At 54.7% G+C, this 238,215-nt stretch overlaps 6 protein-coding genes across 9 annotated transcripts; 4 read left to right on the top strand and 2 right to left on the bottom strand.

Annotated features, from left to right (window-relative positions):
• Positions 1-8,819: 8,819 nt before the first annotated feature.
• GRPR (gastrin releasing peptide receptor) lies at positions 8,820-30,933 on the top strand. Its single transcript, XM_068169171.1, has 3 exons — positions 8,820-9,238; positions 27,091-27,442; positions 30,544-30,933. The coding sequence occupies exons 1-3, from the start codon at positions 8,820-8,822 to the stop codon at positions 30,931-30,933; spliced, it is 1,161 nt and encodes a 386-aa protein (XP_068025272.1).
• A 62,095-nt stretch (positions 30,934-93,028) lies between these two features.
• On the bottom strand, positions 93,029-156,214 carry CTPS2 (CTP synthase 2). 3 transcript variants are annotated; one of them, XM_068169167.1, is made up of 20 exons: positions 156,080-156,214; positions 148,645-148,833; positions 145,148-145,353; positions 143,717-143,887; positions 142,877-142,977; positions 140,831-140,947; positions 139,450-139,533; positions 134,644-134,724; positions 133,348-133,499; positions 131,702-131,834; positions 129,025-129,113; positions 127,980-128,074; positions 125,387-125,449; positions 123,884-123,927; positions 105,085-105,181; positions 103,806-103,861; positions 101,913-102,009; positions 100,518-100,662; positions 98,171-98,281; positions 93,029-96,263 (listed from the first exon to the last, which is right to left on the bottom strand). In XM_068169167.1, the coding sequence occupies exons 3-19, from the start codon at positions 145,311-145,313 to the stop codon at positions 98,212-98,214; spliced, it is 1,761 nt and encodes a 586-aa protein (XP_068025268.1). In that variant the 5' UTR covers positions 145,314-145,353; positions 148,645-148,833; positions 156,080-156,214; the 3' UTR covers positions 93,029-96,263; positions 98,171-98,211. The 3 variants fall into 3 exon arrangements, with proteins under 3 accessions (XP_068025268.1, XP_068025267.1, XP_068025269.1); XM_068169166.1 differs by lacking the exons at positions 148,645-148,833; positions 156,080-156,214 and adding an exon at positions 147,070-147,432; XM_068169168.1 differs by lacking the exons at positions 125,387-125,449; positions 148,645-148,833; positions 156,080-156,214 and adding an exon at positions 147,070-147,432.
• S100G (S100 calcium binding protein G) lies at positions 119,581-122,977 on the top strand. Its single transcript, XM_068169165.1, has 3 exons — positions 119,581-119,641; positions 120,417-120,576; positions 122,730-122,977. The coding sequence occupies exons 2-3, from the start codon at positions 120,445-120,447 to the stop codon at positions 122,841-122,843; spliced, it is 246 nt and encodes an 81-aa protein (XP_068025266.1). The 5' UTR covers positions 119,581-119,641; positions 120,417-120,444; the 3' UTR covers positions 122,844-122,977.
• SYAP1 (synapse associated protein 1) lies at positions 147,566-165,492 on the top strand. Of its 2 annotated transcripts, none has more exons than XM_068169169.1 (9): positions 147,566-147,877; positions 150,865-150,983; positions 151,354-151,432; positions 153,508-153,581; positions 154,586-154,725; positions 156,423-156,568; positions 158,920-158,978; positions 160,867-161,014; positions 164,425-165,492. In XM_068169169.1, the coding sequence occupies exons 1-9, from the start codon at positions 147,676-147,678 to the stop codon at positions 164,550-164,552; spliced, it is 1,095 nt and encodes a 364-aa protein (XP_068025270.1). In that variant the 5' UTR covers positions 147,566-147,675; the 3' UTR covers positions 164,553-165,492. The 2 variants fall into 2 exon arrangements, with proteins under 2 accessions (XP_068025270.1, XP_068025271.1); XM_068169170.1 differs by having other exon boundaries at positions 151,366-151,432.
• A 9,388-nt stretch (positions 165,493-174,880) lies between these two features.
• TXLNG (taxilin gamma) lies at positions 174,881-200,771 on the top strand. Its single transcript, XM_068169157.1, has 10 exons — positions 174,881-175,015; positions 184,498-184,822; positions 187,124-187,215; positions 191,290-191,460; positions 192,830-193,024; positions 195,732-195,851; positions 196,907-196,981; positions 197,739-197,831; positions 199,111-199,206; positions 200,200-200,771. The coding sequence occupies exons 1-10, from the start codon at positions 174,881-174,883 to the stop codon at positions 200,503-200,505; spliced, it is 1,608 nt and encodes a 535-aa protein (XP_068025258.1). The 3' UTR covers positions 200,506-200,771.
• Positions 200,772-208,410: 7,639 nt separating this feature from the next.
• On the bottom strand, positions 208,411-220,063 carry RBBP7 (RB binding protein 7, chromatin remodeling factor). Its single transcript, XM_068169156.1, has 12 exons — positions 219,902-220,063; positions 219,428-219,572; positions 217,343-217,485; positions 216,236-216,409; positions 215,847-215,962; positions 215,092-215,252; positions 213,514-213,640; positions 213,344-213,421; positions 212,140-212,216; positions 211,074-211,131; positions 209,383-209,493; positions 208,411-208,584 (listed from the first exon to the last, which is right to left on the bottom strand). The coding sequence occupies exons 1-12, from the start codon at positions 219,915-219,917 to the stop codon at positions 208,516-208,518; spliced, it is 1,275 nt and encodes a 424-aa protein (XP_068025257.1). The 5' UTR covers positions 219,918-220,063; the 3' UTR covers positions 208,411-208,515.
• Between the last annotated feature and the right edge of the window lie 18,152 nt (positions 220,064-238,215).

Here is a 238,215-nt window from a genome sequence, read left to right on the forward strand (position 1 = left end):
TGAGCACAGGCTGAGGGAGCTGGGGGTGTTCAGCCTGCAGAAGAGAAGGCTCCAGGGGCACCTCAGAGCTGCCTGCCAGGAGCTGAAGGCATCCTGCAGAGGCTGTGGCTGCCTCCTGCCTGGGGGTGTTGAAGGCCAGGCTGGATGAGGCCCTGAGCAGCTGAGTGGAGCTGAGAGGTGTCCCTGGGCATGGTGGGGAGCTTGGAGGAGATGAGCTCTGAGCTCCCTTCCAGCCTGAGGCACTCTGTTGCTCTCTGACACTCACTGGCATACACTGCTTCAGCCACAGCTTCCTACCCTGGCTCTCACCTGCAGTGAAACAGGAGAGATGAGTCCACAGCTGGACCCCCTGTCCCTGCAGCTCACAGTGCCTCACTCAGGTCTGAGGACGCTGTGCAACACCTTCCAGGTCAGTGCTGCAGTCAAATGAGCAAGCTGAGGTTTCAGTGACTGTGCAGAGTGATGTTTCCAGGCTGCTCTGGGATTCCTGTCTCTTCTAGCATTGCAGCCTGGCAGGCAGGAGGGTTGCCTGGCAGGCAGGAGGGCTGCCTGCATGGAGCTAGCGCTTGTTGCTGGGTGGCATCAGAAGCCACTTCTTTAGGACTGCCATCAGTGGGATGTTTGCTGGAGCACAGAGCTGAGGGAATGCTTCACAGTCATTTGTTTGCCACCCACTTGTCTGCCTGCCCAGACAACTAATAATCTGTTTATTCAGTTAAATAAGATGGGACAGCAGCCTGCCAACCCCCAGACAGGGATGTCGAGAGCTGTCACTGCAGGGATGAACACAGACACCGCTTTGCACTGCTGTGGCTTTAGCTGAGGGCTTATGGATCTGTCTGTAAGAAGGTTTCCTCCCCCCTCCTCTGGCATTCAGAATGAGGCATTCCAGGCACTGTGAGCTGCAGGGACAGGAGTTCCAGCTGTGGCCTCCTCGCTCCTGTTTCGTTGTAGGTGAGAGCCAGGGTAGGAAGCTGTGGCTGAAGCAGTGGAATCAGAGAGCCACAGAGTGCCTCAGGCTGGAAGGGAGCTCAGAGCTCATCTCCCCCAAGCTCCCCACCCTGCCCAGGGACACCTCTCAGCTCCACTCAGCTGCTCAAGGCCTCATCCAGCCTGGCACTGTCTGAGCCATCAGCTGTCCCCTCAAAGGCAGAGAATTCTTTTGCACAGTTGTATTGTTACTATTTTTGGGGGGTTTTGCCCATTTGAAATCTATTTTCAGGCTGCAATAGCTACTAAATACCAGATCCCACTTGGCATGCAGGGAGAGGACTGCATTAGCATTCCTGGGGCTGCATCTCTTTATTGTCTCCTGCATGTGTAAAATGAATCACAGACTGACTCAAAGATAGAATGCCTCAGGCTGGAAGGGACCTCAGAGCTCAACTCCCCCAGGCTCCCCACCATGCCCAGGGACACCTCTCAGCTCCACTCAGCTGCTCAAGGCCTCATCCAGCCTGGCCTGCCTTCCTTCCTTCCTTCCTTCCTTCCTTCCTTCCTTCCTTCCTTCCTTCCTTCCGAATTCCTTCCTTCCTTGCAGAATTCCTTTCTGAATCCCTTCCTTCCTGAATCCCTCCCTTCTTTCATTCCTTCCTTCCTTCCTCCCTGATTTCCTTCCTTCCACTGTGAATTCCTGAATTCCTTCCTTCCTATCTTCTTTGCCAAATTCCTTCCTTCCTCCCTCCCTTCCTTTCTGAATTCCTTCCTCCCTCCCTCCCTTCCCACATTTTGTACTTCTATCCAGGGCATTCCCAAGCTGCCTCCTTCCCCAGGCAGGAGGCAGCCACAGCCTCCCTGGGCAGCCTGGGCCACACTCTCACCACCCTCACCCTCAACAACTTCTGCCTCAGCTCCACTCTGACCCTGCTCTGCCTCAGCTCCAAACCATTCCCCCTTGGCCTGGCTCCAGCCCCCCTCAGCAAAAGTCTCTCTGCAGCCTTCCTGCAGGATCCCTTCAGGATCCTTACAACAAAAACAAGTGCCTGGCCCAGCCTGGCACAAAGTTCCTTAGCAGGCTGCTGGCATCATTGTGAGCAGAATAATTCAGGAGACCTCCTGAGCCTGGCCCTGCCTTTGAATGCTTTTGTGCTGGACAAGGAGAGATTCCAGAGATGCTTTCAGCAGAAGTCATTTTTCATCTCTCAGCCTTTATCCAACCTCTAAATGAGAGCAGCAAAGAGCCCCAAGCTCCTCATAGTGCCCAGTGTGGGAGGTTTGTGACAGAGCTCCATGGGTGACACTTTCTAAAGCAGTTAAACCTATTTGCAAGCCTCCTGCGTGGCTTCTGAGCTTCAGCAGCCAGAGCCAGAGGCAGGGTTTGGAACAAATGCAATCTGCACCGAGAGAACTACCAAGGAGTTGGGTTTTCAAAGGCCTGGGGGAGCTGCAGCTGTCTGCAGGCAGAGTTTTCCAAGGCCCCCAAACACCCAGAGCACCAAGATCCTCTGGAAGACACCAACTGTTTGTCCCTTAGGCTCAAATGGAGTTCTTTTGGGGACCTAAGTGCAACAGAGGGGTTCTGAGTGCCTGTGCTGTCCCAGGGCAGGAGATCTGGTGGTAAGGGCCACAGGAGCACAAAGAGAGTTGTTGGCCATTGGGATGTGTTGCCCAGGGAGGTGGTGGAGTCACCATCCCTGGAAGGGTTCAAGAGGGGATTGGATGTGGCACTTGGAGTCATGAGGTGTTGGGTGACAGGTTGGACTTGATGATCTTTGAGGTCTCTTCCAACCTTATTGATTCTATGATTCTAGGATGCAGCTGCCAGAACCAGCAGCCCCCAAGGCTGGCACCACCACAGCTGTTGCTTGTAGGGCAGGAGCACAGCAGCTGCACTGGGGCAGGCAGCCTCCTGCACACCAGGCACCTCCAGATCCCAGGGGATGGGGGGCAGTGGGGATCATCCCCCAGAGAGCTTCTCACCAAGGGGGTCACGTCTGCTGTCTTGCCACAGTGTGGCTTGCTTCTGTAGTGGCCTCTTGCCAGTGCACAAGAGATGGATGAACTCATGGACTCCCAGGCTGGATGCTTTGCCATAAGAACCATGGAATTGTCAGGGTTGGAAGGGACCTCAAGGAGCAGCCAGTCCCAACCCCCCTGCCATGGCCAGGGACACCTCACACTACAGCAGGTTGCTCACAGCCACAGCCAGCCTGGCTGCAAACACCTCCAGGCAGGAGGCTTCCACCACCTCCCTGGGCAACCTCTGCCAGGCTCTCACCACCCTCATGGGGAAGAGCTTCTTCCTGATATCAATCTCTGTCTCCCCACTTCTAGTTTTGCTCCATCCCCCCCAGTCCTATCACTCCCTGACCCCTTCAGAAGTCCCTCCCCAGCTTTCTTGGAGCCCCCTGCAGATCCTGGAAGGCCACAAGAAGGTCTCCTGGGAGCCTTCTCCTCTCCACACTGCACAACCCCAACTCCCTCAGTCTGTCCTCACAGCAGAGCAGCTCCAGCCCTCTGCTCATCCTCGTGGCCCTTCTCTGGACACCTTCCAGCACCTCCAGATCCTTCCTGGCACAGAGGCTCCAGACCTGGCCCCAGAGCTGCAGCTGTGGTCTCAGCAGAGTGGAGCAGAGGGGCAGAATCCCCTCCCTGGCCCTGCTGGCCACACTTCTCTTGCTGCAGCCCAGGCTCTGCTTGGCTCTCTGGGCTACAAGTGCTCACTGCTGGCTCCTGCTGAGCTTCTCCTCCCCCAGCACCCCCAAGGCCTTTCCTTCAGGGCTGCTCTCCTGCCAGTCTCTGCCCAGCCTATATCAGTGCCTGGGATTGCCCTGAACCTGCTGCAGCACCCTGCACTTGCCCTTGTTGAACCTCATGAGGTTCTCATGTGCTCACCCCTCCAGCCTGCCCAGGTCCCTCTGGATGGCATCCTTCCCATGCAGCCCCTCTGGACAGCCTGCCAAACGTCCTGGCAGGAGTTCTGGGAGAGGTGTCCCAGCAGGTAGTGTGGCTGGAGTGTAGCTCCCTGGTGCCTCTCTGTACCTTTCTGACCTCCTGACCACAGCCCTTCTAATGCAGCCCAGGATGCCCTTGGCCTTCTTGGCCACCAGGGCACATTGCTGGCTCAGAGGCATCCTTCTGCCCACCAGCACCCCCCAGGTCCCTTTCCCCTGTGCTGCTCTCCAGCAGCTCAGTCCCCAATCCATCCTGCTCCATGGGGTTGCTCTTTCCCAGGTGGAAGGACTCTGCCCTTGGCCTTGCTGGATTGGATTCCATTTCTCTCCACCCAGCTCTGCAGCCTGTCCAGGTCTGGCTGGAGGGCAGCACAGCCTGGGGGCTGTCACCACTGCTCCTAGTTTGGTGCCAGCAGCAAACCTGCTGGCAGTGCCCTCTGTGCCCTCAGCCAAGGTGTGGATGAAGATATTGAATAGTCCTGGTCCCAGTACCAAGCTCTGAGGGACTCCATGAGGTGCAGGAAGCCTGAACTCTGCCCATGTTGTGTCCTGCTGTGCCATCCATGCCTCTGGCTGGCCTCTCCCCAACCTGGCAGCCTTGCAGAGAGCTGGCCCTGACCCACCAACCTGCTTTTGCCTCTGTGCCCTGAGGGGGCTGTGCACAGTAGCTCAGTGTCCTCTGCTTTCAAGGTTGGCCACCTCAGGTCTGTTCTCAAAGAGAAGCTTTTGCCTGAAAGGACTGCCAGAAAATTTGCCTTCTCCTCCTGTTCCCACGAGCCCTCAGGCACAGCACTGTGTCAGTAGCTGTGCTTAAAGCTAAGGGTACACATAAGTCCCTTGTTGACTTAGACTGAACAGCAGCAAAGCAGCTGAAAACACTGAGCAGGGTCACAAGGAGGAGGCAGAAAAACAGCTACTGAGGTCTTCTGCTCAGAACCCTTCCCAGGGACACGATGCCTGAGTGCCTGGAGACTTTCCAGGCTGTGTCCTGAAGTGCTTCCTTTCTCTAGAAGCCTAAATGCCTGCTTGGAATCCCCTCCCTCCTTGCTCCCAAGGAGTGCCAGGCAGTTGGCAAAACGTCTTTTTACCTGCAAACAATGAGCAGAGACAAAGGGGAGGTGCAGATTGAAGCTGGGCTTAACTCTGCAGGCTGGGTTCCAAAGTGGCTGCACTTCTGCACAGCCCAGAAAATCCTTGCAGGTAACCCACAGTTAAGGGGGGAGCAGTGAGGCATCAGCAGTAGTGCTCTCTCCATTAAGCTCTGAGAAGAGAATGGAATGGAATGGAATGGAATGGAATGGAATGGAATGGAATGGAATGGAATGGAATGGAATGGAATAGAATAGAATAGAATAGAATAGAATAGAATAGAATAGAATAGAATAGAATAGAATAGAATAGGATAGGATTAACCAGGTTGGAAAAGACCTCAGAGATCACCAAGTCCAACCTATCACCCAGCACCATCTAATCAACTAAACCATGGCACCAAGTGCCTCATCCAGGCTCTTCCTAAACACCTCCAGGCATGGGGACTCCACCACCTCCCTGGGCAGCACATCCCAATGGCCAATCTCTCTTGCTGGGAAGAACTTCTTCCTCACCTCCAGCCTGAACCTCCCCTGGCACAGCTTGAGACTGTGTCCTCTTGTTCTGGTGCTGGCTGCCTGGGAGAAGAGACCAACCCCCTCCTGGCTACAACCTCCCTTCAGGGAGTTGGAGACAGCAAGAAGGTCTCCCCTGAGCCTCCTCTTCTCCAGGCTAAGCAACCCCAGCTCCCTCAGCCTCTCCTCACAGGGCTGTGCTCCAGACCCCTCCCCAGCTTTGTTGCCCTTCTCTGGACACCTTCCAGCAGCTCAACATCTTTCCTAAACTGAGGAGCCCAGAACTGGACACAGGACTCAAGGTGTGGCCTCAGCAGTGCTGAGCACAGGGCACAATGACTTCCCTGCTCCTGCTGGCCACACTCTTCCTGATGCAGGCCAGGATGCCCTTGGCCTTCTTGCCCCCTGGGCACACTGCTGCCTCCTGTTCATCATCATTCTCAGGCTGCTCTAAGCCAAGCAATGTTCCCTTTGCTGCATCAAACCATGCCTTGCCTGGAGATGCAAGGGTGGTGGGCACCTCCCAAATGGAACCAGGAAATCAAGGGATTGGTTTTGTTGGCAAAAAAACCTCTAAGATCATTGAATCCAACCATTAGGTGATCACAGTGAACCTTGGTACCTCCAAATGAAAGCATTCACACAACATGGGCAGAGTTCAGGCTTCGTGCACCTCATGGAGTCCCTCAGAGGTCAGTACTGGGACCAGGACTATTCAGTATCTTCAACAACCTGGCTGAGGGCACAGAGGGCACTGCCAGCAGGTTTGCTGCTGGCACCAAACTGGGAGCAGTGGTGACTGCACCCAGGCTGTGCTGCCCTCCATCCAGACCTGGACAGGCTGCAGAGCTGGGTGGGGAGAAATGGAATCCAATCCAGGGTAAAGTCCTTGCAGCTGGGGAAGAACAACCCCATGGAGCAGGATGGGTTGGGGGCTGAGCTGCTGGAGAGTAGCACAGGGGAAGGGGACCTGGGGGTGCTGGTGGTCAGAAGGATACCCCTGAGCCAGCAATGTGCCCTGGTGGCCAAGAAGGCCAAGGGCATCCTGGGCTGCATTAGAAGGGCTGTGGTCAGGAGGTCAGAGAGATTTTCCTGCCCCTCTGCTCTGCCCTGGGGAGGCCACAGCTGCAATCTTGTGTCCAGGTCTGGGCTCCTCAGCTCAAGAAGGAGCTGAGGGAAGTGCTGGAGAGAGTGGATGGCAGAGCCCCCAAGCTGCTGCAGGCAGTGGAAGATCTCCCTGTGAGGCCAGGCTGAGGCAGCTGGGGCTTAGAGCTTGGAGCAGAGGAGCCTGAGGGCTGCCCTCAGTGCTGGGGCTGAAGATGTGCAGGGCAGTGTGGGGAGGAGGCAGCCAGGCTCTGCTGAGGGATGTGCAAGGCCAGCCCAAGGGGCACTGGGTGTCAGCTGGAGCAGAGGAGGTGCCAGGGGAAGAGGAGGGAAAGCTTTTTGGCTGTGAGGGTGTGAGAGGGCTGGAGCAGGCTGCCCAGAGAGGCTGTGGAGTCTCCTTGTGTGGAGGCATTGCAAAGCCAGCTGGCTGTGTTGCTGTGTGAGCTGCCCTGGGTGCTCCTGCTCTGGCAGGGGGCTTGGCCTGGATGCTCTCTGCAGCTCCTTTCCAAGCCCTCACACTCTGTGATTCCTGGTTAGCTGCAGGTGCACAGAGCTCACACTCCTCTGCCTGCCTGCACTGTAATGTTGATTTTACCTAAATTGCCTTTATTCAGGTTATTTGCCCCAGGGGATGAATTTGGCTTCACATCGTTATTCTCCTCCATTGGAGCAACAGAGCCCTGGGCTGCAGACCAGGTCTGTGTGCTCTTAAGTACCTAGTGTGCTTCTTTTTCTGATCAGGTTGTTTGCAGTAAGAAACAAAGGATTTGTTTCATCTTCTTTTTATTTCCCCCTTCCTTTTTGTTCTTTTTTTCCCCTTCATTTTTTTTCTCCCTTCTTTTTCTTTCTTCCTTTCCCCCTTGTTTTCTCTCTCTCTCTTTCTTTCTTTCTTCCTTCCTTCCTTTCCCCCTTCTTTTCTTTCTTTCCTTCTTTCTTCCTTCCTTCCTTCCTTCCTTCCTTCCTTCCTTCCTTCCTTCCTTCCTTCCTTCCTTCCTTCCTTCCTTCCTTCCTTCCTTCCTTCCTTCCTTCCTTCCTTCCTTCCTTCCTTCCTTCCTTTATTCTTCCTTCCTTCTTTTCTTTCTTTCTCTCTTTCTTTCTTTCTTTCTTTCGTTCTTTCTTCCTTTCCCCCTTCTTTCTCTCTTTCTCTTCCTTCCTTCCTTCCTTCCTTCCTTCCTTCCTTCCTTCCTTCCTTCCTTCCTTCCTTCCTTCCTTCCTTCCTTCCTTCCTTCCTTCCTTCCTTCCTTCCTTCCTTCCTTCCTTCCTTCCTTCCTTCCTTCCTTCCTTCCTTCCTTCCTTCCTTCCTTCCTTCCTTCCTTCCTTCCTTCCTTTTTACATCCCCCACCCCTTTTGTTCATATTTAGTTTTCCTTGGTTCGTTTCTTTTTGGCGATGCATCGAACCTGACCTCCTCCTCCTCACCTAGAAACGAGCAGATTTATGTCGCGCGTGTGTGGCTTTGCTTTGTTTCGTTTCGTTTTGTCTTTGCCGTTGTTTTGCTTTGGATTTGACGTTTCCAAACACCCCACACCCCCCCTCCTTTTATTCCTCCCCCTCCGCGGCTAACCGGCAGGGCTTTCGGGGAGGGTTTCTTTGCCTCCCCCTTCCTTCCTCCCGGCTGCGATGAGGGTGGCCAGCAGGTGGCTGGCGCTCGGCGGCCGCTCCGCGGTGATCGCAGCCAGCCGGTGCGCGCCGGAGGGAAGCGAGGGGGAGAGCTGACGTCCGGCACCCGCTGCCTATAGGATCCGAGGCGTTAGCGGAGCCCTGCTCTCGCCTCACTTTAAATCCAGCCGCCGAGGGCAGGCGCTGGGGATGCGGCGTGCCGGAGGCGACCCAAAGTTCTTGCTTCTTGTCGGTCCCTGCTTGTGAGCTCCGCTCCGCACGGCAGACCTGCGGCTGGGACTCGAGCGACTTTGAAAATGCCTTCCCTCCGCTGGTGTTTGGTGACTGGCTTTCCAGAGCTGAGGGATACCTAAGAGCAGGGCAAGCCGGTGAGCAGAAGGCGAGTTTCAGGATCTGAGCGATGCTGGGAGATGCTCTCTTGGCGCCTCACGGAACTGCCGGGCGAGCTGCAGCTGCCGCGGGGCTGGGTTGCTGTCGAGATGTGCCCTGAAGCTTCATGACTGCTTCAGCTCTTCTGGTGGTTTGGAGCCAGTGAGCAGCAAAAGCCAAGAAACACACCTGAGGATTTCTCAGAGGAGAAAGAAGGGCAGAGGAGGACGATGGAATCTGGAGAGTGCCTTCTGCTGGACCTGGACCCAGACAACTTCATCCTCTACAACATCTCTGCCAACCAGAGTGCGAACCTCTCCCTCCTGGGCAGTGACTGGTTCTACCCAGCCTTCCTCTACGCCATCCCCACCATCTATGGGCTCATCATTTTGATAGGCCTGGTTGGCAACATCACTTTGATTAAGATCTTCTGCACTGTGAAATCCATGAGGAACGTCCCCAACCTCTTCATCTCCAGCCTGGCCCTGGGGGACCTGCTGCTCCTGGTGACCTGCGTGCCCGTGGATGCCAGCAGGTACCTTGCTGACGAGTGGCTCTTTGGCAGGACTGGCTGCAAGCTCATCCCCTTCATACAGCTGACCTCTGTAGGGGTGTCAGTCTTTACCCTCACTGCTCTCTCAGCTGACAGGTAAGCCCTGGGATGAAGCCTGCACAGCTGAGGCTCCAGGAAAATCCAGAACTGCAAATGCACTTTTAAGCTGCTGAGTGAGGGTGGGGGCCAGTGCACAGCTCCAGGTCATTCCTGGTGGTTATAGAGCACACAGCTTGGGGAAGATGCAGCCAGGAGACTTTTTATTTTCTTCTAGGCTAAACTCAGTGTTTGTGCAGCTTAGCTAATGGTCTGGGCTTAATTAAAAGAAGTATAAGAGGAGAGCAAGCTAAGGACCGGAGAGAGAAAACCCCCTCAATGGCAGGCTGCTACAAGACAGGATGTTCCTATCTGCCAGAGGGATAATTGATCCATGGTTCAGTGGAGCAGCCATTCAGAATGCAGTTAGAAGCAGTTCTTTCTCGTGGCTTGCTTCCTTCAGGCTCAAGACTTCATGAAATAGCTTCCAGGCATTCAAAGGAGGATGCCTGAAGCCAGGGGATTCCAGTTGGCTACGGCCAGTGTATTGCTGCCCTTGACCGAACTGTTTGCTCCTTATGCAGCCCAGGCTGATCTGTGCTGGTGGTTGGGAGGCTTGGCCTTCTGATGGTGTTTGGTGTAAACAGCAGCCAGAAGCTGAGCTGGTGTGGGACATGGGAAAAAAGCTGGGCTTTGACAAATTCTGTGCTGCTGACAAGCCAGCTCTGTTTAAGAGTCCTGCCAGGCTCTGGAAAACTGTCTCTGAGGCTTCAGTTTAAGGCTGAATTCAGCAGGCTTGAGTTTGAGAGGCTGAGCTGCAAGGGGCTTGAGTTTGAGAGGCTGAGCTGCAAGGGGCTCGAGTTTGAGAGGCTGAGCTGCAAGGGGCTTGAGTTTATGAGGCTGAGCTCCAAGGGGCTTGAGTTTATGAGGCTGAGCTGCAAGGGACTTGAGTTTATGAGGCTGAGCTCCAAGGGGCTTGAGTTTATGAGGCTGAGCTCCAAAGGGCTTGAGTTTGAGAGGCTGAGCTGGAAGGGGCTTGAGTTTATGAGGCTGAGCTCCAAAGGGCTTGAGTTTGAGAGGCTGAGCTGCAAGGGGCTTGAGTTTATGAGGCTGAGCTCCAAAGGGCTTGAGTTTGAGAGGCTGAGCTGGAAGGGGCTTGAGTGAGTTTGAGAGGCTGAGCTGCAAGGGGCTTGAGTTTGAGAGGCTGAGTTCCAAGAGACATTTGAATGCTCTGTGGAAGTTTCCAGCCTACCGTTCTGGAAAGCTTTTAAGTATTTCTTAGACTTGTTGGCTTTTATACAAACCACTACCTGCACTGGTGAGTTATTTGTAACGTGGGTTCTTTGGGCTCTTCAGAAAGAGATCAAGGAACTCACTGTCCCCAGGCTACAGCTCTAAAATCTCACAGAAGTAGGAGATTTCCAGTGAGGGAAATGTGTTGCAGGTTCACTTTGCTCTCAAGAAGAATGACTTGGGGCTTGCCTTTCTTGGTCACAAGGGTGTGGAGTTAGACTTGGGTTAGGTGGCCACCTGCACACCCCTTGAGTCTCTCCTCCTAACCTGCTCTGCAGCATCAGACTGGTTTTGTTCAGCTCCACGCACACATCTGAGTGAGCAGTGAGTGGTTTCCGGGACAGCAAAGGGCTCCATGGCATTTCAGAGGCAGAAGCAGCAATGTGTTTGCTCAGTGCTCCATGCTGATGGACCAACAGGCCCGTGTGTGAGCACAGCTCTGCAGGCAATCTGCCCTCCAAGTGTTGGGAGCATTGCACCAATCCTCCAGACCACCTACACTTCTCCTGAGTCTCATGTGCTGCCTGGATCACAGAACACAGAAAGGGGTTAGATCAGAAGGGAGCTCCAAAGCTCCTCCAGTCCAGCCCCCTGCACTCAGCAGGGACATCCTCTACCACAGCAGCTTGCTCACAGCCTTCTCCAGCCTCACCTTCAACAGCTCCAGCCATGGAGCCTCAGCTCCCTCCCTGGGCAACCTGTTGCAGTCTTGCAGCAGCCTCCTGGGGCAGAACTTGTTCCTCACAGCCAATCTCCATCTGCTCTGCTCTTCTTTCAAACCCTTGCCCTTGGTGCTGTCCCTGCAGGCCTTTGGGCACAGTCCCTCTGCAGCCTTCTTGGAGCCCCTTCAGGTGCTGGCAGGCTGCTGTGAGGTCTGCCTGGAGCCTTCTCCTCTCCAGGCTGCAGAACCCCAGCTCCCTCAGCCTGTCCCCATAGGGGACATGCTCCAGCCCCTGATCATCTTTGTGACCCTCCTCTGGACCCACTCCATCAAGTCCATGTCCTTCCTGTGCTGAGGATCCCAGAGCTCCTCCAGGTGAGGTCTCCCCCATTCCTTGCCTGCTGTGATGCAGATGTGGGGAAAAGCACAAGGATTTCAGGAGGAAGCTCATCTCTCCAAAGCTTCAGGGAAGCTGTTGGTGGGAGTGTCAGGAAAGGGAAAATCCACCTTAAAGAAGATGACCCTAGAGAGATTTGTGGCTCTCTGGCCTGGTGCTGCACACAGGGAACACTGAGCAGCACATTAAGAGTGGGTTTGGTTGGGTTGTTTTTTTTCTGCCTGAAGTGAGTGAACAGAGCAGAAAACAACAGCTGTGGCATGCCTGGGGTTTGCTGACTGCAGGCTCTGAGCTTCATCTTGCTCTGGGGCCTCTTCACCATTGTGCTGCACTGGTGACCAGGGATTACCAAGCTCTTCAGTGACACCTGGGAGACAGGCACGCATGTGGGAGAAGAATACATTCCCATTCCAAGGCATTCAGAGATTCATGGAATGGTTTAAGGTTGGAAGGGACCTCAAGGATCATCCAGTTCCAACCCATGCTCAAGGCCTCATCCAGCCTGGTGCTGAACACCTCCAGGGAGGAAGCAGCCACAGCCCCCCTGAGCAGCCTGTGCCAGAGTCTCACCAGCCTCAATGGGAAGAATTTCTTCCTCCTCTCCAGTCTCAATCTGCCCTCCTCAAGCTTCAATCCATTCCCTCTCATCCTATCACTCCCAGCCCTTGCCAAAAGTCCCTTCTTGGCTTTCTTGTAGCCTCCTTCAGATACTGGAAGACTGCTCTGAGGTCTCCCTGGAGCCTTCTCTTCTCCAGGCTGAACAGCCCCAACTCTCTCAGCCTGTCCCCACAGGGGAGGTTCTGCAGCCTTCTGATCACCTTTGTGGCCTCCTCTGGAGCCTCTCCAGCAGCTCCAGATCCCTCTTGTGCTGGGGGCCCCAGAGCTGGAGGCAGTGCTGCAGGTGGGGTCTGAGCAGAGCAGAGCAGAGGGGCAGAATCCCCTCCCTGCTCTGACTGCCAGTGACCACTGCCAGCTTGTTGTCCATTGCAGGAGGAGACAGCAAAACAAGTTATAGAATAGAATAGAATAGAATAGAATAGAATAGAATAGAATAGAATAGAATAGAATAGAATAGAATAGAATAGAATAGAATAGAATAGAATAGAATAAACCAGGTTGGAAGAGACCTTTGAGATCATCAATTCCAACCTATCACCCAGCACCATCTGATCAACTAAACCATGGCACCAAGTGCCTCATCCAGGCTCTTCCTAAACACCTCCAGGCATGGGGACTCCACCACCTCCCTGGGCAGCACATCCCAATGGCCAATCTCTCTTGCTGGGAAGAACTTTCTCCTCACCTCCAGCCTCAACCTCCCCTGGCACAGCTTGAGACTGTGTCCTCTTGTTCTGGTGCTGACTGCCTGGGAGAAGAGACCAACCCCCACCTGGCTACAACCTCCCTTCAGGGAGTTGGAGACAGCAAGAAGGTCTCCCCTGAGCCTCCTCCTCTCCAGGCTAAGCAACCCCAGCTCCCTCAGCCTCTCCTCCCAGGGCTGTGCTCCAGACCCCTCCCCAGCTTTGTTGCCCTTCTCTGGACACCTTCCAGCAGCTCAACATCTTTCCTAAACTGAGAGGACCAGAACTGGACACAGGACTCAAGGTGTGGCCTCAGCAGTGCTGAGCACAGGGCACAATGACTTCCCTGCTGCCGCTGCTAATAAGCACCCCTCAGTGCCAGTGTCCTTGCATGGTGACAGCTGCTTGCTGTGCTGGAGGGATTGTGCTGCTGCCTAAGGAGACCTGGCATTGAGGAGGTCCTCCCCTTCTGCTCTGCCCTGCTGGGACCACAGCTGCAGTGCTGTGTCCTGTTCTGGGCTCCCCAGTTCAAGAGAGACAGAGACCTGCTGCAGAGACTCCAACAGAGGCTGCCAGGATGATTGGGGGATACTTTAGCTGTGCCTTCCCTAACCAGATCTGGGCAGGCACGTTTGTCTGAACCCATATGGAAGGCTGAGAGCCCTAGGGCTGGTTAGTGTGGAGAAGAGAAGGCTGAGAGGGGATCTGATCAATGTCTAGCAATAGCTGAGGGGTGGATGCCAAGAGGCAGGGGCCCTGCTCTCTTTGGTGGCACCTGGCAATAGGACAAGGAATAATGGATACAAGCTGGAGCCCAGGCAATTCCAGCTCCACATGAGGATGAATTTCTTTATGGGGAGACTGTTGAAGCCCTGGAGCTGGCTGCCCAGAGGGCTGGTGGAGTCTCAAACAACCTGGTTGTGTTCCTGTCTGGCCTGCCCTGGGTTGGACTTGGATGATCTTTAGGGGTCCCTTCCTATCACTGGGCACCTTCATCCTGACCCCTACCCATCTGATATTGACAGACATTGATCAGATCCCCTCTCAGCCTTCTCCTCTCCACACTAAGCAGCCCCAGGGCTCTCAGCCTTTCACATGGGCTCAGACAAGTGTGCCTGCCCAGATCTGGTTGGGTAAGGCACAGCCACAGGTTACCCAGGGGCTGAGGATGGTTCTGGGTCCAGTCAGGAGATCACATCAGACTGAAGCTGAATTGTTTGAGAGGGTGTGTGAGAAAGGGAGGGAGGACACAGTCTCAAGCTGTGCCAGGGGAAGTTTAGGCTGGAGGTGAGGAGAAAGCTCTTCACAGAGAGAGTAATTGGCCATTGGAATGCGCTGTCCAGGGAGGTGGTGGAGTCACCATCCCTGGAGGTGTTCAAGAGGGGACTGGATGTGGCACTTGGTGCCATGGTCTAGTTGTGAGGTGTGTGGTGACAGCTTGTACTCGATGATCTTTGAGGTCTCTTCCAACCCCAGCGATACTGTGATACTGTGAAGTGACCAATATTAGCTATGTGTTTGCTGGGGCACCACTGCAGTGGCTGCAGGCTGCTGGCATCTGCCTGCCTGCATTTGCAAGAGCTGTGGGAGCTGTTTTCCTGCAAGCCTGGCATGTTTGCAGAGCAGCCAGGAGAGGGTGAAGGCCTGTGGTGAGCTCACAGCCACGCTCCATGAGTGATAAGGCGCCAGGGCTTGAGTATACAACGGTGAGGAAGGGAGCAGTGGATGTGTGTGGCACAGGCAGCCTGCAGAGGAGGCTGGCAGAGGAAGGACAGCTGCCTGCCCTGCTGCCCTGCCCTGCCCTGCCCTGCCCTGCCCTGCTCTGTGGAGGCAGCAGATTTCTTCAGCTACTGCTCAGCTCATCCTAGCACAGAGGGGATTTGGGGGTCACCCTCCAGCCTGCCCTCCTCCTCCTCCTGCCTTGTGCAAAAGGAAAGAGTGCAGAGGTGGCTGTGAGAGCAGGGACACCTGGGCCACTGCTGACTCAGGCAGCAAAGCCAAGGCTGGCACAGCAAGTGGCAGGAAATCAAGGGGAGTCTTCTCTCAGTATGAGGAAAAGCAACCTGCTTAATTGCCCCTGTCATGGGAGCTGTCTTCATTTCATTGACTCTCCCCTGTGCGTGGCAGGGCTTGCACACCTGCACAGGGAGCAGGCAAGCTGATCCCACTGATTGCTGGGGCAGTGAAACTCACCATGCCCTGCTGCTCCAGCAGGGAAACCTTCCTGGAGTCACTGCTGTGGCAAGCACATGGCAGGGGAAATGTGAGGTGCCTGGGAGACAGAGCATCCTGCTGGCCTGATGTGGGGATGTGCAGCTGCAGGGGCTGACGGGATGCCCTAGGGTAGGTGTCCTGCCTTGGTAATCCCCCTGCCAGAGCAGGAGCACCCAGGGCAGCTCACACAGCAACACAGCCAGCTGGCTTTGCAATGCCTCCACACAAGGAGACTCCACAACCTCTCTGGGCAGCCTGCTCCAGCCCTCTCACATCCTCACAGCCAAAAAGCTTTCCCTCCTCTTCCCCTGGCACCTCCTCTGCTCCAGCTGCCACCCAGTGCCCCTTGGGCTGTCCTTGCACATCCCTGAGCAGAGAGCCTGGCTGCCTCCTCCCCACACTGCCCTGCACATCTTCAGCCCCAGCACTGAGGGCAGCCCTAGGGCTCCTCTGCTCCAAGCTCAAGAGAACTGAAGGAGCTTCAGACTCCAACCCACAGCCTTCCCTCTCATGGAAGTTTCTCCCTGCGCCCTTTCCCCTCTCCCCGCACCTTTTCCCCTCTCCCTGCGCCTTTGCTCCTCTCCCTGGGCCCTTTCCCCTCTCCCCGCACCTTTTCCCCTCTCCCTGCGCCCTTTGCTCCTCTCCCTGGGCCCTTTCCCCTCTCCCTGCGCCTTTGCCCCTCTCCCTTCGCCCATTCCCCTCTCCCTGCGCCTTTGCTCCTCTCCCTGCGCCTTTCCCCTCTCCCTGCGCCTTTGCTCCTCTCCCTTCGCCCTTTCCCCTCTTCCTGCGCCTTTGCTCCTCTCCCTTCGCCCTTTCCCCTCTTCCTGCGCCTTTGCTCCTCTCCCTGTGCCCTTTCCCCTCTCCCTTCGCCCTTTCCCCTCTCCCTGCACCTTTGCTCCTCTCCCTGTGCCCTTTCCCCTCTCCCTGCGCCCTTTCCCCTCTCCCTGCGCCCTTTCCCCTCTCCCTGCGCCCTTTCCCCTCTCCCTGCGCCCTTTCCCCTCTTCCTGTGCCTTTGCTCCTCTCCCTTCGCCCTTTCCCCTCTCCCTGCACCTTTGCTCCTCTCCCTGTGCCCTTTCCCCTCTCCCTGCACCCTTTCCCCTCTCCCTGCACCCTTTCCCCTCTCCCTGCGCCCTTTCCCCTCTTCCTGTGCCTTTGCTCCTCTCCCTTCGCCCTTTCCCCTCTCCCTGCACCTTTGCTCCTCTCCCTGCACCCTTTCCCCTCTCCCTGCGCCTTTCCCCTCTTCCTGTGCCTTTGCTCCTCTCCCTGTGCCCTTTCCCCTCTCCCTGCGCCCTTTCCCCTCTCCCTGCGCCCTTTCCCCTCTCCCTGCGCCCTTTCCCCTCTCCCTGCGCCCTTTCCCCTCTTCCTGTGCCTTTGCTCCTCTCCCTGCACCCTTTCCCCTCTCCCTGCACCCTTTCCCCTCTCCCTGCACCCTTTCCCCTCTCCCTGCGCCCTTTCCCCTCTTCCTGTGCCTTTGCTCCTCTCCCTTCGCCCTTTCCCCTCTCCCTGCACCTTTGCTCCTCTCCCTGCACCCTTTCCCCTCTCCCTGCGCCCTTTCCCCTCTCCCTGCGCCCTTTCCCCTCTCCCTGCGCCCTTTCCCCTCTCCCTGCACCCTTTCCCCTCTCCCTGCGCCCTTTCCCCTCTCCCTGCGCCCTTTCCCCTCTCCCTGCACCTTTGCTCCTCTCCCTTCGCCCTTGCTCCTCTCCCTGTGCCTTTGCTCCTCTCCCTGCACACTTGCCCCTCTCCCTGCGCCCTTTGCTCCTCTCCCTGCGCCCTTTGCTCCTCTCCCTGCGCCCTTTGCCCCTCTCCCTGCGCCCTTTGCCCCTCTCCCTGCGCCTTTCCCCTCTCCCTGCGCCTTTCCCCTCTCCCTGTGCCCTTTCCCCTCTCCCTGCGCCTTTGCCCCTCTCCCTGGGCCCTTTCCCCTCTCCCTGCGCCTTTGCCCCTCTCCCTTCGCCCATTCCCCTCTCCCTGCGCCTTTGCTCCTCTCCCTGCGCCTTTCCCCTCTCCCTGCGCCTTTGCTCCTCTCCCTTCGCCCTTTCCCCTCTTCCTGCGCCTTTGCTCCTCTCCCTTCGCCCTTTCCCCTCTTCCTGCGCCTTTGCTCCTCTCCCTGTGCCCTTTCCCCTCTCCCTTCGCCCTTTCCCCTCTCCCTGCACCTTTGCTCCTCTCCCTGTGCCCTTTCCCCTCTCCCTGCGCCCTTTCCCCTCTCCCTGCGCCCTTTCCCCTCTCCCTGCACCTTTGCTCCTCTCCCTGCACCCTTTCCCCTCTCCCTGCGCCCTTTCCCCTCTCCCTTCGCCCTTTCCCCTCTCCCTGCACCTTTGCTCCTCTCCCTGCACCCTTTCCCCTCTCCCTGCGCCCTTTCCCCTCTCCCTGCGCCCTTTCCCCTCTCCCTGCGCCTTTCCCCTCTCCCTGCGCCCTTTCCCCTCTTCCTGTGCCTTTGCTCCTCTCCCTTCGCCCTTTCCCCTCTCCCTGCACCTTTGCTCCTCTCCCTGTGCCCTTTCCCCTCTCCCTGCACCCTTTCCCCTCTCCCTGCACCCTTTCCCCTCTCCCTGCGCCCTTTCCCCTCTTCCTGTGCCTTTGCTCCTCTCCCTTCGCCCTTTCCCCTCTCCCTGCACCTTTGCTCCTCTCCCTGCACCCTTTCCCCTCTCCCTGCGCCTTTCCCCTCTTCCTGTGCCTTTGCTCCTCTCCCTGTGCCCTTTCCCCTCTCCCTGCGCCCTTTCCCCTCTCCCTGCGCCCTTTCCCCTCTCCCTGCGCCCTTTCCCCTCTCCCTGCGCCCTTTCCCCTCTTCCTGTGCCTTTGCTCCTCTCCCTGCACCCTTTCCCCTCTCCCTGCACCCTTTCCCCTCTCCCTGCACCCTTTCCCCTCTCCCTGCGCCCTTTCCCCTCTTCCTGTGCCTTTGCTCCTCTCCCTTCGCCCTTTCCCCTCTCCCTGCACCTTTGCTCCTCTCCCTGCACCCTTTCCCCTCTCCCTGCGCCCTTTCCCCTCTCCCTGCGCCCTTTCCCCTCTCCCTGCGCCCTTTCCCCTCTCCCTGCACCCTTTCCCCTCTCCCTGCGCCCTTTCCCCTCTCCCTGCGCCCTTTCCCCTCTCCCTGCACCTTTGCTCCTCTCCCTTCGCCCTTGCTCCTCTCCCTGTGCCTTTGCTCCTCTCCCTGCACACTTGCCCCTCTCCCTGCGCCCTTTGCTCCTCTCCCTGCGCCCTTTGCTCCTCTCCCTGCGCCCTTTGCCCCTCTCCCTGCGCCTTTCCCCTCTCCCTGCGCCTTTCCCCTCTCCCTGTGCCCTTTCCCCTCTCCCTGCGCCTTTGCCCCTCTCCCTGCGCCTTTGCTCCTCTCCCTGCGCCTTTGCTCCTCTCCCTGCGCCTTTGCTCCTCTCCCTGTGCCCTTTGCTCCTCTCCCTGCGCCTTTGCTCCTCTCCCTGCGCCTTTGCTCCTCTCTCTGCGCCCTTTGCTCCTCTCCCTGCGCCCTTTCCCCTCTCCCTGCGCCTTTGCCCCTCTCCCTGCGCCTTTGCCCCTCTCCCTGCGCCCTTTCCCCTCTCCCTGCACCTTTCCCCTCTCCCTGCGCCCTTTTCCCCTCTCCCTGTGCCCTTTCCCCTCTCCCTGCGCCTTTGCTCCTCTCCCTGCGCCCTTTCCCCTCTCCCTGCGCCTTTGCCCCTCTCCCTGCGCCTTTGCCCCTCTCCCTGCGCCTTTGCCCCTCTCCCTGCGCCCTTTCCCCTCTCCCTGTGCCCTTTCCCCTCTCCCTGTGCCCTTTCCCCTCTCCCTGTGCCCTTTCCCCTCTCCCTGTGCCCTTGCCCTTGCTGTTGCAGTGCAGATGCCAGATGCAGAGCTGCTCTCTCAGCCCCAGAGTCTCAGCCCCTCTGTCAATGCAATAGAAACCCTCTCAGCAGCCTGGGTTTCAGCTCTCATTTCCTCAGCCCCCGCACCAGGAGCAGATCAAAGAGCACCAAGTTTCTGAGCACCTTGATGAGGCAGAGCAGATGGCCAGGACACCAGGGATGCACTTCCCTGAGCAGGAGCATTACAGTATGTGGGTGGGCTGGAGGTTGGAGGCTGTGCTAATGTGCTGGAGACTGTCAATACTGGAGCAATCAAAAGGCAGACAAGTTGGATCAGCTGCTGTTGACATTTCAGTGACACATAAAAATGCCCAGGCAGTTGTCATGGTCTCGTGGAGCAAGGTGCTGAGCACCCTGTGAGCAAGGAGAGCGACTGGCCAAGGGGAACTTGGGTGCCAGGGTGAAGGGGCTGGGCTGGGACAGCAGCACAGCTCCCAGCTGTGCTCTTGTGTTCCTGCTTGGTGTTCAGCGGTGGGCAGCAGCCTGGCTGAGAAGGTTATAGGAGGGAGTTGAGGTGCAAAAGGCAAAGCAGGCACAGCAGGACCTCTGTGTGCAGTGAAGCATCAGTAGCTGCTTTGCTCACAGCCTGCACTGGGATCGAAGGGAGCCTCAAAGCTCATCCTGTCCAAACCCCCAGCAGGCAGCAGGGACACCTCCAGCTAGAGCAGGCTGCCCAGGGACACATCCAGGCTGAGCTTGAATGGCTTCAGGGATGGAAGGGACCCTCCAAGGGCATCTTGTCCAACCCCCTTGCAGGCAGTGGGGACACATCCCACTAGAGCAGGCTGAGCTTGAGCACTCCCTGGGCAGCCTGTTCCAGTGTCTCCCCAGCCTCACTGTGCAGAGCTTTCTCCTGATGTCCAGCCTCACTCTGTCCTGCTCCAGTTCCAAACCATTGCCTCTGGTCCTGTCCCCACAGCCCCTTCTGAACAGTCCTTCCCCAGCCAGCTTGCAGGTCCCCTGCAGACATTGAAATGCAGCTCTTCAGGTGTCCCTGGAGCCTTCTCTTCTCCAGAGTGCTCAGCCTGGGTGGCATTCAAAGAGTGGTGGTCAGTGGCTTGATGCTCAAGTGAAGATCAGTGAGGAGTGGAGAGCACCTGAGGAGGTGGTACTGGGACCAGTGTTGTCTGACATCTTTGTTGGTGACATGGGCAGTGGCATTCGGGCACCCTCAGCAAGCCTGCCAACAACACCAAGCTGTGTGACACAGTGGAGGGCAGGGATCCATCCAGAGGCACTTGGACAGGCTTCAGAGGTGAGCCCAAGCCAACCTCATGAAGCTCAACAGGGCCCAAGGCAAGGTCCTGCACCTGGGTCAGGGCAACCCCAAGCACAAATCCAAGGTGGGCAGAGAATGGATAAAAAACAGTCCTGAGGGGAAGGGCTTGGAAGTGCTGGAGCTGTTCAGGCTGCAGAAGAGAAGGCCTTCCAGAATCTGAAGAGGACCTATGGGACAGCTGGAGAGGGACTCCAGCAGGAGCAGGGAGGTTCTAGCAGGGGCAGGGAGGGGATTGTACCCTGGCACTCAGCTCTGGTGAGTGCTGTGTCCAGTTTTGGGCACCTCAGCACAAGGGAGATGTGGAGGTACTGGAGCCAGGGCAGGGGAGGGCAAGGAAGCTGTGGAGGGCCTGGGAAATAAATCTGATGGAGAGAGACTGAAGGAGCTGGGGATGGTCAGTGTGAAACAGAGGCGGCTGAGGGGAGAGAGACCTCATGGCTGTCTACAGCTACCTGACAGGAGGTTGTGGAGAGGCTGCTGCTGGTCTCTTCTCCCAGGTGATTAGTGCCAGAACAAGAGGGAATGGCCTCAAGCTGTGACTGGGCAGGGTTAGACTGGACAGTAGGAAACATTTTTCCCAGCAAGAGTGGTCAGGGACTGGCAGAGGCTGCCCAGGGAGGTGATGGAGTCCCCAAGCCTGTCTGTGTTTCAGGGTGGTTTGGATGTGGTGCTTGGGGCTCTGGTTTAGAGGTGACCCATGCAGAGCAGGGTGAATGGTTGGGCTTGGTGATCCTGAGGGTCTGCTCCAACCTGAATGGTTCTGTGGTTCTGTGTCCTTTTACAGAGGACAAGGAGCAATAGCTTCCAACTGGAAAAAGCTAGATTTAGATTAGATTTAGATTTAGATTTAGGTTTAGATTAGATTTAGATTTAGGTTTAGATTAGATTTAGATTAGACATTAGAAGCCAGATTTAGATTAGATTTAGATTTAGATTAGATTTAGATTCAGATTAGACATTAGAAACTAGACTTACATTAGATGTAGATGTAGATTTAGATTAGATTTAGATTTTTATTAAACATTAGAAGCTAGATTGAGATTAGACATTAGAATCTAGATTTAGATTTAGATTAGACATTAGAAGCTAGATTTAGATTAGATTTAGATTAGACATTAGAAGCTAGATTTAGATTTAGATTAGACACTAGAAGCTAGATCTAGATTAGACATTAGAGGCTAGATTTAGATTAGATTTAGATTTAGATTAGACATTAGAAGCTAAACTTAGATTAGATTTAGATTTAGATTAGACATTAGAAGCTAGATTTAAATTAGACATTAGAAGGGTGGTGAGGCACTGGAACAGGTTGTCCAGAGAGGTTGTGGAGGCTCTGGCCCTGGAGGTGTTGAAGGCCAGGCTGGATGAGGCCTTGAGCAAGCTGGGCTGGTGGGAGGTGTCCCTGCCCATGGCAAGGGGGTTGGGCTGGGATGATCTGTAAGGTCCCTTCCAACCCAACCCATTCTGTGGCTCTGTGACTGACCTGGGAGAGAAGCACAGAGGCAGCTGCTGAGGCAACAGTGAGTGCACTGTGCCATTCCTGGACACAACCTGCTGCCCTACATCCTGCCTGTAGTATTTTCCAGCTGGCTGAGCTAAAGTGGCGTCCCTTAGACCGTGGCCATTTGTTCCCGTAACTCCACAGCATTCTGACAGCCTGCTCAGCCACGGTGTCATCTGCTGGCTTTCCCACCAGAGGTTGTAGGACCTGCCCAAGGCAGCAGATACAAGCTGTACAGAACACTGCAGCTACAGCAGCTTCCCAGCACCCAGGCTAGACAGGGCTCTGCACACTGCTCCCTTTATGCTGGCATCTTTGAGGACTTGCTGAGGAGGCCACGGGGTTCAGGGTCCCCACCTGGAGCAGACCACACCTGGAACAGACCACCCTTCTGGTCTGGGACAGCTAAGTGTAACCCTTGTCCCATGGGAGAAGGGCAGAAGCAAGCCAGACCTGCATCAAAGCAGCATGGATGGAGATGGAAAGAGAGGATCCTGCCCCTCTGCTCTGCTCTGGGGAGACCTCAGCTGCAGGGCTGTGGCCAGCTCTGGAGCCCTCAGCACAGGAAGGTCATGGACCTGATGGAAAGGGTCCAGAGGAGGGACACAAAGATGATCAGGAGCTGGAGAACCTCCGCTATGAGGACAGGATGAAAGAATTTGGGCTGTTCAGCCTGCAGAAGAGAAGGCTCCAAGGGACACCTTAAGAGCTGCATTTCAGTATCTGAAGGGGAGGGGAGGCTGGGGAGGGACTGTTCAGAAGGGGCTGTGGGGAAGGACCAGAGGCAGCAGTTTGGAACTGGAGCAGGGCAGAGTTAGGTTGGACATCAGGAGGAAGCTCTGCACAGTGAGGCTGGGGAGACACTGGAACAGGCTGCCCAGGGAGGTGCTGGAGCCATTCAAGCTCAGCCTGGATGTGTCCCTGGGCAGCCTGCTCTGGTTGGAGGTGTCCCTGCTGCCTGCTGGGTGTTGGACAGGATGCCCTTGGAGGATCCCTTCCAACCCAGTGCAGTCTGTGAGCCTGATCAGCATCTGTCAGCAGGATTAACCCCTCCATTATTCCATCCACAACCAGCCCTGGGCAACTCAGCTTCTTGCAGCTTTCGTGGTCACACCTCCCAGCTTGCTGAACTCCACCACTTTGGAGCCAGCCCTCTACTTCCAGGGAATTTCTCCTCTGTTCCAAGAGCTGTAAAAAATTAACCCCAATTGTTCCCCAGCTAGCTCCTTTGCTACCCCTAGGTGTCAATGATTCAGAGCTGCTGGTGTGAAAATGGTTTGTACTAGCAGATGTTGGCTCACAGCCTCCTGAGCCCAGCTGGGGAGGGAGCGTTCTGCCCACAGGCCACCTTTGCTCTCAAACATCTCCCCCCTGGCTTTGCACCTTGTGCCATCCCTCTGGGTCTCCTCCCCATGCCTCACTTCCTGGTTTCCTTCTTCCTGCTGTACTTTTTGAGCTGTGCAGGTGACCTTTGATAAGGTGCTGGCTCCTCCAGCCTCCCTTATCAGGCAACCACATTTTCAAGCTCTGATATTTGCTGTCATTTACTCTTGCTCTTTTTTTCCCTCCCCCATCTGTTGCATATCGATTTTACTACTGTATGTATTTTTTCTTTTTAATGACAATTAGCAGGGGTTAGCAGGACTCCTCTTCTCCTCTCCTTGGGGGCAGCTTTTTGCCTGGCACAGTTGTTTTCAGGGCAAGGAAAAGGAGGAGGCCAGGGGCCAGCTGCTAGCCAGGCACCAGTGGTGTCCCCCAGGGATCAGTGCTGGGCCCCAGCTTCTTCAATAGCTTTATTGATGATCTGGAGGAGGGCATTGAGTCCATCAGCAGTAAATTTGCAGATAACACCAAGCTGGGGGCAGGAGTTGATCTGTTAGAGGGCAGGAGAGCTCTGCAGAAGGACCTTGCCAGGCTGGACAGATGGGCAGAGTCCAAGGGCAGGAGATTGAACACATCCAAGTGCCAGGTTCTACACACTGGCCACAACAACCCCAGGCAGTGCTCCAGGCTGGGGTCAGAGTGGCTGAGAGCAGCCAGGCAGAAAGGAACCTGGGGGTACTGGTTGACAGCCGCCTAAACATGAGGCAGCAGTGTGCCCAGGGGCCAAGAAGTCCAAGGGCATCCTGGCCTGCATCAGGAAGTGTGGCCAGCAGGAGCAGGGAAGTCATTGTGCCCTGTGCTTAGCACTGCTTAGGCCACACCTTGAGTCCTGTGTCCAGTTCTGGGCTCCTCAGTTTAGGAAAGATGTTGAGCTGCTGGAAGGTGTCCAGAGAAGGGCAACAAAGCTGGGGAGGGGTCTGGAGCACAGCCCTGTGAGGAGAGGCTGAGGGAGCTGGGGTTGCTTAGCCTGGAGAAGAGGAGGCTCAGGGGAGACCTTCTTGCTCTCTGCAACTCCCTGAAGGGAGGTTGTAGCCAGGTGGGGGTTGGTCTCTTCTCCCAGGCACCCATCACCAGAACAAGAGGACACAGTCACAAGCTGTGCCAGGAGAAGTTCAGGCTGGATGTTAGGAAGGAGTTCTTCCCATCAAGAGAGATTGGCCATTGGGATGTGCTGCCCAGGGAGGTGGTGGAGTCCCCATGCCTGGAGGTGTTTAGGAAGAGCCTGGATGAGGCACTTGGTGCCATGGTTTAGTTGATCAGATGGTGCTGGGTGATAGGATGGACTGGATGATCTCAAAAATCTCTTCCAACCTGGTTAATTCTATTCTATTCTATTCTATTCTATTCTATTCTATTCTATTCTATTCTATTCTATTCTATTCTATTCTATTCTATTCTATTCCACTCCACTCCACTCCACTCCATTCCATTCTATCCTATTCTATCCTATCCTATCCAAAAGTATGGTTACCATTGCCCCCCTGACATTTCTGTCCCCACCCAGCTGCTTTTCACTTTGCTTCTCCAAGGTTCCATCTCTCCCCCTTTCTCCCTCCCCCTGCCTCCTTCCACTGCATTCAGCTCAGGACACCATGGCTACTACAGTTTAGGAAGCTGCTAATGCTTAAATCAATGATGCCCTCTTCCTTCTCTGTCAGAACAAGTTCCAATATGGATTTCTTGCACGTCACAGGCAGGGCTTTTTGGGTTGAGAAACTGGCATTTTTGAAAGCTTCTGTGACTGTCTCTGGCTGGCTCTGTAAGACATCCAGCAATGGTGCCCTGAGTGTAGCTTAGTCACTGGTGTGGTTTTGTCAGAGAACCATCACAGCATAGCTCAGGCTGGAAGGGAGTTCAGAGCTCAGCTCCTCCAAGCTCCCCACCATGCCCAGGGACACCTCTCAGCTCCACTCAGCTGCTCAAGGCCTCATCCAGCCTGGCCTTCAACACCCCCAGGCAGGAGGCAGCCACAGCCTCCCTGGGCAGCCTGGGCCACACTCTCACCACCCTCACACTCAACAACTTCTTCCTCAGCTCCACTCTGACCCTGCTCTGCCTCAGCTCCAAACCATTCCCCCTTGGCCTGGCTCCAGACCCCCTCAGCAAAAGTCTCTCTGCAGCCTTCCTGCAGGATGCCTTCAGCTCCTGGCAGGCAGCTCTGAGGTGCCCCTGGAGCCTTCTCTTCTGCAGGCTGAACACCCCCAGCTCCCTCAGCCTGTGCTCACAGCAGAGCTGCTCCAGCCCTGGGAGCATCTTTGTGGCCTCCTCTGGCCTCCCTCCGGCAGCTCTGTGTCCTTCTCCTGCTGGGGACCCCAGAGCTGGAGGCAGGATTGGAGGTGAGGTCTGAGCAGAGCAGAGCCCAGGGGCAGAATCCCCTCTCCTGCCCTGCTGCCCACACTCCTCTGGCTGCAGCCCAGCACACAGCTGCCTGCTGGGCTGCAGGAGGGCACTGCTGGCTCCTGGGGAGCTGCTCAGCACCCAGTACCCCCTAAGACTCTTTCTTCAGGGCTGCTCTCAACCCACTCTGCACCCAGCCTGGGTCTGTGCCTGGGGTTTACTTGACCCAGCTGCAGGACCTTGCCCTGTGCCTTGTCTGAGCTGATCCAGAATGAGATGTATGGCAAAACCTCCATCAGGGGGGTTGGGGTAGATGATCTCTTGAGGTCCCTTCCAACCCTTAGCATTCTGTGCTCCCCTTGCACCCTGCTGTGTGCCGGGGCTGCAGCTGCTGTTTGCTTTTGGAGCCTGTGGTTGCACTTCCTCTCTTAATGCAGTTTGCACACATCCACATTAATGTGTGGCAGCCCTCTGGGTCGATGGCAAATTAAATGAGAGCAGAATTAATCCCTAGGAGCCTGCCTGGGCCCCTGGCAGGTGTCTGTGACTGGGAAATGAGAAACCTACCGGCAGCATTGAGGCCAAAACTGCCGGGTGAGGATCCACAGCCTCGAGCTAAGAGAGGCTCTGCTTGGCTTTGATGGGCTGGCTCTGAATGGCAGAGAGGAGCAGAGCTGAGCACTGAGGTCATAGAATCATAGAATCAAGAGGGTTGCAAAAGACCCCCAAAGATCATCAAGCCCAACCTGTCACCCAACACCTCCTGACTAACTAAACCATGGCACCAAGTGCCACATCCAATCCCCTCTTGGACACCTCCAGGGATGGTGACTCCACCACCTCCCTGGGCAGCACATCCCAATGGCTAACAACTCTCTCTGGGAAGAACTTTCTCCTCACCTCCAGCCTAAACTTCCCCTGGCACAGCTTGAGACTGTGTGCTCTTGTTCTGGTCCTCTCCTCTCCTCTCCGAACCTCTCCAAACCTCTCCTCTCTGAACCTCTCCTCTGTGAACCTCTCCTCTCTGAACCTCTCCTCTCTGAACCTCTCCTCTCTGAACCTCTCCTCTCCTCTCTGAACCTCTCCTCTCTGAACCTCTCCTCTCTGAACCTCTCCTCTCCTCTCTGAACCTCTCCTCTCTGAACCTCTCCTCTCTGAGCCTCTCCTCCCCTCCCCTCGTCTCCCCTCCTCTCCCCTCGCCTCCTCTCTGAACCTCTCCTCTCTGAACCAAACCTCTCCGAACCTCTCCTCTCTGAACCAAACCTCTCCGAACCTCTCCGAACTTCTCCTCTCTGAACCTCTCCTCCCCTCGTCTCCCCTCCTCTCCCCTCGCCTCCTCTCTGAACCTCTCCTCTCTGAATCTCTCCTCTCTGAATCTCTCCTCCTCTCCCCTCCGAACCTCTCCTCTCCAAACCTCTCCTCTCCCCTCCCCTCCCTCTCCAAAACTCTCCTCTCCTTCCCTCCCCAGATTGCTTGGGCTGGCAGAGTCCACGTGGCTGGCCTGGGAGAAGACACCAACCCCCTCCTGGCTACAACCTCCCTTCAGGGAGTTGGAGAGAGCAAGAAGGTCTCCCCTGAGCCTCCTCTTCTGCAGGCTAAACACCCCCAGCTCCCTCAGCCTCTCCTCACAGGGCTGTGCTCCAGACCCCTCCCCGGCTTTGTTGCCCTTCTCTGGACACCTTCAAAAGTCTCAGTGCATTCCTGGCTTCTTTGCTGTCTTTTCAGGTACAAAGCCATAGTGAGGCCGATGGAGATCCAAGCATCCCACGCCCTGATGAAGATCTGCCTGCGAGCTGCTGTGATCTGGGTCGTCTCCATGCTGCTGGCCATCCCTGAGGCAGTGTTCTCAGACCTGCACCCTTTCCATGACAGAGGCACTAATAAAACCTTCGTCAGCTGCGCTCCCTACCCCCACTCTGACGGCCTGCACCCCAAAATCCACTCCATGGCATCCTTCCTCATTTTCTATGTCATTCCGCTCTCTGTCATCTCAGTATATTACTATTTCATTGCTAAGAACCTGATCCGCAGTGCCTACAACATCCCTGGGGAAGGAAACATGCATGTCAGGAAACAGGTAGCCTTGGCTCCCCTTCCCTCCCCTCCCCTCCCCTTCCCTTCCCTCCCCTCCCCTTCCCTTCCCTTCCCTCCCCTTCCCTCCCCTTCCCTCCCCTTCCCTCCCCTTCCCTCCCCTTCCCTCCCCTTCCCTCCCCTTCCCTTCCCTTCCCTTCCCTTCCCTTCCCTTCCCTTCCCTTCCCTTCCCTTCCCTTCCCTTCCCTTCCCTTCCCTTCCCTTCCCTTCCCTTCCCTTCCCTTCCCTTCCCTTCCCTTCCCTTCCCTTCCCTTCCCTTCCCTTCCCTTCCCTTCCCTTCCCTTCCCTTCCCTTCCCTTCCCTTCCCTTCCCTTCCCTCCCCTCCCCTCCCCTCCCCTCCCCTCCCCTCCCCTCCCCTCCCCTCCCCTCCCCTCCCCTCCCCTCCCCTCCCCTCCCCTCCCCTCCCCTCCCCTCCCCTCCCCTTCCCTTCCCTTCCCTTCCCTTCCCTTCCCTTCCCTTCCCTTCCCTTCCCTTCCCTTCCCTTCCCTTCCCTTCCCTTCCCTTCCCTTCCCTTCCCTTCCCTTCCCTTCCCTTCCCTTCCCTTCCCTTCCCTTCCCTTCCCTTCCCTTCCCTTCCCTTCCCTTCCCTTCCCTTCCCTTCCCTCCCCTCCCCTCCCCTCCCCTCCCCTCCCCTCCCCTCCTCTCCCTTCACCTCCTCTCCCCTCCCCTCCCCTCGGGGTGCTGGTGGACAGCCAGCTGAACATGAGCCAGCAGTGGTGGCCAAGAAGGCCAAGGGCATCCTGGCCTGCATCAGGAATAGTGTGGCCAGCAGGAGCAGGGAGGAAGAATTTGTTGCCTTGTGAGGGTGTGAGAGGGCTGGAGCAGGCTGCCCAGAGAGGTTGTGGAGTCTCCTTGTGTGGAGGCATTGCAAAGCCAGCTGGCTGTGTTGCTGTGGGAGCTGCCCTGGGTGCTCCTGCTCTGGCAGGGGGCTTGGCCTGGATGCTCTCTGCAGCTCCCTTCCGGTCCCTGGCATCCTGTGATTCTGAGGAGTAACCCAAGCCATTCTACAGCTGAAATTTCAGCCCAGCTATATGCACCCAGCTGCCATCTCCAGCTTAAGCTGACCTAAGCACAAGCATCTCATGCAGCCCTGGGGGGGCTGTGGTGAAGCAGCAGGGCTGGAAAGGTGTTTTGCCTGCCCATCAGATGGTCTCTGATCCCTGCAATTCTTTACCTTTCTCCCCTTCTGAGGCTGTGTCAGCCTTCCCTCCCTGCAGGCTGAGCCAATGGCTGGTTGGTTTGATTAGTGATGGTAAAAGGAGGAGCAGAAGCAGCTGCATAGCATAGCATAGCATAGCATAGCATAGCATAGAATAGAATAGAATAGAATAGAATAGTATAGAATTAACCAGGTTGGAAGAGACCTTTGAGATCATCCAGTCCAACCTATCACCCAGCACCATCTAATCAACTAAACCGTGGCACCAAGGGCCTCATCCAGGCTCTTCCTAAACACCTCCAGGGATGGTGACTCCACCACCTCCCTGGGCAGCACATCCCAATGGCCAATCTCTCTTGCTGGGAAGAACTTTCACCTAACCTGAAGCCTAAGCCTCCCCTGGCACAGCCTGAGACTGTGTCCTCTTGTTCTGGTGCTGGCTGCCTGGCAGAAGAGACCAACCCCCACCTGGCTACAACCTCCCTTCAGGGAGTTGTAGACAGTTGGTTGGGAGGGCAGGGGAAAGAGTCCTAAAGAGAGCAGCAGGCCAGGCTGCAGCCTAGCACTGTCAGTCCCTCACCGCTGTGCTGCAGTGCCTGCAGGAGCTATAGGTCTCCATCTGAGCTAAGGAGCATCGATTTATGTATTGCTCTGCTTCCTTTCTTTGTGGAGCAGATGTGGCCTCAATAGCCCTGGATCAAATTAAGGATACACTTAAGGGGAATATATGGTTTAGCCAAGGAGAGCCCTTTAGAAAGGATTTAATTTTCAGCCTGCTCTCTGGAGACATCATCATCTGGTCCATGTCAACCCTCCCTGAGCCCTGATGGCTGATTTGCAGTCAGAGAGGCACACAGCAGAGCCAGGAGGGACTGGCCAGATCTCTGCTGCCTGCTGCCTGCTCTGCAGCCTGTGGGAGCTGCTCCTGTGCCAGTTCAGCTGGGCAGCTCAAGAGGTGACTGAGGGAATAGGATAGGATAGGATAGGATAGGATAGGATAGGATAGGATAGGATAGGATAGGATAGGATAGGATAGGATAGGATAGGATAGGATAGGATAGGATAGAAAGAATGGAATGGAATGGAATGGAATGGAATGGAATGGAATAGAATAGAATAGAATAGAATAGAATAGAATAGAATAGAATAGAATAGAATAGAATAGAATAGAATAGAATAGAATAGAATAGAATAGAATAGAATAGAATTAACCTGGTTGGAAAAGACCTTTGAGATCATCAAGTCCAACCTATCACCCAACACCATCTGAACAAGAGGACACAGTCTCAAGCTGTGCCAGGGGAGGTTTAGGCTGGAGGTGGGGAAGAAGTTCTTCTAAGCAGGAGGATTCTTAGAAGTTCTTCTAAGCAGGCCATGGGAATGTGCTGCCCAGGGAGGTGGTGGAGTCACCATCCCTGGAGGTGTTTAGGAAGAGCCTGGATGGGGCACTTGGTGCCATGGTTTAGTTGATCAGATGGTATTGGGTGACAGGTTGGACTTGATGATCTCTGAGGCCTTTTCTAACCATATTGAATCTATGAGTCTATGATTCTATGATCTCCAGAGGCCCCTTCCTAGCTCCACCATGCTGGGATTCTGGGATTCTGTACTGGAGAGCCCCTTTTACATGCACCATACAGGGAAAGTGCTTACTTGGACTCCACAACCTCTCTGGGCAGCCTGCTCCAGGGAAGAAGTTTTCCCTCCTCTTCCCCTGGCACCTCCTCTGCTCCAGCTGACACCCAGTGCCCCTTGGGCTGGCCTTGCACATCCCTGAGCAGAGCCTGGCTGCCTCCTCCCCACACTGCCCTGCACATCTTCAGCCCCAGCACTGAGGGCAGCCCTCAGGCTCCTCTGCTCCAAGCTGCAGACCCTCAGCCCGTCCCCGGGGGGGCAGCTCCTAACCTGCTTTTCCCTCTCTCCTGCCAGATCGAGTCCCGTAAGCGCCTGGCCCGGACGGTGCTGGTCTTTGTCTGCCTCTTCGCCTTCTGCTGGCTCCCCACTCACATCATCTACTTGTACCGCTCCTACCACTACTCCGAGGTGGACACCTCGGTGCTGCACTTCGTCTCCAGCATCTGTGCTCGGGTCCTGGCCTTCACTAACTCTTGCGTCAACCCTTTCGCCCTCTACCTGCTGAGCAAGAGCTTCCGCAAGCAGTTCAACAGGCAGCTGCTGTGCTGCGGGGCCGGGCTCCGCCGCTCCCACAGCGTGGCCCGCAGCACCACCCGCATCACCTCCCTCAAGAGCACCAACCACTCCCTGGCCGCCTTCAGCCTCATCAACGGCAACCCCCTCTGCCAGGAGGGCTACGTCTGAGGGGAACAGCCGGGCACTGCCCAGCGCGGCCGCCACGATCTGCGCCCTGGGATGGGGGCAGCAACACCCAGGGGGGCAGGGGGTGAGCAGCACAGGCAGCAACACCCAGGGGTGCAGGGGGTGAGCAGCACAGGCAGCAACACCCAGGGGGGCAGGGGGTGAGCGGCACAGGCAGCAACACCCAGGGGGGCAGGGGGTGAGCAGCACAGGCAGCAACACCCAGGGGGGCAGGGGGTGAGCAGCACAGGCAGCAACACCCAGGGGGGCAGGGGGGTGAGCAGCACAGGCAGCAACACCCAGGGGGGCAGGGGGTGAGCGGCACAGGCAGCAACACCCAGGGGTGCAGGGGTTGATCAGCACAGGCAGCAACACCCAGGGGTGCAGGGGTTGATCAGCACAGGCAGCAACACCCAGGGGGGCAGGGGGTGAGCAGCACAGGCAGCAACACCCAGGGGTGCAGGGGGTGAGCAGCACAAGCAGCAACACCCAGGGGGGCAGGGGGTGAGCAGCACAGGCAGCAACACCCAGGGGGGCAGGGGGTGAGCAGCACAAGCAGCAACACCCAGGGGGGCAGGGGGTGAGCAGCACAAGCAGCAACACCCAGGGGGGCAGGGGGTGAGCAGCACAAGCAGCAACACCCAGGGGGGCAGGGGGTGAGCAGCACAGGCAGCAACACCCAGGGGTGCAGGGCGTGAGCGGCACAGCCAGTAGCACCCAGGGATGCAGGGGGTGAGCAGCTCTGATTTGCTCAGGCATCTTGGAGAAGCTTCAGGCATTCAGGATTTCATCCTAGGTTGACATTGGGGCAGCCAAGCTTTCACCCTGGGCTGAGCTTGGAGCATCCAACCTTTCACCCTGGGCTAGGATTGGAGCATCCAACCTTTCACCCTGCGTTGGGATTGGAGCATCCAACCTTTCACCCTGGGTTGGGATTGGAGCATCCAACCTTTCACCCAGGGCTGAGCTTGGAGCATCCAACCTTTCACCCTGGGCTGGGATTGGAGCATCCAACCTTTCACCCTGGGCTGGGATTGGAGCATCCAACCTTTCACCCTGGGTTGGGATTGGAGCATCCAACCTTTCACCCAGGGCTGAGCTTGGAGCATCCAACCTTTCACCCTGGGCTGGGATTGGAGCATCCAACCTTTCACCCTGGGCTGGGATTGGAGCATCCAACCTTTCACCCTGGGTTGGGATTGGAGCATCCAACCTTTCACCCTGGGTTGGGATTGGAGCATCTAGCCTTTCACCCTGTGCTGAGGCATCCCCAGAGCAGTAAATCATTGAGCACCAGCCCTCAGAAGCCCCCTTGGAGCCTTGCTGCTTTTAATGAGAGCAAAGTGAGCGTCTCCAGATGCAACCCAATTTGGTTCTACAGATTCCTCCTCACTTTCTGCTCAACCCCAAGCTTTGGGGCAGACTCACAGCAGTGAGAAAGACCAAGACCATCCCTGGTGCACAGGAGAGCTGCTGGGACGTTGTACTTAAAGGAAATCCATTTAAGGAAGGTCATGACTCTTGCAGAGGACTTTGGTGTGGGTCATTTACAGACTGCCCAAGTATTTATTGATGTTCTTGAGTACAGTGTTATTAGTCCATGGTGTAAAAGACATCCAAGAGCTTGCTGGCACACACCAGTGGGATGCTGTGTGAGGAGCAGGATCCTGCAGCACAGCCCTGTGGAAGCAGCAAGAGGAATAAACGTGAGCTGGAAAGTGTTGGCAGCTTCCAAACGTGTGTGGTCTACCTGGACTTCAGCAAGGCCTTTGCCACCCTCCCCCACAGCAAACTCCTGGCCAAGCTGTCAGCCCCTGGCTTGGCCAGCAGCACTCTGAGCTGGGTTAGGAACTGGCTGGAGGGCCGAACCCAGAGAGTGGTGGTGAATGGTGCCACAGCCAGCTGGCAGCCAGGCACCAGTGGTGTGCCCCAGGGATCAGTGCTGGGCCCCAGCCTCTTCAATAGCTTTATTGATGATCTGGAGGAGGGGATTGAGTCCATCAGCAGTAAGCTTGCAGATGACAGCAAGCTGGGGGCAGGAGTTGATCTGTTAGAGGGCAGGAGAGCTCTGCAGAGGGACCTTGCCAGGCTGGACAAATGGGCAGAGTCCAAGGGCAGGAGATTGAACACATCCAAGTGCCAGGTTCTACACATTGGCCACAACAACCCCAGGCAGTGCTCCAGGCTGGGGTCAGAGTGGCTGAGAGCAGCCAGGCAGAAAGGAACCTGGGGGTACTGGTTGAGAGTAGGCTGAACATGAGCCAGCAGTGTGCCCCAAGAAGTCCAAGGGCATCCTGGCCTGCAACAGGAGCAGTGTGGCCAGCAGGAGCAGGGAAGTCATTGTGCCCTGTGCTCAGCACTGCTGAGGCCACACCTTGAGTCCTGTGTCCAGTTCTGGGCCCCTCAGTTTAGGAAAGATGTTGAGCTGCTGGAAGGTGTCCAGAGAAGGGCAACAAAGCTGGGGAGGGGTCTGGAGCACAGCCCTGTGAGGAGAGGCTGAGGGAGCTGGGGTTGCTTAGCCTGGAGAAGAGGAGGCTCAGGGGAGACCTTCTTGCTGTCTGCAACTCCCTGAAGGGAGGCTGTAGCCAGGTGGGGGTTGGTCTCTTCTGCCAGGCAGCCAGCACCAGAACAAGAGGACACAGTCTCAAGCTGTGCCAGGGGAGGTTCAGGCTGGAGGTGGGGAAGAAGTTCTTCCCAGCAAGAGAGATTGGCCATTGGGATGTGCTGCCCAGGGAGGTGGTGGAGTCACCATCCCTGGAGGTGTTTAGGAAGAGCCTGGATGAGGCACTTGGTGCCATGGTTTAGTTGATCAGATGGTGCTGGGTGAAGGGTTGGACTTGATGATCTCAAAGGTCTCTTCCAATCCGGTTAATTCTATTCTATTCTAAAGATCATCCAGTTCCAACCCCCCTGCCATGGGCAGGGACACCTCTCACCAGCCCAGGTTGATCAAGGCCTCATCCAGCCTGGCCTTGAACACCTCCAGGGAGGAGGCAGCCACAGCCTCCCTGGGCAACCTGTGCCAGTGTCTCACCAGCCTCACTGCAAAGAATGTCTTCCTCCTCTCCAGTCTCAATCTGCCCTCCTCAAGCTTCAATCCATTCCCTCTCATCCTATCACTCCCAGCCCTTGGCAAAAGTCCCTTCCTGACTTTCCTGCTGCCCCCTCCAGGTACTCGAAGGCTTCTCTGAGGTCTCCCTGCAGCCTTCTCTTCTCCAGGCTGAACAGCCCCAACTCTCTCAGCCTGTCCCCACAGGGGAGGTTCTGCAGCCCTCTGAGCATCTTCCTGGCCCTCCTCCAGGGCCTCCCAAGTCTGTCTGGTACACAGAGCTCCTCCAGGATGAAGAATGAGCTAATGCAGGGGGGACCAAGGGAATCCTTGGAGCAGCTGAGTTGTGCTGTGTCAGGAGGTGAGCAATTTGAGCTGAAGCATCTCTGCTGTTGGGGATGAAGTGCTCCCTGCAGAGAGGAAATGCCTCCTGCTCATGCAGAGTAACCTCATTTAGCACAGCTTGTTAAGCAGCCTGGCTGTGTCCAGGGCTCTGGTGGCAAATCAATCTTGAGAAGTGTCCTGACCCTTCCCCTTCAGAGCTGTCTTTTGTCAGCTCCAAGCAGGAGAGCACAAAAGCAGCACCTTAAGAGGATGGCACCAGCTGTGCCACCCTGCTGCTGCCCACAGTGTAAGCACAGGCAGCAACTCCCTGCTCCTGTGGGACCCTGCAGTGCTCCTCAGTAATGACTTCAATGTGTTACCTGCTTTTTGCTCTCTGCAGTGGGGCCTGGCTGACTGCAGGATCCCTCCAGGGATCCATCAGGCCTCCTGCTCTGGTAGCTCCTTCTGAAAGGTCCAAGCAGCTGCTGGTAGCTCATCACTCAGGTGCCAGGAGTGAAATGCTCATTAGCCCTTCTGCATCTGCTCTTCCTGCCTCTGCAGAGCCTTTCCCTGAATCTTTTCAGGCACAAATTCCATGCCTGGCTCCAAACTGTCTTTTAAGATCATCCAGAGGAGACCACAAAGATGCTCCAAGGGCTGCCTCCAGCTCTGCTGTGAGCACAGGCTGAGGGAGCTGGGGGTGTTCAGCCTGCAGAAGAGAAGGCTCCAGGGGCACCTCAGAGCTGCCTGCCAGGAGCTGAAGGCATCCTGCAGGAAGGCTGCAGAGAGACTTTTGCTGAGGGGGTCTGGAGCCAGGCCAAGGGGGAATGGTTTGAAATGAGAGCAGAGCAGAGCAGAGCTCAGCAGCTGGAGCTGCTCTGCTGTGAGGACAGACTGAGGGAGTTGGGGTTGTGCAATCTGGAGAGGAGAAGGCTCCCAGGAGACCTTCTTGTGGCCTTCCAGGATCTGCAGGGGGCTCCAAGAAAACTGGGGAGGGACTTTTGAGGGTGTGAGGGAGTGATAGGACTCGGGGGGAATGGAGCAAAACTAGAGGTGGGAAGACTAAGACTGGATGTGAGGCAGAAGTTGTTGGCCATGAGGGTGGTGAGAGCCTGGCAGAGGTTGCCCAGGGAGGTGGTGGAAGCCTCCTGCCTGGAGGTGTTTGCAGCCAGGCTGGATGTGGCTGTGAGCAACCTGCTGTAGTGTGAGGTGTCCCTGGCCATGGCAGGGGGTTGGGACTGGCTGCTCCTTGAGGTCCCTTCCAGCCCTGACAGTTCTGTGAGTCTGTATCCCTGCTTGCTGCAGCAGTGGGTGGGCTGGAGGAGTTCTGGAGGTCCCTTCCAACCCAGAGCATCCTCTGACTCTCTGACTGCATTATGCAAAAGCAGCACCAATGCAACAGCCAAGGCAGCAGGAGGCACATCTGTAGATGCTCTGCTAGGAGTGTCCAGAGGACCTCTAGAGGCCAAAGGCCCCCAACAGAGCAGGGGGAGGCAGAGAGACCATCAACTGCTCACCTGTTAGGAAGGTTCCTCTGTGTCACTGCATATTCTTAACTCATGAAGAGGGAAGAGACTTTGTCTGTGCAGCTCTTTGAAAGGCCTTCATGGTGGAGTTCCTGCTAGCCCCATGTGCTCCTAAGTCATCTGGAAAAATGAGGCAATGAAGCTTCCTGATGGTCCTCTAATATTGAAGCCATTAAGATGAGATCCAACTGTGAAGAGCTGCAGATGGCTCTGCCAATACTGGGGGGGAACCAAACCACCAAATGGCAGATGAGAGGCTGATAAATACAAAGCATCACTCATGAATCAAACCATTCCTGGCCATGCACAGCAGCAACAGGCTCTAAATTAGCTATCAGCAGGCAGGGATTAAAGAGCTTTTGAGTTACCATTGAAATGTCAAAGCCATGCTCAGGAGCCAGCAGAAATGGATGCAGCAACTTTTAAGGGATCCTTGGGAAAGGAAGAGAGAAAATCAGAATCACAGAGTGCCAGGGGCTGGAAGGGAGCTGCAGAGAGCAGCCAGGCCAAGCCCCCTGCCAGAGCAGGAGCACCCAGGGCAGCTCCCACAGCAACACAGCCAGCTGGCTTTGCAATGCCTCCACACAAGGAGACTCCACAACCTCTCTGGGCAGCCTGCTCCAGGGCTCCAGCACCCTCACCATGCACAAGTGTCTCCTCCTCTTCAGGTGGCACCTCCTGGGCTCCAGCTTCTCCCTGCTGCTCCTTGTCCTGGCACTGGGCACCACCAAGCAGAGCCTGGCAGCTGCCTCCTGACCCCCACCCCTCAGCTATGGATAGACATTGGTCAGATCCCCTCTCAGCCTTCTCCTCTCCATACAGCCCCAGGGCTCTCAGCCTTTCTCACTACCCATTGCTGCCTCCTGCCCAGCTTCTCCCCTACCATCACCCCCAAGTCCTTTTCTGCAGGGCTGCTCTCAACCTCATCAGCCCCCAGCCTGGATTGACATCAAGGGTTCCCCAACCTAGGTGCAGGACCTTGCCCTTTGCCTTGCTGAAGCTCATGAATTTCTCCTCAGCCACCTCTGCAGCCTGCCCAGATCCCTCTGGATGGCATCTTCAGGTCTGGGGAATGATACTGTGCTTTTCAAATAGGGGTCTGATTGAGAAGCCCTTGATGTGATCACCTCCTGACAGTTGCCAGGGACAGGATGCCCTTGGCCTTCTTGGCCCCCTGGGCACACTGCTGGCTCATGTTCAGCCTACTATCAACCAGCACCCCCACTGTAGTGCTGTATCCACCAGCACCCCACTGTAGTGCTGTAGGCCATGGCAAAGGTGCAGGGAAGCCAGGCAGCATCACCTGCCCCATTCTGCAAGCAGAGAGCCATCACAGTGCTTGCCTGCTTCAGGGCATGGCTTGAGCTTCCCAAAGCTGCTGTGCCATGAGCTGAGCCTGCCAAGAGACACAGTCACAGAGGCACAGGGCATTGCCAGCTGGGATTTGCTTGCAAATGAAGCTGGAACTTTCTTGGCACGTGGGGAACATGGACACAGTGCAGGCAGGAACAGACCCAGCAGCACCTCCCTCACCCAGGCAGCCTGGCCAGCAGGCACAGCAGCCTGCCCAGCTGCTTTGAAGTTCATGGCATTAATGATGCTGACTGAAGATGCTCCACCAGAGAGGCATGTCCAGCACATATGGGCACTGTGCTTCTAATCCAGGCACAAATCCAGGCTGGGTGCAGAGGGGGTTGAGAGCAGCTCAGAAGAAAGAGACTTGGGGGTGCTGGGTGCTGAGCAGCTCCCCAGGAGCCAGCAGAGCCCTCCTGCAGCCCAGCAGGCAGCTGTGTGCCAAGCTGCAGCCAGAGGAGTGTGGGCAGCAGGGCAGGAGAGGGGATTCTGCCCCTGGGCTCTGCTCTGCTCAGACCTCACCTCCAATCCTGCCTCCAGCTCTGGGGTCCCCAGCAGGAGAAGAAACCTTTTTGGCTGTGAGGGTGTGAGAGGGCTGGAGCAGGCTGCCCAGAGAGGTTGTGGAGTCTCCTTGTGTGGAGGCATTGCAAAGCCAGCTGGCTGTGTTGCTGTGTGAGCTGCCCTGGGTGCTCCTGCTCTGGCAGGGGGCTTGGCCTGGCTGCTCTCTGCAGCTCCCTTCCAGCCCCTCACACTCTGTGATTCTCAGTGTGACTTTCAGTCACATAATGGACAGGATGTGGAACTGAGGAAGGAGTTGTTGAGTGTGAGGGTGGTGAGAGTGTGGCCCAGGCTGCCCAGGGAGGCTGTGGCTGCCTCCTGCCTGGGGGTGTTGAAGGCCAGGCTGGATGAGGCCTTGAGCAGCTGAGTGGAGCTGAGAGGTGTCCCTGGGCACGGTGGGGAGCTTGGAGGAGCTGAGCTCTGAACTCCCTTCCAGCCTGAGCCATGCTGTGATTCCTGAAGCACAGTGTGAGAAGCACTGAGAACTTACTCTTGAGAAGATAAACAAGAGAACAGAATAACTCATCAGGGATGGCACAGCATTAGTGGAGCTGTGCAGAGAGCTTTGCTCATTGGCTTTGCCTGCCCCAGACAGATCTATTAATCCTCTGCTTCAATAACTATTGAACACAGCCCAAATTCACAGGAAAACAAATTAGTTTGGGGAGGAACATTGACTTTCAGGGAGAGGAAAGGGGATGCATCCTGTGTAACACCAGGGCTGTTCTGTTCTGCAGGGGAAATGACTAAGGAGAAGCTCTGGGGGGCTTTAAAGAACACCACAGCCTGGGACAGGCCAGCCCCAGACACAAATCCAGGCTGGGTGCAGAGTGGGTTGAGAGCAGCCCTGAAGAAAGAGCCTTGGGGGTGCTGGGTGCTGAGCAGCTCCCCAGGAGCCAGCAGAACCCTCCTGCAGCCCAGCAGGCAGCTGTGTGCCAAGCTGCAGCCAGAGGAGTGTGGGCAGCAGGGCAGAAGAGGAGATTCTGCCCCTGGGCTCTGCTGAGGAAGAAGTTGTTGAGTGTGAGGGTGGTGAGAGTGTGGCCCAGGCTGCCCAGGGAGGCTGTGGCTGCCTCCTTGCTGGGGGTGTTGAAGGCCAGGCTGGATGAGGCCTTGAGCAGCTGAGTGGAGCTGAGAGGTGTCCCTGGGCATGGTGGGGAGCTTGGAGGAGCTGAGCTCTGAGCTGCCTTCCAGCCTGAGCCAGGCTGTGATTCCTGAAAAGCCAAAAGTGTTGGAAGGGAGCTGCAGAGAGTATCCAGGCTAAACCCCCTGCCAGAGCAGGAGCACCCAGGGCAGCTCACACAGCAACACAGCCAGCTGGCTTTGCAATGCCTCCACACAAGGAGACTCCACAACCTCTCTGGGCAGCCTGCTCCAGGGCTCCAGCACCCTCACCATACACAAGTGTCTCCTTCTCTTGAGGTGGCACCTCCTGGGCTCCAGCTTCTCCCTGCTGCTCCTTGTCCTGGCACTGGGCACCACTAAGCAGAGCCTGGCAGCTGCCTCCTGCCCCCCAGCCCTCAGCTATTGATAGACATTGGTCAGATCCCCTCTCAGCCTTCTCCTCTCCAGAGTTCTCCAGACAAGGGAAGGGTGAGGGGCAGTGGGTAGGTGATGCTGGAGGCTCTTCTCACTCTGTGTTGCTGGTGAGCAGCTGAATATTCCTTGTTTTCTTCCACAAGCAGAAAAGTTCTCATCCAATTCCCCTTCATTTCAGAAGCCTTCTCTCTTCTCTTCGTTGAGGGCTTCCTTCTGTTTCTGTAACTAGCACTCTCTGCTTCTCTAAGCATGGCTGCAGTTTGCACAGGGGCAGCTTGTAGCACAGACAGCACAGGAGCTGAGGCTGCTGCCGTTGTGGGAGAAGAGGGTAGGAGAAAGGAAAGCAATTAACAGAGGACTTGAGGCTGTGAAGCAAACAGAAACCCTTTCCCTTCCCTTCCTCCTCTGCTACACCCACACACCAGCACTCAGACCTCCAATTTGCTCTGTTGCAGGAGCCAAGGTTTCAGAGGAGCTTCAAGACCTGAGGCTTTCTATTTAGGGCAAGCTGCAGGGAGCTGAGCAATGGGATGTGAGGCTGACAATAGCTGCAAACCTTCTTCCAGAAGCACTCAGGATGATGCACTGTGTAGCCTGGAGGACAAAAGAGGATCTTTCAATCTAGGCTGCACATCTTCAGCCCCAGCACTGAGGGCAGCCCTCAGGCTCCTCTGCTCCAAGCTCCAAGCCCCAGCTGCCTCAGCCTGGCCTCACAGGGAGATCTTCCACTGCCTGCAGCAGCCTGGGGGCTCTGCCATCGACTCTCTCCAGCACTTCCCTCAGCTCCTTCTTAGAATCATAGAATCAATAAGGTTGGAAGAGATCCTCAAGGATCATCAAGTCCAACCTGTCACCCAACACCTCATGACTACTAAACCATGGCACCAAGTGCCACATCCAACCCCCTTCTAAGCACCTCCAGGGATGGGGACTCCACCACCTCCCTGGGCAGCACATCCCAATGGCCAATCTCTCTTACTGGGAAGAACTTTCTCCTCACCTCCAGCCTAAACCTCCCCTGGCACAGCTTGAGACTGTGTCCTCTTGTTCTGGTGCTGGGTGCCTGGGAGAAGAGACCAACCCCCACCTGGCTACAACCTCCCTTCAGGGAGTTGGAGAGAGCAAGAAGGTCTCCCCTGAGCCTCCTCTTCTCCAGGCTAAGCAACCCCAGCTCCCTCAGCCTCTCCTCACAGGGCTGTGCTCCAGACCCCTCCCCAGCTTTGTTGCCCTTCTCTGGACACCTTCCAGCAGCTCAACATCTTTCCTAAACTGAGGGGCCCAGAACTGGACACAGGACTCAAGGTGTGGAATACAGGGGCACAATGAATCTCCCCACTTCTACTTTTGCTCCATCCCCCCCAGTCCTATCACTCCCTGACACCCTCAAAAGTCCCTCCCCAGCTTTCTTGGAGCCCCCTGCAGATCCTGGAAGGCCACAAGAAGGTCTCCTGGGAGCCTTCTCCTCTCCAGACTGCACAACCCCAACTCCCTCAGTCTGTGCTCACAGCAGAGCAGCTCCAGCCCTCTGCTCATCCTCCTGGCCCTTCTCTGGACACCTTCCAGCACCTCCATGCACTCTCCTGCCCTTTTTCCCTCTCATCTGGCATTATCTAAGTGCTGTGTCTCAGACACCTCCCCCTGGGCAGCTCTCCCAGCAGCCTACCCTGACATTTTGAGAATTTCTCCTCACTTCTAGTCAAAATGTCTTAAATCTCCCATTTGGTGCTTTCTCACCTTCTTTCTTGTTTTCACCCTAGTGACCACTCTTTTTTTCTTGCTGCTGTTTGCTCCCACAGAGTGTTCAGAGGCAGCAGTCTTAGCTCAGCCTCTGCAGTGCTAGGGCAAAGCTCTTTCCTTCGCCTTCTTTGATGGTGCAGTCATGGACCCTCCAGATAGGCCACAAGCACCTATGGCACTGTGGCTCATAGCTCATGGAATGCTCTAGGTTGGAAGGAACCTTGAAGATCATCCAGTTCCAACCCCCTGCCATGGGCAGGGACACCTCCCACCAGCCCAGCTTGCTCAGGGCCTCATCCAACCTGGTGCTGAACACCTGCAGGCAGGAGGCAGCCACAGCCTCCCTGGGCAGCCTGTGCCAGAGTCTCACCAGCCTCACTGGAAAGAATTTCTTCCTCCTCTCCAGTCTCAATCTGCCCTCCTCAAGCTTCAATCCATTCCCTCTCATCCTATCACTCCCAGCCCTTGGCAAAAGTCCCTTCCTGGCTTTCTTGTAGCTCCCTTCGAATACTGGGAGGCTGCTCTGAGGTCTCCCTGCAGCCTTCTCTTCTCCAGGCTGAACAGCCCCAACTCTCTCAGCCTGTCCCCACAGGGGAGGTTCTGCAGCCCTCTGATCACCTTTGTGGCCTCCTCTGGACCCTCTCCAGCAGCTCCAGGTCCCTCTTGTGCTGGAGGCAGTGCTGCAGGTGGGGTCTCAGTCACCTCTTCTTTCAAACCATAGTTTACAACAGCTCAAGATTTGAGCAGCAGCTCCTCCTGCCAGGGCTGGGACTGCTCTGGGTGTCTTCCACCACGTTAGCTGCTGCAGTTTACCTTGGGATTTAGTCTGGGCACACAGCTCATGCTGCACAAACCCATTCAGAAGGCAGAGCTGCAGCAGAAGTTTCTCCTGTGCTTGAAGAGAGGCAGGGCTGTGTGGTGCCCACATTTGTTATCCAGAGCTCTTCAGTCCCTACCAATGGCAGCCATCCCTCACCCAGAATTGCTCAATTTACTCTCACACATTCACTGCAGGGCTGCTGGTGTCATTTATTTCCACATCAATAGCAGGCTGTGATCTCCCCAGGGGCTTCTCTGCAGGGCTTTGAGCCTTTTTATTATTATTATTCATGAGGCTCTGTCTTTGGCTCCTTCTTCATCTCCCTCCTTAGGCTCTCTCTGCCTAACCTCACCCTTCACATAGGAGCCCAGGAGGTTAGGGGTTGGAAGGGACCTTCAAAGATCATCCAGTCCAACCCCCTGCCAGAGCAGGAGCAGAGAATCCAGCACAGGTCACACAGGAACACATCCAGACAGGGATGGAAAGGCTCCAGAGAAGGAGACTCCACAACCTCTCTGGGCAGCCTGCTCCAGGGCTCTGGCAGCCTCACAGGGAAGAAGTTCCTCCTCATGCTGAGGTGGAACCTCCTGTGCTGCAGTTTGTAGCCATTGCCCCTTGGTCTGTCCCAGGGTGCAGCTGAGCAGAGCCTGTCCCTGTCCCCTCCCTCCTGCCCCCCAGCCCTCAGCTATTGATAGACATTGATCAGATCCCCTCTCAGCCTTCTCCTCTCCAGACTAACCACCCCCAGGGCTCTCAGCCTCTCCTCAGCAGGCAGTCTCCAGTCCCTTCAGCATCCTTGCAGCCCTCCCTTGGACTCTCTGCAGCAGATCCCTGTCCCTCCTGAGCTGGGGAGCCCAGAGCTGGTTGCATTGCAAAGCCAGGGGAGGTCTCAGCAGGGCAGAGCAGAGGGGGAGGAGAACCTCCCTGGCTCTGCTGGCCACACTCCTCCTAATGCCCCCCAGGACCCCATTGGCCTTCTTGGCCCCCAGGGCACATTGTTGTCCCATGCAGAACTTGCTGCCCACCAGCACTCCCAGGTCCTTCTCCACAGGGCTGCCTGGACATGCTGGCCACACATCTGCAAGCAGCTTTGCAGACCTGCTGCGTGCTTGCCTACCACTCTCAGCCTGTGGTGGGTTAAAATGGCCACCCACAACTAATGTGGAGCAAAACTACCCCCAAAATAGAATGCCCCAGACTTAGCTCAGTTTGGAATGGAAGCAGACAAAGATCTATTTACAAGCAAAGTACAATATAGAACCATGAAATGCAATGAATGTGTGCCAACACAGACACCAGATGTGCAGTAGATACAGGCAGCCTGGCTGGGATCAGCAATGCTGTGTCCAGCAGGGGCAGGGAGGGGATTGTCCCCTGGCACTCAGCTCTGGTGAGGCCACACCTCGAGTGCTGTGTCCAGTTTTGAGCTCCTCCATGCAAGAGAGATGTGGAGGTGCTGGAGCCAGGGCAGAGGAGGGCAAGGAAGCTGTGGAGGGCCTGGAGAATAAATCTGATGGAGAGAGACTGAAGGAGCTGGGGATGGTCAGTGTGAAACAGAGGAGGCTGAGGGGAGAGAGACCTCATTGCTGTCTACAGCTACCTGCAAGGAGGTTGTGGAGGGGTTGGTGCTGGTCTCTTCTGACAGGTGATTAGTGCCAGAACAAGAGGGAATGGCCTCAAGCTGTGACTGGGTATCATCACAACAGTTAGAATTAACCAGGTTGGAAAAGACCTTTTGGATCATCAAGTCCAACCCAGCACCATCTAATCAACTAAACCATGGCACCAAGTGCCTCATCCAGGCTCTTCCTAAACACCTCCAGGGATGGGGACTCCACCACCTCCCTGGGCAGCACATTCCAATGGCCAATCTCTCTTGCTGGGAAGAACTTCTTCCTAACCTCCAGCCTAAACCTCCCCTGGCATAGCTTGAGACTGTGTCCTCTTGTTCTGGTGCTGGGTGCCTGGCAGAAGAGACCAACCCCCACCTGGCTACAACCTCCCTTCAGGGAGTTGCAGACAGCAAGAAGGTCTCCCCTGAGCCTCCTCTTCTCCAGGCTAAGCAACCCCAGCTCCCTCAGCCTCTCCTCACAGGGCTGTGCTCCAGACCCCTCCCCAGCTTTGTTGCCCTTCTCTGGACACCTGCCAGCAAGTCAATAAGAAGTAAAGGAAATCCTCCTGCCTCCTCCCCCCCTAAGGCTTCATTGGCCTCTCTCACTTGCACTGATGCACAAAAAAAGGGGAACCACTAAGAGGCTTTGTCCAGACTCAAACCAGTGTGGAGGAGACATTAACCTCCTTTTACCTAAGCCTAAGGAAGACACAGACCTCAGGGCATGACCTTTGGCTTTATCCTTCTCAGGGAATGAGTTCAGGCTTTCTAGAGGTACGTGCTGAAGATTTATTGTTGGAGTGAAAGCCAAACAGGGACCACGGTGGCAGCAACTCCTTGGGGGGAGAGCTGGGAGGGAGAGCTGGGAGGTGGCCCTGATCAGCAGAGAGCTGTTGTGGTCGTGAATAAAAAGGGCTGCTGCCAGGAGGTGAAAGAGAATGAGTGCTAGAGGAAGCATTTGGAACAGCAGACACCCTGAAGTTTACAAACCAAGGCTCAACCATTCTTCTCCTCCCCTGTTTTCAGAGGGAAATGTTTCTCAGCTCATCAGAGGCAAGGCTCTGCTCTCTCCTCGCCCCCCAGCTCTGCCTCACCTGGTCAAACATGTGAGTGAAAGCAGGTGGATGCTCCTTTCCAACCAGAAAGTGCACACAGGGCTCTCCCCACAGCAGCTGCCACACATGGTCTAGGGGCAGCAGACCCTGAGGAAAGAGAAGGGAAGAGCTCACTGAGGCTGAGCCAGCAGGCAGAGGTTTACCTCCCCTGGGGTTGGGGTTTGGGTTTTCACCATAAGTAAGAAACTTCTATAGCATTTCCCTTGACTCTGCTCAGACCTCACCTCCAATCCTGCCTCCAGCTCTGGGGTCCCCAGCAGCAGAAGGACACAGAGCTGCTGGAGGGAGGCCAGAGGAGGCCCCAAAGATGCTCCAAGGGCTGGAGCAGCTCTGCTGTGAGCACAGGCTGAGGGAGCTGGGGGTGTTCAGCCTGGAGAGGAGAAGGCTCCAGGGGCACCTCAGAGCTGCCTGCCAGGAGCTGAAGGCATCCTGCAGGAAGGCTACAGAGGGACAGCTCCAGCCCCCTCAGCCTGGCCTCACAGCAGAGGTTCTCCAGCCCCTGATCATCTTCGTGGCATCCTCTGACCTGCTCCATCAGGTCCATGTGCTTCCTGTGCTGAGGGCTCCAGAGCTGGCCCCAGCCCTGCAGGTGAGGTCTCCCCAGAGCAGAGCAGAGGGGCAGGATCCTCTCTCTCCAGCTCTGGCCACACTGCTTTGGATGCAGCCCAGGCTGCCCTTGGCCTTCTGTGCTGCCAGTGCCCATTGCTGCCTCCTGCCCAGCTTCTCCCCCCCAGCACCCCCAGGTCCTTCCCTGCAGGGGGCTTTCTCTCACCTGCCTCCACTGAAGAGTGTTCTGCACAGCCAAGCTGCCTGACAGCCATGGGGCTCTTACTCTGCCATAGCCACTGTGGGGCTGCAAGGCCCTGCAGGGAGCCCTTGGCTTTTCAGATGCTCATTGCCTCAAACAGAAGGAGAGGTTGCTTTGGCTTCCCAGCCCCCAAAACATGCTCATGAAACAGTGCTCCTCCATAAATTCCCCTCCTGCTGTACACTGCACCACCAGAAGGCTTTTGGTAGCTAACTCTTGGCACAGGATCAGCATCTGAACTCTTGCAGAGCAATTACAGGCTGAGCAGGGTTCTCTCTGTGGCTCCCAGCTGTTAGTAAAATCCCTTCAGCTGAGACCAAGGATGCAGGAAGGATGGAGCAGCCTGGGAGAGCAGGTCCCTGCAGCCATGGGACTGGAGCTGGCCCTGCTATGGTGTCTCCAGGCTTGATGGAGCTCTCTACCCTCTCTGCTGTTCAACTCAGGCTGAGGGATGATGATGATGATGAGCTGATGCTAAACAGCACAAAATGCCAGTTCTCAGCAAGGGTAATAGCACTGCTGGGACATAAATCATCTGTTGGGACACAGCCAGGCAGCAGCAAATTGCAGGCCTAATACAGAAAGATATCCATGGACTGTGGAGGGGTGGTTAAGATTCAGGGCAAATACCTGCCCAGTGCAGCAGACAGCACAGGGCCCAAGCTGAGCCACCCAGGAGAAGTGTGGCAGGTGAAGCTGAGCTCCATCTGCACCAGGCAGCCTGCCCTGATCATTGCTTCAGTGGAGGAAAGAGGCAAATCTGCCTCCCAGCTAGGGAGGGGATTCTGCCCTCTGCTCTGCTCAGCCCCCACCTGCACCACTGCCTCCAGCACTGGAAGGACCTGGAGCTGCTGGAGAGGCTTCAGAGGAGGCCATAGAGATGATCAGAGGGCTGCAGAACCTCCCCTGAGAGTTGGGGATGCTCAGCCTGGAGAAGAGAAGGCTCCAGGCAGACCTCAGAGCAGCCTGCCAGGACCTGAGGGGGCTCCAGAAGTGCTGGGGAGGGAGTTTTGCCAAGGGCTGGGAGTGGTAGGATGAGAGGGAATGGATTGAAGCTTGAGGAGGGCAGACTGAGACTGTAGATCAGCAGGTCAGTATGACAAGGGGGAATGGTTTGGAGCTGAGGCAGAGCAGGGTTAGAGTGGAGCTGAAGAAGAAGTTGTTGAGTGTGAGACTGGTGAGAGTCTGGCACAGGCTGCCCAGGGAGGTGCCTTCCAACCTGAGTCATTCTGTGGCTTTCAAAGGGGGAATTAACAAACAAACACCCCACACACACATCCCCCAAGTAAACTTTACCCTCCACAAGAGGAAGGCAGGCAAAAGTGAATAACTTACTCAGGCAGAGCAGCTGAGAGACATCAGACATTATTCAGCCTGTCGTGCTTGGAAATAGCACTGGGGGCTCAGCAACATTAATCTTGATCAGCAGAACAGAAGTGCCTTGGACTGACAGCTAACGAGCTTGTGCCTCACAACAGCACAGCCCAGGATGGGTTTGTCCAGGAATAATGGGAGCTAAAAGCAAAGAAACAACCAAACAAGGCAAAGCAAACCTCAGCTGCAAGCTGCTGCAGGGACTCACCCCAGAGAGGGGCTGAGAGTGGTGAGGAAGAAGTTCCTCAGGCAACCAGTGGCAGGAGGAGAGGACACAGTCTCAAGCTGCACCAGGGAAGGTTCAGGCTGGAGGTTAGGAAGAAGTTCTTCCCAGCAAGAGAGATTGGCCATTGGGATGTGCTGCCCAGGGAGGTGGTGGAGTCACCATCCCTGGAGGTGTTCAGGAAGAGCCTGGATGAGGCACTTGGTGCCATGGTTTAGTTGGTTAGATGGTGCTGGGTGATAGGTTGGACTTGAGGGTCTCAGAGGTCTTTTCCAACCTGGTCAATTCTGTGATTCCCCATGAGGGTGGTGAGAGCCTGGCAGAGGTTGCCCAGGGAGGTGGTGGAAGCCTCCTGCCTGGAGGTGTTTGCAGCCAGGCTGGCTGTGGCTGTGAGCAACCTGCTGTAGTGAGCAACCTGCTGTAGTGTGAGGTGTCCCTGGCCATGGCAGGGGGTTGGGACTGGATGCTCCCCAGATGCAGGACCCTGCACTTGTCCTTCTTGAACTCCATGAGGCTTTCAGTATTTGTTGACACAGCATTGCAGGAGTGGGCTCAGCAGGGCAGAGCAGAGGGGCAGCAGAACCTCCCTAGCCCTGCTGGCCACACTCCAAGATTCTGTTTGCCCTCTTGGCCACAATGTTCCAGGCCCCTCATCATCTCTGTAGCCCTTTGCTGTTGTATCTTCACCCTCTGAAGTATCATTTCTTGCTAATTAGGGTTTGGGTTGGGTTTTTTAATGCATAGAGAGACTTGTTAGCCATTGGGATGTGCTGCCCAGGGAGGTGGTGGAGTCACCATCCCTGGAGGTGTCCAAGAGAGGATTGGATGTGGCACTTGGAGCCATGGTTTAGTAGTCATGAGGTCTGTGGTGACAGGTTGGACTTGATGATCTCTGAGGCCTCTTCCAACCTTATTGATTCTATGATTCTATGGAAGTGGCACAGAAGATGTTTTGTTGCTCAAGAGAGGAGCTAATTGCTTGCACTTCAAACCACAGTGGTCAGATGCTGGTCTGATGGTCCAAAGGATGCAGCAGGGTGCTGGGAAGTTCATGGTGGTGCCCTGTGCTGTAAGGCACTGAAAGGAAGAGTTAATAACTGTGATGCCTCAGCCAGGTAGGGAGAGACTTCAGAGCACATTGATGCAAACTTGGAGCTATGGTTTAGTAGTCATGAGGTGTTGGGTGACAGGTTGGACTTGATGATCTCTGAGGTCTTTTCCAACCTTATTGATCCTATGATTCCTTTGAAGGAGGGGGAAGTTCCCAAACACTGAGGGGGAAATTCTTTCTGTTCTTCATCCTCTGTACTATTCCTTTAGGAGTATTGCTTGCTGCACCCCAGGACCCCATTGGCCTTCTTGGGCACCAGGGCACTTTGCTGTCCCATGCAGAACTTGCTGCCCACCAGCACTCCAAGGTCTTTCTCCAAGGAGCTGCTTTCCAGCAGGACCACTCCTAGCCTGTCCTGGTGCCTGGGGCTGACTCTGCCCTTGCCCTTACTCAACCTCCTGAGGTTCTCCTCCCCCCCCAGCCCTCCAGCCAGGTACACCCAAGCCTGAAACTGCTCAAAGAACTTTGGCTTATAAACCATGGCAGCCACAGCCTACTTCATTTTCTCCCCCTGGTTCTTTTCTTCTCCCCTCTTGTCCAAACAAGTCACCCTTGCTCTGCTCTGAAAAAGCCATGGCTGGTTTCCTTCCACCTTTCAGTGACAGCACCAAGTGGATCTGTCTGTTCTGGCTGCCAGATCATCTCTTCAGCAAACATGTCATGCTGCAGATGAGATTTGTGGAGCAAGAAAATACAGGCTTTATTTAACTCCTAACTGCTGGGAGTTGTTTCATTCTCTCTTGGCCTCTGTGGTGGCCTTTCCACCCCATGACAGCGAAGCCAAGCAGTGCCAGGACTGGAAACCAGCTTTGTGTCAAGGAGGGGTTAAGAGGCCAGGGAGAAAGGCAAACAGAACACACACAAGCACTGATCCATCCCTGCCCACTTTACAGGCCCCAGGTTTGAAGGACTTGCAAGAGGGGTTAGGTTTCAGAGGGAAAACTGACCCTCAGAAGGGTCTGAAGTGCTTCATCTCCCACAGCAGTGCCGAGCTCTGCCTCAGGCTGGCAGGGATCCAGCAGCTGCTGTGCTGCCAACACTCATTTGAAAGGTGCAAGACCTGCCTGGGAGTAGCAGAGTGAGCAGGCTCCTCTGCAGACACAGAAGTAAAGCAGTTGTGGCAGGGAGCTGTGAGGCCACAGGATGTGGAATGGAAGCTCTAAAATGCATTTAATGTCCCTCCTGCACCTGAGCCTCTCCTCCCCCACCACCACCAAGCACTCCTCTGGAGCAGTGCTGCTCCCCTCAGCCCTGCAGGGACATTGTGGGTTCAGAGGCACTGAGGCTGCTTTGCTTCTTCCCTCTCATCCTACCACTACAAGCCCTTGAAAAGTCCCTTCCCAGCTTTCTTGTAGCCAAGGGCAGCCTGGGCTGCATCCAAAGCAGTGTGGCCAGAGCTGGAGAGAGAGGATCCTGCCCCTCTGCTCTGCTCTGGGGAGACCTCACCTGCAGGGCTGGGGCCAGCTCTGGAGCCCTCAGCACAGAAAGCACATGGACCTGATGGAGAGGCTCCAGAGGAGGGACATAAAGATGATCAGGGAGCTGGAGCACCTCTGCTCTGAGGGCAGGCTGAGGGGGCTGGAGCTGTCCCACTGCAGCCTTCCTGCAGGATGCCTTCAGCTCCTGGCCGGCAGCTCTGAGGTGCCCCTGGAGCCTTCTCTTCTGCAGGCTGAACACCCCCAGCTCCCTCAGCCTGTGCTCACAGCAGAGCTGCTTCAGCCCTTGCAGCATCTTTGTGGCCTCTTCTGGCCTCCCTCCAGCAGCTCTGTGTCCTTCTTCTACTGGGGACCCCAGAGCTGGAGGCAGGATTGGAGGTGAGGTCTGAGCAGAGCAGAGCCCAGGGGCAGAATCCCCTCTCCTGCCCTGCTGCCCACACTGCTCTGGCTGCAGCTTGGCACACAGCTGCCTGCTGGGCTGCAGGAGGGCACTGCTGGCTCCTGGGGAGCTGCTCAGCACACAACACTCCCATGGCTCTTTCATCTGAGGTCTGCCTGGAGCCTTCTCTTCTCCAGGCTGAACACCCCCAGCTCCCTCAGCCTGTCCCCATAGCAGAGGTGCTGCAGCATCATGTTGGCAGGAAAGGCTGTGGCAGAAGATCCCAGGGTAAAATGTTGCTGAACTGGGGTGGGGGTGGGAAGCAGCGTGGGAGTGGATCCCCACTGAGAGCTGTATGAAGAACTCCACATGCCAGGGTGTGCATGCAGCTGGTACTCAGGGTGGGATCAGCCACTCAATCAGCAAGCAGTGGGGGGTGGATGGGCTCAGTGGAGCTCAGGCTTATTCTGCTCTCAGGGATAAATCAGTTGCTGATTTATAACCAAACAAAGGGTTCAGCTCAGGAGAAAAAAACTCTGGCTGCTTTGGTCAGGAGTGTGAGTCCCTGAGGGCACTCTCGTGGTCCATGTGGGGAACAGGCAAGGTGTTGCCTGGAGTTTTCATAGCAGCAGAGAGTCACCAAGGCTGGGAAACACCTTTAAGATCATCAAGTTCAAGCCTAACTCAGCTGCCAAGCCACATCCTGAGGCACCACAGCTGCAGCTTCCTGAGCACCTCCAGCCATGGGGACTCCACCACCTCCCTGGGCAGCCTGTTCCAACCCCTCACCACTCTCTCACTCAAGGAGTTTCTCCTCATGCCCAACCTAAGCCTACCCTGTGTGGTGGTTTAGGCTGGGTGCTGGCCCGGATGCCACTGCACAGAACACACCTGGGAGGTCCTTATGGGTGGGCCCAGCCCAGGGGGGTGGTCACAGGCAGGTATTCCATTTCCCATAATGCCCTGCTCCCCTATAAAATGCCCATGCGGGGTCCTCACTTCCTCTTTTGTCCCCAGCTGCAGCCTAGGTAAAATGGCGTGAGCCGCCTCCCTTGGGCCTGCCCAGGCCCAAGGCTGGGTTGGGGGGGGGGGAGGAAAGAGGGAGGACCACGTGGCTCAGTTGGTAGGGCATGAGACTGCGAGTGTTGAGATTGTGGGTTCGAGCCTGCAATGGGCAGTGATGTCCTTCTTTCTATACCCTAGCTGGGCAGGAAGGGGGGAGTGGAACAGACTCAGCTTTCCCGGGGGGAAACGCCCTTCAGGGAGTGTAAAGTACCCGCAAGCCCTCCACCCTGCTGTCTTCTTTTGTTTTCAGAAAAAGGCGTTAACCCGCCACACCCTGGCACAGCTTCACCTCATTGCCTCTCCTCCTGTCCCTGGGTGCTTGGGAGAAGAGACCAACCCCAGCCTCACTCCAGCCTCCTTTCAGGGAGCTGCAGAGAGCAATAAGCTCTGCCCTCAGCCTTCTCCACACTGAACCCCCCCAGCTCCCTCAGCTGCTCCTCCTATGATGCCTCCAATCCCCTCCCCAGCCTGGTTGCTCTTCTCTGGACACTCTCCAGCCCCTCAATGTCTTTCCTGTGCTGTGGCACCCAGAACTGAACCCAGTGCTCAAGCTGTGGCCTCCCCAGAGCTGAGTCCAGAGGCACCAGCAGTGCCCTGCTCCTGCTGCCCACTCTGGTTTAATCCAGGCCAGGATGCCCTTGGCCTTCTTGGCCACCTGGGCACACTGCTGGCTCATGTTCAGCCACCTGTCCACCAGCCTCCTTTCAGAGAGCTGTAGAGAGCAATGAGGTCTTCTCTTAGCCTCCTCTTCTGCAGACTAAAGAACCTCCTTTCAGGGAGCTATAGGGAGCAATGAGGTCTTCCCTTAGCCTCCTCTTCTCCAGACTAAAGAACCTCCTTTCAGGGAGCTGTAGGGAGCAATGAGGTCTTCTCTTAGCCTCCTCTTCTCCAGACTAAAGAACCTCCTTTCAGGGAGCTGCAGAGAGCACTCTGTGGAGCTCCTTGCCAAAGGATGTTTCAGGCAGCAGAAGGTTGTGTGGGCCCAGGAGGCAGCTGGACAAGAATTTGGAAGCAGGATCTAGTGAGAATTAGTCAGCAAATGCCCCATCCCTGACCTGTGCTGGCCAGCCCAATGAACACTTAATTGGGAGCAGGACTGTGAATGTAATGCTTTGATTCAGCCTGGCAGGGGCTGATTGTGCTCAGGCTGCAGGAGCATCTTTAATCCAGAGTCTGAGGGCAGCTCTCCAGGGCACTGCAGCAATCAGGTCTCATCTCTTTGCAGTCAGGCCATGTTCAGTGCTCAAGTTCACCATGCACAAACTGTCCTGCAGACAGCAGTGATGCTGCTGCTCCTTCCCCAGGTTTGCTTCCTCTCTTAACTTTCCCTGTGGAGAGCAGGCTGGGAGCCTGGAAGCCCTGGGATCACAGACACAAGGCTCACAGCTGCCCACCAGCAGCAATGGTGCCCTGGCCAAAAGCAAAGGGTTGTAAGCCAAGAGGTTGGACTCGATGACCTTTGAGGTCTCTTCCAACCTTGGTGATACTGTGAAGAGGCTTTGGCAGGAGCTGAGGAGAGCCCCAGGGCTGTGCCAGTCATGGCAAAACCCCTGGCAAGCTGGCACCAGCAGAGGCAGCTCCTCAGCAGAGCCCATTCCTCAATCAGCCCTGGGGAAAGAGCAGGAGCAGGCTGAGAGGAAAAAGGGAGCGGCCCTCACAGCTGGGCAGGGAGCAGCTGCAGGAAGCGAGGGCAGAGCAGGTTGTGTGCCTTGCATCCAGGAACAGGGACTGCAGGCAAAGGAGGAGAGCAGCCAGGAGCATGGCACAGAGGAGGCACTGAGGGGCTGGGCAGGTTAACCACCTGGAGAGGATGAGGAACTGTCATGCAGGGGCTGGAGTGTGGGTGACAGGGGGAAGATGAGGGCAAATTGGCAGAGCATCCTCATTCAGAGGCTGGAGGAGAGCTGAACATCCTGAGCCTGAAGGGATGACCCAGAACTCACCCATGACACACCAGCAGGAAATGACCCTGCAAAGGACAACACTCTCCTGGTAACAGGGGTAAGAAAGAGCTCAGAAATCACTGAAGAGACTCCTGAGAGAGGGACACTGAGTTTGGTGCTCTGGACCCTAGGGTATCATCTGGGCATGTATCTGCTCTCCCCAGCATGAGAACACAGCCTAAATTCACAGGAAAACAAATTAGTTTGGGGAGGAACATTGACTTTCAGGGAGAGGAAAGGAGATGCATCCTGTGTAACACCAGGGCTGTTCTGTTCTGCAGGGGAAATGACTAAGGAGAAGCTCTGGGGGGCTTTAAAGAACACCACAGCCTGGGTCAGGCCAGCCCCAGACACAAATCCAGGCTGGGTGCAGAATGGGTTGAGAGCAGCCCTGAAGAAAGAGCCTTGGGGGTGCTGGGTGCTGAGCAGCTCCCCAGGAGCCAGCAGTGCCCTCCTGCAGCCCAGCAGGCAGCTGTGTGCCAAGCTGCAGCCAGAGGAGTGTGTGCAGCAGGGTAGGAGAGGGGATTCTGCCCCTGGGCTCTGCTCTGCTCAGACCTCATCTCCATCTCTGGGGTCCCCAGCAAGAGAAGGACACAGAGCTGCTGGAGGGAAGCCAAAGATGCTCCAAGGGCTGGAGCAGCTCTGCTGTGAGCACAGGCTGAGGGAGCTGGGGGTGTTCAGCCTGCAGAAGAGAAGGCTCCAGGGGCACCTCAGAGCTGCCTGCCAGGAGCTGAAGGCATCCTGCAGGAAGGCTGCAGAGAGACTTTTGCTGAGGGGGTCTGGAGCCAGGCCAAGGGGGAATGGTTTGGAGCTGAGGCAGAGCAGGGTCAGAGTGGAGCTGAGGAAGAAGTTGTTCAGTAGGAAATAGGGACAGAAAAGACAGGAGGGAGGTAAAAGAGAGGAGGAAGGGAAAAGAGAGGAGGGAAGGAAAAGAAAGGAGTGAAAAGAAAGGGAGGAGGGAAAAGAAAAGAGGGAAAAGAAAGGAGGGAAAAGAAGGGGAGGAGGGAAAAGAAAAGAGGGAAAAGAAAGGAGGGAAAAGAAAGGGAAGAGGGAAAAGAGAGGAGGGAGGGAGAAGAAAGGAGAGAGGGAGAAGAAGGGAGGGAGGGAAAAGAAAGGAGGGGGGAAAAGAAAGGAAGGAGGGAGAAGAAGGGAGGGAGGGAAAAGAAAGGAGGGAGGGAAAAGAAGGGAGGGAAAAGAAAGGAAGGAGGGGAAAGAAGGAAAAAAAGACCCCAAAACCTAAACCAACCCCAAACTCCTGCTGCTCTCATAGCCCAGCTCCCTCCATCTGTTAGGTCCTTTAAGGATCATGTGCAAGTCCATCTGCTAGCCTCCCCACCTCAGGGTAACTCTTTATGCCCAACCCCTTCTCTCTGGAGGAATCTGATCACCCAGGTGCCATCCTGGCTGCCCTGCCCTGGCTCCCCTCAGTGCCAGGCTGGCTGCATGACCACTGAAAGCTGCTTTATGAAGAGGTCCTGGAGTCCTCTCACACCTCATTGCAGACTCCCAGCATTCAGCACATTTTGACCTGCACCAATTGCCCTTCTTGGTGAAGTATTGATGACCTGTGTGGTTGTCCTCCTGCCAGGCTCAAGCACTGAGAACACAGAAGCCAAGGTGAAGCAGAGAGCACTGCAGTTCAATATTTCACAGCATCAGCCAGGCTGGAAAAGACCTCAGAGATCATCAAGTCCAACCTATGACCTAACACCTCCTGACAACTAAACCATGGCTCCAAGTGCCACATCCAAGCCTCTGTTGAACACCTCCAGGGATGGTGACTCCACCACCTCCCTGGGCAGTACATTCCAATGGCTAACAACTCTCTCTGGGAAGAACTTTCTCCTCACCTCCAGCCTAAACCTCCCCTGGCACAGCTTGAGACTGTGTCCTCTTGTTCTGGTGCTGGGTGCCTGGGAGAAGAGACCAGTGAAGAGCTCTCTTCCAGTGAATGCCATCAGTGCTGCTGCAGACAGTGAGTGACAGCAATGTTTTCACAGGCAATAAAGCCTGGTGCCCTGACTGAGATAGATTGAGCCTCATGATCAGCTCTTAACTGCCAGGCCTTGCAGTATATTACACTAAATGTGACATCTAGGAATCACCAGCGCTTCACTGGGTAATGAAACTGTGAGTGATGAGCAGCCCAGGATTGAACCTGGGAGTGATGAGCAGCTCAGGATCAAACCTAGGAGTGATGAGCAGCTCAGGATTGAACCTGGGAGTGATGAGCAGCTCAGGATCAAACCTAGGAGTGATGAGCAGCTCAGGATTGAACCTGGAAGTGATGAGCAGCTCAGGATCAAACCTAGGAGTGATGAGCAGCTCAGGATTGAACCTGGGAGTGATGAGCAGCCTGGGATGCTGTAAGAGACTACATCTTAGAATCATAGAATCAATAAAGATGGAAAAGACCTCAAAGATCATCAAGTCCAACCTGTCACCCAACACCTCATGACTAACTAAACCATGGCACCAAGTGCCACATCCAATCCCCTCTTGAACACCTCCAGGGATGGGGACTCCACCACCTCCCTGGGCAGCACATCCCAATGGCCAATCTCTCTTGCTGGGAAGAATATCTTCCTAACATCCAGCCTGAACCTCCCCTGGCACAGCTTGGGACTGTGTCCTCTTGTTCTGGTGCTGGGTGCCTGGCAGAAGAGGCCAACCCCCACCTGGCTACAACCTCCCTTCAGGGAGTTGCAAAGAGCAAGAAGGTCTCCCCTGAGCCTCCTCTTCTCCAGGCTAAGCAACTCCAGCTCCCTCAGCCTCTCCTCACAGGGCTGTGCTCCAGACCCCTCCCCAGCTTTGTTGCCCTGTGGAGAAGGACCTGGGAGTGTTGGTGGGCAGCAAGTTCTGCATGGGACAGCAATGTGCCCTGGGGGCCAAGTAGGCCAATGGGGTCCTGGAATGCATTCAGAGGAGTGTGGCCAGGGAAGTTCTCCTCCCCCTCTGCTCTGCCCTGCTGAGACCTCCCCTGGAACATTGCATCCAGTTCTGGGCTCCCCAGTTCAGGAGGGACAAGGATCTGCTGGAGAGACTCCAAGGGAGGGCTGCAAGGATGCTGAAGGGACTGGAGACTGCCTGCTGAGGAGAGGCTGAGAGCCCTGGGGGTGGTTAGTCTGGGGAGGAGAAGACTGAGAGGGGATCTGATCAATGTCTATCAATAGCTGAGGGCTGGGGGTCAGGAGGGAGGGGACAGGGACAGGCTCTGCTCAGCTGCACCCTGGGATAGGCCAAGGGGCAATGGCTATAAACTGCAGCACAGGAGGTTCCAGCTCAACATGAGGAGGAACTTCTTCCCTGTGAGGCTGCCAGAGCCCTGGAGCAGGCTGCCCAGAGAGGTTGTGGAGTCTCCTTCTCTGGAGCCTTTCCAGCCCTGTCTGGATGTGTTGCTGTGTGACCTGTGCTGGATTCTGTGGTCCTGCTCTGGCAGGGGGTTGGACTGGAAGCTCTCCAGAGATCCCTTCCAACCCCTAACCTCCTGTGAGCCTGTGATCCTCCAGGGAGGACAGCAGAGGCCAATAAGGATGACATCTCCTTCAAGCCAAAGCAGCAGCATCCTCCCTCCAGACCTTAATCATCTTGGGGGATGTGCAAGGGTGAGGGGGGGGGGGGGGGTAATATACACTCTTTCCTGCTCTCCTTCTCTTTTTCTCTCTCTCTCACCCTTCTTCTGTTCCATCCACATCATTCTGGTACTAAATAGCCTGGCTCTTGATATTTGGCCTCATTTATGCCTTTAATTTCACAACACAGGAATGTTCCAAAGAGAACAGAGTCTCCCTCTCCCCCTCTGGACTGAGACAGATGCTGCCTGTCACAGCACATTGCTTGCTGAGTGATGAGCAGCCCAGGAAGCTGCCTGTCACAGCACCTTGGTTGCTTTCTGGATGGATTAACAAAATTGGTGGAGAGGGGGAAAAATAAATCAACAACAACTGGGGGAGGGGGGATGGGATGTCATCCTTAAATTGAGGCAAGGATTTGCTAGCATGTCACAGAAATAGTGTCCCAAGTCTCATCTTGGTTAGGGTGGGAGTGCTCTCCTGGGAGGCACACAGTGCCTGAGAGGGTAGTAACCAAAAGGGGTGAGGGAAAGTGGGGGAAATCAGCAGTGGGGAGAGCCCTTCATGCTATGCTGGAGAGCTGGGTGGGGAGAAATGGAATCCGATCCAGCAAGGCCAAGGGCAGAGTCCTTACAGGTGGGAAAGAACAACCCCATGGAGCAGGATGGGTTGGGGACTGAGCTGTTGGAGAGCAGCACAGGGGAAGGGGACCTGGGGGTGCTGGTGGGCAGGAGGATGCCCCTGAGCCAGCAATGTGCCCTGGTGGCCAAGAAGGCCAAGGGCATCCTGGGCTGCATTAGAAGGGCTGTGGTCAGGAGGTCAGAGAGATTCTCCTGCCCCTCTGCTCTGCCCTGGGGAGGCCACAGCTGCAATCTTGTGTCCAGGTCTGGGCCCCTCAGGTCAAGAAGGAGCTGAGGGAAGTGCTGGAGAGAGTCGATGGCAGAGCCCCCAAGCTGCTGCAGGCAGTGGAAGATCTCCCTGTGAGGCCAGGCTGAGGCAGCTGGGGCTTGGAGTTTGGAGCAGAGGAGCCTGAGGGCTGCCCTCAGTGCTGGGGCTGAAGCTGTGCAGGGCAGTGTGGGGAGGAGGCAGCCAGGCTCTGCTGAGGGATGTGCAAGGAGAGCCCAAGGGGCACTGGGTGTCAGCTGGAGCAGAGGAGGTGCCAGGGGAAGAGGAGGGAAAGCTTTTTGGCTGTGAGGGTGTGAGAGGGCTGGAGCAGGCTGCCCAGAGAGGCTGTGGAGTCTCCTTGTGTGGAGGCATTGCAAAGCCAGCTGGCTGTGTTGCTGTGTGAGCTGCCCTGGGTGCTCCTGCTGTGGCAGGGGGCTTGGCCTGGCTGCTCTCTGCAGCTCCCTTCCAGCCCCTGGCAGCTCTGAGGTGCCCCTGGATCCTTCTCTTCTCCAGGCTGAACACCCCCCAGCTCCCTCATCCTGTGAGGGCCTCAGCACTGAGGATTCAGGCTTTGGAAGCTGGGAGGCTTCAGCAGGGATTTGTAGTGTGGGGACCTCAGGTGTGCTGTCACAACCCCACGTAAGAAGCTGAGCTGATAACAAACCAGCTGGTCACATGTCTGCAGGGCAAGCAGCCTGGAAATGACATTGACTCAAGGACTAGAAGAAGAGGAATGGAGTGAGCAAGCCTACACCAATCTCCCAGCCTGTTCACCAGGGCATCCTTCTCTATAAAGCATAATGAAAGATCTGCTGCAGAGCAAACATGTCCATAAGCTCCCATTACAGCTAATGCACTCATGAGGAATGGCTGGCTGGGGAGGGCAGTGGCAGTGCCAGCCACAGCCTGGGAGCAAAGCTGCAGCAGCTGCTGATGTGCAGCATCTTGGAGGAGAGGAAAATCCATCAGCAGGGTGCTTTAGAGCTGCATGCTGCACAAGCAGGCAGTGGGGAAGCTCTCACCTGGGATTGCTGATGGATTGCCTGCTGGAAGAGGAGTCAGCAAGGCCTGAGAGTCCACAGGGCTCCTGAAGGTTCATGTCTGCAAGCTGTCTGCAGAGCAGCTAAACACCAAGAGATGCCTGATTCAGCCTGGTTCCCCACACCACAAACCACAGCTGCTTTGGGGAGGACACTGAGAATTTCCCTGCTACCTCCTCAAGCAGTTTAGTGCTCTCCACTGGAAGACCCTTCCTGCAGCACTCCTCAGCCCCCCCTGTGAGGATTCTCCAACCAAGCAGGAGCCACAGGAGCCCCTCAGAGGAGCTGAGTCAGGCAGCAAAGCCTGTGGGGCAAGACCTTAGAGCCAGCACAGCAGCCTAAGGTAGCAGCTACACAAACACACCTGGAACCAGCTGCAGGGAGATGGAGATGCTCTGGAGAAAAGAGCATGCACTGGTGAAACAGGAGAGGCAGAAAAGGAGAAGAGAAAAGGTATAAAGAAGAAGCAAGAAAAAGAAGTTGCTGGGTCCAGCTCTGGAGCCCTCAGCACAGGAAGGACATGGACCTGAGGGAGAGGCTCCAGAGGAGGCCACAAAGATGATCCCAAGGCTGGAGCAGCTCTGCTGTGAGCACAGGCTGAGGGAGCTGGGGGTGTTCAGCCTGCAGAAGAGAAGGCTCCAGGGGCACCTCAGAGCTGCCTGCCAGGAGCTGAAGGCATCCTGCAGGAAGGCTGCAGAGAGACTTTTGCTGAGGGGGTCTGGAGCCAGGCCAAGGGGGAATGGTTTGAAATGAGAGCAGAGCAGAGCACAGCAGATGGCTGTGAGGAACAAGTTCTGCCCCAGGAGGCTGCTGCAACACTGCAACAGGTTGCCCAGGGAGGGAGCTGAGGCTCCATGGCTGGAGCTGTTGAAGGTGAGGCTGGAGAAGGCTGTGAGCAAGCTGCTCTGGTGGAGGATGTCCCTGCTGGGTGTAGGGGGTTGGACCATTGGAGCTCCCTTTCCAACCCTGTACTCATAGCAGAGGTTTTCCAACCCCCTGATCATCTTTAAGCCCCCTCTGGAGCCTCTCCATCAGGTCCATGTCTTTTCTGTGCTGAGGGCTCCAGAGTTGGACACAGCCCTGCAGATGAGGTTCTTAATTCATCTGAGTTATGGTCTCCTGCAGCACACTCTGCTTGTCTAACCTGTAGGCTTTCCCACTGACATGGCAGGAGCAAATGCTGATCAAGGGAAACAAGCAATGCTCTCTTTCATTAGCAGCAACAAGAGAGAGGCCAGAAAGCACCTGAAAGATCTTCAAAGCACCAGAAGGAAAACCTTTGCCCAGCAGCCTGTCAGTTGTGTGCCTGCAGACATGCAGGGAGGGTGGATGAAGGCTCTGGCTGTGTGTACAGCTAAGGGGACAGCCCCTGAGCAGCCCTTTCAAGAGGAAAAATCTCTGCTCAAAGGAGCAGGGAGGTGGTGAAAGAGTTAGTGCTGCATGCTGTGAAAGAAAGAAACCCAGGTCTCCACTCTGCCCCTTGCCATTGCATAATTTATGCAGCAGCAGCAGCTCCTCTGTCAAGGGCTTGAGGCACATCAGCAGTAATGAAGGCACCGTGGAGCTTTACACTTATTAATTTGTCATGTCAGGTTGTGACAAAGTACTTCCCACTACCAGCTGCCAAATCACAGCACCCCCACCCCGGGAAAGCAGGCAGCAGTGAGCAAGAGCCTGCAATGATTTTCCTGTCACTCCTCACCTGCTGCTTCAGTGTGAGAGCCTGAACTGTCCTGGAATGGCTTGGGTTGGAAGGGAGCTCCAAAGGGAGCTCCTGAAACTGTCACACTCAGCCAGTTAGATTTTGTTAACCATGGGCAGTGTTTCTTCTGGTGAACCATCTCATCGAGGAACCAGCTCATCAGGGAACCACAGAGTGCTCCAGGCTGGAAGGGAGCTCAGAGCTCAGCTCCTCCATGCCCAGGAACACCTCTCAGCTCCACTCAGCTGCTCAAGGCCTCATCCATCCTGGCCTTCAACACCCCCACCAAGGAGGCAGCCACAGCCTCCCTGGGCAGCCTGGGCCACACTCTCACCACCCTCACCCTCAACAACTTCTGCCTCAGCTCCACTCTCACCCTGCTCTGCCTCAGCTCCAAACCATTCCCCCTTGGCCTGGCTCCAGACCCCCTCAGCAAAAGTCTCTCTGCAGCCTTCCTGCAGAATGCCTTCAGCTCCTGGCAGGCAGCTCTGAGGTGCCCCTGGAGCTGTGTGCAGTGTTTCTCCAGGTGAACCATCCAGGTTCAGTGCTGGGGCAGTTGAGCCTATTGGATATTCACTCAGCTTTACAGAGCTCCTTCACTGTTTTCCTACACTCCTTTGCCTTGCAATGTGCTTCAGCACTCTTGGTGCCCTAAGCATCGTTTGATGCTTCTGCTTCATGGCAGTGGGGACAGAGAGTCATAGAATGGGTTGGGTGGGAAGGGAGCTCCAAAGGCCATCCAGCCCAACCCCCTGTACTCAGCAGGGACATCCTCCACCAGAGCAGCTTGCTCACAGCCTTCTGCAGCCTCACCTTCAACAGCTCCAGCCATGGAGCCTCAGCTCCCTCCCTGGGCAACCTGTTGCAGTGTTGCAGCAGCCTCCTGGGGCAGAACTTGTTCCTCACAGCCAATCTCCATCTGCTCTGCTCTCCTTTCAAACCCTTGCCCCTGCTGCTGTCCCTGCAGGCCTTTGGGCACAGTCCCTCTGCAGCCTTTTTGTAGCTCCCTTCTGGCCCTGGCAGGCAGCTCTGAGGTCTGCCTGGAGCCTTCTCTTCTCCAGAACGCTCTGGCCAAGGCAGAAGAAAAATGGACTTGGGAACTAGTTAGAGAGAGCTTCATCATTCTTAAGTTAGGACCAAACAAAAAGTAGTCTTAAATAAATACCTAAAAGGAGTCAGTTGTGTACAAAATATCTTACTTTCAAGCAGTGACTGTCTGGGTGCAAGGAAGAAACAAAACCATAGATCTTGCAAACGGATTTGGAACTGGAAGGCCTGAGGAGAGCACCAGGCACTGTGTCTTTCTCTGCTGTGTACTTCATCATCTCCTGCTTGTACTTGGTGACACCAAGAAATCACCAAGGTTGTTTGCCACAGCTTTTTGATTTTATTCTCCTTCTCCTTCTTCTTCTTCTTTTTCATCCATAAATGTCAAATATTTCCTCTCCCATCACTTTCCTTCCAAAACTTCTGGTCTAGAAAAATCAATTTATCCCCTGTTTTTTATCTGGAAGGATATTCTAGGAGGACAAAATGGGATTACTTTGAAGTTCAGGCTCAGAAGCATACAGCTCTGCCTTCATTTCCTCATCCCCTTCCCCCCTCTTTGTGTTGTTTTCCTACACAGAGCTTTTCCTCCTTTGTGCACAATGACTTTATTATCATCATCATCATCATCATCATCATTATTATTATTAAAGGAAAATTTGCAACTCATTTTTCAGAGAGAGGACAGAAGGGTTTGCCTCCTATCAGCTTCTGGCAAAGGCCTCAAAGAACTGATCTACAGAAGCTGCTGCTGACACTCGACTGTCCAAATGATCACAGAGAGCCAGGGGCTGGAAGGGAGCTGCAGAGAGCAGCCAGGCCAAGCCCCCTGCCAGAGCAGGAGCACCCAGGGCAGCTCACACAGCAACACAGCCAGCTGCCTTTGCAATGCCTCCACACAAGGACACTCCACAACCTCTCTGGGCAGCCTGCTCCAGCCCTCTCACACCCTCACAGGGAAAAAAATTCTTCTTTCTGTTGCCATGGAACTTCCTATGCCTCAACTGCCACCACTGCCCCTGGTGCTGGCATTGGGCATCACCCAGCAGAGCCTGGCTCCATCCCCTGGGCACTCACCTTGCACATCTTTATCAGCTGCAATGAGGTCACCCTCAGGCTCCTCTGCTCCAAGCTACAGAGCCCTCAGCTTCATCAGGATCTCCTTGAAAGGGAGATGCTCCACTCCCCAAGCACCACATCCAAACCATCTTCAAACACAGCCAGGCTTGGGGACTTCACCACCTCCCTGGGCAGCCTCTGCCAGTCCCTGACCACTCTTGCTGGGGAAAATGTTTCCTACTGTCCAGTCTAACCCTGACCAGTCACAGCCTGAGGCCATTCCCTCTTGTTCTGGCACTAATCACCTGTGAGAAGAGACCAGCAGCAGCCTCTCCACAGCCTCCTGTCAGGTAGCTGTAGACAGCAATGAGGTCTCTCTCCCCTCAGCCTCCTCTGTTTCACACTAACCATCCCCAGCTCCTTCAGTCTCTCGCCATCAGATTTATTCTCCAGGCCCTCCACAGCTTCCTTGCCCTCCTCTGCCCTGGCTCCAGCACCTCCACATCTCTCTTGCATTGAGGAGCCCAAAACTGGACACAGCACTTGAGGTGTGGCCTCACCAGAGCTGAGTGCCAGGGGACAATCCCCTCCCTGCCCCTGCTGGACACAGCATTGCTGATCCCAGCCAGGATGCCTTTGGCTTTCTTGGCCCCCTGGTCACCCTGCTGGCTCCTCTTCAGCTGCTTGTCCATTAGCACCCCCAGGTCCCTTTCTGCCAGCAGCTTTCCAGCCACACTGCCCCAAGCCTGTAGCCTTGCTTGGGGTTGTTGTGACCCAGGTGCAGGCCCTGGCACTTGGCTTTGTTGAAGCTCATCTTGGTAGTGTTGACCATGGATCCAATCTATCCAAGTCCCTCTGCAGAGCCTCCTTCCCCTGGTGCAGATCAGCACTGACACCCAGCTTGGTGTCATCTGTGAACTCACTGCTGACTCATTCTGTGTCTCCTGAACTCCCTGGAGGGAGGTTGTAGCCAGGTGGGGGTTAGTCTCTTCTCCCAGGCACCCAGCACCAGAACAAGAGGACACAGTCTCAAGCTGTGCCAGGGGAGGTTCAGGCTGGATGTTAGGAAGAAGTTCTTCCCAGCAAGAGAGATTGGCCATTGGAATGTGCTGCCCAGGGAGGTGGTGGAGTCACCATCCCTGGAGGTGTTTAGGAGGAGACTGGATGAGACACTCGGTGCCATGGTTTAGTTGATTAGATGGTGGTGGGTGATAGGTTGGACTTGATGATCCCTGAGGTCTTTTCCAACCTGGTCTATTCTATTCTATTCTATCCTATCCTATCCTATCCTATCCTATCCTATCCTATCCTATCCTATCCTATCCTAATCTCCAAGGGTGCCAGAGGCTCTGGGCTGTTTCCCAGGCTCGGTTCTGCCCAGCACCATGTCTTGGCACCAAAAACCAATCTGAAATCTTCCATCCACCAGCAGAGCATCCCAGATGTTGCTTACACTGCCAGGGACTGCAAATGTTTTATCAAGTTATTCCTTCTATTTCGGGGGTGGTTTTTGTTCAGGCATGAGCAAGCCTGGGGAAATGAGGAGTGACTTGAGTTTGCTCAAAGCATTGTCCAGAATCTAACAGGCAGAGAAGTTTTAGGTCTTTGCTGCACTGAGAAAACAGAGAGACCCTAAGCACAGCCCTGCTTCACCCCTTTTCTTTTCGGGAGGCATAAACGCAGGGGCTCCCATCAGCAGGAAGAGCCAAGTAATGACGTGCAGATTGGAGCCGTTTGCAAGTGAGTTGCAGGGAAAGTTAAATGAAGGGGAGAAAAGGCAGCACAGCGGCTACCGATCCGGGATCAGAGTGAAAGGGCTTTGAAGGCAAAGCGCTGCCCGGAGCCATCGCGGCAGCTAAAGCTCCTGAGTGTGTTAACTCCGCACGTCCCTGGCAGGCTGGCACAGGAGGGAAGATGTGGTGCCTGAAGGTGCCCTGCCGGCGTGGCCACAGCCTGCAGAAAAGCATGGTTGGAGGGGCAGAGGTTTCCAGGAAGCGTTGCAGTGGATTCCAAAGCAAAGCTGCACGGTGGAGAGCAGCTCCTGTGCCTTCCCCCAGGGCCTCAGCTCAGCCAAGAGTGGTTTCATAGCATCACAGAGTAGGTCGGATTGGAAGGGAGCTCCAAAGGGCATGCAGTCCAACCCCCTGCACTCAGCAGGGACATCCTCCACCACAGCAGCTTGCTCACAGCCTTCTCCAGCCTCACCTTCAACAGCTCCAGCCATGGAGCCTCAGCTCCCTCCCTGGGCAACCTGTTGCAGTCTTGCAGCAGCCTCCTGGTGCAGAACTTGTTCCTCACAGCCAATCTCCATCTGCTCTGCTCTCCTTTCAAACCCTTGCCCCTGGTCCTGTCCCTGCAGGCCTTTGGGCACAGTCCCTCTGCAGCCTTCTTGCAGCCCCTTCAGGTCCTGGCAGGCTGCTGTGAGGTCTGCCTGGAGCCTTCTCTTCTGCAGGCTGAACACCCCCAGCTCCCTCAGCCTGTCTTTGTGCCAGAGGTGCTCCAGCCCCCTCATCATCTTCATGGCCTCATCTGGACCTGCTCCATCATCCAGCTTTAAAAGTAAAACCTTCTATATTGGGGGGAAAATACATATATATATCTCCTCTGAACCTGTGGAGGCAATGAACAAATGACTCCCTACATCCAATTAATTCTGAGCCATTCTGAGTGCATTTTCCCTCTGGATGAAGTAGCCACTGAAGTGTTAGTTAAGTGAACAGACTACCAGAGGGGGTGGGGGTGGAAATAAAATACATTACCACTAATGCAGATGGCTTTAAATAAATGCTGCTGGTAATAAACAGGCACATTTAAAGCACAGCTGTCCTTCCATTCCCCTCAGCTGCATTAGCTCTGGCATCCATCACCTCATTAGCCACCAAGCACAGCCAGCCCTCACTTGGGATGCCTTAAAAACAAAGACAGGCTCTTAAAAGGCTTCTCTCCTCTTTCTGGGGCCTAGAGGGGAATGTTTCTTCTTGAAGCCAAACATTTCTTGCCATGCCTCTGCCAGGCTGTGCTTCCACGTAATTTTAGGGCAGCCTTACAAGATTTTTGCCATCATTCAAAGGAGGCAAGGTAGAGGAGGTTTCTGAGGCAAAAATGTTTCATTGGGGCAAATATTAACAGAATTCCCAGGAAATTAAGGCATGTTAAGACTTTGCATGGATTCTTTGTGTGCTCCTTCATGCAGGCTGTGTCTGCATGAGACTGGAGAAGAGAAGGCTCCAGGCAGACCTCACAGCAGCCTGCCAGGACCTGAAGGGAGCTCCAAGAAGGCTGCAGAGGGACTGTGCCCAAAGGCCTGCAGGGACAGCACCAAGGGCAAGGGTTTGCAAGGAGAGCAGAGCAGATGGAGATTGGCTGTGAGGAACAAGTTCTGCCCCAGGAGGCTGCTGCAACACTGCACCAGGTTGCCCAGGGAGGGAGCTGAGGCTCCATGGCTGGAGCTGTTGAAGGTGAGGCTGGAGAAGGCTGTGAGCAAGCTGCTGTGGTGGAGGATGTCCCTGCTGAGTGCAGGGGGTTGGACTGGATGCCCTTTGGAGGTGCCTTCCCACCCAACCCATTCTATGACTCTCTGTCCCCACTGCCATGAAGCAGAAGCATCAAACAAGATGCTTAGGGCACCAAGAGTGCTGAAGCACATTGCAAGGCAAAGGAGTGTAAGAAAACAGTGAAGGAGCTCTGTAAAGCTGAGTGAATATCCAATAGGCTCAACTGCCCCAGCACTGAACCTGGGTGGTTCACCTGGAGAAACACTGGTTTGGAGCTGAGGCAGAGCAGGGTCAGAGTGGAGCTGAGGCAGAAGTTGTTGAGGGTGAGGGTGGTGAGAGTGTGGCCCAGGCTGCCCAGGGAGGCTGTGGCTGCCTCCTTGGTGGGGGTGTTGAGGGCCAGGCTGGCTGAGGCCTTGAGCAGCTGAGTGGAGCTGAGAGGTGTCCCTGGGCATGGAGGAGCTGAGCTCTGAGCTCCCTTCCAGCCTGAGGCACTCTGTGGTTCCCTGATGAGCTTCCCTGGCATCCAGATGAGATGGTTCACCAGAAGAAACACTGCCCATGGTTAACAAAATCAGGTCTGAGTGAAAAGAATGAACCCACTGAATCCTTTTTCTCGCTCCTCGGTGAAAGGTTACCAGGCTGAGCCAGAAATCCCTGGCACAGAGAGCCCTCCCCAGCCCTGCAATCTGCATTTGAAAGGTGCTGGAATCGCTGTCGCAGGGCAGCTTCCCAGCCCTTTGTGCGCACAGAGAGCGGAGGAACAAGAGGAACATCTCCTTTATGCTGCCCACACCGCACGGAGCTTGGTGCCCGCTCCTTCCCTCCCCCTGCCACTTGCCGGCCATTGTGGCTGGAGCACCAAGGGCAACAGCAATCGCCGAGAGAAAACGTTAAAATAATTACTCGAACGGCTAGGGGAGAAGAAAATTTAGCTGAGACCTTCCAAACCCTCAGCCTGGTATTAAGATCATAAACCCTCCAGAGGCTTTTCACAATGCCCTGGCATTACAGGCAGAGAAGCCACTAATTATGACCCAATTAGACCCTTGGCTTTATGAGAGTCCTGCTCAAGGGTGAGCTTGTCCTCAGCTGCTTCCTGGGCATCTCAACCTGCCTGCTTGGAGGTCACTGAGATCAGTGGAAGTTCCAAACTGGTGTTTGAACAGAGCGAGAGGAAGCATCCAGGCCACTGAGAGCAGCAGGGCTGGAGGTGCTTGCAGCATGGCCCTGACAGCAGCACTGAACTCTGCTCCGTTGGGAGATGGGAGAGTTCATTCCACCCCCCCCAGGGTTAGAGATTTTCTTTTCTCACAGAATCACAGAGTGTGAGGAGCTGGAAGGGAGCTGCAGAGAGCAGCCAGTCCAAGCCCCTGCCAGAGCAGGAGCACCCAGGGCAGCTCACACAGCAACACAGACAGCTGGCTTTGCAATGGCTCCACACAAGGAGACTCCACAACCTCTCTGGGCAGCCTGCTCCAGGGCTCCAGCACCCTCACCATACACAAGTGTCTCCTTCTCTTGAGGTGGCACCTCCTGGGCTCCAGCTTCTCCCTGCTGCTCCTTGTCCTGGCACTGAGAACCACCAAGCAGAGCCTGGCAGCTGCCTTCTGCCCCCCAGCCCTCAGCTATTGATAGGCATTGATCAGATCCCCTCTCAGCCTTCTCCTCTCCAGACTAAACAGCCCCAGGGCTCTCAGTCTCTCTTCACAGGGGAGATGCTCAAGTCTCCTAAGCATCCTCCTGGCTCTCCTTTGGACTCTCTCCAGCAGGTCTCTGTCTCTCTTGACCTGGGAAGCCCAGCACTGGGCACAGGATTGCAGGAGTGGTCTCAGCAGGGCAGAGCAGAGGGGCAGCAGAACCTCCCTAGCCCTGCTGGCCACACTTTGCTTGCTGCTCCCCAGGACCCCATTGGCCTTCTTGGCCACCAGGGCACATTGCTGTCCTGTGCAGAACTTGCTGCCCACCAGGGTTCCAATCATCTTGCCTTCAACCTCAACTTGGGCTGTGCAAAGTTTGTGTCCCAGAGCCTATGTTTGGTGCCACCATGTAGCCCACACCATGCTGGAAGCCAAAGCAGAGGCAGCACAGCCCAGATGCTGCTGTTCTCCTTCTCCTGGCACTGGGCACCACCAAACAGAGCCTGGCACCTGCCTTCTGATCCCCAGCCCTCAGCTACTGACAGACATTTATCATATCCCCTCTCAGCCTTCTCCTCTCCATACTAAACAGCCCCAGGGCTCTCAGGCTTCCTTCAGGCAGAGCTGTTCCAGTCCCTGACCCTCCTCACACAGAATCATTTTTAAGGACACAAAAAAAATGGAGTGAAAACTGCCAACTGCAAGCTGTAATTGCATGAAACCAAGGCAATGATGTGCAAGAGTACCTGAATTCTCCTCATTAATCCATCCCAGAGTCAGAATTAAGGAGGATTAATGCTAATTTCTCATGCTTGGAGTCATTAATCCGCCCCAAGCTATTTGTTTTGGGGGGATGACTGAGTGAGGAAAGCCCCAGATCCCTCAGTGCACTTCAAAAGCACTTTCCCTTGGCACTAAGTGATGCTGCAGAGCTCTCTGCAAGAGCACCACCAGTCACCATCTGTGCTGCAGCACCTTTGTGGCATTTCAAGATGCCAGGGTAGCCCTTGGCCTTCTTGGCCACCTGGGCACTGCTGGTCCATGTTCAGCCATCCACCAGCATCCTTTTTGTCCAGGCTGCTTTCCAGCCACACTTGGGCTTCTTGTCCTAGAAGTCATCATTTAACATCTGCCAAGGCAAGAACTTGTAAGGAGTGGTTACCTTTGTAGTGCTGTGCTAGGGCTTTAGGCTCCAAAGCAAACCCCTCAGGCTGGGGGCTGATGGGTTGGAGATAAGCTCAGAGGAAAAGGACCTGGGGGTCCAGTGGGGAGAGCCCTTCATGCTATGCTGGAGAGCTGGGTGGGGAGAAATGGAATCCAATCCAGCAAGGCCAAGGGCAGAGTCCTTACACCTGGCAAAGAGCAACCCCATGGAGCAGGATGGGTTGGGGACTGAGCTGTTGGAAAGCAGCACAGGGGAAGGGGACCTGGGGGTGCTGGTGGGCAGGAGGATGCCCCTGAGCCAGCAATGTGCCCTGGTGGCCAAGAAGGCCAAGGGCATCCTGGGCTGCATTAGAAGGGCTGTGGTCAGGAGGTCAGAGAGGTTCTCCTGCCCCTCTGCTCTGCCCTGGGGAGGCCACAGCTGCAACCTTGTGTCCAGTTCAGCTCAAGAAGGAGCTGAGGGAAGTGCTGGAGAGAGTGGATGGCAGAGCCCCCAAGCTGCTGCAGGCAGTGGAAGATCTCCCTGTGAGGCCAGGCTGAGGCAGCTGGGGCTTGGAGCTTGGAGCAGAGGAGCCTGAGGGCTGCCCTCAGTGCTGGGGCTGAAGATGTGCAGGGCAGTGTGGGGAGGAGGCAGCCAGGCTCTGCTGAGGGATGTGCAAGGAGAGCCCAAGGGGCACTGGGTGTCAGCTGGAGCAGAGGAGGTGCCAGGGGAAGAGGAGGGAAAGCTTTTTGGCTGTGAGGGTGTGAGAGGGCTGGAGCAGGCTGCCCAGAGAGGTTGTGGAGTGTCCTTGTGTGGAGGCATTGCAAAGCCAGCTGGCTGTGTTGCTGTGTGAGCTGCCCTGGGTGCTCCTGCTCTGGCAGGGGGCTTGGCCTGGCTGCTCTCTGCAGCTCCCTTCCAGCCCCTCATACTCTGTGGTTCTGAGACCAGTCCTAAACCCCTCTCCCAGCAAAACTGCCCCTTGAGAGGCCCAGGTAGATCCCCACCCTGTGTGCTTCATGAGGAGGCTGTGGTTTGTGCAGTACCAGTTACATCAAATCAATTCCTGCTGGGCTTAAAGCTGCTTGAGTCTGCATCATTATGTGAGGTGTAATCAGGAAACACTCTCTTAATTCATTCTCATTTGGAGGGAAATCACTTTAATGCTGGGAGAAGGCAGCATAATAGCATCAGATAATGATTAGCTCACCTGCCTCACAGCCCTTCAATAATATTCTGTTTTCCTGCTCTACAAACTACATTTTAATTGCTGCCTAATGAGAGGACTTGGATTTTCCTTCCCTCCTGCAAGGAGGATGTGTTCCTGCTGCACACAGCTCGATCTCTTGCCTCCCTTCCACTGAATAGTTTGCTCTGTTTTGTTTTGCACTGTATCAGAGGGGCCTGGGCTGTGTTGAAAGGAATCAACCAGGGATTGTCACTGCAGCAGTGGTGACACCACACAGCTTGGACTCATCAGTGATGGAAGGCTCAGCTGCACTGGCAGTGCCCAGTCCTGAGTCAGATGCGGAGAAAATCTTCCCCCAGTCCTGGGAAGTGTGGAGGTTATCATGTGCTGAAGTGCACCAGCACCCTGCCCACAGTATTGCCTCCAGCCTGGGTGTCCTGCTCCTTCCCATCCCTGCTTCCCAGTGAAAGGCAGGGTGGATGCTGCTGGGCTCACTGTGCACTGCCAGGTTCTGCTGCCCAGGAGAGGGCCAAAGGCAGCAAGTGATGGGAGCTGAGCCATCTCCCAGACCCTGGCTAGATCCCAAGCTGCATCCCTGGGCTTTGCTGTGTAGGGAGAACAGCTCAGCCCCATGGCAGTCTCTGTGCTTCAGAACCACAGAATGTGAGGGGTTGGAAGGGAGCTGCAGAGATCACCCAGGCCAAGCCCCCTGCCAGAGCAGGAGCACCCAGGGCAGCTCACACAGCAACACAGCCAGCTGGCTTTGCAATGCCTCCACACAAGGAGACTCCACAACCTCTCTGGGCAGCCTGCTCCAGGGCTGCAGCACCCTCACCATACACAAGTGTCTCCTCCTCTTCAGGTGGCACCTCCTGGGCTCCAGCTTCTCCCTGCTGCTCCTTGTCCTGGCACTGGGCACCACCAAGCAGAGCCTGGCAGCTGCCTCCTGCCCCCCAGCCCTCAGCTATTGATAGATATTGATCAGATCCCTTCTCAGCCTTCTCCTCTCCACACTGAACAGCCCCAGGGCTCTCAGCCTTTCATCACAGCAGAGATATTCAAGTCCCACAATCATCCTCTTATCCACCATTGGACTCTGTCCCTGTCTCTCTTGAACTGGGGAGCCCCAAACTGGGCACAGCATTGCAGGAATGGTCTCAGCAGGGCACAAAGGAGCCAGCACCATGCATGGTCCATGGGCACCTGTTCTCATCCCTCTGTACCCAAGCCCTGCCCCTGGAGCTGGAGGGTGTTCCAGCTGCAGGGAGGACTGGACCAGGTGATGGTGGATGGTTTTCAGAGTGCTGTGCACTATCTGATGTTGAGTTGCTGGAAGGTGTCCAGAGAAGGGCAACAAAGCTGGGGAGGGGTCTGGAGCACAGCCCTGTGAGGAGAGGCTGAGGGAGCTGGGGTTGCTTAGCCTGGAGAAGAGGAGGCTCAGGGGAGACGTTCTTGCTCTCTCCAACTCCCTGAAGGGAGGTTGTAGCCAGGTGGGGGTTGGTCTCTTCTGCCAGGCACCCAGCACCAGAACAAGAGGACACAGTCTCAAGCTGTGCCAGGGGAGGTTTAGGCTGGAGGTTAGGAAGAAGTTCTTCCCAGACAGAGAGATTGGCCTTTGGAATGTGCTGCCCAGGGAGGTGGTGGAGTCCCCATCACTAGAGGTGTTTAAGAAGAGCCTGGATGAGGCACTTGGTGCCATGGTTTAGTTGATTAGATGGTGTTGGGTGACAGGTTGGACTTGATGATCTCTCTCTTCCAACCTGGTTAATTCTATTCTATTCTGTTCTGTTCTGTTCCATCCTATCCTATCCTATCCTATCCTATCCTATCCTATCCTATCCTATCCTATCCTATCCTATCCTATCCTATCCTATCCTATGTGTTAAATGAGAGCAGTCTTGCCCTGCTGTTACCACAGCTGAATCACATCTCCCTGCTGCAGGCCGCCCTCTGCTTAAAGCCATCTCAGACATACAGCCACTGGCGGTGACCTTGCATTGTCACCGTGAATGGGAGAGCTATCATCATCCTGCTCATTGTGAGGAGACTCTCAGCTCACTGATGATAATGATGAGGCTTTAATTAAGTCAAGGTTCTAAGGCAATAAACTGTCTTAAAACTCTGTCCCTGCTCAGCCTTTTCTGAGACAAAGGGCAGGGGTGGAGGGAAATGACAGCCAGGAAAGTACTCAGCCATGGAGCACCTCCCTCACCCTTCTGCTCTACCAGCAGGAACACAGACAGCCTGTTTCATACACTCACAGAACTGTCAGGGTTGGAAGGGACCTCAAGGAGCACCCAGCTCCAACCCCCCTGCCATGGCCAGGGACACCTCACACTACAGCAGGTTGCTCACAGCCACAGCCAGCCTGGCTGCAAACACCTCCAGGCAGGAGGCTTCCACCACCTCCCTGGGCAACCTCTGCCAGGCTCTCACCACCCTCATGGGCAACAACTTCTTCCTCACATCCAGTCTTAGTCTTCCCACCTCTAGTTTTGTTCCATGCCCCCAGTCCTATCACTCCCTGACAGCCTAAATTTCACTCCAGAAGAGGGATAAATAAGATTGCAAACGCAGCAGTGCTGTGTGCTCAGTGGAGGAGCACTCCTGGGTCCCTGCTGCTCTGAAAAGCACAGCCTGGCCATTTTGACCTGCAGGTACAACCCCACTGTGGGGTGGGCAAGGCAGAGAGAGGGATTGTGGAGGTGGTGAGGGCTGGGTGGGGGAAGAGCAGGGAGGAAAGGAGCAGAGAGGGAAGTGCAGAGGGGGAAGGAGCAGAGAGGGAAGTGCAGAGGGGGAAGGAGCAGAGGGAGAAGGAGCAGAGGGGAAAGCAGCAGAAGGCTCCAGGGGCACCTCAGAGCTGCCTGCCAGGAGCTGAAGGCATCCTGCAGGAAGGCTGCAGAGAGACTTTTGCTGAGGGGGTCTGGAGCCAGGCCAAGGGGGAATGGTTTGGAGCTGAGGCAGAGCAGGGTCAGAGTGGAGCTGAGGAAGAAGTTGTTGAGTGTGAGGGTGGTGAGAGTGTGGCCCAGGCTGCCCAGGGAGGCTGTGGCTGCCTCCTTGCTGGGGGTGTTGAAGGCCAGGCTGGATGAGGCCTTGAGCAGCTGAGTGGAGCTGAGAGGTGCCCCTGGGCATGGTGGGGAGCTTGGAGGAGCTGAGCTCTGAGCTCCCTTCCACCCTGAGCCATATTAGGATTCTGTGATTCGTTTTACACATGCAGGGGCCAATGAAGAGATGGAGCCCCAGGAATGTTAATGCAATCCTCTCCCTGAATGCAAAGTGGGGTCTGGTGTTTAGTAGCTAATGCAGCCTGGAAAAGGATTTCCAATAGACAAAACCCAAGATAAAAAAGGAATTCTCAGCCTTTGAGGGGGCAGCTGATGGCTCAGGCAGTGCCAGGCTGACAAGGGCCAGATTTGATGTTGTTGCAGGGGGAAAGGAGCAGCTGAATCTAACCCAGGACTGAAACACAGAGGTGCTGAAATCCCCATAGGATAGGGTAGGCAGTTCCACTGCTCTGGGTATGGTTGGTTGAGAGGCCAGGCAGAGCCTGGAACTACCCCAGAATGAAGGCAATTAGATTTTTTCCCTACTGCCAGTGAAGTTTAACCACCCAAGGAGAAGAGAATCAAACATCAGTTAAGTGCTTAGTGACAGGGGAGGCTTGCAGGGCTGTGGGATGAATTGGTTTTGTCAAGCACCATACTGCCCATGAAGGAAATGTAACAGAACAGGAGTTTAATGGGCCTGGATTTATCCCTGCTGCAGGCAGTGGGATGGTTTCTGAGAGCTGCAGGGGCATCTGTGCTCAGCCTACACAAACCCTTGGCACCTGTCAGCACCACTCTTTGCTGAGGGATAAAGGGGAGCAAAGCAGAGCTCCCCAGGCTGATTGTGCAGTGCTGCCACCAGGCCTTTGCTAAGGACAGCTGAAACAAGAGCAGGTTGAGGAATGAGGTTATTGCATTGACTGTGCAGAGTGCAGCTGTAGTGCTGTGACCAGGGAGATACTGCTCAGGGTGTGTGAGAGGGAAAGGCTGGTGAGTGAACCTTGACATCCACCATCCATCCATCCATCCATCATGGATCCCTCATCAATGCCCTCACAGCCAAAAAGCTTTCCCTCCTCTTCCCCTGGCACCTCCTCTGCTCCAGCTGACACCCAGTGCCCCTTGGGCTCTCCTTGCACATCCCTCAGCAGAGCCTGGCTGCCTCCTCCCCACACTGCCCTGCACATCTTCAGCCCCAGCACTGAGGGCAGCCCTCAGGCTCCTCTGCTCCAAGCTCCAAGCCCCAGCTGCCTCAGCCTGGCCTCACAGGGAGATCTTCCACTGCCTGCAGCAGCTTGGGGGCTCTGCCATCGACTCTCTCCAGCACTTCCCTCAGCTCCTTCTTGACCTGAGGGGCTCAGACCTGGACACAAGGTTGCAGCTGTGGCCTCCCCAGGGCAGAGCAGAGGGGCAGGAGAACCTCTCTGACCTCCTGACTGCAGCCCTTCTAATGCAGCCCAGGATGCCCTTGGCCTTCTTGGCCACCAGGGCACATTGCTGGCTCAGGGGCATCCTCCTGCCCACCAGCACCCCCAGGTCCCTTTCCCCTGTGCTGCCCTCCAACAGCTCAGACCTCAACCCATCCTGCTCCATGGGGTTGCTCTTTTTCACATGCTCCCTGCTTCTTCCTCAGCATTCCAGGACCAAAATCTCCCTGCTTTGGTTTTGTCTTTTGTTCTCTTTTCTTTTTCTCTCTGTAACTCTCAGATTTTCTTCCTTCCAGCTGAGTTACCAAACCATTTGGCTCCTCCTGCCTTTCTCCTCTCCACTGTCTGCCTGCTCTTTGACCTCAGCACTTGCATTCAGCTCCTGAGCTCTCCAGTATAGTTCACTCTTTTGTTGCCATTTCAGACCCTGCCTTTTCTTGTACCAGATCCTTTCTTTCTGGGGTTGCTTTCTTCAGCTACCTGGTTTTACCCTCTGATTGCCTCAAGGTCCTCCCTGAACAGACTCTCACTCAGTGTTTTGTCTTCTCCTTACCCTGCAAGGCCAATATGTTATTTTCCCCTGGAACCTCCTCACACTGGCTGCTTAGTTGTGGGGTTCATTTTTAATGGGATTGCTGTGTCCATGTCTAGAAGGGCAGGATGGAGGAACCTGCGAAGTCCAGGCCTGTCAGCCTGACCTCAATGCCAGGCAAGGTTATGGAGCTGATCATCTTGAGTGCAATCAAACAGCACTTACAGGATGGCCAAGGGCTCAGGACCAGCCAGCATGGATTTAGGAAGGGCAGGGCCTGCCTCACCAACCTGATCTCCTTCTATGCCCAGGTGACTGCCTGGTGGATGTGGGGCAGGCTGGGGATGTAGTCTGCCTGCACTGCAGCAAGGCCTTTGACACCGTCCCCCACAGCAAACTGGCTTGGCCAGCAGCACTCTGAGCTGGGTTAGGAACTGGCTGGAGGCTGAGCCCAGAGAGTGGTGGTGAATGGTGCCACAGCCAGCTGGCAGCCAGGCACCAGTGGTGTCCCCCAGGGATCAGTGCTGGGCCCCAGCCTCTTCAACAGCTTTACTGATGATCTGGAGGAGGACATTGAGTCCATCAGCAGTAAGTCTGCAGATGACAGCAAGCTGGGGACAGGAGTTGATCTGTTAGAGGATAGGAGAGCTCTGCAGAGGGACCTTGCCAGGCTGGACAGATGGGCAGAGTCCAAGGGCAGGAGATTGAACACATCCAAGTGCCAGGTTCTACACATTGGCCACAACAACCCCAGGCAGTGCTACAGGCTGGGGTCATAGTGGCTGAGAGCAGCCAGGCAGAAAGGGACCTGGGGGTAGTGGTTGAGAGTAGGCTGAACATGAGGTAGCAGTGTGCCCAGGGGGCCAAGAAGGCCAAGGGCATCCTGGCCTGCATCAGGAACAGTGTGGCCAGCAGGAGCAGGGAAGTCATTGTGCCCTGTGCTCAGCACTGGTTAGGCCACTGTTGTGAAGAGGCTATTAAATTTATGAATATGAAATATGAATTATGAAAAGATTATTTTTATTACCAAATTATTAATAACCTATGAATCACTAACTTATATACATGTTCTAGTGCACGTTCGTGAAATACATTCCATAAGTAGCTTAGTGTTATGATTAGAACTTAATTGAACTCTCTATAGACCATTTCTATAGATATATAATGAGGGGTGCAGTTCCGACGCTTGGCCACTAGATGGCGACTCGGCGGGACGCGTGTGGCTTCTGGCTATACACAGCAGTATTATAATCTATGCGTCAGCGCTTACTCTGCTAGACGTGGATACTTTGAACTGAGTGCTAGTGGGTGGAAAGCACGTGGAAGATACTCTGTAGCTGTTGTTTGTACCAAGGTGGGGGTCCGGCAGACGGCTGCCGCTGGACTGGTTCCTAGTCGAGTTGGACAGCGGCGTTGGGTTACTGTCTCCTCTCTCTGCAGCAGTGGAGAGGGAATAATGGAACCTGGGCTTAGCGCGGAAGCAGGTTCCCTTCAGGACTCGGTTGATTCCCTCCAGACAACAGGGATCAGTCCTGGTTGGGGTCAGCCCGTGGGGTCGGCCCTCGGGAGTCGTCTTGCACGACAGGACGGGGTGACAGTTGCCGGTAGGCGGGCTCGGAGGACACGGCAGCAGGCAAAACTGCGGGGTCGGCCCAACCACAGCGATTATCGGGGCTGACGCAAACAGCCTTGGGGAGAGAATGCAGCTGCATTAGGCGGCGGATTCTCATTTACTGAGCTTAAAGGAACAGCAGGACGCTCGGAGTGGTCCCAGGTTCGGTGCAATATAGGCACAAACAATGCTTCAGTCTTCCCTGAGGTTCACAGGGCTCAGAGCGACACACGTGGCGGCTCCTCTCCCACTACGGTGGGGCTAGGCATATGTGGACTCGGTCTCGATCAAGTCCCTTCTCCCCGGCAACTGAGCAGATCTTACCCTCAGGGGTTGGTCCAGTCCTCTGGTGGCACAGAGGGCTCCTCCAGTCGGCACGACTGGCTGTGACAACGCTGGGCTCCTCGGGCTCAGCAAAGGTCCTCCCTCTGGAGATGATCCTCACAATTGCTTCTCACGGTGCAGAGGCTTTCAGTATGTGCGCATGTATGAGAGAAGCTAACAACAATGAGCTCAATGGCAGAGGCTGCAGCTCGAGAGTTGCTCTCTCGAGCAAGCACAGAGACAAAGTGAGTGAGGGGGCAACTTGTTTACCAACTGGGGTGATACTTATAGATTCCTCGAGGCTGGGCTTGACCAATGGGCACTCTCATAAACAACTGGCTTCAGCCTATGGAAAGTGTGAAGCTAGGATTATGCCCATGCTTGGTATTGGCATGAGCACTGCATGCGCTGGGTGCGTGCTGGCCTGGCTAATGCCTTGGCTTTTGTCTTCCTCCTGAAGGAGGGGGAACTTGTCCACATGCTGGGACAAGATTCAGTATCTGGGCATAATGTGCCTTCACCACAGCCACACCTTGAGTCCTGTGTCCAGTTCTGGGCTCCTCAGTTTAGGAAGGACATTGAGACACTTGAACATGTCCAGAGAAGGGCAACAAAGCTGGGGAGAGGCCTTGAGCACAGCCCTGTGAGGAGAGGCTGAGGGAGCTGGGGTTGCTTAGCCTGGAGAAGAGGAGGCTCAGGGGAGACCTTCTTGCTCTCTCCAACTCCCTGAAGGGAGGTTGTAGCCAGGTGGGGGTTGGTCTCTTCTCCCAGGCACCCAGCACCATAACAAGAGGACACAGTCTCAAGCTGTGCCAGGGGAGGTTTAGGCTGGAGGTGAGGAGAAAGTTCTTCACAGAGAGAGTTGTTAGCCATTGGGATGTGCTGCCCAGGGAGGTGGTGGAGTCACTATCCCTGGAGGTGTTCAAGAGGGGATTGGATGTGGCACTTAGTGCCATGGTTTAGTAGTCATGAGGTGCTGGGTGACAGGTTGGACTTGATGATCTTTGACGTCTCATCCAGTCTTGGTGATTCTCTGATTCTGTGATTCTGTGCTTGAGGCTCCATCCCTGGAGCCATTCAAGCTCAGCCTGGAGGTGTCCCTGGGCAGCCTGCTCTGGCTGGAGGTGTCCCTGCTGCCTGCAGGGGGTTGGACAGGATGCCCTTGGAGAGTCCCTTCCAACCTGATGCACTGGGTGGATTCACTTGGAGCCGTTTCATTCCAGAAGTGGCTGTTGTACAACTTGCCGCACAGCTGCTGCCAATTAATAACAAGAGGCTATTACGAGAGCAAAATAAAGAGCCAATTAGTTCACATCCTGCTTTATTTTCACGCCTGGCTCTGGAGAAAGCCCCCAGGCAGCTGCTGCTCGTCTCCTGCGGGGACACCGCAGCGCTACTGTGCTTGAAGCGCGGCAGCACAAAGCAGCCTCCCCTCCCGGCTCTCCTTCCCAGCCTGGGCAGGATCGCGCCCGGGACCTGATGGCTATGGAAATCAGCAGCAACCCCACCCTGGTGCCCTGGCAGTGGCTCCCCTTTCATTCCGAGGGCACCACCCTAAATTATAGCCACCAGTTCTGCTGGGGAGGCTTGGGGGGGGTTGGTTTGTTGTTTGTTTGTTTGGGTTTTTTGGGGGGGGTTCCTTTGTGTTTGTTTGGTTTTCCCTTGCATGAGTAAATTGTCCCACAGGAAAGTGAGATGGGAGCATCTCTGCTGGGTTGGAATAGGATCACAGGACGTTAGGGCTTGCAAGGGACCCTCAAAGATCATCCAGTCCAACCCCCTCTGCTGGAGCAGGAGCATAGGATCCATCACAGGTGGCACAGGAGCACGTCCAGGTGGGGCTTGAAAGTCTCCAGAGCAGGAGATTCATTGCCCAGCATCTGTACCTTCCTTTCACACTTACCTCTTCACTGTGTCCAGTTCTGGGCACCTCAATTTAAGAAGGACATTGAGACTCTTGAACGTGTCCAGAGAAGGGCAACAAAGCTGGGGAGGGGTCTGGAGCACAGCCCTGTGAGGAGAGGCTGAGGGAGCTGGGGTTGCTTAGCCTGGAGAAGAGGAGGCTCAGGGGAGACCTTCTTGCTCTCTCCAACTCCTTGAAGGGAGGTTGTAGCCAGGTGGGGGTTGGTCTGGATGATCTCTGAGGTCTCTTCCAACCTGGTCTGGTCTATTCCTATTCTATTCTATTCTATTCTATTCTATGCTATTCTATTCCTATTCCTATTCTATTCTATTCTATTCTATTCTATTCTATTCTATTCTATTCTGTTCTATTCTATTCTATTCTATTCTATTCCATTCCATTCCATTCCATTCCATTCCATTCCATTCCATTCCATTCCATTATATTCCAAATAAACCATACACCACCTCCCAGGGGAGCTCTGCCTTGTGGAGAGCCACCAAAGGCAGGAAGGGGAAGGAAGGTGGTCTGCTGGGCCGGGAGGAGAAGGGAGGGCAGGGCCAGACAAGCATCTGCCCATTGACTGCGCTCTGTTTCCCAGCAGGAGCTGCAGCTCCATCTGCAGCCAGCACAGCTCACAACAAGGGGTAGAGCTGCTGGAGTGGCCAGGCCTTGGGAGGCAGAATTCAACTGTTGATTTGATGAGATGGGGATAAAACATCTGCACAGGCACAGCAGAATTCAACACCGAGCCCTTTGCAGCCCTCAGAGCATTGCTGCCAGTTTCAGGTCCTGCCTGTTTACCCCCAGAGCTGCCAGCCTGCTGGATCTACCCTTTTGTTTTCCTCTTCTGCTTTGAAATAAGCTTTTCCTACTGGAGGAAATGCTTTGACACCACCCCTGGTAGCTTTGCAAGTACAGGTAGCACTTAAGGAGCAGTGCCAGGGCATGTTTTACTCACTCTGTGTGTTTCTGACCCTGACCATGGCCAGAGATTGAAGCCTGCTCTACATGCAGCTCCATTTCTCACCTGTTTGCCTAGAGAAGCAGCTGCCTGGGTGAAAAAGGTGAACTTAGGAGGAGCTGTGATTGCTGCCTTTAAAATGTGCTTTGGGTTTCAAGTAGGAAGAGCTTACCCTGTGGTGCTACAGGATGGAGAAATCCATGAGGCAGAATGCAAGGTCCTGCACCTAAGTCAGGGCAATCCTCATGATCAGTCCAGGCTGGGGATGAGGAGATTGAGAGCAGCCCTGCAGTGCAGGACTTGGGGGTGCTGGTGGGGGAGAAGCTGAGCAGGAGGCAGCAATGGGCACTGGCAGCACAGAAGGCCAAGGGCAGCCTGGGCTGCATCCAAAGCAGTGTGGCCAGAGCTGGAGAGAGAGGATCCTGCCCCTCTGCTCTGCTCTGGGGAGACCTCACCTGCAGGGCTGGGGCCAGCTCTGGAGCCCTCAGCACAGGAAGGAATCATAGAATCATAGGATCAATAAGGTTGGAAAAGACCTCAAAGATCATCAAGTCCAACCTGTCACCCAACACCCCATGACTACTAGACCATGGCACCAAGTGCCACAGCCAATCCCCTCTTGAACACATGGACATGGACCTGATGGAGAGGGTCCAGAGGAGACCATGAAGATGATCAGGGGCTGGAGAACCTCTGCTATGAGGACAGGTTGAAAGAATTGGTGCTGGTCAGATTGCAGAAGAGAAGGCTCCAGGGAGACCTTAGAGCTGCATTTCAGTGTCTGCAGGGGACCTGCAGGCAGGTTGGGGAGGGACTGTTCAGAAGGGGCTGTGGGGACAGGACCAGAGAAAATGGTTTGGAACTGGAGCAGGGCAGAGTCAGGTTGGACATCAGGAGGAAGCTCTGCACAGTGAGGCTGGAGAGACACTGGAACAGGCTGCCCAGGGAGGTGCTTGAGGCAGAACAAGAGGACACAGTCTCAAGCTGTGCCAGGAGAAGTTTAGGCTGGAGGTGAGGAAGAAGTTCTTCCCAGCAAGAGAGATTGGCCATTGGAATGTGCTGCCCAGGGTGGTGGTGGAGTCACCATCCCTGGAGGTGTTTAGGAGGAGACTGAATGTGGTGCTTGGTTCCATGGTTCAGTTGATCAGATGGTGTTGGGTGATAGGTTGCACTTGATGATCTTTGAGGTCTTTTCCAACCTGGTTAATTCTATTCTATTCTATTCTATTCTATTCTATTCTATTCTATTCTATTCTATTCTATTCTATTCTATTCTATTCTATTCTATTCTATTCGTTTTCAGATTGTCATTTCCAGCTCCGGATGCAAAACTGATTCCCAGCACAGCTGCCCCTGATGGAGCAGCTCTAGCAGCATTCCCATCAAGGCTTCTGCTTTTTCTTGTCAATGAAAAACCCTGTCCCATAATGACCCCCTGGACAGTCAAACAGAAGCCATTCTAGAGATATGAAGGAATGAAGTATTTGCCCCAGTGATTCAACAAAATTTTCTACTTGTAAGAGCATGAAGTAAATATAAAAATCTGCAGCAGTTGAAGTTGTTTTGGTTAATCAAAGTTCTCTGATGCAGGTTTGCTTCCCAAAGTTACTCAAATTATGCAGCTGAAAAGTGCAGAGCTGCAGAGAGCAAAGGTGCTGCTGGGAAAAGAGAGGTGCTGCAGGACACAGCACAGAGCCACACATTGTGAGGGGCTGGAAGGGAGCTGCAGAGAGCAGCCAGGCCAAGCCCCCTGCCACAGCAGGAGCACCCAGGGCAGCTCACACAGCAACACAGCCAGCTGGCTTTGCAATGCCTCCACACAAGGACACTCCACAACCTCTCTGGGCAGCCTGCTCCAGCCCTCTCACACCCTCACAGCCAAAAAGCTTTCCCTCCTCTTCCCCTGGCACCTCCTCTGCTCCAGGTGCCACCCAGTGCCTCTTGTGATGGCATTGGGCATCAGCCAGCAGAGACTGGTTCCACCCTCCTGACACTCACTTCTTCCTCACATCCAATCTCAATCTCCCCACTTCTAGTTTTGCTCCATCCCCCCCAGTCCTATCACTCCCTGACACCCTCAAAAGTCCCTCCCCAGCTTTCTTGGAGCCCCCTGCAGATCCTGGAAGGCCACAAGAAGGTCTCCTGGGAGCCTTCTCCTCTCCAGACTGCACAACCCCAACTCCCTCAGTCTGTCCTCCCAGCAGAGCAGCTCCAGCCCTCTGCTCATCCTCCTGGCCCTTCTCTGGACACCTTCCAGCACCTCCAGATCCTTCCTGGCACAGAGGCTCCAGACCTGGACCCAGAGCTGCAGCTGTGGTCTCAGCAGAGTGGAGCAGAGGGGCAGAATCCCCTCCCTGGCCCTGCTGGCCACACTGCTCTTGCTGCAGCACTCCCCCAGCTGTGTCTCACCCTGCTCACCTTGCAGCTGCTCTGTGCAACAAGGCCTCTTCCTTCTCTCCTTTGTTTCCAGCTGATGAATTCCAGCCTGCAGCAGGGATTTTTGCTGCTTAGCAGCCTCAATCTGATGTTTACAGCTCCATTCTTCCTCTGCTCTGCCAAGATTTAAGGTCATCCTTGTGCTCCTGTGCTGCTCCTGCCTCCCAGCTGTTACCACCAGGAGCAGAGCTCCCTGGGTCCCTCCTTACTTCTCTGAAACCCTAAGACATTTCTGACTCAGACCTCTCAAGGAATGGAGCAAAAGTAGAAGTGGGGAGATTGAGCTTGGATGTGAGGAAGAAGTTGTTGGCCATGAGGGTGGTGAGAGCCTGGCAGAGGTTGCCCAGGGAGGTGGTGGAAGCCTCCTGCCTGGAGGTGTTTGCAGCCAGGCTGGCTGTGGCTGTGAGCAACGTGCTGGAGTGTGAGGTGTCCCTGGCCATGGCAGGGGGGTTGGAACTGGCTGCTCCTTGAGGTCCCTTCCAACCCTGACAGTTCTGTGAGTCTATAATTCAGGTCTCTTTCCTCCTACTGATCAGTTCCCCTCCACTCTCAGTCTCTTGCCATCTATTGGCCACATCCTTAGCTGTCAGATACTACCTGGCACACAGAGCTTCACACTGACTAATCATTTGCAGTGAGGCAGTCTAGGCAGACTGGAGCTGCTCCATTTCCCCTCTGCCACACATAAATTAACTCATGAGAGACAAATATTAGGTTAGAGTGGCACACTCTCCTGGAAGGAGACTGTAAATCTCTCCTGTGCTTTTCCAGCATTCCCCTCCTGACTCCTTGCTTTTAATTATTCTTTCAGGCTTCTGGGATGGCTATGCCTAGCTTGCCAGGTTATGGAATGAACAACTTTTCTCTGTTCAGAGTTACTGGGTTCCACTGGGAATTGGGTGAGAAGCTGTGCAGGAGGCAGCAATGGGCACTGGCAGCACAGAAGGCCAAGGGCAGCCTGGGCTGCATCCAAAGCAGTGTGGCCAGAGCTGGAGAGAGAGGATCCTGCCCCTCTGCTCTGCCCTGGGGAGACCTCACCTCCAGGGCTGGGGCCAGCTCTGGAGCCCTCAGCACAGGAAGGACATGGACCTGATGGAGAGGCTCCAGAGGAAGGACACAACAATCAATGATCAGGGGGATGGGACAGGCTGAGGGAGCTGGGGTTCTGCAGCCTGAAGAAGAGAAGGCTCCAGGCAGACCTCACAGCAGCCTGCCAGCACCTGAAGGGGCTACAAGAAGGCTGCAGAGGGACTGTGCCCAAAGGCCTGCAGGGACAGCACCAGGGGCAAGGGTTTGAAAGGAGAGCAGAGCAGATGGAGATTGGCTGTGAGGAACAAGTTCTGCCCCAGGAGGCTGCTGCAACACTGCCACAGGTTGCCCAGGGAGGGAGCTGAGGCTCCATGGCTGGAGCTGTTGAAGGTGAGGCTGGAGAAGGCTGTGAGCAAGCTGCTGTGGTGGAGGATGTCCCTGCTGAGTGCAGGGGGTTGGACTGGAGGCCCTTTGGAGCTCCCTTCCAACCCAACCCACTCCATGGTTCTATGACTCCTCGAGCACATCTTACCTGGGTTCTGGGGAGAAGTCTCAGTGCACTTCCCAGCACATCTGAGGCCTTGTGGCACTGCCATCACACAGAAGGGGGGCAATGAAGGGGTTCCCCTTGCTAGTGGGCAGCCTGCCATGGTGAAGGTATTAGAAAGGCAATGCCAACGGTGCCATTGTTGTTCAGGCAGGTATGCATCAACAGCATGCAGAGCATCCAGAGCAGAGGCATCACAGCCAGCCCAGCAGCCCAGCACACAGCCCAGCCCAGCAGCCTTGTGCACAAGCCAGCCCCAGAGCCTCTTCACTCCCGAATCCAGCACCAGCAGCTCCTGGCGCTCAGCAGCAGCAAAGGGCAGAAAGGCAAAGGTTTCTTCCCCACCTGCACCTAGAGGCAGCTTCCTGGCTCCCAGCCCTGCCTGAGAGAGAAGCAGAGCTCCTGTGGAGCATGCAGGAGGGTCTGTAACTCCCTAGAGGAGGAGGAGATGAGGTTATGATGATGCTGGAGTGAAGAACTGGAGCAGGAGAAGAGAACTTTGAATAGCAGCGCTCACTGCGGAGACATATCCCAGGCTCATCACCTCCCCTTTGTTCCTGTTCCAGCTGAGCACTCAATGTACCAATTCTCTCCTAATCATCATCATCAACCCTTTGTGAGCAACACAGGAAGTTTTCCATTTTCCAGACACAGCAAAATAACACCTCGATTGAATTTCCACCCTGGAGAGGAGCAGAGAGAAAGGCAGAGACCTTCTTCCATCTGTGCCCCTGCGCTCGCAGCCTCTCCCTGTCTGCAGCACTCAGACGCCGAGCTGCTGCCTTCAGCACAGCAAACCAGGGCAAGCAGCAGCAGCAGCACCCAGCCTCTGCTCTCGGTGCTTTAAAGCACCCTGGGACTGACAGCTCTTCAAGCCAGCAGCAGGACACAGGCATGTCCAGGAGCTGAGTGACTCGAGGTGCAGGGTGACAGGATGGCAGAACACACAAGCTCTATGTTCACTGACTCATCAAGTACCACACAACCCCTCAGCCTGGAAGGGAGTTCAGAGCTCAGCTCTTCCAAGCTCCCCACCATGCCCAGGGACACCTCTCAGCTCCACTCAGCTGCTCAAGGCCTCAGCCAGCCTGGCCTTCAACACCCCCAGCAAGGAGGCAGCCACAGCCTCCCTGGGCAGCCTGGGCCACACTCTCACCACCCTCACACTCAACAACTTCTGCCTCAGCTCCACTCTGACCCTGCTCTGCCTCAGCTCCAAACCATTCCCCCTTGGCCTGGCTCCAGACCCCCTCAGCAAAAGTCTCTCTGCAGCCTTCCTGCAGGATGCCTTCAGCTCCTGGCAGGCAGCTCTGAGATGCCCCTGGAGCCTTCTCTTCTGCAGGCTGCACACCCCCAGCTCCCTCAGCCTGTGCTCAGCCCTGGGAGCATCTTTGGGGACTCCTCTGGCCTCCCTCCAGCAGCTCTGTGTCCTTCTCCTGCTGGGGACCCCAGAGCTGGAGGCAGGATTGGAGGTGAGGTCTGAGCAGAGCAGAGCCCAGGGGCAGAATCCCTTCTCTGATGTTAAGAGAAGCCCCCAGACAATGACCCAAGTCCGCAGTCTGTGGAGGCTCTGACACACGTCAGTGTCCTCCCCAGGGTGGTGCCCATGGGGAGGAAGATCCCTGGGTGCAAACCAGGCAGAAACTTGACTGCAATCCCAGAGATGCCAACTCAGTGTGATGGAGGAAGCCAGGAGAAGGGGGGAGGAAAGAGTGGGAGGAAGCCCAGGATACGGAACTGCGGCAGGCAGGAGGGAAGGCCACTGGCAGTGAGGTTCTTGTAAAACCAAGGCTCTAAGCCATCAATGTTGAAAGGGCAGCAAGATAAAATGGATGCACTGACTGCTAACCATCCTCCTGCTCCCCTTGCAGCTGTGCTGAGCATTCCTGGGCCTCAGCAGAGGAGGGAACCAAGCACCACCCAGCTGGGCAGTGGAGGCATCAATGGCTCTGTTGCCAGCACGCCTCAGGGAATTCTCTCCTAACCTGATTACATCCCAGTGAGCTTGGGAGTAGCTGTCAGAGCAGATTTTGATGTGTGCTGATCACCTCTTTAGGCCACAGGGGAAGAAATAAACCTGAGCATTTTATTATCTGACTTGCCATGGGCTTGGGGTTGGTTTTTTTCATGTTTCTGCTGGAAGGTGTCCAGGGAAGGGCAAGAAAGCTGGGGAGGGGTCTGGAGCACAGCCCTGTGAGGAGAGGCTGAGGGAGCTGGGGTTGCTTAGCCTGGAGAAGAGGAGGCTCAGGGGAGACCTTCTTGCTCTCTCCAACTCCCTGAAGGGAGGTTGTAGGCAGGTGGGGGTTGGTCTCTTCTCCCAGGCACCCAGCACCAGAACAAGAGGACACAGTCTCAAGCTGTGCCAGGGGAGGTTTAGGCTGGATGTTAGGAAGAAGTTGTTATTTTGTTGTTGAGGGGGAACCCATCTCCATCTGAATAAGAAGAACCCACTGTCAGAGTGCTCCCTCATCAGCCTTGTACCAGCTGCTGGGTGATTTAACAGCCTCTAGAAGGCAGCTGAACCTGAGTTGTGCCCTGAGGCAGGTGAAGGAACCTCATGTTCCCTCCAGCTGGGGGAGCAAGCACCGTGGAGATCATCACAGACACTCCAGCAGCCATCACAGAGTGTGAGGGGCTGGAAGGGAGCTGCAGAGAGCAGCCAGGCCAAGCCCCCTGCCAGAGCAGGAGCACCCAGGGCAGCTCACACAGCAACACAGCCAGCTGGCTTTGCAATGCCTCCACACAAGGAGACTCCACAACCTCTCTGGGCAGCCTGCTCCGGCAGCCTGCTCCAGCAGCCTCACCAGTGTCTCCAGAGCCTCACCTCACAAGTGCCTCCTCCTGCTGAGGTGGCACCTCCTGGGCTCCAGCTTCTCCCTGCTGCTCCTTGTCTGGCACTGGGCACCACCAAGCAGAGCCTGGCAGCTGCCTCCTGACCCCCAGCCCTCAGATACTGATAGACATTGATCAGATCCCCTCTCAGCCTTCTGCTCTCCACACTGAACAGCCCCAGGGCTCTCAGCCTTTCTTCACAGGGGAGATGCTCAAGTCCCCTAATCATCCTCATAGCCTCTGTTGGACTCTCTCCATCAGGTCTCTGTCTCTCTTGACCTGGGCAGCCCAGCACTGGGCACAGGATTGCAGGTGAGGTCTCAGCAGGGCAGAGCAGAGCATAGGGGCAGCAGAACCTCCCTAGCCCTGCTGGCCACACTTTACTTGCTGCAGCCCAGGATGCCCTTGGCCCTCTTGGTCACCAGGGCACATTGCTGTCCCGTGCAGAAGTTGCTGCCCACCAGGGTTCCAATCATCTGCCTCCAACTTCAACTTGGGCTGTGCAAAGTTTGTGTCCCAGAGCCTGTGTTTGGTGCCACCATGTAGCCCACACCATGCTGGAAGCCAAAGCAGAGCAGCACAGCCCAGATGCTGCTGTGCTGCAGCAGCTGACAGACATTTGGGCTGGGGATCCTGCCAGGGGTGCATCCAAAGCCCTCTGAATGAGCAAAGCAACCTCCTCTCTTCATTGCTGTTAGGGTTGTCTACGCTGCCTGCCATGAGAGAGGGCTGCCCTGTCCCCTCTGCCTCCCCTCCTGTGAATCTGAATTCTGCCCATGCATGGAGCAAGACCAGAAACAATCCACACGTGTACCAGGTCAGGCTTTGGGAAACAACTGCAGGGATTTGCATGATTTGGGCAGGAAAGAAAAGGGCTGGACACAGGGAAAGCATCGAAATGAGCCTCATGAATGGGCTAATCCCTCTGGTCTGCATCTCTAAACACTTTGCCTTCAGTACTCTTCACCAGCAGCTGTCACAGGACAGGCCTGAACCAGGCAGGCAGAGCTGGGACTGCTGAGGGCAGCCAGCAGTGCAGCCTCAGCATTGCTGCTATTCTGCTTCACCACAGGGCTTCCAACCTGGCTGCTACCTGTCCACAGCAGCCACGGAGACGGGCAGGGGGACCATGAGTGCTGGGCTGCATCCAGAGCAGGGAGAGCAGCAGCACAGGGAGGGGATTCTGCCCCTCTGCTCTGCTCTGCTCAGACCCCACCTGCAGCACTGCCTCCAGCTCTGGGGCCCCTAGCACAAAGAGGGACCTGGAGCTGCTGGAGGGGCTCCAGAGGAGGCCACCAAGATGATCTGAGGGCTGCAGAACCTCTGCTGTGAGCACAGGCTGAGAGAGTTGGGGCTGTTCAGCCTGGAGAAGAGAAGGCTCCAGGGAGACCTCAGAGCAGCCTTCCACTACGTGAAGGGGGCTACAAGAAAAGTGGGAAGGGACTTTTGCCAAAGGCTGGGAGTGATAGGATGAGAGGGAATGGATTGAAGCTTGAGGAGGGCAGATTGAGACTGGAGAGGAGGAAGAAGTTGTTGAGTGTGAGGGTGGTAAGAGACTGGCACAGGCTGCCCAGGGAGGCTGTGGCTGCCTCCTGCCTGAGGCCTTGAGCAGCTGAGTGTAGCTAAGAGGTGTCCCTGGGCATGGTGGGGAGCTTGGGGGTGATGAGCTCTGAGCTCCTTTCCAGCCTGAGCCATTCTGTGATCCAGAGACCCAGCAGCACTTTTGGTGACACTGGTGCCCAGATTTTCACAGGGTGCTCAACTCTTTGACCTCTCTGGCCCCATTTCCATGAGGGAGAGGCTCTGCTCCCTTAATGGCTGTATCACAGTGAGAGTAGACAAAGCCTAATGAAATCCCTGCTGGGATCTTTCATTATCTTGCAGGCAATAAAGCCATCAAAACAAAACCCTCCATTATCTCTCCTATTAGGGAGGCAAACAAGTGATCTGTATCATTGAGATTATCTCATTGTCCTCCCTGGTCAAAAATGAGAGTGGCATAAGGCCCACTGAAGAAAAGCCATCTCTATTCTTCATTTCTTTGTTTGCACAGTAAGAGAGCAGGGCCTGAGGTGTAAGAATCAGCTTGAGGGCTCAGCTGCATGAAAATCATCCATTTTCCAGCTCATTGCTTTGTTAAGTAACATTACAGTGCAACTGGGGCCTCCTGATATGGTTTTATCTGGGGCAGAGCAGCCCCTGGAGATTTTTCTTTCATGTCCCTTCCCCCCAGATATGTTACACAGAACCCAAGCCAGTCCTTGGGGTCTGGAAGTTGCACTGAATGGAAATGACTGGAAGCAGTACACCACAGCAGGCAGCTTCTGGGCTCCAAACAGAATCGTTTGTAAAGTGGCTAATAGCAAACACTTTGGAGCTGCTGGGCTAGAGCCTTGCATCTGGGAAAGAACAGCCCCATGGAGCAGGATGGGTTGGGGGCTGAGCTGTTGGAGAGCAGCACGGGGATCTAGAGAGGCTCCATCAGGCATTACAGAGGCTTCATTGGGCTCGATAGAGGCTCTATTGAGGCACCATAGGGCTCCACAGAGGCCCCTTAGGGCTCCATAGAATCTCTGTGGAGGCTCTACAGAGGCTCCATAGAGCATAATAGAGGCTCCTTAGGGCTATGTAGAGGCTCTATAGAGGCTCCTTAGGGCATTACAGAGGCTGCATTAGGGTCTATAGAGGCTCTATGGAGGCTCCTTAGCTCACAATAGAGGCTGCACTGGGCTCTATAGAGGCTCCTTAGGCCTCTATAGAGGCTCTATAAAGGCTCCATAGAGGCTCCATAGGGTCTATAAGTGCTCTATAGTGGCTCCATAGGGGTCTATAGAATCGGTAGAGAGGCTCCATAGGGCTCTATGGAGGCTCCTTAGGGCACTACAGAGGCTCTATGGAGGCTCCTTAGGGCACTATAGAGGCTGCATTGGGCTCTATAGAGGCTCTATGGAGGCTCCTTAGGCCTCTATAGAGGCTGCATTGGCTCTACGGAGGCTCCTTAGGGCACTATAGAGGCTGCATTAGGGTCTGTAGAGGCTCTATAGAGGCTCCTTAGGGCACTATAGAGACTGCATTAAGGTCTATAGAGGCTCTATGGAGGCCCCTTAGCTCTCAATAGAGGCTGCATTGGGCTCTATAGAGGCTCTATGAAGGCTCCTTAGGGGTCTATAGATGCTCTATAGTGGCTCCATAGGGGTCTATAGAATCTGTACAGAGGCTCCATAGGGCTCTATAGAGGCTCTATAGAGGCTCCTTAGGGCACTACAGAGGCTCCTTAGGGTTCTATAGAAGCTCCATAGGGCTCCATAGTGCTCTAGAGAGGCTCCTTGGGGCTCTATAGAGGCTCTAAAGTGGCTCCATAGGGATCTACAGAAGTTCTGTAGGGCTCTTTAGAGCACTGTAGAGGCTCTATAGGGCTACATAGGGCTCTCTAGTGGCTCCTTAGGGCTCTATAGAGGATCCTTGGCGCTCTAGAGAGGCTCCATAGAGGTCTATAGTTGTTCTGTAGGGCACATTAGGGCACAGTTGAGGCTCCATATGGCTACATAGGGCTCTCTAGTGGCTTCTTAGGGCTCTCTAGTGGCTCTATAGAGGCTCCATAGGGCTCCATAGAGGATCCTTAGGGCTCTATAGAGGCTCCATTGGGCTCCATGGGGCATTATAGAGGATCCATAGGACTCTATAGAGGCTCATTAGGGATCTATAGTGGTTCTATAGAGGCACCATAGTACTCCACAGGGCTACATAGAGGCTGCATGGGGCCCTACAGAAGCTCTATAGAGGCTCCATGGGGCTCCATAGAGTATTATAGAGGCTGCATTGGGTTCTACAGAGGCTCCATTGAGACTACAAGGAGCACTACAGAGGCTCTATAGAGGCTCCATAGGATGCTACAGAGGCTCCATGGGGCTCTATGGAAGCTCCATAGGGAATTATAGAGGCTGCAGTGGGCTCTATAGAGGCTCTCTACATGCTCCTCAGGGCTAGGCTAGGGTGGGGCAGGCACTATCTGGCAACACAGGCATCTATAGAGGCTCTATACAGTCTCTATAGAAGCTTCTCAGGGCTCCTTAGGGCACTGTAGAGGCTCCACAGGGCTACATAGGGTTCTATAGAAGCTCTATAGAGGCTCTATAGAGGGTCCAAAGGGTTCTGTAGAGGCTGCATTGGGCTCTAGAGAGGCTCTATAGAGGCTCCATAGGATGCTAGAAAGGCTCCATAGGGCTCCAGAGGGAAAGGGTGGTGCAGGTAAGCAGGAGGATGCCCCTGAACCAGCAATGTGTCCTGGTGGCCAAGAAGGCCAAGGGCATCCTGGGCTGCATTAGAAGGGCTGTGGCCAGAAGGTCAGAGAGGTTCTCCTGCCCCTCTGCTCTGCCCTGGGGAGGCCACAGCTGCAATCTTGTGTCCAGTTGTGGGCCCCTCAGTCATGAAGGAGCTCTGTGAATTGCCCTCATTGCTGAGGCTGAAGCTGTGCAGGGCAGTGTGGGGAGGAGGCAGCCAGGCTCTGCTGAGGGATGTGCAAGGCCAGCCCAAGGGGCACTGGGTGTCAGCTGGAGCAGAGGAGGTGCCAGGGGAAGAGGAGGGAAAGCTTTTTGGCTGTGAGGGTGCTGGAGCCCTGGAGCAGGCTGCCCAGAGAGGTTGTGGAGTCTCCTTGTGTGGAGGCATTGCAAAGCCAGCTGGCTGTGTTGCTGTGTGAGCTGCCCTGGGTGCTCCTGCTGTGGCAGGGGGCTTGGCCTGGCTGCTCTCTGCAGCTCCCTTCCAACCCCTGGCATCCTGTGACTCAGTGTGATTTTCTGAATCCCCTTGCTCACAGAGCCTGGCTGCCTCCTCCCCACACTGCCCTGCACAGCTTCAGCCCCAGCACTGAGGGCAGCCCTCAGGCTCCTCTGCTCCAAGCTCCAAGCCCCAGCTGCCTCAGCCTGGCCTCACAGGGAGATCTTCCACTGCCTGCAGCAGCTTGGGGGCTCTGCCATCGACTCTCTCCAGCACTTCCCTCAGCTCCTTCTTGACCTCAGGAGCCCAGACCTGGACACATGACATTCCCTATTTGCTACACTAGTATATTCCATCAAATCTTTTCACAAGAAATATCCCCAGTGGCAGGATGGAGCTGTCTATACTTCAGGCCATGCTGGCTTTGCAGGCTCTGATCCAAATCCCTGTGAGCACCTAACTTACCAGGAGTACAATAAGGCAACCAATCTCCTCAGCTGAGCTGGGATGGCACAAGAAGAGAGAACATTTCACAACCAAAGCAACCATCAAAGTGTCAAGATGAAAGACCCAGGGCTTGTACAAGTTGAAAGCCAATTCAACAGACATAGTTCTAGCAACAGGTCAGCTGGGTCAGAGCATCCTGCAATCCACCAGGAATTTCAAGAGGAAGCAACCAGAAAGCACTGAAGATGACTGACTTGTGGATGAACAAAGAACAACAGAAGTGGCTGTTCCCTCTGTGCTCCAGGGAATCCACACTCCAAAACCACCAAAAGACATAGCTGAAAAGAAAACCTTGGTGGATAAAAGCAAAGAGAGCGAAGCAGAGACTGGAAAAGCAGCACTGCTGGAACTGCTCTTCAGCATGGAGCTCCATCTGAGGCCACAGAAACATTTCCTTTGGCTGGCTAACAGGTAGGATGTCAGCATCCTCACCTGCTTTGGGAGACCTACACAGATGTGAAGTTTCTACCCAGCAGAACCATAGAATCACAGAATGCTTTGGGTTGGAAGGTCCCAAAGATTATCTAATTCCAACCATCCTGCCATGGTCAGGGACACCACAGCCTCACCTTGAACAGCTCCAGCCATGGAGCCTCAGCTCCCTCCCTGGGCAACCTGGTGCAGTGTTGCAGCAGCCTCCTGGGGCAGAACTTGTTCCTCACAGCCAATCTCCAGCTGCTCTGCTCTCCTTTCAAACCCTTGCCCCTGCTGCTGTCCCTGCAGGCCTTTGGGCACAGTCCCTCTGCAGCCTTCTTGCAGCCTTCATGTCCCTGCTGTGAGGTCTACCTGGAGCCTTCTCTTCTCCAGGCTGTCAAACCCCAGCTCCTTCAGCCTGTCCCAACCCCCTGATCATTGTTGTTTCCCTCCTCTGGAGCCTCTCCATCAGGTCCATGTCCTTCCTGTGCTGAGGGCTCCAGAGCTGGCCCCAGCCCTGCAGCTGAGGTCTCCCCAGAGCAGAGCAGAGGAGCAGGATCCTCTCTCTCCAGCTCTGGCCACACTGCTTTGGATGCAGCCCAGGCTGCCCTTGGCCTTCTGTGCTGCCAGTGCCCATTGCTGCCTCCTGCCCAGCTTCTCCCCCAGTTCCCAGTGGAACCCAGTAACTGTGAACAGAGAAAAGATGCTCATTCCATAACCTGGCTTTCATGCAAGAGTCCAAGCAGGATTTTAACATCTTGGTGCCATGGTTTAGTTGATTAGATAGTGTTGGATGATAGGTTGTTTTCGATGATCTGGAAGGTCTTTTCCAACCTGGTCTGGTCTATTCTAGTCTATTCCATTCCATTCCATTCCATTCCATTCCATTCCATTCCATTCCATTCCATTCCATTCCATTCCATTCCAGTTTCTCTCTTACAAAACACAGACAGAAACCTGCCTTCTGCTGTCACTTCTTGCATGCTGTAGGTGAGAGTTTTGTCCAGGAGGATCAGAACTTTCAGGAACAGGAGAGCAAATCAGCTTCAGCTGTTGTAAAGTGAACTCGCTCATCCAAGCCAAGGGAAGAGACATCCACTGTTTAATATCATCATCACAAAGAGCTGAAATGCAGCAAGAATGCCTCCTTTGTACAGACTCAGCAGCACAGAAAGACAGAACAATGTTAACTAGAATAAAACCAAACCAAACCAAATCCAAATGAAATAAACCAAAGCAAAGCAAAACAGAAGAAACCAAAATAAACCAAACCAAAACATAAAAAACCAAAACACCCAACCCCTGAATCAAACAAAATAAAATGAAACTAAACAGAGCAGAATAAACCAAACCACAACAACAAAGCAAAACCATACAACCAAATCAAGGAAAACCAAATACAGCAAACCAGAAGAAACCAAAAGAGAGCAAAAAGCAAAACTGAATCCAAGAAAAGGAAACAGAATGAAACAAACCAGAATCAACCAAACCAAAGCAAAGACTAAAGCTAAAACAAAATAAAATGAAACAAAATAGAATCAACCAAACCAAAGCAAAAAATGAAACTAAATAAACCAAAATAAACCAAACCCAAACAGAATAAACCAAAACAAAGCAAAAAATAGAACTAAATCAAGCAAAATAAACCAAACCAAAACAGAATAAACCAAAGCAAAGCAAAAAATAGAACTACATGAATCAAAATTAACCAAAATAAAACAGAATAAAGCAAACCAAAGCAAAAAAATAGAACTAAATCAAGCAAAATAAACCAAACCAAAACAGAATAAACCAAACCAAAGCAGAAAAAAGCAAACCAAAGCAGAAAATAGAACTAAATCAAGCAAAATAAACCAAACCAAAACAGAATAAACCAAAGCAAAGCAAAAAATAGAACTAAATCAAAGACAATAAACCAAACCCAAACAGAATAAACCAAAGGAAAAAAATAGAACTAAATCAAACAAAATAAACCAAAATGAAACAGAATAAAGGAAACCAAAGCAAAAATTAGAACTAAATCAAGCAAAATAAACCAAACCAAAACAGAATAAACCAAACCAAAGCAAAAAATAGAACTAAATGAATCAAAATCAACCAAATCAAAACAGAATAAACCAAACCAAAGCAAAAAATAGAACTAAATGAATCAAAATCAACCAAATCAAAACAGAATAAACCAAACCAAATGAAACAATAGAACTAAATCAAAGAAAATAAACCAAACCAAAACAGGATAAAACAACCCAAAGGAAAAAAATAGAACTAAATCAAGCAAAATAAACCAAAGCAAAGCAAAAAATAGAACTAAATCAAGGAAAATAAACCAGACCAAAATTAAACAGAATCAACCAAACCAAACATTAAAACTAAATAAAACAAAGCAAAACAGAATAAACCAAAAGAAACCAAACAATAAAACTAAATCAAACAAAACAAAACAAAGTGAAACAAAATAGGATCAACCAAACCAAATAAAAAATCAAACTACATCAAGCTAAATGAACTAAACCAAACCAGAACAGAATAAACCAAAGCATAAAACTCAATCCAATAAAGTAAAACTAAGCTGAATGGAATAAACCAAAGCAGAACAGAATAAACCAAAGCAGAACAGAATAAACCAAAGCAAAGCAAGAAAGAAAACCAAATCAAAGAAAAGAAAGTAAAGCAGAACAGAATAAACCAAAGTACAGCATAAAACTCAATCCAATATAGTAAAACTAAGCTTAATGGAATAAACCAAAGCAGAACAGAATAAACCAAAGCAGAACAGAATAAACCAAAGCAAAGCAAGAAAGAAAACCAAATCAAAGAAAAGAAAGTAAAGCAGAACAGAATAAACCAAAGCAAAGCATAAAACTCAATCCAATATAGTAAAACTAAGCTGAATGGAATAAACCAAAGCAGAACAGAATAAACCAAAGCAGAATAGAATAAACCAAAGCAGAACAGAATAAACCAAAGCAGTACAGAATAAACCAAAGCAGAACAGAATAAACCAAAGCAGTACAGAATAAACCAAAGCAGAACAGAATAAACCAAAGCAGAACAGAATAAACCAAAGCAGAACAGAATAAACCAAAGCAGAACAGAATAAACCAAAGCAGTACAGAATAAACCAAAGCAGAACAGAATAAACCAAAGCAGAACAGAATAAACCAAAGCAGTACAGAATAAACCAAAGCAGAACAGAATAAACCAAAGCAGAACAGAATAAACCAAAGCAAAACAGAATAAACCAAAGCAAAGCAAGAAAGAAAACCAAAGCAAAGAAAGTAAACCACAACAGAATCAACCAAAGCAAAGCAAAAACTAAAACCACATCAAACAAAATCAAGGAAGCCAACAGAAATCAGAATCAAGCAAGCCAGCCCAAAAAACTGAAATTAAAGCAGACCAAAGAAGCCAAACCAAAACAGAATGAACCAAGCAAAGCAACAACTAAATCAAACAAAGGCAAAGAAAATGAAACAGAATAGGGTAAGGCAAAATAAACCAAACCCAAAGAACATTAAACAGTTAAATAAAACAAAACCAAACCAAAATAAAACCAAACCAAAATAAAACCAAAATAAACCAAAACCAAATAAACCAAACCCAAATAAACCAAAACCAAAATAAACCAAACCAAAATAAAACCAAACCAAAATAAAACCAAACCAAAATAAATCAACTCAAAATAAAACAAACAAAACCCAAACCCAAAACAGAACAAACCAAACCAAAATGAAGCAAACCCAAATAAACCCAGAGTGAAACGAAATAAACCCAAAGCACAGCAAAATAAAGCAGGGCAAAATGCAGCGAAAGAGAACAAAAGGAAACAATCAAAGACCATAAAATAACATCACCAAATCGAATGAACCAGCCCAAACCAGCCCAAAAATCTCTACAGGGAAGCCTAACAAACAGAGAAACAAAGGTGAAGCAGCTCTGTGCTGCTCCTGGCTTAGCCAACTTTCCCCCCCCAGCCTTTTCCAGGGGGACTCTCAGGAGCTCCTGCGTTTGACCTTCCAGTTCTGAGGCAAACTGCAAAGAATCGAATCTGTCTTCGAGTCAGGAACAGCTGTGAATGGTTCAAGCTTGAGCTGAGGCCTCTCTGAACTACAGGGCAGGGGGCAGTGATGAGGAGGAGCTGAGCTGCACACCCGTGTCTGGAAGAGCAGCAGCTTCAGGACAGAACAGTTCCTGCTGCAGGACAGGCAGCTGTTAGGAGAGTGATTGACAGCAGCACAGGAGGGGACAGCATGAGGACCACAAGCAGCTTTCTCTTCCACTTCCTTCTGGTAATGTTGTCCTGTTCCCAACTGTCTGTAACAGAAAAAGAGGGAGGGGAAAAGAAAAATAAGGGCGGGGGAGAGAATTATTGATTGAAAATAGGCCTTCTGTAACTCAGTTTGTGTCAGGTTCCCTCAGATCCCTTGATTGACTTCAAAGGAGCTCTGTAGTAAATACCATCTCATCTAGACCAGGCAGCAGAAAGGCTAAGCTGAATGTAGTCCTCTGCAGGTGTATGCAGCAATAATGAATGAGGAGAATCACAGAGCTGTCAGGCTTGGAAGGGACCTCAAGGAGCAGCCAGTCCCAACCCCCTGCCATGGCCAGGGACACCTCACACTACAGCAGGTTGCTCACAGCCACAGCCAGCCTGGCTGCAAACACCTCCAGGCAGGAGGCTTCCACCACCTCCCTGGGCAACCTGTGCCAGGCTCTCACCACCCTCATGGCCAACAACTTCTTCCTCACATCCAAGCTCAATCTCCCCATTTCTAGTTCTGCTCCATCCCCCCCAGTCCTATCACTCCCTGACACCCTCAAAAGTCCCTCCACAGCTTTCTTGGAGCCCCCTTTAGATACTGGAAGGCCACAAGAAGGTCTCCTGGGAGATAAAAAGGAATGAGCCAAATGCTTCTGATGTTGTATCTGGAGGTAGTTCTTGAATCCTTTCTAGAGTGATCCTGTTGAATACTGCTGGTGCCCACTAGGCACCAAAATTCAGACACTAGGTTAGGTTGGAAGGGACCTTCAAGATCATCCACTTCCAACCCTCTGCCATGAGCAGGGACACCTCCCACCAGCCCATGGCTTCCATGGATAAAAACCCAACCAAGCCAACACCACTTTGGATTCTATGGTTAGAAACCCAACCAAGCCAACACCACTTTGGATTCCATGGTTAAAAACCCAACCAAGCCAACACCACTTTGGATTCCACGGTTAAAAACCCAACCAAGCCAACACCACTTTGGATTCCATGGTTAAAAACCCAACCAAGCCAAGACCACTTTGGATTCCATGGTTAAAAACCCAACCAAGCCAACACCACTTTGGATTCCATGGATAAAAACCCAACCAAGCCAACACCACTTTGACTTCCATGGTTAGAGACCCAACCAAGCCAACACCACTTTGGCCAAGCCTATGGGGCAAAGCTGTGAGTTTATGCAACTTGTTTGTGTCTCTGTCACCCTGCAGATTAAACCCAAGCATACTTCTCTTGGGGTGCCTTTGTTGTGCCAATTCAGCCAATGCAATTCCAGGTGAGTATTAACACATGTTTAATTAACAAGAAAAGAGAAAGCAGAACTTTCATAGCTGCATTTTCATTGGATCTTCACACACCAGCAAAGCTTCATTTTGTAGAGCATCCTACAGCATAGAATCACAGAGCCACTAGGGCTGGAAAAGATACTGGGCCTGTACCCCAAACACTTAACAGATTTCATATCACAGTTAGAGAGTTAAGCAGCAGAAGGAAAACCAAAACCAATTAAGTGCTGTAGGCAAGGAAGGAAACAAGCTCTGGGGTGGGGTGTGAAACAAAAGGGAGGAGGCTGAGGAGGAGGCTCAAAGGAGACCTTCTTGCTCTCTCCAACTCCCTGAAGGGAGGTTGTAGCCAGGTGGGGGTTGGTCTCTTCTCCCAGGCACCCAGCACCAGAACAAGAGGACACAGTCTCAAGCTGTGCCAGGGGAGGTTCAAGCTGGATGTTAGGAAGTTCTTCCCAGAAAGAGAGATTGGCCATTGGGATGTGCTGCCCAGGGAGGTGGTGGAGTCACCATCCCTGGAGGTGTTCAAGAAGAGATTGGACATGACATTTGGAGCCATGGTTTAGTTGATTAGATGGTATCCTATTCCATTCCATTCCATTCTAAAATGCCCCTTTTTAAGTCTAAAGGAGGTCAGTGTCATGAAGCAGCATAAAAGCAGTTCAGTTTACCTCAGCATCATCCATTTCTGTGCTGCTCTCCTACAACCACTTCAGCTTCTCTCTGAACTGTGAAAATCTTTCTCTGGAGAGCTGTCGTCGCTGAGGTCGCTGTAGCTGTCACTGGGGCAAGGCAATGCACAGTCAGAAGGATCTAGACCAGAGGTGTGATCTCAACCACCCCCACTCCCCAGCCCAGATGAAGCCTATGACCCAACACTTCCCTCAAATGCAACCCACTTCTAGAAGACTGATTCCAGCTCCTGCTCAGTGTTGGTGTTGTGGAATGCCTTCCTCGACAGGAATGGGCTGTAGTTTGGAGTCCGAGACCACAGAACCATGGAATGCTTTGGGTTGGAAGAGAACTTAAAGCCCATCCAGTTCCAAGCCCCTGCCATGGGCAGGGACACCTCCCACCAGGTTGCCCAGGGAGGCTGTGGCTGACTCCTGCCTGGAGGTGGTCAAGGCCAGGCTGGATGAGGCCTTGAGCAAGCTGGGCTGGTGGGAGGCGTCCCTGCCCATGGCAGGGGGGTTGGAACTGGTTGACCTTTGGAGGTCCCTTCCAACCCAAACCCTTCTATGACTCCATGACACTCCTGCTGGTGATGCAGTCCTCATAAAGAGCAGGCCAGAGCAGGCCAGCAAGAAATCCTCCACCTGGTCATTTCAGCAGCTGGCCAAGAAGCGCCCAGCTGCAGTGAGGAAGGAGCTGCTCCCAGTCTGAGCAAGCATGCCAGATGCACACAGACAAACACAACAGCACCAACGTTGTACTTACTTCCTTCTGAAAGCACCCAAGGGAAGAGGGAACACAAAGTCAGCACTGTTAGAACAGGTTTCAGTCCCACATCACAGCAAACCAGCAAAACCTCTGCCCAGGGGAGGGGGTGGAAGTGTGCCTGTGGCACCTCATGATGGCCCTGAGCTAAGCCCAAAGCCTTCAGAGAACTTTCTTTAAATGTCCTCTGCTGCCCAGGGGCAGTCACAGCCCCAAACCATCTGCCAGAGCTGTGCCATAACACACAGCATGGGGGACAGCTGCTCAACCAACACCACCCAGAGAGCTTCACCTCCTGCAGACAGCTGGGAGCTGATCCCCACCCAGCACCCCACTGAATGACACAGATTTGAGAGGCAGTCACCCACACAAGAGGTCAGCTGATGGCATCCACCCAGACTTGTGTTAAGTGTTTGACACTGCCCTGCATGATACCCTGGTGAGCAAATAGGACAAGCATGGGCTTGAGGGGTGGCCACTGGCTGGGTAAGGAATTGGCTGGGTGGCAGCACTCAGAGAGCTGTGCTCAATGGCCAACTGGAGGCCACTGACAAGTGGCACCCCTCAAGGCTGGGTACTGGACCAGTGCTGCTTCACATCAGTGTCAGTGACATAGGCAGTGGCATTGGGGCACCCTCAGCAGCTTTGTGGGTCACACCAAGCTGGGTGGTGTGGTTGACACTCTGGAGTGAAGGGATCCAACCAGAGGCACTTGGACAGGCTTCAGAGCTGAGCCCAAGCCAACTTCATGAAGCTCAACAGGGCCAAGGGCAAGGTCCTGCACTTGGGTCAGGGCAATCCCAAGCACAGATCCAGGCTGGGTGAGGAGTGGCTGAGGGCAGCCTGGAGGAGAAGGCCTTGGGGGTGTCAGTTGGTGACAAACTCCCCAGGAGCCAGCAGTGGTCCCTGGCAGCCCAGCAGGCAGCTGTGTGCTGAGCTGCATCCAGAGCAGGGAGAGCAGCAGCACAGGGAGGGGATTCTGCCCTCTGCTCTGCTCAGACCCCACCTGCAGCACTGCCTCCAGTTCTGGGGCCCCCAGCACAAGAGGGACCTGGAGCTGCTGGAGAGGGTCCAGAGGAGGCCACCAAGATGCTCAGAGGGCTGCAGAACCTCCCCTGTGGGGACAGGCTGAGAGTTGGGGCTGTTCAGCCTGGAGAAGAGAAGGCTCCAGGGAGACCTTCAGTACCTGAAGGGGACTGCAAGGAAGCCAGGAAGGGACTTTTGGCAAGGGCTGGGAGTGATAGGATGAGAGGGAATGGATTGAAGCTTGAGGAGGGCAGATTGAGACTGGAGAGGAGGAAGAAATTCTTCCCATTGAGGCTGGTGAGACTCTGGCACAGGCTGCCCAGGGAGGCTGTGGCTGCCTCCTCCCTGGGGGTGTTCAAGGCCAAGCTGGATGAGGCCTTGAGTAAGCTGGGCTGGTGGGAGGTGTCCCTGCCCACAGCAAAGGGTTTGGAACTGGTTGACCTTTGGAGGTCTCTTCCAACCCAACCCATTCTATGACTCTAGGACCTGGAGGATGAGGTAGTCCCTCCAACAATGTGAGTGCCAAACTGCAGACAAGTGAGTGAGGAAGTTTACCTGGGAGACAATTTACAGCCGCGCTGCAGGTAAGCACTGAGCGTCCCAGTTGCTGCTAGCAGCAGCCCCAGGTAGGGAGGTGAAGGCTTCATAGGTCTGGAGGAAAACTCTGGGTGGAACTGAACCCCCACAAAATATGGGTGATCTGCAAGAGAGGTGGCAAAGGAAGTTACAAGATGTAGGAATAAGATAGTAGAAGAACTGATATGGGAAAGAGTTTATTGAAGATTTCATAGGAGTCCAGGAGCTCTTCTCAGTGATATCCAGTGACAGGACAAGGGCCAAAGGGTGCAAGCAACAGGTCTGCAATGCCTCCACACAAGGAGACTCCACAACCTCTCTGGGCAGCCTGCTCCAGCCCTCTCACACCCTCACAGACAAAAACTTTCCCTCCTCTTCCCCTGGCACCTCCTCTGCTCCAGCTGACACCCAGTGCCCCTTGGGCTCTCCTTGCACATCCCTCAGCAGAGCCTGGCTGCCTCCTCCCCACACTGCCCTGCACATCTTCAGCCCCAGCACTGAGGGCAGCCCTCAGGCTCCTCTGCTCCAAGCTCCAAGCCCCAGCTGCCTCAGCCTGGCCTCACAGGGAGATCTTCCACTGCCTGCAGCAGCTTGGGGGCTCTGCCATCCACTCTCTCCAGCACTTCCCTCAGCTCCTTCTTGACCTGAGGGGCCCAGACCTGGACACAAGATTGCAGCTGTGGCCTCCCCAGGGCAGAGCAGAGGGGCAGGAGAACCTCTCTGACCTACCAACCCTTCTGATCTGACCTTGGTTTCCCTTGGCCACCTTGGCCACCAGGGCTCGTGGGCATGCTGCTGTATGGTCCTACTGAGCTAACATGATGAGCTTTGGGAACAGGAACATTTCTGTCTCTCTTATACACCCAGTCCTTGGGAAGCCTTCAGACTTCTCCTAACATCCTCTGAATCATTAGCCATCTCAATGCACAGGTGGAGTCATCTGAAGGGACCTGCAGGCAGGTTGGGGAGGGACTGCTCAGAAGGGGCTGTGGGGATAGAACCAGAGGTAATGGTTTGGAACTGGAGCAGGGCAGAGTCAGGTTGGACATCAGGAGGATGTTCTGCACAGTGAGCCTGGAGAGACACTGGAACAGGCTGCCCTGGGAGGTGCTTGAGGCTCTGTCCCTGGAGCCATTCAAGCTCAGCCTGGATGTGTCCCTGGGCAGCCTGCTCTGGCTGGAGGTGTCCCTGCTGCCTGCCCTCGGAGGGTCCCTTCCATCCCAGGGCAGTCTGTGACTGTGAGTCAGGAGTGTTCCCCAGCCCAACCTTGGCTGTTCTGACAGCCCAGCAGTCTGCCTCTGTGCACTGCAACAAACTGCACTTCCCAGGGCTTCAGCAGAAGCAGGAAGGGCTCCAGAAAAGTCAGACACTCACTCTCTAGCTCAATCATTTCCATCCTGTTCCCTTCTGTATCATGGCCAACAAACTTCAAACCTTTCTCTTCAAAGCACTGAGTCAGTTCTGGGTTCACCTGAAACATTCAAAACAATATTAATTGTAGTTGCACTTCTTTGTGGCTTCCACAGCCAAGAGTGATGAATTGCCATGGTGTTGGCAGGGGTGCAGGGATGAGAAGAGAGGAGAGTTGGGAGTTTGACTTTCTTGTTTTCACAGCTCTCTGGAGTAAAGCTGTGACAGCAGCCATGCTCACTGAAAGGATGAGGCACTGACCTTAGAACTAACTACACTGCACTCAAAAGCCTGCAAGACAGGGTCCCTCCAGCTTGCTGCCCTTCTGACCCTGAGCAGCTTGCATTCCTGGTTCTGCAAAGGGCTCAATGCAGTAAGCACCAAGCCTGAGCTGCACTTGCAACCCTGCAGCTCAGTGCTTATGGCACAAGCTGTGGTGCAGCTCCTCCTCCAGGCTGGGCAGCTCTGCACTGACCTGCTTTGTTTCCTGGGTGGTGGTCTCACTGCTCCCTCAATATTCCAAACCCTGAGCACCTTGACTGCCATTCCATTCTGCTCTCAGCTTTCTGGGGAGACTTAGTATTCACAGAATCACAGAATGGCTCAGGCTGGAAAGGACCTCAGAGCTCACCTGAAGGGAGGTTGTAGTCAGGTGGGAGTTGGTCTCTTCTGCCAGGCACCCAGCACCAGAACAAGAGGACACAGTCTCAAGCTGTGCCAGGGGAGGTTTAGGCTGGAGGTGAGGAAGAAGTTCTTCCCAGCAAGAGAGATTGGCCATTGGAATGTGCTGCCCAGGGAGGTGGTGGAGTCACCATCCCTGGAGGTGTTTAGGAAGAGCCTGGATGAGGCACTTGGTGCCATGGTTTAGTTGATTAGATGGTGTTGAGTGATAGGTTGGACTTGATGATCTCCAAGGTCTTTTCCAACCTGGTTAATTCTATTCTATTCTATTCTACTCTATTCTATTCTATTCTATTCTATTCTATTCTATTCTATTCTATTCTATTCTATTCTATCTCCTCCAAGCTCCCCACCATGCCCTGGGACACCTCTCAGCTCCACTCAGCTGCTCAAGGCCTCAGCCAGCCTGGACCTCAACACCCCCAGCAAGGAGGCAGCCACAGCCTCCCTGGGCAGCCTGGGCCACACTCTCACCACCCTCACACTCAACAACTTCTGCCTCAGCTCCACTCTCACCCTGCTCTGCCTCAGCTCCAAACCATTCCCCCTTGGCCTGGCTCCAGACCCCCTCAGCAAAAGTCTCTCTGCAGCCTTCCTGCAGGATGCCTTCAGCTCCTGGCAGGCAGCTCTGAGGTGCCCCTGGAGCCTTCTCTTCTGCAGGCTGAACACCCCCAGCTCCCTCAGCCTGTGCTCACAGCAGAGCTGCTCCAGCCCTGGGAGCATCTCTGTGACTCTCTGAATCATTTGAAGCATGCACACAGGTCTCAGGCCAGGTCCCTTCTGAAATGTCTCAGAGGGGAAAACAAAGCCTCACAATGAAGTGGTTAAGCATTGGAACAGATTGTCAAAAGAGATTAAAAGCCAGATGAGACAAAATCCTCATCAGTCTGATCTAACTTTGACATTGACTCCACTCCTAGCAGGAAGTTGGGAGAGCAAGAGAGGTTGGGCACTCTCCTCCTCTGCAGACATTCCAACCCTTCCTGGATGCATTCCTGTGTGACCTGCCCTAGGTGTTAGAAGACTTAGAGAGGTTCCTCTGGATTTAAGTTCTCCTGTCTAACCTTTACTCAATTCTGAGTGATGTTTAGGTAAGAAATTCCCCACTGGCCTTGAGGGACATCACTGCCAGCAAGGGAAACACCTCAAGGCTGAGAGCACATCAGCAGTGCTTACCTCATACCGATGCCTGTGTCGCTCCTCTACAAACATTTCATCACCATAAAGCTTCCCTGAAGAGACAACAGGAAAAGAAATCAATGCTGATGATTGCCCTATAATCGTTGGTACAACTATTCCTGGTCAGTTAAAAGCCCCTAAAACAATTCACTTGTCAAGCACAACAGGACACAAAGCCATCTCACTCCAGCTTCCTGTTGTTCTGAGTGACTCACTGAGTCACAGAGTGTGAGGGGCTGGAAGGGAGCTGCAGAGAGCAGCCAGGCCAAGCCCCCTGCCACAGCAGGAGCACCCAGGGCAGCTCACACAGCAACACAGCCAGCTGGCTTTGCAAGGCCTCCACACAAGGACACTCCACAACCTCTCTGGGCAGCCTGCTCCAGCCCTCTCACACCCTCACAGCCAAAAAGCTTTCCCTCCTCTTCCCCTGGCACCTCCTCTGCTCCAGCTGACACCCAGTGCCCCTTGGGCTGTCCTTGCACATCCCTGAGCAGAGCCTGGCTGCCTCCTCCCCACACTGCCCTGCACAGCTTCAGCCCCAGCACTGAGGGCAGCCCTCAGGCTCCTCTGCTCCAAGCTCCAAGCCCCAGCTGCCTCAGCCTGGCCTCACAGGGAGATCTTCCACTGCCTGCAGCAGCTTGGGGGCTCTGCCATCGACTCTCTCCAGCACTTCCCTCAGCTCCTTCTTGACCTGAGGGGCCCAGACCTGGACACAAGATTCCAGCTGTGGCCTCCCCAGGGCAGAGCAGAGGGGCAGGAGAACCTCTCTGACCTCCTGACCACAGCCCTTCTAATGCAGCCCAGGATGCCCTTGGCCTTCTTGGCCACCAGGGCACATTGCTGGCTCAGGGGCATCCTTCTGCCCACATGCATCCCCAGGTCCCCTAAGTCAGTCCCCAACCCATCCTGCTCCATGGGGTTGTTCTTTCCCAGATGCAAGGCTCTAGCCAAGCAACTCCAAAGTGTTTGCTATTAACCACTTTAGAAGCAATTCTGTTGGGAGCCCAGAAGCTGCCTGCTGTGGTGTACTGATCCAGTAATACACCCAGCAATGCACCCAGTGCTCCTTGTGCTGTCCTTGGACATCCCTGAGAAAATACTCCAGTTACACTCTCTAACACCATTTAGTGGCCATGGCAGTTGGGTTATGGTTGGACTTGAGGACCTAAAGATCTTTTCCAGCCTTTAGTGATTCCCTGATTCCATGGTTGTTGCTTTGCCAGGTTCCAGACTTCCTACCCAAAGGGCAAGGCATGAGAGCAGAAAAGTAACTTACTTAACACAGAATTCTGTGTCTTGAACACAGTCCTCCTCTTCCCCAGCCTCATTGTGCCACCCATATCTCCTGGGTTGTGCTCTGGCATATCAATGACCTGCAGAGAAAAAAACTGTTGGAAGTGTTGCTTCATCCAATAACCCAAAGATAAACCAGCACCAGAACAAGAGGACACAGTCTCAAGCTGTGCCAGGGGAGGTTCAGGCTGGATGTGAGGAAGAAATTCTTCCCAGCAAGAGAGATTGGCCATTGGGATGTGCTGCCCAGGGAGGTGGTGGAGTCACCATCCCTGGAGGTGTTCAAGAGGGGATTGGATGTGGCACTTGGAGCCATGGTTTGGTTAGTCATGAGGTGTTGGGTGACTCTGTGTCACCCAGAGGTGTTCTCTGAGGTCTTTTCCAACCTTATTGATTCTCTGATAACAAAAAGGCAGCAGTGCATAGGAGGTTTCATGGCTTTAGAAGTGGGAACAGTTGATTTTCCTTCCTAGCACTCTCAACCAAAGCTTCTCTTTGCTTCTCCTGCAGCTGTGCTGAGGCTGAGGATGGGCACTCAGCTGTTACAGATCAACAAAAGCAATTTGTTCATGCCCTGATTTAATGTTTAGGGGTGGGGGAAAACACCCCAAACATAACCTAAAAAAACCCTTAAGAGACACCAAAATGTTAGCTATAGAGTTCTGCCACCAGCCACTCCCAGTGCCATCAGAGCACACAGACTTCAAAACATGTAGCAAAGAATCACAGAGCTGAGGCTGGAAGGGACTTGAGAGATCATTAAGACCAAGTGATTGCCCAGCTTCCTCTTGCTCTGAGTGACTCACAGAGTCACAGAGTGCCAGGGGTTGGAAGGGAGCTCCAGAGAGCAGCCAGGCCAAGCCCCTGCCAGAGCAGGAGCACCCAGGGCAGCTCACACAGCAACACAGCCAGCTGGCTTTGCAATGCCTCCACACAAGGAGACTCCACAACCTCTCTGGGCAGCCTGCTCCAGCCCTCTCACACCCTCACAGGGATAAAACTGTTCCCTTCTCTTCCCCTGGCACCTCCTCTGCTCCAGCTGCTACCCAGTGCCCCTTGGGCTGTCCTGGGACATCCCTGAGGAAATCACTCTAGTGAAATACTACAAAACACAGTTCTGAATTGTCATCTAATTTTTTTAACCATTTTCTTTCTTCATTCCTTATGTCTGTGCATAAAGCCTGTGCTGTCCTGTGGGGCCAGGCTGAGAGAGTTGGGGCTGTTGAGCCTGGAGAAGAGAAGGCTCCAGGGAGACCTCAGAGCAGCCTCCCAGTACCTGAAGGGGGCTACAAGAAAGCCAGGAAGGGACTTTTGCCAAGGGCTGGGAGTGATAGGATGAGAGGGAATGGATTGGAGCTTGAGGAGGGCAGATTGAGACTGGAGAGGAGGAAGAAATTCTTTGCAGTGAGGCTGGGGAGATTCTGGCACAGGTTGCCCAGGGAGGCTGTGGCTGCCTCCTGCCTGGAGGTGTTCAGCACCAGGCTGGATGAGGCCTTGATCAAGCTGGGATGGTGGGAGCTGTCCCTGCCCATGGCAGGGGAGTTGGAACTGGATGAGCTTTAGGGTCCCTTCCAACCTAAAGCATTCCATGCATCTCTGTCTCTCTGCTGTGTTATTAGAAACCAGCTCTCCATCTTCCCCGGGACTTGCAGGTTTATCATTGTATAAAAAAGAGCTAAGACTTGAAACATAAACTTTTGTGGTCAGGAAAGGAAAGGAACTACTTATGAGGCAACACTTCAGAGCTATTCTGACTCTGGATCCTTCTTACTGATCTATTCTGTGGCTCTGATCAACTCCAGCATCTACCACAGCACAACCTTCAAGGTTCACATCCTGCAGAAGCTTCTCTACAACCCAGCCAAGGCAAGGCAAGCAGCTTTCCAAAGTCAAGTGGCACTGCTGCCCTGCAGGCTAAGGACAGCAAAAGGAATAGAATAGAATAGAATAGAATAGAATAGAATAGAATAGAATAGAATAGAATAGAATAGAATAGAATAGAATAGAATAGAATAAAATAGAATAGAATAGACCAAGTTGGGAGAGACTTCCAAGATCAGCAAGTCCAACCTATCACCCAACACCATCTAATCAACTAAACCATGGCACCAAGTGCCTCAGCCAGGCTCTTCCTAAACACCTCCAGGCATGGGGACTCCACCACCTCCCTGGGCAGCACATCCCAATGGCCAATCTCTCTTGCTGGGAAGAACTTTCTCCTCACCTCCAGCCTGAACCTCCCCTGGCACAGCTTGAGACTGTGTCCTCTTGTTCTGGTGCTGGCTGCCTGGCAGAAGAGACCAACCCCCACCTGGCTACAACCTCCCTTCAGGGAGTTGGAGAGAGCAAGAAGGTCTCCCCTGAGCCTCCTCTTCTCCAGGCTAAGCAACCCCAGCTCCCTCAGCCTCGCCTCACAGGGCTGTGCTCCAGACCCCTCCCCAGCTTTGTTGCCCTTCTCTGGACACCTTCCAGCAGCTCAACATCTTTCCTAAACTGAGGGGCCCAGAACTGGACACAGGACTCAAGGTGTGGCCTCAGCAGTGCTGAGCACAGGGCACAATGACTTCCCTGCTCCTGCTGGCCACACTCTTCCTGATGCAGGCCAGGATGCCCTTGGCCTTCTTGGCACCCTGGGCACACTGCTGCCTCATGTTCAGCCTACTCTCAACCAGTCTCCCCAGGTCCCTCTCTGTCTGGCTGCTCTCAGCCACTCTGACCCCAGCCTGGAGCACTGCCTGGGGTTGTTGTGGCCAATGTGCAGAACCTGGCACTTGGATGTGTTCAATCTCCTGCCCTTGGACTCTGCCCATCTGTGCAGCCTGGCAAGGTCCCTCTGCAGAGCTCTCCTGCCCTCTAACAGATCAACTCCTGCTGATGGACTCAATGCCCTCCTCCAGATCATCAATAAAGATATTGAACAGGCTGGGGCCCAGCACTGGTCCCTGGGGCACACGACTGATGCCTGGCTGCCAGCTGGCTGTGGCACCATCTGTCCCTGCTGACTGCAGGGGGTTGGACTGGATGAGCTTTGGAGGTCCCTTCCAACCCAACCCAACCCAACCCAACCCAACCCAACCCATTCTGTGATGCTAAGTTAGGCACTGAGCAGCAGAGCTGCATTTGCAGGGGAATGGGCAGTGGGGAGCTGCAGAGCTGAAGCTACAGAGTGTTTCTCCTGCCCTGTGGTTCTTCACCCTGCCCGTGGGCTGAGGAGCTCCTGGGGGTGCAGTGGTGTTTGGGTGGGCACCGCGAAGCGATCGGTGGTGTTGGGGGGGGCCGTGGCTGCCCTGCCTGGCTGTGCACGGAGCCAGCTGCACGTGGTGTGGCTGCTGTGCCGGCTGGTGACACAGCCTGGGGCTTCTGCTGTGGCAATCCCTCCTGCTGCTTGCTTGGTAAACACTGGCAGCATCACTGCACTTACCTGTGGGCTGATCTGTGCTGCCCACCCACGCCTTTCACAAGGGATGTCTGCCTTGTGCTGGGTGTGCTCCTCTGCTCTCCCTCTGACTCAATGCCTGCTGCAGCTGTGCCAGCCTACAACTGGCACTCCTGGAGATGGTCCTCCCCTCCCCTCCCCAAACCTCTCCGAACCTCTCCGAACCTCTCCTCCCCTCCCCTCCCCTTCCCTCTCCTCTCCTCTCCAAACCTCTCCTCTCCGAACCTCTCCTCTCCGAACCTCTCCTCTCCTCTCTGAACCTCTCCCCTCCTCTCCTCTCCCTCTCCTCTCCTCTCCTCTCCTCTCCTCTCCTCTCCTCTCCTCTCCTCTCCTCTCCTCTCCTCTCCTCTCCTCTCCTCTCCTCTCCTCTCCTCTCTGAACCACTCCCCTCCTCTCCCCTCCTCTCTGAACCTCTCCCCTCCTCTCCCCTCCTCTCCCCTCCTCTCCCCTCCTCTCCCCTCCTCTCCCCTCCTCTCCCCTCCTCTCCTCTCCTCTCCTCTCCTCTCCTCTCCTCTCCTCTCTGAACCTCTCTGAACCTCTCCTCTCCTCTCTGAACCTCTCCCCTCCTCTCCCCTCCTCTCCCCTCCTCTCCTCTCCGAACCTCTCCGAACCTCTCCGAACCTCTCCGAACCTCTCCGAACCTCTCCTCCCCGAACCTCTCCTCTCCTTTTCCCCTTCCCTCCCCAAACCCCAGCCCTCAAAGAGCTCTCCCTGCCTCCCTCTGGGTAACCAGGGGAGATGTACTCCATACAGTGGCATGGCAGGACCTGAGGCAGGAGAAAGACAAAAGTTCCTGGCCCTGCTGGGATGGTTGAAATGGTTTGGTGCTGTGTTGTCAGGGCCCTGGTTGCTCCCTGCTGAGTGTCTGGGCTGGAGAGGATTTCTCCTTAGTAAGCTTTTCTCCATCTCCTAACAAGAATGCAACAACCCAAGCAGGGGATTGCTGAAAGAAGATTGCAGCTCATGGGTGCTTCGAGTCAGCATTCACCTGCAGCAGGATGTAATGCTGCCCAGGCTGCCTCATGCTTGGAATGTGCTTTTTGTTCTCTTGGAATTAATCATTAGAATGGATCCTAGGCTGCCTCCAGCTCTGGGGTCCCCAGCAGGAGAAGGACACAGAGCTGCTGCAGGGAGGCCAGAGGAGGCCACCAAGATGCTCCAAGGGCTGGAGCAGCTCTGCTGTGAGCACAGGCTGAGGGAGCTGGGGGTGTTCAGCCTGCAGAAGAGAAGGCTCCAGGGGCACCTCAGAGCTGCCTGCCAGGAGCTGAAGGCATCCTGCAGGAAGGCTGCAGAGAGACTTTTGCTGAGGGGGTCTGGAGCCAGGCCAAGGGGGAATGGTTTGGAGCTGAGGCAGAGCAGGGTCAGAGTGGAGCTGAGGCAGAAGTTGTTGAGTGTGAGGGTGGTGAGAGTCCTATGAGCTCCAGTAAATGTGCAGATGACAGCAAGCTGGGGGCAGGAGTTGATCTGTTAGAGGGCAGGAGAGCTCTGCAGAGGGACCTTGCCAGGCTGGACAGATGGGCAGAGTCCAAGGGCAGGAGATTGAACACATCCAAGTGCCAGGTTCTACACATTTGGCCACAACAACCCCAGGCAGTGCTCCAGGCTGGGGTCAGAGTGGCTGAGAGCAGCCAGGCAGAAAGGGAGCTGAGAGGACTGGTTGAGAGTAGGCTGAACAGGAGCCAGCAGTGTGCCCAGGGGCCAAGAAGGCCAAGGGCATCCTGGCCTGCATCAGGAAGAGTGTGGCCAGCAGGAGCAGGGAAGTCATTGTGCCCTGTGCTCAGCACTGCTGAGGCCACACCTTGAGTCCTGTGTCCAGTTCTGGGCTCCTCAGTTTAGGAAAGATGTTGAGCTGCTGGAAGGTGTCCAGAGAAGGGCAAGAAAGCTGGGGAGGGGTCTGGAACACAGCCCTGTGAGGAGAGGCTGAGGGAGCTGGGGTTGCTTAGCCTGGAGAAGAGGAGGCTCAGGGGAGACCTTCTTGCTCTCTCCAACTCCCTGAAGGGAGGTTGTAGCCAGGTGGGGGTTGGTCTCTTCTCCCAGGCACCCAGCACCAGAACAAGAGGACACAGTCTCAGGCTGTGCCAGGGGAGGTTTAGACTGGATGTTAGGAAGAAGTTCTTCCCAGCAAGAGAGATTGGCCATTGGAATGTGCTGCCCAGGGAGGTGGTGGAGTCACCATCCCTGGAGGTGTTTAGGAAGAGCCTGGATGAGGCACTTGGTGCCATGGTTTAGTTGATTAGATGGTGCTGGGTGATAGGTTGGACTCGATGATCTTGAAGGTCTCTTCCAACCTGGTTTGGTTTATTCTATTCTATTCTATTCTATTCTATTCTATTCTATTCTATTCCATTCCATTCCATTCCATTCCATTCCATTCCATTCCATTCCATTCCATTCCATTCCATTCCATTCCATTCCATTCCATTCCATTCCATTCCATCCTATCCTCCACTACAGCAGCTTGCTCAGGAGCCTTGTTGAGCCTCACAGGATGAAATCTCTTCTGCTCACATTCAGGGCAAGGATGGGAGATAAATAAATACAGAGCTTATGTGGTGGGTTGAACCTCCACCCTCCGGCACAACTCAGAAAACTGAAAACCTTATCTAATAAAAGAAAACCCACTCTTCCCTTTGGGGGAGCCTCTCTGTTATCCTTCTGCCTTGCCTCCAACCAGGCTCCAGATAATTTGATAGAGGAGCAGAGCAGGTATTAAAAAAGAAGCTTTGGGTTTATTCTTTATTCTCCTTGTGTGGAGGCATTGCAAAGCCAGCTGGCTGTGTTGCTGTGTGAGCTGCCCTGGGTGCTCCTGCTCTGGCAGGGGGCTTGGCCTGGCTGCTCTCTGCAGCTCCCTTCCAGCCCCTGACACTCTGTGATTTTGAATTAAATTCACATAGTTCAGAACACAAAACCCCTGACCATTAGGCCATCCTCTGATATAACAATGCAGATGATGTGAGGGTGAGGGATTTTTTTTGCCTCTTAGGCACACTCAGTTCCACTCCTGGAGGTCTCTAAGGCTGTTACAAAAAAGAGTGGAAGTCCCCAGCTGGTATAGAGGGCCTGTCCTTTGTCCCTCTGCTCTGCTCTGGTCAGACCTCACCTGGACTACTGTGTCCAGCTATGGACCCCTCAACACAACAAAGACCAGCCCCAAATCTTTCAAGCCTGCCCCTGAGAAGGTTCTGCAGCCCTCTGATCACCTTTGTGGCCTCCTCTGGACCCTCTCCAGCAGCTCCAGGTCCCTCTTGTGCTGGGGGCCCCAGAACTGGAGGCAGTGCTGCAGGTGGGGGTCTGAGCAGAGCAGAGGGGCAGAATCCCCTCCCTGTGCTGCTGCTCTCCCTGCTCTGGATGCAGCTCAGCACACAGCAATGAGCTCATTGCACAAGGCTCAGAACGTGGAAGGCTAAGACCCTTTTGTCCTTCAAAAGTGCCTCAAGCTACCACAGGGACATCTTCAGCAGCAGCTGGAGTGCCAGCAGCAGCTGACACACAGCCCCAATGAACGCATCACCGGGGCGCAGCTGGCCCCGCAGCACGCAGCACTCTGAGTCACCCAGCCCTGCAGCACCCACACCCAGCCCTGCTGAGGGAGACACTTTCCATGTCACACCAGGTACAGGTCACCAGGGAGGGCCTGGGAGCAGTTCAGGTTTAACTGGGGAGATGAGGCATCCCTGCTCCAGCTCACCATGGAGCTTTGACAGTGACAGCTCCAGCACCTGTGACACACAAAAGGGATTTTATAGCTCAACCTCAACCTGCATCAACCACTTCTGTACCCCAGGCTGCCTGCAGGTGCTGAGCACAGTCTGCTTAGCTTCTCAAGTCTGCCTCCAGCTCTGGGGGTCCCCAGCAGCTGCTGGAGGGAGGCCAGAGGAGGCCACCAAGATGCTCCAAGGGCTGGAGCAGCTCTGCTGTGAGCACAGGCTGAGGGAGCTGGGGGTGTGCAGCCTGCAGAAGAGAAGGCTCCAGGGGCACCTCAGAGCTGCCTGCCAGGAGCTGAAGGCATCCTGCAGGAAGGCTGCAGAGAGAGACTTTTGCTGAGGGGGTCTGGAGCCAGGCCAAGGGGGAATGGTTTGGAGCTGAGGCAGAGCAGGGTTAGAGTGGAGCTGAGGAAGAAGTTGTTGAGGGTGAGGGTGGTGAGAGTCTGGCCCAGGCTGCCCAGGGAGGCTGTGGCTGCCTCCTTGCTGGGGGTGTTGAAGGCCAGGCTGGATGAGGCCTTGAGCAGCTGAGTGGAGCTGAGAGGTGTCCCTGGGCATGGTGGGGAGCTTGGAGGAGATGAGCTCTGAGGTCCTTTCCAACCTGAGCCCTTCTGTGATCCTCTGTTTCATGGTAGCTGTGGAGTATGCAAGCTGTGAACTCTGCAGTCCCTGCAGTGTTGGCATTTTGCAGAGCTCTCACTAAGACACACCTCATTAATCTCTTATCTCTTCCTCCATCCTCCCCTCTGATGCTTTCCCTTTGCTCTTGGTGCCTCTTGTTCTCTGCTGTGCAAAGAACCAGAGCACACTAAGAGCTGGTTGGTGCTGTGGCAGGGAGCAGGAGCTCTTGGAGGAATCCATTCAGTGGCACCACTGTTCCAAGCCAGCCAGCACTCCAAGGTTTGTCTTTGATCAGATGAATTCTGTAAAACAGGGCAAGTTTTTCATCCTATGAGTTCCAGTAAAGGTGCAGATGACAGCAAGCTGGGGGCAGGAGTTGATCTGTTAGAGGGTAGGAGAGCTCTGCAGAGGGACCTTGGAGGAGATGAGCTCTGAGGTCCCTTCCACCCTGAGCCATTCTGTGTTTTAGTAGCAGTGCATCACCAGGGGCCTGCTAAAGCTTCTGCTCCCCATCTGCTGATTCTCCCTGCCTGCAGCTCCTGCCTGTGGCAGTCTCTCCATGCTCAGCGCTGTGTCCCTCTCTGGAAACAGTGCCATCAGCTGTGTGTGATGGGGGAGTGGTGACACTGCAGGATCTGCCAACCTGGGGTCTTTTTGCAAGTGTTCAAACCACTTCTCTTTGCTGGTACCAAAGGTACTTCTGTGTCCTGCAGACAGATCAGGAGGCTGCCCAGCAGGAGAACAGCATTTCCAGGGATCACAGCTCAAGGAATTCAGCACATCAGCCTTGTTCCATGTGCTGAGGGCTATTGAAGAGCACCACCTCACTGTAAAACAGCATAACCAGTTTCACTACAGCATCTTGCAGTGCAAGTGAGGCACCAATGCCTGGAAACCTTGGTGAGCTGCTCATGAGTTGCACAAGAACTGCCTGCCAGGTCAGGGGTGAACCCAGTGTCCTCAGACCAGCTCTGTCCCCCAGGCACTGCAGTGTGAGAGAGGCTCTCTGCATGAAGGGCACAGCTGGGATTTGTAGTTCCATCCCCCCAACTCTTTGTCCTTTTCAGAGATGCATGGAATGGTTTAGGTTGGGAGGGACCTTGAACATCATCCAGTTGCAAACCCCCTGCCTTGAACGCCTCCAAGGAGGAGGCAGCCACAGCCTCCCTGGGCAACCTGTGCCAGAGTCTCACCAGCCTCACTCTAAAGAATTTCTTCCTCCTCTCCAGTCTCAATCTGCCCTCCTCAAGCTTCAATCCATTCCCTCTCATCCTATCACTCCCAGCCCTTGGCACAAGTCCCTTCCTGGCTTCCTTGCAGTCCCCTTCAGGTACTGGAAGGCTTCTCTGAGGACTCTCTGGAGTCTTCTCTTCTCCAGGCTGAACAGCCTCAACTCTCTCAGCCTGTTCCCACAGCAGAGGTTCTGCAGCCCTCTGATCACCTTTGTGGCCTCCTCTGGACCCTCTCCAGCAGCTCCAGGTCCCTCTTGTGCTGGGGGCCTCAGAACTGGAGGCAGTGCTGCAGGTGGGGTCTGAGCAGAGCAGAGGGGCAGAATCCCCTCCCTGTGCTGCTGCTCTCCCTGCTCTGGATGCAGCTCAGCACACAGCTGCCTGCTGGGCTGCCAGGGACCACTGCTGGCTCCTGGGGAGTTTTTTCATCAGCTTCTCCCCCACCAGCACCCCCAAGTCCTTTTCCACAGAGCTGCTCTCTATCACCTCCTCCCCCATCCTGTACTGACAGTGAGGACTGTCCTGACCCAGGCACAGGACCCTGCTCTTGTTGAACCTCACGAGGTTCACCTGGGGCACCTCTCCAGCTTGTCCAGGTCCATGGATGTCTGTCCAGCACCACCACTCCTGCCTCTAGCAGCAGTGCCCCAAGTTCAGCCCTGCCTGCAGCTTGTGCCCTATTCCTCCACAAGCTGAGAGGAGTTGCTTGCTCCCAAGCCCTCCAGCAAAACAATTTCCTAGGGCAAGGCTCAGCACCAGCCACTTGTGTGTGAACTGCAGAGAACAACCTGCAGCCAGCACAGGAACAGGTGTGTGATGTCCAGCCCTCAGCAGGCTTACAACACATCAGCTGAGCTCTTTTACTGCTGATGGCTTTGCATCTCAGCCACAATAAAGATGTCAGGTGCAGAGGGACGTGGTGCTTGCTGCCACGGCTGCTCTAGCCCAGGGCAAAGCTGACTGCATTGTGGCACAGACTGCAGGAACCATCTAGGCTGAGACAGGCAGGAAAAGGCAGCAGAACCCTGCAACCAAAGCTGCTCCTCTGTGCTAGGAGGCAGACATCAAAGCTTGGTGCCTGGGCAGGCTGGAGGGATGGGCTGAGGAGAATTTCATGTGGTTCAAAAGGCAGAGTGCAGGGTCCTGCAGCTGGGTCTGGGTAAAAGGATCAGTGCTGGGCCCTGTGCTCTTTAACATCTTTATTGATGATCTGGATGAGGGCATTGAGTCCATCAGCAGTAAATGTGCAGATGACAGCAAGCTGGGGGCAGGAGTTGATCTGCTGGAGGGTAGAGAGGCTCTGCAGAGGGACCTCGACAGGCTGGACAGATGGGCAGAGTCCAAGGGCAGGAGATTTAACACATCCAAGTGCCAGGTTCTGCACATTGGCCACAACAACCCCAGGCAGTGCTACAGGCTGGGGTCAGAGTGGCTGGAGAGCAGCCAGGCAGAGAGGGACCTGGGGGGTACTGGTCGATGGTAGGCTGAACATGAACCAGCAGTGTGCCCAGGCAGCCAAGAGGGCCAATGGCATCCTGGCCTGCATCAGGAACAGTGTGGCCAGCAGGAGCAGGGAGGTCATTCTGCCCCTGTACACTGCACTGGTTAGGCCACACCTCGAGTACTGTGTCCAGTTCTGGGCCCCTCAGTTTAGGAAGGATGTTGACTTGCTGGAATGAGTCCAGAGAAGGGCAACAAAGTTGGTGAGGGGTTTGGAACACAAGCCCTATGAGGAGAGGCTGAGGGAGCTGGGGTTGCTCAGCCTGGAGAAGAGGAGACTCAGGGGTGACCTCATCACTCTCTACAACTACCTGAAGGGAGGTTGTAGACAGGCTGATGATGGTCTCTTCTCCCAGGCAGCCATTACCAGAACAAGAGGACACAGTCTCAGGCTGCGCCAGGGGAGGTTCAGGTTGGATGTTAGGAAGAAGTTCTATACAGAAAGAGTGATTGCCCATTGGAATGGGTTGCCCGGGGAGGTGGTGGAGTTGCCGTCATTGAAGGTGTTCAGAAGGAGACTTGATGGGGTGCTTGGTGCCATGGGTTAGCTGTTTGGGTGGCTTGGATTGGTTGATGGGTTGGACACGATGATCTTGAAGGTCTCTTCCAACCTGGTTTGGTTTATTCTAATAAACCTTGATATCAATCCAGGCTGGGGGATGAGGAGATTGAGAGGAGCCCTACAGAGAAGGACCTGGGGGTGCTGGTGGGGGAGAAGCTGGGCAGGAGGCAGCAATGGGCACTGGCAGCACAGAAGGCCAAGGGCAGCCTGGGCTGCATCCAAAGCAGTGTAGCCAGAGCTGGAGAGAGAGGATCCTGCCCCTCTGCTCTGCTCTGGGGAGACCTCACCTGCAGGGCTGGGGCCAGCTCTGGAGCCCTCAGCACAGGAAGGACATGGACCTGATGGAGAGGCTCCAGAGGAGGGACACAAAGATGATCAGGGGGATGGAGAACCTCTGCTGTGAGGCCAGGCTGAGGGAGCGGGGGGTGTGCAGCCTGCAGAAGAGAAGGCTCCAGGCAGACCTCACAGCAGCCTGCCAGGACCTGAAGGAAGCTACAAGAAGGCTGCAGAGGGACTGTGCCCAAAGGCCTGCAGGGACAGCAGCAGGGGCAAGGGTTTGAAAGGAGAGCAGAGCAGATGGAGATTGGCTGTGAGGAACAAGTTCTGCCCCAGGAGGCTGCTGCAACACTGCACCAGGTTGCCCAGGGAGGGAGCTGAGGCTCCATGGCTGGAGCTGTTGAAGGTGAGGCTGGAGAAGGCTGTGAGCAAGCTGCTGTGGTGGAGGTTGGACTGGATGACCTCTGGAGCTCCCTTCCAACTCAAACCGCTCTGTGACAGTAGTCACAAGGTCTTCATGCAGGTTTGATGATGGATTAAGTGGAATTGGGTGGGTCAGATGCTCCCTCTTACTCTTGTCACATCCTTCCTGCCACCACTGATGGCTGAGTGGTGACTCTGTGCTCCTTGTTTACCTTTGCGTGATGGACTGTTAATTGGGTTGGTCTGCAAGTGGGTTTCTGTGCCACTCACTGGCATGGAGGACACCTTGCACAGGGGTGAGGCTGTCATCTGAGGGCAGCAACTATCTCACTCATCCATCTTAATCCTCTGCTGATGGGGTAACACCCTCACCTTCCTGTACTTTTCCACCTTCTTCAGTGTATTCTGTTGGAGCAGCACCACTGCTCCTGGTATGGGAGCCCAGCTGTGTAAGGCCTGACTGAAGGATAGAAATGTCCTTTGGCAAGGGACCTCAGAGCTCATCTCCTCCAAGCTCCCCACCATGCCCAGGGACACCTCTCAGCTCCACTCAGCTGCTCAAGGCCTCATCCAGCCTGGCCTTCAACACCCCCAGCAAGGAGGCAGCCACAGCCTCCCTGGGCAGCCTGGGCCAGACTCTCACCACCCTCACCCTCAACAACTTCTTCCTCAGCTCCACTCTGACCCTGCTCTGCCTCAGCTCCAAACCATTCCCCCTTGGCCTGGCTCCAGACCCCCTCAGCAAAAGTCTCTCTGCAGCCTTCCTGCAGGATGCCTTCAGCTCCTGGCAGGCAGCTCTGAGGTGCCCCTGGAGCCTTCTCTTCTGCAGGCTGCACACCCCCAGCTCCCTCAGCCTGTGCTCAGAGCAGAGCTGCTCCAGCCCTTGCAGCATCTTTGGGGCCTCCTCTGGCCTCCCTCCAGCAGCTCTGTGTCCTTCTCCTGCTGGGGACCCCAGAGCTGGGGGCAGGATTGGAGGTGAGGTCTGAGCAGAGCCCAGGGGCAGAATCCCCTCTCCTGCCCTGCTGCCCACACTCCTCTTGCACAGGATTTCACCCTCTAGTAAAGGTGGAAAATGGGATGAAAGGAGAAGGAGAGAGCTGCTTGGCTCTCATTTGGTTTGTGGTAAGAAGAGGAAAATTATTATCTTGTGATTATCTTCTTGTCATGGATGGCCACAGAGTTCATGCCCCAGCTGGGTGCTCAGGGCTTGCCCTAACCTATGCACTGCATTCCAGAACAGGACTCCCAGCCTTGCTTGCACCACTACCACCATCCTCTGCAGCAGCAGCAGAGGTTCTCCTACTGATGCCAGGAGCAGCTCCTACCTGTGAGCTGAGCCCAAAAGCAAACACAGCAGAAAGTGCATTTCCAGACTCATCCCTCAGCTGCACTGCACCTGACTGGGTGTAAAAACCCTGGAAAAGACTGGAGAGGGATTCCTGTGCATGGCTAGCTGCAGGCATTCACATCCAAAGCCACAGCAGACAGAAGGCCAGCACACTGAGCAGGCTGCAGGCAAAGGGCAGCTGGAGAAGTCCCAGAGGACAGAAGCAGCCATTCAAGAGTCCAACTTCTCTCTTTGCCTCCTGATGAAGCATTCAGCAATGAAATTGTGTTCATGGTTAGGTGCTGAGCCCCTTCAGCCCCAGACAGGCAGCAGCATGGCAACCACACAACCATCCTGCCCCCTTGGCCTTCAGCTGTGGCTCAGGGAGTAAGAAACATTTTCTCCTCACCAAGATATGGACTGAATTCATTCCCTTAGAGAGGGGCTGGGCTTGGGGGGGTTGGGGTTGGTTGTTTTGAAGACAGTGGAGCCTATAGGTCACAAAAATCTGAGTGTGAGGGGCTGGAAGGGAGCTGCAGAGAGCAGCCAGGCCAAGCCCCCTGCCAGAGCAGGAGCACCCAGGGCAGCTCACACAGCAACACAGCCAGCTGGCTTTGCAATGCCTCCACACAAGGAGACTCCACAACCTCTCTGGGCAGCCTGCTCCAGCCCTCTCACACCCTCACAGCCAAAAAGCTTTCCCTCCTCTTCCCCTGCCACCTCCTCTGCTCCAGCTGACACCCAGTGCCCCTTGGGCTGTCCTTGCACATCCCTCAGCAGAGCCTGGCTGCCTCCTCCCCACACTGCCCTGCACATCTTCAGCCCAGCACTCAGGACAGCCCTCAGGCTCCTCTGCTCCAAGCTCCAAGCCCCAGCTGCCTCAGCCTGGCCTCACAGGGAGATCTTCCACTGCCTGCAGCAGCTTGGGGGCTCTGCCATCGACTCTCTCCAGCACTTCCCTCAGCTCCTTCTTGACCTGAGAGGCCCAGACCTGGACACAAGATTGCAGCTGTGGCCTCCCCAGGGCAGAGCAGAGGGGCAGGAGAACCTCTCTGACCTCCTGACCACAGCCCTTCTGATCCAGCCCAGGATGCCCTTGGCCTTCTTGGCCACCAGGGCACATTGCTGGCTCAGGGGCATCCTTCTGCCCACCAGCACCCCCAGGTCCCTTTCCCCTGTGTTGCTCTCCAACAGCTCAGTCCCCAACCCATCCTGCCCCATGGGGTTGCTCTTTGCCAGGTGCAAACTTCTAGGTCTTGTTGGGAGATTAAAATAATGATTCATTTCTGCTGCTGAAAGTATCTTCTTCCTCTGACACCTGAAAGCAATCAAACTGTTGCTCTGACTCAATGACAAATGACAGTTTCATAATAAGGGTGGAGCATGCAAGCAGCTATAAAGGTTGCCAACACCTGAGACTCTCACTTCTGCTGGACACATTGGGAAGCTCTGGACTGTGAGTGAGGTAAGCACAACCTAAACAAATTGAATGTTTACAGCCTTTGAAGTTAGCTGAGATTGGTTTTATTTCTTGAGAGTCTTGACCCAGTTTCATAGGAAAAAACCAACCAAGAAGCCTCTTTTCATCCAGGCTGAGTTTGCTGGACTCTGCTCTGCTCAGACCTCACCTCCAATCCTGCCTCCAGCTCTGGGGTCCCCAGCAGGAGAAGGACACAGAGCTGCTGGAGGGAGGCCAGAGGAGGCCACAAAGATGCTGCAAGGGCTGGAGCAGCTCTGCTGTGAGCACAGGCTGAGGGAGCTGGGGGTGTTCAGCCTGCAGAAGAGAAGGCTCCAGGGGCACCTCAGAGCTGCCTGCCAGGAGCTGAAGGCATCCTGCAGGAAGGCTGCAGAGAGACTTTTGCTGAGGGGGTCTGGAGCCAGGCCAAGGGGGAATGGTTTGGAGCTGAGGCAGAGCAGGGTCAGAGTGGAGCTGAGGAAGAAGTTGTTGAGGGTGAGAGTCTGGCCCAGGCTGCCCAGGGAGGCTGTGGCTGCCTCCTTGCTGGGGGTGTTTGAAGGCCAGGCTGGATGAGGCCTTGAGCAGCTGAGTGGAGCCGAGAGGTGTCCCTGGGCACGGCGGGGAGCTTGGAGGAGCTGAGCTCTGAGCTCCCTTCCAGCCTGAGCCACTCCAGGACTCTGTGATGTGAATTATTTCCCCTGGTGGTTAGCAGAGCATTGAGCAGGGGTCAGCTGTATGTCCAAGCTGTGATTCAGAGTTCTGCTCTTCTCCCCTTTGCTTTCAGCTCCTCTTCAAGACAACATCAGCTAACCATGGAGCATTTACTCAATGATAACCTCCTGAAGACTTTCACCCAGTATGCCTTGAAGGAGGGCAGCACCAGTGCCCTCTCCATTGGGGGGCTGAAAACTCTGCTTCAGAATCAGTTTGCACAGTACCTGAAGGTAAGCTCCACTCTGACTGCATTCACTGTGCTGCTTCTGGACTGGAGAGGAGAAGGGAAATCCAGGCAGTGATGGTGCCAGGCAGAGGATTCCTTCTCATTTCTTACTTCTTAGATTAGGAGGTGGGAAAGAATTCTTTACTGTGACTGTGGTGTGGCCAGCTGTGTGTGCTCCCTGCCTGGAAGTGTTCAAGGCCAGACTCTGAGCCTAGGTGATGGGATTGAGTGGACCCTCAGCCAGTCTGATGATGATACCAAACTGGGGGAGTGGTGGGCAGACACCCCCTCAAGCTGTGCTGACATCCAATGGGATCTGGACAGGCTGAGAGCTGAGGGAAGGAGAACCTCAGGAGGTTCGACAAGTGTAGACTCCTGCATTTGGGCAGGAACAGCCCCAGGCACCAGGACAGACTGGAGGTCATCCTGCTGGAGAGCAGCTCCCTGGAGAAAGACCTTGGAGTGCTGGTGGGCAGCAACTTCTGCATGGGACAGCAATGTGCCCTGGTGGCCAAGAAGGCCAATGGGGTCCTGGGCTGCAGCAAGCAAAGTGTGGCCAGCAGGGCTAGGGAGGTTCTGCTGCCCCTCTGCTCTGCCCTGCTGAGACCACTCCTGCAATCCTGTGTCCAGTGCTGGGCTCCCCAGTTCAAGAGAGACAGAGACCTGCTGGAGAGTCCAACAGAGGCTATGAGGATGATCCAAACTAGGATCCAGGCACAGAGCAGTAGGTGGTGTGTGTATCAGTTTGCCTTGGTGGCTGTGTACATGCTGCAGCTCTTCCACCTGCTCCCTTCTCTGTGTTTCCTAAGGCTGAAGGCTGCTGCCTGAGCAATCCTTGTTGCTTCTGATCTGATCTCTGTGAAGGTTTCTGGCAGGAGATAGCAGGCACTGGATTTCCAGTGTGACTAGTAAAACTGGTCCATCAGGGCATGATGGAATGGCTCAGGCTGGAGGGGACCTCCCCACCATGCCCAGGGACACCTCTCGGCTCCACTCAGCTGCTCAAGGCCTCATCCAGCCTGGCCTTCAACACCCCCACCAAGGAGGCAGCCACAGCCTGCCTGGGCCACACTCTCACCACCCTCACCCTCAACAACTTCTGCCTCAGCTCCACTCTGACACTGCTCTGCCTCAGCTCCAAACCATTCCCCCTTGGCCTGGCTCCAGACCCCCTCATGTCCCTCTGCAGCCTTCCTGCAGGATCCCTTCAGGTCCTGGATACCAGATTACTGCCACACCACCAGCAAGGCCTTCAAGTCCCTGCCTGTGACTGCCTGCATCCCTTCCTAGCAACAGGAAGGAAAATAGTTCCTTAGAGGAAAATAGTTGTGACAATCACTCAGGTCTGGTGAGGAGCAGCTGAGGGAACTGGGGCTGCTCAGCCTGGAGAAGAGGAGGCTAAAGGGAGACCTCACTGCTCTCTACAGCTCTCTCAAGGGAGTATGGAGTGAGGTGGGAGTTGGTCTCTTCTCCCAACGTACGAGTCACAGGAGAAGAAATGGCCTCAAGTTGCACCGAGGTTGGGTTTAGGTTGAGGATTATCACAGTATCATAGTATCAGTCAGGGTTGGAAGGGACCACAAGGATCATCCAGTTCCAACCCCCCTGCCATGGGCAGGGACACCCCACACTAGATCAGGCTGGCCAGAGCCTCATCCAGCCTGCTCTTAAACACCTCCAGGGACAGGGCCTCGACCACCTCCCTGGACAACCCATTCCAGGGCTTCACCACTCTCATGGGGAAGAACCTCCTCCTCACATCCAGCCTGAATCTCCCCACCTCCAGCTTCATTCCATTCCCCCTAGTCCTATCACTACCTGAGATCCTGAGAAGTCCCTCCCCAGCCTTCCTGTAGGCCCCCTTCAGATACTGGAAGGCCACAATTAGGTCACCTCTGAGCTTTCTCTTCTCCAGACTTCCCTGAAAGGGTTCTGAAAGCCTGGCACAGGCTGCCCAGGGAGGTGGCTGAATGCCCATCCCTGGAGGTGTTCCCAAGAGGCAGAGATGTGGTTGCTGAGGGCCATGGCTTAGCCCCAGCCTTGGCAGAGTTAGGGACTGGTTGGACTGGATGAGCTTCAGGAGCTTTTCCAAGCCAAAGGATTTGTGATGCTGTCATCTCATTCTGTGTTTGCCTTTTTCTTTCCCTGTGCCAACAGGACTCATTCTCACTGGATAACATCATCAAATCCCTGGACAAAAACAACGATGGCAGTGTCAGCTTCGATGAGTTTGTGATGCTCATAAAAAGGCTAACAGGAACAGGACAGTGAGGGCCCTGCCAGCAGGGCTGTGACTGCCTTGAAGGAGAGGAGCCTGCCACTCCTCCACGTGCTCTGGACCCCTAACCCCACACATTTATCAGGATTTTAACCTGCACAGAATAAAGCTTTCACAGATAACAAAACATGTCCTGCCTGCTCTTCTCTGCACACTTGCCAGCCACATCTTCCAGCTGAGCTCAGAGCTAGGAGCTGCTCTGTGGCATGGGAGGGAAGTTCAGCTGCAGCAAATGCTCTCTGCTTCCACTCCTCATCCTGGCTTAGCAGGCAGAGGCAGATCAGCAAAACACATGGGGAACTGGCAGCACTGCTGGCACTGCCTGGCCACAGCAGAAGTGGGGAGGGATGCCTGGGAGGAAGACTGAAGTGTGAAGGAACCTTGTGTCCAGATCTGGGCCCCTCAGGTCAAGAAGGAGCTGAGGGAAGTGCTGGAGAGAGTCGATGGCAGAGCCCCCAGGCTGCTGCAGGCAGTGGAAGATCTCCCTGTGAGGCCAGGCTGAGGCAGCTGGGGCTTGGAGCTTGGAGCAGAGGAGCCTGAGGGCTGCCCTCAGTGCTGGGGCTGAAGATGTGCAGGGCAGTGTGGGGAGGAGGCAGCCAGGCTCTGCTGAGAGATGTGCAAGGAGAGCCCAAGGGGCACTGGGTGTCAGCTGGAGCAGAGGAGGTGCCAGGGGAAGAGGAGGGAAAGGTTTTTGGCTGTGAGGGTGTGAGAGGGCTGGAGCAGGCTGCCCAGAGAGGTTGTGGAGTCTCCTTGTGTGGAGGCATTGCAAAGCCAGCTGGCTGTGTTGCTGTGGGAGCTGCCCTGGGTGCTCCTGCTCTGGCAGGGGGCTTGGCCTGGCTGCTCTCTGCAGCTCCCTTCCAGCCCCTCAATCCTGTGATGCTGTCAGCATCCTCTGGCTAAGGACACAAAGCACATGGCAAGGGATCAGCCACAGCCTGGCATCCAAGCCTTGGCCCAGAGCTCCCTCCCTTGTCACCAGCAGCTGTGAGTTCACAAAACACAGGCAGAGAAAGATAAGGGACTCAGGACTTACCACAGGATTCTTTGTGTCTGGGTCAAATTCTGTGGAGTTTGCATCTGAAACAGAAGTTGCAAACAAAACCAATAGATTCCCAGGGCCACCCCTCTGGTCTGCACCAACCACAAGCTCCTCCCAGCAGCCCTGTGGCATTTCAGGGCTTGTTTGCATTTCAGCTACAACTGTCTGGGTGGACAACTGCACACTGCACCACCTCTGCAGCAAGCACAGGAAGCACCACCTCAGCCACACACATTCCCTTTCCTATCTCCCAAAGCTTTTTCTTCTCAGCTTAGGGTCAGAGCTTCACTGCTGCAGCTAAATCTCTCCAGAGCACTACTGCACCTGCCCTGCTTTAGCTGCTGCAGCAGATGGAAGCAGGTGAGACAAACACTTCTCACTTTCTCTGCTCCTCACCACATGCAGGCTCCAAAAGGAGCCTATGGAGGGGGGCTGCAAGCACACAGCTCCTCCACTTGTTGGATCAAGAAGGAGGTTTTAAGACACCTGCATCACAGAACCATAGGATGGTTTGGGTTGGAAGGGAGCTCCAAAGGGCATCCAGTCCAAGCCCCTGCACTCAGCAGGGACATCCTCCACCAGAGCAGCTTGCTCACAGCCTTCTCCAGCCTCACCTTCAACAGCTCCAGCCATGGAGCCTCAGCTCCCTCCCTGGGCAACCTGGTGCAGTCTTGCAGCAGCCTTCTGGGGCAGAACTTGGTCCTCACAGCCAATCTCCATCTGCTCTGCTCTCCTTTCAAGCCCTTGCCCCTGGTGCTGTCCCTGCAGGCCTTTGGGCACAGTCCCTCTGCAGCCTTCTTGGAGCCCCTTCAGGTCCTGGCAGGCTGCTGTGAGGTTTGCTTGGAGCCTTCTCTTCTCCAGGCTGCACACCCCCAGCTCCCTCAGCCTGTCCTTACAGCAGAGGTTCTCCATCCCCCTGATCATCTTTGTGTCCCTCCTCTGGAGCCTCTCCCTCAGGTCCATGTCCTTCCTGTGCTGAGGGCTCCAGAGCTGGCCCCAGCCCTGCAGGTGAGGTCTCCCCAGAGCAGAGCAGAGGGGCAGGATCCTCTCTCTCCAGCTCTGGCCACACTGCTTTGGATGCAGCCCAGGCTGCCCTTGGCCTTCTGTGCTGCCAGTGCCCATTGCTGCCTCCTGCCCAGCTTCTCCCCCACCAGCACCCCCATGTCCTTCTCTGTAGGCTACTCTCAATCTCCTCATCCCCCAGCCTGGGGATATCAAGGTTTACCCAGACCCAGCTGCAGGACCTTGCACTTTGCCTTACTGAACCTGATGAGATTCTCCTCTACCCTCCTCTGTAGCCTTCCCAGGTCCCTCTGGATGGCATCCCCCTTGTACAGAGAGGCAGCCAGGGTGCTTGGCTCCTGCAACATCATCACTTTCAGCTAAGAATCTAATGATTAGGAGTTCCAGAGAGCAGTTCTTGTAAGAGACACACATCTAACATGCAGAAGCTCTCCTGCAGCAGCCACACTCACACTGTCACACACTGGGCCTCACCTGGCCAGTTCAAGCAGTTCCTGGCAAATTCCACCACAGCTAATTGCATTCCCAGGCAAACTCCTAGGGGAGAAAACAAATCAAACCAAACCTCCCAGAATATCACAGGACCAAGAGCAAGATTGACCAAGTCTTTGCTGCTCTGCCTGAAACTTGGCTGCTTAGGTCCTGTGACCCTGTGAACTGCTGGCACCCAGTGTCACAGAATCACAGAATCACCAAGGTTGGAAAAGACCTCAGAGATCATCAAGTCCAACCTGTCACCACAGACCCCAGGACTCCTAGTCCATGGCGCCAAGTGCTGCATCCAATCCCCTCTTCAACTCCTCCAGGGATGGTGACTCCACCACCTCCCTGGGCAGCACATTCCAATGGCAAAAAACTCTCTCTGGGAAGAACTTTCTCCTCACCTCCAGCCTCAACCTCCCCTGGCACAGCTTGAGACTGTGTCCTCTTGTTCTGGTGCTGGGTGCCTGGCAGAAGAGACCAACCCCCACCTGGCTACAACCTCCCTTCAGGGAGTTGCAGAGAGCAAGAAGATCTCCCCTGAGCCTCCTCTTCTCCAGGCTAAGCAAGCCCAGCTCCCTCAGCCTCTCCTCACAAGGCTGTGCTCAAGGCCTCTCCCCAGCCTTCTTGCCCAGGCTCACTAAACCCCTGAAGCACAAAAGGGCTGCTGAGTGCTAAACTCACTCTCCAAAGCTGGCACACTGTAAAGGGCAGTGGCACAATTGTGTCAAAAATGACTATTTCCTCCCTCATACTTCTAGTTTAACAGCAATGACTGCAAAGGCAAACAGAAGCCAAGCCCTGGGTACTCCCAGATGTAAATTCTGCTCTGGCAGCTGCTCAAAGCAGTCACTTGGGAAGCTGTGAAGGAAGATGAAGCAGGGAAGCAATGCTTCAGAGGCCCTCACACAAGCAGCACTTGGCTTACAAGCTAGAGGGCAGCTTTCGACTTGCCCACAACAAAAATATACCTGGAAAGCAACAAAAATTATTGCACAGGGCTTTTCACACCTATTCATCCCTGCTCTGGTGTTGACTTAATTACAGGGAGAAGCAAAAGCTCCCCACACAGCAAAGCAATCCTTTGGAGCAGGGAAGGTCTTTTTCTTCCTTCATTAAGCAACAGATGTGGTGCCTGACTCTGAGCCTGGGCACTACTGACAAGGCAAACATTCACCCCAGCAGGGGCAATCACTGCACACCGGCAGGATGGCCAAGGGCTCAGGCCCAGCCAGCATGGATTTAGGAAGGGCAGGTCCTGCCTCACCAACCTGATCTCCTTCTATGCCCAGGTGACTGCCTGGTGGATGTGGGGCAGGCTGTGGATGTAGTCTGCCTGCACTGCAGCAAGGCCTTTGCCACCATCCCCCACAGCAAACTCCTGGCCAAGCTGTCAGCCCCTGGCTTGGCCAGCAGCACTCTGAGCTGGGTTAGGAACTGGCTGGAGGCTGAGCCCAGAGAGTGGTGGTGAATGGCAACCAGTCACTAGTGGTGTGCCCCAGAGATCAGTGCTGGGCCCCAGCCTGTTCAATAGCTTTATTGATGATCTGGAGGAGGGCATTGAGTCCATCAGCAGTAAGTTTGCAGAGGACAGCAAGCTGGGGGCAGGAGTTGATCTGTTAGAGGGCAGGAGAGCTCTGCAGAGGGACCTTGCCAGGCTGGACAGATGGGCAGAGTGCAAGGGCAGGAGATTGAACACATCCAAGTGCCAGGTTCTACACATTGGCCACAACAACCCCAGGCAGTGCTCCAGGCTGGGGTCAGAGTGGCTGAGAGCAGCCAGGCAGAGAGTGATCTGGGGGTAATGGTTGAGAGTAGGCTGAACACGAGCCAGCAGTGTGCCCAGGTGGCCAAGAAGGCCAAGGGCATCCTGGCCTGCATCAGGAAGAGTGTGGCCAGCAGGAGCAGGGAAGTCATTGTGCCCTGTGCTCAGCACTGCTGAGGCCACACCTGGAGTCCTGTGTCCAGTTCTGGGCTCCTCAGTTTAGGAAAGATGTTGAGCTGCTGGAAGGTGTCCAGAGAAGGGCAACAAAGCTGGGGAGGGGTCTGGAGCACAGCCCTGTGAGGAGAGGCTGAGGGAGCTGGGGTTGCTTAGCCTGGAGAAGAGGAGGCTCAGGGGAGACCTTCTTGCTCTCTCCAACTCCCTGAAGGGAGGTTGTAGCCAGGTGGGGATTGGTCTCTTCTGCCAGGCAACCAGCACCAGAACAAGAGGACACAGTCTCAAGCTGTGCCAGGGGAGGTTTAGGCTGGATGTTAGGAAGAAGTTCTTCCCAGCAAGAGAGATTGGCCATTGGAATGTGCTGCCCAGGGAGGTGGTGGAGTCACCATCCCTGGAGGTGTTCAAGAGGGGATTGGATGTGGCACTTGGAGCCATGGTTTGGTTAGTCATGAGGTGTTGGGTGATAGGTTGGACTTGATGATCTCTGAGGTCTCTTCCAATCTTGTTGATTCTATGATTCTATATACTTCCCCAAGGTGAGATCCCTTCTTAGTCCCTGTTTTGTTGTCTGGCTTTTTTGGGCACCCCAAATCACTTGGCTGGCAGAGCCCTCCCAGCCCCAAGCATTTCTGACTGTAATGATCTTACCAAGGAAAGGTTTTTTCTTTGTTCTTGCCCAGGAGATGGCTTGGAGCTTGCCTTCTGTTCCTCTGATTCCAAACCCTCCTGGGACCAGAATGCCACTGTAACAACCAGACACAAAGCAACCAACAAGTAAGATCAAGACAGCAAAGGAAGTCCACACCAACTGAATCACAGAGTGGCTCAGGCTGGAAGGGAGCTTAGAGCTCAGGTCCTCCAAGCTCCCCACTGTGCCCAGGGACACCTCTCAGCTCCACTCAGCTGCTCAAGGCCTCATCCAGCCTGGTCTTCAAACACCCCCAGGCAGGAGGCAGCCACAGCCTCCCTGGGCAGCCTGGGCCAGACTCTCACCACCCTCACACTCAACAACTTCTGCCTCAGCTCCACTCTGACCCTGCTCTGCCCTGGAGCCACAAAGATGCTCCAAGGGCTGGAGCAGCTCTGCTGTGAGCACAGGCTGAGGGAGCTGGGGGTGTGCAGCCTGGAGAGGAGAAGGCTCCAGGGGCACCTCAGAGCTGCCTGCCAGGAGCTGAAGGCATCCTGCAGGAAGGCTGCAGAGAGACTTTTGCTGAGGGGGGCTGGAGCCAGGCCAAGGGGGAATGGTTTGGAGCTGAGGCAGAGCAGGGTTAGAATATGAGGACACAGTCTCAAGCTGTGCCAGGGGAGGTTTAGGCTGGAGATTAGGAGAAAGTTCTTCCCAGGGAGAGTTGTTAGCCATTGGAATGTGCTGCCCAGGGAGGTGGTGGAGTCACCATCCCTGGAGGTGTTCAAGAGGTGATTGGATGTGGCACTTGGTGCCATAGTCTAGTAGTCATGAGGTGTTGGGTGACAGGTTAGACTTGGTGATCTCTGAGGTCTCTTCCAACCTTATTGATTCTATGACTGAGGATGATGCCCTAATGCCCTGTGTCTGAAGCCTGTCACCATTTAGCCCTGTACTGAAGTAAGGGAAGCTTGGATGTGCTGACAAATTCCTCACCACAGCATTTCTCATCCCATTAAAGAAACATCAGGGCCTGCACTTGAAATACCAACCACACATGCCACTTACTCTGCTTTGCACAGTTTGTGCCATGCCTGGTGGTACTTCACTGAGTTCTCTGCTTCTGTAGAGGGTTCAAGCTCTGTTGAATCTATGTACTAATGAAGGAAAACAGGCAGTCAGCTTTTCTCCCAAGCAAGAGCAGCACACACAACAGAACCAACTTTGCAACAGCATTGAGACAAACTAGGAGAGGAATTTCAAGTCCATTTCCCAATATGCCTCTAATAGCTTCACTGAGATCCAGCTCTGGAGCCCTCAGCACAGGAAGGACATGGACCTCATGGAGAGGGTCTAGAGGAGGCCATGAAAATGATCAGAGGCTGGAGAATCTCTGCTACAGGGACAGGCTGAGGGAGCTGGGGGTGTGCAGCCTGCAGAAGAGAAGGCTCCAGGCAGACCTCACAGCAGCCTGCCAGCACCTGAAGGGAGCTCCAAGAAGGCTGCAGAGGGACTGTGCCCAAAGGCCTGCAGGGACAGCACCAGGGGCAAGGGTTTGAAAGGAGAGCAGAGCAGATGGAGATTGGCTGTGAGGAACAAGTTCTGCCCCAGGAGGCTGCTGCAACACTGCCACAGGTTGCCCAGGGAGGGAGCTGAGGCTCCATGGCTGGAGCTGTTGAAGGTGAGGCTGGAGAAGGTTGTGAGCAAGCTGCTGTGGTGGAGGATGTCCCTGCTGGGTGCAGGGGCTTGGGCTGGATGAGCTTTGGAGCTCCCTTCCAACCCAGCCCATTCTGTGATTCTCTGTAGAGCCTTTGGGCAAAATTACTGTGAAGGAGGTTGGCACAGGCAGGGAAGCAGAGCAGGAGCCCTTGGCTGTGAAAATTTCAGCAGCAGAATCCATTCCCAGGCTGATGAATGCCAAAGCCTCCCTGAACTCAGGAGCTGCAGGCTTGGCAGCTTGCACTTCTTTGCTCACAGCAAAGTTGCAGGCAGCTGCCACCAGAAAACACTGCTTACAATCACAGAAATCAGGAAGGGCCTTGGGAGGCCTCTAGCCCAAGTCCCTGCTCCAAGTAGGTTAAATTAGAGCAGGCTGCCCAGGGCCATTTCCAGGCAGAATCTGGAAGTCTTCACTGTGGCTGTTCCCTCTCTTGCTTTTCATGCACAGAGAAACAACTTCTTGAAGTCTTTGCCCCATTTCCTCTTCCCAGGCAGTGAGGTGAGGCTGCCCACCTGCCACAGCCTCCTCTGGGTTCTCCCTTTTGGAGACTGCTGCAACATTTGCCCTCTTCTAACCCTACAATCACTTAGCTTGGGAAGGATCTTTCAGATCATCATTAAGCTAACACCACCAAGTCCCCCACTGAACCATGTCCCTAAGCACCACCACACCTACACACCCTGCAAATGCCTCCTGGGATGATGACTCCACCACTTCCCTGGGCAGCCTGCACCACTGTTTGACAACCCCTTCACTGAAGACACTTTACTCCTAAAGTCCAGACTGAACCTCCCCTGGAGCAACCTGAGGCCTTTTCAGTCTTGTCCTGCTGCTGGTTATTAGGGAGAAGAGCCCAAGCCCAGCCTCACTCCAGCCTCTTCCCAGGGAGCTGTGGAGAGCAATGAGGTCTCCCCTCAGCCTAAACAACCCCAGCTCCCTCAGCTGCTCCTCAGAGGATTGTGCTCCAGACCCTTCCCCAGCTTTGTGTTGGATGCACTGCAGCCCCTCAGTGTCCTTCCTGCAGTGAGGGGCCCGAAACTGAACCCAGAATTCAGGGTTCAGCCTCACCAGTGCTCAGCACAGGGGCCCAATTGCTGCCTTCCTCCTGCTGGCCACACCATTGCTGATCCAGGCCAGGATGCTGGCCACTGGGCCCTGGCCACTGGGCACACTGCCAGCTCACGTTCAGCTGGCTGCCAGCACCCCTAGGTCCACCTGGCACCTTTCAAGTCACTCTTCCCTAAGCCTGTAGTGAGGTTCTTGTGACCCAAGTGTAGGACCTGGTACTTGGCCTTGTTCAATCCCATCCAGTTGGTCTTGCCTCCCCTCCCCTGCCTGTCCAGGTCCCTCTGGATGGCATGGTGTGGCATGGCATGGCATCCCATCCCCATCCCCATCCCTACCCCCATCCCATCCCATCCCTATCTCCATCCCCATCCCATCCCCATCCCAATCTCCATCCCCATCCCCATCCCATCCCCATCCCATCCCTATCCCCATCCCCATCCCATCCCAATCCCCAACTCCATCCCCATCCCATCCCCATCCCATCCCCAACTCCATCCCCATCCCATCCCCAGCCCCAGCCCATCCCCATCCTCATCCCCATCCCATCCCTATCCCCTCCCTATCCCCATCCCTACCCCCATCCCATCCCCATCCACATCCCATTCCCATCCCCTCCCCATCTCCATTCCCATCCCCATCCCCTTCCCATTCCCATCCCCATCCCCAATCCCATCCCCTCCCCAACCCCATCCCATCCCCATGCCCAACCTCATCCCATCCTTATCTACATCCCATCCCTCAGACTTATCAGCTCATGATAGTGTTCCTGTCAGATCAGATCCCCTCCCAATCCATCTGCCAGCACTCCTTTAACAGCCCTGAGCTGCTTGACCAGCCTGTGTTTAAGACATAGCTCACTGTCTGCTTTGGGCATGGATTCAGACTGCCTGCCAGGATGTGAAGCAGCAAAGGAGGACAGAAAGCATTCCTGAGAGCACACCCCAGAAACATCCTCACCATTAAATCCAGCTTGTGATTAATTGCCAGGGCAGAGTGTTCCAAGGCCTTGAAAACAGAAGCATAGCAGTCACTGAGCTTTGTGTACTTGCCCACCAGAGCTATGGAGCACACCTTCAGCAGCCTCTCGTACCTGACAGGAACAAAGAGGGGGATGTAAGGAAACCAAATGTCACAAACATCATTTACCACCAGGCCTGACTCACCAGAGAGGTCCCAGAGGACTGGAGGCTGGCCAATGTGATGACCATCCACAACAAGGGACAAAAGGAGGAACCTGGAAACTCCAGGCCTGTCAGCCTGACCTCAGTGCCAGGCAAGGTTATGGAGTTGATCATCTTGAGTGCAATCACACAGCACTTACAGGATGGCCAAGGGATCAGGACCAGCCAGCATGGGTTTAGGAAGAGCAGGGCCTGCCTCACCTACCTGATCTCCTTCTATACCCAGGTGACTGCCTGGTGGATGTGGGGCAGGCTGGGGATGTAGTCTGCCTGCACTGCAGCAAGGCCTTTGACACCGTCCCCCACAGCCAGCTCCTGGCCAAGCTGTCAGCCCCTGGCTTGGCCAGCAGCACTCTGAGCTGGGTTAGGAACTGGCTGGAGGCTGAGCCCAGAGAGTGGTGGTGAATGGTGCCACATCCAGCTGGCAGCCAGGCACCAGTGGTGTCCCCCAGGGACCAGTGCTGGGCCCCAGCCTCTTCAATATCTTTATTGATGATCTGGAGGAGGGCATTGAGTCCATCAGCAGTAAATGTGCAGATGACAGCAAGCTGGGGGCAGGAGTTGATCTGTTAGAGGGCAGGAGAGCTCTGCAGAGGGACCTTGCCAGGCTGGACAGATGGGCAGAGTCCAAGGGCAGGAGATTGAACACATCCAAGTGCCAGGTTCTACACATTGGCCACAACAACCCCAGGCAGTGCTCCAGGCTGGGGTCAGAGTGGCTGAGAGCAGCCAGGCAGAAAGGGACCTGGGGGTAGTGGTTGACAGCGGGCTGAACATGAGGCAGCAGTGTGCCCAGGGGGCCAAGAAGGCCAAGGGCATCCTGGCCTGCAGCAGGAAGAGTGTGGCCAGCAGGAGCAGGGAAGTCATTGTGCCCTGTGCTCAGCACTGCTGAGGCCACACCTTGAGTCCTGTGTCCAGTTCTGGGCTCCTCAGTTTAGGAAAGATGTTGAGCTGCTGGAAGGTGTCCAGAGAAGGGCAAGAAAGCTGGGGAGGGGTCTGGAGCACAGCCCTGTGAGGAGAGGCTGAGGGAGCTGGGGTTGCTTAGCCTGGAGAAGAGGAGGCTCAGGGGAGACCTTCTTGCTCTCTGCAACTCCCTGAAGGGAGGTTGTAGCCAGGTGGGGGTTGGGCTCTTCTCCCAGGCACCCAGCACCAGAACAAGAGGACACAGTCTCAGGCTGTGCCAGGGGAGGTTGAGGCTGGAGGTGAGGAGAAAGTTCTTCCCAGCAAGAGAGATTGGCCATTGGAATGTGCTGCCCAGGGAGGTGGTGGAGTCACCATCCCTGGAGGTGTTCAAGAGGGGATTGGATGTGGCACTTGGAGCCATGGTTTAGTAGTCATGAGGTGCTGGGTGACAGGTTGGACTTGATGATCTCTGAGGTCTTTTGCAACCTCCTCTAGAACATGCAGGATGAGTCTGGCTACCTGTCTGCCATCTTCTTCCATCTCAGCAGCAGATCACTTGGCTGGTCAGCAATAGGTAAATTCAGCCTCTCTTTGAAGTACTTCATGATGCCCTGCTCCTCCAGCAGGATGGGCACCCGGTAAGTGGAAGAGACATCATGGATGAATATCACCTGCCAGCAAACAGCAAAGCACAAAGGACTGAACTGCAAACTTCAACAGGAAGGATCCAGCTTGCTCCTTGTACAGGAAGTGCATTTTGCATCCTACACACACTCTCAATTTAAACCACTTCTCATTCCAATGAACAGGGCAGCACAGCTCACTTGGAGGCTCCATTAAACCAGTGCCAGGGGCTGGAAGGGAGCTGCAGAGAGCAGCCAGGCCAAGCCCCCTGCCACAGCAGGAGCACCCAGGGCAGCTCACACAGCAACACAGCCAGCTGCCTTTGCAATGCCTCCACACAAGGACACTCCACAACCTCTCTGGGCAGCCTGCTCCAGCCCTCTCACACCCTCACAGCCAAAAACCTTTCCCTCCTCTTCCCCTGGCACCTCCTCTGCTCCAGCTGACACCCAGTGCCCCTTGGGCTCTCCTTGCACATCCCTCAGCAGAGCCTGGCTCCCTCCTCCCCACACTGCCCTGCACATCTTCAGCCCCAGCACTGAGGGCAGCCCTCAGGCTCCTCTGCTCCAAGCTCCAAGCCCCAGCTGCCTCAGCCTGGCCTCACAGGGAGATCTTCCACTGCCTGCAGCAGCCTGGGGGCTCTGCCATCCACTCTCTCCAGCACTTCCCTCAGCTCCTTCTTGACCTGAGGGGCCCAGACCTGGACACAAGATTGCAGCTGTGGCCTCCCCAGGGCAGAGCAGAGGGGCAGGAGAACCTCTCTGACCTCCTGACCACAGCCCTTCTAATGCAGCCCAGGATGCCCTTGGCCTTCTTGGCCACCAGGGCACATTGCTGGCTCAGGGGCATCCTCCTGCCCACCTGCACCCCCAGGTCCCTTTCCCAGCTGTGGCCTCAGCAGTGCAGAGCAGAGGGGCAGGAGAAGTTTTCCCAGCTGGGTACAGTCACTGACCATGCACTCAAATCACATTCCCTTTATTCACTTTTTGCATGACATGTACATGGCCATGTGACATAAAATTGAGCAGATGAACAGCAAACATCTTTGCAGTGTCACAGCCTCTGACAGCCAGTCAAAAGCTGTGGAAACAATCACACATGGGCCTGAACCTGGAAACAGAAAAGCTCAGGAATGTTTGTGTCCTTTCCTACCAAAGCAAGTAATGACAAAGAGAATACTGCAGTGCTGACCTGCTCAGGCTCCACATGGCAGAACATGGAAATCTTCTCCTTCACTGCCATTTCTATAGGCTTTGCACTTCTGCAGACAATCTGTTAGGACAGGTGGGGAAACATGAAACAGTTACTGGGCAAAGCAACAGAGGCTCCTCAGTGGGGCAATCCCAAGCACAAATCCAGGCTGGGTGAGGAGTGGCTGAGAGCAGCCTGGAGGAGAAGGCCTTGGGGGTGTCAGCTGGTGACAAACTCCCCAGGAGCCAGCAGTGGTCCCTGGCAGCCCAGCAGGCAGCTGTGTGCTGAGCTGCATCCAGAGCAGGGAGAGCAGCAGCACAGGGAGGGGATTCTGCCCCTCTGCTCTGCTCAGACCCCACCTGCAGCACTGCCTCCAGCTCTGGGGCCCCCAGCAGAAGAGGGACCTGGAGCTGCTGGAGAGGGTCCAAAGGAGGCCACAAAGATGATCAGAGGGCTGCAGAACCTCTGCTGTGGGGACAGGCTGAGAGAGTTGGGGCTGTTCAGCCCACAGAAGGCTCCAGAGAGACCTCAGAGCAGCCTCCCAGTACCTGATGGAGGCTCCAGGAGAGCTTGGGAAGGGACTTTTGCCAAGGGCTTGGAGTGATAGGATGAGAGGGAATGGATTGAAGCTTGAGGAGAGCAGACTGAGACTGGAGAGGAGGAAGAAATTCTTTCCAGTGAGGCTGGTGAGACTCTGGCACAGGTTGCCCAGGGAGGCTGTGGCTGCCTCCTCCCTGGAGGTGTTCAGCACCAGGCTGGATGAGGCCATGAGCAAGCTGGGCTGGTGGGAGGTGTCCCTGCCCATGGCAGGGGGTTGGAACTGGATGATCTTTGAGGTCTCTTCCAACCTAAACCATTCTATCAGTCCATTCTGGGCTATCAGTCCATTCCTAAGGCTTGCTGGCAGGAGCACAGGAGGAAGTGCACTTTGAAATCTCTCATCCATCTCTCTGAGATACATATAAGGTGAAGGCAGTCACAGAAATGGAAACCATCAGAGTCAGCAGGAGAACACAGATCTGGAGTGAGAGTGATGGGAGATGCACCCCAAAAACCAGCAGAAAGGAGGGGAGGAACAGCTCAGCTGAACAAGGCAGCAGTGCCACCTCCATAGAATCATAGAATCGTAGAACCAATAAGGTTGGAAAAGACCTCAGAGATCATCAAGTCCAACCTGTCACCCAGCACCTCATGACTAACCAAACCATGGCTTCAAGTGCCACATCCAATCCTCTCTTGAACACCTCCAGGGATGGGGACTGGGCAGAATCAGTGTCCCAAATGCTGCCCACACAGTCTGCAGATGCAGAGTGTCCCTCCAGTGCCCAGAACAGCCCATGGAGAACAGAAGGGCTCCTGCCCATAGCCAGCTGGGCTAGCCCAGAGAAGCCTGGGAGCAGGCAGCAGGGATGAAGAGCAGGTCTAGCCAAGCTTAGATCAGACAGCCTGCTCACACAGCCTATGAAGGAAACCTCCCAGCTGCTCTTCTAGGAACTTCCCCACGTGCTGCTGAGGCCTTGGGACCCTGCCCAAGAGAGCAAACACTTCAAGATTTCTTGAATCAGTGCCCAAGCAGCTTTCTAACACTGCCAAGAGGCTGTGCTCAGAGTGTAAAACCTCTGTGCTTTAGTAGCCAAGAGCAGCAGTTTGGGGGAAAAGAAACCCAACAAGGTGCTGCACTCTGCACTCCTGGCAGTCCCTGCAGTGCCCCAGGCAAGAAATGAGGATGTGAGAAAGTGCCTGGGTTGGTCTGCTTTGTCTTTTATCACACACACACTTAATGAGCTCTTCAAAATTCATTTGGGGCTGAGGGAAGTCAGACACTGCCAATTACCTCGAAGGCCCTCAAAAATCACATCCAACTTTCCATATGCAATCAGCACCTCAAGAGGGATTCTGAAATGTAGGAGCTCAAGCTTGGACTACAGAGCAGCACTGCATCAATAAAGCTCTTCCCCTCCATGAGCTGATTACAGTTAGCAGGTGACACTGATTTGAACACAGCCTTCACATAGCCTATTGATAAAGACAGTGCTTTTAGGGACAGAAAACATCTTTTGGGGTAAGTCACAGTGCAGGTCCTGCATCTGGGTCAGGCCAATCCCAGGCACAAATCCAGCCTGGGTGCAGAGTGGGTTGAGAGCAGCCCTGAAGGAAGAGCCTTGGGGGTGCTGGGTGCTGAGCAGCTCCCCAGGAGCCAGCAGAGCCCTCCTGCAGCCCAGCAGGCAGCTGTGTGCCAAGCTGCAGCCAGAGCAGTGTGGGCAGCAGGGCAGGAGAGGGGATTCTGCCCCTGGGCTCTGCTCTGCTCAGACCTCACCTCCAATCCTGCCTCCAGCTCTGGGGTCCCCAGCAGCAGAAGGACACAGAGCTGCTGGAGGGAGGCCAGAGGAGGCCACCAAGATGCTGCAAGGGCTGGAGCAGCTCTGCTGTGAGCACAGGCTGAGGGAGCTGGGGGTGTTCAGCCTGCAGAAGAGAAGGCTCCAGGGGCACCTCAGAGCTGCCTGCCAGGAGCTGAAGGCATCCTGCAGGAAGGCTGCAGAGAGACTTTTGCTGAGGGGGTCTGGAGCCAGGCCAAGGGGGAATGGTTTGGAGCTGAGGCAGAGCAGGGTCAGAGTGGAGCTGAGGAAGAAGTTGTTGAGGGTGAGGGTGGTGAGAGTGTGGCACAGGTTGCCCAGGGAGGCTGTGGCTGCCTCCTGCCTGGGGGTGTTGAAGGCCAGGCAGGATGAGGCCTTGAGCAGCTGAGTGGAGCTGAGAGGTGTCCCTGGGCACGGTGGGGAGCTTGGAAGAGATGAGCTCTGAGCTCCCTTCCAGCCTGAGCCACTCTGTGATTCTAGGGTATGAGCCCAAGTCTGAACTGTGTCTGCACTGCCTGTCTGAAATTGTGCTGCCTTGGCTTTACTGCTATCAACACTTGAGTAAGCAGATTGGTATCAGTCAGGTGTTAACATCAATGCCCATCAAGATAGGTATCACAACAGGGAGCTGCAATCTGCTTAGCCTCCCCTCTGCTCCCAAGGAGAAGTGCCAGGGAGGCAAATACTGCAGCCAGGGAACAAGCACATGCTCATTACTGGATCACTGGGGAGAAAGAATGGAAGAAGCTGAGCATTTGTCATCCTTTGTCAGCTGGCATGAGGTGAAACTTGCTGGCCCTGGGTTCACTATAGTCTGTGGTGCAAGAAGGGATTGAGGGCAGCCCTGCAGAGAACAACCTGGGAGTACTGATAAATGAGAAGCTGGCCATGAGCCAGCAGCATGCACTTACAGCCCAGAAACCTATGATATCCTGGCCTGCATCACAAGTGTGGCCAGCAGCTGGAGGGAGGTGGTTGTCCCCCTCAGCCCTGCCCCAGGGAGACCCCACTGGGAGTATTTGATCCAGCCCTAGAGTCCTCAGCACAAGAAAGATACAAACATGTGGGAGCTGGGGAGGCCACACCTCGAGTGCTGTGTCCAGTTATGAGCACCTCAGCACAAGAGAGATGTGGAGGTGCTGGAGCCAGGGCAGGGGAGGGCAAGGAAGCTGTGAGGGGCCTGGAGAAGCAATCTGATGGAGAGAGACTAAAGGAGCTGGGGATGGTTAGTGTGAAACAGAGGAGGCTGAGGGGAGAGAGACCTCCTTGCTGTCTACAGCTACCTGCAAGGAGGTTGTGGAGAGGCTGCTGCTGGTCTCTTCTGACAGGTGATTAGTGCCAGAACAAGAGGGAATGGCCTCAAGCTGTGACTGGGCAGGGTTAGACTGGACAGTAGGAAACCTTTTCCCCAGCAAGAGTGGTCAGGCACTAGCAGAGGCTGCCCAGGGAGGTGGTGGAGCCCCCAAGCCTAACTGTGTTTCAGGGTGGTTTGGATGTGATGCTTGGGGCTCTGGTTTAGGGATGAGCCTTGCAGGGCTCTGGGTTGGACTTGGTGCTCCTGAAGGTCTGCTCCAACCTGAATGTTTCTGTGATTCTGAGTGCAGAAGGAGGCCACAAAAATGACCAGAGGGATGGAACACCTCTCCTGTGAAGAAAGGCTGACAGAATTGGAGCTGTCTAGCCTGGAGAAGGCTCCAGGGAGACCTTGTTGCGGCCTTGCAATACCTAAAGGAGGTCTATAAGGAAGATGAGGACAGACTTCCTACAGCTCTTGCTGCAACAGGAACAAGGGGCAATGATTTTCAACTACAAAGAGAGTAAATTCAGAGCAGATACAAGGAGGACATTCTTTACAATGAGGGTGAGGAAAACTCTGGGAACAGGCTGCCCAGAGAGGGGGCTGAAGCCCCAGCCCTGGAAACATTCAAGGTCAGGCTGCATGGGGCTCTGAGCAACCTGATCTAGTTGAAGATGTCCCTGCCTACTGCAGGAGCATTGGAATAACCTCCAGAAGGTCTCCTCCACCCTAAACTGCTGTATGAAAGAAAGTGAGGAGCCTTTCCTGGAGAAGACTCACCCAGAGGTGGTGCATCTCCAGAGAGGAGCTCTGAATGTCAGAAGCCAGAGGCACTTCAGCTCTTCCCACAAAGCAGACTGAGACTTCACCCTCTCTGCATTCTGCACTGCAGAATGCCTTCAGTGTGAAGATCCCTTCAGAAGAAGACAGCTCCAGGCCCAGGATGCTGCAGGGAGTCAGCTGAACTAAGTTAACTTTGAGTGGCTTGGAGCCATTTGCTTTCCTGCTTTAGTCAAGCAGTGCAGCTTACATTGTGCACTTCTTCTGAAGTCCTTGCCCCTGATGAGAGACTGAAGGCTCCTTCCTTGGACACAGGGTCCTGCAAAGACACTGCTAGATGACTTCCAGATAAAAACCTTGCACTTATTGACTCACCAAATCTGGAGACAGGCCCAGACCCCTCAGTGCTCGGACGCTGTTCTGTGTGGGCTTTGTCTTCTGTTCACCAGTGGCATTAGGCTGGAAAGAGATCATTTCAAAGCTTGAACAGCAGCTAGCATCCACTCACACACTAATCACAGCTCAAAGGAGAAAACTGATTGCAGGAAGTAAACAAAGGCAAGAAGAGCCTCAATATGCCAGGAGCAGAAATAGGATCACAGACGTGTCAGGGCTGGAAGGGACCTCATGGAGCAGCCAGTTCCAACCCCCCTGCCATGGCCAGGGACACCTCACACTACAGCAGGTTGCTCACAGCCACAGCCAGCCTGGCTGCAAAAAGCTCCAGGGATGAGCCTTCCACCACCTCCCTGCTTTTTTTGGTAACTTAGGGCATTAAAATGGATTCTCACTCAATAATGTAATTATCAAGGCCTTTAAGGGTGGGTTTGGGGTAACTTAGGACATTAAAATGTATTTTCACATCAATAACAACCCCAGGCAGTGCTACAGGCTGGGGTCAGAGTGGCTGGAGAGCAGCCAGGCAGAGAGGGACCTGGGAGTAGTGGTTGAGAGTAGGCTGAACATGAGCCAGCAGTGTATCCAGGGGGTCAAGAAGGCCAAGGGCATCCTGGCCTGCATCAGGAAGAGTGTGGCCAGCAGGAGCAGGGAAGTCATTGTGCCCTGTGCTCAGCACTGCTGAGGCCACACCTTGAGTCCTGTGTCCAGTTCTGGGCTCCTCAGTTTAGGAAAGATGTTGAGCTGCTGGAAGGTGTCCAGAGGAGGGCAACAAAGCTGGGGAGGGGTCTGGAGCACAGCCCTGTGAGGAGAGGCTGAGGGAGCTGGGGTTGCTTAGCCTGGAGAAGAGGAGGCTCAGGGGAGACCTTCTTGCTCTCTCCAACTCCCTGAAGGGAGGTTGTAGCCAGGAGGGGGTTGGTCTCTTCTCCCAGGCACCCAGCACCAGAACAAGAGGACACAGTCTCAAGCTGTGCCAGGGGAGGTTGAGGCTGGAGGTGAGGAGAAAGTTCTTCCCAGCAAGAGAGATTGGCCATTAGAATGTGCTGCCCAGGGAGGTGGTGGAGTCACCATCACTGCAGGTGTTTAGGAAGAGCCTGGATGAGGCACTTGGTGCCATGGTTTAATTGATTAGATGGTGTTGGGTGATAGGTTGGACTGGATGATCTCAAAGGTCTTTTCCAACCTGGTTAATTTTACTCCATTCCATTCCATTCAGTAACTACCAAGGCCTTTACCCCAACGACCCTAGGTTTCATCTCTCTCTCTCCCTCTGATGTCCCCTGGCATGAAAGGGTTAATGAGATCAGCAAACAAAGCCTACCACAGAGCAAAACCTGTGCTGTTCAGTTCAGTAACTCACCTGTGGCACTAGACTGACATGGATGTTGCAGAAGTTCTCTCTTTTAGCTTTAAACTGGAACTGCCTGAAAGCTTCAACAAATGGCATCCCTTCAATGTCCCCAATGGTTCCACCCAGCTGGAAAGAAAAAGAAAGGTCAGAGAGGCAGAAAGCAAACCCAGAAGATGTGCAGGGTGTTTGTGATGACACAACAGCTGTCACCAACCAGACACAGACAATTAGCAACGTTCTGACAGCCTTCCACCATCAGTGGAAGTCCTATGGACAACAGGAATTAATAGATCACATCACAGAGGATGTCAAACATCTACTCACAGCCTTTATAAACAGAAAGAAATTGCATTGGGGATTTACTTTGGCTCAGGTTGATACTGAAAGAGACCTGGGGGGAAAAAGGAAAGACTGCATTGGGTTGGAAGGGGGTCTCAAAGCTCACCCTGTTCCAACCCCCTGCAGGCAGCAGGGACAGCTCCAGCCAGAGCAGGCTGCCCAGGGACACATTCAGGCTGAGCTTGAATGGCTCCAGGGACAGAGCCTCAAGCACTCCCTGGGCAGCCTGTTCCAGTGTCTCCCCAGCCTCACTGTGCAGAGCTTCCTCCTGATGTCCAACCTGACTCTGCCCTGCTCCAGTTCCAAACCATTGCCTCTGGTCCTGTCCCCACAGCCCCTTCTGAGCAGTCCCTCCCCAGCCTGCCTGCAGGTCCCCTCCAGACACTGAAAAGCAGCTCTAAGGTCCCCCTGGAGCCTTCTCTTCTGCAGGCTGAATACCCTCAGCTCCCTCAGCCTGGCCTCACAGCAGAGGTTCTCCACCCCCCTGATCATCTTTATGTCCCTCCTCTGGAGCCCCTCCATCAGGTCCATGTCCTTCCTGTGCTGAGGGCTCCAGAGCTGGCCCCAGCCCTGCAGGTGAGGCCTCCCCAGAGCAGAGCAGAGGGGCAGGATCCTCTCTCTCCAGCTCTGGCCACACTGCTTTGGATGCCAAACCAACACCCAAGACTAAGTCCATGACAGAAGTGGCCCCATAAAGACAGAGATGTCTTTCAAAGGCAGGAGAGCTGTAGTAGACTAAACACAGAACAAACACTAGCACACAGCTCATAGGAGGGAACTATTCCAGCATGATCTTTCTCTGCCACCCAGTGGACTTTGCCTGCACTGCGTGTTTGTGTTCACCCAGCACTTGTGACAGTTGTGTTTGCAGGTGACACACATATTCAATCCTACTCCTCCAGGATCTTGCCACGGCCCTGCTGAGGCCAGGCTGAGGCAGCTGGGGCTTGGAGCTTGGAGCAGAGGAGCCTGAGGGCTGCCCTCAGTGCTGGGGCTGAAGATGTGCAGGGCAGTGTGGGGAGGAGGGAGCCAGGCTCTCTGCTCAGGGATGTGCAAGGAGAGCCCAAGGGGCACTGGGTGGCAGCTGAAGCAGAGGAGGTGCCAGGGGAAGAGGAGGGAAAGCTTTTTGGCTGTGAGGGTGTGAGAGGGCTGGAGCAGGCTGCCCAGAGAGGTTGTGGAGTCTCCTTGTGTGGAGGCATTGCAAAGCCAGCTGGCTGTGTTGCTGTGTGAGCTGCCCTGGGTGCTCCTGCTCTGGCAGGGGGCTTGGCCTGGCTGCTCTCTGCAGCTCCCTTCCAGCCCCTGGCACTCTGAGATTCTGTAAAGCTATGTGGAAAGCTGGAATGCTCCAGCCTCTCCTTAGGAGATCTCAGGCAGCACAGAAGGTCTCTCAATACTATTAATAGCACAAAGTGTCAGACAAAGGCCTGTACTCTGGAACAGGTACTTCACATTACAGAAGCTGCCTGCTTTGTTACTACAAGTTAATAAACTCTTAAGCAGCTCAATTTCTGCATTATTTAGAAGGGATTTAGCCAGGCATAGAGAAGCCATAAGGGTAAGATCACACCTGGCATTCTCAGAACAAACCAAAGGACACACAACATGTCTTGGCCTTGCTGCTCTCCATAAAACTCCAGGCTGACCTCCTCCCAGCCAGCAGCAGAGGCAAAGCAAACCAGCACTGGGGACAGACATCCTACAAGGTTTCATACTTGCCTCAATCACACAGATCTGTGGCTCCTCTCTGTCATCATCCACTGGAACCTTTGCCTGAGTCATGACCCACTCCTGAACTGCATCAGTGATGTGTGGAACAACTGCAAGACAAAACCAAAGGCACCAAGCAGATCTTTAGGCCCAGCTAGAGAGGGGACCCTCTCCTTGTCCCCATGGCCCTCTGCCTCTATGGCTGCTCTGTGCTCTTCACCAAGCCTGGCTGTGTTTCAAGGTGGTTTGGATGGGGTGCTTGGGGATATGGTTCAGGGGTGACCCTTGTAGAGTAGGGTTAGTGCTTGGATTGGTGATCCTGAGGGTCTTCTCCAACCTGAATGTCTGTGTGTGTGATTCTCTGTGGGTCTGCAAACAGCACTGCCTGGATCTGCTCTGGGAGAGGAGAGCAGATCTCGGGGAACTGTGGACATGTCCTGGGCTGGAGGTTTTGGTACCATCATTCCAGCAGCAGGAAAGCCTCCCACTCCCTTGGGTGCTCCTGTCCCAGCCTTGGGGTCTCAGTCTCCTCTGGCATAGCCCAGGCCAGAGACCTGGGAGGCAGGCTGGGATTGCAAAGGTTGGAGGAGATGATCCTTGAGGCCCCTTGCAAGCTGGTATTCCATGGTGTGCATACAAACCGGGGGAAATGAGCACAAGTCAGAAGGAAACTCTTTTTTGTGCTCCTCCTTTCCTTGAAGCCAGAAGCCCCAGCACTCCAGGAATGTGCCCAGACCTCTTGGGAAGGAGAAAGGAGCAAGGTGATGCAGGAAGGACCAGCTTACTCTAACAGATCCCTCTTTTCTGGAGCCTGAAGGGAACTGTATCCCCCAGAAGCAAAAACATCACCTTGCACAGTTTTGCCCAGGTAATCCCCATGCCTCTCCTTGTTAATGACATGCTGATAGATCTTGCCAGTGGTGATGTTGTTGTCCTTATAGAGGTTGATGTCCAAAAACCTCTCATAGTTTCCCAAGTCTAAATCCACTTCTCCACCATCGTTCAATACAAACACTTCACCTGCAAGACGAAGGAGAAAAGGCAGAGCAGAAGCCATCAGAACTGGATCCAAGGCACAGAAGGAATACCACAAGGTCAGCCACAACTGAAGAAGTGCTCTTTAAAATGACTTATCACAACAACACAGCCAGGAAGCAGAGGCTGCACCCCAGCTGCATTGCCATGAGGAGGAGTCCTCACTTTGGCACCAGTTGTCTAGCCCAAATTCCATCATGAATTCACTGCCCTCCAGCCAGGCCTGGACAGGCTGCAGAGCTGGGTGGGGAGAAATGGAATGAAATCCAGCAAGGCCAAGGGTAGAGTCTGGCATCTGGGAAAGAGCAACCCCATGGAGCAGGATGAGCTGGGGACTGAGCTGCTGGAGAGCAGCACAGGGGAAAGGGAGCTGGGGCTGCTGGTGGGCAGGAGGATGCCCCTGAGCCAGCAATGTGCCCTGGTGGCCAAGAAGGCCAAGGGCATCCTGGGCTGCATTAGAAGGGCTGTGGTCAGGAGGTCAGAGAGGTTCTCCTGCCCCTCTGCTCTGCCCTGGGGAGGCCACAGCTGGAATCTTGTGTCCAGGTCTGGGCCTCTCAGGTCAAGAAGGAGCTGAGGGAAGTGCTGGAGAGAGTGGATGGCAGAGCCCCCAGGCTGCTGCAGGCAGTGGAAGATCTCCCTGTGAGGCCAGGCTGAGGCAGCTGGGGCTTGGAGCTTGGAGCAGAGGAGCCTGAGGGCTGCCCTCAGTGCTGGGGCTGAAGCTGTGCAGGGCAGTGTGGGGAGGAGGCAGCCAGGCTCTGCTGAGGGATGTGCAAGGAGAGCCCAAGGGGCACTGGGTGTCAGCTGGAGCAGAGGAGGTGCCAGGGGAAGAGAAGGGAAAGCTTTTTGGCTGTGAGGGTGTGAGAGGGCTGGAGCAGGCTGCCCAGAGAGGCTGTGGAGTCTCCTTGTGTGGAGGCATTGCAAAGGCAGCTGGCTGTGTTGCTGTGTGAGCTGCCCTGGGTGCTCCTGCTCTGGCAGGGAGGTTTACAGCAAAAAGGCTATGAGGGCACACTGCTGGCATGTTACAGAAAGGAAGAACCTACTCACAAAGCAACTTCAACAACTAGGCTTCTCCTCTCTTTACTCCAAGCAGGCAATTCCAACTGAGAACACACAGCGAGGAAGAAACATGCACCGCAGAGAGGTAAAAAAATGACTGATAGCTACCACAGCATTGGCCCTTTAAGAGCAAGCAACCAAAACCAGGCAGACTGCTGGGGGCAGAGGGAAGAGCAGTGCCCTCCATACCATGCTCATATGGGGAGAAGGTGCCAGCATCAATGTTGATGTAAGGATCGATTTTGATGGCAGTCACACGCAGGCCGCAGGACTTCAGGATGGTGCCAATGCTGCTGGCAATGATGCCTTTGCCAATGCCCGAGATGACTCCACCAGTCACCAGAATGTACTTCATCGGAAGACCAGCAGGGGCAGCCAGGCCTCCAGCTGCAAATCTGAAAGGACAGAGGCAGACATCTGGGGGATGCAAAGTCAGGGCAGGGGAAAACGCAGCCCCCAGCGCGCAAAGAATCTGACCGGAAAGGACCCCCGGAAACAGACACCAAAAATGACTGCTTTGGAACCTGGGAGCAGGACTCAGCTCCTCTGGGTCATACACCAAGGCATACAGCAAGCACCTAAAGCCACTCTGCAGGCAGGGGGAAAACAGACACCGTTTGGAAGGGAGCTCAAAAGCTCCTCCGGTCCAACCCCCTGCACTCAGCAGGGACATCCTCCACTACAGCAGCTTGCTCACAGCCTTCTCCAGCCTCACCTTCAACAGCTCCAGCCATGGAGCCTCAGCTCCCTCCCTGGGCAACCTGGTGCAGTGTTGCAGCAGCCTCCTGGGGCAGAACTTGTTCCTCACAGCCAATCTCCACCTGCTCTTCTCTCCTTTCAAACCCTTGCCCCTGGGCCTGGCCCTGCAGGCCTTTGGGAGCAGTCACAGAATCATAGAATCAATAAGGTTGGAAAAGACCTCAGAGATCATCAAGTCCAACCTGTCACCCAACACCTCATGACTACCAAATCATGGCTCCAAGTGCCACATCCAATACTCTCTTGAACACCTCCAGGGATGGTGACTCCACCACCTCCCTGGGCAGCACATTCCCATGGCTAACAGCTTGCTCTGTGAAGAACTTTCTCCTCACCTCCAGCCTAAACCTCCCCTGGCACAGCTTGAGACTGTGTCCTCTTGTTCTGGTGTTGGTTGCCTGGGAGAAGAGACCAACCCCCACCTGGCTACAACCTCCCTTCAGGGAGTAGGATGCTCACAGCCACACAGGGGCTCCAAGAAAGCTGGGGAGGGACTTTGGAGGGTGTCAGGGAGAGATAGGACTGGGGGAGATGGAGCAAAACTAGAAGTGGGGAGATTGGGATTGGATGTGAGGAAGAAGTTGTTGGCCATGAGGGTGGTGAGAGCCTGGCAGAGGTTGCCCAGGGAGGTGGTGGAAGCCTCCTGCCTGGAGGTGTTTGCAGCCAGGCTGGCTGTGGCTGTGAGCAACCTGCTGTAGTGTGAGGTGTCCCTGGCCATGGCAGGGGGTTGGGACGGGCTGCTCCTTGAGGTCTCTTCCAGCCCTAACACAATTCTGTGGCTCCATGATTCTATGATGTGGAGCCAACCCCCTCTGTTTCAGACTCTTCCTTCGTAAATCAGCTTTGGTAGTTGCCAACATTTGACATTTCTGTGCTGGAAAGTCACTTGCCAAAGGGAAATAGAAATAGGAGCCAGGGGAAGGAGAGGTAAAAAACCCATCAGAATATTGGCAGCAAACATTTTGCGGGGAGCCGGAAATCAGCACAAGCACAGCAGAACACCAATCACTCCCTTCAGTCTTATCAACAACAGCAGCTCATTGGCCCCCAGCAGGGATTACCGGAGCTCTCCACCCCGACCGCGCTGCGCTACGGCGAGCCCCGGGCTGCAGCCCAGCCCCTCCGAGGGGCTCCCCACGCCCCATCGCTGTCCCAGCAGCACGGCGCCCCCCGGGGCGGCGGCAAACGGCTCCGCCACGGCCCCGGTGCGGGGTAGGAAGGGCGGCCACAGAGTGGCCGCGGAAGCGGCGGCCGGGCCGGGCGGCAGGAGAGCGGAGCCGGAGCGCGGTGGGGGGTAGGGGCGTAGAGCTTCCCCGTCCCGAGCGACCGCAAGCCGCCGGCCTCCCACTTACCAACCCCCGCGCCGCCTTGTTGTTTCTCAAGGCGGATGCTCCCGACAGCGGCCCGAGAGCCCAGACGAAAGGCGGCCGGTGCCCGGGGGCCGCAGGGGCGCCGCCGGGGATCGCCACACCGCGGGGAACCCCGCGCGGGAGCTAGCGGCAGCTCCAGCGGCAAGGCGAAGCCCCGCGGCAGCGCCCCTCACCGCCGCCCGGCCCCGACGCGCAGGTGCCAAGCCGACAAGCCCGGTTCGCCGCTTCGCCGTCGAGGCGGACCAGCAGCGCGGGGGGCCGCGCTGGGTGCGCTGCCGGCGCAGGCCGAGGGGCCGGGCGGGACGCGACAGCCCGGCCGTAGCACGGGACAGGTGTCCCGCGGCGGCTCCGCACCGCGGCCGCCCCGCCGCTGGGGGCGCTCTGCCCTCCCGCCGCGCCAGCTCTACCGCTCCCCCGTCGGCCGCTCCCTGCGGCGGGGGGCGGGCTGGAGCGCCGCGCTTCGCGACGGCCGGAGGTGGCGTATGCGGAAGGAGCGGCCAGCTCGGGCTTCCGCGGACGGGGCCGCTCGCCCCTGGGGCTTCGAAGCGCTCCTGAAGGGCCGCGGGCGGCCGGCCCCGCTCCTGCGCCATGTTGCGCGGCCTGGGTAGCTGGTTGGGGCTGGAGCGAGCAGGCGAGGAGAAGCTGCTGCCCGCCGAGGAGAGGAGCAGCTCCGCGGAGGAGGAAGAGGCGGCGGCAGCTGTAGGCGCGGAGCCGGCGGTGCAGAGCTCGGAGCAGGTGGAGCTGCAGGCGGACTCGGAGGCGCTCCTCAGCCAGGCCAAGGGACTCGGCAGTGAGTGTCCTGCCTTCGCAGCCGCAGAGAACAGGGCGGGGGGAGCGGGGTGTGGCTGCCCGGCCCCGCTAGCGGGGCACGCCCGCACCCGAGCAGACCGCCGCCTTCGCCCAGCCCCTGCGGCTCCCCGGGGCCCGAGTGCCCCCATCGCCTCTGCTTTGCTTCCCCGCGGTATCCTGGGCCGCAGCGGAGAGGTGCGGGTCTCCTTCCCGCCCCGCACACACCGCTGCTGGGCAGCCTTCGTGCAAGGAGAATGCTCGAGTGAAAAAAACCCTAGCTTCGTTTGCTGAGGAGCTGTGTCCTGCCCTGGCATCTTCACCAGGGCAGCGCTGTAAAAGAGAGTAAAAGAGCAGCAGAGCTCCCTTAGTGCGGGGTGAGCAGCACAGGATAGCAGCTGGAGGCAGAGCAGATTAATGCATGTTTACCTCATAGAGAAGTTGCTGCTAGTACTTAGCAGTGACACTTAACAAAGCTTTAGTTGAGGGGAACAATTGCATAGAGGTTTTGAGATGAGTTAACCGTTTAGTCTCAAGTCACCCAATGTGAGATTGCTTTTCATCTGGATACTGACAACTCCAGTGCAGAGTGGGGAGCAGAAGTTTGCAAGGTGACCTGAAGACCCAAACCTGCAGCCTGTCTCTTCAGATGTAAATGATCATCTGAGTTAAGATTAGCTAGGATGGAAATCAGTGTGGTGAAGAGCCTTGAAAAGTCATTTTGCATCTCTTGGAAATCATGCCTGCTAGCTGCAGCCTTTTACCACCTACCTCAGAAGGTGGAGTTTTGGACACAGCTTGTCCTGGGCAGCTGAGAAAGTTGGAAGTTTGGAATTGACTTAATTCAGTTCCTTTCATCTCAGTTTTTGTTTCTCTGTTTCAGAGGTTTGTTTCCAGTAGCAGCTACTAGTAAAGAGAGGTATTGGGTGGAGTTGCTGTGGGTGGAAGGATGTTGCCTCCCTGGAAATGAAAACAAAGGCAATAAAAAACCAACCCCAACAACTTGCATGCTTCAGACACAAACCAAGTAAATGGCTGAGCACTGCTGGATAAAGCACTGGCCAGACAGCCAGGCCCAAAGAGTGGTGGTCAGAGGACTTAAATTCAGCTGGGGGCCAGTCACAAGTGGTGTTCCTCAGCATTAAGTCAGGCCCACTTCTCTTTACCACCTGTATCAATGATCTTGATGAGGAGTTAGAGTGCACCACTAGTAAACTTGCAGGTGACACCAAGCTAGGTGGGAGAGTTGCTCTGCTGGAGGGTAGGGAGGCTCTGCAGAGAGACTTAGATTGGTTCAGTGGACTGAGGTCGATGGGATGAGCTTCAACAAGGCCAAGTGCTGGCTGCTGATCTTGAGCCACAACAACCTCATGCAGTGCTACAGGCCTGGGGAAGTGTGACTGGAAAGTCGTCCCTCCCCAGCCTTCAGGTACTGAAGTGCAGCTCTAAGGTCTCCCCTGAGCCTTATCTTCTCCAGGCTGAACAGCACCTCCCTCCTCAGGAAGCTGTAGAGGGCAGTGAGCTCACCCCTCAGCATCCATTTCTCCAAGCAGGCAAACCCAAAGCCCTCAGCTGCTCCTCAGGCTGTTCCTTCCAGCCCTTTCACCCCCTCTGGAAGCATTCAAGGACCCTTAGCATCCTTCTGAAATTGCTGAGCCCAGAGCTGCACACAGTGCACAAGGTGAGGCTGCCCCAGCAGTGCATGTAGCAGGATGATCACCTCTTGGCCACCTGGTCATGCTGTTTGATGCCCCCCAGGCTGCAGTTTGCCATCTTGGCTGCACACTGCTGGCTCACATTGGGCCTGCTGCTGACAAGCAGCCCCAGAGCCCTTTCTGCAGGACTGCTCTCCAGCCACTTCTCTCTGTGTTTCTGTTTGTGCCCAGCATTACCCCATCCTAGCTGCTGAATCCAGCATTTGGACATAGTAAATTCCTGCCATGGCTCCAATCCATCTACATCCTCCTCAGCTCTTACATTGATGTATTTGCTGTGGCACTTGCTGACAGTGGATCATTCTATACTCTGTGATTGTGATACTGCAGTCATCAGACAGCTGCTCAGATGTGATAAAGTGTTTGCAGCATCGTGACATCATCTGAGGAGCAAACAATGCCAGGGTCCTGTGTCAATAAAATTGATCCCTGATGGAAAGAGAATTGGGAAAGTTGGGTGATGGGAAGCTCCCCAGCAGCCAGCAGTGCCCTCCTGCAGCCCAGCAGGCAGCTGTGTGCCAAGCTACAGCCAGAGGAGTGGGCAGCAGGGCAGGAGAGAGGATTCTCTCTCAGAGACCGTGGGCTCTGCTCTGCTCAGACCTCACCTCCAATCCTGCCTCCAGCTCTGGGGTCCCCAGCAGGAGAAGGACACAGAGCTGCTGGAGGGAGGCCAGAGGAGGCCACCAAGATGCTGCAAGGGCTGGAGCAGCTCTGCTGTGAGCACAGGCTGAGGGAGCTGGGGGTGTTCAGCCTGGAGAGGAGAAGGCTCCAGGGGCACCTCAGAGCTGCCTGCCAGGAGCTGAAGGCATCCTGCAGGAAGGCTGCAGAGAGACTTTTGCTGAGGGGGTCTGGAGCCAGGCCAAGGGGGAATGGTTTGGAGCTGAGGCAGAGCAGGGTCAGAGTGGAGCTGAGGCAGAAGTTGTTGAGGGTGAGGGTGGTGAGAGTCTGGCCCAGGCTGCCCAGGGAGGCTGTGGCTGCCTCCTGCCTTGGGCTGTTGAAGGCCAGGCTGGCCGAGGCCTTGAGCAGCTGAGTGGAGCTGAGAGGTGTCCCTGGGCATGGTGGGGAGCTTGGAGGAGCTGAGCTCTGAGCTCCCTTCCAGTCTGAGCCCTTCTAGGATTTTAGGAATTCTTTGTAGACCACAAACTGAGTTACATGATTTTGAAAGAATCTTTCAAGCAGGAATCCAACTGTCTAAAGAGAAAGGGAAGTAAATCTAGGAAGGGCATGAGATGTGAAGAGATCTGTTTCAGGTTTTTCCTCTTCTCATCTTCCAAAGGTTACCTTTTCAATTTTGCCACTGCTGCTACAAAAAAGATCTCTGAATCCGTTGCTGAGACTGCACAGACAATAAAGAAGTCTGTAGAGGAAGGGAAAATTGACAGCATCATTGACAAGGTATTTCCCAGCTAAAAACCTCACCTCATTATCTGTTTGCTTACTGTGCCTGAACGATGGAAAGTCTCCCAGTGTGAGGGTGGTGAGAGTCTGGCCCAGGCTGCCCAGGGAGGCTGTGGCTGCCTCCTGCCTGGGGGTGTTGAAGGCCAGGCTGGATGAGGCCTTGAGCAGCTGAGTGGAGCTGAGAGGTGTCCCTGGGCATGGTGGGGATCTTGGAGGGGATGAGGTCCCTTCCAGCCTGAGCCATACCTTTAATTAGCTGAGAAGAAGAGGCCCTAGGTGCATGAGAATGTGCTCCAGCAGTGTGTTTGCATCTTTGTGTACACAAGAGTAGTGAATATTATATTACTTTAATACTGTGCTTCCCCAGTCTTTATTTCAGACAATTATTGGAGATTTTCAGAAGGAACAGAAGAAATTTGTCCAAGAGCAGCAAACCAAAAAATCAGGTAATGGATGGGTGGGTTGGAGGCTTGGTTTTGTTCCAGTATCACAGTATCACCAAGGTTGGAAAAGACCTCAGAGATCATCAAGTCCAACCTGTCACCACAGACCTCATGACTAAACCATGGCACCAAGTGCCACATCCAGTCCCCTCTTGAACACCTCCAGGGATGGGGACTCCACCACCTCCCTGGGCAGCACATTCCAGTGGCTAACAACTCTCTCTGGGAAGAACTTCTTCTTGTAATTACAAACATGGGCTAGGGTTTGCACTCTAGTATTTAATGAGTTTTGCTGTAGGAGTTGCTCTGCTTACATGAAAGGCATCATTATGCTTCTCCATAACTCACTCACTCCACAATGATCTGTGATCCAAGTCCTTTTGAGCTCTCCATTCCTGCACTGCTGACCCCAGTGGATCTGAGACTTCAAAATAAGCACAGTCTAATCTGTCATTAGTTGTTTTGAATGCTGCTTTTCAGCCTTGGCTTTTAATCTCTTCTCATGTGCTCCCTGAATGCAATGATAGCTCTGTGGGCAAGAGAAGCACTAACAGAGGGCCTGACAGGAAGAACCAGTAGCATCAGCTGTGAATCCACATAGGTGAAAGATCTTGCACAGGCAAATCACTGCTGTGCACCAGAGTTCTGTCTGAATTGTTACACCAGGTCTCTGTAGGATGAGTGACATGGACAGTGAAGAGATTCATTGATGGATACATCTGCATCCAGCTCTGGGGCCCTCAGCACAGCAAGGACATGGACCTGATGGAGAAGGTCCAGGGGGGCCACAAAGATGATGTTGGGACTGCAGCACCTCTGGCACAAAGACAGGCTGAGGGAGCTGGGGGTGTGCAGCCTGGAGAAGAGAAGGCTCCAGGCAGACCTCACAGCAGCCTGCCAGGACCTGAAGGGGCTACATGAAGGCTGCAGAGGGACTGTGCCCAAAGGCCTGCAGGGACAGCAGCAGGGGCAAGGGTTTGAAAGGAGAGCAGAGCAGATGGAGATTGGCTGTGAGGAACAAGTTCTGCCCCAGGAGGCTGCTGCAACACTGCCACAGGTTGCCCAGGGAGGGAGCTGAGGCTCCATGGCTGGAGCTGTTGAAGGTGAGGCTGGAGAAGGCTGTGAGCAAGCTGCTGTGGTGGAGGATGTCCCTGCTGAGTGCAGGGGGTTGGGCTGGATGCCCTCTGGAGCTGCCTTCCAACCCAACCCATTCCATGATCTACAGCAGTTCCTTTCCCTCTGTGTTCAGCCTGCAGAACTGTTTTGGAGGTTTCTATGAATCCATGAATCAGTTTAACTCAGGAGTGTTTAACTCAGGTGTGTCTGCAGTCAGTCTGTAGCATCTTGTGATTCATGACAAATGCACAACATTGTTTTTCTGCCATTAAAGAATTGAGGCCATCTGGGTGTGAGGAAATTAATACACCAGTGAATGACTTTGAAAACTTGGATTGAGACAAAGTTTGCAGTTTCAAAGGCAATCTAGGAGCTGTTCAAAAAGGGCCTGGATGTGGCACTTGGTGCCATGGCTTAGTTAGCCATGAGGTGCTGGGTGACAGGTTGGACTTGATGACCTCTGAGGTCTTTTCCAACCTCATTGATGCTGTGATTCTATGTGCAAACAACTTCATCATTGCACAGCACCATTGCAGTAAGTAAACTAATGGGTGCCCAGTTCTGCCTTGGTGCACAGTGCCAAGAAATCCATAGCTGTGGTTTTATTGCAATAGAAATCAGCAGCCTGTATGAGGCCTTGAGCAAGCTGGGCTGGTGGGAGGTGTCCCTGCCCATGGCAGGGGGTTGGAACTGGATGATCTTTTAGGTCCCTTCCCACCTAAAGCATTCTATGAACTGTTTCATTTAGTACTTTTTTCTTCTCTCCAATAAGCAAAGATCCATTCCTAAGCTGTTTCTCTTCGGCCATCAGCTTAGTTTAGGACATAGGAGCAGTGAATTGGCTTACTGGTGTAAGCCTGCTTCTTCTTGTAAAATCCTGTGGTGCTCTAAGCAAGGTGGGGTTGGTTTCACTGCTTTAACATCTAATACAGATGCAATTGCTTTCCTTCTTTCAATACCAGAAGCAGCAGTGCCTCCCTGGGTAGACAGCAATGAAGAAGAGACCATTCAGCAGCAAATTTTGGCCTTATCAGCAGTAAGTATTGCATTGCTTGCAGCTTTTGAAACTTTCCTTCTGCAGAAATTGAGAGCAGCCCTGCAGAGAAGGCCCTGGGGGTGCTGGTGGGGGAGAAGCTGGGCAGGAGGCAGCAATGGGCACTGGCAGCACAGAAGGCCAAGGGCAGCCTGGGCTGCATCCAAAGCAGTGTGGCCAGAGCTGGAGAGAGAGGATCCTGCCCCTCTGCTCTGCTCTGGGGAGACCTCAGCTGCAGGGCTGGGGCCAGCTCTGGAGCCCTCAGCACAGGAAGGACATGGACCTGATGGAGGGGCTCCAGAGGAGGGACACAATAAGGGGGTTGAGCAGCTCTGCTGTGAGCACAGGCTGAGGGAGCTGGGGGTGTTCAGCCTGCAGAAGAGAAGGCTCCAGGGGGACATTAGAGCTGCTTTTCAGTGCCTGGAGGGGACCTGCAGGCAGGTTGGGGAGGGACTGCTCAGAAGGGGCTGTGGGGACAGGACCAGAGGCAATGGTTTGGAACTGGAGCAGGGCAGAGTCAGATTGAACATCAGGAGGAAGCTCTGCACAGTGAGGCTGGGGAGACACTGGAACAGGCTGCCCAGGGAGTGCTTGAGGCTCCATCATTGGAGCCATTCAAGCTCAGCCTGGATGTGTCCCTGGGCAGCCTGCTCTGGTTGGAGGTGTCCCTGCTGCCTGCAGGGGGGGTGGACAGGATGAGCTTTGAGGCTCCCTTCCAACCCAGTGCAGTCTGTGAAAGGTTAAAACTGTCTTTCCTTTCTCCCCCCAAGAGTAAATAGCTCTTTCAGTATCATCTTGAGCCAAAGCAGATACCCAGGCTAATGCCTTCATTTTTTCTAAACCCTGTAGAGTCACAGATTGCATCAGGTTGGAAGGGACCCTCAGAGGTCATCTTGTGCTCTTTGTGGTATGCTAGGGTTCTGTGGGCAGTGGAGTTGCTGTGCTGGTGCTGTGTGGAGGATCCTTGCTCTGGCAGCAGTTGCTGCCCATGGCTCTGTTCCCCTCAGGACAAGAGGAATTTCCTGCGGGATCCCCCAGCAGGGGTGCAGTTCAACTTTGACTTTGATCAGATGTACCCTGTGGCCATGGTGATGCTCCAAGAAGATGAACTTCTCAATAGGATGAGATTTGATCTAGTTCCCAAGCAGTAAGTCACTCCTGTTGGTAACTCTGCATCCTTCTGCTTTAACTGTGTCTGTAAACAACAATGAATGAGGCCTTTTTGCTTCCTCCACTTCCTTCCTTCTCTATTCCTGTTTCCTATTCCTGTTTCTGTCTGCTCATTTGAAATGCATGCGTGGCTTGGAGCTTGAGGAGGGCAGATTGAGACTGGAGAGGATGAAGAAATTCTTTCCAGTGAGGCTGGGAGACTCTGGCACAGGTTACCCAGGGAGGCTGTGGCTGCCTCCTGCCTGGAGGTGCTCAAGGCCAGGCTGGATGAGGCCTTGAGCAAGCTGGGCTGGTGGGAGGTGTCCCTGCCCATGGCAGGGGGGTTGGAACTGGATGATCTCTAAGGTCCCTTCCAACCCAACCAATTCTGTGATTCTGTGTGGATTGCAGTTCAGCAATTGGAGGAAAGAACAGGAGATCTGTTGGATATTTGAGACTAATGAGGACCTGATGGCTTCATTTTGTCCAAGTCCACTGTGCTCAATTAACTGCAAATCTCTTTCCCAAACAAAGGTAAATGCAGCAACAAAGCTGTTCAGGCCTGTTGGTGTAACTGACACCCCACAAAGGTTTTTTTGAGGTAGCTAAGAGTCCCCCTGGGGAAATAGTAAAAGGATGCATCACAAAACATAGAATCATAGAATTGTTTGGGTTGGAAAAGACCTCTGAGGTCATGGAGTCCAAGCATCAAGCTGAGGCCACCACAGCCATTAAACCATGGCCCAAAGTACAGCAGGAGCAAGGAAACAAAACTGGTTTTGACCTGGCCATGGGAAACCTAACTCAAAGATGTTTGTCCCAACAGTTATGACCCATTCCAGTATGGCTTATTGACCCCAGCTTCATGCCAGTGCTGTTCTCCCTCCCTCTCCAGTCATACAATCAGAATGGTTTGGGTTGGAAGGGAGCTCCAAAGGGCATCCAGCCCAACCCCCTGCACTCAGCAGGGACATCCTCCACCACAGCAGCTTGCTCACAGCCTTCTCCAGCCTCACCTTCAACAGCTCCAGCCATGGAGCCTCAGCTCCCTCCCTGGGCAACCTGTGGCAGTGTTGCAGCAGCCTCCTGGGGCAGAACTTGTTCCTCACAGCCAATCTCCATCTGCTCTGCTCTCCTTTCAAACCATTGCCTCTGGTCCTGTCCCCAAAGATCTCCAGAGAAGGGGCCTCAGCTCCCTCCCTAGGCAGCCTGTTCCAGGGCTTTGGCACCCTCAGAGGGGAAAAGGTTTTCTTCCTGTTGAGGTGGAACTTCCTGTGGTGCACTTAGCAGCCTCTGCCCACTGCCCTGTCACAGGACACCACTGACACAAAGGGGACAGTTTTCCCACTTACCAGAGCTGCTCCCTTCTGTGTTGGCAGATTGTAGTTACTGAAGGTCCTGTGGGTGTGCTGCAAGATGTGAAGATGATTCTGCTGCCATCCAGGAATGACTTTGCCTGTAGGTCAGAGATGTTCCTGTCCCACCTGAGGCCTAGAGAGGATGAAGATTGATCGTGTTTGACAGTGACAGAATCAGAGCTGTTGGGCTTGATCTGGGAGGTCTTTCCCAACCCAACCAATTTTACTCTTCTGTGTCTCCTCCTTCCCTCTGCAGACCTGATTTTACTTCATCCCTAGCTGATCAAAGGAACCACCTTTCCAAAGGTAGTAATCAAAACCTGTTTGCTCTCTCTAGTGTAAAGGAGGAAGTGTTCTGGAGAAACTACTTCTACAGGGTGTCCCTAATTAAACAGTCAGCACAGCTCACTGCCCTGGCAGCTCAGCAGCAGGCAGCAGGCAAAGAAGAGAACAAAGGCAGAGAAGAGGACAACCAGCTGAAAGGTATGGAAGGGATTTGGTCTAGCACAGCTCACAAAGTTAGTGTCATGCACGCTGACTCTATGCATCAGGTGACACGGACATGTCACAGCACCACAGGATGTGAGGGGCTGGAAGGGAGCTGCAGAGAGCAGCCAGGCCAAGCCCCTGCCAGAGCAGGAGCACCCAGGGCAGCTCACACAGCAACACAGCCAGCTGCCTTTGCAATGCCTCCACACAAGGACACTCCACAACCTCTCTGGGCAGCCTGCTCCAGCCCTCCCACACCCTCACAGCCAAAAAGCTTTCCCTCCTCTTCCCCTGGCACCTCCTCTGCTCCAGCTGACACCCAGTGCCCCTTGGGCTGGCCTTGCACATCCCTCAGCAGAGCCTGGCTGCCTCCTCCCCACACTGCCCTGCACATCTTCAGCCCCAGCACCGAGGGCAGCCCTCAGGCTCCTCTGCTCCAAGCTCCAAGCCCCAGCTGCCTCAGCCTGGCCTCACAGGGAGATCTTCCACTGCCTGCAGCAGCTTGGGGGCTCTGCCATCCACTCTCTCCAGCACTTCCCTCAGCTCCTTCTTGACCTGAGGGGCCCAGACCTAGACACAAGATTCCAGATGTGGCCCTCAGCAGTGCAGAACAGAGGGGCAGGAGAACCTCTCTGACCTCCTGACCACAACTCTAATGCCCCCCAGGACTTTTTCCTGGGCAATTAGGCAGGAAATTAGTTAGGCAATTTCTGGATCATCTCTTGTACTGTATCTAAATGCCCTTTTTAAGGCTGGCTTCCCTAACTGGAGGCCAACATGAAGTAATTAATCACTTGCTGGTAACTCCTCATAATGTTCAGGCTCTTCTTACATCTGGCTGATGTTTAAAAGAGAATTAATTGCCTTCCATTTTTCTCTCTCTCTTTTCTCTCCTTACCTGCCTCTTGCACCAAGTTAAATGAGCATGGTTGGTGTGAAAGGAAGGATGAAGGGACAAAGGGCAGGCATCCAGTGTTCTGGTGCAGGCTAACTAGACCTCTAACAAAACACATTGTGAAACCTAGGAATGCCTGGAGGAGGACTGCAGAATGGTTTAGGTTGGAAGGGAGCTTGAAGATCGTCCAGTTCCAACCCCCTGCTATAGCCAAGGATATCTCCCACCAGCCCAGCTTGCTCAAGGCCTCATCCAGCCTGGCCTTGAACACCTTCAGGCAGGAGGCAGCCACAGCCTCCCTGGGCACCCTGTGCCAAAGACTCCCCAGCCTCACTGGGAAGAATTTCTTTAAGCAGCTACCAGTTAGGGAATTCCTTTAATTAGAATTGATCTTAATGTTAAAAATTAAGCCTGAAAAAAAGATTCCCTCTTCAGGAATTGATGAGTAAGCAAGAAGGGTCCACCTGGACACTTTGCAGGAAGCACAGCTGGAAGCTCAGAGCTGCTTTGCATTTTGATGCCAATGGAAATGCTAAGCAGGCAACTCCATCCCCACCACAGCCTGCCTGGGGTGTGAAATGTTCTTGCAGCCACCTGGATTCATACTGGGACCCCCCCACCCTGTGAGAACCTCTGCCACAAGGACAGGCTGAGGGAGCTGGGGTTCTGCAGCCTGGAGAAGAGAAGGCTCCAGGCAGACCTCACAGCAGCCTGCCAGCACCTGAAGGGGCTCCAAGAAGGCTGCAGAGGGACTGTGCCCAAAGGCCTGCAGGGACAGCACCAGGGGCAAGGGTTTGAAAGGAGAGCAGAGCAGATGGAGATTGGCTGTGAGGAACAAGTTCTGCCCCAGGAGGCTGCTGCAACACTGCCACAGGTTGCCTAGGGAGGGAGCTGAGGCTCCATGGCTGGAGCTGTTGAAGGTGAGGCTGGAGAAGGCTGTGAGCAAGCTGCTGTGGTGGAGGATGTCCCTGCTGGGTGCAGGGGGTTGGGCTGGATGCCCTTTGGAGCTGCCTTCCAGCCCAACCCACTCTGTGATTCCAAGTCTACACCTGTGTCACTCATTGCTCTCATGCCCTGTGATGCAGTCTGTGTTTTATTTCACAGTCTCAGCTGTTCCTGATCACAGTGAGGGGCAGGGGGCTAGGACCAGATGATCTTCAGAGGTCCCCTCCAACCCTTCCCATTCTGTGCTTCTGTGTTCCTGTGATGTCACCTGGCAGTAACCCTGAAGAAATCCTTTGCTAACTTTGCCCTTGTTTAAGGGCAGCAATTTGCTATTCTTCCATTTTGGGGTTGCAAGCCCTTCAGCAGCAGCTGAACTCGGCTTCTAACCACCAGGACTCCTTAAAGCTTCAAGCCCCACTATTTCCTTGTCCACGTAGTAGCTGTGCAGGTGAAAGGTACACAAATGTCATCTCTTTTTCCTTGTGTTTTGTCCCCTTCTTGACAGAAGCAGTACGGCCCAAAACACCTCCCGTTGCCATAAAGCCTCCAATCAAACCTCAGGAGGTAAAACTGCTCTTTGGATTTCAGCTGATCTTCAGTCCAAGAACTTGTTACTGAATCAGTAATTGTTCATTCTGTGTTCTGTGCATCTGAGTAAGTTGTGCTATGGAACTGTAGTAGGATAGGACAGGACAGGATAGGATAGAACAGGACAGGACAGTATAGAACAGGACAGGATAGGATAGAACAGGACAGGACAGAATAGAGCAGAACAGGACAGGATAGGACAGAACAGGACAGGACAGGACAGAACAGGACAGGACAGAACAGGACAGGACAGAACAGAATAGAATAGACCAGACCAGATTGGAAAAGACTTTGAGACCATCAAGTCCAACCTATCACCCAGCACCATCTGATCAACTAAACCATGGCACCAAGTACCCCATCCAGACTCCTCCTGAACACCTCCGGTGATGGTGACTCCACCACCTCCCTGGGCAGTAGTAAAATAGTTGAGAGCCCTGACCTGCTGCTCTGCTGTGAGATGTTAATGACTACACTTTAAAAATCCTTTTCAGCAGAAGAATCAGGAGTCTGGCTGAAAAATGCTTTCACTGGTGTCCTGCACAGCAGAACAACACACAGCTGTGCTCTGAACAGTGACACTTCCAAACTGCTCAGACTAGAAGGTTTGCATGCAGCCCAGCAGGCAGCTGTGTGCCAAGCTGCAGCCAGAGGAGTGTGGGCAGCAGGGCAGGAGAGAGGATTCTCTCTCAGACACCCTGGGCTCTGCTCTGCTCAGACCTCACCTCCAATCCTGCCTCCAGCTCTGGGGTCCCCAGCAGGAGAAGGACACAGAGCTGCTGGAGGGAGGCCAGAGGAGGCCACCAAGATGCTCCAAGGGCTGGAGCAGCTCTGCTGTGAGCACAGGCTGAGGGAGCTGGGGGTGTTCAGCCTGCAGAAGAGAAGGCTCCAGGGGCACCTCAGAGCTGCCTGCCAGGAGCTGAAGGCATCCTGCAGGAAGGCTGCAGGGAGACTTTTGCTGAGGGGGTCTGGAGCCAGGCCAAGGGGGAATGGTTTGGAGCTGAGGCAGAGCAGGGTTAGAGTGGAGCTGAGGCAGAAGTTGTTGAGTGTGAGGGTGGTGAGAGTCTGGCCCAGGCTGCCCAGGGAGGCTGTGGCTGCCTCCTACCTGGGGGTGTTCAGGCCTTGAGTATCTGAGTGTAGCTGAGAGGTGTCCCTGGGCATGGTGGGGAGCTTGGAGAAGATGAGCTCTGAGCTCCCTTCCAAGCTGAGCCATGCTAGGATTCTACTCAGCCACATGAGGAAAGCCTTCATACAAGTCTACTTGTGGGCCATACTCTGCCCAGCTCTTCAGCAGCTGTCAAGCTGGATTACAGGAATTCATTGGATGCTGCACTGCAGGAGCTCCATCGCTGTATTGCAACAGCAACAAGTGGGGGTTGAGACTGTAGCATCCTTTAACTCAGTCATTCCTGGATTGTAAGAGCAGTGCCAAAGGACACTGTTGGCAGAGGCAGAGCTGTGCATTCACCTGCCAGTAATGTTCAGGGCACTAAATTAAGGGAGAAAGATTTCAACAGAACAATCCTCTCTTCACCTGAGGAGAGAGTAGGAAAGAGCTCATTGGGTTGTGTAGTCTTGGGTCCTGTTCTGAACTACTCAGGAGTGTGTTACTGCTTCTGAAGATTACACAGAGTGAAAGCTGTTAAGAGACACAAGAAGGAGCCTAGGATGAGAAACAGCTCATTTCCAGGACAGCTAGCTTAACATTTCTGTCTGTACCAAAATGCTCCTCTTTGAGAGGCTCTGAAGAAGGAGAGTTGTCAGCTGGAGGTGTTTGCTTTGCTTGCTCACTGCCTCTGCTTGCAGGCAGGCAGCCACACCAGTGTGCTGTGTCTTGGTGACTTTTCTTTCCCCCTCACTGCAGGATGAAGAAGAGATTTCCACCAGTCCAGGTGTGTCAGAGTTTGTGAGTGATGCTTTTGATGCCTGCAATCTGAATCAGGAAGACCTGAGAAAAGAAATGGAGCAACTGGTGCTAGACAAGAAGAGGGAAGGGACTTCAGCAGTAGAAGGTAAAGTTGTCATTCTCTGTCTTCAGAGGATCACAGAATGCCAGAGGCTGCAAGGGACCTGCAGAGAGCATCCAGCCCAAGCCCCCTGCCAGAGCAGGAGCACCCAGGGCAGCTCACACAGCAACACAGCCAGGAGGGTTTGGAATGGCTCCAGAGAAGGAGACTCCACAACCTCTCTGGGCAGCCTGCTCCCCTGCCTTTGAAATGAGAGCAGAGCAGCTGGAGATTGGCTGTGAGGAACAAGTTCTGCCCAGGAGGCTGCTGCAACACTGCCACAGGTTGCCCAGGGAGGGAGCTGAGGCTCCATGGCTGGAGCTGTTGAAGGTGAGGCTGGAGAAGGCTGTGAGCAAGCTGCTGTGGTGGAGGATGTCCCTGCTGAGTGCAGGGGGGTTGGAGAGGATGAGCTGTGGAGCTCCCTTCCAACCCAGCTGTGATGGGTGAACTGCTTTAACTGTCACGCCAACCCATTCTATCATGAGAAGAAATCAAATGGAGCTTATACTTAATTCAGCAGAAGAAATATCAGTATAAAAAGCATCACCAGTTTGTGATGATGCCTCTCCTGGCATACCCATGAAGCTTCCCCTGAAGCCACTGCTGTGGTGCAGCTGCTTCTGACAGTGCAGAATTCACCTTGCACTGTGCTCTGGTTCTTGAGGAACCCTTCCTTCCTGAAAGGCTTACTGTTATTTTTCTGGTGGCAACCCATTGCCAAGCTTGAGGAACTCAGCCACAGGAGCTGCTGGCAGCTTTCCATGTTGATGGCAGTGTTTCAGAAAGTCAGTGCTGTGGAGTTTGGTCAGAGAAATCTCAGCTGCCCTCAGTGCCTTGGACTCTGGAACTCCGAACCTTGGTACCTGGGCTGCAGTACCAAGCACCAGTGGAGCACACATCAAACACCCAGCTCCTCCCCCAAGCTCTTGCCTTGGATAGGCAGAGCTAATTAACAGAGAGATTAACAACACAGGAATGCTTTCTGACTTGTTTGTGCCCTCAAGTATGGAATATGATCACCTTTACCCCTGATTCACTGAGCTTGCCTAGCTCCAGATGGCACTGAGGAGCACACCTGCTGCTTCCCTTAGATCACCCCCAGGAGCTGAGCTTCTGGTTCTGATGTTCTTATTTTCATAACAGTAAATCCAACAAACTGGAGAACTTAGCATAGAATGGCTCAGGCTGGAAGGGAGCTCAGAGCTCAGCTCCTCCAAGCTCCCCACCATGCCCAGGGACACCTCTCAGCTCCACTCAGCTGCTCAAGGCCTCATCCAGCCTGGCTGTCGAGAGTCGAGGCTTTATCTTTTTCCAAGGTCAGTCTGGCTGAAAGCCCAGAAGCTGTGAGCTGCAGAGGGAGAAAGTGCAAGACTGAGACTAGTCTCACTGGGAATCAAAGTTGCTTTCTATCAATCCACCAATTAAATCAGTTTAGACCTGTCTTGTTTATAAAACATTCAGCCATGGTGGCCCTTTGTTAAAGGCACCGCCTCAAACGGTCACACTGGCCTTCAACACCCCCAGGCAGGAGGCAGCCACAGCCTCCCTGGGCAGCCTGGGCCACACTCTCACCACCCTCACCCTCAACAACTTCTGCCTCAGCTCCACTCTGACCCTGCTCTGCCTCAGCTCCAAACCATTCCCCCTTGGCCTGGCTCCAGACCCCCTCAGCAAAAGTCTCTCTGCAGCCTTCCTGCAGGATGCCTTCAGCTCCTGGCAGGCAGCTCTGAGGTGCCCCTGGAGCCTTCTCTTCTGCAGGCTGAACACCCCCAGCTCCCTCAGCCTGTGCTCACAGCAGAGCTGCTCCAGCCCTTGCAGCATCTTGGGGGCCTCCTCTGGCCTCCCTCCAGCAGCTCTGTGTCCTTCTGCTGCTGGGGACCCCAGAGCTGGAGGCAGGATTGGAGGTGAGGTCTGAGCAGAGCAGAGCCCAGGGGCAGAATCCCCTCTCCTGCCCTGCTGCCCACACTCCTCTGGCTGCAGCTTGGCACAGAGCTGCCTGCTGGGCTGCAGGAGGGCACTGCTGGCTCCTGGGGAGCTGCTCAGCACCCAGCACCCCCAAGGCTCTTTCTTCAGGACTGTTCACAACCCACTCTGCACCCAGGCTGCAAAAAGACTTTAATTCTTTTCTTTTTTACCCCAGAGGTTTAAAAGTGCACAGAGAGGTTCAGCTGATAGGAGACTGAAAGCCTGAAGGCAATACAGTGACAAATGGACACTCACTAGAGCTGAGCTAGGGGTTTGCTATCCACATCTTGGTTGTACTATACACACAGGACTAGAGGCTTGTGTACTGATGACTTCCTAGCTGTGGGCAAGCAGAAGAAAGAATTTCTTTAGTTTGTAAGAATGCTCTGTAAAAGTTGGAGGGTAGAAGTGAGACTCAGCAGCCTTGAGCAGCTGAATCTAGTTGAGAGATGTCCCTGCCAGGGATGTTGGAGGAGGTGAGCTCTGAGGTCCCATCCAGCCTGAGCCATTCTGTGATTCAGTCCAAATAGTACAGTAAGTTTGCAGATGACAGCAAGCTGGGGGCAGGAGTTGATCTGTTAGAGGGCAGGAGAGCTCTGCAGAGGGACCTTGCCAGGCTGGACAGGTGGGCAGAGTCCAAGGGCAGGAGATTGAACACATCCAAGTGCCAGGTTCTACACATTGGCCACAACAACCCCAGGCAGTGCTCCAGGCTGGGGTCAGAGTGGCTGAGAGCAGCCAGGCAGAGAGGGACCTGGGGCTGCTGGTTGAGAGTAGGCTGAACATGAGGCAGCAGTGTGCCCAGGGGGCCAAGAAGGCCAAGGGCATCCTAGCCTGCATCAGGAAGAGTGTGGCCAGCAGGAGCAGGGAAGTCATTGTGCCCTGTGCTCAGCACTGCTTAGGCCACACCTTGAGTCCTGTGTCCAGTTCTGGGCTCCTCAGTTTAGGAAAGATGTTGAGCTGCTGGAAGGTGTCCAGAGAAGGGCAACAAAGCTGGGGAGGGGTCTGGAGCACAGCCCTGTGAGGAGAGGCTGAGGGAGCTGGGGTTGCTTAGCCTGGAGAAGAGGAGGCTCAGGGGAGACCTTCTTGCTCTCTCCAACTCCCTGAAGGGAGGTTGTAGCCAGGTGGGGGTTGGTCTCTTCTGCCAGGCACCCAGCACCAGAACAAGAGGACACAGTGTCAAGCTGTGCCAGGGGAGGTTTAGGCTGGAGGTGAGGAAGTTCTTCACACAGAGAGATTGGCCATTGGGATGTGCTGCCCAGGGAGGTGGTGGAGTCCCCATCCTTGGAGGTGTTTAAGAGGAGACTGGATGGGGTGCCTGGTGCCATGGTTTAGTTGATTAGATGGTGCTGGGTGATAGGTTGGACTTGAGGGTCTCAGAGGTCTTTTCCAGCCTGGTCTGGTCTATTCTGTTCTGTTCTATATCAGTAAAGGTAATTTCTCTCTTGCAGAAGAACCTGCAGACTGGGAGAAGGAGCTGCAGCAAGAGCTGCAGGAGTATGAGGTGGTGACAGAGTCCGAGAAGCGTGACGACAACTGGGATAAAGAAATAGAAGAAATGCTGCAAGAGGACAATTAAAGCATTTCCACACCACCCTTCCAGCCCTGAGCACTTTCCCCAGGGCTGAGGTGGATCTCTGCTTTCAGGTTGTGCTGACAAAAGACATCCCAGAATCCCTAACTGTTATAATTCCATATGGGAATGCAACCAATACTTCTGTTCTTTCTATGAGCAGCTCCTCAGCCTCTCCGTTCTGCAGAAGGGAAGCAGCAGGAGGCAGGCCTGGCTGTGTCCCCCAGGAAGGGGTAAAACCACTGTAGGATGCTGAGTTGGAAGCATTTCTAGGTGCTCAAGAAGCTCTGCAAAGAGATGTAGACAGCTGAGAATCTAAATTGGGGGGTTTTGGGTCTCTTGCCTTCTGCTTGGGCTGCACAAGTGGATGTTGTAACTCAGTCCTCGCAGGGAGCTCCTCACCTTTCCGCTCTGAGCTCTGTATCCCCTGGGAATGTGTCCTGCTTTGGATTGAACTTCTCTCCTGGATGCAGCCATGACTTGGAGGAACTTCCAGTGGTCTGTTGCAAAGGAAAAGAAAACCAACCAAATGCTAATGCAGCCCCCCAAAAGAAGTGCTGATTAATTAGCAGCTCTAATGAAGTGGCAAACATTTCAGCATTTGAGTAAGAGCAGAGTCATTCACTGCTTGAATCCAGCTGTTGGGTTGGAAATCATCACCCTCAGCTGTCACCTTTCCCCCCTCCCCCAGGATTCATTGCATTCTCTGGCAGGAGGCTCTTCTGTTTCCACTTGATGTTGCTGCCTGAGAGCAAATGAAATGTTTCATCTTCTTTTACACTTGTGTAAAAAACTTCTGGCTGCTTTCAGCATCTCTATTAAACACTGTAGATATGTATAAAGTTGTCTCTTTTTCTTTGGAGGGAGGGCAGGATGGGGCTCAAGCCCAGAAATAAGGCTCTGTCACTCTGCTTAAGGCCTGGAGTTGAAATAAAGCTTTCTTCAAGAGAGGGGTTCTGTTATTTATTCTTTTTTAGGTGTCTGGAGGGTAAGGGAAGGTCCTGCAGCTATGGCAGGGCAATCAATCCAGGGTGGGGGGTGAGGAGATAGCAGCCCTGCAGAGGAGGACTTGAGGGTGCTGGAAGGGAGAAGCTGGGCAGGAGGCAGCAATGGGCACTGGCAGCACAGAAGGCCAAGGGCAGCCTGGGCTGCATCCAAAGCAGTGTGGCCAGAGCTGGAGAGAGAGGATCCTGCCCCTCTGCTCTGCTCTGGGGAGACCTCAGCTGCAGGGCTGGGGCCAGCTCTGGAGCCCTCAGCACAGGAAGGACATGGACCTGATGGAGAGGCTCCAGAGGAGGGACACAAAAACTATCGGGGTTGAGCAGCTCTGCTGTGAGCACAGGCTGAGGGAGCTGGGGGTGTTCAGCCTGCAGAAGAGAAGGCTCCAGGCAGACCTCACAGCAGCCTGGCAGGACATGACGGGGCTGCAAGAAGGCTGCAGAGGGACTGTGCCCAAAGGCCTGCAGGGACAGCACCAGGGGCAAGGGTTTGAAAGGAGAGCAGAGCAGATGGAGATTGGCTGTGAGGAACAAGTTCTGCCCCAGGAGGCTGCTGCAACACTGCCACAGGTTGCCCAGGGAGGGAGCTGAGGCTCCATGGCTGGAGCTGTTGAAGGTGAGGCTGGAGAAGGCTGTGAGCAAGCTGCTCTGGTGGAGGATTTAGTTGGGTCATAAAACTACTTTTTTCCTCCTTGCTGTTTGGTTGTCTGGGGGGTTGTTCAGTGGGGTTCTATGTGGGACCACAGCACAGGATGTCAGTTTGAAGCCCATGCATGCAAAGAATAACTCCATGTACAGGAGTATATCACCTGACCAGGAGATGCACCCTTGAACTGTTGGCCACTCAGAGATTATTGACTTGTCCTTTGCAATAGTCATTCCATAAAAGGGAATGGAGGGTGTCTAGTTATTTATTGGTGCACAGCCCAGGGTGGATTAAAAGGGTGGAGTTCTCCTGCCCCTCTGCTCTGCCCTGGGGAGGCCACAGCTGCAATCTTGTGTCCAGGTCTGGGCCTCTCAGGTCAAGAAGGAGCTGAGGGAAGTGCTGGAGAGAGTCGATGGCAGAGCCCCCAGGCTGCTGCAGGCAGTGGAAGATCTCCCTGTGAGGCCAGGCTGAGGCAGCTGGGGCTTGGAGCTTGGAGCAGAGGAGCCTGAGGGCTGCCCTCAGTGCTGGGGCTGAAGATGTGCAGGGCAGTGTGGGGAGGAGGCAGCCAGGCTCTGCTGAGGGATGTGCAAGGCCAGCCCAAGGGGCACTGGGTGTCAGCTGGAGCAGAGGAGGTGCCAGGGGAAGAGGAGGGAAAGGTTTTTGGCTGTGAGGGTGTGAGAGGGCTGGAGCAGGCTGCCCAGAGAGGTTGTGGAGTCTCCTTGTGTGGAGGCATTGCAAAGCCAGCTGGCTGTGTTGCTGTGTGAGCTGCCCTGGGTGCTCCTGCTGTGGCAGGGGGCTTGGCCTGGCTGCTCTCTGCAGCTCCCTTCCAGCCCCTGGCACTCTGTGATTCTCTCTGTATGCATCTAGGAAGTCTAAATGCAAACCCAGAGCTGCATATAAATATACCCACATAATTCCACAGTACTTCTCAGCTGTGACTTTTAAACTAGATGCCACTGCAAGAGGAGGAGCAACCAAGACAATGATCATTAATTTGTCACTCTATCATTTTTAATGAGACAGAGCTCTGCAGAAATTAGCTTGCAGAATGAATCACTTCATGTCTTAAAAGCCTGGGTTTCCTTCTGGCCCAGGTTGGGAACATGTTCCTTTGCTAATTCAGGGATCCATGGTGCTATGACAAAGCTCTCCAGGTACACTTGGGAGGTTATACTTCACCCAGAAGTGCATGGGCAGGGAGGTTCTTTTATCTCAGAGTGACTCTGACAGAGCAGGGAAAGACAGAACAATGCAGTCAGTTAAGGGTTATATATAAAACTAGAAGAAGGAAGGTTTGATGCCTGCTTTGATAGATGATGCTCTACAGAAAACTCTGTTGAGTATGGGGAAGGTTCATTGTAGTCATGCACAAAACCTTAATTCTGCAACTGCTTTTGTTCACACAGAGTCACAGAATGCCAGGGGCTGGAAGGGAGCTGCAGAGAGCAGCCAGGCCAAGCCCCCTGCCACAGCAGGAGCACCCAGGGCAGCTCACACAGCAACACAGCCAGCTGGCTTTGCAATGCCTCCACACAAGGACACTCCACAACCTCTCTGGGCAGCCTGCTCCAGCCCTCTCACACCCTCACAGCCAAAAAGCTTTCCCTCCTCTTCCCCTGGCACCTCCTCTGCTCCAGCTGACACCCAGTGCCCCTTGGGCTGTCCATGGACATCCCTGAGCATAAATAAATCTTACAAGATCACAGAGTGTGAGGGGCTGGAAGAGAGCTGCAGAGAGCAGCCAGGCCAAGCCCCCTGCCAGAGCAGGAGCACCCAGGGCAGCTCACACAGCAACACAGCCAGCTGGCTTTGGAAGGAGACTCCACAACCTCTCTGCTCCAGGGCTCCAGCACCCTCACCATACACAAGTGTCTCCTCCTGCTGAGGTGGCACCTCCTGGGCTCCAGCTTCTCCCTGCTGCTCCTTGTCCTGGCACTGGGCACCACCAAGCAGAGCCTGGCAGCTGCCTCCTGACCCCCAGCCCTCAGCTATTGATAGACATTGATCAGATCCCCTCTCAGCCTTCTCCTCTCCACTCTAAACAGCCCCAGGGCTCTCAGTCTCATTTGTTGTCTTAGCTATGACTCCCATGCTCAAATATGCAGGCTTCAGTCCAGCTAAAGCTGCTATTTCTCTGCATTTTCTGTCCTTCCTGAGGAGAAATGAGGCCAGTTTACCTCAGTGCCAAATAATGACCAGCAAATAGATTGATCACACCCAGCTTCCTCTCCCACTTCACTTCAGAAGTGTTTGCATGCTGGCCAGGTGCCCTTCCATGGCTTTGATGCCTGCAATTTAGAGATCAAAACAGTTTTGCTTTTGCTGTCTCATCACCACCACCTTGCATCCTGTATCATGTGCAACAAGACTTTCAAGCCCATCATGTGCTGGGTGGATGAAAAGTGCTGCTGTAAGAGCATTAGCAGGGTGGAGAGGAGCCTCTGGAGATGTTTAGTGTGGATGTAGAAACAGAGTCTCTCTCAGTGGGATTTGGCACATGGATGGAAGAGCTGAAACCATTGCCTCAGCAGGCAGAAACACCCCTGGGTAGGATCTTACAGTGGGGGCGGTCAGACTGAGAGAGTTGGGGCTGTTCAGTCTAGGGAAGAGAAGGCTTGGAGGAGACCTAATTGTGGCCTTCCAGGATCTGAAGGGGGCTACAAGAAAGCTGGGGAGGGACTTTTGAGGGGGTCAGGGAGTGATAGGACTGGGGGGGATGGAGCAAAAGTGGAAGTGGGGAGATTGAGCTGGGATGCGAGGAAGAAGTTCCCCATGAGGGTGGTGAGAGCCTGGCAGAGGTTGCCCAGGGAGGTGGTGGAAGCCTCCTGCCTGGAGGTGTTTGCAGCCAGGCTGGCTGTGGCTGTGAGCAACCTGCTGTAGTGTGAGGTGTCCCTGGCCATGGCAGGGGGGTTGGGACTGGATGAGCCTTGAGGTCCCTTCCAGCCCTGACAATTCTATGATTCTATGACACTGGCACAGGTTGCCCAGGGAGGTTGTGTCTGCCTCTTCCCTGGAGGTGTTCAAGGCCAGGCTGGATTAGACCTTGAGCAAGCTGGGCTGGTGGGAGGTGTCCCTGCCCATGGCAGGGGGGCTGGAACTGGATGACCTTCAAGGTCCCTTCCCACAGATTCTGTGAATCTGTGAGTGAATCTTTCAAGTAGAGGAACACTAACAGCCTGCCTTTGGGTCTGCCTGGCTCTGGGTACAGCAGGCAACTCACCTGACTGACCACATGTTGAAAGCTGCATGCCTACAAACACCTCTGAAGGTCCCCCTGCAGAGAGACTGTTCCTAAGGGTGTCTGGAGACAGGACAAGTAGGAATGGTTTGAAGCTGAGGGAGAGCAGAGTTAGACTGGAGCTGAGGAAGAAGCCCTTCAGCACCAGGCTGCAGCTCTGGCAACGCAGAGCTTCTTGCCAACGTCAGAGAGAGCAATTATCACCATCACGACCAGGAGAGAAGAACAGAATCAAACCGATGCTGCATGACAAAAGTTCGCTGAGTGCACTGCCCGTGGTGACAACGCTGGCAGAAAGGGAACGAACGCTGCCTCGACTCCCCAGTTTCCCCGGCTCTCCTTCTTCGGAGCATTAAACATCTTGTTCTGGTCGTTAACCTCCTGCTGTGCTTAAAAACATAAGGAAGCAACTCATTTTTCACCAGCTTGCCTGGGACTCCACACTCCAGGGAGAGCAGGGAAGGACTGGGAAGGACTTGAGAGGGGTGGCCAAGTGGGTTTGTGTAACAGGGGCAGGAGGTTAAGCTGCTCTTAAGTGTAACCCAAAACAACAACAAAAAGAGAACTTTTCTTCCTCAAAGCCCAGCTTCTTGGCAACGGCTCTTTGGGTGGAACATCTACTTGGCTGCTGCTGGTGGCTCAGTCCCCCTGGGTTAAGGTGGTTGGCAGGGCACAGCTGCAGATGTGTTCCCACTCTGCTGCTCGGACCGGTGTTTGCCTGCAGGAGTGGAGTGGGAGCCGGCAGCACTCTTGAGGTGCTCTTTCCTGCTGAGTGCATTCTGGAGGTAAAAACACTTCACAGCCAAAGGGGGGAGAACCAGAAATGCAGCTGAAAGCACTGAAAGGAATTGGCTTTGTTCAGTTTCTCCTTTGTCTTCTTCAGAGCACCACAGCAGTGAGCAATCGGTGCACAGAAGATTCATGGCATGGTTTGGGCTGGAAGGGACCTCCAAAGGTCATCCAGTTCCAACCCTCCTGCCATGGGCAGGGACACCTCCCACCAGCCCAGCTTGCTCAAGGCCTCATCCAGCCTGGCCTTGACTGCCTCCAGGCAGGAGGCAGCCACAGCCTCCCTGGGCAGCCTGTGCCAGAGTCTCCCCAGCCTCACTTCAAAGAATTTCTTCCTCCTCTCTAGTCTCAATCTGCCCTCCTCAAGCTTCAATCCATTCCCTCTCATCCTATCACTCCCAGCCCTTGCCAAAAGTCCCTTCCTGGCTTTGTTGTAGCTCCCTTCAGGTATTGGAAGGCTGCTCTGAGGTCTCCCTGGAGTCTTCTCTTCTCCAGGCTGAACAGCCCCAACTCTCTCAGCCTGTCCCCACAGGGGAGGTTCTCTTCTGATCATCTTGGTGGCCTCCTCTGGACCCTCTCCAGCAGCTCCAGGTCCCTCTTGTGCTGGGGGGCCCAGAACTGGAGGTAGTGCTGCAGGTGGGGTCTGAGCAGAGCAGAGCAGAGCAGAGCAGAGGGGCAGAATCCCCTCCCTCATGCAGCTGGCCACCCTGCCTTGGATGCAGCCCAGGATGCAGTTTCATGTAGTTTCACATTTGTGTTCTTCAGAGCACAGAGAGGAAGCAGTGGAGCAAGGACCTGTGGCTGAGTTTGGAAGCTGCTGGTGGTGCCTCCTTCACCAGGCCAGCATCCCCTACCCTCAATCCTCCTCCTAAAAGCTGCCTTCCTAGGAAGCAGAACCTTTCCTCACACAAGAGTTGTGACTGAGCTGTGTCACTGTAGCAGCAGAAAAACAACCAATCCTACCAGTGTGGCAAGAATTACTGCTTCAAATACCTTCTGACATCTGGGTAGAGAACTGAAGGAAATTTCTCCCCCTCCCCTTGTCAGAGTGGCCTCATTCCAGCTTCTGCATCTGCACTAACCTCCCTGGCACCCAAATTCACCAGAAGAGGCCTTACAGTGACTTCTGTTACAGCCAGGCTTACAGCCAGCAAGAACTCTGTGGTTCTTCATTCCCTTCTCTCTCAAAGCAGCTCATATTTGCAATTAATCTTTCCTCCAGTCCAAGAAATGTCTATGGGAGAAGAGGGAAAGGGAAGGGGGAAGGGAAGGGGGAAGGGAAGTGGGAAGGGGAAGGGGGAAGGGGAAGGGGAAGGGGAAGGGGAAGGGGGAAGGGGAAGGGGGAAGGGAAGGGGGAAGGGGGAAGGGGGAAGGGGAAGGGGGAAGGGAAGGGGGAGGGGAAGGGGGAAGGGGAAGGGGAGGAAGGGAAGGGGGAAGGGAAGGGGGAAGGGAAGGGGGAAGGGAAGGGGGAAAGGGAAGGGGAAAGGGAAGGGGAAAGGGAAGGGGAAAGGGAAGGGGGAAGGGAAGGGGGAAGGGGGAAGGGAAGGGGGAAGGAGGAAGGGGAAGGGGGAAGGGAAGGGGGAAGGGAAGGGGGAAGGGAAGGGGGAAGGGAAGGGGGAAGGGGAAGGCGGAAGGGAAGGGGGAAGGGAAGGGGGAAGGGAAGGGGGAAGGGAAGGGGGAAAGGGAAGGGGGAAAGGGAAGGGGGAAAGGGAAGGGGAAAGGGAAGGGGGAAGGGAAGGGGGAAGGGGAAGGGGGAAAGGGAAGAGGAAGGGGGAAGGGGAAGGGGGAAAGGGAAGAGGAAGGGGGAAGGGGAAGGGGGAAAGGGAAGAGGAAGGGGGAAGGGGAAGGGGGAAGGGGAAGGGGGAAGGGGAAGGGGGAAGGGGAAGGGGAAGAGAAGTTTTGGTTTGCTGCACACACACATATATGTATCATAGTATCAGTCAGGGTTGGAAGGGATCACAAGGATCATCTAGTTCCAACCCCCCTGCCATGGGCAGGGACACCCCACACTAGATCAGGCTGGACAGAGCCTCATCCAGCCTGGGCTTAAACACCCCCAGGGACGGGGCCTCGACCACCTCCCTGGACAACCCATTCCAGGGTTTCACCACTCTCATGGGGAAGAACCTCCTCCTCACATCCAGCCTGAATCTCCCCACCTTCCAGCTTCATTCCATTCCCCCTAGTCCTATCACTACCTGAGATCCTGAGCAGTCCCTCCCCAGCCTTCCTGTAGGCCCCCTTCAGATACTGGAAGGCCACAAGGAGGTCACCTCGGAGCCGTCTCTTCTCTGGGCTGCACAGCCCCAACTCTTTCAAGACACACACACTTTCAAGTAATTCTTGGGAGAATGAAAGGAATCTGAAAGCCCTATTTAAGGCTTGCATGAGCCTTGCTGGGATCACCTAGAGCAACTAGAGCATGGATCTCTTGCTACTGTCAAACTGAAAGGCTGCGTGGGAAAAATCCCAAAGCATCAAAACTGTGCCTGGGGGAGGGGAGGGGCTTGGGGCTTCTTCCTTTCTTTTCTCAGGGATTTTAGCTGTATTATGCAGGTTTGTAAAAGAACAAGTGTTATTTTGGGAAGAGAAAAACCTCCCTCTAAAGATCAGGATGACATTTAAAGATGTGAAGTCAATTTTTTTTTCACCTTGAAAGCAGCAATTGAGTACTTCTGGTAAGTACAGATTTAAGGTGCAAGGACAAAATGATTTAAGGACCAAAGAATGCTAGAATGGTTTGGGTTGGAAGGGACCTCCACAGGTCACCCAGTCAAATCCCTTTTGCTGTGAGCAGGGAGATAGAACCACAGAATCACAGAGTTGTCAGGGCTGGAAGGGACCTCAAGGAGCAGCCAATCCCAACCCCCCTGCCGTGGCCAGGGACACCTCACACTACAGCAGGTTGCTCACAGCCACAGCCAGCCTGGCTGCAAACACCTCCAGGCAGGAGGCTTCCACCACCTCCCTGGGTGACCTCTGCCAGGCTCTCACCACCCTCATGGCCAACAACTTCTTCCTCACATCCAAGCTCAATCTCCCCACTTCTACTTTTGCTCTATCCCCCCCCAGTCCTATCACTCCCTGACCCCCTCAAAAGTCCCTCCCCAGCTTTCTTGGAGCCCCCTTCACATCCTGGAAGGCCACAATTAGGTCTCCTGGGAACCTTCTGCTCTCCAGACTGAACAGCCCCAACTCTAGCTCCCAGGTCCACTTAACATGGCCCTGAATGTTTCCAAGGTTGGGTGTTCTACTGCTTCTCTGGGCAACCTGTGCCAGTGTTTCACTACCCTCATTACTAAAAACTCTTTCCTTGCATCCAGTCTAAATCTACCCTTTTATTTTAAGCCCTTACCCCTTGTCCTGCCATAAGAGAAGGCTCAGGGGAGACCTTATTGCTCTCTCCAACTCCCTGATGGGAGGTTGTATCCAGGTGGGGGTTGGTCTCTTCTCCCAGGCAACCAGCACCAGAACAAGAGGACACAGTCTCAAGCTGTGCCAGGGGAGGTTTAGGCTGGAGGTGAGGAGAAAGTTCTTCACAGAGAGAGGTGTTGGCCTTTGGAATGTGCTGCCCAGGGAGGTGGTGGAGTCACCATCCCTGAAGGTGTTCAAGAGAGGACTGGATGTGGCACTTGAAACCATGGTTTAGTAGTCATGAGGTTGGGTGACAGGTTGGACTTGATGACCTCTGAGGTCTCTTCCAACCCTATTGATCCTATGACTCTGTAAGAGCCTTTTTAGCAAGGCCTGTCTCCATCCCACAGCAGCCCACCAGCAGGCCCAGGCGCTGCCGTGCAGAGGGTGGGTTCAGGTGGGTGCCCGTGGGCCTCAGCAGCTTCATTCTTCCCTCCAGCACGTCTTGTCATCCCTTCTTCCACAGGATCAAGCCTTCGACCCACTGCAGCCTCCCCAGCAGCCAGAGCCGTGTGGTGAGGAGCAGGGCCGGGCTAAGGGGAGGGCTGTGGCACCCCGCCGCCTTCCCAGGAAGGGATTACTGCCGCAAGGAGACTCCTGCAGCCGTGCCGGCCCAGCCAGCTGTTCCCCCTGCAGCCCTGGCTACACGAGACGAGCAACCCCCGCCGAGGCTTCCTCGGGCGGCTCAGTTCCCCGACACACCTCCTGCTTTTCCCTCAGGAGCAGCAGCCCCGCTGACCCGAGCTCGCCCGCCGCCGCCTTTTCAAAGCCGTGACGAACGCAGTCGTTACTGCCAGAAGGGCGGAATAAATCTGGAGGGATGGACGGGGCAAGGCTTCCTCCGACAGTAAAGCCGAAGCCTGCCGCCGCTCCACGCCGCCCGGCCCGAGCGGGCGGGACTACGTCTCCCGGCACGCCCCGCGGCACGGCCCGGACTACCTCTCCCGGCAGGCCCCGCTCAGGCCTGAGCGTCGCGGAGCCGCGCGGTGCGTGCTGGGCCGAGCCGGCCGCGGCGCCTCGGCGCGGAGCACGCTGGGAAGCGCAGTCCCTCACCTCGCTCCGGGGAGCACACGAGACCCTGACGCCCCGGCAGCGCCTCGGGGACCCGCGGGTAGGGTGGGCGCCAGCCTCCCACGTGGGGCGGAGGGCTGCGCGGCGATTGGGCGCCGCCGGGAGAAGGGGCGGGCCCGCGGGGACAGCTTCCGGTGTGCCGCGGCTCGGCAGCTTGTTTGGATGCTGCCGTCACATCATGGCGACGCGCGGAGCGGAGGCAGCGCGCGGAGGAGGCAGCAGCAGCGGCGGCAGCGCGGCTGCGGCGGGACGGAGCCGCCGCCAGAGCCAGAGCGGCGAGGAGGCGGCGGCGGTCCCGAGCGGCAGCCCGGAGGTGAGGGCGGCGCGCAGATAGGCCCGGGGAGGGAGGGCGGGCGCTCCCCTTCCCCGCCTCGCCGGCTTGTGGAACCTCGTTCCCCGCCTACCCCCGTACCCATGCGGCCTCCGCGCTCCGCGGACGGGGCCAGCTTCGGCGCCCGGAACTGGGACAGGCGGTGCGCCCGCCGCCTCCCTGCCTTTCGGTAGCCCGTGCCGGGCAGGCCAGGCTCCGCTCCGCTTCCCCTGGCACCGGACCTGTCGCTGCAGCCGCGGGTGTGTGTCGGGGCGGGGGTGTCTCGGCACAGCCCCCCGGGGAGCCGTGCTTGCCTGGCGGGGTCGGCCCCGGCCCCTCTGCCCCGCTCCGGGGTTCTGGCGGCGGTCCCCGCCGGGCGCACGCGGCGGGCTGTCGCGGGTCGGCGGCACGTGGCGGGAGCCGGCGGGGGTGGGGGTGGTGCCGGTGCCGTGCTTCGGCCGCCGCCGGTGCGGGCTCTGCGCGCGGGCCGGGCTCTGCGCTGCCTTACACACTTCTGCAGGGCTCCGCCGGGCGGCCGGGGGTGTTCCTCGCCCGGCGCAGGAACCGCGGCCGGGCGCCGTTCGGCGCTGCGAGCGGCGCGGCTGAGGTGCGAGGCGCTCCCGGTAGGAGCGGTGCCTTCGCCTCCCTCCCTCGCTCTGTGCCTCCCTCATTGCCCGGTGGGCTTGTGGGGGCGGCGGGAGCGTTTCCTTATCCTCCCAAATACATACAAATAACCTCGGATTATGTCTTCTACCCGCCCCCCGCCCGGTGTGGCCGAGCGACCCCCCAAAGCAGCGGCGTGCTGGTGTTCGTGGTGACTCGACAGTGATCCCGGCTTGTGCATCCATGCAGAAAGAGCCTCAGCTGCATCTTCCTGGGCACCAAAGGGCAGAGAGGGGGGGGAAACCTGCTGTGAATTCGGCTGCTCTGGGCGATATCGGCACAGCATTTGGTGTGCTGGAACTGCCTCGGCAACCTCACCTGGTGCTTGAGTATCTCCTCCCCTGCCCTGCCCCAAACTGAAGTGGTAACTCTTCTTTCTTTTCTGTGGCATAAAGGATAACGACAGCCCCGAGAGCAGTGACTTTGTGATGCTCCTGGTGACGTTTGGGAGGCTCTGGAGCTCGTTTTCCTCAGTGGGGAAAAAAAATAGCTCTGTGTGTTTCTTGAAGCTGTTTGCTTCCAGCTTTGGGAAAACCAGACCACAACCCTCCCTCCCCCCTAAGCCTAACCAGCACCTCTGTGTTGCATCCTCACACCCACAGCCAGCTGGGGGTTAAATCTGTCAGGAGGGTGAAGCATGGCAGGGGAGAGGCAAATTTTACTGGGAGCTTTTTGTTGTTGTTTGTGAATTAAAACCCCCTTCAGTAACCTCTTGGAGATCTCCCTTCCCCCTGCCTTGGTGCACAGGAGCCTCTTTATTTTTAGGTTCCTTGTGACCTGTTTGCATTGGGAATTCAGAACTTGTCTACCCTGCTTTTCTTTTGCTTGTTTCTTCTTTTCCCCAGAGCTGTACTGTGGGTGACTAGAGACCTCTGAGGGTTCAGAGTAAAGAGGAAGTGAAACCTCACTTGCAGAAGTGATTCATGCCCTATGAAATGGGTTCTTCTTAATTAGCACCTGCCTGGGAAGCTTGCACTGAAATATTGCAGGGAGGATGTTGCAGCCTTTCCCCACCCCCCTCCCCCAAATGTAAAAATGCTCTGAAAGTTTCTGTTCAAGCTTGGGGTCCCTCCAAGGATCATTTTTATTTACCCCTCCAATTGCAAGGAGGTGGTTTTAATGCCCTAAAATTAAAGCAAGGAAGAGCTCTTTGGAAAGCTCCTTCTGATGATTATTCTCAGGACACAAGGAAAATTGTCCCAACCAATTGGTTTGTCCCCCTTGGAAGTTGTTTGAGGTAAATAAAGCTTTTGGGTTTTAAAAGCAGCAATGTCTTCAGTGGCCAAGGAAAGAGGAAGAGGTTAGGTTTTTTTTCTCACAGCATTGTGGCCTAGATACTTGGAGGGGTCTCCCTTTAGTCACTAACCCCAGAGAGTGCATGAGCAAATGAACTTTTGTTCTGTGACACTTTGGTTTGTACAAGTCTTCTAGAAGTGGTTTGGATGTTCCAGGAGCGCTTAAAGGGTCCAGAGGAGACCATGGAGGATGACCTGAGGGCTGGAGAACCTCCCCTATGGGGACAGGCTGGGAGAGTTGGGGCTGTTCAGCCTGGAGAAGAGAAGGCTCCAGGGAGACCTCAGAGCAGCCTTCCAGTACCTGAAGGGAGCTACAAGAAAGCCAGGAAGGGACTTTTGGCAAGGGCTGGGAGTGATAGGATGAGAGGGAATGGATTGAAGCTTGAGGAGGGCAGATTGAGACTGGAAAGGAGGAAGACATTCTTTGAAGTGAGGCTGGTGAGACTCTGGCACAGGTTGCCCAGGGAGGCTGTGGCTGCCTCCTGCCTGTGGGTGTTCAAGGCCAGGTTGGATGAGGCCTTGAGCAAGCTGGGCTGGTGGGAGGTGTCCCTGCCCATGGCAGAAGGGTTGGAATTGGATGATCTTTAAGGTCCCTTCTGACCCAAAGGGTCCCTTATGAGGTCATTGTAAGAGCCTTAAGAAGTCTGGCAGTGGTGAGAGCAAACAGTTAGGACCATCAGCAGGGGTCATGTGAGAAGGTGTCTGAAGCAGCTTCAAAGAGTGAGTAGTGAGTGTTAGGCCAGCAGTATCAATGGTGGAATTCTGCTACTGCTGCCTCTGGATTGGCTTTTCTAGAGAGAAAACACATCTCCCAAGCAGATCTTAATCATCCTCCTGCTGTGGTGTGACTTCTAAGCCTGCCATGCTTTGAAACTGCTGAGCCATGTGGGTGCCCCAGCCTGGGGTTTGAAGGCAGGCAAATGAGTGCACAGGAGATAAGTGGGAATAGAATGAGGGAACAGGGTGAGATGCTGGTTGGCAGTGATGTTCTGATCTCAAACCCAAGCTCTTAGTTCAGGGGGGAAGCCACCTCAGAGGCCAGGATGGGGTTTTGTTTTTCAGAGAGGTATAATTAGGCTGCATGATCATCCAGGTCAATGAGCACAGGGTAGGGAAGTCCTGCATGGGGAAATTACCCTTAAGGCAGGCCTGTGGGCACAAGCACCTCCAGGAGTGTGACTGGAGCAGGCCAGGAGGGTGCACCTGCTGTAATATTCAAGCCTCAATCTTGCAATAGCTCAAAATGTGACCTTGTTTTATGGAGAAGTCATTCATAAAGTCACTCCTGAGAATGGCTGTGGCTATCTCACTTTCCTTAATGGCTATCTTACTGCCGTCATGGTGATCTTATGTCTGTTAATGATTACATGAATTTTATTTGTATTGAGAGGATTGCTACTGAGAATGAGAATGATTCTGGGCTGCTTTAGAAGGACTGGGACCTAAGGGTGCTGGTGGGCAGGAGGATGCCCCTGAGCCAGCAATGTGCCCTGGTGGCCAAGAAGGCCAAGGGCATCCTGGGCTGCCTTAGAAGGCTGTGGTCAGGAGGTCAGAGAGGTTCTCCTGCCCCTCTGCTCTGCCCTGGGGAGGCCACAGCTGCAATCTTGTGTCCAGGCCTGGGCCCCTCAGGTCAAGAAGGAGCACAGGGAAGTGCTGGAGAGAGTGGATGGCAGAGCCCCCAAGCTGCTGCAGGCAGTGGAAGATCTCCCTGTGAGGCCAGGCTGAGGCAGCTGGGGCTTGGAGCTTGGAGCAGAGGAGCCTGAGGGCTGCCCTCAGTGCTGGGGCTGAAGCTGTGCAGGGCAGTGTGGGGAGGAGGCAGCCAGGCTCTGTTCAGGGATGTGCAAGGCCAGCCCAAGGGGCACTGGGTGTCAGCTGGAGCAGAGGAGGTGCCAGGGGAAGAGGAGGGAAAGCTTTTTGGCTGTGAGGGTGTGAGAGGGCTGGAGCAGGCTGCCCAGAGAGGTTGTGGAGTGTCCTTGTGTGGAGGCATTGCAAAGCCAGCTGGCTGTGTTGCTGTGTGAGCTGCCCTGGGTGCTCCTGCTCTGGCAGGGGGCTTGGCCTGGCTGCTCTCTGCAGCTCCCTTCCAGCCCCTCACAGTCAGATTTTTGTGACCTATTGACTCTGTGATTCCATGATTTATGATACCTAGGACACAGGTTGAGCAGAAGGTTTTCCTGTGTAATTGATCAGAAGAAGGCCTATGAGGCTTTGATGTTCCCTGGTGTGTGTGTGAGAAGTTGGAGCACACAGCTGAGGGATGTTTTCCTGGAGCCCCAGTGGCGAGCACACATGATGATCTCCTTGTCTGTTTAGGTTGTCTGGTGGTTGTGAACATCTCTTTTGTGTGCATGTGTCTGCTCTCCAGCTTCCAGGCTGTGTTTTGACAGTGTTAGCCCTTCCAAAGGCTCAGGGTTTGAAGGCTCTTTGCCATGTCCAGGCTGAGTGCTGCTCTTAGCCATGCAGGAGAGGTTTTGCTGGATGAATGCCAGTGCTTTTTTTAAGGTTGGAACTACTATGACAAAAGGGATGTTGGTGTAGCTTCTAATTATGGTCCCTTTAAATAAGAGGCTGCACAAGTGTGTTAGGGAAGGGTTGAGTAGCTGCTGCCATCTGGGCAGGCTGCAGAGCTGGGCAAAGGGAACCCAGGTGAAGCTCAATACGGATGAGGGCAGAGTCCTGCATCTGGGCAGGAGCAGCACAGGCCCTGGAACTGTGTTTTAATAACCTGAAGATTTTCTTTAGGTGTGTGAGCACCTTCTCATAGCTAATTTCACCACCAGGCAGGTGGCAAGGATCTGGTTTTTTGTTGTCTTATGATTGAGATTGGGATTTTGGTAAAGATTTGTCTGATCTTCTGAAGTGGGAGATCCTCTGTGCAGCATTCACAGGCAACTCAGGTGTGTCAGCATCCCCTCCTGCTCCATCAGGCTCTGAACCACCTCTTATTAAAGCTGAGAGAAGATTGGAAGGCAGCTGGAGGCTAAGAGCAGCTAGAAGAGGCAGCAGTGAGTTCAGCAGGAGGTTTTTGGTGGGGTGGTTTGGATTGGTTTTGTTCTTTTCTCATTCAGCCAGTCCTGAATCAGCACTGTTACACAATGTGCTGCTGGGGAAGGGCTCTGTCCTGGCTGCAATATTCAGCTGATGAGAGGCATGTTGTAGTTGGTTGTGCTGACCATTATCTCAGGCAGGGAGGGCACTTTCAGTGATGGTTTAGTGCCTGGCATTCTCAGTGTGGCATTTCCTAGTGCCACACTCCAGCTTGAAGCTTGATGCAGATGAAATATGAAAGGCTCTTCAGTTAAAGGTGTAAGAATGTTCTTTAGACTCCTGGATATGTGTTCAATACCTGCAGTGATAGGTAGTGGAGAAAATTCTTGGTCACAGTCAGGAAATCATCTGGCTCTTGGTGTCTGTGGCCCCTGTCAGGCAAGGGCAGACTGCTGTGTTTCAGGTGGAAAATCATGGGATGGCTGAGGGAGCTGGGGGTGTGCAGCCTGGAGAGGAGAAGGCTCCAGGGGGACCTCAGCTCTGCTGTGAGCACAGGCTGAGGGAGCTGGGGGTGTTCAGCCTGCAGAAGAGAAGGCTCCAGGGGGACTTCAGCTCTGCTGTGAGCACAGGCTGAGGGAGCTGGGGGTGTTCAGCCTGCAGAAGAGAAGGCTCCAGGGGCACCTCAGAGCTGCCTGCCAGGAGCTGAAGGCATCCTGCTGGAAGGCTGCAGAGAGACTTTTGCTGAGGGGGTCTGGAGCCAGGCCAAGGGGGAATGGTTTGGAGCTGAGGCAGAGCAGGGTCAGAGTGGAGCTGAGGCAGAAGTTGTTGAGGGTGAGGGTGGTGAGAGTGTGGCCCAGGCTGCCCAGGGAGGCTGTGGCTGCCTCCTTGCTGGGGGTGTTGAAGGCCAGGCTGGCTGAGGCCTTGAGCAGCTGAGTGGAGCTGAGGTGTGTCCCTGGGCATGGTGGGGAGCTTGGAGGAGCTGAGCTCTGAGCTCCCTTCCAGCCTGAGCCTTTCTGTGATGATTCTCATGAGCACTGTCTGGCTGACAGCGTTCCAGGGGCTCAGCACTCAGTGTTGACTGCCTGCCTGTGGTGAGGGTAAGGTGGGTTTTGTGTAGTTCCTTATGTGCTGGCTGTGATTGACTTTGTGGTTTTTTTCTCTTGTCCGTGGTTCTCATGCTCTGGCTTCCTTCCAGCCATGGTGCCAGCACTTCTGGTTGGCAGGATTGGCTGCAGCTGGGCTGAGCTACTGACCTGGCTGTAAACTGTGTCAGAGCACAAACACAGAGGCAGGGATGAAAAAGGACAATGCAGTGATGGCAAGAGAGCAGCCTGGGCACTGCTTGTGTTCAGTGTGTGACCAAGCACAGCTGCAGCCAGGCAGGCCTTCCCTGCTGCTCCTTAGAGTCCCTGGCATTTTGGAGCTCTGCTTTCCAAATGAACATTCCTGAGCCCATTCCTGGGTGTCGGAGAGTCTGGGAATACTCTGCCAAACCAGAGCAGGTTTTTGCCTACCTCTGCCAGGCTTCTTGGGCACCAGTTTCTGAATCAGAAGTTCATCTTCCATGTGATGGGAAAGCTGCAAGTTTCAGCTGTGCTGGTGGTGGTGCTGCAGCTCTACCCTGCTGTCACCTTCTGTTCACACACCCCTGAGCTTCCCTGTTGTGGATGTGACATGGGACCTGTGTGAGTTGTGGTTGTAGAGGAGGTCTGTGCCTACAGAAAAGTTGAGCTCTGCTTTATTTCCATCTCTTGGCCTTTTGTTTTTTTAATGATAAGCATCTTGTTTGTTTAGCTGACCCTGTACTTGAAGGGGTAAGGCTTTCCCCTGCCAGTGGAAGTCACAAACACATAGAATGGTTTAAGTTGGAAGAGACCTTGAAGATCATCCAGTTCCAACCTCCTGCCATGGGCAGGGACACCTCCCACCAGCCCAGCTTGCTCAAGGCCTCATCCAGCCTGGCCTTGAACACCTCCAGGCAGGAGGCAGCCACAACCTCCCTGGGCAACCTGTGCCAGAGTCTCCCCAGCCTCACTGGGAAGAATTTCTTCCTCCTCTCCAGTCTCAATCTGCCCTCCTCAAGCTTCAAATCCATTCCCTCTCATCCTATCACTCCCAGCCCTTGGCAAAAGTCACTCCCCAACTCTCCTGCAGCCCTTTCAGGTACTGGAAGGCTGCTCTGAGGTGTCCCTGGAGCCTTCTCTTCTCCAGGCTGAACAGCCCCAACTCTCTCAGCCTGTCCCCACGGGGGAAGTTCTGCAGCCCTCAGATCATCTTGGTGGCCTCCTCTGGACCCTCTCCAGCAGCTCCAGGTCCCTCTTCTGCTGGGGGCCCCAGAACTGGAGGCAGTGCTGCAGGTGGGGTCTGAGCAGAGCAGAGGGGCAGAATCCCCTCCCTGTGCTGCTGCTCTCCCTGCTCTGGCTGCAGCTCAGCACACAGCTGCCTGCTGGGCTGCCAGGGACCACTGCTGGCTCCTGGGGGGTTCCACAGTTTAAGACAATTTAAGGTGGGTGGGGGAAAAATAATCGGTGTTTTACAGGTGTAAAAACTCAGCTGTGGAGTGCTGGAGCTGATTATTTGTTCCAGCAGCTCTGTTTCTGCCTTACCTTTGCAGCAGGCATTTCTCAAGTGCATGGTCTGAGGTGACTGAGGAGTGTCCCCAAAGCACAGGCATCACTTGCCAGGAGCACTTCAAAGTGAACCTTCCTGCAGAACCCAAAAGTTGCTCCGTAACATCTGCAGGGATTATCTGCAGTTAAAGAGCTTCCTGTCCCCTATGAAAAGAGATGGGATGAATCCCATCTTAGCAGCAATGCATCTGCCTGGAGATAAGGTCTGAAGCAAGGAGCTTGCTTGCTTGAGGTAGGGAGAAGAGTTTAGCTGGCAGATGTTTTTTACATTATTTAATGCCTATTTCTGTAATGATTTGTAAGAAACAACTCTTCCAAGCCTGCTGAACGAATGGGGAATTGAAATACATCTCACAACCATAGGGAAATAAAGGGAACACACACTGTAGCACTCCTTGCCTGGCTATAGAACCTTAGAACTGTCAGGGTTGGAAAGGAGCATCCAGTTCCAACCCCCCTGCCATGGCCAGGGACACCTCACACTACAGCAGGTTGCTCACAGCCAGCCTGCCTGCAAACACCTCCAGGCAGGAGGCTTCCAATATCCCTGGGCAACCTCTGCCAGGCTCTCACCACCCTCATGGGCAACAACTTCTTCCTCACATCCAATCTCAGTCTCCCCACATCCAGTTTTTCTCCATTCCCCCCCAGTCCTCTCACTCCCTGACACCCTCAAAAGTCCACAATATAGTCTCCCTGCTGGCTGGGTTGGCCCCAGCCTCCCTGCTCTATCCCTGATCAAGGTATTGAACAGCCCTGGTCCCAGTACAGCCCCCTAGGGAACACCACTTGCCACCCATCTCCCTCTGGACATTGAGCCATTGACCACTACCCTTTGGATGCCAGCATCCAACCAATTCCTTGTCCACTGCACAGTCCACTCATCAAATCCATCCCTCTCCAGCTGAGAGAGAAGTGTGTTGTTGGGGACTGTGTTAAAGGCTGGACAGAGGTGGGAGCAGTTGAAACTCCTCCCCTGTTGATGTTGGTGGATCTCTTGAGGCTTCCCAGCAGGTTATTTCCTCCTCTTTCTTGCAGTAGGTGTCTTGAGTTACTCAGACACTTCTATCTTCTGGTGTTCTACAAGTAGCATTTCATGTTGGATGGGATGCTGCTGGCCCTCTTGCCTCACTTTCTGTGCCTTGTCTTTCAAATCACTGTGCACAGAGCTCCTTATAACCTTGCTGAGCTTTGGGATTAGGTTACTGTTGGTTTGTGAGAGGGCTTCTGGAAGAGCTGTGAAGGAGAAAGGTTTCCATCCAAGTTTGAGTACTTCAGCAGCTGAGGTGACAGCCAATTACTGTGGGGGCTTACGGAACAGGTCCCCAAGTGAACCTTTAATGGCTGGAGCATAAACAGTTGCAGCTGTTTGGGGGTTTTGTTTGCAATCACAAGCTATTGAAGTGGCTTCATCATGGAATAATTAATGTAATTAATATTTTGACCTCTTAACCTCATTCTGTGGACAGCCTTAACCAGCCGGGCAGGCAGGGCAGGCAGGGCTGGCTGCTGGTGCCGGGTGCCGGGCAGGCAGGGCAGGGCTGCCGGTGCCGGGGAGCCAGGCAGGGCAGGGCGGGCTGCCGGTGCTGGGCAGGCAGGGCTGGCTGCCGGTGCCGGGGAGCCAGGCGGGCAGGGCAGGGCTGGCTGCTGGTGCCGGGTGCCGGGCAGGCAGGGCAGGGCTGCCGGTGCCGGGGAGCCAGGCAGGGCAGGGCGGGCTGCCGGTGCCGGGGAGCCGGGCAGGGCGGGCTGCCGGTGCTGGGCAGGCAGGGCAGAGCTGGCAGCAGTGATCCTCCCCGCGGCTCGGGTTGTGTGCCAGTGACTCTTCCCTTGTCCATGCAGACTCAAGTGGGAAGTTCCTTCTCATTGTCCGTCCATGCTCCTGACCGCTGTGTTCTTCCTTCCCCTCCTGCAGCTGTGTGGTGGCGGTGCCATGGAGGCAGCAGCGGGCTGTGAGGAGCTGGGGCTGGGCGCCCAGGATCAGCTGGGGAGCAGCAGCCCGTGCGGCCAGCTGCCCGCTGCGGCCCCGCCGCCTGCCCAGCCCGGCTGCTGCGGCCTGCCGCACCCAGGAGCCCTGCAAGAAGCCGAGTGCCCCCCCAAGGACGGCAGGCAGCCCCTGCCCCCCTCCTGCTGCTCCCAGGAGTCTCGTGAGGAGACCCCCGGCAGGGAAGAAGCTCGGACTGACCCTCCTGATGGCCAGCAGGACCCAGACAGTGACAAACACAAGGAGAAAACTCTGGGTACGTGCTCTGCAGCCTGCACTTCCTAAGGCTCTCTGTGCTTTTGCTCTGCCTTTGGCTCAAGTGTACTCAGGAGCCCGGGTTGGGGTGTCCCCCCACCGTCCCCCTGGAGCCCAGGCTGGGGAGTTGTGTGTGTGTCCCCAATGTCCCCCTGGAGCCCAGGCTGGGGAGTTGTGTGTGTGTGTGTCCCCAATGTCCCCCTGGAGCCCAGGCTGGGGAGTTGTGTGTGTGTGTGTGTCCCCAACGTTCCCCTGGAGCCCAGGCTGGGGAGTTGTGTGTTTGTGTGTGTGTGTGTGTCCCCACCATCCCCCTGGAGCCCAGGCTGGGGAGTTGTGTGTGTGTGTGTCCCCAACGTTCCCCTGGAGCCCAGGCTGGGGAGTTGTGTGTGTGTGTGTCCCCACTGTCCCCCTGGAGCCCAGGCTGGGGAGTTGTGTGTGTGTGTGTGTCCCCACCGTCCCCCTGGAGCCCAGGCTGGGGAGTTGTGTGTGTGTCCCCAATGTCCCCCTGGAGCCCAGGCTGCGGGGGGTGTCCCCTGAAGCCTAGGCAGTTCCCCCCCACCAGGCCATCATGATCGAAGGTGCTGTTCTCCTAAGGAAGAGTCCTTCATGGATATCCTTTAGCCTGGGCTGCTGTTTGTTCAAGAGGCTGTGAAAATCTCCTCATTCCCAGTCAGATTTTATAACTTTCCAGCTCTTGGATGAACTTTTCACTGGGGATTGTGCTGTTCAGTGCTGGCCAAGCACTGATAGTGGAAATCCAGAGGTTTATTAAAAGCCCTCCTGTGTCTTCTGTTAGCAACACTCAAGACATTTTTCAGTGCCACTCTGTCAGGTTTTATCTGTGCTGATGGAAGTTAACAAATCAAAAACCACTTCAGTGCTTTCAAGATGAAAATAGCTGTTGCTATCCAAGTTGTGTCATGGCGCATGGGCAAGGCAGAGCTCTTCTCACTGTGATCACAGAGTCACAGAACCTGGCTGGTTGGAAGAGAGCTCCAAGCTCATCCAGTCCAACCCTCCACCCAGCACCAAACCATGTCCCCAAGTACCAGCTCCACACACTGCTGCAACACTCCCAGGGATGGTGACTCCAGCACAGCCCTGGGCAGAGCACTCCAATGGTTGAGAGCCCTTCTAGTGATGAAATATTTCCTGAGATCCAGCCTGAACCTCCCCTGGTGCAGCTTGGAACCATTTCCTCTGCCTCTGTCTCTTGCCACCCAGGAGCAGAGGCTGCCCCCTCCTCACTCCAACCTCCCTTCAGGGAGCTGTAGAGAGCAATGAGGTCTCCCTCAGCCTCCTCTTCTCCAGCCTGAACACCCCCAGCTCCCTCAGCCCCTCCTCTAGCCCAGGGGCTCCAGGCCCTGCTCCAGCCTCATTGCCCTTCTCTGGACAGGCTCCAGCCCCTCAGTGTCCTCTCTGCAGTGAGGAGCCCAGAGCTGAACACAGCACTCAGCAGTGCTGAGCACAGGGGGATGGTCACTTCCTGTCCCTGCTGCCCTTCCTGCTTCTGATCCAAGACAGATTGCCCTTGGCCACCTGGGCACTGCTGGCTCATGGTCAGTGTCTGCCAACCAACACCCCCAGGTCCCTCTCCCAGCTGCAGTGTTCCAACCACATGTCCCCAGGTCTGTAGCTCCCCGTGGGGTTGTTGTGACCCATGTGCAGGGCCTGGCTTTGGCCTTGTTGAACCTCATCCAGGGATGGTGACTCCACCACCTCCCTGGGCAGCACATTCCAATGGCCAATCTCTCTGTCTGGGAAGAACTTCTTCCTAACATCCAGCCTAAACCTCCCCTGGCACAGCTTGAGACCATGTCCTGTTATTCTGGTGCTGGGTGCCTGGGAGAAGAGACCAACCCCCACCAGGCTACAACCTCCCTTCAGGGAGTTGGAAAGAGCAAGAAGGTCTCCCCTGAGCCTCCTCTTCTCCAGGCTAAGCAACCCCAGCTTAAAGAGGACAGGCCTCAGAGCTGAGGGCAGGCCTCAGAGCTGAGCCCTGGGAGTACCACTAGTGCCTGGGCAGCAGGCAGGTTTAGCTCCATTCCCCACTGTTCTTTGGGCCTGACCATCAGCCAGCTTTATACCCAGTGCAGGGGGCACTGAGCCAAGCCTTGTGCCTGTTTGTCATCTGGTAGGGTTATGCAGCTACCAAACCAGAGAACAACCTCTCTAATGTCTCTTGGTTCTCTCCTTTGGCTGCTGGAGGCAGGCTGCTGCTCTGCCGTGGCTTTGTTCTCGCTGGTGTTTGGTTATTTTATCTTTGTTTCTCACTGCTGCTTGTCTTTCATCCAATTCCTAGGGAAAGAAGTGCTATTATTAATGCAGGCCTTGAACACACTCTCCACTCCAGAGGAAAAGCTGGCAGCTTTGTGCAAGAAGTATGCTGATCTGGTAAGCAGTCTGTGCAGTTAGTGGTGGGTGGTGCTGGCTGGGGGCATGGGAGAGCTTCTGACAGAGGGCAGTCAAAGGGTCTGGTCACTTCACAGTCTTGGTAGCTAAATAAACCCAAACAAACAAGCAGCTCAGGCTTCTGAAGATTGCTTCAGCCAAGCTTGCATGGCGCTGTTTCACTTCTACATGGCTGCCTGCATCCAGAGAGGAAAAATAGGCTGTGAGAACTTGGGGGCTGAAGCCTAGCACTGGGAGGAACAGAAAAGCTGAGGAGTTTCTTCTGGGAGTCATTGTTTTCTTAGTTCCTGTCTGCTGCTGCTGTGCTGGCATCCTATCATTGCTATCCTCCAGGGGCAAAGGGAAGGAACAGGCTGTGATATCAAGATCTAGGGGAGGGGGGAAACAGATTCACTTACACTGAACTCCTGGGGAGGGTGGCAGAAGCTGGAAAGATGCAGGTTTGGTTTGGCTCTGTGGTCATGCAGGGGGAGAGATGGAAAAGCAACAATTGCTTTGACAACAAACAAAAAAGGAAGGGTGCCAGCAGCAATTGATCAGAGTGCATTCCCAGCCCAAATGGGAGAAAGAAGAATTGATTCCGTCATTAATTAGCAAGGGTGGGGGGGAGCTCCTAAGTTCACTCCTCAGGACATGCCTGGGGACAAGCCTGAATGCTTGGCTTGCTCACCTTGAGGCAGGGACAGGCAGGAACAGAAAAGCTGGCAGTGCTCTGTGTGTGTTTGCCCTCCATATTGGTAATTAAACAATTGATGCAGAATTAGAGAGCTGAACAGCTTGACAAGAAGCTTCAGGCTTTCCTTCTGTAGCTGTGCAGGATGTTACACATGAAAAGCTTTCAGATGATGCCATGGTGGCTGCACAGCTCTTCTGAATGAACTTTAGCCTTCTTGTGAGACCTCACCCTCAGTCCTTCCTCCAGTGCTTGCTGTCCCCAGCATGAGAAGGGCACAGAGCTGCTGGAGGGAGTCCAGAGGAGGCCACAAAGATGATCAAGAGAGGCGATTCTGCCCCTCTGCATCCAGCCCTGGGGTCCTCAACACAGGAAGGACTTGGGCCTGGTGGAAGTGGGGGTGTTCAGCCTGCAGAAGAGAAGGCTCCAGGCAGACCTCACAACAGCCTGCCAGCACCTGAAGGGGCTCCAAGAAGGCTGCAGAGGGACTGTGCCCAAAGGCCTGCAGGGACAGCACCAGGGGCAAGGGTTTGAAAGGAGAGCAGAGCAGATGGAGATTGGCTGTGAGGAACAAGTTCTGCCCCAGGAGGCTGCTGCAACACTGCAACAGGTTGCCCAGGGAGGGAGCTGTTGAAGGTGAGGCTGGAGAAGGCTGTGAGCAAGCTGCTGTGGTGGAGTATGTCCCTGCTGAGTGCAGGGGGTTGGACTGGATGCCCTTTGGAGCTCCCTTCCAACCCAAACCATTCTATGTTCACCCTGATTTTTCTTGCTGGAAACAGTTGGGGCGCAGCTAGACCCAAGGAATTGTAATCATTTCCTTCAGGAAGTCTGGCTCTCAGGAGAGGTATGTTGATGCTCTGGCTTTTCCCCTCCCAGGAGAGCATCCAAATCCTGCAGGCAGAGCAAGCATTCCCAGTCTGTAGGTAGTCACCATCCTAGAGAGCCACTTGCTCTCTCCAGGTTGCCCAGAAGTGCTGGGAAGCTGGGTGGCAGCTTGTCAGGGTGTGAGAATCAGTGGCTCTATTTTAGCTGAATGAGACTTAGAATAGAATAGAATTAACCAGGTTGGAAAAGACCTTGGAGGTCATCAAGTCCAACCTATCACCCAACACCATCTGATCAACTAAACCATGGCACCAAGTGCCTCATCCAGGCACTTCCTAAACACCTCCAGGCATGGGGACTCCACCACCTCCCTGGGCAGCACATCCCAATGGCCAGTCACTGTGTCTGTGAAGAACTTCTTCCTCACCTCCAGTCTAAACCTCCCCTGGCATAGCTTGAGACTGTGTCCTCTTGTTCTGCTGCTGGGTGCCTGGGAGAAGAGGCCAACCCCCACCTGGCTATAACCTCCCTTCAGGGAGTTGGAGAGAGCAAGAAGGTCTCCCCTGAGCCTCCTCTTCTCCAGGCTAAGCAACCCCAGCTCCCTCAGCCTCTTCTCACAGGGCTGTGCTCCAGACCCCTCCCCAGCTTTGTTGCCCTTCTCTGGACACCTTCCAGCAGCTCAACATCCTTCCTAAACTGAGGGGCCCAGAACTGGACACAGGACTCAAGGTGTGGCCTCAGCAGTGCTGAGCACAGGGCACAATGACTTCCCTGCTCCTGCTGGCCACACTCTTCCTGCTGCAGGCCAGGATGCCCTTGGCCTTCTTGGCCACTTGGGCACACTGCTGGCTCATGTTCAACCTACTCTCAACCACTACCCCCAGGTCCCTCTCTGCCTGGCTGCTCTCAGCCACTCTGACCCCAGCCTGGAGCACTGCCTGGGGTTGTTATTGATGTGAAAATAAAAATGCTATCATGGTGGACTCTGCCCATCCAATTCCTCTCTCCTGAGAAAAGAGCTTCCACAATTCCCTTTTTTTCCCCTAATTTGGAATCTCTCAGGAGATCAATTTGTGCTGCAGGACCGTTTGCATCCTTGGTGATGTGTCTCATGCTGGCACAGGCCTGAAGCTTCATGGGTTGGCAGACAGCACAGCCACTTGAAATGGTTTTGTTCTGGCCACCCAGGAGAAGGCCTTTTCATGTTGGGATATCAAAATCTTCCCTTTCCTTTACACCAGCTTCAATACACATTTAATTCACTGCAGCCATGGAGCTCCTTGCGTTTGATTTTATTGTTTCCTCTCCTGTGCTTCAGCCTGGTTTTGAGTCCTTTCAGACAGCCAGCACTGCAGTATTCTTCTCTCCCGCTGATGTTCATCATTTGCCAGCCTTTTCCTGGGGTGTCCCAAGGCTGAGGCAGTCAGCAGTGTGAGCACTGAACGTTGCTGCCTTCTGTACCAAGCTCTCACATAATGTGGTTTCCCAGGGAGCCCAGAAACCCTGGATAGTGACACTTTACTCTCAGCTAGAGGTCAATGCAAGAAGCTTCTCTTCTCTGGAGAACCACAGAACTGAGTTTGATAAAGTTCACTGCCGTCACCTGCCAGCCAAACAGCCTCAAGGAAGCTGGCTGCAAGTGGTGGAGACTTTGGCTCTCTGAAGCCATCAAGATGAGCCTGGGCTGTGCAGATCTAACAGTGCTTGGGCTGGATTTGCCAGGGCTGCTTAGCTGTGTCTGTTCCTCTCTGGAATCCCTTCCCATTTAAGAAACTCCTCTCAGTTAGAGCTGCCTTTGGGTAGGAGCTGCTGCTGACAGCAAACAGTGTGCAGTTCTGTGGGGGGTCTTTCTGATAGCAAGCCCAAGATAGGATAAATGGCTGTGTGTGCCTCACAGATAAGGGAGCAGAAGAGGTGGTGACTTGGTGAAAGGCCACTCTCAGCTGCCTTGGAATTTTATCTGCCAACTCATCCTTCCTCAAGGCTAGGCCTAGGCCTGAGGCTGGATGCAAGCTGATAGCCCCTGGTCAGCAGGGCTGGACCCCCGGCGCGGAAGGCTTGGGGCCGCGGGACCCCCGGCGCTCCCGGGCGCGGAGGGCTCGGGATGCGGGACCCCGGGCGCGGAGGGCTCGGGATGCGGGACCCCGGGCGTGGAGGGCTCGGGATGCGGGAGCCCGGGCGCAGAGGGCTCAGGGCCGCGGGACCCCCGGCGCTCCCAGGCACGGAGGGCTCGGGATGCGGGAGCCCGGGCGCAGAGGGCTCAGGGCCGCGGGACCCCCGGCGCTGCCGGGCGCGGAGGGCTCGGGATGCGGGAGCCCGGGCGCGGAGGGCTCAGGGCCATGGGACCCCCGCCGCTCCCGGGCACGGAGGGCTTGGCGCCCCGGGATTTGTGTGAGCTTTGTCCTTGGGGTGAAAGGAACTTCTCCTTCAGATCCCCTGGGCATTGTCTTAGGGCCATGAAATTTGCCTTGCTCTCCTCTGCAATGTTCAGCACTCGGCTTGGTCTGTTTCTGGAGTTTCCCCTCTGCTGCTCTAATGCCTCCCCTCTCTGGTGCTAGCTGGAGGAGAGCCGGAATGTGCAGAAGCAGATGAAGATCCTGCAGAAGAAGCAAGCACAGGTGGTGAAGGAGAAGGTCCACTTGCAGAGTGAGCACAGCAAGGCCATCCTGGCCCGCAGCAAACTGGAATCTCTCTGCCGGGAGCTTCAGCGGCACAACAAGACTCTGAAGGTCAGTTCAGTCACCTGCAGGCACAGCACCACTGCTGCTGGGAAGCTTCCCTAGGGACTGCTGCTCACAAGCAGGCCTGGGCTCACCACCTGTGCCTGCAGAAGATGAATGCCACGTGCAGGAGTGTACCTGATCTCCAGGTAAAGAGTCTGGGGGTAGTTCAGCTCCCAGGTGGGGGTTTTCCCCACTTCCCTTTGCAGAGTATCAAGAAAGCCTTAATTGTATCAGAAGATAATTAAGTCAGAAGATGATCAGGGGGCTGGAGCACCTCTGCTGTGAGCACAGGCTGAGGGAGCTGGGGGTGTTCAGCCTGGAGAAGAGAAGGCTCCAGGCAGACCTCACAGCAGCCTGCCAGCACCTGAAGGCTGCAGAGGGACTGTGCCCAAAGGCCTGCAGGGACAGCAGCAGGGGCAAGGGTTTGAAAGGAGAGCAGAGCAGATGGAGATTGGCTGTGAGGAACAAGTTCTGTCCCAGGAGGCTGCTGCAACACTGCCACAGGTTGCCCAGGGAGGGAGCTGAGACCAAATCCCTGTAGATCTTCAAGGTGAGAAGGCTGTGAGCAACCTGCTCTGGTGGAGGATGTCCCTGCTGAGTGCAGGGGGTTGGACTGAAGGAGCTTTGGAGTTCCCTTCCAACCCAAACCATTCTGTGATTCTGCAATATATGGGAGTGAAATGGAAGAGAGCCAAAAGGTCCTTGGCTGTGATCCAAACCTAAACCATTCCATGGATCACTGAAGGAAGTGTCATTGCCCTCTGAGTGCTGCCTTTAACATGGCTGAAGCTGATGCATGCAGAGGTAGTAACAGAGCTTCTTGTAGCAGTGACCTCTCAGCAGTGCTGCCAGTGGTGAGCACAAGCTTCTAGAAGTCTTAGAATTTGGTTCCTCATATGAGGAGTTGTGGTAGCTGTTTGGGAGTGTAGCTCATAGCATCTCTGAGAGGGCAGAGATTGAAGCTCTACAGCTTCTAGGAGCTTTAGAATGAGGCTCTTGATGTGAGGAGTTGTGGTAGCAGGTTGGGACTGTAGCCAGTTACACTGTAAAAGGGCAGAGCTTGAGGCTCTACAGCTTCCAGGAGATTTAGCATTAGGATCTTGATGTGAGGAGTTGTGGTAGCAGGTTGGGACTGGTAGCCAATAGCACTCTGAAAGGGTAGAGCTTGAAGCTCTACAGCTTCTAGGAGCTTTAGAATGAGGCTCTTGATGTGAGGAGTTGTGGTAGCAGGTTGGGACTGTAGGCAATAGCACTCTGGAAGGGCAGAGCTGGAAGCTCTACAGCAGCGAGCCCCTGCTGCTGCCTGTGACTCAAACCTACGCAGAAGGAGGTGCACTCTTTGACTGGAGCACCTTGCTGTGTGTCCCCTCCAAAGGAAGAGAACCTGCAGCAGGCCCGAGAGGAGGAGGAGAGGCGAAAAGAAGCCACTGCCCACTTCCAGCTGACGCTGAACGAGATCCAGGCGCAGCTGGAGCAGCACGACGTGCACAACGCCAAGCTGCGGCAGGAGAACATCGAGCTGGGGGAGAAGCTCAAGAAGCTCATCGAGCAGTATGCACTGAGAGAAGAGGTGAGGAGGCACTCTGCTGCCCCTGGCACTCTGCTGCTCAGCAGAGAAGTGTTTAAAGGACAAGGTGGCGGGGGGAGCCCTGGACTGCTGCACGCGTCGTGTTGGCAATGGTTCGTGTTGCTCGTGGCCTGGCTCAGGGCACTGCCAGCTGGCAGCAAACTGGGAGAGGTGGCTGACACCCCTCAGCCTATGCTGCCCCTCAGGGAGACCTGGACAGGCTGCAGAGTTGGGTGGGCAGGAGTGGAATGAAATTCAACTAGACCAAGGTGTCCTAGTTTAGAGATGCTGGAGGTCTCAACTCAGTGGCCTTGCTTTGGAGGCACCCAGCCTGAACAGCCACATAAGGGTAGAGGCCTTGCACCTGGGAAAGAACAACCCCATGGAGCAGGATGGGTTGGGGACTGAGCTGCTGGAGAGCAGCACAGGGGAAGGGGACCTGGGGGTGCTGGTGGGCAGGAGGATGCCCCTGAGCCAGCAGTGTGCCCTGGTGGCCAAGAAGGCCAAGGGCATCCTGGGCTGCATTAGAAGGCTGTGGTCAGGAGGCCAGAGAGGTTCTCCTGCCCCTCTGCTCTGCCCTGGGGAGGCCACATTTAGAACCTTGTGTCCAGTTCTGGGTTACTCAGATCAAGAAGGAGCTGAGGGAAGTGCTGGAGAGAGTGGATGGCAGAGCCCCCAAGCTGCTGCAGGCAGTGGAAGATCTCCCTGTGAGGCCAGGCTGAGGCAGCTGGGGCTTGGAGCTTGGAGCAGAGGAGCCTGAGGGCTGCCCTCAGTGCTGGGGCTGAAGATGTGCAGGGCAGTGTGGGGAGGAGGCAGCCAGGCTCTGCTCAGGGATGTGCAAGGACAGCCCAAGGGGCACTGGGTGTCAGCTGAAGCAGAGGAGGTGCCAGGGGAAGAGGAGGGAACAGTTTTGTCCCCATGAGGGTGTGAGAGGGCTGGAGCAGGCTGCCCAGAGAGGCTGTGGAGTCTCCTTGTGTGGAGGCATTGCAAAGCCAGCTGGCTGTGTTGCTGTGTGAGCTGCCCTGGGTGCTCCTGCTCTGGCAGGGGGCTTGGGCTGGCTGCTCTCTGGAGCTCCCTTCCAGCCCCTCACATCCTGTGATTCTAAAATCTTTAGTCTTTATAATTGAAAGAGCTTAAAATGAACAAAATCTGCCACCACAGTTTACAGAAGCTGATGAGATTTCACAAGCTACTCATTTTGCAGCCTTGCTTCCATCTGTAGTCACCGAGGGCAGCTTCCTACCTTTTCCCCTTACCTGTCAGTAGAGACAAACATTCTGTGATGGCAGAAGGTGTGGAACCAGCCTGCAGAGAGCTTTCTCACTGATCCAGATGTAGGAGAAGAAAACAAAGCACCACCACAACAGCAAAGTGGGAAATTGTGCTCCAAAGCTCCAACTAGGGACTAGCAACTAGGATTGTTTAGCCTGGAGAAGAGGAGGCTCAGGGGGAGACCTTCCTGTTCTCTACAACTCTCTACAACAACAAATTTGTAGCCAGGTGGGGGTTGGTCTCTTCTCCCAGGCACCCTGCATCAGAACAAGAGGACACAGTCTCAAGCTGTGCCAGGGGGGGTTTAGGCTGAAGGTGAGGAAGAAGTTCTTCCCAGCAAGAGAGATTTGCCATTGGAATGTGCTGCTCAGGGAGGTGGTGGAGTCACCATCCCTGGAGGTGTTGAAGAGGTGATTGGATGTGGCACTTGGAGCCATGGTTTAGTAGTCATGAGGTCTGTGGTGACAAGTTGGGCTTGATGATCCTTGAGGTCTCTTTCAACCTTATTGATCCTATGATTCTAAGCTCAGCTGTGGAACTCCTTGAGGCTTAGCTCTCTCTTTGACAAGGAGTCCACAAACCCTCCCAAAAGCTTGGTGAACCAAACCCAAGTAAGAATAACTCTGAAATCCTCTCCCATTATAATGTGAGATGATCCTTTAGTGGGATTTCAGGTACTCATCCATGCTGCAGTTGGAATTAACCTCTGGCAGCCATTTAGCCCACTCAGGACAGGGTCAGCTTGAAAGTCTGCCCAGGGTGCTCACACTGTGCCCAGCTGAGTTCTGGATACCTTTAAAGACAGAGGTTCCACACACTCTGGGCAACTTTCATAACATAGGTCAGGCTGGAAGGCACCTCAGAGCTCAGCTCCCCACCATGCCCAGGGACACTTCTCAGCTCCACTCAGCTGCTCAAGGCCTCATCCAGCCTGGCCTTCAGTACCCCCAGGCAGGAGGCAGCTACAGCCTCCCTGGGCAGCCTGTGCCAGACTCTCACCACCCTCTAAATAATTTCTTCCCAACAGGCAGTCTGACTCTCCCCTACCTTGCTGGCTCATGGGCATCCTGCCCACCCAGACCCCCAGGGGTCTCCCCACTGTGCTGCTCCCCCCAGCCTGTGCTGGCCCGTGGGGATTGCAGTGACAGAGCACACTGCGGATTCAAGGTGGATACACCAAGCTTAGAAGGAAGTACTTGCTCCAGGCTTTTTGGAGTGCCTGGTGTGAAGGCAGTGCCAGCTTTGCACCCATCTGGCTTCTCTGAAGGCCAGAAAAAAAAAGTGCAATTCTGTCTGGAGAGGAAGGGAGACAAAAAGCAGCTAAAGCTTTGGCCACTCTTGCATGAACGCTTCATATCTCCCCCCAGATGTTCTCTCCCCTTCATTGCCCCCTGGGCTCCCCTTTGACTGATGTGATGGTTTCTCTTTCTTCCTTCAGCACATTGATAAAGTGTTCAAACATAAAGAGCTCCAGCAGCAACTGGTGGATGCCAAACTGCAGCAAACCACTCAGCTCATCAAAGAGGCAGAGGAGAAACACCAGCGGGAGAGGGAGTTTGTAAGTGCCTTGTGTGTGTGTGTGTGGTGAGAGACAGGACAGAGCCCACAGCCCAGCCCTGCCATGCAGCACTTTGTGCTCTTGTGTCAGACAGGAGGGAGTGCAACAGCAAGAGTTGAGGGTTAAGGTTGACATGTATATGGTTAATGTTCATGGACCTCATGGAGCACATCCAGAGGACACCACAAAGATGATCAGGGGCTTGGATCACCTCTGCTATGAGGACAGGCTGAAGGAGGTGGGGGTGTTCAGCCTGCAGAAGAGAAGGCTCCAGGCAGACCTCACAGCAGCCTGCCAGGACCTGAAGGAAGCTACAAGAAGGCTGCAGAGGGACTGTGCCCAAAGGCCTGCAGGGACAGCACCAGGGGCAAGGGTTTGAAAGGAGAGCAGAGCAGATGGAGATTGGCTGTGAGGAACAAGTTCTGCCCCAGGAGGCTGCTGCAACACTGCCACAGGTTGCCCAGGGAGGGAGCTGAGGCTCCATGGCTGGAGCTGTTGAAGGTGAGGCTGGAGAAGGCTGTGAGCAAGCTGCTGTGGTGGAGGATGTCCCTGCTGAGTGCAGGGGGTTGGGCTGGATGCCCTCTGGAGCTCCCTTCCAAGCAAAACTATTCTGTGGTTCTATATACAGTCAAGGAGTGTTGCACTTTGTGTTTGATTTATTTACCTCCCTGGGCAGCCTGTGCCAGAGTCTCGCCAGCCTCACACTGAAGAATTTCTTCCTCAGCTCCTTTCTAACCCTGCTCTGCCTCAGCTTCAAACCATTCCCCCTTGTCCTGTCTCTAGATACCCTCAGGAAAAGTCTCTCTGCAGCCTTCCTGCAGGATCCCATCAGCTACTGGCAGGCAGCTCTGAGGTCCCCCTGGAGCCTTCTCTTCTCCAGGCTGAACACCCCCAGCTTCCTCAGCCTGTCCTCACAGCAGGTGTATGAGAGTAAAGTGTAATAAAAGGCCCTGTGGAGAGCACAAGGTGAGGCTAACACTGTGTAATCCCAGCTCAGGGGAAGCCCTTTCTCCCAGCACTTCCTTCATCGGGTGGCTTTTTGCTTTGTGTTCTAGCTGCTAAAAGAAGCTACTGAATCCAGACACAAATGTGAACAGATGAAGCAACAGGAAGCTCAGCTGAAGCAGCAGGTATCTTCTGTTTGTGGGGTTTTTAGCTGGTGGCCTTCAGTGACAGTTCCTCCAAAGGCAAAGCACCAAGAGATGTGACTGTAGTGAAGTCACTGAGTGCAGCTCCAGCCTTCAGCAGCTGCAGTGTGCTGCTTGTGGGGAGGAATTGGGTGGTAGTTCTAATTAGCTCTTACATTGCAAGTCTCAATTTGTGAGGACCTGACAATTTGTCCTTGCTTTTGGATGCATCCTGAGAGTGCTGTTACTGGAAGGTGCTAAACATTGAGTTGCTGGAGTTGGCCTCACCCCAGCAGCTCTGTGTCCTTCTCCTGCTGGGGACCCCAGAGCTGGAGGCAGGATTGGAGGTGAGGTCTGAGCAGAGCAGAGCCCAGGGGCAGAATCCCCTCTCCTGCCCTGCTGCCCACACTCCTCTGGCTGCAGCTTGGCACACAGCTGCCTGCTGGGCTGCATGAGGGCACTGCTGGCTCCTGGGGAGCTGCTCAGCACCCAGCACCCCCAAGGCTCTTTCTCCAGAGCTGCTCTCAACCCTCTCTGCACCCAGCCTGGATTTGTGCCTGGCGTTGGCCAAAGGCTCTTGCAGGACCCTGTACTGTGATTTGTTCTCAGACCAGTTCTGCCTGCTCCTCAAATGGAGTAGGATGGTGTAAGAAACAGTTCCTTTTCTGCTGTTCTGATTAATTTTGCCTTGTACCTTGACACCTTTCTTTACACACAGCTGCTCAGATGGATGTTTTCTGCCTCTTTTCTTCCCCAACAGCTTTCCCTTTACATGGATAAGTTTGAGGAGTTCCAGACCACCATGGCAAAAAGCAATGAACTCTTTACAACCTTCAGGCAAGAAATGGAGAAGGTACTCAGAGGATGATTGACTTTCAGAGAGGATATAAAGAAAATGGTTGCTCCTGGGGGGTGCTTAGGAAATGCTGTGGCAGTGTTTGCCTTCTGAAAATACATGGAGCAGGTTGGGATTTCCTTTGGATCCTGAGGTGGGGCAGCAGGATTGGTCATATTTCTGGGGCTTGATGCCTTGCCTAACATCTAAACCCCAATTTCAGGGTTTCCTGAAGGCAGACAGCACTTCTCAGTCCTTTCAGCTGTGCTTATGCTTGAAAACAGTTTCCTGGAGCTTTTACTGGTTGCTCTTGAAGGCTGCTGCTCTCCTTGGGGGATTTTTAAGGCTCAGTCTGGTTTTCTTCAAATTCAGAATCTCTATTGGTGGCCTTGAGTTTTGTGCAGAGAGGCTCCTCTGTGACACAGCTTGGTCAAGCTGGGCTTGAAAAGTAGCACTAAAAAATGGAGGTACTGATGTAGAATCACAAAATGGGTTGGGCTGGAAGAGAGCTCCAAAGGGCATCCCTGCACTCAGCAGGGACATCCTCCATCAGAGCAGCTTGCTCACAGCCTTCTCCAGCCTCACCTTCAACAGCTCCAGCCATGGAGCCTCAGCTCCCTCCCTGGGCAACCTGTGGCAGTGTTGCAGCAGCCTCCTGGGGCAGAACTTGTTCCTCACAGCCAATCTCCATCTGCTCTGCTCTCCTTTCAAACCCTTGCCCCTGCTGCTGTCCCTGCAGGCCTTTGGGCACAGTCCCTCTGCAGCCTTCTTGGAGCCCCTCCAGGTCCTGGCAGGCTGCTGTGAGGTCTGCCTGGAGCCTTCTCTTCTGCAGGCTGCACACCCCCAGCTCCCTCAGCCTGGCCTCATAGCAGAGGCTTTCCAGCCCACTTACCAAGTTTGTGTCCCTCCTCTGGAGCCTCTCCATCAGGTCCATGTCCTTCCTGTGCTGAGGGCTCTAGAGCTGGCCCCAGCCCTGCAGCTGAGGTCTCCCCAGAGCAGAGGGGCAGGATCCTCTCTCTCCAGCTCTGGCCACACTGCTTTGGATGCAGCCCAGGCTGCCCTTGCCCTTCTGTGCTGCCAGTGCCCATTGCTGCCTCCTGCCCAGCTTCTCCCCCACCAGCACCCCCAGGTCCTTCTCTGCAGGGCTGCTCTGTCTCCTCATCCCCCAGGATGGACAACGTGCAAGGGCTGCCCCAGTTTGTGTAGAACCTTAGCCTTTGCCTTACTGAACCTGATGTAAACCTCTCTGCACTGCCAGAGCAGCCCCCAGATGAAATCTTTGATTTCTCTTTTCCAGATGACAAAGAAAATTAAGAAGCTGGAGAAGGAGACCATCGTGTGGCGCACCAAGTGGGAGAACAACAACAAGGCTCTGCTGCAGATGGCTGAGGAGGTAAACTCCTTCCAGCAGCAGTGTGGCCAGACTGGAGTCTGTGTCCTAGACAGCTTCAGACAGGTCATTTCCAGGCACCTAGAAATCAAATCCACAGCAGCCTCTCCTTGGAATAGAATTAACCAGGTTGGAAAAGACCTTTGGGATCATCAAGTCCAACCTATCACCCAACACCATCTGATCAACTAAGCCATGGCACCAAGTGCCTCATCCAGGCTCTTCCTAAACACCTCCAGGGATGGTGACTCCACCACCTCCCTGGGCAGCACATTCCAATGGCCAGTCCCCTTCAAGAGGGGATTGGATGTGGCACTTGGTGCCATGGTTTAGTAGTCATGAAGTGTTGGGTGACAGGTTGGACTTGATGATCTTTGAGGTCTTTTCCAACCTTATTGATTCTAAGAGTTTCTAAGAGGGGTCTTGAGCACACCCCTATGAGGAGAGGCTGAGGGAGCTGGGGTTGCTTAGCCTGGAGAAGAGGAGGCTCAGGGGAGACCTTCTTGCTGTCTCCAACTCCCTGAAGGGAGGTTGTAGCCAGGTGGGGGTTGGTCTCTTCTGCCAGGCACCCAGCAGCAGAACAAGAGGACACAGTCTCAAGCTGTGCCAGGGGAGGTTTAGGCTGGAGGTGAGGAGAAAGTTCTTCCCAGAGAGAGTTGTTGGCCTTTGGAATGTGCTGCCCAGGGAGATGGTGGAGTCCCCATCCCTGGAGGTGTTGAAGAGGGGATTGGATGTGGCACTTGGAGCTGTGGCCTAGTAGTCATTAGGTGTTGGGTGACAGGTTGGACTTGATGATCTCTGAGGTCTTTTCCAACCTTGTTGATTGTATGATTCCTATGAATTCCTGCCTGGATGGTCAGACAGCACTGTTTCTAAGAGGTTCTAAGATCCATGTTCAGGGTGAGCTAGCAGAGCTGGTGCTCCTCCATTTAACAAGCCTCCCACCAAAGCCAGCTGCGTCTCACAGCTTTGTTTTCTCTGCTCTTTGTCCTGCAGAAAACAGTGAGAGATAAAGAGTACAAAGGCTTCCAGGTGAAGCTGGAGCGCCTGGAGAAGCTGTGCAGGGCCCTGCAGACGGAGAGGAACGAGCTGAACGAGAAGGTGGAGGTGCTGAAGGAGCAGGTGTCCCTGAGGGAAGCAGATGTGGATCTGGCCGTGCAAGTGCTGCAGTCCTGCAGCCTCAACTCCCACCAGGAGCTGGAGCCTGGCATCCAACCCCCACCAGGACCCTGTGCAGCCAGCAGCTCTGCAGAGACTCTGTCCCTGAGCCCTGCTCCTGCTGGCACCCAGGCTGGGGACTAAAAGCCGAGTGTAAACACTGTCCTGAGAGCTCTATTTTGTGTATCACTTTCTCTGTTGGTGGTAACTATTTGGTTTTTGTGGTGAAAGACAAACAAACAAAAACAAACAACAACAACAACAACAAAAGTCCAAACCAACCCCAATTTTTCTTACTTTTTCTACCATATCTGTATTTTCTTAGAACTCCTGGACTCCCATGTGGTACAGCAGGCTGCCTGGCAGCTTGGAAATAGCTTCAACTATAAATTTTCCACAACTGTGTTGCACATCTGCCTCATTTTATCTTTTTTTTGGGTTTTTTTTTTTGAGAGGAGAGAAAAAAGAAGAAAAGAAACTTATTTTTCCATGCAAAGGATTTGCATGAGCATTGCCCTCCCCCCTCCCCACCCCTCCCCAGCACTGGCGTGGAAGGGCTGTGGACAGAGCTGGGACAAACAGGGACAGCAGGTTGCTGCTTTTTGGTTGTGTTGATTTTTGGGGGAGTGGAGTGGTGTGGCTTAAATCCACCCCCACCCCCCAGCATTCTACTTCCCTTCCTTCATTTTGCCCCTCAGCCCACTCAAGATTAACCATTTCCCCAGGGAAATGACCTCCAGCAGAATGCTTCTTGACCAGTGAAGCAGTCAGCTTTCCACTCCCACCACCCCCCCCACCTCCAGGATGTGTTCATCCCAATGGGAAAGTGTGAAGGTCCAAACTGCAGTTCAAACAAATCAGTTGGAAGGGGTTGATGTTCCCTGTGGCATGAGAAAAAGAGCTCTGCAAGAGCTCAGTTGGCAGCTGGTGAGACAGGGCCTGGCAGCTTTGGGTGCAGGCTTCTCAGGGTTGTGTTGTAAAAGTGAGTTTGGGCTCCTGGCCCTAGCTGTGTCCAGGGCAGTGAGCAAATGTGCAGCAGTGTTCCTGAGTGGGGCTGTGGAGCCCCCTGCACAGGGGCTGGTTGTGTCCTTCCCTCTGAGCTGCAGTGTGTCCATGGCTTGGTTATCCTGACAGCTCCAGCAGTGTCTAGGTGAAGCTGTGGGTCAGCTAAGGGCTGGCAAACAGGTGTGGAAGGCTGGAGGCTGTGGATATACAGACCTGTGTGCCCAAGTGTTGGGGAAGTGTCTGCTGGTTAGAATCACCCTGGAAGTTCAAATCCTTCCCTTGAGAAGGGACAGTGTGGAAGTCTGGTGGAGATGGTCACTAAGATACCACCAGCAAAGCTTCCTGGGTAACCTTAGGCCAGAAAGTCTCTTCCTGGAGAAGCTGATCGCCACAGTTTGATTTCTTCCTCCTGGAGGAAGCCAGGAGCTGGCTGGGCAGGGCCATGTGTGGAGGGCTGCAGGCTCCCCTTTGCTTTAGCTCCCAGCCTTTCCTTCCTTGCTTTGGTTGCTGTCATTTGTAGAACTGCAAAGGTCTGGAGCCCCTTCCTGCTGCCTGAAGTCCTTTGCACTTAACTGGGGAGGGGGGTTCTGAATCAAGCACATCTCTCAGTGAGCTTCCCGCCCTCCCTCCCTGCCCAGTTCAGTGGTTAGGTTACTTGAATGTTGGGGCTGCACTGAGCTCCTGAGCCTTTTCCTGGAGTACACTGAATTCATGTAGCTGGCTCTGAACGAGAGGAGGGCTCTGGAAGGCCTCAGGAAGGTGTTGGTTTAAGCTCCTAGCACTGGGAGGAACTGTGCAAAACTGACATTGCTCAGCTGGTGTGGAGCAGAGGGGCAGCTGGCATCTTTCCCCTGGGTGGGTGTGGGGGTTGTGTTTGTGGTGCAGGCACAAGAACAAGTTGAGAGCTTTGGGATGGGGCAAAGCATGAGAGCATAACAAAATCCTGGGGGGGAGGAAACAGCAAACCCCAAAGTGTTTCATCAGAGTTGCTTTTCAATTTGCTTTCTAGAGCCAAACTGTGTATAAACAGCAGTTGTTGCAAGAGTGGTTTTCAGCTCTCACTTAAGCAATGAAGCAGTTCTCCTGAGGAACAGTGTTGTACCTGCTGCCTCATAGCCCTGGCCAGGTAGGAGCTGCAGCTTGCTGTTTGTGCAGGGATTGGGATGTCTGTACCTGGACCAATTCTTTCTGTCCTGCCGCTTCTGCATGGAGGCGAGAGGGGAACCTCTGCGCCCTGCTGCGAGGAAGCTTCCCAAGGGCTTTGTGGGGGATGTGCCAGATGTAGAGAACAGCAATACAGATGTTTGACTTAAAGCAGAAACCCACCCCCCAACCCCAAGAAAAGGCTTTTGGGATCATGGAATCATGGGGATAACTTTTTCCTACCCTTAACGAACTCGCATCAACCTGGCTGGCCAAGGGGAGCTCTGACCTGCTCCCTGGGACCAGGCCCTACGCTTCCAGGCATTGCTTAAGGACTGTTGTAAAATCATGGGAAGAAATTAACCAACTTACAGGAGGGGGGAGCTGGGCACTGCTCTGGCAGGGTGGCTGCAGTCCCTGGCAAGGGCGGCTGTGGTCAGGGGGCTGCGGTCAGGAGGCTTGCAGCTCCCTGGTGGGGCAGCTGCAGTCATGGGGGCTTGCAGCTCCCTGGTGGGGCAGCTGCGGTCAGGAGGCTTGCAGCTCCCTGGTGGGGCAGCTGCGGTCAGGAGGCTTGCAGCTCCCTGGTGGGGCAGCTGCGGTCAGGAGGCTTGCAGCTCCCTGGTGGGGCAGCTGCAGTCATGGGGGCTTGCAGCTCCCTGGTGGGGCAGCTGCGGTCAGGAGGCTTGCAGCTCCCTGGTGGGGCAGCTGCGGTCAGGAGGCTTGCAGCTCCCTAGTGGGGCAGCTGCGGTCAGGAGGCTTGCAGCTCCCTGGTGGGGCAGCTGCAGTCATGGGGGCTTGCAGCTCCCTGGTGGGGCAGCTGCGGTCAGGAGGCTTGCAGCTCCCTGGTGGGGCAGCTGCGGTCAGGAGGCTTGCAGCTCCCTGGTGGGGCAGCTGCGGTCAGGAGGCTTGCAGCTCCCTGGTGGGGCAGCTGCGGTCAGGAGGCTTGCAGCTCCCTAGTGGGGCAGCTGCGGTCAGGAGGCTTGCAGCTCCCTGGTGGGGCAGCTGCAGTCATGGGGGCTTGCAGCTCCCTGGTGGGGCAGCTGCAGTCATGGGGGCTTGCAGCTCCCTGGCAAGGGTGGCTGCGGTCAGGGGGCTCGCAGCTCCCTGGCATGGGTGGCTGCGGTTGGGGGGATTGCAGCTCCCTGGCCAGGGGGATGCAGCTCCCCAGCAAGGGCAGGTGTGGTTGGGGGGCTGCAGTCCCTGGCAAGTGTGGCTGCGGTTGGGGAGCTTGCAGCTCCCTGGCCTGGGTGGCTGTGGTGAGGGGGCATGCGGCTTCTCAGCAAGGGCGACTGCAGTTGGGGGGCTTGCAGCTCCCCAGCAAGGGTGGCTGCAGTTGGGGGGCTTGCAGCTCCCCAACCCAGGTGGCTGCGGTGAAGAGGCTTGTAGCTCCCTGGCTAGGGGGCTGTGGCTCCCCGGTGGGGCAGCTGTGGTTGGGGGGCTTGCAGCTCCCTGGCAGAGGCAGCTGTGGTCGGGGGGGCTGCAGTCTCTGGCAAGTGTGGCTGCGGTCTGGGGGCTTGCAGCTCCCCGGTGGGATGGCTGCAGCCAAACCCCCTCCAGGAGGGCTTCAAAGTAAAACTCTCTCAATGCCTTTTCTCCCACTCCCCTCAGTGCTTAACCTGGGCTGCAGAGCAGTCAAGCCCATAAGGCTGTTGCCTCCCTGGCCTTGACTGCCAGCTTCACCATGCTGAAGCCAGCAGCAAAGCTCCCTGGTTGCCGGGGCTGCAAGAGGCAGGGGTGTGCAGCTGTGTGTGTCGTCCCCCCCCTACCCCTTCCCCTCCCCTCCCCCAGCGAGTGAGCTCAGGCTGTCTGTCTCTGGTGTCTTGTCCTTCCTCTCATCACACCTGGTTACGTTACAGTTCAACTCTCAGGTGTTGCAGCAAATCTACCTCTTTGGGACTGTGGATGGAAATAACTGTGAAAAACAAACAAACAAAACAAAACCAGACACAAAAGTGATGCAGAGATCTAGTTTGTGCTATAAACACACTGCTTTATTTTTACAACCCACGTCTGCTTTGGTGAGGAGAGAAGCCAGAGGTGCTCCCTGAACAGGCAGGCAGGCTTGGGATTGCTTTTCGAGGACGTTTTTTTGTAGAGACTTTTTCAACTGATGTGAACCTTGAGATTTTATCTACTCGATGCTGTAGAGATCAAGTAAAAAGGAGTATGCTGAAGAGACTGGGCTCTTGAGTGGTTCTTTCACAGCCTCTCCTCGCTGCAGCTGCTGGACTCGCTGGTATCTTGTTGGAAAGCTCCTTGGGGATGGGGATTGGAAGCTGTGAAACTTGGGAGCTCCAGCGTGCTGTGCCAGTGAAAGGCCCTAAGGGCTGCTCCTGCAGGCTCCCCTGTGGCTCACTGAGTGGCTTGGGGTGGAAGCTCCCTGTGTTTCAGGAGATCTCCTGATTTAACTTCCTTCCAGAGTGCTCTTCAGTGTGTTAGATTCTTGTTTCAGTTTGCAAAAATATCATGGAATGGGTTGGGTTGAAAGGGAGCTCCAGAGGGCATCCAGTCCAACCCCCTGCACTCAGCAGGGACAACCTCCACCACAGCAGCTTGCTCACAGCCTTCTCCAGCCTCACCTTCAACAGCTCCAGCCATGGAGCCTCAGCTCCCTCCCTGGGCAACCTGTGGCAGTGTTGCAGCAGCCTCCTGGGGCAGAACTTGTTCCTCACAGCCAATCTCCATCTGCTCTGCTCTCCTTTCAAACCCTTGCCCCTGGTGCTGTCCCTGCAGGCCTTTGGGCACAGTCCCTCTGCAGCCTTCTTGTAGCCCCTTCAGGTCCTGGCAGGCTGCTGTGAGGTCTGCCTAGAGCCTTCTCTTCCCCAAGCTGAACACCCCCAGCTCCCTCAGCCTGGCCTCATAGCAGAGGCTTTCCAGCCCACTTATCAAGTTTGTGTCCCTCCTCTGGAGCATCTCCATCAGGTCCATGTCCTTCCTGTGCTGAGGGCTCCAGAGCTGGTCCCAGCCCTGCAGGTGAGGTCTCCCCAGAGCAGAGCAGAGGGGCAGGATCCTCTCTCTCCAGCTCTGGCCATGCTGCTTTGGTGCTGCCAGTGCCCCTTGCTGGCTCCTCCCTGTCTTCTAGAACACTCAGTAGCTGTTAACCACTTTTGCTACTCTGCTCATGAAGATTTCTGTTTTTCAAGGTCCCAGTCAGAGGAGTTGGTGCTGCAAACCAGCAGGTTCTTAGAGGAACAACCCTGTGTGATGTGCAGCCCTGAAGTGCTCAAGTTGTTGGTGAGGTGGCACAGCTGCAGACTTTTCACCCAGAAACCCTGGGCTCTGGAGATGAAATGGCAGCTCTGAAATGGGATTTACCATTCCCCTGCCCTTTGTGTTTTATTTCAGGACAGAGAGGGAAGAATTTAAGTTCCCTAGGTGCAAGCTGAAAGCCTTGGGGAGAGAAGAGAGCCCTCGTGCTGAAAAGTGGCACCAGGGAGGTGGTGTTGAGAACACAGGAGGAAATCACCCTCAGCTGCCAGCTTTCCACTCCTGTGGTGGCTGCAGTGCCTGCACTGCTGGCAGCAGCTCCTGGGAAAGGTAGGTGCTGAACTCTCACAGCCTCCCTGGGGAGGAAGGGCAGTGGTGCAGAGCTGCCAGCTGTGAGTGCTGAGCACAGCTGCACTGCTGCTTCATGCAGCCTCCGCCTTGCTGTAAGCAGCCTCCAGGTTCACTGCTTTTTGACTGCTTTGGGGGTTTAGCTTTAAATTCCATCCTAATGATCTGCAGAATGGTTTAGGTTGGCAGGGACCTTGAAGATCATCCGGTTCCAACCCCCTGCCACAGGGCCAGGTTGCTGGGTAAGGGCTGAGGGGGACAGTGGCTTCTTTGTGCTGGTGCCGCAGCCTAGCATCCTGCTGCTTGCTCTGCCACTGCCTGGGGCTGAGCTGCGCTGTGGAAGCAGGCAGCAGGGCTCTGGCAAGTGCAGCAGCAGGGGTTGTGTAACAGCCCAGAGCCAGCACCACGCTCTCTGGGAAGCACTCTTGTTTTTCCCAGTGACAGCCAGGCCCTTGACCTCTCCACTTCCTCCTTTTCAAGAGCTGCATCTGTCAGAGCAAATGTCAAAGGGAAGCAGGACCTGACCAAACTCATCCCTGAGTTCAGTTACTTTGGTGCTGTCACTCCCACGTTAAATTAGCACCCAGGGCAGCCAGGGGCCCCTTGGAGGTCACTGCAGAGCCCTTCCTGTGAGGCAGGGCAAGCTGCTGACCTGTTCACACCTCATGAGACTTTGGAATGGTTTGGATTAGGAGGGAGCTCCAAAGGGCACCTAGACCAAACCCCCTGTAGTCAGCAGGGACACCCTCCACTAGAGGAGGTTAAAAGTTCAGAGAGAGAGAGAGATGCATCAAGGGAAGCAGTGTTTGCAGCACTTAATAACCTCACATTTTTCCTATGCTCAAGCTAGATACCAACTTAGTCTGCCCTGACAGCTCCCAGGCTGATCCACAACTGCTCTGTAGAACCATGATCAATAGAGAATCACACAATTGTCAGGGCTGGAAGGGACTTCAAAGAACAGCCAGTTCCAAGCCCCCTGCCATGGCCAGGGGCACCTCACACTACAGCAGGTTGCTCACAGCCACATCCAGCCTGGCTGCAAAAACCTCCAGCTTTAGATTCTCAGCTTTCCACTCAGCCAGGGGTTTAGGAGCCATTCATGTTTGCCTTGGATTTGTTAATGTGTTTTAAACAGCTTCCTGCTTAGAATAGAACAGAATTGACCAGGTTGGAAAAGACCTTTGAGATCTAATCAACTAACCCATGGCACCAAGTGCCTCATCCAGGCTCTTCCTAAACACCTCCAGGCATGGTGACTCCACCACCTCCCTGGGCAGCACATCCCAATGGCCAATCTCTCTTGCTGGGAAGAATATCTTCCTAACATCCAGCCTCAACCTCCCCTGGCACAGCTTGAGACTGTGTCCTCTTGTTCTGGTGCTGGGTGCCTGGCAGAAGAGACCAACCCCCACCTGGCTACAACCTCCCTTCAGGGAGTTGGAGAGAGCAAGAAGGTCTCCCCTGAGCCTCCTCTTCTCCAGGCTAAGCAACCCCAGCTCCCTCAGCCTCTCCTCACAGGGCTGTGCTCCAGACCCCTCCCCAGCTTTGTTGCCCTTCTCTGGACACCTTCCAGCAACTCAACATCTTTCCTAGCTGCCCTGGCAGCACCCAAGGCTAGGAGAGGTTAAAGCACAGTGTTTCCACCACCACTCCAAACCCCCTCCAGCCACCTGAAACAAGACCCACACCCCAGCTCAGCACTTCCTGCAGTCTGCTCAGGTGTCAGACTCGGCTTTAGGGGAGCCTGCTTGGTCCTCCCCAGGTGTTCCCCCAGCATCCTGGAGCTAACCTAGTCCCAGGTTCTGTACAGCAAGACCCCTCTCATCTCCACACAGCTTTAATTGCAGGGGAAGTTAGGAACCAGGACCCACCACACAAGACATGGAATCCCATTCAGGCAAGGAACCATTCACCTTCTAGCAGTGGAAATGAAGCACAGCCCAACCTTTTCTTTAACAAACTTTATTTATGCAAAGCCAATCCAAAAGTGGTGTGTAAAAGTGAAAAGCTCTCTTTTTTTCTTGGGTTTTTTTTTAACATATTAATAAAAACTTGGGGGGAGGTTGGGGGCACTTTGCTGGGGTGGGAAGAGTGAGGATTTGACTCTTGTATTTACAGGAAGCCACTGAGGCTGCTTTAGAAATATAGACAGAAAAGTGTATCCTTCCTTTCCCTGCAAGCTGATGGCTGTACAGTATACAACAGCTCCAAGTGCCCACACCAGGGTGGCTCTCCCATGCCAGCTTGGCTTGGTTTAGGCCTGATAAATGCTCACCTTGATGGAAACCTTCTGCCCAGTGCTTGGTTTATGGTTAAGGAGGTTTTTTTTCGGGGGGGGTGGTGGGGTGGTGTCTTTTTAGGGGCACTTATTTGTTTCTTTTAAACATATACAGCAGTCAAATAATGTGGTGGTTATGTCACAGGCAGTGTCTCCTTAAGGAAGAGAAGTTATGTTCCTTGCCCCTCCAGTTCAGCTGCTGCTATATCTGGATCTTCATCATTGTAAATGTTTTCTGCCTGAAGACACAAAACATTACAAGGGGTGAGCACTGATTGTTTGCCATCTTCCCTCCCTCACAGAGAAAAAGCCTGGCCCCACCACAAAGGCACAGACATCATCCTCTCCCCTTCCCAGAGAGCCTCTCCCTGCCCTTTCTTAAAGGGCAGCCACCTCCAGGGAGCTGCACACAGTGGTCACACTTCAGCAGTGGCTTTCTCACCCTGCTTTTACTGCAGCAGGAACCACTCAACCATCAACATGTCACGTGGACCCGGTTCAGCCTCAGCCTGGACGCACAACAGAAGGTAAGGCACAAGTATTAAAGCCCAAAAGCCTGAGATGGGATGCATGTTTCAGTCTGTTGTGCCTCTTTTATAACTGACATTCTCCCAGGGTGAGTTCATCTCACATTTATGATTGAGCAAGTTGCACTGATATCAAACAACATCAACTAACTGGAGAGTTAAGTTTGGCTTCAGAGTCAACAGGCAGGGGAAGGGGAGAGTAAGTCTTGGCTGCTTTGGATACGAGTTTGTGGCGGCCTCCTTCACTCTTAACTAGTAGCTGTGACCTGGGAGCTGAAGGATTAGCCTGCAGTTACCTTTACCCAGGTTGGTTCAGCCTTTGTTTTTCTTCTGAAAGTCTTCACTCCCCAATCAAACAGCGTGAAAAAAACTGCAGGGGAAGGACTGCTGCAGCCACTGGAGGCAGGGGAAGGAAGGGCCGCCGCAGCCCCTGGAGGCAGAGGCTGCCCTACAGCCAAACCAGTTCACTTTCAGTTATGCCCCAGACTTCAGAGCTGTTGTGCCACTCACCATTTGCCAGATCTGCATGATGTTGTCCTCTGACACAGAACAGATGACCCAAGGCTCATTAGGATTCCAGCTGAAGTCTGAAATTTTGGCAGTGTGCCCTCCATGGATAAACTGTTGCAAAACAAAACCAACCCACAAGCCTCAGTAAAACAGTTCCCTCCTGCAGAGGAATCTGTACAAACCCAGGATCCAGCAGTTGAATTCATGGTACTGAGGGGTACATGAAGGGAAAAAACCTCCTCATAGAGACTGACAGCAGAGACATCAAGAAGGGAGGTGTGAAGCAGCACTGAACATGAGAATAGATTAGAATTAACCAGGTTGGAAAAGACCTCAGAGAGCATCAAGTCCAACCTATCACCCAGCACCATCTAATCAACTAAACCATGGCACCAAGTGCCTCATCCAGGCTCTTCCTAAACACCTCCAGGCATGGGGACTCCACCACCTCCCTGGGCAGCACGTTCCAATGGCCAATCTCTCTTGCTGGGAAGAACTTTCTCCTCACCTCCAGCCTAAACCTCCCCTGGCACAGCTTGAGACTGTGTCCTCTTGTTCTGGCTGCCTGGGAGAAGAGACCAACCCCCACCTGGCTACAACCTCCCTTCAGGGAGTTGTAGACAGCAAGAAGGTCTCCCCTGAGCCTCCTCTTCTCCAGGCTAAGCAACCCCAGCTCCCTCAGCCTCTCCTCACAGGGCTGTGCTCCAGACCCCTCCCCAGCTTTCTTGCCCTTCTCTGGACACCTTCCAGCAGCTCAACATCTTTCCTAAACTGAGGGGCCCAGAACTGGACACAGGACTCAAGGTGTGGCCTAAGCAGTGCTGAGCACAGGGCACAATGACTTCCCTGCTCCTGCTGGCCACACTCTTCCTGATGCAGACCAGGATGCCCTTGGCCTTCCTGGCCCTCTGGGCACACTGCTGGCTCATGTTCAGCCTACTCTGAGCCAGTACCCCCAGGTCCCTTTCTGCCTGGCTGCTCTCAGCCACTCTGACCCCTGCCTGGAGCACTGCCTGGGGTTGTTGTGGCCAATGTGTAGAACCTGGCACTTAGGTGTGTTCAATCTCATGCCACTGACTGTACTGTGGCCAGTGGTGTTCCCCAGTTTTGTTTCATATCTCCATCAATGACCTGGGTGAGGAGGGGATTGAGTGGACCCTCAGCCAGTTTGCTGATGATACCAAACTGGGAGGGTGGCAGACACCCCCTCAGGCTGTGCTGACATCCAACAAGATCTGCACAGGCTGAGAGCTGGGGGAAGGAGAACCTCATGAAGTTCAGTAAGGACAAGGGCAGAGTCCCTGTGGTGTCATCAGGCACCAGTACAGACTGGAGGTCATCCTGCTGGAAAGCTGCTCCCTGGAGAATGCCCTTGGGGTAGTGGTGGTGGACAGCAAGTTCTGCATGGGACAGCAGTGTGCCCTGGTGGCCTCTGGAGGTGCCTTCCAACCCAACTCTATGGCCAAAGTGTCAGTATGTTCACCACTGAAGATGTGTAAACTGTGTCCAGGACAGGACACAGTTCCAAACCCCACTGCCTTTGGACCTGAACAGAAGCAGCCTACTGCAAGTTAGAGCAAGGGACTGAAAATGGGGGAGGTGAAAGGATGTAACAACTACTGCAGCTTCAGCAGCACAGCCAAAAGGCCTCACAGCACCTCTCCACCCCTGACCAAAAACCACCACCATACCAGCAGCTCAGGAGGGCCATCTTCTGCATCCTCTGCAGACTGCTCTTCTCCAATTTTGCTGTAAGAAAGCAGTTTATACATTTATTAATCATGAGATAATGGCAACATGGATCAGCTCAGCTTAACAGGGCCTAGAATGCCAGCTTGGAAGGGAGGGACCCCAGGGATCATCTGCTCCAACCTTTCCAGGTGAGATCCCTGGTGTGGAAAGATCAGTGCTGCCAGGCTCCAAAGATCAGAGCCCAGTGCAGGCACCTGGATGTCTCTACCACTTACTGAATTCAACCACTGCAGGGCAGTCACCAGCATTTTGTGAGAGAGGTCAGCAGTCACTGAGCAAGTCTGGACCAACCTGGACTTCCCATCAACAGGACCACTACACCACAAGAAGTCCCTGTTCCTAGCTTTTGTTTCCAGTATTTGCTTTTGCTATTGGGGTTTTTTTCTCCTGCTGTGGAACAACTCCAAGCCTCCAGCAGAAAACATCAACTGCTTAACATTCTGATCAGGGGAAACAGAGCCTGGCCTGTGAGGCACATGGAAGCAAAGGACAACACAAACCCAGCAGAAGGAAATCCTCCTTAGAGAAGCAATGCTGCAACCTAACAGGAGGTTGTAGAGAGGGTAGTGCTGTTCTCTCCTCACAGCTCATTAGTGATAGAACAAGAGGGAATGGCCTCAAGCTGTGACTGGGTAGGGTTAGACTGGATGTTAGGAAGTTTTTCCCAGCAAGAGTGGTCAGGGACTGGCAGAGGCTGTCCAGGGAGGTGGTGGAGTCCCCAAGCCTGGCTGTGTTTCAAGGTGGTTTGAATGTGGTGCTTGGGGCTCTGGTTTAGAGGTGACCCTTGCAGAGCAGGGTGAATGGTTGGGCTTGGTGACCCTGAGGGTCTCTTCCAACCTGAATGTTCTGCACAGCCTGTGCTGCTCTGTACCCAATGAGACCAGGTGTGGCTCCAGCAAGCAAGGAGGGTCAGGGAAGAGCACAAAGCAAGGCTACCCAAGGAGCAGGGCTGCAGCCTTTCTGTATTTCCCATCTCCTGCTAGCCTGAAAGGAAGCAGTGCTCACCTCAGGTCCCACACGTTCAGCCGCCGGTCAGTGCCGCTCGAGGCAAGGATTGTTTCGTTGTGAGGAGACCAGTGAACCTGCAGGGAAGGGAAAGGAAAGGCTCCTGATGGCAACACAGCCACTGCTTCCTCCAGTGCATCCCCCACAACTAGCACCTGCCCAACAGTTACACTCAGCACATCATTGTCTCCCAGCAGAAAGGCTGTCCTGTGGAGCTTGAGTGCTTTGAGGGCTGAAAGGCTCCTGGGAGCAAGCAGCCTCTGATAGATTTATGGTATCATGGAGGTGCACTGTCTAAACTTCACCTCCTTGCACCTACTGAACAGGGAGAGGTCACCAGACGAGGTCTGGACCCAAGCAGGGCACTGAAAGAATCCTCCTGCCTGCATTGAAAGTAGTTGCAAGCTCACACTATCTTTTTAGGAGTAAGGCCACAGGCTCACAGGATGTTAGGGGTTGGAAGGGACCTCCAAAGATCATGGAGTCCAACCCCCTGCCAGAGCAGGGCCAGACAACCCAGCACAGGTCACACAGGAACACATCCAGATGGGTCTTGAGAGTTTCCAGAGAAGGAGACTCCACAACCTCTCTGGGCAGCCTGCTCCAGGGCTCTGGGAGCCTCACAGGGAAGAAGTTCCTCCTCATGTTGAGCTGGAACCTCCTGTATTCAGTATTCCTAAAGTTGGAAGAGACCTCAAAGATCATGGAGTCCAACCTCTCACCACAGACCTCATGACTAGAGTAGAAAGGTGTCCCTGCCCATGGCAGGGGGGTTGGAATTAGATGATCCTTGTGGTCCCTTCCAACCCTGAATGAAACTATGAAACTATGAAACTACTGCCCACTGCAGGCTTGAACTCATTAAGGGTCTTATGCGCTACCAACTGAGCCACTTACAGCCACTACAACCTCCTGTGCTGGAGTTTATAGCCATTGCCCCTTGGCCTATCCCAGGGTGCACCTGAGCAGAGCTTGTCCCTGTCCCCTCCCTCCTGCCCCCCAGCCCTCAGCTATTTATGAACAAGCTGGGGCCTACTTGATTCAGAGTCAAGTGGGGAAACTCTGTGTCTGCAGTTGTTGAAGCAAAAGTCACCATTTCACATTTAACAGGCTTGTTGTGGTTCCTCATCAGAGGACAACCCACCTGTCCTTGCCCTGCTTAGTGTTCTCACAGCCTTTGCTAGAGGGGAGGAGTTTCACCCACCTGGAAGATTTCATCTTTATGAGACTCAAAAGAATGGAGCTTCAGTTTCAGATTCCGAAGGTCCCAGAGAGCCACGGTCTGGGAAAGGAACAAGAAACCACTTGCAGCCTGCTGGCCCCACAGCTGCCACCTGACCTGCTTCTGAGTGCAAAGCACAGCCAAGCACCTACCTTGTCAGCAGAACCAGTTGCTAGAATGAACTCACTGTAAGGGTTGAAGGACAGACAGTTGACCTCAGCTGTATGAGCATCTACTGAATGGCTGGGCTTGGATGTGGTGTTGGATCGGGTGTCCCAGCTGGTGAGGGGCAGGGAGCAGAGAGTCAATAAACAGCTTCTTACAGGAGGTGGTTTCCCACAGCACTGCACATTGGTTTAAGAGGCTGCATCATTACTCAACCTAAGGCTGAAGCTACAGTTAGTATTCTTAGAGGGAATGGATTGAGGCTTGAGGAGGGCAGAGTGAGACTGCAGATGAGCAAGAAATTCTTCAGTGGGAGAGACAGGCAGAGGTTGCCCAGGGAGGCTGTGGATGACTCCTCCCTGGAGGTCATCGAATCACAGAATCAACAAGGTTGGAAGAGACCTCAAAGATCATCAAGTCCAACCTGTCACCCAACACCTCATGACTACTAGGCCATGGCTCCAAGTGCCACATCCAATCCCCTCTTGAACACCTCCAGGGATGGGGACTCCACCACCTCCCTGGGCAGCACATCCCAATGGCCAATCTCTCTTGCTGGGAAGAACCTTCTTCTCACCTCCAGCCTAAACCTCCCCTGGCACAGCTTGAGACTGTGTCCTCTTGTTCTGGTGCTGGGTGCCTGGCAGAAGAGACCAACCCCCACCTGGCTACAACCTCCCTTCAGGGAGTTGGAGAGAGCAAGAAGGTCTCCCCTGAGCCTCCTCTGCTCCAGGCTAAGCAAGCCCAGCTCCCTCAGCCTCTCCTCACAGGGCTGTGCTCCAGACCCCTCCCCAGCTTTGTTGCCCTTCTCTGGACACCTTCCAGCAGCTCAACATCTTTCCTAAACTGAGGAGCCCAGAACTGGACACAGGACTCAAGGTGTGGCCTAAGCAGTGCTGAGCACAGGGCACAATGACTTCCCTGCTCCTGCTGGCCACACTCTTCCTGATGCAGGCCAGGATGCCCTTGGCCTTCTTGGCCACCTGGGCACACTGCTGGCTCCTGTTCAGCCTCCTCTCAACCAGTCACCCCAGGTCCCTCTCTACCTGGCTGCTCTCCAGCCACTCTGACCCCAGCCTGGAGCACTGCCTGGGGTTGTTGTGGCCAATGTGCAGCACCTGGCACTTGGACTTGTTGAATGTCATCATGGTCAAGGCCAGGCTGGATGAGGCCTTGAGCAACCTGGGCGGGTGGGAGGTGTCCCTGCCCACAGCAAGGGGGGTTGGAACTGGATGATCTTTAGGGTCCTTTCCACTCTGCCCCATTCTATGACTCCATGAAAGCATGAGACTATTCCAGAGCCTTTCAGGAGTGTGTCTGTAGCACAGCAGCAGTTTGCAGCAGGAAGCTTACAGCCATACCAGTTACATCTTAATTGCAGTGAGGTGAACACATGAAATGAGGTGCAAACTTCAGAGACTCTGCAGCATTACTGGAGCTGACTGCCCTGAAGTGCTGCATCAGACCCTGCCCCAGTTCAGATTTTTCCTGAGTGGAGTGCTCTGGGCTGGTCCATTGCCAGCATACAGCAGGCAGGATCCAGAAACTACTTAACCACAACTTACATCATAAGCTTCTGATCATCAGCCACAGATCCAAACAGAGATTCATGGAGCAGATGCCAGGCCACATCTTCCACTACTGCAGAGTGTCCAGTGAAGATTGATTTGGCATCAACAATTTTGCCTTCTTTTGGTCCAGCACTTATATCCCACAAACACACAGTCTGCAAATAAGAGCCACAGTCTGTTGTCAGGCAGCCTCTGACTCTGTTATCCTTGAAACAAAACCAACACTCCCATCCTGCACATCAGCAGAGAGAGGCCACCCTCTGAAACTAAAGAACACTTAGCATGCCCTAAGTGAGGAGGGAGCTAACTTAGCCCTCAGTTTGCTGCACATTTGAGGCCCAAGGATTACCTGCAAGGCCACAAAGGCAATTCACACTTCTAAAGATCACACAGGAATTTGTGAGACCTCATTTCCTCTGTTCTTTGAGAGCCTTGCTGACTTACAGGCTCAGACCCAGGCCTGCTTAGAGGGCTGTTGTACAATCATTGCTTTCTACAGACAACTGTAAAGACATTCTGTTCTTATCAAGGATGTTCAAGAACTGCTCCTTGATTACAGTCTGAAGTCAACTGACAGCCTCTGGAAATACGTGAGAGCTTCCCCCTGAGACATAACAGAGCTGCAGGAACTCTTTTGGTTCTATATCTATTACAGCATAAATTAGGAGGTTGTTATGGGTTTTTTTGCTTCACTCTCTTGGTTTGAGGGTTTTTTTTTGCCCAATATGGGGGAAAGATGTGATTTTTACATGATCATCTGATGCACTGAGAAGATGTCCACTCAGATTGGAGTTCCATGATAAGCCATAGCCTTCCTTCTGGTGGCCTCTTAATCTCAGGTCAGGATTACACTCTCCACTGGGGTCTGCAAGAGAGGGAATTCCTTCCATTTAGCTTCATGTCACACATCAATCCAGAGAAGTATCAAGAACTTTGTTTCCACTGCAGTAATGGAATTTCAAACACCAGCCTCACAGGAGGATGCTGATTAGGCTGTGAGCATAACCAAGCAGTTAAAAGCCAGCAAAGCCTGGGCCTTCTCGCTTGGATTCCAGGGTCCATCGCCTCTCCTCACTGCCCTCAAACACAAAATGTACCCTTCCACAAGAAGACTTCAGCTTCAAAGAAGGTAACCCACCTGGCTTTGGAGGATGTTTGGTGTAGTCAAACACCAAGACATCAGCAGAGGGTGTCTTTGTAGCAATGATGCAGGGGTTCTGGGGCATGTACCGAGCACGGTTCACTTCCCCTTCGTGGTTGATCTTGATCTCGGTTTCGATTTTGCCAGTCACAGATCCAAAGCCACCAAACTCTGCATAGGTCAGAACAAGGTCAGTGTGTCACATCAGCTGTTTCAAACAGATCAAGCAGTATTTCCTGCATCTCCCCCACTCCAAGCATTAGTGGGAAGCACTCATCATAATACAATGCAGACCAGCAGCACGTGGCACCACAGTACTACCCCTGGGGATTCTCAATCCTAAAGCTCTGACTTTGAGGGAGGTGAAGAACATTGGCTTGCACCAAAATGACAGAGAGCTGGCAGAAATGCTAGTAAGGATTGTGCAGCACAATGTCACCTGAATTATTCTGAAATCACACAATGTGAGGGTTTGGAAGGGAGCTGCAGAGCAGCCAGGCCAAGCCCCCTGCCACAGCAGGAGCACCCAGGGCAGCTCACACAGCAACACAGCCAGCTGCCTTTGCAATGCCTCCACACAAGGACACTCCACAACCTCTCTGGGCAGCCTGCTCCAGTCCTCTCACACCCTCACAGCCAAAAAGCTTTCCCTCCTCTTCCCCTGGCACCTCCTCTGCTCCAGCTGACACCCAGTGCCCCTTGGGCTCTCCTTGCACATCCCTCAGCAGAGCCTGGCTGCCTCCTCCCCACACTGCCCTGCACATCTTCAGCCCCAGCACTGAGGGCAGCCCTCAGGCTCCTCTGTTCCAAGCTCCAAGCCCCAGCTGCCTCAGCCTGGCCTCACAGGGAGACCTTCCACTGCCTGCAGTGGCTTGGGAGCTCTGCCATCGACTCTCTCCAGCACTTCCCTGAGCTCCTTCTTGAGCTGAGGGGCCCAGACCTGGACATAGTATTCCAGATGAAGTAGGAAGTGTTTCCTCTTTCCTCTTTCAGTCACTATCCATGACCTAGGGTTAGTGCAAACTGGCAAGCGTCAGCTTCAGCATTTAACAGCAAGTCAGACTACTGCTAAAAGGTTCTCTACAGAAGACATGCATTGCCCACCTCCTTTCTCATTGTCATACTGAGAAGCATCAAACTGATCATCGTTGGGGATCTGGACTCTTGCAACCACCAGGTGGTTCTGCTCATCGGAGGTGTGCGTGCCCAAGACCAGCCAGTGCAGCGCGTAATCCTTCCCCTCCGGCCTGTCACAACGACAAAGCAGGGAGGACAGCTGAGTGCTCACAGCTTGGAGAGCCAGCAGCAACACTATGCAAGATCCAAACCTTCCCAGGGATGCTAGAAAAGAGAGACCTTGTGCAAGAGAGTGAACTCTGCTGTGTCACGAGCAAGCCTAGGATGCACCCGGCGAGGCTAGAGAGCGGCAATGCAAGCCGAGAGGCATGGCCCCTGTGGCTTGAGAGGGACAACTACACACAGCAGTTAAAGGTGACTCTAACAACTACTTCTGTCTTTAGTTCCCCTAGCACAGTACTGATTCACAAATCAATCAGTGCAGCTTTCTATACAACACACATCCTGGGGCCAAGCAGCAATTTCTTTGCTACGCTTTCCCCAGTTACTGTTTCAAGCTTTCCCCAGTTATTATTGTAAGCCTTTCCCAGCTGTTGTTTTATCTCAGAAGCTGATTTTTAAACACTGCCCCAATCCTAACTCTCTAGAACCATATTTCCCTCCTGGCTGCTGAAGGCAACACTGAGCAAGAAGTGAAAGGCTGGATGGACAGTGAGTGCCATTTCTCTCTGAAAGGGATAAAAAAAACCTGAACAGTAAACCACAAGCAAACTGAAAGCCAGCAGCTGCCTGGACCCCAGCAAACAGGAACCAGCAGGGCAATCATAAACCACTGCAGCTGTGACTGTACCACTTCCAAAGCATCATCAAACATTTGGACAGGGGCAAGGAAAATACAGAACAAAAAGCAACAGCACCACACAGAATGCACAGGGCACTTACTTGCATCAGGAACAGATGTCCCATCATGTCAGGTGCCACATAAAGAGACAGTCCTTGCCTTTAAATGGCTTTACATATTTTGACACTGGATAATTGGCAATGCCAGGTTTTAAACTGAACATTAAGTCAAATCTGCAAAATATGAGGCAAGCAGAAGTGTTCCTCATCAGGGCTCCACACCCTCGCCTTCCCCGCTCTCCACGCCACAGCTAAAGCTGGCTCACACCTCTCACAACCACCTTCCCCACCCCTGCAGCTGACACAAGAGGAAGCACTCATCCCACCACCAGACACAACATCACATAGCCAAGGTGGAATCTGAGAGAGGAAGGAGACCATCCTCTGATCACTGCATGAATGTGACAGATCAGCTGTGGTCAAAACCTAGCTGTGCCCAGGTTGCACCACCACGAGGGACCCAGTCCTTGTCCACTACTTCAGTGGCCCTGCAGTTTTAAGATTCATTTATCTGTAGAACAGAATCCTCCTCTGTCTTCAGAATTCCTCAAGCACTAAAGCAGTCAGCCCACAGTTTTCAAGGGGAGCTGGAAGAATAAGGGAAACTAAAAGATGTGAGATCAGCTGGGAGCCAGGGACAGAACCAGGCCATGAAGCACTAGTCTTAGAACAACATCCTTTTAAAAAGGTCTGGACCCAAGACAAACACTCAAAGAAATCAGAGGCAGGTACTACAGCTTTGACAGAACAGCAGTCTGCAATGCACATGAAGAGAAGAAAAAGCAGTCTTGCAGAGAGAAGTAACTCAGTACACAGATTTCTCTGATCAGAATTAACTGCAGGAGAGTATTACAAAGTCTCTTATTTACCAATCAATAAACTGAGAAAGGTTTCTCCCCTCACACCTCAGCTCAACCTTCTGCTAGGCTCAACTAGAGTTCTGCAAAGCATCAAGTTGTGGCTTTTTTCCCTCCAAAGCTTCTGCGCACCCTAAGGGCTTTTAGAGCTGTGAGCAAAGTGAGACAAGCCCACGGAGGAGCCGCAGCCGAACTGCTCTCATCTTGCCTGGTTTCTATCTCAAGTGACTTTAGCAGACGTGGAACAAGCCACTGCACCCAGGCTCAGCTCCTGCTCTGCGAACCCAGCAGATGGGTAAGCGAGCCCCGTGCCTCCCCGGCACCTTTGGAGGCGTCTCTTCCCTCCTCCTCTCACCTGGTGACGTCTGGCAGCCACTGCACGGTGAGGCTGGGCCACTCCAGGGCGTGTGTCATCACCAGGTCGTACAGGAAGGGGGTGTTTTTCTTCCAGATCTTGTACTCTTCGCTGATGACACGCTCCTCCACCGTGTCCTCCAGCACTGCGGGAACACCGGAGAGCTTCACCTCTGCCGCCGGGGCGGGGCGCGGAGGGGCCGGGGCGACACCGGCCCAAGGGGAAGGGGAGCGCATGGCGGGGGGCGCGGGGGAAGGCGCCCTCAGGGGCGGCCGGCGGGACAAGAACCGCGACCGCCCCACCCTCGCCGCCACCCCGTCGGAAGCTCCTGCGGGAGGAAGGCCGCAGGGCCGCAACCCCTGCAGGCCGTGCGCGCCTCTGCCAGCCGCCAGGCACACACGTCCTCACTCCACCGCCCGCCCCGGGAGCCCGACGGGACCGGGCTCTGTGTGTGTGTGTGTGCGTGTCTCCTACCTTCCTTGCTCGCCATGCTGGGGGTGCGCGGGCAGGACGCGGCGCCGGAGGCAGCGGCTGAGGGAGCCGGGGGCGGCCGCGGGGCGGGAGGAGCGCGAGCCGCCGCTGAAGGGCCCAACGGCGCCCACGGCGCCGCCTCGCCGCGCGCGGGCTCGCCGGCTGCCAACGCGCGCCTCGCCCCACCGCGCCTGCGCCGCCCGCGGGCTCCCCCGCGTGCCACCGCCCACAGCGGCGGCCAATGGAGCGAGAGCAAGAGAGGGGAGGGCGCGCGCGCGGCGGGGCGGGGCCGGGCCGGGCCGGCGGCAGGCCGGGGCGCTCCAATCAGGGGCTGGCGCGCGCGCTGCGACCTCGCGGGGCGGGGCCGCTCTGACGTGCGACGGTGGAGGGGGGGCGAAGGGGAGTCCCCATGGAATCGCTGCAAGGGAGAGACAGGGAGGGAGGCGGTGGCGGCTTCGGGGGCGGGAGGTGCCGGTGGCGCAGTGCCCGCCCTTGCCCCAGCAGCGCCCGGACTCCGCCCCGAGGGGGATGACGCTACGCGCGGGCGCGTCGTGCGGCGGCTCCGGTCAGGCGGAGCGAAAGCGAAAGGGGCGAGGAGGAGTCGGGCAGCTGCGGCCTCGGGGCAGGCAGCGGAGCCCGGGCGCGCTGCTCCCGCCAGGTGGCGCTGTAGGCAAAGCAGCCCCACGGGCGGTCGCGGCGTGGGAGGCGCCGGGCGCCTTCCCGCCGCTCCGCTGCGGCGCAATTTCGTTTCATAGAATACATAGAACAAACCAGGCTGGAAGGGACCTTCAAGATCATCGCGTCCAACCCATCAACCAATCCAACCCACCTAATCAACTAACCCATGGCACCAAGCACCCCATCAGGTCTCCTCCTGACCACCTCCAGTGATGGTGACTCCACCACCTCCCCGGGCAGCCCCTTCCAATGGGCAATTTGCCTAACCCCCCTCGCAAGCTGCCTCACGGCGCCCGCAGCCAGCCCGGCTCCTACGGCGTGCGGCTGGCTTTAAACAGGCGCTCTGATCTGCCCGCCCAAACGCTGCCGCTGCCGACAAATCCTTCCCTAGCAGGAGGCTGCCGGCGGTGCCGCCGAGAGGAGCACGCCCGTGCTGCCCGCCGGTACTGCCGCCATGGTGCTCCCCGCAGGCAAAAAGCAACTTCCAGAGGTGCGAAGCCCTCGGCACGCTTAGGCATCACAGGACGCTTTAGGTTGCAAGGGACCTTAAAGATCATCTGATTCCAAGCTCCCCACCGTGCCCAGGGACACCTCTCAGCTCCACTCAGCTGCTCAGGGCCTCAGCCAGCCTGGCCTTCAACACCCCCAGCAAGGAGGCAGCCACAGCCTCCCTGGGCAGCCTGGGCCAGACTCTCACCACCCTGGATTTTCACAGTACCAGAGAATCATTAAGGTTGGAAAAGACCTTTAAGATCATCAAGTCCAACCCTAACCCAGCTCCCACGGCCACCAAACCATGTCCTGGAGCATCACAGCTGCAGCTTCCTGAACACCTCCAGCCATGGGGACTCCACCACCTCCCTGGGCAGCCTGTTCCAACCCCTCACCACTCCCACTCTCAAGAAGTTTTTCCTCATGCCCAACCTGACCCTCCCCGGCACAGCTTCAATCCATTACTTCTCATCCTGTCACTGGATGCTTGGGAGAAGAGACCAACCCCAGCCTCACTCCAGCCTCCCTTCAGGGAGCTGCAGAGAGCAATAACCAAAGGTGATCAAAGTTGCTGCACTTTGGCCACAACAACCCCAGGCAGTGCTCCAGGCTGGGGTCAGAGTGGCTGAGAGCAGCCAGGCAGAGAGGGACCTGGGGGGACTGGTTGAGAGTAGGCTGAACATGAGCCAGCAGTGTGCAGGGAAGTCATTGTGCCCTGTGCTCAGCACTGCTTAGGCCACACCTTGAGTCCTGTGTCCAGTTCTGGGCTCCTCAGTTTAGGAAAGATGTTGAGCTGCTGGAAGGTGTCCAGAGAAGGGCAACAAAGCTGGGGAGGGGTCTGGAGCACAGCCCTGTGAGGAGAGGCTGAGGGAGCTGGGGTTGCTTAGCCTGGAGAAGAGGAGGCTCAGGGGAGACCTTCTTGCTCTCTCCAACTCCCTGAAGGGAGGTTGTAGCCAGGTGGGGGTTGGTCTCTTCTCCCAGGCACCCAGCACCAGAACAAGAGGACACAGTCTCAAGCTGTGCCAGGGGAGGTTCAGGCTGGATGTTAGGAAGAAGTTCTTCCCAGCAAGAGAGATTGGCCATTGGATGTGCTGCCCAGGGAGGTGGTGGAGTCCCCATCCCTGGAGGTGTTCAAGAGGGGATTGGATGTGGCACTTTAGTTAGTCATGAGGTGTTGGGTGATAGGTTGGACTTGATGATCTCTGAGGTCTTTTCCACCCTTAATGATTCTATGATTCCATGAATAACTCTGCCCTCAGCCTTTTCTTCCTACCATGTTGTGACTTAGGTTGTTAAAGTGAGTTCTTGCTTCTGTATTGAATGCAGGGAGATGTATCCTGCATGACTGCAGGTCATATGCCTTGCCTTTGACTCCCAGAAGGGGAGCAAATTGGCTCTGGAGTGGAATTCACTGTGCTCAGCTAGAGATGGTGTCAGGAGGGAGGGGAACACGCAGCCAAATGAGAGCCAGCATAGTTTAATTTTACTCTGTGGAGGACTCTCTTCCTGGGCTGAGCCTCCTGTGGTCTGCACTCCAACAAGGAGCCCAGTGATGGGAAATGTTTATGTCTGGGAGAGGCTGGTAACAGCAGCCAAAAGCTGTAGCATGGGAACTGGGGAAGAAGGCTGAGGTTAGGCAGCCAGCTCCTCAAACAGGAAGCCTTCCCTAATGAACCACTGCTTCTTTCACCCAGGGTGGTGGAAAGCAGGAGGCTTTCAGTGAAGTTCAATCAGGACACAGTCATCCTCTCCCTCAGCCTGCCCAGATTGGAAGTAAAGCTGTGCAGGGCTCCTTGCAAACAGGGAAACCTTGCTCAGCTAATTGGAAGCTACCAAATAATCCTCCACACAGGAGTGAGGCTGTGAGCACAGACACACAGCCTTGATCACACAAGAAGTGTTTCCAGCTTGCCTCTGGCAAGGCTTGCTGCTTGTTTGGGTATTTGCTGCCAACTATGTGTCTGCTCCTACAACGTGCTGAGGCCTTCCTAAAACATTGGAGAGTGAAGAGTGAACCTTTCAGAGGCTGCCTCCTTGCAGAGTGTTGCTCACTTGAACCTCAGCTGCTGGATGAAGGACAGCTCAGGCTGCCTGGCTCTGAGTGACCTCTGTTAGTTCTCCCTAAAGGGTGGTTACAAGGCTTCCTGAAAGACCAAGCCTGTGTCAGCATTTGGGGGGGATGCTGCTTGTGCATTGTCATGGAATCAGAGTCACCAAGGCTGGGAAAGACCTTTAAGATCAAGTCCAACCCTATTCCAGCTCCCATGGCCACTAAACCATATCCTGGGGCACCATAGCTACAGCTTCCTGAGCACCTCCAGGCATGGGGACTCCACCACCTCCCTGGGCAGCCTGTCCCAGCCCCTCACCACTCTCTCACTCAAGAAGTTTTTCCTCCTGCCCAACCTGACCCTCCCCTGGCACAGCTTCACCTCATTGCCTCTCATCCTGTTGCTGGGTACCTGGGAGAAGAGGCCAAGCCCAGCCTCACTCCAGCCTCCTTTCAGGGAGTCAGGTGTGCTCTCATTGCATAGTCTCCTGCAGTCTGCTGGCCTGGGCAGGTCTGTGGATTTTGCAGACCTCTAGAGAGACAAAAGCAGTGGCAGAGACCATTTGGGCTTTTTGGTGGAGCTAGCAGACCTGCACATTATTTCACCCCAATGCAGTTTCTTTTCAGTGCAGTGGAAGGAGCCCCCTGACTTCTGAGGCTTCCAGCATTTGGCTCCCTGGAGTGCTTTGTTGCTTCTTGCCCTGGCTTCTCCCCTTGGAGAAGCTTGGGCAGCAGGAATAGGGTAGTTCCAAGCCTGTGCCTGGGTCACAGGAACCAGAGCAGCCTGGGATCCAGGAGGTTTCAGTTGCATGGAAGAGAACTGAGGCAAACTGCTGCTCTCAGGGATGTGCTGGAAGCAGCGTGAGGCACAGGGAAGGCTCAGCCTGCTGTGCCAAAGGAGGTGAAGGGGAGATGTTTGTTATCATCTGTGTCCTCTTCCTCTGCCACTCTAGGCTTTAAAAGCCTCTGCAAGTGTCCAGTGAAGGAAAGTGATGTCTGCTCTTGCCTTCTCATCTTCAGGGCTATGTCTCCCCCCACTGAGCTGCCTGACCTTCTTTTCCAGAGGCTCCTCTGAGGTCACCATATGGTTTCTTTCCTTGTTCTTCACTCTTACCCTTCTGAGGCTTGAAGCAGCTAACAATGACATTATCTTCAAGGTTCTGGGTATCTCAGGGGTGAATGCTCTGAGACAGGAGCCCTGCCAAGCTGCCTTAGCTCACTGATCACTTTCTGTAGCAATGAAGATGTTTGTTTGTGCTGTTTGTGCCTCTCAGCCATTAAGGCAGCTCACCCTCAGGTGCAGTCTTCAGAAGCTCCAGTATCACAGCATGTCAGGGCTTGGAAGGGACCCAAAGAGATCATCAAGCCCAATCCCCTCAGAGATCCTGCATCTTCTATCCTCTCATCTTTCCAAGGATGCTGAGTGCTGAGAGCCACAGCAGTGCCCAGAGTGGGTAGTAATGGACAGGTGTCAATGTCAGATGGCTTTACTGCTTTTTACTTTGGGAGGCAGAGTCTGGGGCCATATTTAGCCTCACAGTGTATTAGGGGCATCCTAGAAGGGCAGAAGGAACAGGCAGGTGGAAGAGCTGCTGAGCCCAGGCTGGTGCCTGCCTACATCTCTGCAGTCAGTTCTAAAGCTGGTGGCTACCCAGGCATCCTAGGAGTAGCCAGCAAACAAACTTTGCTGCTGCTTGTGCCACTCACTGCCAGTGGTGCCTGCAGCTGAAGGGGCACAGCCATGTGTCCAGAAATGGGAGACAAGAAAGATGGAACCACAGAATCATAGAAAAGGTTGGGAAAGGCCTTTAAGGTCACTGAGTCCAGCCATAACCCAACTACCATGACCACTAAACCACATTAAGCTGCTTCAGTTCCTGACCACCCAACCTTCCCCCTGTGAACTGCACTGCCTGTGGTGCTTGGGAGTTAAAGGTGGGCAATCAGGAGGTGATGAACCCTTCTTCAGGAGGTGTGCAGGACTTCACTGCAGCATTCAGGGCTCACTCAGCACTGCCAGTGGAGCAGCTTTTCCACTTGCATCTGACTTCCCACTGCAGTGGTCACATTGCAGGGCTCTGTGGAGGCAGAACAAGCACTAGGGCTCTGCAGACACAGGGACATAGCAGCACTGCCCTGTCAGCTCAGAATTCTGCATGGAGATGCTCCTCAATTAACACCCTGCCTTCTGCTCCCTGGGGACCAGTTCATGCTGATGAGGCCACTTTACAGCATGTTTCTCACAGTCCCTGTGAGGAGAGGCTGAGGGAGCTGGGGTTGCTTAGCCTGGAGAAAAGGAGGCTCAGGGGAGACCTTCTTGCTCTCTCCAACTCCCTGAAGGGAGGTTGTAGCCAGGTGGGGGTTGGTCTCTTCTCCCAGGCAGCCAGCACCAGAACAAGAGGACACAGTCTCAAGCTGTGCCAGGAGAGGTTCAGGTTGGATGTTAGGAAGAAGTTCTTCCCAGCAAGAGAGATTGGCCATTGGAATGTGCTGCCCAGGGAGGTGGTGGAGTCACCATCCCTGGAGGTGTTTAGGAAGAGCCTGGATGAGGCACTTGGTGCCATGGTTTAGTTGATCAGATGGTGTTGGGTGATAGGTTGGACTTGATGATCTCAAAGATCTTTTGCAGCCTGGTTAATTCTATTCTGAAGAGTTAGTTCTTCCCTCCCACGGAGCTAGCAACATGGAAGTGTTACAGCCCTAAAACACAGGCACACAAAGCCTCCAAAGCCTTGGGCCACCAAAAGGAACTGCAAGATAAAGGAACAGCTGCTCATACTCTGTCACACTGGTTAGGGAGAAGGAAGATCATCCACTCACTCTGTTCTGGTCACCACTACTCTGCTGTTCCTCTGATGCACCTCAGAGCAGAGACTAAAGGCAAAACACAAACCAGTAAAGCCAGGCATTAGCATTCCAGCCATGTGGCCAGAATCCTGTGCTGGGATTAGCAGCCAGCACTTCTGATTCCCTACATGACTTTGGCCAAGTTGCTCAGGCCCTGTTTCCATTTGATTTCCAGCTGCATGGAGGAAACAGTGCAAAAAAGGAGAGCTTGGATTTTTCTAAAGCCTGTAGGATTAGGGAGTTCCTCAGCTGCTGGCTGCTCAGCCTCACACACCTTTTACACAGACTCTCCACAGTGTCTCACACCACAAACTGCTTGGACATTTCAGGGGTGGTTTCATCTGATCCAGCTGTGCTGCCTCTTGGCACAGCAGCAGTTGTGTTTAAACTACTTCTTTTTTAACCAACCCCCCCCACCCCCCTTAAAAAAGTCTCTTTGAAGAGTGTTTCCAGTGCTTGTCAGAGAAGGTCTCAATGGTGTCCTGTAGTACTGGGAGTCCCCATACTCAGCTTTAGGTCTCTGGTCTCACACTGAAGCCCAAGTTATGTATCCCATCTACAGAGTCATAGAATGGGTTGGGTTGGAAGGGAGCTCCAAAGGGCATCCATTCCAACCCCCTGCACTCAGCAGGGACATCCTCCACCACAGCAGCTTGCTCACAGCCTTCTCCAGCCTCACCTTCAACAGCTCCAGCCATGGAGCCTCAGCTCCCTCCCTGGGCAACCTGTTGCAGTCTTGCAGCAGCCTCCTGGGGCAGAACTTGTTCCTCACAGCCAATCTCCAGCTGCTCTGCTCTCCTTTCAAACCCTTGCCCCTGGTGCTGTCCCTGCAGGTCTTTGGGCACAGTCCCTCTGCAGCCTCTTTGCAGCCCCTTCATGTCCTGGCAGGCTGCTGTGAGGTCTGCCTGGAGCCTTCTCTTCTGCAGGCTGCACACCCCCAGGTCCCTCAGCCTGGCCTCACAGCAGAGCTGCTCAACCCCCTGATAGTTTTTGTGTCCCTCCTCTGGAGCCTCTCCATGTGGTCCATGTCCTTCTGTGCTGAGGGCTCCAGAGCTGGCCCCAGCCCTGCAGCTGAGCAGAGCAGAGGGGCAGGATCCTCTCTCTCCAGCTCTGGCCACACTGCTTTGGATGCAGCCCAGGCTGCCCTTGGCCTTCTGTGCTGCCAGTGCCCATTGCTGCCTCCTGTCCAGCTTCTCCCCTACCAGCACCCCCAGGTCCTTCTCCTCAAGGCTGCTCTCAAGTGCGGGTCTAGACTCCCAGTGAGCATCCTGTAAGCCAGAATGGGCTGTTGAAACTCAACCTCAAATGCCACCTTGGCAGGGGCACATGAAAACAAGCAGCTCAAGGTAGTGAAGGTCAGAAATTCTTTCCCAGAGAGTTTTGTCTTGGAATGTGAGAATTTTAAAGCAAGATGTTGCAGGTTTGAAGAGAACATTTGGAAGCACTTTTCCTCTCTTTCCCCTGTGTGGCCATGCAGTCATTCATCAGGCTCTCCTCCCCACTCACTTGGCTGTGCAGTGCAAATATCTAGGGGCAGTATCCTGTTGATCTTGTGTGTATTTGATTAAGGGCTAGCACGTTTTCACATCCCATGGAGTGCTGCAGAAGAGAAATGTTCTGCTAATGTGGACACAGAGAGATGAGGTGGTGGGCAGCAATGTGGAAACATTCCCCCCCCCTCCTTCTCCATCCACTCAGGGGAGGGGGGAAGAATTTACCACAGGTTATTAAGGGGTAACCACAGACAACCACAGGGAAATAGAGAGAAACAGAGAGGTGGAAGCTGCTGATTCCATCAAACTTTCCTTGGACTGGTACAGCTAGAGACAGCCTCTGTTTTAAGGCTGATGTGTGGATGAAGTGGTGGCCACTGAAGTCTTGGAAGTGCTGGGCACAAGCTGCTGTGAGAGCTGGGGCTCTGCATTATTACTTCAGCATTCTTGTTTCTCTGAGTTCAGAATGCAGCAAGACCTTGATAATGCCTGCCAGGTGAGCTCTCTGCATGCAGCACAGACTTCAACCAGGGCTTGGCCCAGGCCCCTGCCAACAGCAGCAGAGAGAATTTGTGTTAAGGGTGAAAATCCAGACCCTTTTTGGCACAGTTCACACAATCACAGAATGGCTGAGGATGGAAGTGACCTCAGAGCTCATCTTCAACCTCCTCTCTCTGCTCCACTCAGCTGCTCAAGGCCTCATCCAGCCTGGCCTTCAACACCCCCAGCAAGGAGGCAGCCACAGCCTCCCTGGGCAGCCTGGGCCAGACTCTCACCACCCTCACCCTCAACAACTTCTGCCTCAGCTCCACTCTGACCCTGCTCTGCCTCAGCTCCAAACCATTCCCCTTTGGCCTGGCTCCAGCCCCCCTCAGCAAAAGTCTCTCTGCAGCCTTCCTGCAGGATGCCTTCAGCTCCTGGCAGGCAGCTCTGAGGTGCCCCTGGAGCCTTCTCTTCTGCAGGCTGAGCACCCCCAGCTCCCTCAGCCTACAAGCTCCTGAGCTAAAAGGGGAGGAAAAGCAAAGCAGTCTCCTGACAAAGGTTCCTGAGTGTGTTGCACAGAGGAATGCTGCACTGTCTGTAGGGCTTACAGCATGCTGCAAACTAATTCTCTCAGGGGCAAATGAAGGCCAGAAGCACTCAGGGCCTGTCTGTGCCTGCAGTTGGCTGCAGACATATCTAAGCTTTCCAGCAGCAAGTGCTGGTGAGCCCTGGGGCAGTGGGCCCTTGGAACATGCATAGGCTCCAAAATTGTCCATTTCACCCCAAAAGAAGTAGCCATGGGAAGAGAAGCATCCTTACCCCTCCTCCAGCCTCTGTTGATAATGAGGATTGTTCCAACACAGCTTCAGGACCCTGCCCTTGGTCTTGTTGAACCTCATGAGATTCACCTCTCCAGCTTGTCCAGGTCCTTCTGGTGTATCAGCAGCACTGGGTGAGGCTGGCTGCAGGAGAAAATGAAACCTTTCTTACCTTTTTCCAGGCTGTCCATTTTGAAGTGCAAGTGAAGAAATTCAGTCTGGAGAGAAGAAGGCTCCCAGGAGACCTTCCTGTGGCCTTCCAGGATCTGAAGGGGGCTCCAAGAAAGCTGGGGAGGGACTTCTGAGGGGGTCAGGGAGGGATAGGACTGGGGGGGATGGAGCAGAACTGAAAGTGGGGAGACTGAGCTTGGATGTGAGGAAGAAGTTGTTGGCCATGAGGGTGGTGAGAGCCTGGCAGAGGTTGCCCAGGGAGGTGGTGGAAGCCTCCTGCCTGGAGGTGTTTGCAGCCAGGCTGGCTGTGGCTGTGAGCAACCTGCTGTAGTGTGAGGTGTCCCTGGCCATGGCAGGGGGGTTGGGACTGGCTGCTCCTTGAGGTCCCTTCCAGCCCTGACAGTTCTGTGATTCTAACTCCTGATGGTTGATAGACCCCAGGCATCATCTGCTCATCATCTCCTTTTAAAGTCTAGGCTTCATTCTTTCCTCCTAACCTGAAGAACACAAAGTTTTGAGCCTTTTTTTCAGTTCTTCCATACTCCTGACCCTCTCAAACAGCTCTGAAGACTCACTTCCAATTCCAATTCATGTGAGCCCCAAGACAGGAACTGCCAATCCAGCAGTGGTCTCTCTCTGAAAGGTAGGATATTGTTAGTAGCAGTAGGTTTTGATTTCTTTGCCTGGAAACCATTTTCTCATCTGGAATTTCTCAGCCTGGCCTCAATCCCTGCAGTGGGGCTCTGTCTTCTGCAAGTGCCTTTAGCCAAGTCATGAGAGAGTGGGGAGCCAAAAGGGAGCACCTGTCCTTTGATAGCTCTTCTAGCTAATTGGTTTATTTGATTAGGTTCATTAGAGTGGCTTGCAACCAGGTAGTAGCCTCTGCCATGACACAGCACTGAGGCAGATGTTGGTGCTGTCACTGACCTGGTGCTCAGCTGCAGAGCTTCACTCTGCATTGGTTCCCTTTGGTGGTGTAGCTCAGGCCTCAGATCAAGCAAGAAATAGCTGCAACAGTACAAGTTGTTAGCAGCCAAGCTGTTGTTGTTGTGCTGCTGCCAGAGGTGAGCACAACCACATTTCCCACCTCCTCTTATGCTGAATCAGCAAAGCAAACTGGGGCTTTAGCCACGCTGCTGCAGTGCAGTGACAGAGCTGAAGTCATAGACTCATAGAACTGTCAGGGCTGGAAGGGACCTCAAGGAGCATCCAGTTCCAACCCCCCTGCCATGGCCAGGGACACCTCACACTACAGCAGCTTGCTCAGAGCCACAGCCAGCCTGGATGCAAAAACCTCCAGGCAGGAGGCTTCCACCACCTCCCTGGGCAACCTCTGCCAGTCTCTCACCACCCTCATGGCCAACAACTTCTTCCTCACATCCAAGCTCAATCTCCCCACTTCCACTTTTGCTCCATCCCCCCTAGTCCTATCACTCCCTGACCCCCTCAGAAGTCCCTCCCCAGTTTTCTTGGAGCCTCCTTCATATCCTGGAAGGCCACAAGGTCTCCTGGGAGCATTCTCCTCTCCAGACTGCACAACCCCAACTCCCTCAGTCTGTCCTCACAGCAGAGCAGCTCCAGCCCTCTGCTCATCCTCGTGGCCCTTCTCTGGACACCTTCCAGCAGCTCAACATCTTTCCTAAACTGAGGAGCCCAGAACTGGACACAGGACTCAAGGTGTGGCCTAACCAGTGCTGAGCACAGGGCACAATGACTTCCCTGCTCCTGCTGGCCACACTCTTCCTGATGCAGGCCAGGATGCCCTTGGCCTTCTTGGCCCCCTGGGCACACTGCTGCCTCATGTTCAACCTACTCTCAACCACTACCCCCAGGTCCCTTTCTGCCTGGCTGCTCTCAGCCACTCTGACCCCAGCCTGGAGCACTGCCTGGGGTTGTTGTGGCCAATGTGTAGAACCTGGCACTTGGATGTGTTCAATCTCCTGCCCTTGGACTCTGCCCATCTGTCCAGCCTGGCAAGGTCCCTCTGCAGAGCTCTCCTGCCCTCTAACAGATCAACTCCTGCCCCCAGCTTGCTGTCATCTGCAAACTGACTGCTGATGGACTCAATGCCCTCCTCCAGATCATCAATAAAGATACTGAAGAGGCTGGGGCCCAGCACTGATCCCTGGGGCACACCACTGGTGCCTGGCTGCCAGCTGGATGTGGCACCATTCACCACCACTCTCTGGGCTCAGCCTCCAGCCAGTTCCTGACCCAGCTCAGAGTGCTGCTGGCCAAGCCAGGGGCTGACAGCTTGGCCAGGAGTTTGCTGTGGGGGATGGTGGCAAAGGCCTTGCTGCAGTGCAGGCAGCCTACAAAGCTTGAGTTAGGAAAGGGCTGCAGTGAGCACTGTAGCACAAAGCCCACAGAAAAATGGGGAGAACTCTCCTGGAGAAATGAAAATGTGATGGCTTCTCTGCCACTGTATTTGCAGCATGGGAACATTGCCAGCCAGCATCCCTCAGCAGCCTCCCCTGCTGTGCTCTGCTGCAGCCAGGTAATCTGCAAACCCCAGACATGCCTCTGTACTCCTGCCCGCAGCGAGCAAGCTGCAGGAGCGTTCCCAACCTTGCTTAGGCACTCAGCGCCTCTCTGAGCTGCCTTTGGCCGCTGCTTTGCCTTGCTCTTCCTCTCCCCTCGCTTGTCCTTGCCCCTGAGGTCTTTGCTGGCAGCACTGTCTGTGCTAAAGCTGCTGAAAGGCTGCAGCTGAATCACTGTGAGCCAAACCCATTGCAGTGCACAGCCTGGAGCCGACTCCAAGCGGCAGTGATGCACTGGCAGCACAGAGTGCCTGCGAGCAGCAGAGCTGCCCAAGAGCTGCCTGCTGTGAACAGCTCTGCTGCTTGTATCCTGCTGGGGCAGAGGGCAAAGCTCTCTTCTCACTGCAGCAGCTTTCCCTAGCAGGCTGCAGTTGTTACAACAAGTGCACACCACCGAGGCTGGAAACGGGGTGGGGGAATACTCAGTGGGAGGTTTTTAGTCATGGTGTTCACCTCTCCTTCACTGGCTGTGGGAGCAGGTCAGGTCACCCAGCTCATGGCCTCTCTAGCCTGAAGGCAAAGCCCTGAGTGTATTTGAGTAGACCTCCTCAAACTAGCTTGAGGCTCAGCTAGAGAGGCTGCAGAAGGTGCTGCCAGGTGGGTCCCTAGGAGCTGCAAAGCCTGCAGCAGCATGCAGGTGAAAGTTTGCAGAGCTGCTCACACCAAGCTCCCTCCAAATCATCTGCCCAGGGATTAACTCCAGACTCTCCCTGCAAGCTGCAGACACACAGTGACTGCAGGCTTGGCACATCTTCTGTTTCACTCAGTGCTTTGAGTGGTCTAGCTCTGTACAGGTTCATCAGAGTTGATTGGCAGTCAGAAACTGTTTGTTAATGAGGATTTTGTCCAGCCTGGAGAAGAGAAGGGTTCCAGGAGACCTTCTTGTGGCCTTCCAGGATCTGAAGGGGGCTCCAAGAAAGCTGGGGAGGGACTTTTGAGGGGGTCAGGGAGTGATAGGATTGGGGGGGATGGAGCAGAACTAGAAGTGGGGAGATTGAGCTTGGATGTGAGGAAGAAGTTGTCCATGAGGGTGGTGAGAGCCTGGCAGAGGTTGCCCAGGGAGGTGGTGGAAGCCTCCTGCCTGGAGGTGTTTGCAGCCAGGCTGGCTGTGGCTGTGAGCAACCTGCTGTAGTGTGAGGTGTCCCTGGCCATGGCAGGGGGTTGGAACTGGCTGCTCCTTGACAGTTCTGTGATTCTGTGATGATTTTATATCCTCTCCCCAGCAGGGACTCTGGTGAGACAGAGCTGTTCTGGAGCAATGTGTGGAGCAAAATTTGGGCATCAGTTTATTCAGCTTTGGAGCAGTACCACACTGGCAAGGCACTCAGAATTCTCCAGTAGTTGTCCACACATGGAGATCCCTGGAGAGCTAAGCCTGCAGATTCTCATCCTGTTTACCTCCAGGCTCTCTGGCAGGCTCCCCTGGGGAAGGAGGGAGCTCACTGTTAATGCTCAACCAGCTCCCCAGGACATCCTCACTTCTTCAGAAAGACCTTGCTGTGCCTTCCTCCACTTACCTCCCTCTTGACAGACCCTGACTGAAGGGTTGTTCCCCTTCTGCTGGCAGTTCAGGACCATTGTTTGTTGTAGGCCCTGTCCCAGATTTTCTCTCTCTGTGCAGTTTAAGCAGATCATTTGCAGCCCCACTAAGACATTTGCCTTCCCCCTGACACTTGCCAGAGGTAACATTGCTGTGCTGCTTGAAACTTAGGGGCTTCTCTGAGAGATGTGGGGTCAAGCAGGCAGGGGGTTTAGAGGAGGGCAGCTGGCTCTTATCTCCCTTCAGATCCACAGAGCTTTCTTCCACCTCAAGAGAAAGACCCTGCACTTCCATCCTCCTCCTGTGCTAGCCAGAGCCAGCCTGGCATCCCTGCTCTGCAGCAATTAACCAGAGTGGCATCCCTCAGAGTGCTGCCAGGGAAGCAGCCAAAAGGACAAGGAATGCATCCAGTTTGTGTCCTGCCTTGCACTGGAAGAAGAACAGTCTCAGGCTGCGCCAGGGGAGGTTCAGGTTGGATGTTAGGAAGAAGTTCTATACAGAAAGAGTGATTGCCCATTGGAATGGGCTGCCCGGGGAGGTGGTGGAGTCACTGTCATTGAAGGTGTTCAGGAGGAGACTTGATGGGGTGCTTGGTGCCATGGGTTAGCTGTTTGGGTGGGTTGGATTGGTTGATGGGTTGGACACGATGATCTTGAAGGTCTCTTCCAACCTGGTTTGGTTTATTCTAATAAAGGTTTATTCTAATAAAGAATGGCAAGGAGCTGGCTGGATCCTAACAAAAGTCCTGCTCAGGAGCTGCACCACACAGGGTACTGGGCCCTGCTGATGCTGGAGGCTGAGCCCAGAGAGTGATGGTGAATGGTGCCACAGCCAGCTGGCAGCCAGGCACCAGTGGTGTCCCCCAGGGATCAGTGCTGGGCCCCAGCCTGTTCAATATCTTTATTGATGATCTGGAGGAGGGCATTGAGTCCATCAGCAGTAAGTTTGCAGATGACAGCAAGCTGGGGGCAGGAGTTGATCTGTTAGAGGGCAGGAGAGCTCAGATCTGTCAGAGGGTAGCAGAGCTGCTCCAGCCCTTGCAGCATCTTGGTGGCCTCCTCTGGCCTCCCTCCAGCAGCTCTGTGTCCTCCTCCTGCTGGGGACACCAGAGCTGGAGACAAGATTGGAGGTGAGGTTTGAGCAGAGCAGAGCCCAGGGCCAGAATCCCCTCTCCTGCCCTGCTGCCCACACTCCTCTGGCTGCAGCCCAGGTTCCAGTCAATATTGGGGGTCTCAAGTGGAAACAAGTTTACCTTCCTCCCCAAACCCTCTCCCTGCCTTTGAGAGGATGCAGATTACTTCAATGAAGACAGCTGACAGCCACACTTCAGCATAAAGGTGTCAAGTGAATTATTCATGAGCTCCTTTCTCTCCAAAGCATTCCAGCTGCTTTACCTCATTGTCAAATGGCAAAAGAAAGTGGCAGTGTTGTGTGGCAGTGCAGCTGTTGCTTTGAACAGCAGCTGTTTACCCCCTCACACTGGCAGCCAGGAAGATCCCCAGCCCCTGCAGTCCAGTGGCAGAAGCAAAAGACCACCAGGACTGGGCAAAGAGCCACCCTGGAGAGAAACAGAGGTAAGTGATCCCATCAGCACTGTGAGGAAGTCAAGATGCAGATCTTTGTAGGTGCCTCACTTTCTGCAGTCAATGTCTTGGAGCAGCAGTGAGCAGATGGAGCAGCTGAGCTTTCCTCACCACCACCACCGAGTTCTCCTTTCTTTAACACTTGGCTGGCCTTTGCTGGGCCTGGTTGCAGAGCAGGCCTGTCACTAGTGTCCTGTGTTGATACTCCTGAGGAACCCCCTGCAGGCAGCACTGCTGCAGTGAGCACAACAGGCTGCACTGGAGATTGTTTCAGAGCCCAGATCATAGAATGCTTTAGGTTAGAAGGGACCTTGAAGGTCTTCCAGTTCCAACCCCCCTGCCATGGGCAGCCCAGCTTGCTCACAGCCTCATCCAGCCTGGCCTTGAATACCTCCAGGCAGGAGGCAGCCACAGCCTCCCTGGGCAACCTGTGCCAGTGTCTCCCCAGCCTCACTGGGAAGAATTTCTTCCTCCTCTCCAGTCTCAGTCTGCTCTCCTCAAGCTTCAATCCATTCCCTCCCATCCTATCACTCCCAGCCCTTGGCAAAAGTCTCTTCCTGGCTCCCTTGTATCTCCCTTCAGCTCCTGGCAGGCAGCTCTGAGGTCTCCCTGGAGCCTTCTCCTCTCCAGGCTGAACACCCCCAGCTCCCTCAGCCCTTTGATCATCTTGGTGTCCCTCCTCTGGAGCTGCTCCATCAGGTCCATGTCCTCCCTGTGCTGAGGGCTCCAGAGCTGGGTGCAGCCCTGCAGGTGAGGTCTCAGCAGTGCAGAGCAGAGGGGCAGGATCCCCTCCATTCCCTCACTGTTTGGCAAGTCCAGATGAATAGTAAATAATTCCCCTTACCTCGGATTTCTCAGCCTTTGTGCCCATCACAGCCAGCAAGGGCACTGTGTGGGCTGTCTCACCTCTGACCTCGGTGGGCAACACTTCTCTTCAGATCTCAGTACCTATTTTGGGGGGGCAGGCTGTTTTATCTGCAGCAGCCCTAACACACTGACCTCTGTCCTCAGCTGCCCTCCTCAGTTATCAAACCAAAGGAACCTTTAACCATGTGATCACAATCTTTAAGGCTCAAACAGAAAGATGAGAAGATACATCATCATTAAAAAATAATATACATATATAAAAAATATTCTCTTCAGTGCAGAAGTAGATTGCAATTAGTCCTAATTAATTCTGGTGCTGCTGAGATTGGGATCTGCTTTAATATAGCTCTGCCTTGCCAACTCGATGCTAATTTCTTCCTCCTGAGCATGAGAAGGTTTTGCTGAGTTTTGATTTACTGACACAGGACTGAGCTGATCACTGCTTGAGCAGCTGCAATGATTCTGCTCTGCTGTGAGCACAGGCTGAGGGAGCTGGGGGTGTTCAGCCTGCAGAAGAGAAGGCTCCAGGGGCACCTCAGAGCTGCCTGCCAGGAGCTGAAGGCATCCTGCAGGAAGGCTGCAGAGAGACTTTTGCTGAGGGGGTCTGGAGCCAGGCCAAGGGGGAATGGTTTGGAGCTGAGGCAGAGCAAGGTCAGAGTGGAGCTGAGGAAGAAGTTGTTGAGTGTGAGGGTGGTGAGAGTGTGGCACAGGCTGCCCAGGGAGGCTGTGGCTGCCTCCTGCCTGGGGGTGTTGAAGGCCAGGCTGGCTGAGGCCTTGAGCAGCTGAGTGGAGCTGAGAGATGTCCCTGGGCACGGTGGGGAGCTTGGAGGAGCTGAGCCCTGAGCTCCCTTCCAGCCTGAGCCACTCTGGGATTCTGTGATTCCATGATTATGCTTGGTGCTAAACTCCATAGGTGATCTGAAGTTACAAGTGAGTGCTTCTTCAACTGGAGCAATACTTAGCTGCCCAGTTGGGAAGACAGTGCTTCAGGAAAGACAGACAGACAGACTGATTCTGTTCCATCAGTAATCACTGGACTACAGAGAACAGGACAGAGAAATGATGGAGCTACCAAGGAAGGAGAAGCCTCCTCTGGAGCTATCCACTCTGACCCCAGCCTGGAGCACTGCCTGGGGTTGTTGTGGCCAATGTGTAGAACCTGGCACTTGGATGTGTTCAATCTCCTGCCCTTGGACTCTGCCCATCTGTGCAGCCTGGCAAGGTCCCTCTGCAGAGCTCTCCTACCCTCTACCAGATCAACTCCTGCCCCCAGCTTGCTGTCATCTGCACATTTACTGCTGATGGACTCAATGCCCTCCTCCAGCTCGTCAATAAAGATACTGAAGAGGCTGGGGCCCAGCACTGATCCCTGGGGGACACCACTGGTGCCTGGCTGCCAGCTGGATGTGGCACCATTCACCACCACTCTCTAGGCTCAGCCTCTTAAGCCCTGTAAAGCCTTTGGTCCCCAGCTGGGCTCTTTTAGGACAGACTAATCCTGAGTTTGACTGCAGTGTTCTTGCACCTGAAGGAGGGGATTGCAGCTCTCAGTCCTGAGCAGGAGAGGAGTGGTGGTGTCAGGAATATTTGCACAACACCTAACTGCCCAAGCCCTGCAGAGTAGCTGCACATCCTCGTGGCCCAGCTCCAGTTGTTTTCCTCATGTTGGGGCCAGGAGCAGCTGAAGTACCACACCCATGGGAGTAAACAGGAAAGGCTGCATCTCTAGCTTTGTTCTGTAGCCTTGCCTGACCAGGGGAGACACAGGACACCACCAGGCAGATCCATGCAGGCAGCTTCAGCTCCTCAGGCCTCTGCTCAGCGCTGACCAAGACAGCAGGCAGGAGAATCAGAATGGTCTGGGTTGGAAGGCACCTCCAAAGCTCCTCCAGTCCAACCCCCCTGCAGTCAGCAGGGACATCCTCCACTATGTCAGGCTGCCCAGAGCTCTGTCCAGCCTCACCTTGAATATCTTGTAGCAGGGCACCTGGGCAAGTTCCTGCTGACAACTACTTGTGTCCAGCTAACCTGAGGGGAAGGCAGAGCTTAACTCTGCCTGCTCCTCCACACATAGCCTGATTGAATTCCTTTCTCACTCTCCTTTCTCTCCCTCCCTTATTTATCTTTTCCTTTCTTCCCTGCCCTGGCTGATACCCAGTGTTAGAAATGTGCAGCAGTTTAGAGCTGAATCTTGAGAGGTGGCAACTGCCATAGGTTCCATGTGCCATAGGTTCCATCTGCCTTAGGTTCCATGTGCCTTAGGTTCCATCTGCCATAGGTTCTATCTGCCTTAGGTTCCATGTGCCTTAGGTTCCATCTGCCATAGGTTCTATCTGCTTTAGGTTCCATGTGCCTTAGGTTCCATGTGCCATAGGTTCCATCTGCCTTAGGTTCCATGTGCCATAGGTTCCATCTGCCATAGGTTCCATGTGCCATAGGTTCTACCTGCCTTAGGTTCCATCTGATGTTTTCAGGCACAAGAAATGAGATTCTTTTAACCTAAGGTGTTGTGTCCTCTGATAGAATGAAGAGAATCTAGCAAAGAGAGGGAAGAAGAGGGAAGGTACCTGGCAGGGGGAGGTCCAGCAAGGGAAGACAGGGAACGCAGTGGTGAGTCACTGGCAAGGAGGATAATAGAGGAATGATAGGAAAAGTCCCTGGTCACACACAGGGCAGGGCAGGGAAGAGTGAGATCACTGAAAGAAAAGATTAAACAGGGCAGGGGCAGTTCGGGGAGAGGCTTTTAACCTCTTTT

The sequence above is a fragment of the Melanerpes formicivorus genome, unplaced genomic scaffold, assembly GCF_026170545.1.
Source record: "Melanerpes formicivorus ecotype bairdi unplaced genomic scaffold, bMelFor1.0.p_v2 SCAF_166, whole genome shotgun sequence".
NCBI lineage: Eukaryota > Metazoa > Chordata > Aves > Piciformes > Picidae > Melanerpes > Melanerpes formicivorus.

Bases quoted from the DNA above. Each gene is read 5' to 3' on its own strand.
- CTPS2 (XM_068169167.1), bottom strand. From the start codon at position 145,313: ATGAAGTACATTCTGGTGACTGGTGGAGTCATCTCGGGCATTGGCAAA. The intron at 105,182-123,883 runs GTAAGTCCTGAG...TTTTCTCTGCAG, and splicing joins CAGACACAAAGAATCCTGTG to GTCATTGATATGCCAGAGCA. The intron at 98,282-100,517 runs GTAAACTTCCTC...GCCTTGCCCCAG, and splicing joins GGCTGTAAATTGTCTCCCAG to TGACAGCTACAGCGACCTCA.
- RBBP7 (XM_068169156.1), bottom strand. The intron at 217,486-219,427 runs GTGAGAGGAGGA...TCGTTGTGACAG, and splicing joins TGGCTGCCAGACGTCACCAG to GCCGGAGGGGAAGGATTACG. The intron at 215,253-215,846 runs GTAAAAATCACA...TCTTATTTGCAG, and splicing joins TCAGTGCATCAGATGATCAT to ACTGTGTGTTTGTGGGATAT.
- SYAP1 (XM_068169169.1), top strand. From the start codon at position 147,676: ATGTTGCGCGGCCTGGGTAGCTGGTTGGGGCTGGAGCGAGCAGGCGAG. The intron at 153,582-154,585 runs GTAAGTATTGCA...TGTTCCCCTCAG, and splicing joins AAATTTTGGCCTTATCAGCA to GACAAGAGGAATTTCCTGCG. The intron at 156,569-158,919 runs GTATGGAAGGGA...CCTTCTTGACAG, and splicing joins AGAGGACAACCAGCTGAAAG to AAGCAGTACGGCCCAAAACA.
- S100G (XM_068169165.1), top strand. From the start codon at position 120,445: ATGGAGCATTTACTCAATGATAACCTCCTGAAGACTTTCACCCAGTAT. The intron at 120,577-122,729 runs GTAAGCTCCACT...CTGTGCCAACAG, and splicing joins AGTTTGCACAGTACCTGAAG to GACTCATTCTCACTGGATAA.
- TXLNG (XM_068169157.1), top strand. From the start codon at position 174,881: ATGGCGACGCGCGGAGCGGAGGCAGCGCGCGGAGGAGGCAGCAGCAGC. The intron at 184,823-187,123 runs GTACGTGCTCTG...TCCAATTCCTAG, and splicing joins ACACAAGGAGAAAACTCTGG to GGAAAGAAGTGCTATTATTA. The intron at 191,461-192,829 runs GTCAGTTCAGTC...TCCCCTCCAAAG, and splicing joins GGCACAACAAGACTCTGAAG to GAAGAGAACCTGCAGCAGGC.
- GRPR (XM_068169171.1), top strand. From the start codon at position 8,820: ATGGAATCTGGAGAGTGCCTTCTGCTGGACCTGGACCCAGACAACTTC. The intron at 9,239-27,090 runs GTAAGCCCTGGG...CTGTCTTTTCAG, and splicing joins ACTGCTCTCTCAGCTGACAG to GTACAAAGCCATAGTGAGGC. The intron at 27,443-30,543 runs GTAGCCTTGGCT...CTCTCCTGCCAG, and splicing joins ACATGCATGTCAGGAAACAG to ATCGAGTCCCGTAAGCGCCT.